This window comes from Lithobates pipiens, unplaced genomic scaffold, assembly GCF_037356315.1.
Source record: "Lithobates pipiens isolate NorthernLeopardFrog02 unplaced genomic scaffold, aLitPip1_a1.2 Scaffold_30, whole genome shotgun sequence".
Taxonomy (NCBI): Eukaryota; Metazoa; Chordata; class Amphibia; order Anura; family Ranidae; genus Lithobates; species Lithobates pipiens.
In genome coordinates, this window is record NW_027507791.1 from 41,421,985 (window position 1) to 41,710,342 (window position 288,358).

A 288,358-nucleotide genomic window follows, 5' to 3' on the forward strand; every position below is an offset into this window, starting at 1 on the left:
GACATTGTCCATCGGAATGTCCGACCATGTGTACCTAAGACCCAATGGTGAAGTGCAACACAAAAATAACACAGTATATTGTATATATGTTTACTGGGAGGGATTGGTTCAATACATTTACCCACAGCGGTAACCTCAATATAAAGAATGAAATAATAACAATGAAATTATAGGAGAAATCCAGAACTCAATAGTCACTTGAAAAACAGATGCAGACAGGCAGAGGGTGGCTTATGCTCAATACGATCAATCACTTATACTGAACACCTTCCCACCACTACCTCAGAGCACGTACACAATAGAATGGCAATGCAATATCAGGCACAATACTGTACAACAGTTTAATACAATACCAACATTTATGTCATATACTCAAGGGCCCCACCTAGGTTTTAATGCAGTTAAGAATGTACGATGAGGTAATAATACTTTATAGAAATAGTAACAGTCTCTTGTCCTCTTCTTTCTTCAGCTAGCTTTTTTTAAACTGAAGTATTTGTAATCCAGGGAACAAGTAAATGGCAAGTTATAGGTGAAAAGATATGCAGGTAACTGTGTGCTTGGTTATACAAGGCACCTGTAGAACTTCTTCCTTACTGGAGGATGCAACACAACATTGTGTCACTATCAGGGGTCAGGCTCGAAGACCAATTGCTATAGCAGTTGCAGGACTACCACTAACCAGTAGGATAGGTACGCATGCAGTCACCCTGGCAGATGACACAGGCTCACCTGAGGTGTGGAGTCTAAGTACTAACCGGTTTTCACCAGAGCTCCTGAAGGTGGAGATGGGTTTAGCTGTGTGTTAGTACCAGGTCGCGGTCCTCAGGATCGCCCCACCAGGAGGTGAGCAAGCCAGGGTTCAGTAGCGGATGAGCAGGTAAGGGTCAAACAGAAGCGTGGTCAGAAAGCAAGCCAAAAGGTCGGTAACGAGTTGTTGCAGGTTGGGATCAGGCAGAAGCGAAATCATGGAACAAGCCAAGGGTCGATAATGAGCAGTAGCACATATAAACGGCAGCAGGGAAGACAGGCGCGAGATACAGGCAGGAGATAGCGCAATATTCTGGCAAGGAGGAACTGCAGAGACATGGCTTATATCAGGAAGTTCATGGGAGGAGCAAAGAGTTCAAGGTTCAGCTGAAATCAAGGTACAACACAGGGTTGTCTAAAGGATCTGACAAGGCACTGTCCAGCATCTCAGATAGGTCAGTGAGAAGATTCATTGCCAGACACAGTTGATGTCCCAGGTTAAAGTCCAGGTCCTGACACATTGACTCTGTGGTGCAGAGAAACCAGTCTCTGAGGCTTCACTGCACTCAAGTATAAGCCTAGGGTGAAAAATGCAGCAGCTACTGTAAGTGGAAAAGATGGTCAACAATGCTTATCTGCGTGCCTCACTGTGTCCACCTGCATGCTTCACTGTATCAATTTGCATGCCTCACTGTGTCCATCTGCATTCCTCACTGGGTCCATCTGCATGCCTCACTATGCTCATCTGCATGCCTCACTCTGCCAATCTCCCTGCACTGTGCTCATCTGCATGCCTTACTGTGCTCATCTGCATGCCTGACTGTGTCCATCTGCATGCCTCACTGTGTCCATCTGCATGCCTCACTATGGTTATCTGCATGCCTCACTCTGCCAATCTCCCTGCACTGTGCTCATCTGCATGCCACACTGTGTCCATCTGCATTCCTCACTGTGTCCATCTGCATGCCTCACTATGCTCACCTGCATGTCTCACTCTGCCAATCTCCCTGCACTGTGTCCATCTGCATGCCTCACTGTGTCCATCTGCATGCCTCACTGTGTCCATCTGCATGCCTCACTCTGCCAATCTCCCTGCACTGTACTCATCTGCATGCCTCACTGTGTCCATCTGCATGCCTCACTGTGCCCATCTGCATGCCTCCCTGTGCCCATCACCCTGCACTGTGTCCATCTACCTGTACTATGTCCATCTGCAGCCTGCCTCTGCCCATCGCCCTGCACTGTGTCCATCTGCAGCCTCACTTTGCCCATCTCCCTGCACTGTGTCTATCTGCAGGCTCATGTACCTGATCTCCGGCACTGTGACATGTAGTCAGTCTAGTCGGCGGCTGTCCAGGGTAACAAAGCCACGCCTAAGTCTAAGATGAAATCTCTTTTCTTCTAATCTTAATGATTGACCACGTGTACCATACCATACCATAACATACCAGTACGGTATTTGTAAATTAAAATCATATCCCCTCCCAAGCGTTTCTTCTCCTCCAGAGAGAATAAGTTCAGTGCTTGTAACCTTTCTTCATAACTAATATCCCCCAGTTCCTTTATTAGCTTTGTTGCCCTTTAAAATAATTTCTTGGGATTTTTTTTGCTTTACTCCTCTGTGTCTTTCGTGTTCTATCTTAACCGCCCTAATTACACCCTTACATTTCTTGTTGCATTCCTTGTAAAGTCTGAATGTTGATGATGATCCCTCAGCCTTGAATTTTTTGAAGGCCTTCTCCCTTGCTTTTATATGCATTTTTACATTGGAGTTAACCCATCCAGGACTTTTGTTCACTCTTTTAGATTTATTTCCCAATGAGATGCACTGACTTTTAGATCCCTATTTTTTCCCCTGCACTCTACTGCAGCTAATCAAACACAGATAATGCTTTATTAGATGCATTCTCAGCTATAGTAGCTGGGAAATGAAATCTGTGAACCCATAAGTGACGTAATACAGGCTGCAATTTGTGAGTAGCTGAATCGGCAAATAGCATCTAGAAATTAAGACATTTTTGTATTAAGTTGAAAATAAAAAGCAAAAAATTTGCACCACACCTTTTTGTGAAGTCTTTATTGGATAGGCCACAATTTCTGAGGGAGAAAACAAGCACATTGCATCTGGAGTTAAAAAAAAAAGTTAGTGTCTTGTTTCAGAGACAAAAGATAGGAAAAGGGTATAGAGATTTGCACCACAAATATCAAGCTTGTATGGGCCCAATGCAATTTCTGAATGAATGATGGTGCATATTGCATCTGGAACAAAAACATAGGCTTTTTTTTGTCTACAATTGAAAATATTAACATTGAACAGAAAATCATCAGCATTCCCAGCAGTTCCACAACAGTCACTAAGTTATGCACATTTTCAGCCGAAGATATTAATTGGGGAGGATGTATTAGGATACCTAGCCACCAAAACCTCAGCCCTGATGAGGAGGGATTTCTTGGCTCTAGAAACGCGTTGGCTATCATTTCTCTACTAGTTGTGACTTCTTTGTCAAGAATAAAGCTTATACAGACTTTTGAACTGATTATTTGGCACTTCATTTTTTTCTGTTCACATAAACTCCAAGTCAGGTCTGTACCACTCCTGTGGGACAATTCCCCCACTTTGTGTTTTTCTGAGTGGTCCAGATTTAAGCAAAAGTCATATTTCAACCCAAAGCATTTGACTCTTTTTGTTTTTGATAAATAATTTTAAAATTCTACAGATCAGCTGCACAAAATCAAAGTATTTTCCATAGGAGGCAATTGAAAAGGGAGAAAGCAGGCAGACACCATAACTATTTAACAAAAAAAAATGGTGTAATAAGGGAAGCATCACTGCTACCAGCCCAGGTGAATAAACAATAAGGAGCAGCCTCAGCCTACATGTCTCCACCACACACCCTGATTCTTTTTGCCCTGTCCATCGGGACTTAGTCATAAGGTATAGGGGCCATATGACTAACCCCCGGTCAATGGAGTGAAATGCATCAGGTGTGTGGTGTAGTGGAGACATGTAGACTTAGGCCACTTCTTATTGTTTATTCAACTGGGCTGGTCTGGAGTAGCAGTGATCCTTTTCTTGTTACACCTAATAGCCCTCTAGGTTGGTATGAAGATAAGCCTGCGCCCCATGTTCTGGGACACAGAGATATTCCTTCACATCTACTTTAAGCAGCACCAAAAAATATATAACCGGTCACAGAAAATAAAAATGGTACTCTTCCTGTACCAAAGGGAGAACAAAAGTGTACAAATTAGCTGCCAAAATGTAAAGTGTAATATGTTTGTCAGACATTGGAACGGAGCTGCACAATGTGATGCCATGTACACACGACCGGTTTTGCCGTCGGAATAAACTCTGAAGGTTTTTTTCGATGGAATTCTGATGGCATTCCACTCAAGCTGTCTTGCATACACACGGTCACACCAATTTCCGACCATCCGGATCAAGTTCAGTAGCCAATAGCTTCCGTCTTGTACTTGCTTCAGAGCATGCGTGATTTTTTGGTGCGTCGGAACAGCATACAGACGAGCGTTTTTTCCGCTCAAAATTTTTTCCGTCTGAAAAATTTAGAACATGTTCTCTATCTAAGTCCGTCTGAATTTTCGATGGAAAAAGTCCGATGGGGCATACACATGGTCAGAATATCTGATGAAAAGCTCTCATCTGACTTTTTCTGTCGGGATGTCCGACCATGTGAATGAATGAATGATTTGTATAGCGCTGCAAATGCGAACTGAATCGCTTCAAGGCGCTTGGTCCGTCCTGTGTTGTCCTGCTTCTTATAAATGGTGGGTCTTGAGTTTTTTCTGAAGGGCCGATGGTTTTCTTCCATGCGGATGTTCGCGGGTAGAGCGTTCCATAGCCATGCTCCTTGGACTGTGAATCTTTGTTCTCCCTTTGTTTGTAGCGAGACTTGGGGATGAGGAGGCGGTTTTGGTTAGTTGATCGGAGGCTACGATTGGGTGTGTAGTGTTTTATTTTCTCACATAGGTATTGAGGAGCATTTCCTTGTGTGCATTTGTGGGTGAGGCAGAGGGTCTTGAATGTGATCCTATCCTTTACCGTTAGCCAATGTAGGGTCCTCAGGGATGGGGAGATGGATTCCCGTTTTTTTTTTCCCCGTGACTCTTGCTGCCGTGTTTTGGAGGACTTGTAGGTGTGCAATCTGGTATTTAGGTAGTCCTATGTAGATGGAATTTACATAGTCGAGTCGCGAATTGATGATTGTTCCAACTACTATTTCTTTCTCCTTTTCTGGAATGAAGGGGATGAGTCTACGTAGCAGGCGGAGAAGATGATGGGATCTGCTTACTACTGATCCTATTTGTGCATCCATAGACATCTCAAAGATGACTTTTAGCTTTGGTACTTTAGGAGATGGTCTGTCCAAGGATGGTGGGTGGACTCCATGGGGTCTTAGTTTTTGTATTTCGGTTTGTGTTGAGGAGAAGAAGCTCTGTGTTCGATCCATTGAGTTTGAGGGAGCTTGTGGTCATCCAGTCATCTATCAATGTGAGGCATTTTTCTAGTTCCTGATATTGGTCTTTTTGTCCAGTGATGTGGAAGTAGAGTTGAGTGTCGTCAGCATATGAGTAGAAGCATAGATCCAATTTGCTGATGATTTTGAGGAGTGGACGGATGTAGATGTTGAAGAGCACAGGTAACAAGGGTGATCGTTGAGGGACTCCATAAGAGATTGTGTGAGATTCAGAGGTGAAGGCTCCTAGTTTCACTGTCTGTGAATCATAGAAGTGTAGCTGGAACGTGGGAATGCCTGTGAGGGACAGCTTTCAGGTAAGTGACAGGTCTTCTCAGCCAATCACAGGAAAAAAACCAAAAGGTGTGAAGGCCTAAAGTAACAGCTGTGAGGTGAGCGACAAGCTCTCCCAGCCAATTACAGGGGAGTAGATGGGAGGTGGGACAGCTGTGAGATGAGTGACAGGTCTTCTCTCCCAATCACACTTGAAGGTGAGATAACACCTGAGGGGACAGCTGTGAGGTGAGTGACGGGGCCCAATTCCCCTCCCCCCATGGCACTGAGGACAGGAACTGTGAGACCTTGGTGAGAAGTGATGGACGGCAGTGGCAAACACCTCCCATGTCATATTTATTGCCCTGAGCCAAGAACTCCGCCATGAAACATCTGTACTGGATGGGTTTCCTTCATTAAAGAGGAGAAACAACCCCCGCCCTCCATTATGTGGCCTTCCCTCATCCCTACTGGATGTTTATATTATGTTATGGAGACTGTAAGGGAGGAGCCCACACAGGTTGGCAATCAACACAGAGCTCCGTACAGAAGGAACAAGTTCTCTGTTTCCTATCCCTGCAGAGCGTATATATATGTTATGTCGGCGGGAAGGGGTTAAAACAGATAGTAAACATTCCCCTCATATAATATATTTCCATATACAAAAATATTCAAATGTCAACTTTCTCGTTTAGATTTTTATTGCCTGAACACTATGGTAAAGATGTCCCATTAAAATTCCAACCCGCCCTTCCTCCTGTACCTCATAAATGCATATACAAGTTATATGATATTCAAAAATATATAATATGTCAACAGTTGAGTTCAGCACTGTACAGTTCAGAGCCAACCTAATAAACCTAAATCTAAAACAATTTGGATGACTAAAATACAACTAAATCTAAAACAATTCAGATGACTAAAATAGGACTAAATCAAAAACAATTTGGATGACTAAAATACGACTAAATCGAAGACAGTTCGGATCCCTAAAAAAAGAATAAATCTAAAACAATTCGGATGAATAAAATATAACTAAATCAAAAACAATTTGGATGACTAAAATACGACTAAATCGAAGACAATTTGGAGCGCTAAAATACAAATAAATCTAAAACAATTTGGCTGACGAAAATACGTCTAAATCTAAGACAATTTGAATGACTAAAATACCTCTGAATCTAAAACAATTTGGTTGACTAAAATACAACAAAATCTAAGACAATTCGCATGACTAAAATGCGACTAAATCTAAGACAATTCGGATGACTAAAATATGACTAAATCTAAGACAATTAGGATGACTAAAATACGACTAAATCTAAGACAATTCGGATGACTAAAATACAACTAAATCAAAAAACAATTCGGATGACTAAAATACGACTAAATCGAAGACAATTCGCATGACTAAAATACGACTAAATTTAAAACAATTCAGATACCTAAAATATGACTAAATCTAAAACAATTCGGATGAATAAATACGACTAAATCTAAGACAATTCGGATGACTAAAATACAACTAATACTAAAATTGCATTTTAGTCAAAAGACTATAACTAAAACTAAATTGAATATATATATATATATATATATATATATATATATATATATATATATGTGTGTGTATATATGTATATATATCACAATGGCTACATTTGTGTCTTCAAACCTTAAAGTGGTTGTTAAGCCACTCTAACCTGTATACACCATCAGCACTGCCTCCTATTATAGTATCCCCCTTCTTTGTGTGATTTATAAAAATAAATGCTGCAAATACCTAATTTCCCTGCCGAGATTGCGATCACATGACCGACCAGCTCTCTCCTTTCCTCCTCTGAGAGATGCAGTGGGCGGGGCTAAGATTCCTCTGCTGATGTCAGTCTGGAGAGGAGGAGGAGGGGAGGAGGAGAGAGCTGACTGGTCATGTGATCGCAATTTCAGCTCTTAAATGAGGTATTTGCAGCATTTATATTTATAAATCATTCACAGAGGGGACACTGGAATAAAAGGCAGTACTGATGGTGTATACAGGTTAAAGTGGAGTTCCACCCAAAAGTGGAACTTCCGCTTTAAGCACTCCTCGGCCCCTGACATGCCACATTTGACATGTCATTTTTTTTGGGGGGGGGTACCCTCTTTTGAGTGGGACTTCCTGTCCCACTTCCTCTTTCCAGTTCACGACCACCTAGGCGACTCCTCCTGTCGTCCTAGGCTGCATATCAGGCTCTACCGTCAGGTATGTGACATTTACTTAATATCTTTAGCCAATTAGCTTATCCCTTTTGTGTCCGAGTCACACTGCGTTCCTGAATCTTTTTAGATTCAGTCGAGGAGTAGACCGAGTCCGGTCTGGTGACGGAGGGAGACGACTGGAGTAAGTACGGCGCTTATTAGAAAATCAAGCATAGGAATTATTATTCTTTATTTCCTACGAAAGTACGAATCAACGAAAAAGGCAATCTCACAAAAGTAACAATTACTAAATTACGAGTAGCGTACCGAATAAAACGAAAATTATTATCTAACGGAATGGCGAACCGTTTCGTATCAAAGACAATATAACTGTGTTATGAAAATACGAACGAGTCCGAATAGGAAACCTCGCGTCTTACAAAATTGCGATTCCCTTGAAAAAGTCACTTGACCTGTGACGCAAAACGTCGGGAGGAGGAGCCAGTGACGTCACCCCAGTGTTGAGATACATGGAGGTGCTGTGAGGAGGAGTAAGCCTACGAGCCTGGCTGTTACTAACACGCCTGTTTTACCTGGGCACATGTGAGTGTATCCATCTTAGCCTAATGCCGCATACACACGACCGGACTTTTCGAGGGACTAGGTCCGGCGGTCTTTCCGACGGAGTTTCGGCAGAGTTTACGACTGACTTTCCGAATGAACGAACTTGGCCACACACAATCACACCAAAGTCCGATGGATTGGAACGTGATGACGTACGACTGGACTAGAATAAGGAAGTTCATAGCCAGTAGCCAATAGCTGCCCTAGCGTCGGTTTTTGTCCGTCGGACTAGCATACACACGAACGGATTTCTCGGTCCGGCGGAGTTCCGGTGGAAAAATTTAAAACATGTTCTATTTCTAAAGTCCGCCGGATTTTTGACAAGCAAAGGCCCGATGGAGCCCACACACAATCGAATTGTCTGATGGACTCGTTCCGTTGGACCTTTGCTGTCAAAAAGTCCGGTCGTGTGTACACGGCATTACACAGCTCAGTTGTTTTCAGAAAATATTGTGCGATATTATTTATTCTTTTTTTCTGAGAATCGGCATATGTGGTGAAAGGAATAGCTTGTATCGAGGATTACGGAATTATAAAAGGGGTTTGAAGATACTTTACTGTTCTCGCCGCAGATTGGAGTCAATTTGATCGTCACATGTATGTGAGAATTCCAGAGATTTTTTGTGCCTAGTTTGTTGGAAGGTGACTGGGGATTTCACAGGAGGTCATTATTATTATTATTATTATTATTATTATTATTGCATTTTGTTCAGAAGATTTGTATTGTATTTTTATTGAACGATTCCCTATCTTTGGTTCATTTTGTTATGTATACCGTCACATCTATTATGTGTTTAGGTGGCACTCCGCATTTATCAAAGGTTGATAGTAGCGAGCCAATTGTTAACAGATAATATACTTAATTTATTAGTGGTAGATCACTTTTTATTGGTTGCGGCTCTCGTCATTTAGTTGTCTTTTTAAATTTATTTTAATTTTTTTTTCAGTCTTAAATCATATCAGCGCTTTAGTATTCATTATCACTTTTTTTTTTACAAAATTACGAATCGTAACGGAATTCCGAATTATTTCGTATCAACGAAAATATATCTGTTTTACGAAAATACGAACTAGTCCGAATATATAAAACCTCTCGTCTTCCGAAATTGCGAATCGTTGCGAATCAACGGAAACGTAAAAAGGCGAAAATGAACGAGACTCTTTTTTTTTGCCATGCACATGTCTAGCATTTCAGCTCAACCGCTTCTGGACCGGCCCACGCAGATATACTGTGGCAGGGCGGCCCTCCGGTGTGAAATCACGTACCTGTACGTGATTTCCTGCACGGGGGGGGCTGAGGCACGCTTGCACGCCGCTGGCGACGCGCTCCCACTGCAATTGGACAAAGCGAGAACCAACCAGCGTGTTCTGCCAGAGGGGAAAATTGAGATCTTGTGTTTCTGGATCTCTGTTTTCCCCTAGTCAAAGCATCCCCCTCCCCCCACAGTTAGAAAACACCTTAACCCTTTGAACGCCCCTGATGTTGACCCCTTCCCTGCCAGTGTCATGCGTATAGTGACAGTGCATTTATTTTAGCACTGTGCACTGTATTAATGTCGCTAGTCCCTAAAAATGATCATTTAGTGTGAGATTTTTCCGCCGCAATGTCGCAGTACCACTAAAAATCGCTGATCACTGCCATTACTATTAGAAAAAAAAATAAAAAATTCCATAAAAATATCCCAACCAATCAATATACAGTTATTGAGGTTTTTTTTAACCAAAAATACTGTATGTAGCAGAATACATATTGACCTACATTGATGAAGAAATTTGATTTAAAAAAAATTTTTTATTGGTGTTTTATGTTATTTTTATTGGTGTTTTATAGCAGAAAGTAAAAAATATATATATTTTTTTTCTAATTGCTAAAATGAAATGATGTCTAAATTTGTAGTCCCACTAAAAATTGCTGATCACTGCCATTACTAGTAGGAAAAAAATAAATAAAATTTCCATAAAAATATCCCAACCAATCAATATTCGCTTATTGAGATTTTTTTTTTACCAAAAATATGTAGCAGAATACATATTGACTGATCACTGTATTGGTGTCACTAGTTCCTATAAAATTGTCATTTAGTGTGAGATTTTTCCGCCGCGATGTCGCAGTACCAATAAAAATCGCTGATCACTGCCATTACTAGTAGGAAAAAAATAAATAAAATTTCCATAAAAATATCCCAACCAATCAATATTCGCTTATTGAGATTTTTTTTTTACCAAAAATATGTAGCAGAATACATATTGACTGATCACTGTATTGGTGTCACTAGTTCCTATAAAATTGTCATTTAGTGTGAGATTTTTCCGCCGCGATGTCGCAGTACCAATAAAAATCGCTGATCACTGCCATTACTAGTAGGAAAAAAAATAAGAAATTCCATAAAAATATCCCAACCAATAAATATACACTTATTGAGATTTTTTTTACCAAAAATACTGTATGTAGCAGAATACATATTGACCTACATTGATGAAGAAATTAGATTTAAAAAAACATTTATTGGTGTTTTATTTTATTTTTATTGGTGTTTTATAGCAGAAAGTAAAAAAAATATATATATTTTTTTCTAATTGCTAAAATCAAATGATGTCTAAATATGCAGTCCCACTAAAAATCGCTGATCACTGCCATTACTAGTAGAAAAAAAAAAAGAAATTCCATAAAAATATCCCAACCAATCAATAATCACTTATTGAGATTTTTTTTACCAAAAATATATAGCAGAATACATATTGACTGATCACTGTATTGGTGTCACTAGTCCCTAAAAATTGTCATTTAGTGTCAGATTTTTCTGCCGCGATGTCGCAGTCCCACTAAAAATCGCTGACCACTGCCATTACTAGTAGAAAAAAAAAAATTCCATAAAAATATCCCAACTAATCAATATACACTTATTGAGATTTTTTTTAACCAAAAATACTGTATGTAGCAGAATACATATTGACCTACATTGATGAAGAAATTAGATTTAAAAAAAAAAATTATTGGTGTTTTCTTTTATTTTTATTGGTGTTTTATAGCAGAAAGTAAAATATATATATATATATATTTTTCTAATTGCTAAAATGAAATGATGTCTAAATATGCAGTCCCACTAAAAATTGCTGATCACTGCCATTACTAGTAGGAAAAAAAAAAAGAAATTCCAGAAAAATATCCCAACCAATCAATATAGGCTTATTGAGATTTTTTTTTTACCAAAAATATGTAGCAGAATACATATTGACTGATCACTGTATTGGTGTCACTAGTCTCTAAAAATTGTCATTTAGTGTCAGATTTTTCTGCCGCAATGTCGCAGTCCCACTAAAAATCGCTGATCACTGCCATTACTAGTAGAAAAAATTAAAAAAAAAGAAATTCCATAAAAATATCCCAACCAATCTATATACATTTATTGAGATTTTTTTTACCAAAAATACTGTATGTAGCAGAATACATATTGACCTACATTGATGACTAAATTAGATAAAAAAAAAAAAAATATTGGTGTTTTTTTTTTTTTTTTATTGGTGTTTTATAGCAGAAAGTAAAAAAATATATATATATTTTTTTCTAATTGCTAAAAAGAAATGATGTCTAAATATGAATTGTTATGATGTTAAACTCATTACACCATACACTCACGGGTACCGTGCAATAGAAGCTGGCATATATTCTTCCGGGACCTGAAGTTAGCACTACTTCTTCCCCTATATTAAAGCGGAGGTCCACCCTAAAGTGGACCTTCCGCTCATTGGAATCCTCCCCCCCCTGCGGCGCCACAATTGGTACCTTTCAGGGGGGAGGGGGGTTCAGGTACCTGTACAGTACAGGTATCTGCACCCACTTCCGGCGTAGATTCTGCAGAAGGTACACCCCTTTCCTCAGAATCTATGCCCCTTTCTGAAAGTCCCCCGCTGCCTGCTGGGAAACACACGGATCCCAGAGACAGAGGGACCATCCTTATTGCGCAGCGCGACTCGTGCATGCGCAGTAGGGAACCGGGAAATGAAGCCGAAAGGCTCCACTTCCTGATTCCCATACCCAAGATGGCGGCGGCAGCACCCGAGAGGCGATTGAGAGATCGGCTTCGGGTACCGACATCGCGGGCGCGCTGGGCGGGTAAGTGTCACTATTTTAAAAGTCAGCAGCTGCAGTATTTGTAGCTGCTGGCTTTAAAAAAAAAAAAAAAAAACGGCGGACTCCCAGCAGACTCCCGCTTTAAAGATTTTAATAAGGTCTTCCATTGTAAAGAAGAGAATAGCACCCAATAAAATCGGATCTCACAAAACCTAAACAAATAATAAATTCTTCTTTTGTGATTTAAAAGGAATGTTTCATCGTAAGAACATAAATGTTTAACTTGTACAGTAGCTTCAAGGACAGATGCATTATAAAGATAATGAAGGAAGAGAACATTATATTACACCGCATTTAAACTGTTACTCCAACCACAATTGCACATTGCCACTGCGGAGATGTGTGAACCGGCTCCACAGAGAGCCAGTCAAAATTTCCTGCGAATTGGATGCGGGGAAACCCAAATCCAATTTGCATAGGTGTGAACCCAGCCTAAACCCCAGGTGTGAACCCAGCCTAAACCCCAGGTGTGAACCAAGCCTAAACCCCCGGGTGTGAACCCAGCCTAAATCCCAGGTGTGAACCCAGCCTAAACCCAAGGTGTGAACCCAGCCTAAACCCCAGGTGTGAACGCAGCCTAAACCCCAGGTGTGAACCCAGCCTAAACCCCAGGTGTGAACGCAGCCTAAACCCCAGGTGTGAACCCAGCCTAAACCCCAGGTGTGAACCCAGCCTAAATCCCAGGTGTGAACCCAGCCTAAACCCAAGGTGTGAACCCAGCCTAAACCCCAGGTGTGAACGCAGCCTAAACCCCAGGTGTGAACCCAGCCTAAACCCCAGGTGTGAACCCAGCCTAAACCCCAGGTGTGAACCCAGCCTAAACCCCAGGTGTGAACCCAGCCTAAACCCCAGGTGTGAACCCAGCCTAAACCCCAGGTGTGTACCCAGCCTAAACCCCAGGTGTGTACCCAGCCTAAACCCCAGGTGTGAACCCAGCCTAAACCCCAGGTGTGAACCCAGCCTAAACCCCAGGTGTGAACCCAGCCTAAAACCCCAGGTGTGAACCCAGCCTAAACCCCAGGTGTGAACCCAGCCTAAACCCCAGGTGTGGACGCAGCCTAAAAGATGAAAAAGACTCCAAGAAAAAAAATACTTTTTTTCTTTCATACAAAAATGGTCACAAGATAGGGAGTGCTCCTGCTTGGTTGCCCCCAGTGCAAGCAGCTTGCACTGGGGGCAACCAAGCAGAAGCACTCCCGAGCCGCTGCTCTGTGTGTCAATTTAGACACGGAGCTGTGGTTTGGTCCCGCCTTCTCCGTCTCCAGATTGGCTCCGGCTGCTGCCAAAAACCAATCAGGACTGCGAGTCCCCGGAAAGCCAAGGCTCTCATGGACATTGCATGATCAAAAGGGGGCTCAGTAAGTATTGGGAGGGGCTGCACTCTTCGTGCCTTTACAACCACATTTAGAGTCTCATAGTCTGACTTGCTTGTCTTTAAAGTGGTTCTTCAGTCTGAAAAAAATAAATAAAAGTCAGCAGCTACAAATACTGTAGCTGCTAACTTTTAATAAAAGGGCACTTACCTGTCCAGGGATCCAGCACGTGAGGACTGCTTAAAGATACTTGACTCCAGTGGTTGCACTGACTGCATGTCTCCTTACCCATCTGATACCCTGGGTTCATACATTTCTGACTGTAAACATGCAGACACTAATGAATGAAGCAAGAGGAGTCATTTTTTTGCAGGTGTTCTGTGTCTTCAGCTAGCTCAAATAAGGGCCTAGTACAGCTCCTATATTCTAACATCCAAGGGTGCGACAGCGAGTGTACAGTGTCTCCTTAAATAGGCTCTACTAAGGGAAGCAAAGTAAATGTGTCTCCTTTATGAGGCTTTGATAACAGAAGCAAAGGTGTATGCATGCAGTGTCTCTTGGGGTGCAAATAGGGTGGGCTACTGCCCACTCACCACCACCACACCAGGCTTGTGGGAAAGGCGGGAAAGTCATGAAGCAGGGTCCTGCGGATGCTGTGATCAGGAAGATGGGGTGCTCGACCGCACACCCTGCACACAGTCATTCAGCCGGATCTGTGTTGCAGATAATGAGAGTGGACTTTCCACTGCCACCAGGCTGGCCAGAACTGCCAATGGCAGATGCGGCTCCACACTCACGCCCAAGGTTGCAGCACTGAATTACACTCCCCCAACCCTCCCGGGTCACTGCTTGCCAGAAGAAGGCTGAGGTCCCAAGAGAGTCCCAGGACAGGCTATATATTACCTCTCCCAGAATTCTGAGCCGGCTGCTCTGGGCCGTTTTTAAGGCAGGGTAAAAAGGGGCAGCTGCCCTGGGCCCTGTCATTGTTGTGGGGCCCAAAGCACCTGCCTCATACTTGCCAACTATCCCAGTTTAAATTTCCTTGTCTCTTGCTGTGTCCCGATATCTCAGTGTGGAGTGCTGCTACTAATGCTGCCCATCTCTGCCCTATTGTTGTGTACAGATCACTCACCTGCAGACCTTGTGTTTACATGTAAAAAAACAGCATTCATATGTAAATAGCAGCCTCATTCATAAGTAAATAGCAGCAGCATTCATATGTAAATAGCTGCATAGATATGTAAATAAAGGCGGCATTCATATGTATAGCATGACCCCTGGAGTGAGGAGATGATGTGCTGTAACCTCTAGCAATGAATCAGTGAGCTGTAATGTGTGCTGTAACCTCTAGCAACCAGTCAGTGAGCGGTAATGATAAACTGTAACCTCTGGCAACCAATTGCAATAGATGCCTGATCTGATTCAGTAAATTGATTTTGAGTCTAGCTGCTATTTATTGTATGTCTCAGAGCAGGTGGAGAGCAAAACTGCATGGGGGGTGGAGGGGGGCGGGCCCAAGAAAAGTTTTGCCCAGGGTCCAATCAATATTAAAGACGGCACTGCAGCTGGTACTTGCAGTCCACAGTAGTCCGACTTCAGTACAAAACCTGGCTCTTCAGACTACATCTCCCAAGATTATTTGCTGCACTCTCGGGTTTTCTTCACTCTGCTTTAAGAATGTGACAATATAGAGTCCAGGGTGAGCACTAGAGGGAACAGCTTCACTGTAGCAAGTGCTGCAGATTGTCTCCTGATAACGCAGGCAATTTTAGATTGGCTACGTCAGTCAAGCACATAAATATGTAAATGTCTTCACTGCCACACTGAATCATCAGCAGATCTAATTTTCTGACATTTATCGTGACTAGGGTATAAAAGATTCTTTGCTATCCCCAAAAACTGCTATGCCACCACTCCTCCACCAACGTTTTGAAGAACAACTACACAGGGCTTAAGATGGGGTACAGTGGCCATAGCAGCCTTTAATTAAATCAATATTGTGACGGAACCGATCCCACACTCCGATTAAGTACTTCCGTCGGTATACCGCTTCCTAAGTCTGAATATAGATATCAGCTATTCCAACCGCTTACAAGCAAAAAACAAGACGAGGCTTGCTTAGCTGCTCAACATGGACTGCTTTATTAGAACCAAAATGCCAAGTATTTATAATACAGTAGAAGACTAAAACCTAACCTAATTAGCATGAGCTAATTATCTAAATCAACTGAGGGATAAGACTTTTCGGCTCCTAGCTCACTACCAATTCAATAAACATTACCATAAACATCAACACAGGGTTAATTAGCCCAAACAACAATGTGCCAGACTAAACTAATTTACATAATACAACCCAACAGACAGGTGGCTGGAATTCATGACATTAGCATCTGACAGTGTGTGTCCCAACAGCATGAGCCAACACACATTATATATACATATATACAGCATTGAATCTGACTAGCACAGATTATAGTGGGGTTCTCATTCACCCTGTGCCCCTTAAAATCCAGGGCCCATAATCAAATAAATAACATTATAAACATATCAACATATGATCATCCAGTACATTCTGTCAAAAAACAGGAGTCACAAAGTGCTTGTGGGCATCAACTTCTCGTACCCGCGTAAACCACAGAAAAATGTTAGGCCTCCAGCCGCAACAAACACAGATTCAGAGACAAACCACTACATACAGATACCACCAACCATAATACTGGGAGCCTACAAAGGTACATATTGTTTCACTCAAAAAACACATAGCAGGACCTTGCACCCCGCCCACTGCCATGACTAAATCTCAAAAAAAACATATTCCCAACCGTAGATCACACGCCATGTAACTTAATAAGGGTGGGAGGGTGGACCATTGTCTCCAGCACGCTCTTCCTAACTTCCCAAGACCACCCTCCTACAGATCCCTTTACTGCAGCTTATACAATCCTCCCAGCCAATCACGTGAGTACTCTTTAAATAATACTTCCCACTGACCAGAAGACCTTTTCTTATGCCAACCCCTTTTAACCCTGTCATGCCAGCCCTTCATTTATGCTTTCTTCTTTCAACTCCGGGGGCCTATCTTTATGTAGCACTGTCCCCGTAGGACTTGCTGTATGATGACTTCTTAGTCCTCCCTCTAATTACTTTGCAGACAGCCACTGCGGGACTTGTCACCAATCCATACCTACTTCCATTTGCGCGTCACTCAATAAATAGTTCAGGTTATTTGGTTTTATATTTATTGTTGGAACTGGGATGGGAGAAGGGGATACTCCAACTGGAATTATTCACAGTAGATAAGGACAACTCTCACCGGATTACTTGTTTAAGCAGGCATACTGCTTTTACCATACTGCCACTTGTATTGAAGAATTAAAGGGGTTGTAAAGGTAAATGTTTTTTCACCTTAATGCATTCTATGCATTAAGGTGAAAAAAACATCTGACAGTGCCGGCGCCCCCACAGTCCCCCCGTTTTACTTACCTGACCCCCTCGAAAATCCCGCGCTCGCCCCCGCCGTCCTCTTCACCGCTCAGCCTGGTCGCTGATTGGCTGGAGTGGATGGATTGAAAGCAGCGCAGCCATTGGCTCGCGCTGCTGTGAAGCACATCCAATGACGCAGCGCGCCGGGGGGGGCGGGGCCGTGTGATACAGCGAGCGGCTGTATCATGGGAGCACGCCCGCAGGTGTTTCTCACCATACGAGGGAGCTCGCCTGAACGTGAGAAGCATCTGCAGGACGAAGCCGAGACAGCCGCCGAGGGACCCCAGAAGAGCAGGTTCTGGGCCACTCTGTGCAAAACGAGCTGCACAGTGGAGGTAAGTATAACATGTTTGTTATTTTAAAAAAATAAAAAATTTTACTTTACAATCCCTTTAAGCCCTTGTACACACGGTCGGAGATTCCGACGGAATGTGTCCGATCGGACCGTTTTGTCGGATATTGCGACTGTGTGTGGTCTACATCGGACTGTTTCCATCTGAATATCCGACGGACCAAGTTTTCCAACATGTCGGTAAAATTTTCTGACAAAATGCTCCGATCGGACATACTCCGATCATGTGTAGAGAATTCCGATCGGACAAAGTGCCACGCATGCTCAGATCAAATTCCTACACCAAAGCTATTGGCTACTAGCCTGAACGTAGTCCCGTCGTAACGAAATAACATCATCACGTCGGATTTTCCGACAACTTTGTCCGACCGTGTGTATACAACAGTTTCGGACAAAATCTTTGGTTGTCGGAATCTCTGACCGTGTGTACAAGGGCTTAGTCTTCTTGCTATCTCTAGCAACAGACTTGATGCAAATACTGTATCTCCAGGACACTCTCTAGCATCCCCTTGACTGACACCCATCTACTGACTCTTCTAGCTGAAGGGATGGCCCTCTTAGGACAGGCCCAATGACACAGATCTGTACTCACTCTAGGCAGAATCAGATCCTTCCTGGTGTCCCCCTTCCCGTTAGCTCTGCAGAACCCCTGGGTTCAGCTTCTCTCTGACTTTCAGGCCCTCAGGTCGACCACCCGAGGCCGCATGGCAGCTTCTAACCTCCTCCCTCCGGGACCCCACTCTCCAGCCGAATACCCTGAGCACACATACTCTTGGCATTTATACAGTTACCCAGCATGCGAGGAGGCACTTTCCTCTGCCAGTAGCCAGGGCTGTAATACTGCCTGTGCCCTCACTTGCCGGGTTTCCTCCCCCTGTCCAATATGCCTCTCTACAGGACCAGTGTGAAACATTCAGACAAACTGGGCTGTACCTGAGCACCATGAGCACCATGAGCACCATGAGCACCATAAGCAGACCTCACCAATAGATGCTAAGTTTGCCTAACAATCTTCCTGATAAGCAGAAAGACCCAAAACTACACTCTCTTCTAGCACCTACCTAGGAGGGCGCTACATCTACAATTGATGACATTTGTAAATACAAAAAACAGTATGATCTGATATACAGACTTGTCTAGATATGGCTGTGTTGGGAATAAGTGCGGTATATGATTTCACTTACATGCTTTTTATTTGATGCAGCGAGACAGGAAAGAAGAATCACCCTACTGACCTCGCCCTATGGGAACAAAGTTCACTTCTGTCTCCACATTATCTCCGGAGCTGATCCGTCAGGTAGGAATGATTCTCACTCTCCTGTATTATTATTCATATGATAAAAGAGGGGAAATGTTCTCTATACAGAAATGCGTCGTCACATCTTGTCATCCTCCGGTGTTTGTAGGTTTGATGTTCTAATATTTAGCACAGAAATGTGAAACCTTCCATCTTCATTTAATGCATTCAGGTTGAGATTATCATTTTTTTTATTTATTTTTTATTTTGGAATTATGAGTGCAGACAGTCCCGTGTTACATACAGCCAACTTACATAGGACTTCTACTTACAAACGGGGGGAGACAATAGGAAATGAGAGGAAAAATACCCCATGGAAGGGAAATTCTTTCTTGTAAAAATACCCCACGGTCGGAATTTCCAACAAGAAATGTTCGATGTGAGCTTGTTGTCGGAAATTCCGACCGTGTGTAGGCTCCATAGAGCTTTTACTGTCGGGATTTCCGACAATGAATGTTTGAGAGCTGCTTCTCAAATTTTCCGACAACAAAACTTGCTGTCGGAAATTCTGAGCGTGTGTACACAATTCCGACGCACAAAAATTCCACGCATGTTCGGAATCAAGCAGAAGAGCTGCACTGGCTATTGAACTTAATTTTTCTCGGCTCGTTGTAGATCTTGTACGTCACCGCGTTCTTGACATTCAGAATTTGTGCGACCGTGTGTATGCAAGAGAAGTTTGAACCAACATCCGTCGGAAAAAAATCCACGGTTTTGTTGTCGGAATATCCGATCGTCTGTACGGAATGTGTCCGATCGGAGCGTTTTGTCGGATATTCCGACTGTGTGTTATATGCATCGGACTGTTTCCGTCGGAATATCTGTCGGACCAAATTTTCCAACTTGCCGGAAATATTTTCAGACAAAGTGCTCCGATCGGACATACTCCAATCATGTGTAGAGAATTTCCGATGGGACAAAGTGCCACGCATGCTCAGATCAAATTCCTACACCAAAGCTATTGGCTACTAGCGTGAACATAGTCCCGTCGTAACGAAATAACGTCATTTTTGGATTTTCCGACAACTTCGTCCGACCGTGTGTATGCAACAGTTTTGGACAAAATCCATCGGACAAAATCCGACTGACAAAATCCAACGGATTTGGTTGTCGGAATCTCCGATCGTGTGTACAAGGGCTAAGAGTTATCATGGCAAAGATGTGTCTCCACTGACGCTTTATCACCAATCCTTGTTTCCATAATAATTCAAAATGTAAAAAATCCAATTGTCATTGGGACAGAAAGTGAGGTGTAATCTTATAAAACAGAGGTACAAACAGCAAAACAAACATTACAGGGGTGTTAACCCTTCCTTATGTTATTTACCTGTTCTGCCTAGCAACATGACAGGGATCTACTGCTCCCTGTCATTGGGAGCAGTGATCTCTGTCAAGTTGTAGTGAGACCATCCCCCCTACAGTTAGAAAACATCCCTAGGACACACCTAAGCCCTTGATCGCCCCCCTAGTGTTTAACCCCTTCCCTGCCAGTGTCATTTACACAGTAATTAGTGGCTATTTGTAGCTCTGATCGCTGTATAAATGACAATGGTCCCAAAATAGTGTCAAAAGTGTCCAATGTGTCCGCTATAATCTCACAGTCCTGATAAAAATTGCAGATCGCCGCCATTACTAGTAAAAAAAAAATCATAATAAAAATGCTATAAATCTATCCCCTATTTTGTAGACACTTAGCCCTTGTACACACAGTCGGACATTCCAATGGAAAATGTCCGATCGGATTGTGTTGTCGGATAATCCGACCGTGTGTGGGCTCCACCGGACTGTTCATAGTTAAGGCGGCACTAATAGGCACAGATAAGGTGGCACCGATAGGCACAGATAAGGCAGTACTGATGGGCACAGATAAGGCGGCACTGATGGGCAAAGATGGGCACAGATAAGATGGCATAGATGGGTGGCACGGATGGGTGGCACGGATGGGTGGCACTAAGGGGCACTGATAGGTACCACTGATAGATGGGACTGATGGGCACTGATAGGTGGCACTGATAGGTGGCTCTGGTAGGTGGCACTGCTGGGCACTGATGGGCGGCACTGCTGGGCACTAATGGGCGGCACTGATGGGCACTAATGGGCACGGATATGTGGCACTGGGGTGCAGCACCGTTGTTGAGGCAGATTGTGGGTGGCACTGTGGGCACTGATGGGTGGCACTGTGGGCACTGCTGGGTGGCACTGTGGGCACTGCTGGGTGGCACTTACGGGGGGCACTTATTTATTCCTGAGGGGGGCAGGTGGGCACTGGTAAGCTGGCCGTGATCGGGACTGATGTCCCGATCATGGCCGCCGGTGATCGGCTCTTTTTATAGCCGATTACCGGCTCCGTTGTATCACATGATCAGCTGTCATTGGCTGACAGCTGATCACGTGGTAAGGGGTCGGGATCGACCCCTTGCTTGGATCCGTGATCCGTGATCTCATAGACTCACCTATCACAGAGCGCGCCACGTGCGCCCCTCAGGAGGCACGCAGGCCGCTCGTGCACGGGACGATGTCAATAGACGTAGTCCCGGCAAAGGAGGTCCGCGCTGTAGCCGTCATTTGGCTATAGCGCGGGTCTCAAGTGGTTAAAGCAAAAAGTAAAAAATATTGCTTTTTTTTCAAAATTGTCGCTTTTTTTGTTTATAGCGCAAAAAATTAAAACCGCAGAGGCGATCAAATACCACCAAAAGAAAGCTCTATTTGTGGGAAAAAAAGGGCGTCAATTTTGTTTGGGTGCAACGTCGCACGACCACGCGATTGTCAGTTAAAACGACGCAGTGCCGAATCGCGAAAAAATACTCTGGTCAGGAAGGGGGTAAATCATTGAAGTGGTGAAGGTGAATTTGAGATGGAGTCAGCGTATCACCCAGGGAAAGTCCAGTGATTTTGTGTATAGTTGTGTAGCCACAAATTAAATGTAACACGGAGCTAAACTATTCCCACATTGCCAGTATTTGTCTGTAATTTCTGCATTCAATTTATGAAGTAAAGTTGAAACTGTACACATATGTTTGACGTTTGCTTGCTATCAAAGATTTATAGGCAAACTTTGCATCTGTTCCTCCTCTTTGCTAGAACTGTTCCTGCTTTCAGTTATAGACTGAAGTAAAGTCAATTTATGGGGCAGTAAGGTCATTAAAGATCGAAAACAGAAAATGTCACACCGTTGGTTCATCTTGGTTAGGGAGTGTCACATTTTAGTGACATTACGTGATTTTCTTCCAATTATTAAAGGGTAGGTAAGATGAGAAGAAGCAAAGGAAGAGGCGCCTCTGGGTGTAGAGATAACATACACTTTAACCCCTTCCCGCCGAGCGTACGCAGATGTGCGTACTCGGCTTCCGGGGGTTATAACGGGATGATGCCCGCACCTGCAGGCATCATCCCAGTACCTTTTTTTACAGCGGGCGATTGGCTATCCAGCCATAACAACCGAAGCGGCTAAAAGCCGCTCGGCTGTTATGCCGGAGGAGCAGGAGGGGATGTCCCCCCCTCCCGCCGCTCAATCGGGAGCACCGATTCGCGATCCGATACCTCCGGCTGCTGGGGAGGAACTGGAATGACGCCGTAAGCGGCGTCATTTCCAGTCTCCTAACAGTAAACACAGAAGCGACGTCATGACGTCACTTCCCGTTTACTCGGCTGCCAATGGCGCCGGTTTAAAAAAATATATACAGTATTCAGAATCGCCGTTTTCGGCGATCTGAATACTTTGAAGTGTAAAGGAGGGATTGGGGGTCTTTTAGACCCCCGATCCCTCCATAAATAATACCTGTCACCACCTATTACTGTCACAAGGGATGTTTACATTCCTTGTGACAGCAATAAAAGTGATCACATTTTTTTTTTTTTTTTTAAACAATTTATTCATTTTAAAATAAATAAAAAAAAAAAAAAAAATTTAAAGCGCCCGCGAGCTCGCGAAGCAAAGAAAACGCATACGGAAGTCGCGCCCGCATATGTAAACGGTGTTCAAATCACACATGTGAGGTATCGCCGCGATCGTCAGAGTGAGAGCAATAATTCTAGCACTAGACCTCCTCTGTAACTCTAACCTGGTAACTGTAAAAAAAATTTAAGTGTAACCTATTCAGATTTTTAAGTACCGTACTTTGTCGCCATTCCATGAGTGCGTGCAATTATAAAGTGTGACATGTTTGGTATCTATTTACTCAGCATAACATTATCTTTCACATTATGCAAAATTGGGCTAATTTTACTGTTTCATTTTTTTTTCATTTATGAAAGTGTCCCTTTTCCCAAAAAGTTGCATTTAAAACACCACTGCGCAAATACCATAAAATATTGCAACAATCGCCGTTTTTATTCTCTAGAGTCTCTGCTAAAAAAAAAAAATATATATATATATATATATATAATGTTTGGGGGTTCCAAGTAATATTCTAGCAAAAAAATATGGATTTTAACTTGTAAACACCAAATGCCAAAAATAGGCTTAGTCGTGAAAGGGTTAATTATAAAAAACATATTTAATACAGGCAACTCACATTTTGGATGTGATGTAGGAGCATTCAGTCACTTTAAAAGCTGAGCTTGGATGTGGTCATCTGATAGCAGGGCTGTTTTTAAGGTAGGGCAAAAGGGGCAGCTGCCCTGGGCCCTGTCATTATTGTGGGGCCCAAAGCAGCTGCCTCATACTTGCCAACTATCCTGGTTTAAATTCCCTCGTCCTTTGAGGTTTTAGTCCTGTGCTGTGTCCCGATATCTCAGTGTGAAGTGCTGCTACTAATGCTGCCCAGCTCTGCCCTGTTGTTGTGTAAAGATGACTCACCTCACCTGTGTTTGCATGTAAATTACCGGCATTCATATGTAAATAGGCAGCCAATGGCATTGATATGTATATTATGCCCCACTGAGGTCATATCCACAGTAATCTCTAGCAACCAATAAACAAGAAATAAGCAGAAATCATATGCTGTAACATCTAGCAACCAATCAGTGAGCGGTAATGATACACTGTAACCTCTGGCAACCAATAGCAATAGCTGCCTGATCTGAGCCAGTAAACTGATTTTGAGTCTAACTGCTATTTATTGTATGTGTCAGAGCAGGCGGAGAGCAAAACTGCATGGGGAAGGGGGGCCCCAAGAAAAGTTTTGCCCAGGGTCCAATCAATATTAAAGATGGCCCTGTTTGATAGTCCGTCATGCTGAGGCACTGTAGCCACTAGCGGCCAGGAAGTGGCACAGATGCCGGCCCCGGAGCGCAGTTCAAAGCAGAACGAAGTCTGGAGCTCAGGTGGAGAGAGATGACGTCATGAGGTGGGCGCGACCGGTCTCGTGCGCATACAGGCTGAGATCGTTTGACAGCTGCGCTCCTTCATCAAGCATGATGATCACGAACTTGCCTACACACGATCACACCAAAGTCTGTTGGTTTCGAACCAAAGTCTGTTGGTTTCGAAGTTCAATAGCCAGTAGCCAATAGCTGCCCCTGCGTCGTATTTGGTCCGTTGGACTAGCATACAGACAAACGGTTTTCCCGATAGGAATTGATTCCGTCGGAAAGATTTAAAACATGTTCTATTTCTAGGTCCATCAGACTTTTTGAAAAAAAAAAAAGTCCGCTGAAGCCCCACACACGATCGGAATATCCGATGAAATTATTCCGTCTGACCTTTTCTGCCGGAAAGATCGGTCATGTGTACGCGGCATAAGATGTCACTTCTGGGTCCCCGTGTGTCTCATCAAAGAGAACCTTTCAACACAAAATCATCACCTGGAGGACTCTACATGAAGATAATTTTTTTTTGTGAAGATTTTTATTTTATTTTTTTAACCACTTGCCGACCAGCTCACGACGATGTACGTCGACAGAATGGCACGGGCAGGCAAATGGGCGTACATGTACGTCCCTTTAAATTTGCCGCCCTGCCATCGGGAGCGCGCCGCTGGCGGCACGCTCCAGCGCTGGTCGGGACCCCCGTGAGTCCGGTCGCGGAACCCGCGGACTCGATCGCCGCACGCATTCCCGTCTCACAGAGCGGCCAAATGAAGAAATGCCGTTGTAAATAGCATTTCTCCATTCTGCCTAGCAACTAGTGACGCTGATCTCTGCTCCATGTGATTGGAGCAGAGATCAATGTTCACTAAATGAAAGCCCAACCCCCCCACAGTTAGTAACACACCCCTAGGAACACTTAACCCCTACACTGCCACCCACTGGTTAACCCCTTCACTGCCAGTGTCATTTAGACAGGAATCACTGCATTTATATAGCAGTGATTACTGTATAAATGACAATGGTCCCAAAAATGTGTCAAAAATGTCCGATGGGTCCCCCACAATGTTGCAGTCACAATAAAAATCGCTGATCGCCGCCATTACTAGTAAAAAAATAATAATAAAAAATTAGTAATAAAAATGCTATAAAACTATCCCTATTTTGTAAACGCTATAACTTTTGCGCAAACCAATCAATAATCGCTTATTGCGATTTTTTTTACCAAAAATATGTAGAATACGTATCGGCCTAAACTGAGGGAAAATTTTTTTTTTATATATTTTTGCACGTGTCGGGGGTGCTTATGCACAAAAACATCTATTGCGATACACATGTTACATATCGCTGCACGCACCAGAGTGGGAGCAATATTTCTAGCACCAGACCTCCTCCATAACGTTAAACTGATGACCTGTAGGGGCTTTTAAAGAATCACTTATAGGAAATATAGAAGTTGTCGCCATTTCACAGGTGAGCAAAAAATGTAAGGTTTGACGTGTTGACCATCTATTTACTTTGTTCAACCTCATCTTTTATGTTTTAATTAAAAAAAATAGGTCATTTATTGTGTTTGTATGCCCTAAAATTAACCTGTGTGTATTTTTTATTGAAATGTTGCATTTCCTAGACCTTTGTGGTAATATCATGTGGCATAAAAAAATTGAAACTACCATTATTTTATTCTCTAGCATGTCTGCTTTTCGGAAAATATATGATGTTTGGGAGTTTATGTAACCTTCAGGCCTAAAACACAAAGCTAGTCAAGTCGAGATGTTCTTTCCATCTGTTTTTAGGGACATATGGTCTTCTGGAATACTTATTATGTATCCATCACACTTGCTTTGGACTTCATTAGATATGATAATTTGCACTGACATCTAGTATCAATTTCCTGCAATTATAACTTTAATGTATTGTCTGTAATATGGTACAATCCAGTTTACCTGCATGTTTGCATTAGACAGTTTAGTCCTTCACTAGACCCCTCCCTCCTTCTTGTTCCCTTAGTTCGTTTTCGGCTTTCAGTAGGTAAAAAGTGAAGAAGATCGTTGTCTATTGACACTCTCATATGACTGGTTAACATCCCATGCACTGCAATTTCACAAGTAAAACTGTGTTGAATTAAGCTTCTGTGTCTTATTGGAGAGTTATAATATCTGTGAAGGGTGCCTATTCAGCAGGTGATCAAATTGGCTAGATGGACCAAGGTCTAAACTAGGTATGTCAATGCATAAAGTAGTGCTTGAAACAAAACATATGTTGTGAACTAGGCTTAAAAGAAGAAAGTATATACCAGCAGCGACCGGTCCATAAGGGAATTTATTATTAATTTCCATGCAGGGAGCCGGACTCATAGGTTTCTATGAGGTTTTTTTTTTTGGAAGCACGTGGTAGCACTGTGCCCTGAACCCACCCACTCATGACATTAGCGAATCCGAGGAGTAGCCGGGGAAGCCGTGACCGTGGATGGTGTGGAGTGTGGACCCGGTGGGGGGTTTGTTTGCCATGCCATTTGAGTCAGCCACACTTAAAGCAGAGTTCCATCCAAAAATGGAACTTCCACTTTTCAGAATCCCCCCTCGATGTCACATTTGGCACCTTTCAGGAGGTGAGGGGGGAGCAGATACCTGTCTAATCCAAGTATTTTCTCCCACTTCTGGGCATAGATTGCCGCAGGCTCCGTGGTAATCTATGCCATGTCCTCTGTCCCCCCCCTCCTCTGCCCCCCCTGCTGTCTTCTGGGAGACACAGGTCCCAGAAGACAGCAGGAACCAGTGATGACGTGCAGTGTGACTCACGCTTGCGCAGTAGGCAACCTGGCTGTGTCACTTCCTGATTCCCTTACTGAAGATGGCGGTGCTTCCACCCAAGAGCCAAGGGACTGATTGGCTTTGGGTGAGGACATCGTGGGCTCCCTGGACAGGTAAGTGTCCATATTTTAAAAGTCAACAGCTGCAGTATTTGTAGCTGCTGACTTAAAGAAAAAAAAATAATCTGCGGAACTCCACTTTAAGTGTTGCTGAGCCACATTGGGTATTTTCATACTTATGAGTGTAGCACTATCACCGTGAGGGCTGCTTAAAGATTCTTGACCACAATGGTTGCCCTGACTTTTGCAAGTCTCCTGACACTTCTGACACCCTGGGTTCAGACATTTCAATTAGTAGTAAATATAATGAACAGACACCAAAACCGGGACAAAGTAAACCACAAACAAGTTTTTACTTAAGGTAAAAACACCACAACCCCCTTAATCACAGACACTCAACACAGTTTGGTAAGTTGTACACAAATTATATGACCTTGATCTCTAATGCCGCGTACACCAGCTCTGATGGTTTTCCCGATGGAATTCTGACAGAATTCCGGTCCCAGTCCCGGCCCAGTGGTGTAGTGGGTAGCACTCTCACCTAGCAGTAAAAAGAGTCGCTGCTTCGAATCCCAACCACGACACTACCTGCCTGGAGTTTGCATGTTCTCCCTGTGCCTGCATGGGTTTACTCTGGTTTCCTCCCACACTCCAAAGACATGCAGGTAGGTTAATTGGATTCTGTCCAAAATTGTCCCTGGTATATGAATGGGGACTTTGGATTGTGGATGTCTTGAGGGTAGGGACCGATGTAAGTGTGCAATGTACAGGGATAGGGAAAATTGTAGACACTCACTCAGGTTGAACTGGATGGACTGGTGTGTTTATTCAACCTTTGTAACTATGTAAGCTGTCTTGCCTACACACGGTCACATCAAATTCCAATCATTTCTAACGCGGTGACGTACAATACATACGACGAGACTAGAAAAAGGAAGTTCAATAGTCAGTAGCCAATAGCTTCTGTCTCGTAGTTGAATCTGAGCATGCGTGATTTTTGGCATGTCGGAATTGCATACACACGTTCGGAATTACCGATAGAAAGTTTTTCCGTCTGGAAAATTGAGAACATGCTATCAATTTTTGGCTGGCGGAAATTCGGACAGCTAAATTCTGATGGAGCGTACACGCGGTCGCATTTTCCGATGAAAAGCTCTCATCGGTCTTTTTCTGGCCGGAATTCCGACCGTGTGTAAGAGTTTCTTGGTAATAAGGGCTTGTCAAATGCCCAACATTCCTTTTTCCTATGGGGGAAACCAAGGAATCCTCTTGATGCAGGTGTTTGTATATTTAGCAAGCTCAAGTAAAGGGACCCAATGAAATCATTGGGTAATGAAATTCAAACAGTGCAATAGTAATTGTAAATGCCTCTGGTGTAAAGGTAGGTCACATTGATAAGCTGTAATTATGATGATGTTGGTATGTCTTGGTGTGCAGACTGATGGCCGGACTTCTGTTGTAGAAGATCTCACAACTAGTAAAGAGATGAAGAAGATCTGGACAAAATTTGGCCTACAAAAAAAAGCCAGTTCCCAGAGCGGAGCATCAAAATCTGGTAAACGGAGATCAATTTTTTTTTTATACAATGTATTTATATGGCCTTTATAGGAAAAGCAACAAATAATCAATACATTAATTTATTAATTGAGAAACATTTTTTGTGAAATATGCTAGATAATCTACAGGTTTTTTTTTCTACTTTCTATTTCAAATTCCCTCCCTGCACCAGTATTTCCACAAAAATTAAGTATATATACTTTCAATCCAGTTATCTTTTGGTCAATCATGAGGCAAGACTGGTGTTTCTTATTGTCTTCCGGTGTTGGTGGTGAGTATCTCTTGGGATAGTGATGTTTGAGGGTCATTTAATGCAGCATTCATAAAGCATAAGTTCAGCCGGAACATCGCTTGTTCGTTGAACACCTGAATTTTCAGTGCACTTGGAGGGATGTTCGCCCGCCAAGCACACAATCAATAGGTTGTTGAGCAGTGGGTCCAAGAAGGCTGCCACCTTAACAATGGATGAGTCATCAGCTTCTCCGCTGACAGCTGAATGAAAGAAAAAGCATTGCCGAATTTGCCGGCAAGAGAAATAAAATTCAAAAAACTGTGTTGGGGGCTCCCCCAATTCATACCAGGCCCTTTGGGTCTGGTATTAATCCATACCAGGCCCTTTGGGTCTGGTAGGGATTTTAAGGAGAACCCCACGCCGAAATAAAAAAAACACAATGGGGACCCCCAAAATACATACCAGGCTTAATGTAAACCCCGCTGCCAATTCATTTTTTAAATGGTGTGGGATCCCCCCAAAATACATGCCAGGCCCTTATCTGTGCAAGCAACCCCCTCCTGAACCATACTAGGCCACATGCCCTCAACATGGGGGGTTGCTTTGGGGTGGGGGGGGGGACTCTGCCCCTTACCTATTTAACAGTTCTTAATGACATCACCAATCCAGCATGCACCGGTCGGTGACATCACCAGGTGGCCCCGCCCCTTACCTATTTAAGAACTGTCAGATGGAGGAGCAGGCAGGCGGCGGTTAGCCTTCAGCTTTTTTTTTTCTTTTCTCAGTACGGTGGTGCGGCAGGTGTCATGATTGATGATGGATACACATCGGGGATATTGATTTTTTTTGTTTTTGTTTTTAACAAATTGTTAAAAACTGTCTGTGCATTTTAATTTTTATTTTTATTTCTTTTTGACTCTTTTTTTTTTTTTTGTGAATGAGTAGGGGTACTCATTCACATACGGAAGGGCCGGGATCTGGGGGGGCCCCCTTGTTAAAAGGGGATTCCAGATTCTAATAAGTCCCCTGCCCACAGACCCCCACAAACAGCACCCAGGGTTGTGGAGAAGGCCCCTGTCTCCATTCACACACCATCAATATGCTAGTTCTGAAGGCAGCTTCTCTTTTTCCTCTCTCTCTGGGGAACTTCAGAACTAGCATATTCATGGTGTGTGAATGGGAGTGTGGAACATCATAAAGATCTACAATATATGAAGCGTTGCCCCTGAATTGCAAGACATCTGGTGTAGGCGAGAGGTTGCAACTGATTTTTACCATAACGCTCCTTACGCTCTACCTTCTTGTAAGCGCATTCTTGTGTCGGTGGCTGGGCACATTAGTGATAGAAGTGTGGAATCACTGTGGTGTGTCCGTTTTTGAAGCTAAGTGATTTTCCTTCAAAACAAGGATCTTCTCGCTATGGACTTTTATTAATTTAATAAGTCAGGGACTTTATGATGAATGTAGTGTTGTTTTATTATAAGCTATTTTATTTATTGGCGCAGCTCTTTTCTACTACTTCCATAGATCACTCTTGGGCTGGAGCATAAATATATAATATATATATATATATATATATATATATATATATATATATATATGCAGTGCCTTGCGAAAGTATTTGGCCCCCTTGAACTTTTCAACCTTTTACCACATTTCAGGCTTCAAACATAAAGATATAAAATTTTAATTTTTTGTGAAGAATCACCAACAAGTGGGACACAATTGTGAAGTGGAACGAAATCTATTGGATTTTTTAAACTTTTTAAACTAATAAAAAAATGAAAAGTGGGGCGTGCAAAATGATTCGGCCCCCTTGCGTTAATACTTTGTAGAGCCACCTTTTGCTGCGATTACAGCTGCAAGTCGCTTGGGGTATGTCTCTATCAGTTTTGCACATCGAGAGACTGAAATTCTTGCCCATTCTTCCTTGCAAAACAGCTGGAGCTCAGTGAGGTTGGATGGAGAGCGTTTGTGAACAGCAGTTTTCAGCTCTTTCCACAGATTCTCGATTGGATTCAGGTCTGGACTTTGACTTGGCCATTCTAACACCTGGATACGTTTATTTGTGAACCATTCCTTTGTAGATTTTGCTGTATGTTTGGGATCATTGTCTTGTTGGAAGATAAATCTCCGTCCCAGTTTCAGGTCTTTTGCAGACTCCAACAGGTTTTCATCCAGAATGGTCCTGTATTTGGCTGCATCCATCTTCCCCTCAATTTTAACCATCTTCCCTGTCCCTGCTGAAGAAAAGCAGGCCCAAACCATGATGCTGCCACCACCATGTGTGACAGTGGGGATGGTGTGTTGAGGGTGATGAGCTGTGTTGCTTTTACGCCAAACATATCGTTTTGCATTTTGGGCAAAAAGTTTGATTTTGGTTTCATCTGACCAGAGCACCTTCTTCCACATGTTTAGTGTGTCTCCCAGGTGGCTTGTGGCAAACTTTAGACGAGACTTTTTATGGATATCTTTGAGAAATTACTTTCTTCTTGCCACTCTTCCATAAAGGGCAGATTTGTGCAGTGTACGACTGATTGTTGTCCTATGGACAGACTCTCCCACCTCAGCTGTAGTTCTCTGCAGTTCATCCAGAGTGATCATGGGCCTCTTGGCTGCATCTCTGATCAGTCTTCTCCTTGTCTGAACTGAAAGTTTAGAGGGACGGCCAGGTCTTGGTAGATTTGCAGTGGTCTGATACTCCTTCCATTTCAAAATGATCGCTTGCACAGTGCTCCTTGGGATGTTTAAAGCTTGGGCAATCTTTTTGTATCCAAATCCGGCTTTAAACTTCTCCACAACAGTATTACGGACCTGCCTGGTGTGTTCCTTGGTCTTCATGATGCTCTCTGCGCTTTCAACAGAACCCTGAGCCTATCACAGAGCAGGTGCATTTATACAGAGACTTGATTACACACAGGTGGATCCTATATATCACCATCGGTCATTTAGGACAACATTGGATCATTCAGAGATCCTCGCTGAACTTCTGGAGTGAGTTTGCTGCACTGAAAGTAAAGGGGGCCGAATAATTTTGCACGCACCACTTTTCAGTTTTTTATTTGCTAAAAAAGTTTAAAATATCCAATAGATTTCGTTCCACTTCACAACTGTGTCCCACTTGTTGGTGATTCTTCACAAAAAATTAAAATTTTATATCTTTATGTTTGAAGCCTGAAATGTGGCAAAAGGTTGAAAAGTTCAAGGGGGTCGAATACTTTCGCAAGGCACTATATATATATATATATATATATATATATATATAAAGGGGTTTTTTTTTATTAAGAAATGCAAAATAAGTAAGTAATAGATACATTTTTGTTTTATTTTCTAGAGGACCTAAATAGTTTCTGCCATCAGCTATCTACATATTCCGACTCATCACTGAGGAGGATATACGAGTATTACACAGATGATCTGACCCACATCCTGGAGAACATAGACACCAGGGCCCTCCTGAGAGAGCTAAAATTTCGAAATGTCTTAAGCACAGATGTAAGATAAAAATATTTCTAAATTAACTGTGATATATGTGTCTATGTCAGTGAAAACCACTTGTGAATATATATGCTGCTGATGTTATGTGCAAATCTTGTCTTTCTCTGTAAAAGTCAAGGTTTGTCCTGCCACCTGCCTCCTGAACTTGTAAGATTAAGACCCCTTTTACACTGGGGAGGTTTTCAGGCATTTTATCGCTAGAAATAGCCTCTGAAAAGCGCCTGAATCCCACTTCCCATACATTGCAATGGGTGCTTTCACAGCGGGGCGATGCGCTTGCAGGACGTCAGAAAAAGTCCTGCAAACAGAATCTTTGGGGTGGGTTGGGAATCGCTGTAAATAGCGCTCCCAAAATGAATAGGCAGCGCTTCCAAATCGCCTTAAAAGCGATTTGAAAGCACCGCAAAATGGGTCATTTTTGGATCTTTTTAAGGTCTCGACACGAGACCTTAAAAAAAAAACGGGGGCGTTAGCCCCCCAAAAAACACAGCTAAAGCACCACTAAAACACGACAAAAACGACCGGCACTTTAGCACTGTTTTAGCGGCACTTCAGTGTGAAAGGGGTCTGAAGGGAGATCATGCTTATACAGTCATTTCAGCTGCCTAATGTTTTGGATCTAATCATCATATACAGTATCTCACAAAAGTGAGTACACCCCTCACATTTTTGTAAATATTTTAATAATATCTTTTCATGTGACAACACTGAAGAAATTACACTTGTCTACAATGTAAAGTAGTGAGTGTACAGCTTGTATAACAGTGTAAATTTGCCTTCCCCTCAAAATAACTCAACACACAGCCATTAATGTCTAAACCGCTGGCAACAAAAGTGAGTACACCCCTAAGTGAAAATGTCCAAATTGGACCCAAAAATATTTTGTGCGGCCACCATTATTTTCCAGCAATGCCTTAACCCTCTTGGGCATGGAGGTCACCAGAGCTTCACAGGTCACCACTGGAGTCCTCTTCCCCTCCTCCATGACGACATCATGGAGCTGGTGGATATTAGAGACCTTGCGCTCCTCCACCTTTGAGTCATCCGAGGCCCCACTTCCGGAGCTGTGAGATTTATCTGCACCCAATAATAACAAAAATAAAATGTATGCATTCATACCATTTCTACTACTCAGTTATCAGTTGCCTTTAAAGTCCCACACTTAGGGGGTAATTTTCTTCCTTTATATCATATAGGGATGTTGGCAACAACTCAATGAATTTCTCGAATGGAGTCTCCTACCCTGTCCTGGACTTTGTGCACCTTTTTGCCCCCTCCATCTTCCCATGCCCGTTTCCCTTCACATTTCTCCTCTCCCCACTCACCACAGTGTTTTGCCCTGTGTCCTCCCTCACAGCTCCACCCTCCCGGTATTTCCAGTGCTGTCAAGGTCAAACACCGCCTGAGCGCTGGTTGTATGGCCTGTGGGATCAGAGCGCTATTCAAATCCCCCTGCTGGGACTCTGCTTCCTCCCCAGCCAAGCCCAGCCTGCAGTGCAGCCTCACAAGCAGTAGCTGCAAGAGGAGAGAGCTGGGTCAAAGATGAGCCAGCCGGACATGTAGCATCACCACCGGCTCAGGTAGTGGGAGAACAGGTAACACGTTGCACTTAGTGCTGCGCCCAGTCACTTGCTCAATAAAAACTTGGAATCTGCTTTTAAGTTTATTGTGCCACCAGCTTATTTTAGGGGTCCAAGGTAGGAAGTACAGTCATGGAACCAGCATGCAGGGGAGTACATTAGTAGAATATAAGCATGGGGTAGCTAGAGTGGTGGAGTAGCCATGTAGAGGGGGCTACAGCAAGTAGATGTGCAGGTACAATGGGGAACAAGTGTGCAGGGGGTAGAGTGAGGAGGAGGAATTCAGGGGGGTACAGTGGGTAATAGGTGTGCAAGGTAGGTACAGTGAGGAACATGCGCTCAGGGGGGTACAGTGAGGAATAGAAGTGCTTGGGGGCAGGGCCAGATTAAGAGTATTATGGGCCTGGTGCTGACGATTTTGATGGGCCTTTTTATGGAAATAAATAAAATGAAAACTTTTTTTTTTTTGTTAAAGTAAATGAAATATTTTAAACAAACCACTCATTCACACTGTATGCACAAGAGAACCCATGTGAATGAGCCCTTCATTTTTTGAATTATTTATTAAATTTTTGAATTATTTTCTTAATTTATTATTATTTGTTGGAGTTTTTTTATTTTTTTACATTTTTTTTCACAATACTTTTTTGGGAGAATGGAGCAGTGGAAGGTGTCAGTACTGCATACACATGGGGGGGGGAGGCCCCAGAGCAGTTGGGATCTAATGGACACAGGGGCGGACTGACCATTTGGCAACTCGGCACTGCCCGAGGGCCCCGGGCCACTAGGGGGCCCCATCAGGTTTGTCAGCCTCAGTAAAACCAGGGACAGTATGTAAAAATCTGTGGGTTTTTTTTACATCTGTCTCTGAAATGTCCCTTACCGACATCCTTTTGATCTAAAAATCCTGAGATTATGGCTGCCCCACCACTCCAGTACCTTCTCAGCCAATAGAAACATGCCTGTGTATACTGTGTGTACATGTATGTGTATACTGTGTGATTGTATACTGTGTGTGTGTATACTTTGTTGCCCCATAATCTCAGATTGCCTGGGGGGCCCATAATCTCCTATTGACCAGGGGCCCCGTAATCTCCTATTGCCCGGGGGCCCCATGAGTTGTCAGTCCGCCCCTGAATGAACAGTCTAAGGTGGACCCCCCTCTAGAGGAGGTGGAGGGGTTTTCAGATGCATCATGGAGAGCCATAGAGGGAGGCTGTCATGGTGATGGTGCTTATGATTGCTCGCCGCACTGATCACCCCCGACTTTCAGATTCCCCCTGCTGCAGGAGGTACAAGGAGCATCTCATGCAGTGCAGTATTCAAATGGTCAGTCCGTCCCTGCTGGGCCTATATTAAGGTAGGGGCCTGGAGCTGCAACTCCAATAGGCTCTATGTTAATCTGGCCCTGCTGGGGGGGGTACAGTGGGGAGTAGGAGTGCTGGGGGGTACAGTGGGGAACAGGAATGCGGAGGGGGGGTTCAGTGCAGAACAGGCATGTAGGAGGTATAGAGGGGAACTGGTGTGCAGGGGGACACACTGGGGAACAGAATGCCACCCAATAGGAACTTTAACACAAAAAGTCAAAAGGAAGGGGGACGGGACCTTGCACCAACCAGACTTTTATTGGAAGTGAGGACAGAATGCAGCAGTCGGGGACATATCCAGGTGCTGCCTTAGGGTGCCAGGATGGGGGGGGGGGGGGTAAAATGCACCTTCACCTAAGTAGAAAAAAAATCTTTGCACCAGCCCTGAGGTAGATGATTGCACTTCATACCTGCAAATTCCCCCTCCGCCCTTTGATAAAATGGTTACAATTCCAACCATATCCAAAACATGGCTGGCATTGTAAAATGTAATGCATAGTCATATTATTTCTACATTAATAATAGCGGTTTTCTTTTTTTTGTTTTTAGCTTCTGGTCTATTTTTTTATTAAAATGTGTAGAAAACTCTAGCTATTTACTGCCGATACTGTACATGAATAACTACAGTATACAGGGGCGGACTGACAACTCATGGGGTCCCCCGGCAATAGTAGATTATGGGGCCCCCAGGCAATCAGAGATTATGGGGCAACACAGTATACACAAACACACACACACAGTATACAATCACACAGTATACACATACATGTTTCTATTGGCTGAGAAGGTACTGGAGAGGTGGGGCAGCTATAATCTCTGGATTTTTAGACCAAAAGGATGTCGGTAAGGGACATTTCAGAGACAGATGTAAAAAAAACCCAAAGATTTTTACATACTGTCCCTGGTTTTACTGAGGCTGGCAACCCTGATGGGGCCCCCTAGTGGCATGGGGCCCTCGGGCAGTGCCCGAGTGGCCCAATGGTCAGTCTACCCCTGACAGTATATGCGTGTTTAAAACCTACCGGGTAACAATAATATGTCTGTGTATTTTAGAAATACATCACAATAAAAGAAGGATCTGGGGTTGCTTGTTTCTCTCGCACCTTGTTACAAGATATTCGGGATCTGGGAAAAAAAGCTGTGATTGGACTCTGGGAATGTCTCTATGTGCTACAGGAAGATCATCCTCATCCTAATTTAGTGGCGGTTCTGAAGGAAATCAACCAAACAGGTAACAGGACTTTGTTTTTGCAGTATGGGTGCACCAATAACATTTTTATTTTTTTTCAGAGTATGAGTACCAATACTTTGTTTTTAGTACTGATACCAATTACCGATACCTACCGCAACTGCTTTGTTTACACTTCAGCTGTCAGCAATGGTACAAAGCACTGAAAAGTTATTTACAAATGAAATAATGTATGATAAGAGAAGTGTGAACCCGGTGTTGTGTCGAATACTGCCCCCCCCGTCGGATAGTGTCCGCCCTGTATTGCGCTTGCGCAGTACGGAGGACTAGGAGAAGCCAAACATCTCCAAAGATAAACGGCGCCTGTGCAGTGAGTCCAGGTTCAAGCCCCACCATCCAAGTGGACATAGAGTTAGAATAAAAAATAGCTGAGCGAAGCGAGGCCGTGCCCAAAGCATGGAGAACGAAACGAGCCCGCGAGGGGCCCTGTTACTATGGGCTACCGTAAGTCCAATTGGAGGGCGGGGCTTCAACCTGGACTCAGTTCGCAGGTGCCATTCTTCTTTGGAGACATTCGGAGTCTTCTTCTCCTCCGTACTGCGCAAGCGCTGCGCCTGTGCAGTACGGGGCGGACATTATCCGATGGTCGGACAGATTTTGACAGAACACCGGCAAACAGCTAAATGTATTCTCATTGTGGCTCCACCCAATATATTAAGCATGCCAAACCATAAATTGTTTTTCCCTGTGGAGGAAGAACCAGAATCCAGCTGGATAAGGGGCTCCTAATTAGGGTTGCCACTTTTTATTCAAGTCAAACCCGAACACTTTAGCGGTGCACAGTAAAAATATTTTTTTTAACATACACTATAGGATTGTAACAGACCTGGGACACCTTTGGGCGTTCCAAAGAGAATAGTAATGTGGCGTGCATAGTGTCCCCTCACCCTCCTATGGGGCCCTGTTCTGAGCCCCATTCCTGTCTGAATATTGTGTCCGGGTTTCAGGTGGACTGAAACCCGAAAACATGATTCAAAATCCGAAACTGTCCGGGTGAATCCTGGACAGGTGGTAACCCTACTCCTAATGCACAGGCAAAAAGGGACTTTAAATGTGCCAAAGCAATGAGAAAAGAAACAACAATAAATGATATGTACAAATGAATTTCTCACATCATAAAAGCATGAGTTTATTGTATCGTTTTAACCACTTAAGCCACGGACCAATTTGCAGCCAAAGGACCAAGCCCCTTTTTGCAATTCGGCACTGCGTCACTTTAACTGACAATTGCGCGGTCGTGCAACGTGGCTCCCAAACAAAATTGGCGTCCTTTTTTTCCCCACAAATAGAGATTTCTTTTGATGGTATTTGATCACCTCGGCGTTTTTTATAAATAGAGTGACCATTTTGAAAAAAATACAATATTTTTTACTTTTTGCTATGAAAAATATCCCCAAAAAATATATAAAAAAACATTTTTTTCCTCAGTTTAGGCTGATACGTATTCTTCTACATATGTTTGGTAAAAAAATTGCAATTAGCGATTATTGATTGGTTTGCGCAAAAGTTATAGCGTTTACAAAATCGGGGATAGTTTTATAGCATTTTTATTAATATTTTTTTTTGCTAGTAATGGCGGCGATCAGCGATTTTTATTGTGACTGCGACATTATGGCGGACACATCGGATATTTTTTACACATTTTTGGGACCATTGTCATTTATACAGCAATCAGTGCTATTTAAATGCACTGATTCCTGTGTAAATGACACTGGCAGTGAAGGAGTTAACCCCTAGGGGACAGTGTAGGGGTTATGTATGACATTATTTTTTTTTTATTGTTGTTATTGATCGTCTTTCCCTTTATCAGAGAACAGACGATTAGTGACAGCCACAGTAGGAAGCATGGGGAAAGGTTTGTTTACACAGACCTCTCCTCGTTCTTCAGCTCTGTGACCCTATCACACAACCCCACTGACAGCTGCGTGAGTTATTGGCTGTTAAGGACGGAACAACGGATAATTATTATTTTTTACATTTCAGCTGTCAGTGGGGGAATCCTGCTGACAGCTGAAAGAAATGAGCCTGAGCGTATCGGTTTCAGGTATCAGAGCATTTGCACGTGTACCGATACTCGTACAAATGCTAGTATTGGCACCGATACCGGTATTGGTGCAACCCTAGTTTGCAGCAATAATTGTGACAATTATGGGACACAGTAGTGACATTTTAGCTGGAGGGGGAACCACATCATGCAGTCGGGGATATCGAACACAATGGAAGTCTTGAATGCTAAAAATTTTGCAGATGGTGCAACCAGCAGTGGTACAGGTATACTGTATTTATTGGCGTATAACACGCACTTTTTTCCCCTTAAAATCAGTGGAAAATCACGGGTGCGTGTTATACGCCGATCCTCCACGATTTCTGCACAATTTTTGGGCTCTGGGCGGATTTCACCCGCCTTCGGCCCTTCTCGTGGCTTTCGGCCTCCTTCGGCCCTTCACGGCGGCTTTCGGCCCTTCTCGGTAGCTTTTGGAAAACCGCAGAGAAGGACCGAGAGCGGCCAAAAGCCGCCGAGTATGGCCAAAGGCAGCCGAAAGCCGACTACAGCCGAAGGCGGGCAAAAGCCGCCAAGTACAGCCAAAAGGCGGCCAAAAGCCGCCGAGTACGGCCAAAGGCGGCCGAAAGCCGAGCACGGCTGAAGGTCGGGCAAAAGCCGCCGAGTACGGCCGAAGGCGGGCAAAAGCCACCGAGAACTACCGGGCGCCGCCAAGATACACAGGACATCTCGGCGGTGCCATTTTTAAAAATAAAAGCTGACATTATCACTGAGGGGACAACGATGCACAAGGCTGCATGACAGACAGGCTGCAGTGATGGACAGGCTGCATGACAAGGCTGCAAATTACACTGACAAGGCTTCAGATGGACACTGATAAGGCTGCATTGATGGGCATTTAAATGTAAGTTTTTTTTCCTTAAATTTCCCTCCTAAAAGTTTTTTTCCTTAAAATTCCCTCCTAAATTTGGGGTGCGTATTATACGCCGGTGCGTGTTATACCCCGATAAATACGGTAACTTTTTTGTCCTATTTAACAAAACTGTTTGATGGTGGTTTATCAGGGTAATAATATGTCAATTTCAAGTTCATTTGTCAATAATTTTTCATCCACTGCACATATAAAAAGTAACTTATCTTATAATATGCAGCCTGTTTAGACATCTTGGCACACAATGGATGTGATCAGGATATAGCTTTTATTTCTTTATTTTCCTATAGGTGAGATTCTGGTGGATCAGATTCTGCTGGATAAACTTGGACATTCACTGACTCCGAAGCTGAAAGGTAAAGAATATACAGCAAAGTATAAATCAGTATATGTAATGGAAAATATCACCAATTTTCTACAACGTGCCGAGCCAGTGTTATGTTTTTCCTGAATTCTGACTTTCCCACAATCGGAATTTCGACCAGCAAAAGACCAATGAAAGCTTTTCATCAGAAAATGCAATCGTGTGTATGCTCTATCAGAATTTAGCTGGCTGAATTCACGCCACCAAAAATTTGAGCGCATGTTCTCAATTTTCTCGATGGAAAAACGTTCTATCGGAAATTCTGATCGTGTGTATGCAATTCCAATGCGCAAAAACTCACGCATGCTCAGATTCAACCGCGTTCTTGGCGGTCGGAATTTGGTGTGACCGTGTGTAGGCAAGACAGTTTGAGCCGAATCCCGTTGAAATTCCGACGGGAAAACCGCCACAGCTTTTTCCGATGAGAATTCCGATCGTGTGTAAGTGGCAATACACACGATCGGAATTCTCCGGCTGCTGGGGAGGAACTGGAATGATGCCATAATCTGCGTAATTCCAGTATCCTAATAGTAAACACGGAAGCGACGTCATGACGTCACTTCCCGTTTACTCGGCTGCCAATGGGGCCAGTTTTAAAAAAATATACAGTATTCAGTGCAATGCACTAGCACTTTATTGCATATTTACACGTACAATGTTTGTTTGAAAATACTGGTTAAGTGCATTTTTTGCTTATTCACATATTTTATGCACCGTTTTATAGGAGGATTATTACCCCTCTCTTTTTTTCCTTTATATATATATTGTATATATATATATATATATATATATATATATATATATATAGATATTTACGCCCAGTTTTATAAGAGGAATATCACTCTCCTTTTTTTCTTTTCTTTCATATACATTTTTTCACCTTGAATTAGGAGCGCGATGGCTTTACTCACTTTCATACAGTATTCAGAATCGCTGTTTTCAGCAATCTGAATACATTGAAGTGTAAAGGAGGGATTGGGGGTCTTTTTTTCTGTCACCACCTATTACTGTCATAAGGGATGTTTACATTCCTTGTGACAGCAATAAAAGTGATCAAATTTTTTATTTTATTTTTTAAACAATTTATTCATTTTAAAATAAATAAAAAATAAAATATTTTTTTTAAAGTGCCTGCGGTCCCCGCAAGCTCATGAAGCAAAGAAAACGTATACGGAAGTCGCGTCCACATATGTAAACGGTGTTCAAATCACACATGTGAGGTATCGCCGCGATCATCAGAGTGAGAGCAATAATTCTAGCACTAGACCTCCTCTGTAGCGCTAACGTGGTAACCGTAAAAAAAAAAAATTAAAGCGTCGCCTATTGAGATTTTTAGGTACCGTAATTTGTCATCATTCCACGAGTGCGTGCAATTATAAAGTGTGACATGTTTGGTATCTATTTACTTGGCGTAACATGATCTTTCACATTATGCAAAAAAATTGGGCTAATTTTACTGTTTTGTTTTTTTTTTATTCATGAAAGTGTCCCTTTTCCCAAAAAGTTGCGTTTAAAACACTGCTGCGCAAATACTGTGTGACATAAAATATTGCAACAATCACCGTTTTATTCTCTAGAGTCTCTGCTAAATATATATATATATATATATATATATATATATAATGTTTTGGGGTTCCAAGTAATTTTCTTGCAAAAAATATGGATTTTAACTTGTGAACACCAAATGCCAAAAATAGGCTTAGTCATGAAAAGGCTAATGATCTAAAGAACTTTGTCATAAAGAAAATGTATAAGAAAGTGTGATTATAAGTAGAAGTGTTTTAGCAACGAATTAGTATTATGAAAAACATAATCGTGATTATAACTGTATAAGAATTTAACCTATGTTTAGATAAACAAATATTGATTGGATACCCGAATTATACATGTATCCATATAGATAATAATTTTAGGTGATTTTGATTGATATATATAACCTGTGTCCTTTCTAAATAGACTAGATTTAATAGATATACATTGATATACATATATATAACCATTTTATACAATGGGGATTATTCAAAATTATGTTAAGCGTATTTTCTATTATATTGGTTACTACCATTCCTGAACACTAGAGATATATTCATTAGAACATATATAAAAACGAATGCAGATTATAGAAATAAAAATAAAAAAATTAACTTAAAGAGATAAACAAACACATGTGAGACACCTGGTGGTTGAAGGTGCTATTACCGTAAAATCATTAGATTCCTGGGAAAGGTCGCCTGCCAATGAGGAGGGAACACATACCCTTTTGGGCAGAACTTAGTATAATTTTATGATCTTTTTGTTTAAGAGGATATTTAAGAAACAAGAAAGATGCCATGGAAGAGGGAGCTCAGGGACACATCCTGGGGGGGGGGGGGGGGGACACTGGGAGACCCCCAGACAAACTGAGACTCATACACCATGCATGAATACATATTTTTACATTCACGAAGATCCCTGCTCATTGGAACTCTGGGTCACACAAAGTAATTCCTCTGTAAGCCCTTGTACACACGGTCGGACATTCCGACAACCAAATCCGTCGGATTTTGTCTGACGGATTTTGTCCGAAACTGTTGCATACACACGGTCGGACAAAGTTGTCAGAAAATCCGATCGTACTTAACGTGATGACGTTATTTTGTTAGGACGGGACTATGCTCAGGCTAGTAGCCAATAGCTTTGGTCTAGGAATTTGTTCTGAGCATGCGTGGCACTTTGTCCGATCGGGAATTCTCTACACATGATCAGACAAGGTCCGATCGGATCATGTTGTTGGAAAATTTTACAGCCCAGCTGGAAAACTTGGTCCATCGGATACTCCAACGGAAACCGTCTGATGGAGCCCACACACTGTCGGATTATCTGACAACATTGTCCATCGGAATGTCCGACCGTGTGTACAAGGGCTAAGAGAATCCATGCTGAAAGCCACGGCAGCCATCTTGACAAATCCTGGTAACCAACAATCCAGACTAGTAGCCATTTGGAATGGGTAAATATGCCATATTGATAATATTCTCTATGTTCTCTTAAATATTGATGTATTGAATACTCTACTATTGAAAATCGTTCTCCCGAATCAATAACCACCTTTTAGATTTTTTCTCTAAATTAAATTTTTCATTATAAATTTCTTTTTGCATAGTTGCCAATTTTATTGACAAACAAACGTCTAATTTATTTCACATTGTTAACCACTTACTTACCAGCAGTATAGTAACGGTTGGACGTGTGAAATACAGACATTCTGTTTAATTGTCAATTATCAAAAGGTTATTGATTCTTCCGAGAAGTGATAATGGTGATAATTAAGTCCAAAGTACGACACTCCCATTTTGTTGGTGTTTCCATTAATTGTCAAGGTGTTCATGTGACGCAATCGATATTTTAATTTCATGTAAATATTTGTCTTTTGTCAACCAATAAATGTAACTATTTTGTATGATCACTCATCTCCGTGAATAAGTTTCACATGTATAGACTGTCATATAGATTGATTTTGTATCTTAAAAATATCTTCGTTAAAAATTACTTAATAAATACTGTGAGGGAAACTGTCCTTAACCACTTACAGACCAGACCATTTTGCTGGTCAAAGACCAGACCACTTTTTGCAAATTCGGCACTGCAACACTTTAACTGACAATTGCGTGGTTGTGCGACGTGACTCCCAAACAAAATTGACGTCCTTTTTTTCCCCACAAATAGATTTTTTTGCGCTATAAACAAAAATAGAGCGACAATTTTGAAAAAAATGCATTATTTTTCACTTTTTGTTATGATAAATATCCCCCAAAAATATATAAAAAAAACATTTTTTTCCCTTAGTTTAGGCCGATACGTATTCTTCTACATATTTTTGGTTAAAAAAGTCGCAATAATCGATTATTGATTGGTTTGCGCAAAAGTTATAGCGTTTACAAAATAGGGATAGTTTTATGGCATTTTTATTAATATTTTTTTTTTACTAGTAATGGTGGCGATCAGCGATTTTTATTGTGACCGCGACATTATGGCGGACACATCGGACATTTTTGACACATTTTTGGGACCATTGTCATTTATACAGCAATCACTGCTATATAAATGCAGTGATTCCTGTGTAAATGACACTGGCAGTGAAGGGGTTAACCAGTGGGTGGCAGTGTAGGGGTTAAGTGTCCCTAGGGGTGTGTTACTAACTGCTGGGGGCTGGGCTTTCATTTAGTGAACACTGATCTCTGCTCCAAACACATGGAGCAGAGATCAGCGTCACTAGTTGCTAGGCAGAATGGAGAAATGATGTTTACAACGGCATTTCTCCATTCAGCCGCCCCGTGAGACGATCGCGGGTATGCCCGCGGCGATCGAGTCCACGGGACCCGTGACCGGACTCACGGGGGTCCCGACCGACACGCGAGCGCGCCGCCGGCAGCTCGCTCGTGATGGCAGGGCGGCAAATTTAAAGGGACGTACATGTACGCCCATTTGCCTGTCTGTGCCATTCTGCCGACGTACATCGGCGTGCGCTGGTTGGGAACCGGTTAAAAAGCACAACATTGCATTAGGCTATGATATATATTAATATTTTTTTAAGTATTCAACTCAGATAAGAAACAGAAGGCTCACATTGAACAAAGATGGCACTGCCACAAGTTCCCCTGGCATGGGCAATGACGTCATGTCACAGACCTAAACTCACTTAAAATTTCACACCACACAGTCATCTCCATCCCTGTCGATTCCTGTGTTTTAACTTTGCCTCATATACCATCTGATTGGAGCCATTGGGGATCGAACTGCCATAGGGAGTGTATAGCTGTGTTACAGCGAAGTGCAGTTGATCTTAGTTTAATGAGATCTTAACCACCTGCCCTTGGGAAGATTTACCCACGTTCATGACACTGCGTTACATTTAACTGACAATCGTGCGGTCATGCAGCATAAATTTGATTTAAGTAAATTTTTTCCCCACAAATAGAGCTTTCTTTCAGTGGTAATTAATCACCAATGAGTTTTTTTTTTTTAGCTATAAAGAAAAAAGATGATTTAAAAAAAAAAAAAAAGGAATATTTTTTAGATTCTGCTATAAAATATATCCAATAAAAAAAATGTAAAAAATGTAATTTCTTCATAGATTTAGGCCGACATGTATTCCGATACAATTTTTTGGTAAAAAAAAAAATCCCAATAATCGTATATTGATTGGTTTTGCACAAAATGTATTGCGTCTACAAACTACGGTATACTGTAAATACTGTTTTTTTTTGTTTTGTTTTTAATACTAGTAATACTAATGGGTGCGATCAGGGATTTATGGAGGGACTGTGATATTGCAGTGGACAATCTAACACTAACTGACACTTTGTGGTCACCAGTGACACTAATACAGTGATCAGTGCTAAAAATATGCACCGTCACTGTAATAATGACACTGGCAAATTGAACAGAAGGGCAGTGCAGCAGAATGTCTTAGTGGTCAGCACTAGGGGTGTTGAAATAAATAGTTGAATCCATGCATTGGGATTTTACTGTCCACAATGTGGCATTGATGCTATAGCTTTAAGAAATCAATTATTGAGGATGCCGCCGCACCATGCCCTGCCTCTGAGTGGAGCCGACAGCAGCCAAAGTTTTTTTCCCGCCTTCCGCCTCCTCATCAGGAATGATTTGAACACAACAGAGCACATTCTGAACTGGAATTACTTTGAATACACAGGAGATTTCTTTCAATCAGATCAGATTTTTATATATATCAGACGGATATGGCTCCCTTCCTATGGACATTCTTCTTCCACCTCCCTATTCAAACCAATGGCCACCGCATAGCCCTCACCCAACTCAGCTCCATTCACAGGTTCCAACCCCCACCCCATGCAGCCCTGAACAATCTGAGTTCCCAACCATTCTTATCTCTGAGCCTACCCCCTCTATCCTTCAGTTCCTATCACCCCCCCCCCCCCCCCAGACTCTTCCATCAAATAATATTCCTGGACTCTTCCAGCCTTCCATTCCTATCCTCCAATTCTTCCATCCTTTTTTCCTTATTCATGGATTCCTATTTCCCTATCCCCGGACTCTTCCATTCTCTATCCATGGATTTCACCATCTTTCAATTCTTATCCCTTGACCCCTCCATCCTTCAGTTCTATCCCCGGACTACTCCATCCTTCCTTTCTTATTCATGGATTCCTCCTTCCCTATCTCCAGACTCCTCCATCTTTTTAATCGTGATGCATCGTGATGCATTGCAGAATCGAATCAAATTGTTGACATGATAATTGTAATCGAATCATGAGACCAGTGAAGATGCGCATCCCCAGTCAGCACCTTGCAGTTCTGGGTTGCTCAAGTTCACACCCTAACCAGGACATTTCTACCTGTTTGATTAATGTGGCTTTCATCAGCTTAGCCGTATATATGGAATTGTCATTGGAGGATGCTGTGTCCTTCAGGGGTATACTCAATCAGGATGATTGGGTGTGTCCTGGGGCGGGGGGGGGTGTAGCGTCTTCTGGTGGTAGCCCTGTGTTGGACTAGGAGCCTGCCTTAACCCTTGCCTCTCTTCCAGTGAAATAGAAGCTGGGAGGAAGAATATTCTGTCCTAAAGAATAATTCTGATAAGTGGGACAATTTGGTCTGCATTGTTTGAACTGCCCCCTTCAAAGGCTTGCTTTATTTGGATGGAAAATAGCTGGAGATGATTCTACAAGTAGAACAATCTTGTCTGCTTTGCGAGAGTCTAGCAGTCCCCTTCCAGGGCTAGCTTCATTAGATAGCAAATAGCTGTGAATAATTATACAAGTGGGACAATCTTGTCTGCATTGTGAGAGTCTGAGCAGTCCCCTTCAAGGGCTAGCTTAATTTGACAGTAAGAACTGTGTTTGCCTCAGAGTACATGTCTGCTGAATGAAAGGGCTGTGATTCAAGAGTCAGTGTTTAACTTCAAAGGGTTTGCTCCTGCAGTTCCGGCATGGAGTCAAGAAAGAATTCAAGAGAGATTCCTCAACCAAGTAGTCAGCAAAAAGCTCTACTTCCGGGGGACAGGTTGCTTACTGGCCTATTTTATATTTGTGCCACCCATCTCTATCTTATGGGTACCTGGTTGATCCTCTTCTGATAGGAAGATACAGTTTTCGTCTTGGACGGTTGGACTCTCGGGTCAAGCACTTCAGGCCATGTGGGTCAATCAGTTACCTTCAAACCTCTAAATGTGCCAGGAGGAATACTTTGCTCCAGCAACAATAAGCAAGTTCTACTAACCAACTTGGTTCTTACCGTCTCTAGGGACAGCATATCCAATTCTAGCCGATGTGATTTTAAGAGGAGTACTCTTATTGCTCAGCCTTTTTGCCTTTTTCCAACTCCCAGGGCTGTCTTCTGACATACCTCTGTTTCTACCTGGACTAAAACATCATACAGCATATATGGGTTCTCGATTCACTCCTCCTTGAGACAAGGATTCCTGTCAGGTTTACGAAGGGGGTTCTCAGAACCTTACAAGAGATTAGCTGGCTAGCAGGGGCGTAACTATAGGGGGGCAGCAGTCATGACCGCAACCAGGCCCTGTGATGCAGGGGGCCCATGCAGCCCCCTCTACATATGGCCGGCAGCAGCATAGGCAGCTAGGGGTACCAGTGCACCATGCACACGGGTGGCTGGAGGTTTCTCATCCTGGTGGGAAGAGACTGACCAGGCTTGGATGTTGTTTCTCTAAGCCAATATCTATAAATCCTACAAAGGGATTTGAATAGAACTTGTTCAGTTTGGGCTGCTTTGTTTTCTTTGCTTCATTTCTCTGGTCAGGTACATTCCGGAGTTCAACTGATCCGGAAGATCTCTGCAATCCCCATCATATTCAATGACTCATGGGTAGACTATGCCTCACTCATTCAATATTTTGTTGGGGGCTGCACCTGAGACTCAAAGAAGAGCCAAGACTCTCAAGGCAGGGTATACTTCTTGCTCTGGACTTTCTTGCCAGCTCCAGATGGGATCTTTTTGCAGAACAGCTTGGGTAAAGACTGAGCTATGAAGGCATGCACTCTAAAGGCTATGTCTTCAGCCAGGAAGTTTGCCAAGATCAAAGCTTTAGGCTAGGAAGGATCCTTTGGTGACTTACAGCTCCAAATAGGATACCCTCTAGTCAAGTTGGAGTAAGGATTTAGCCATGTCGTCAATCTCTCTAGGGCTACATCCTCAGCAGGAAGCTTGGCCAGAATCAGGGCCTTTAAGGCCCCTTGACACCTTGCTGCTCCAAATGGAATCTTTCAGTCCAGTTTTGATTAGTGTCAGTCATGAAGGCAGCCTTTCTATGGGTTCTTTTTTTCTCAGTCGGGAGGTTTGCTGGGATCTGGGCCCTGTGTCAAAGGGGATCCTTGTGGCTTTCTGCCCAGTATGGTTAGTGTTTATATCCATATGCAGGACCACCAAGAATAACTGGTTCCATGCCATGGATATTGGAATACTTCGAGCATACTCTCAAGCTACAGTTTTGCTCAGAGTTTTAGGACATATTTGTAACTCTCTCTAGCAGAGTCAGCAGGGCGGAGATGTCATCCAGAATTTCGGCTGAATAGGTAATTCCAGCTAGCCATTAGGCTTTTAAAGTTTAGGGCTTGGTTCATACGGAGGCAGTCACCACACACTCATCCAGCAGTGTGTAGGCTTTGTGGGCTCCCTGTAAAAGGGCACCAGGAATAGTTGTAGGAGGATCACGTCTTCCATTAAAGCTGTTCTGGCTCATTGTGGTGTGTAGCTAACTTCCTTATGCTGTTAAAATCTTTCCATAGGGTTTCTAATGGCTATGATTGAAACCCTACTTTTCAGACATCCCGCCCTTGTTTTTTAGGCTAGTTAGTTCCATATGTTACCATGGAAGTCTGTCAGTAAAACAGAAAATGTACTATCAAATAGTTACTGTAATTTTACTTTCCTGATGGACACCATGGCAGCAGTAGTTCCCTCCCAGAGTCATGAGTAGGCTAGTTACGGCTCAGCCTGAAAATTTATGGGAGTGGAGTCCTATGGGGTAGGTGTGAGGGCAGGACTACTAAAATGTATGCTGCCATGGCATTTATCAAGAAAGGAAAATTACAGTAATTATTTTATAGTAAATTTTCAGATTTCGTTAAATATTTTATGAATTTTGCACATATGTATTTAATGGTCAGCCAGGTGTTCATTGTTGACACATTTATTTGGGATTTATTGATATTTATTGTTCTTATATTTATTGTTACATCAATATATTTGATTACCATCTATCTCACTGCCTGCTGACTAGAGGGGCTGGCGGGTGTTTGTGGTTTACCATTTGCCAATAGAAAAAAAAATGTCCCTGGATTTCATTAAAAAAATCTGGTCATCTTAGTTTAGACTAAACATTACAGTGTCATAAAATATTTCCATTTTCCTTTTCTTCATTTCCCAGATATTCAGGAAAAGCACAAACAACAGCTGATGGAAAAGACTGAGACTCTGATAGAGCATAGACCCCCAGGAACTACCCTGGAACCACAAAGATTCCTCATCAATGAGCGTTATGTGAACCTGATTGTAGTCTCCAATGATCAGTTCAGGGAACGTCCCCAGAATGAGATAATACAGACTGGGGTAAAACATGAGGAATGCTTGAAGGAAACACAAACTAGACTGGAACACATTTCCCCCAACAAGCTGTTCCGATGGAACCCCCAGTCACAATGTGTACCACATGCAGTAATGGTGAATGGAGTGCCGGGAATAGGGAAGACAACAATGATGCAGAAGTTTGTCTATGACTGGGTGACCGGAAAACACTACCAGAGATTTGCCTTTGTCTTTTTCTTCAGATTCCGGGACCTTAATAGACTGGGAGAGATCAGCTTGAAGGAGATGATTCTTCATCAATATCCATATCTGGAGGGTCAGATTGGAGATATTTTACAAGATCCAGAGAGTCTTCTGTTTATATTTGATGGTTTAGATGAAAGTATTCACCAAATGTATTTCAGATCAAGTAAATTGTCCAATTCAAAACAGAAAACCCATTTTGGTGAGATTGTGGTCAGTTTGGTGAGGCAGAGTCTTCTTAAGGGTTGCTCTGTACTGATAACCAGCCGCCCAACCAGACTGGCATCAGTTGATACCGTTGTTTTCCAGAGAATAGCTGACATTATGGGATTTCTCCATGGAGACAGACTGATCTTCTTTAATAATTTCTTTGGAAATGAGGAATTATCAGGAAAGGCGTTTCATTATGTGCAGGAGAATGACACACTGTACACTTTCTGTTATATCCCATCATACTGCTGGATCATCTGTACAGTGTTATCAATGTGCTTCAGATCCCAACCAACAATCACTGATCAGCTGATAACATCATTACCCAAAACAGTGACACAACTCTTTGTGATTTTTGTCTCCAACATTCTGGCCAATCACAGCCAGAATAAAGATGGTGGTCACACTGCCCGGGAACTGCTGACATCTATTGGGTGGATGGCGGAACATGGAGTCATGAATCACATGATTGTATTTGATGAGCGTCATCTGGAGTCATTCAATGTGATAAATGATAATCATGTCTTTTCATCTTTCATGATGGAATCTGGTCGGCCTCCTGATGTGGATTACACCTTCTTACATCTCACTCTTCAGGAGTTTTTTGCTGCTTTAGTCCATTTTATTAACTATAATGATGACAGATTACAGGAAACACTTGATGAGGCTGAATCCTACAAAGACGGCCGTGGGGAAATACTCCTCCGTTTCCTCTGCGGTCTCTCAGACTCTTCTACTAGATCCATGTTAAAGTCTCATGTGGGAGAATTGTCTACTCAGGCTGCCAGAGATGTTATCTCCTGGATCCAGAAGAAAATACCAGAACAAAGATCTGACAAATCCATAAGAGGCAACAGAGATCTTCTTAATGTATTCTACTATCTCCATGAGAGCAGGAATAAGGCTCTGGTGGCACAATGTATTGGAGCAAATAAAGTTGACTTTTCTGGTGTCCCCCTCAGCCCTCTGGACTGCTCTGTGCTGTCTTTTATCCTTCAATCCTGCAGAGAGACAGAAGAAGTAAATCTACACTTGTGCAGTATTCCAAGTGAAGGTCTGGGGAAGCTTATACAGGCTATACGCAACATCGGGAGTTTGAGGTAAAGATTAGCTATGATGAGTAATCAAATTTCTGTGTTAAATTTGAATGAACAGCATTTTCCCCAGATAAATGGCTAATTATTGGTGTGTTACCTGTTCTCTATTATATGTGAACTTTATATACATTTATGCATACCTCCCAACATTTTGAGATGGGAATGAGGGACACGTACTAGCAAATGTATGTAGGCATAGGAATTAACCAAAAAAGAGGTTAACTAAATCCACAAGGGGCTTTTTTTTACCACTACTATTCCTTTTTATATTGGCTTTTAAAATTTTCAAATGCAGCAATTTATAATTTGGATGAAAGGTTTAGCACTGGGAAACACTTTTTGAAAGATAAAAAGCGCATTTTATGTACAACTTTATGGATCAGACCAAAATGAGGGACAAATGAGGGGGAAAGAGAAACAGAGGGACAGTGCTCCAATTTAGGGACAGTCCCTCAAAATCATGGACAGTTGGGAGCACTGTTTATGTGAACACACTGGATAGCTGCACAGAATGAACAGATTTGTAGAAGCAGCAGATGGTATGGGATGTTTATATCAAACACAGCAATGAGTGTCAAGAATCTGTGGTAGTGAGCCCTTGTAGATCACCAACTTGGGGTTCCCCAGAGCGTGGAGTCTAAGCCCCAACCCACTTCTTTGCCAGAGCCTCTGATGGTGGGGATAGACTTGCAGCCAGCTGGAAGCAGCTGGAAGCATGTCCCGGACCCCAAGTTTGCCCAGCTGAGGATGCGGAGACCGCATGCATGTGCAGAGTACAAGCAGCAGGAGACAACAGGAAATCCAGGAGACAAGCTGAGGTCAGGGCGGGTAGCAAACAAGCATAGACAGTAAACAAATCCAGGGTCGATACATGGGTAATCTGATAAAGGATACACAATAGACAAGTGAACAGGAGCTCAGAGAACTGGGAAGTTGCTCAGGCAATGTGGGTTACACTGAGCATGTCTTATATAGGCAAGCAAACTAGGAGGCAGGCCAGGAAGTGATGGAAAGGAAAGAAATAAAAGCCCACAGGATAGCAGGCAATGCCCATAGGTGAGCACAGCCAAACCACACATGAGAAAGGAATGAGGATAGAGCAGCACTGTAGCAAGGAGGTAAGAATACACAAGCAGAAAACTGCAGGCTAACTTGTGACAGTGAGAGCATTGTCTCAATGTCTGTAGAGTCTATGCAAAAGGAAAAGACAACTTCTCCTGCGCTCTGGTGTCCCGGTCTTCAAAGTGTGATACCGACAGTTTAAGATGGTAGTGTCAAAAAGGTCTTGCAGCCCTCCTTGGAATATTGAGTATTCAAATACTGGAAAAACAAAACAAGAAAGGAAGGCGCACTGACCTAGTGCATTACCATAAAAAAGCTTTATTCAGAACAGAACAAATAGCAAAATGGCTACTCACAAACGAGCATTGATAAAAGGCATAATCAATACAAATGGATCCATCGCACCAAACATCAACACATCCAGATCTGATGTCAGGTAGATTGTTTGATGAATACCCCAACGTAAACGGCTGTAAACGGCTGATGCGTTTCAGAGGAGAACCCCTTTCTTCAGAGCCAAAACAAGCAATGGTTCCTCGCTGGAGGCTCGCTTTCTATATATGTGTGGAGGTTTCTGAAAACATGTGGCCTGAAGGTCATAGAGCTCCACCCACAAAAAAGAAGAAAAAAAAAACAGACACATCTCACTTATTGTAATTCTGATATTTCATTGCAGTAATAGATTCAATTTGAAAAAAATAAATAAAAATTTTATATATTTAAAAAAAAATTTTTTAAACAATTTAAAAAAAAAAAATTTAAATTCTGAAGTGGTATATAAGTATCTTTATCCTTATATCCATATATCTAATTTAATTTAATTTTTATATATTTTTACATTTTTATGTTTATTTATTTATGTAGAGGGGCAATAATCTAATATATCTTTAAATTTTTTATTGTTTTTTATATTTTATATATTAAATGGATATTCATGTATATATAAAAGAATGCAGGCATCAACTAGGGATCTATCAAACTCGACAGTAACACAGGTGCATAGAGAAGGAGAAATCATACCTAGTGTAGATCTCACTAGCCTCTTCACTTGATATGTGGCTGGAGAGCACCCAGCCTCTTATAGCAGGAAGTGCGGGTGGAAGTGCGTTCCACCTGAATGGGACGCTTCCGCTCATGCGCACATAGAGGTCGCCTGAGCGTAAGCTTGTTTTGTAGAGTCTATGCTTCAGGGGTCTCCAAACTATGGCCCTCCAGTTGTTCAGGAACTACAATTCCCATCATGCCTAGCCATGTCTGTAAATGTCAGAGTTTTGCCTCATGAGACGTGTAGTTCCGCAACAGCTGGAGGGCCGTAGTTTGGAGATCATTGTGTTAACCTTACAGGGCTACAACAGCTCAGCACTGCCTGTATCTTCCCTCTTAAACTGGGTACACAGGCAATATATTTTTTTAACCTTCAACTATGAGCTGAACAGTAAAAAAAATGAATAGGTTACTGCATCCACACAAGTGCGGTAGCTGCAGGAATCCCCTCCTGCTGGGACATTGTATTCTGACAATGAGTACTCCACTGTGAGAATAAGCAGACAAGTGCTGCAGCTGATTGGCTGCAAGCTGCTGAGCAAAGAAGGTTTCCCAGCAGTCTTTTTTGACCAAAGCCAATCTATTGGTTGGCTTCTAGCAGGCAGGACTAAACACACATTAAAAATCGATCTGTGTGTAGGTAGCCAATGGAGAACAGTTTGATTTTCTTTTGGCTGTTCCTAAATACCTTGGCTGTCGTGCACATTGCTGGATCAAGATCAGGGTTATGTATGTATTTAAGGGGGTGCTGCAGGAAAAGCTGCATGCAGAATGTTTTTTACCTTACTGCATAGAATGCAGTAAGTTTTAAAAAAACAGCTTTTACAACCACTTTAAGAAGGAAGTCCTTCTGTCTCTCAGGTGGGGCTCCATCCAGGCCAGATGCTAGTACGTAGATTGCAAGACAAAGGCATAATGATCTAATATGCATAGCATACTACCTGAGATTGAAACCCTCGTTGTGGTGCCTGTACACACAACTTTATTTTTCTCACTCACTGGCCAGGAATGAGTGTAGTTGTCTTGGTATTTTTTTCAGCATCGCTGTAAGGATTTGCTTTCACCTGGTACCCCTCCACTCTAGCTTGAGGGTTTAGGGGTTCTGCTCTTAAAGAAGAAATGCCAAAACCTTTTCTTAAATTGGCAATACACAGAATTTACATTCAGAGTGGTGAGCAGATGAAAAACAATGTTGTCCTTTGTGATGCATCTATTAACCACTTGGCGTTCGCGCTATAGCCAAATGATGGCCACAGCGCGAACCTGAAGTATCGGGAGGCCATCATATGATGTCCTCCCCTTTGCATGCTCCCCGTGCGCCCCCCTGCAGGGCGCGTGCTGTGATCACAGAGTCACCGAGACTCGGGTGATCACAGATCTGAGTAAGGGGTTGATCCCGGCCCCTTACCACGTGATCAGCTGTCAGCCAATGACAGCTGATCACGTGATGTAAACAAAAGCTCGGTAATCATTTTTTTCTCCTCACGCTGACAGAGTGAGGAGAAGAAAATGATAATCACCAGCTTATGTGCAAGGGACATCGGTCCCGAAGAGGAAGGAGGCACATATGCCTCATTTGTGCCCACAATTACCACCTGCCAGTGCCCACAGTGCCCACCAGTGCCACCTATCAATGCCCATGAGTGCCACCTATTAATGCCCACAAGTGCCACCTATCAATGCCCACTTGTGATGCCAATCAGTGCCTCATCAGTGCCACCTAGCAGTGCTGCCTATCAGTGTAACCTACCAGTGCTGATCAGTGCTCATTATTGCCACCCATCAGTGCCCATCACTGCCACCCATCAGTCCCCATCACTGCCATCCATCAGTGCCCATCACTGCCAGCTATCAGTGCCAACTATCTGTGCCACCTATTAGTGCCACTTCTCAATGCATACCAGTGCCACCTATCAATGCCCTTCAGTGCCACCCATCAGTGCCACCTCTCATTGTCACCTCTCAGTGCCCCCCAGTGCCGCCTATCAGTGCCCACCAGTGCCACCTTATCGGTGCCCATCAGTGCAGCCTCACTAGTGTACATCAACGAAGGATAAAAATTACCTGTTAGCAAAATGTTATAACAAAATATAAAAAAAAATATATTTTTTAAAGATTCTGTCTTTTTTTAAAAATTTACCAAAAAATAAAAACTGCATAGATGATCAAATACCACCAAAAGAAATCCCTATTTGCTCGGAAAATTATAAATATTTCATTTGGGTACAGTGTTGTATGACCACGCAATTGTCATTCAAAGTGCTGAAAGCTGCAAATTGGTCTGGGCAGGAGGGGGGTTTAAGTGCCCAGTAAGCAAGTGGTTAAACAAAATGTTGTTTAACTCGTTTTAGTCAGAATGGAGTGCTACTGTGAGTAATCTACTTCTAAAAGAAAAATAAATAAATTCTGCAGCTAAAAATGCATTTCTAGTGTACAAAATTTCTGAGGCTCTCTGTGAACTGTTCATAAAATACCACATACAGTTTTAACAGATTCTTATTATATCTTAGTCCTTGAAAAACAAAGAATGGTTGTGCTAGCTGGTCAAAAATAATCAAAAATGTAATATAGTAACCATAAAGTGGTAACAGCACTCACTAAATACCCACATACATATAACTGATACAAATGCAAATGTGTTGCTATCATTTAACGTACTAGTGCATCAATAATACAAAGAATAAAATTAATTAAGTGAAAATACATAAAACCAGTGCTAAAATAAATATAATAAACACCAACATGTTATGATGGATAAATAAATATCATATATATCCAGACACAACACATTGGCAAAGGGCTCAGTGCAAAAACAGTCCAATAAAGAATGCTTAGTGCAAACAGTTCAGAAAATGTGTGGCCCATATCCGATAATCTTGTGTGAACTAATCCCTTTACACCCAGGTACACACCCCACTTACAAGCCACTTACTGACAGGGAAGACCTCAAAGGAGGGAGGTCTGGCTGCACTTTGGGAGAAATCCCACTGGGATAGTTAGGATGGATCCACTCCTGTTCTCAGGTACAGGTTTTCCAGAGCAATCCACAGAAAAGCTCAAGAAGATGTAAAGGGAAAGTCAAAGTAAAAAAACTACTCACATCTGGCAGGTAAAAACATAGCATGTAGTCAGATATGCACGGTTGTGATTACGTCACAGCTTTAGCTCCACCTGTATCCATATCTTAGTCCTTGAAGCTGCTTTTTTCTTTTTTTTTTTTTTTTTACAAAGTTTGTATATTAGTTCCACAAAAGAAAGAAATTGGATAGCTTTTTTTTCCATACTTTATTGCAGAAAAATACATATAGTATATTTAAATGTCGGACTGGTAGCAAGAGCAGGCTACAGTTCCACCAAACGTCTAACTTACAACAAAAAGGATCTGAACCTAGAAAGGTCCTGTCATAGTGAATAAGAGTCTTTGATTTCCGTCTTCATCAATATATTTTTGAAAATAAGCCAATAATGATTTATAAATAGCCTGGTGAATTGCATAAACATATACCAAAAACAATAATTTGCCCTTACCTGTAGACTTTAATGGGGTACAGAGAAAAGTTTGTATTTTATGAATGAGGATGCTTTGCGAAACTGGTTTTGAGTTAAACCCAAGCATATTATCTCATTAATAATAACTAACAATGTCTGCTGATGCCTTTCATGCTTCATATACAAGGATACGATACGAGTCATGTCAGTGGTATTCTGTGCTCATACCGTGTATGGAAATATCACCGCCTACACATGGAGGACAATATTGGGGGGTCTACTCCATTATAACATTTTTCTTATAACATTCTATTTCCTGGAGTTTTATAAAGTGATAGCATTGAGTAGTAGAAAATAGTTACATTCATTCTTGGGGGAGAAAATAATTTTATTCTAATAACATTTTTCTCTCTTCTACAGATTGGATAGAAATAATCTGAAAGACAGTTCCTGCCCTCACCTGGCATCTGGAATAAGAAATAACCAGACACTGAGGACACTGAGCCTGTCTAAGAACAATCTGCAGGGTCCTCATTTCAGGGATCTGATGGAAGCTCTGATAACAAGCCAGATAGAGAAATTATTGTGAGTTTAAATATTTGTGAACACAATAGCTTCAAAGTCAGTAGCAAAACTGCAAACCTCAATTGCTGACTGAAATCATCTGTATGTTTACAGAAAATTATTGCTATATATTTGTGAGGGCTTACCTAGGTTGGAGTCCATGGTGCAGAGATGTAGGCTCCCCCTTGCAAATAGGCACAGCCCACGGTAACAAAGAGATAAGCTACCTGGGCTGTGAATCTGTGCACGGGGACTTGACAGGAATTTGCTGAAGGATTGTCCAGGTAAAGCTGTAGTCAGGGATTCCAGATCAGAATAAATGATAAACAAGCCTGGGTCAGAAGCCGGTGTCAGTCTTGGAACACTGTAACTTGAACACAGGAACACCGGAATGCTTAGGCAAAACAAGAGACACAGGAACACAGGAACCTTTGGCAATGATAGAGACAAGAGACAATGAACTGACAAAGCCCTTAGAGTGAGGCAGTGCTTTATACCCAGCTGATTGTATAAACTGTCTCAGCTGAACCAGGAGTGAAAGGTACTAATTGCAACAGGATGCAGAGTATGGTCCTAGTATTTTATGCAGAACTGTGCAAAGCTGGAAAGCAGGCTGAAAGGAACTGAAGTGTGGCTCAGAGGCAAGGTAACAGGAGCACTAGACATGCAGTCATAGGTTAAATACCTCTTTGAGCCTCTTGGGGTGTGACCACGCCTGGCGGTCTGCATGGCACGGTGGGGACCGTGACAGTATTTTTTATTGGAGAGTTATTCCACTGTCACATCACAGCCCTGCCACCTTTGTCTTCTCCTTTCACACAGTAGTGGTTATCCCTGTGCAGCCAGTGGGTGGGTATTGTGTGATATAACACAGAGCACACATGTATGTCCTTTGTTTGTGTAGCACCCTCTATTGTGCTACTAGTGCCAGAATAGGTAAAACATAGTTTGACTCATGTTTAAACCCTGTGAGTATTAATCTGGGTCAGGGTTAATAGAGTTCATACAGGCAGCTCTATGGTTCCTCCCCCCCCCCCCCAATTATGTAAAGTTGGAAAACATTCTGGAAGCTGGAGGGCAGAGGCTAGGAAGGCTGGTGCAGGGACCTACAAGGAGGGAGACTGCCACGTGTAGAAAGTCTCCCTGGAAGATAGCAGTGTGCTTAAATCTTCCATACCTTGCCTTGGGAGATCTCCAGAGGGTCAGTCAGGTAGACTGGTGAAGAAGCAGCCAGGTGATCTGGTGGAGAAGCAGACAGGTGGGCTGGCATTTTCTGCAGTGGTAGAGCTGGGACCAATGTCTACAAGGGAGTTGGTGTTACTCCAGGATGCAGTTCACAACACATTGTGTTACTTTCCAAGGCACTGAGGCTTTCTAGCCTGAAAGTGGCTGGTACCGATTTAACAGAGACCACATTGTGTCACTTTCCAAGGAAATTAGAGTTCCAAGCTTGTAATGGGCTGTTGCTGATCTAACAGAGACCCTTAGCTATTAAAGACGGATCAATCAGAGATGTACAGACCAAGAGGAAGGAATCAATTGGAGTTGTACAGGACAAAGTAGAAGAATCAATTAGAGCTGTAAATAGGGAGGACAATGTCCCTGGTTTTGTTCCTGTCCAGTTGGGCATCCCATAATTCCTATCCCCATTCAAGTTATTACCCCCCTCATAAAAAAAGCACAAAACAAAGCTCAATGACTGTTCACTGTGTCTGGATGAAAGCTGAAGTTGTGTGCCTAGCTTTCCAGCAGTGCGAAACCCTGTCATCTACAACCCCTATGTGGGTAGTGCTACAGCTGTGTGCTCCAACAGGCTAGTCCACCACTCTACTTGCTGCGCTTGCAACACATCAGTGCTGGGTAGGGTAAGTAGCAGAGCCAGGTGGAAGTTGCACTGCTTAAAAACTGACTCCAGAGATACAAGCATGCTGTGCATGTACACAATGTCCTACATCTCCTAACAGTGATCCCAGACATGCATACTAATCATGCATGGTCAGTTTGAAAAAAGACACCTAGGGAACTGGCAGGATCGCCAGGTATTTACCAAGAACAAATAAAATAAAAAATATGCAGGGTACTTTTATTGACTTTATAACTAAGCCAACGCATTATAGGCAATCATCATTGCTAGAGTTACATACACTACAGGTTTTTAGAGGATAAAAATAGGAGTATGTTTCCCCATCTAGAAGAGACTATAGACCTCAGCTCCAAAGTTTAATTCCCGGCATCCTTAGTGTCAGTAACCTCTAACCAGGCCCCTCTGGGGAAGGATATAGGAGATATTCCCTGGGCACAGCATGATCCCCCACCGCCCAGAGTGTCCTCTTATTCCCCTCAGTGGGTCCTCCAAAAACAGGAGCACCTTGAGGTTTTCTATAACTGGTCCATTCAGGGGCTATAACCCATAACCTTATATACCTCCTAAACATATTCCGCACTTGTCAAATGCTGTATCGTAGGAATAAGTGTATGCATTTTAATTTCAATTCTGTTTTCCATTGTTTTTATTTTATTGAAAATAAAATATTTTGAAAGTAAAAATAGGAGTATGTATTCTGGTGCAATTTGGACAGGATTTGGGGTATTTGAAGGATTACAAAAATTGCAAACTAGAGTTCAACTTTAAAGTCAGGTCATGTCTATGGTGTTCTGTGGTAATCATGTGTATAGGGGTATCACTGTCTCTATGCCTCCATGTGTAACAATACAATACTGGGTTGTCAACTCCATCATAAAAAAATTTCTATAAAATTCTATTAACTGGAGTTTTATAAAGTGATCTAATATAAATGATTCCAGTAAACAGAAATGAGTTCCATTCACGTAGGTCAGAGGTCTCCAAACTTTCTAAACAAAAGGTCAGTTTGGTGTTCTACAGTCTTGGGGGAGCACTTAGTGTGGCCAAAGGGAGTAGAAAATGTCCTGCATCAGTGGGGGAAAAAATGCCCCATCTTTAGTATTAGGGGGAGGAATACTGCCCCATGGTTGGTGTCAGTGGGAGGAATGGTGTTCCATTGTTAGTGTCTACGAGAGGAATAGTGTCCCAAGGGCTGGATAGGGGGAAGCAAAGTACCAAATTCGGCCTCCAAGCAGTAGTTTGGAGACCCCTGATGTTGAGAATATTTACATTCATTCCTGGAGAGAAATTTGTTTTCTTATGGTAACATTCTCCTCTTCTACAGTTTGAATGGTAATCTCCTGAGTTCCTGCCCCCACCTGGCATCTGGAATAAGAAATAACCAGACACTTAGGACACTGAATCTGTCTGAGAACAATCTGGAAGGTCCTCATTTCAGGGATCTGATGGAAGCTCTGATAACAAGCCGGATAGAGAAACTACTGTGAGTATAACAAGACCGTCTGAGACAATATAATTCTAGGACAGTTTAACATTCCAACTAGGGATGGGCCGAACCCCCCCAGTTCAGTTCATACCAGAACACCGCGAACAGGCAAAAAGTTCTAGCGAACGTGTGAACCTTATTAACCGGTTCCCGACCAGCTGAGGTACTTATACCATTGCACAATTGTACTGCTGGGCAAAACCCCATACGAGTACAGGGACCCCTTTAAGAGACACCAAAGGGCACATGTGTGGCGCAGGAGGCATGCCCGCTGCACGACGGGGGACCCAATGCTTGTGGTTGGCGTGCGCAATCGCCACCGGCCACACACGGTTGCATGAACGAGAGCCAGCCTGGGGATTTGTGTGTGTAAACATACAAATCCCTGTTCTGTCAGGGGAGAGGAGACCTATCGTTTGTTCCTAGTAAGTAGAAACAACAATATGTCTCCTCCCCCAGTCAGTCCTATCCCCATACAGTTAGAACACACTGAGGTAACACACATTTAACCCTTTGATCACCCCCTAGTGTTAACTCCTTCCCTACCAGTGTCATTTACACAGTAATCAGTGCATATTTATCGCTGTATAAATGTCAATGATCCCAAGAATGAGTCAAAAGTGTCCAATCTGTCCGTCGCAATGTCGCAGTACCGCTAAAATTTGAAGATCACTGCCATTACTAGTAAAAAATTAATAATAATAAAAATGCCATAAAAATGCCATAAATCTTTCCAATAGTTTGTAGACGCTAGAATCAATATATCAACCAATCAATATATGCTTATTGTGATTTTTTTTATAAAAAGAATATATATTGGCCTAAACTGATGAAGAAATTTGTTTTTTAAAAACATTTTTGAGGATATTTATTATAGCAAAAAGCTAAAAATATATATATATTTTTTTAAATTGTCGCTCTTTTTTTGTTAATAGAGCAAAAAATAAAGACCGCAGAGTTGATCAAATACCACCAAAAGAAAGCTATATTTATGGGAAAAAAAGGATGCAAATTTAGTTTGGGTGCAGCATTGCATGACCGCACAATTGTCAGTTAAAGCAACGCAATGCAAAATTGAAAAAATTGTAAAAAGTGCTCATTTTAAAGGCTTATATGCGAGTTATTGCCTTAAAAAGTACTTCCCCAGGGGACATGTATCAATGCAAAAAAAAAAAGGTTTTTAAACAATCAATCTTTTTTCAGAGGCAGTAATTTTAATAATGCTTAAAGTGAAACAATAAAAATTAAAAAATTCCTTTAAATATCGTGCCTGTAAAGTGGCGTGTCTGTGCAATGGGTAGAACATGCCGCAGCAATAATGACATTTCTAAAGGAAACAATTTCATTAAAACTTGCTCGCGGCTGTAATGTATTGCCGGCTCACTGCAATATAGATGAAAAATTAAGGGAAAAAACATGTAGAGTCCCCTCCCACCCAGTCCAACCAGGCCCTTCAGGTCTGGTATGGATATTAGGGGAACTCCACACCAAAATGTAAAAAAAAAATTGGCGTGGGGTCCCCCCAAAATCCATACCAAACCCTTATCAAAACATGCAGTCTGGAGGTCAGGATAGGGGGGAGAGCGATCGCCCCCCCTCCTGAACAATACCAGGCCACATGCCCTCCACAAGGGGAGGGTGCTTTGGGGTGCCTCTTCCCAACAACCCTCGGCTGTGGGGCTATGTGAATGGGTATTGTACCCCTACCAATTCACCAAAAAAAGTGTCAAAAAGTAAAAACCACAACAGACAGTTTTTGACAATTCCTTTATTTAAAAAAGTGTCCTGCGATGTACATCCATTGTCAATCACGCTGCCCGATGGAAAAAACTAAAAAACTCCCCCCCTATGGGAGGCCTCCCAGTGACTGCTGTCTATTCGCTTTGACAGCTCTTATATAGGCAAGGGTGGGGGCCACTGGCTGACGTAACTGGATGACCCCGCCCCTTTGACGTCACCGGGAGGACCCACCCTTGTCTATATAACAGCTGTTAAAGCCGAGAGACAGCAGTCGCCGGGAGGCCTCCCATTGAGGAGGAGTTTTTTAATTATTTTTTTTGGGTCTGTTAGGCGACGTGATTGAAGATGGATGGACATCGCGGGACACTTTTTTTTTCTTTTTTAATAAAGACATTGTCAAAAACTGTTTGTTGTGGTTTTTACTTTTTGAAACTTTTTGATGAATAAGTAGGGGTACAATGTACCCAATACCCATTCACATGGGGGGGCAGGATCTGGGGATCCCCTTGTTAAACGGGGCTTCCAAACTCTGATGAGTCCCCCGCCCGCAGACCCCGACATCCACTGGCCAGGGTTGTCAGGAAGAGGCCCTTGCCCTCATCAACATGGGGACACGATGCTTTGGAGGGTACGCCAAAGCAACCTCCCCATGTTAATGGCAGGAGGCCTGGTATGGTTCAGGAGGAGAGGACGCTTGCTCAACCCTCCCCCCTTTCCTGCCTGCCGGGCTGCTTGCTCGGATAAGGGTCTGGTATGGATTTTGGGGGGACTCCACGCCAATTTTTTTACATTTAGGCATGGAGTTCCCCTTAAAATCTATACCAGATCCAAAGGGCCTGGTATGGATTTTGGGAGGGACCCCCACACTGTTTTTTTCTTAATCCTGTCATATGGTTCCCTTAACCACTTCAATACACTGTATTTTAACCACTTCTGGACCACCCGCCGTCATTATACTTAAGTATTTTGACGTAAAATACCGTTGTTATGGCAGCAGATAGGTCTCACAACCCCAGTATTTTATGAAATGGTAGGTGGTCCGTTTTGAGATAAAAGTGGTCTCCATGGCAGATTTGCCATGAGATCACTTTTAATGGTTCCAGGAGAGGTTCCCACCCCACTCAGGCCGCGTTCCCCTCATCTCCACCGCTTACCGGAGCCGTCGGTAGTGGTGGAAATGATCAGATACTTTCCCCTCAAAGGCACTGTGTTGAGTGAGGGAATGATGGCCCCCACTCGACTCAATGTCGCTGGATGACAGAAACGACGCTAAACATCACTTCTGCCCAACGGCCTTAAAGGGACTTTTTTTTTTATTGCATTTAAGTGTTAATGTTAGTGAGGTTTTTTTGACCCAAGATCTCACATTAGAGGTCCTGTTATGTTTTTTTTTTCTATTAAAAGGGATGTTTACCTTCCTAGTAATAGTAAGAAAAGTGATCCAAATTGTTTTCTTTTTTAAAGGGACAGTGTAAAAATAAAAAGTAAAATAAATAAGAAAAAAAAAGTTTAAAGCACCCCATCCTTCTATGCTCACACGCAGAAGTGAATGCATATGTAAGTCACGCCTGCATATGTAAACGGTATTCAATCCACACATGTGAGGTATGGCTGTGATCGTTAGAGTGAGAGCAATAATTCTAGCAAAAGACTTCCTCTGTAACTCAAAACTGGTAACCCGTAGAAATTTTTAAACGTCGCCTATGGAGATTTTTAAGGGTCAAAGTTTGTCGCCATTCCACAAGCAGTCGCAATTTTGAAGCATGATATGTTGGGTATCAATTTACTCAGCATAACATTATCTGTCACAATATAAAAAAATCGGACTAACTTTACTGTTTTCTTATTTTTCAATTCAATAAAGTGTCTTTTTTTCCAAAAAAATTTGTTTGTACGTCCTCTGCGCAAATACGGTGTTATACAACGTATTGCAACAACCGCCATTTTATTCTCTAGGGTGTCTGAAAAATATATATAATGTTTGGGGTTCTAAGTAATTTCCTAGCAAAAAAAAATATTTTAACTTGTAAACAACAAGTTTGAAAAATGGGCCTGGTCCATGTGCTTGTTTTTATGTTTTATTGAGGAATTTGAACTTGGATGGGGTATAGGAAGTATGGGATGCCTAATGGAATTTTGCAGAACTTGCTGGGACAACTATATACAGTCAGGTATATACACTCCATTTCTCCTGCACATCGCTTCCTCTCTGTTTACTCCTCTCTCCTCCTGCACATCACTTCCTCTCTAATGTTCACTCCTCTCTCCTCCTGCACATCGCTTCCTCTCTAATGTTTATTCCTCTCTCCTCCCGCACATCGCTTCCTCTCTAATGTTCATTCCTCTCTCCTCCTGCCCATCGCTTTCTCTCTAATGTTCATTCCTCTCTCCTCCTGCACATCACTTCCTCTTTAATCTTCCGGAACAGCTAGTACAAAGTGGATAGACCTGACACTGGCTCCGCCAGGCCTTAGCAATTGCCCTTTGCAGGCAGGGACCGCGGCCCCCTATAGTGTAGCACAATAGAAAGTCTCTGGTCCTACATGCAGCTACAGAGCCCAGTAAGCCATCTTCAGGCCCTGCCAGCCTTCCTGGCTGCAGCTGCCTTTCTTCACTGCCTATGACACCACAGTCCATTCCTCTGGTTCTGCAGCCATCCCAGACCACATCCTCCCAGTCCTCTCAGGCATGCCTCTGAACCCTGAACTGTATTATATATACTACAAGGAGTGTACTATATAATATCAACTGTGTTATATATACTACACGGACTGCACTATATACTCTGAACTGTATTATATATACTACATAGACTGCACTATAGTTTTTTTTATATAGTTTTTTTTCTCTGGACCGTCGGCACCATGATTGACAATAGATTTACATTGCGGGACACTTTTTTTTTTACTTAAGGAATTGTCAAAAACTGCTGTAATTTTTTTGTCACTTTTTTAGTGAATGGGTAGGGGTACAATGTACCCCTACTCATTCACATAGGGGAGCCAGGATCTGGGGGCCTCCTTGTTAAAGTGAGCTTCTAGATTCCAATAAGCCCCCCACCCCCAGACCCCCACAACGATCGGCAAAGGGTTGTGGGGATGAGGGCCTTTATTTGCTAATAAAACCTCTTTCATTTATCCCTCTTTAGTTTAATTATTGCATCCCATCCTGATGAGTAGCTATAGGCTACAAAACGTGTAGAGTCCGCAACCAAGGGTGCCAAGACCAGTTTGTGTTAATCATTGATTTCTATATTTTAATATTCTATTGCCTGAATATCATGCATTGAGATGTATTTTGGATGTATGATGTTATATTGAATTTATTCTGTTGATTATGTTCATATTACTATCTATATCATAATTTTCTATCTTCAATGTCTACATTAATCATGTTTACTATACATTGTATGACTGTTTATTGATAAATTCACCATTTATAATTCAAACATATTAGCACTAATGTCAATGTTATTATTACAATTATTATTATTATCATCATTGTCATTATCATCATTGTTATCATTATAAGTGCTATTAAGATTGCTATTATTATTATTATCAACTCCCATGAATTGATTAGATGTGTGGGGCAGTCATGCAATCCATTGCATCACTGTATGACTGTATCATTTTTTATTAAACTATACATCATTTAATTAAATCTAATTTTATTTTTCAATATTCACTGCAAAGACATGCCTCATGTAAAATCCCACTACCTTTTTTTTCACATATTCATTAGGGATGGAGGCATGTCGATGCTAGTTGTGGCAGGTCACCTTTGTCCTTATTGTGCCATATCTATCTATCTACCAGTTTGTTCATCTGTCTTTCTGTCTATCTGCCTGTCTATTTGTCTGTCTGTTTGTCTATCTACCTGTCTGTCTATCTGTTTACTGTATCTACGTATCTGTCTGTCTATCTATCTGTCTCTGTCTGTCTATATATATCTACCTGTCTATTTATCTATCTGTCTATTTGTCTGTCTGCCTATCTATCTTCCTGTCTATTTATTTGTCTATCTGTCTATTTATCTATCTGTCTATCTATTTATCGATCTGCCTGTCTATGTGCCTTTCTTTCTGTCTGTCTACTGTATCTATCTATCTATCTGTCTGTCTGTCTATCTGCCTGTCTATTTATCTGTCTGTCTCTGTCTGTCTATCTACCTGTCTGTAGGCCTTATCGCGGGTGAGTGACGGGGGGTGTATGGAGTTGGTTGGGGCTTTGTTTGTGACCCCACCAAAAAATGAAGCACCAGCCGCCACTGACTTTATAGCACAATATAAGAATATATATTGGCCTAAACTGATGAAGAAATTTGTTTTTTAAAAACATTTTTGAGGATATTTATTATAGCAAAAAGCTAAAAAAATATATATATTTTTTTAAATTGTCGCTCTTTTTTTGTTAATAGAGCAAAAAATAAAGACCGCAGAGTTGATCAAATACCACCAAAAGAAAGCTATATTTATGGGAAAAAAAGGATGCAAATTTAGTTTGGGTGCAGCATTGCATGACCGCACAATTGTCAGTTAAAGCAACGCAATGCAAAATTGAAAAAATTGTAAAAAGTGCTCATTTTAAAGGCTTATATGCGAGTTATTGCCTTAAAAAGTACTGCCCCAGGGGACATGTATCAATGCAAAAAAAAAAAGGTTTTTAAACAATCAATCTTTTTTCAGAGGCAGTAATTTTAATAATGCTTAAAGTGAAACAATAAAAATTAAAAAATTCCTTTAAATATCGTGCCTGTAAAGTGGCGTGTCTGTGCAATGGGTAGAACATGCCGCAGCAATAATGACATTTCTAAAGGAAACAATTTCATTAAAACTTGCTCGCGGCTGTAATGTATTGCCGGCTCACTGCAATATAGATGAAAAATTAAGGGAAAAAACATGTAGAGTCCCCTCCCACCCAGCTATTATTATTATTATCAACTTCCATGAATTGATTAGATGTGTGGGGCAGTCATGCAATCCATTGCATCACTGTATGACTGTATCATTTTTTATTAAACTATACATCATTTAATTAAATCTAATTTTATTTTTCAATATTCACTGCAAAGACATGCCTCATGTAAAATCCCACTACCTTTTTTTTCACATATTCATTAGGGATGGAGGCATGTCGATGCTAGTTGTGGCAGGTCACCTTTGTCCTTATTGTGCCATATCTATCTATCTACCAGTTTGTTCATCTGTCTTTCTGTCTATCTGCCTGTCTATTTGTCTGTCTGTTTGTCTATCTACCTGTCTGTCTATCTGTTTACTGTATCTACGTATCTGTCTGTCTATCTATCTGTCTCTGTCTGTCTATATATATCTACCTGTCTATTTATCTATCTGTCTATTTGTCTGTCTGCCTATCTATCTTCCTGTCTATTTATTTGTCTATCTGTCTATTTATCTATCTGTCTATCTATTTATCGATCTGCCTGTCTATGTGCCTTTCTTTCTGTCTGTCTACTGTATCTATCTATCTATCTGTCTGTCTGTCTATCTGCCTGTCTATTTATCTGTCTGTCTCTGTCTGTCTATCTACCTGTCTGTAGGCCTTATCGCGGGTGAGTGACGGGGGGTGTATGGAGTTGGTTGGGGCTTTGTTTGTGACCCCACCAAAAAATGAAGCACCAGCCGCCACTGACTTTATAGCACAATACAAGTCATGTCAGTGGTATACTGTGCTCATCCTGTGTCTATACACATGGAGGACACTATTGGGGGGTCTACTCCATATAAAAAAATTCTTAAAACATTATATTCCCTGGAGTTTTATAAAATTATCTAATATAAATGATTCCAATGCAGAGAAATTTGTTCCATTCATGTAGAGAATAGTTACATTTATTCCTGTGGGGGAGAAATTCATTTTCTTCTGGTAACATTCTTCTCTTCTTCTACAGATTGGAGAATAATCACTTGACAAACAGTTCCTGCCCCCACCTGGTATCTTTAATACGTAATAACCAGACACTGAGGACACTGAGCCTGTCTAAGAACAATCTGGAGGGTCCACATTTCAGGGATCTGATGGAAGCTCTGACAACAAGCCGGATAGAGGAATTAGAGTGAGTATAACAGGACTGACTGAGACAATATTCTGGGACAATTTACATCCAAAACTAAAAAAGAAACTATGAAAATATGACATATAAAAATATGATAATGTCATTAAAAGGGATCTTTGGACTCAATAAATAGCCAATCAGTGAAGGTTGACTTGTTCTGAGAAGCTAATAACAACATGAAATAGTATTTTCCTAATGTCTTGTTAAAGTCTGATATTCCATTTATTTGGACAACTAATAAAATAGATGAGATTATAGGTTATCTTCTCTTTCTATACTCTTTCTTACCAATTATCATCTTCTTAGGAGCCATTGGCTCCAGTATATTGTTCATATATTTTAAAGATTGACACCTAGTGGGCTCAGAAGAGCTGACTTCTAGAAAGAATGTTTAGACCCAGGAGGATGCTGATAGCTGAAACCCAACATTAGCTTGCCTTTGTTACTTATGCTGTAGACAGCACCACAAGGGCACAGGGCCTGCCCCTTGCATTACAGCATAGCTTGTTACACTCTCATTTTGCCTAGCTAACACTGTTTGTCTGTTATTTGTTTATTACTATTGGGTATTACTCAAATAACAACCTGAAAATGGTTTGTAAAACCATTCAAACACATAATTCTTTCTGCTGTGAGCAATTAGAGCCTCATACTCACACTCTTTTACCTGCCATGGTTATCCTCTATCAGTGTCAGGGAATCTTCATATTACGTTCAACGAGTACATATGTCTTCAGCATCCCGTCTAATCACTAGCAATGCTGCTTCCTCACATGGTCTGCTGATATCATTCATGCTCCATACAGAAGGAGATTATAGCACAATACGAGTCATGTTAGTGGTATTTTGTGCTCACCCTGTGTATGGAGACATCCCCGTCTCTAAACATGGAAGACAATACAGGGGGGTCTACTGCATTATAAAGTTTTTCTTATAAAATTCTATTAACTGGAGTTTTATAGAGTGATCTAATATAAATTATTCCAATAAAGAGAAATGAGTTCCATTTATGTAGTGCAGTAGTGTCAAACTCAATTTCATCGCAAAGCCACATAAGCATTATGGTTGCCCTGAAAGGGTTGTATCTGTAAGACTATATAAACGTATCTACTCATTCTCATATTCAATTATTTACCTTTGCTTTTGATTATTACATGTTTTAATAATAACTTTCAGACTTAAAGTGGTTGTAACCCTAAAAAAAACTAAGATCCTATTCCTTTAAGGCATGTTGTATAGCACAGTGCGTGTGCTGTGCATTTCTTCTCTTCCTATCTTATAATATACCTGGTTGATCCTGCCAGTTCCTGTGTCCCCCTGTCCATGCTGACCACGGTAATCATGGCTGTTGATCCATGATTACCGTGGTCAGTTTTACGTGCCTCCTTCATCAGCTGCTGTGCTCTGACAGTCTTTCCCCTCTCCCCCTCTCTCCCTGTCAGCATGAAAGCACCTTTTCTCTCCACCCCTCCCACCGCTATTCAGCTGCATAATGCAGCAAATATCAATGTATGCCCTAATGATTATCCTGCCGTTCATAATAATGCATTTGTTTTTTTTTTTATAAAAAGGCTAAATACTTTTTTCCCACACTGCCACTGTGCAGTGACATGATCCCCCTGTGCTGGCTGTCCTCAATCTATGGAAGTAAGTTGGATTGGCCAAGATCCCCCTGTGCTGGCTGGCTGACATCACAGGGGAATCTTTTCCCCTCCCGCTTCTCTCCATATATCGAGGCCAACCAGCACAGGGGGGTCACTTGACCACACAGCTGTGATGTGAGAAAAGGTATTTAGCCTTTTTATTTAAAAAAAAAAAAAAAAAATATATATATATATATATATATATATATATATATATATACTATTGTTAATGGCTGGATACCCGGAGGAGATACATGTAAAGTCACTAAGTGTTTGTGAAGGGCAGGTACAGATGGGCATGGAGCCCATTCAAACTCCTGTAATATATGATAGTTACATAGTAAGTCTGGTTTAAAAAAGACACACATCTATCGCGTTCAAGCAATAAGATTGAGTGAATATTGTTCATCATGCTTGGAAATTACTTTGGGCGTCCCCCAGAGGTTAGTGTTAGGCCCTTGGGACAAACAATAATTGGGTCACATGTGATATTCTTAAGACAGGAGATGCATATATAGTCATGTGGTGATTACATTTAAATCAATATCAGATATGGAACCATAATAATGTATTACATTATTTAACCACATGCCGACTGGGCCATAGCCAAAAGACAGCTACAACACGGTCGACTTATTCTGGGAGGGCATCCATGGACGTCCTCACAGAATCGCACTCCTGTGTGCCTCCTGGGGCGTGCAACCGGTAATGTCCATGACCATCGGGTTACGGAACGGGGTAAAGAGCCAATGACAGTGGCCTTTTACCACGTGATCGCGCCATCAAATGAAGGAGCGATCACTTGTCAACGAACCGGAGCTTGTCCGGTGCAGCTCCTCCCCTCTCCTTGCACCATCGGTACAGTGTGAGAGGAGAGATCTGGGTGCAGCAGCGCTGTGGGCTGTCTCTGGAGTGCTCACAGTGCTGATCTGTGCCCATCCATGCTACATCCATTCATCTATCCTTGGCTCATCCATTGCTGCATATGTGCCCATCCATGCCTTATATGTGCCCATGTGTGCTCTATCCATTCCTGGCTCATCAGTTTAACCACTACAATACAGGGCACTTTCGCCCCCTTCCTTCCCAGCCCAATTTTCAGCTTTCATCGTTCTAGCGCTTTCAGTGACAATTGCGCGGTCATGCTACACTGTACCCAATTGAAATTGTTATCATTTTGTTCGCACAAATAGAGCTTTATTTTGGTGTTATTTATTTACGACTCCGTTTTTTATTTTTTGCGATATAAACGCAAAAAAGCGGAAATTTGGAAAAAAAACAATATTTTCTTTTTTCTATTTTAAAAGAAATCCAATAAAATCAAATTTTGTCATAAATTTATGCCAAAATTTATTCTGCTACATGTTTTTGGTAAAAAAAAATCCGTTAAGTGTATAATAATTGGTTTGTGTGATCACGGACATATGTACGCAAATGATCATGTACATATGTGTGCAGGTGATCACGTACATATGTGTGCAGATAATCATTGGGACATGTGATTTTAGTGGGACATATGTGGGGGACATGTTTTTATTATTAGAGACATGTGTTTTTATTATTTGGGGACATGTATGTTTTGGGGACATGTGTGTTTTGGGGACATGTGTGGGGACATTGTGTTTACACTGTGTTGTGTGTGTGTTTACACTAGACTGATGATCAGTGAGTAAAAAGCTGTAAAAAACAGCTCATACTCACTGATCATCAGCCGGCTGCAGCGTTCTGCTCTCCTATCCTCAGCGATGACTTCCGTGTGAGGAGAGGAGAGCCGATTGCCTAGCAACCGGCTGTTTGTTTACATCACATGACGGCCGTGATTGGACACGGCCGTCATGTGATCAGGAGGGCCAATCACAGAGCCCTCCTGCCGATCTGAGATGTGCCGTGTCCGGGTGACACGAGCACATTGGGATCGCGCCGCTGCGCGGGCACGCGCGCGCGCGATCCCGCTACTTCTGAAGGATGTTCCTGAACGTCCTATCAGAAGTAGACGGCTCCCACCTGGCCGTACATATGCATTGGCCATGTGGGAAGTGGTTAAAATCTGTGCTCATCCATACTCCATCCGTGCTCATCCATGCCCTTCCACACCTCATCCATGCCTCATCTGTGCTCACCCATGCCTCATCTGTGCTCACCCATGCCTCATCTGTGCTCATCCATGCCTCATCTGTGCTCACCCATGCCTCATCTGTGCTCACCCATGCCTCATCTGTGCTCACCCATGCCTCATCTGTGCTCATCCATGCCTCATCTGTGCTCACCCATGCCTCATCTGTGCTCATCCATGACTCATCTGTGCTCATCCATGCCTCATCAGTTCTCATCCGTGCCACATCAGTGCTCATCCTTGCCACATCCGTGCCACATCAGTTCTCATCCATGCTGCATCTTTGCCACTACAGTGCCCATCGGTGTCTCACAAAAATGTAATAGGTAGTCAAGTTAGATTTAAAATATATGTCCCTGATGGTACTCACTTCATGTTGGGCCTCTGTATGTGTATAGGCTGTGGAAAAGTCTCCAACATGTGGTATCGCCATACTCAGGAGGAGTAGCAGAATATATTTTGGGGAGTCCTCTTGGCTATGTACATGCTATGTTTTAGAAATATCTTATAAATGGACAACTTTCTGTAAAAAAAATGCGTTTTCAAAAGACTATGCCTTATAGAATATACGTTGGAGTGTTTACTTTCCAAAATGGGCTATTTTGTTGACGTTTCCATTGTTCTGGTGCTCCAGGGATTCCAAAAGTATATGTCCCTAGAACGCCTGATGGTGCTCCCTGCATGTTGGGCCTCTGTATGGGGCCAGGCTGTGTAAAAGTCTCACATATGTGGTATCGCCATACTAAGGAGGAGTAGTAGAATGTGTTTCGGGGTGTAATTTGCAAATTTATATAACCAAAACAAAGAAAATGCTTTTGTTTTACAAAATTTGGGGTTTTTTTCATTTATAGTGCAAAAAATTAAAAACCCAGTGGTGATCAAATACCACCAAAAGAAAGTTTTATTTGTGTGAAAATAAGGACAAAAAATTCATATGGGTGGCATGTTGCCTGACTGAGTAATTGTCATTCAAAATGTGAGAGCACTGAAAGCTGAAATTTGGTCTGGTTAGGAAGGGGGTTTAACCACTTGCTTACTGGGCACTTAAACCCCCCTCCTGCCCAGACCAATTTTCAGCTTTCAGTGCTGATGCACTTTGAATGACAATTGCGCGGCCATACAACACTGTACCCAAATGAAATTTTTATCATTTTTTTCCCACAAATAGAGCTTTCTTTTGGTGGTATTTAATTACAGCTGGAGATGCAAAATAAAAAATAAATAAAAAATCATGTTTAATAGTTTGTTATAAAATTTTACAAACAGGTCATTTTTCTCCTTCATTGAAGTGCGCTGATGAGGCGGCACTGATAGGCTGCACTGGTGGGCACTGATAGGCTGCACTGGTGGGCACTGATAGGCATAGTTAAGGCGGCACTAATAGGCATAGATAAGGTGGCACCGATAGGCACAGATAAGGCTGTACTGATGGGCACAGATAAGGCGGCACTGATGGGCAAAGATGGGCACATATAAGATGGCACGGATGGGTGGCACGGATGGGTGGCACTAAGGGGCACTGATAGGTACCACTGATAGATGGGACTGATGGGCACTGATAGGTGGCACTGATAGGTGGCTCTGATAGGTGGCACTGCTGGGCACTAATGGGCGGCACTGATGGGCACTGGTAGATGACACTGAAGGGCACGGATATGTGGCACTGGGGTACAGCACCGTTGTTGAGGCAAATTGTGGGCACTGATGGGTGGCACTGTGGGCACTGATGGGTGGCACTGTGGGCACTGCTGGGTGGCACTGTGGGCACTGCTGGGTGGCACTGTGGGCACTGCTGGGTGGCACTATGGGCACTGCTGGGTGGCACTGACGGGGGGCACTTATTTATTTGTGAGGTGGCACTGGCAGGGGGCAGGTGGGCACTGGTAAGCTGGCTGTGATTGGGACTGATGTCCCGATCATGGCCGCGGGTGATCGGTGATCGGAAAAATAGCCGAAAAATAGCCGATTACCGGCTCAGTTGTATCACATGATCAGCTGTCATTGGCTGGCAGCTGATCACGTGGTAAGGGATCGACCCCTTGCTCGGATCCGTGATCGGGCGAGTCTCATAGACTCGCCGATCACAGAGCATGCCGCGCGCGCCCCTCAGGGGGCGCGCAGGCCGCTCGTGCATGGGACGACGTCAATAGATGTCGTCCCGGCAAAGGAGGTCTGCACTGTAGCCGTCATTTGGCTATAGCGCGGATCTCTAGTGGTTAAGTGGCCAAGTGGTTAATATTATTCTATACAGTCAAGGTAGAAGAGCTCTAAATATCCCAAATTTCGTTGTATTTTTTTGGACAACCTCTGTGCTCAAACAATAATTTTTCATATGGAAGAATCTTATTTACAGACTGTATCCATTGCCTCACGGAGGGGGGGGGGTTAAAGGTATTTGCATATATAGCATTGTGCACAAAATATCTGTAACCTTCCGCCAGTAATGGGAAATCACAGGGCATATCCAGATAATATGGATAAAGTCCGCATTAGGACAATTAAATCTCATACAGATTGAGAAAGGCATACAATGCATTGCATGTAATCTGACTGGGGTCAAGTAGGATTGATGGATTACGTGTGGTTGAATCAGTCTGTTATTAAAGTGTTTCTGCACCTAAAAAAAAATATTAAAAGCCAGCAGCTACTAATATTGCAGCTGCTGACTTTTAATAAATGGACACTTACCTGTCCCAGGGTCCAGCGATGTCGACGGCAGATGACGAGCGATCGCTTGTCTCTCTGCTGCCCCCGCCGCCATCCTCTGTCAGGCACGGTTCCCTACTGCGCATGCGCGAATCGCGCTGCGCGTCTCTTCTGGTCCCCGCTGTGTCCTGGGAACTGTGTGTTTCCCAGAACACAACGGGGGGCGGGGCATCTGCAGGGGTCTGCGGCGGTCTGTCCCGGAAGTGGGTGCAGATACCTGGATTATCCAGGTAACTGCACCCCCTCCCCCCTGAAAGGTGCCGATTGTGGCACCGGAGGGATCAGATTAGCGGAACTTCCCCTTTAGGGTGGAGAACCGCTTTAACAGCAGGGGAAGATTACAAATGGGAGGAGCATGCTTTATCCCTGTCCTCATCAGAAAGACAAAGGATGAAGAAAGGTTGCGAGCACTGAACTTATTCTCTCTGGAGAAGAGACGCTTGGGAGGGGATATGATTTAAATTTACAAATACCGTACTGGTGACCCCACAATAGGGATAAAACTTTTTCATGGAAGGAAGTTTAACAAGACTCATGGCTACTCATTAAAATTAGAATAAAAGACGTTTAATCTTAACCACTTCAATACCGGGCCATATTCAAATGACGCCCACAGATGGGATCTCCCATCCTGGGTGGACGTCATATGACGGCCTCGGTATTCCGCCACTCCCCCGGGGGCCCGCAGCGTGGCGGTCGTGTATGAGGTGCGTCCCTCAGACACAGCCCATCCCCGATCTGTGGGATTTTCATCCCCATCCACCCCCCGATACACGTGACCGGCCGTGTCCAATCACAGCTGGTCACATGTACTGTGCCATTGCAGCGCTCGTGCACGCGCCTTGGGCGCGTGCAGGGCGCCAAACGGGGATGCGGCTTGTCAACCTGACACAGCCCAACCCCGATCGCAGTAAAGAGCCAATGAAATTGGCTCTTTACCACGTGACCGGCTGTGTCCAATCACAGCCGGTCACAGAATGTAAACAAACCGCGGTAACGAGATGTTACCGGGTTCTCCTCCTCACACACCGATCATGTGTGAGGAGGAGATTGCGGTAACATCTCGCTACCGCCTAGTGTATACACCAACACACACTGATTACCCCCCCAATAAAGAGGACCTGTCACCACCCATCAAAGTACCTATCATCACCCATCAAAATACCTGTCATCACCCATCAAAGTACCTGTCATCACCCATCACAGCCCATCTGAGTACCCGAGTACCCGTCAGCCCATCTGAGTACCCGAGTACCTGTCATCCCATCTGAGTAACCGAGTACCTGAGTACCTGTCAGCCCATCTGAGTACCCGAGTACCTGAGTACATGTCAGCCCATCTGAGTAACCAAGTACCTGAGTACCTGTCCCAGCCCATCTGAGTACCCGAGTACCTGTCCCAGCCCATCTGAGTACCCGAGTACCTCAGTACCTGTCAGCCAATCTGAGTACCTGAGTACCTGTCAGCCCATCTAAGTACCCGAGTATCTGAGTACCTGTCACAGCCCATCTGAGTACCTGAGTACCTGTCACAGTCCATCTGAGTATCCGAGTACCTGAGTACCTGTCAGCCCATCTGAGTACCCGAGTGCCTGAGCACCTGTCAGCCCATCTGAGTACCCGAGTACCTGAGCACCTGTCAGCCCATCTGAGTACCCGAGTACCTGTCCCAGCCCATCTGAGTACTCAAGTACCTGAGTACCTGTCCCAGCCCATCTTAGTACCTGAGTACCTGTCCCAGCTCATCTGAGTACCTGAGTACCTGTCACAGCCCATCTGAGTACCTGAGTACCTGTAACAGCCCATCTGAGTACCTGAGTACCTGTCACAACCCATCTGAGTACCCAAGTACCTGAGTACCTGTCACAGCCCATCTGAGTACCTGAGTACCTGTCACAGTCCATCTGAGTACCTGAGTACCTGGCACAGCCCATCTGAGTACCTGAGTACCTGTCACAGTTCATCTGAGTACCCGAGTACCTGTCACAGTTCATCTAAGTACCCGAATGCCTGTCACCAGCCCATCGGAGTACCCAAGTACCTGTCACCAACCCGTCGGAGTACCTGAATACCTGTCACGAGCCCGTCGGAGTACCCGAGTACCTGTCACCAGCCTGTCGGAGTAACGGAGTACCTGTCACCAGCCCGTCGGAGTAACAAAGTACCTGTCACCAGCCCGTCAGAGTACCCGAGCACCTATTTGCAGCCCATGCCTCATAGAATACACATTGGGGTGTTTGCTTTCCAAAATGGGGTCATTTTGTGGGTAATTCCATTGTCCTGGTGTTCTAGGACCTTCAAAAGTGTGATAGGTCCTTAGAAAATTAGAGGTGTCATTTATGCTCCTAGAACCCCTTACGATGCTCCCTGCATGTTGGACCTCTCTGTGTGGCCAGCCTGTGTAAAAGTCCCACACATATTGCCATATCGCCATACTCGGGAAGAGTTGCAGAATGTATTTTGGGGTGTAATTGGAAGTATGCATATGTCATGTATTAGAAATAACTTGTTATTATGACAATTTTGTAAAAAACAAAAACAAAAAAAACATTCTTCTTTTTCCCAAGAATTGTGGGAAAAATTAAAACTTCAAAAAACTCACCATGCCTCTTACTAAATACATTGAACTGTCTTCTTTTCAAAAAGGGGTCATTTGGGGGGTATTTGTACTTTCCTGACATTTCAGAGCCTCAAGAAATAAGATAGGCTGTCAGTTCATCAGGTGTGATCAGGTGTGATCAGTTGTGATCAATTTTCAATGATTTGCACCATAGCTTGTAGACTCTATAACTTTCAAAGAGGCTAAATAATATCCACTAATTTGGTTTATTTTTCCAAATAGATGTAGCAGTATACATTTTGGCCCAAATTTATGAACAAAAATTACTTATTTGCAAAATTTTATCATAGAAACTAAAAAAAAGTTTTTTTTTTTTACATTTTCGCTCTTTTTTCACTTATGTCGCAAAAAATAAAAAACCCAGTGGTGATTAAATACCACTAAAAGAAAGCTCTATTTGTATGAAAAAAATGATAACAATTTTGTTTGGGTACAGTGTTGCATGACTGAGTAACTGGCATTCAAAGTGTGAGAGCGCTGGAAGTTAAAAATTGGTCTGGTAAGGAAGGTGTATAAATGCCCTGTATTGAAGTGGTTAAATGACGTAGATGGGTAGAAATTATGTAGAGGGTTCTTTACTGTAAGAGTGGTAAGGATCAGGGGCATTGGGAGGGGTGGCTGGGGGGGCAGAAGCCCTGAATGTGACCCCCTAAGTGTCAGCTCTGCAGGCTCTCCAGTGTTAGCCCCGAGCACCACGGTGAGCACCGGGAGCAATCTGATCCCGAGCGCCGCCGAGTGTGGCCGAGTGCCATAGCAGGTCCCGCCTTCTGGAGCCTGCAATGCCTATGATGTACATGCCACTGGTCCAATGCCGGGACTGCGGGATGTGTGACGTCCATCATAGGTGCTGCAGGCTCCAGAAAGCGGGAGTTACAAAGCGGCCACCATGCCACATCCCTGCTCGGCGATCGGGTGGGCCGCTCTCCTCTTCTTCTCCTCCTCCTCTGAGGATTGACTGCCTGGCTGCTGTGACACCGCACACCGTGGCTAAGGTAGGTCAGACAGTGTATGTGGGTCAGGCAGGTCAGTGTAGGTAGGTCAGTGTATGTAAATAGATAAAGGAAAAATAAACTGCGCTTGAGTGAAACAACTAAAGAGTGCAATAATCTATAAAAAAGGCAGCAGCAGTAAGTGAGATACACACACCTAACAACAATAAGGAAATACAAAAAGCTGCGCCAACAGGGAAATAATTTATACCTAACTACCCAGAGTAAAAAAATATTAAAGATTATAAATGGTTGATACATTCAAAATTAAAAATAAAAAATGACAATTAATATGATTTCTTAATTAGAGAGTTCATAAAAAAAGTCCATAAACAATCCAAAGTCACAATCCTTTATGAAGACACCACAGTGATTACACATACACGAGATGTGCACAAGTGCCCGTCACCATAAAGTGAGTGCGCTTACCAGATGGAAGCTTGATTAAAGCGTTGTAAGTAAATCCTCAGTCTCCTCAATCTACTCCTCCTTATAGTGGATCAGCTGACCGTAGTGAAAGGCAGCGTTCACATATAAACATCTCATTCCACGATCCCAAAAAATACTATCAATGGCTCCAGGGAAGAAAGGGAAACCAGCATAGTGTAACACCGTTTGGAAATTTTATTAGAGCAAAAAAATAGTGCACTTACATAAGCATCGATTCAGATACAACGTGCAGAGTAGAACATACAAAGCCGGCCGGCATTCATTCGGGAGCCCGTCCTCCCCTTCTACAACGTGATGGCGTCACTGCGTGCCTTCCCAGACGCGTTCCGTCATAAATGACGTTGTCAATGCGGAACGCAGGCGTCCCAATACTTTTTGGAAATATAGTATATTTTTCATACAGCTGCAGGAAAGGTCCAAGGACCACATGAAATGACCTGCAGGGACGGATTCAGCTGCAGGCCTTGTGTTTGTCTCATGTGATCTAGAGAATAGTTACATTCATTCCTGGGGGAGAAATTAATTTTCTTCTGGTACCATTCTTCTCTTCTACAGATTGGAGAGAAATCATCTGAGAGAAAGTTCCTGCCCCCACCTGGCATCTGGAATAAGAAATAACCAGACACTGAGGAAACTGAACCTGTCTGAGAACAATCTGGAGGGTCCTCATTTCAGGGATCTGATGGCAGCTCTGACAACAAGCCAGATAGAGAAATTAGAGTGAGTATATGTAAGGGATACCAAGTGCAGGTATCCAGCAACAACAGGGTGACTATAATTTTTTTTAAATAATAAAACAAAACCCATGCAACACCAACAAACAGAACACACAGCAACATGGAAAGTACAGTATCTCATAAGAGTAAATACACCCCTCACATTTTTGTAAATATTTTATTCTATGTTTTCATGTGACAAAACTGAAGAAATGACACTTTGCTACAATGTAAAGTAGTGGGAGTACAGCTTGTATAACAGTGTAAATTTTCTGTCCCCTCAAAATAACTCAACACACAGCCATTAATGTCTAAACTGCTGGCAACAAAAGTGAGTACACCCCTAAGTGAAAATGTCTAAATTGGGCCCAAAGTGTCAATATTTTGTGTGGCCACCATTATTTTTCAGCACTGGCATAACCCTCATGGGCATGGAGTTCACCAGAGTTTCACAGGTTGCCACTGGATTCCGCTTCCACTCCTCTATGATGACATCAGAGTGCTGGTGGATGTTGAAGAACTTGCACTCCTCTACCTTCCGTTTGAGGATGCCCCACAGATGCTCAATAGGGTTTAAGTCTGGAGACATGCTTGGCCAGTCCACCGGCGTTACCCTCAGGTCGCCTGGGAGGTGTGTTTGGGGTCATTATCATGTTGAAATACTGCCCTGCGGCCCCTGGGATGGCAGCCATGCAGACCAATTCGATGCAGTATGTGGCATATGGTCTGAGCACTGAAAGGCTGACCCCCCACCCCTTCAACCTCTGTAGCAATGCTGGCAGCACTCATAAATCTATATCCCAAAGACAACCTCTGGATATGACGCTGAGCATGTGCACTGAACTTCTTTGGACGATCATGGCGAGGCCTGTTGTGAGTGGAACCTGTCCTGTTAAACCGCTGTATGGTCTTGGCCACCATGCTGTAGCTCAGTTTTAGGGTCTTGGCACTCTTTTTATAGCCTAGGCCATCTTTATGTAGAGCAACAATTCTTTTTTTTTCAGATCCTCAGAGAGTTCTTTGCATGAGGTGAAAAAAACTTACATTTAAATGCTCATTAATGCAGCCTTGTCAGTGTCATTTGCAGACTTGCATTGCAGACTTGTCAGTCATTTGCAGCCTTGCATTGCAGCCTTGTCAGTCATTTGTAGCCTTCCATTGTAGCCTTGTCAGTCATTTGCAGCCTTGCATTGCAGCCTTGTCAGTCATTTGCAGCCTTGCCATTTAAAAATGGCACTGCCGGGGGCGTGGCCTGACTGCGGAGCTGTATGGACATGTGAGCCCGGAGCTCCGAGTGAACAGGGACTACAGCGGCTAATAGCGACTCAGCTCAGTGGCCCTCTGCCTTGCTACGGCAGCGGGACATGTCACAGCACTGTTCGCCATGTCGGGGAGACGCCACCCGCATCGCAAGCCACAACGCTTAACTGATTTTTATCCGCTCAGCGGGAGAGAGGTGGACCAAGATGGCGCCGAGGCCTACACGCCGCGGAGGACGGCATCTAAGCACAAGCCGATGAAAAAAGGTAAATTTCTCATAAATAAAGACTTAGATGAGGAGAAATCCGCCTCCCCCTCAACCCCATCCTCCCGCAGCCCTGTTAAAGCTAAATCCAGGCTGGATGAGGGTGGATTAAGTCCGACGGCGAGCCAGGCCTCAGACTCAGGTGAGGACACCAGAGACTTGCCTGAGCCAATCGAGACATTCCCTACACAAAACCAGCCTTAGAGGTATTCCTGAATCTGTACAACAATCGGATCTCACCCTCTACGCCGCCAATATGTTCAAGGCATTACTCCCTGACCTCAGTGACTTGGATGTCACCATTGACAGAATCCACCACCTGCCAAAACCGACTCACCTGTCGGAACAAGTGCCTAGGGATGTTCTCCTGAGATTACACTTTTTTCATGTAAAGGAGCAGCTGATGCTAATTATGAGGAAACAGGAATCTCTCCCACCACAATATCATCGACTACAATTCTTCAGCGACTTGTCGCAATACACTCTGCATAAGAGGAAAAGCCTTAACACTGTGACTAAGATCCTAAGCAACCACAAGATCATGTATTGATGGGGCTACCTCACTAAGCTCTCTATTACCAAAGATAATCAATCCTTTACCATAACGTCTTTGGAAAAGGGGATCGACCTACTTAGAGAGTGGGGCATACTGCCGGAAGAAGAAGAGAATGCCTCAACTACTAGCACTCCGCATGGCTTACCACAGGAATGGAGGCGAGTCACCGCCAAAAATGCTACTTCACACAACTGAAGAGGGCCAAATAGCTTCTCTACTTTTAGTCCCTGAACAGGACTGATTTCATACCAGGACCGAACTTATCCCCCCGATACAGGTTCGGCTTAGTGCTGCTTTAGAGGTTAATCACCTCCCCCAAGGATGGACGGAAGTAGATTGGAGACGTCCCGCACCATCCTGGGGCACTTGCTGACTTTATGCTCTCCCTTTTGTTTTTTCCCTTTTCACCTTTTCTCCTATTTTTCTCTTTTCTACCTGTGGTGCTTGGCTGATGAGGTTCAGACCCGACTCTCGAATCTTTTCGCCCCGTGGAGAAACCTTCCTCTTGAGTGCATGAAGGACTTGTTTGTCGCATCGACACTGCCTTTACTTATCGGGGTGCCTTATTCTGTGAGTATTAATGTCATGATTGTGAGGCTCCGCGGGCTGAGCTTGAAATATTTCACACTTAAATATGCCACTTAACATCCTATCAATTAATACAAAGGGTCTGAACCACCCTGTGAAGCGTAAATCCCTATGGAGGGAGGCATCCTTGTACAACAGTGACATTGTGTGTGCACAAGAAACTCATTTTTGTAAGCAGGCACCACCCAAATGCACGCACAGACGGTTTCCTTTTGTATTTTTTCCGCGAATGCGGAAACAAAGACTAAGGGAGTTTTGGTGGCTATTAGAGACACTGTGGCCTTTAAACTAATTGAACAAATATCAGACTCTCTGGGTAAAAATGGCACTGCTGAGATACAGAGCGCATGTCCTGTGTATCTCGGTGGCGCTCGGTAGCTCTCGGCTGTTCTCGGTGGCTTTCAGCTATTTTTGGCTATTTTTGGCCGCCCTCGGTGGCTTTCGGCCACACTCGGCTGTTCTCGCCAGCTTTCAGCTTTCCAAAAGCCGCAGAGAGTGGCCGAAAGCCAAGTGCGGGCGAAAATTGCCGAAAGCCGCCGAGAAAGGCAGAAAAGCCGCGGAGAAGCTGACAATCAGCCAGGGATTGGCGTAGAACACGCACCCACAATTTTCCCCTGATTTTAAGGGGAAAAAATTGTGTGTTATACACCGATAAATACAGTATATTATATATCTTGTAATCTTATGCTATTTTTTTTTATTAAACTCATTTTTTTTATAAAAGAAAGGAAGGATTTTTCAATTTTACCACATCCAATAAAATGGGTTTCCGTAAGTTTATGAAAAAACACATTCTTACACTCTGATATTCCATTTAAAAGTAAGTTAAATTAATATTAATGTATGAGATCTTTTTTTTCCTGCTAACATTCTTTTTTTATTCTACAGTTTAAAGAATAATGGCCTAACAGACAGTTCCTGCCCTCACCTGGCATCTGGAATAAGAAATAACCAAACACTGAGGACACTGTACCTGTCTGGGAACTATCTGGAGGGTCCTCATTTCAGGGATCTGATGGAAGCTCTGAAAACAAGCCAGATAGAGGAATTACAGTGAGTATAACAAGGATCCCTCTCTAAATGCTTTGCTGCTATTGATTCTCCTGTGATGCCTTTTAGCAGTTTAAAGTTTACTGCTGAAAGTTTATACAAGCCTAACTCTGCTGCCTGACTATGTTGATAATAAGAACCAGGTAAGGGGTACTGTTAGAAATCAAGGGGCCCTGTACAGTATTCCTGATGGGGTCCCCTCAACACCTCCTGGGTGCAGTGGAGCAGCACTACTGACTTTATCCACCCACACCCCGAAAAAGACAAAAAAGTCCCTTCTCTGCTTGGGGACCAGGGAAATGTAATTCATAGTTTCCATCATTGTCCAAAAATGTATAGGGACACTTTTTTGCCTGTAGGTGGAGTCTTATTATAATTAGGGGACAGGGCATTCGTTTGTAGGCATGGTGTATCGGAGGGCGAAAAAAGTGCAATGCGGCGAAAAATGGGCGTAGTTTAAACTAAATAGCAGGCCTGGCTTAGAGGGGTGTGGCTCAAAGGGGTGTGGTTAGAGTCTGAGATGAATGAGGGATGGAGGGTGAGAGAGAGAGAAAGAAAGAAATAGGGAGGGAAGGAGAGAGAAGGAAGGAAACAAGGAGGATTGGAGGGACAGCAGGCCCAAATCCTACACTACAATAGCAATATGTGTATTCTAGAAAATTTAACAATCACAATGTGTCAGGGGTTAGTGTAGGATTACCAACATTCCTACTATAAAATAAGGAGTTAGGATGGGACATGAAAACCCACATAATACCAGTCTGTCTGTGCTGGGTTAGTGTGCAGACCTCACAGCTAATGTATTTCTTTACTTTTGAGATTTCATGGATGAATGAGCCAGCAGAATTTTTTGAGAATTAGGACTGACAATTGAGTTATACTGTACATTGTGTACAGAGTGGGTAGAGTCTATAACGAGTGGGGCTTCTGAGAAGTGGAAGGGGACAAAAAGCAAGGGTGTGGTCTGGCACCCCATCATCTTAAAACGTCACCAGCCGCCACTGCTTCTCATTTAATCTCAGTATAAATACAGCTATTCTGTGAAGTCCTTAGAGGTTTGTTAGAGAACCTTAGTGAACAAACAGCATCATGAAGGCCAAGGAACACACCAGACAGGTCAGGAATAAAGTTATGGAGAAGTTTAAAGCAGGGTTAGGTTATAAAAAAAATATCCCAAGCTTTGACCATTTCACAGAGCCCTGTTCAATCCATCATCTGAAATGGGAAAGTGTACAACTGCAAACCTACCAAGACATGGCTTTCCACCTAAACTGACAGGCCGGGCAAGGAGAGCATTCATCAGAGAAGCAGCCAAGGGGCCCATTGTAACTCAGGAGGAGCTGCAGAGATCCACAGCTCAGGTGGGAGAATCTGTCCCGAGGATGGCTATTCTTGGGGTCGTGCGCTCCACAAATCTGGCCTTTATGGAAGAGTGGCAAGAAGAAAGCCATTGTTGAAAAAAGCCAGAAGAAGCCAAAAGAAGTCCGGTTTGCAGTTTGCGAGAAGCCATGTGGGGGACACAGCAAATGTGTGGAAGAAGGTGCTCTGGTCAGATGAGACCAAAATTTTACTTTTTGGCCTAAAAGCAAAACACTATGTGTGGCGGAAATCTAACACTGCACATCACCCCGGGTGTGTTTAGGGTGATGTGCAGTGTTAGTTTTCCGAAACATGGTGGTGGCAGCATCATGTTGTGGGGATGCTTTTCTGCAGCAGGGACAGGGAAGCCGGTCAGAGTTGATGGGAAGATGGATGGATGGAGCCAAATACAGGGCAATCTTAGAAGGAAACCTGCAAAAGACTTGCGACTGGGGCGGAGGTTTACCTTTCAGCAAATTGTAGAGATCTAACTCACCATGATAAACATCCACACAGTTTTAGCATGTAAGGCAAAATCTTTAGATCAAAGCGATGTTATCTGGATGATTGGCTGTTACACCTTACACCTTAAGAGGCTCCTTTCCCAGTTGACGCCTATTATGGAGAAACACGTCGGATAGAGCCACATCTGTGACGTCATCACTCATGAGCCGGCGGGTGAGGTCCACAATCGTGTTTGTATCTGTACCCAAACTTCTGGTGTTTTATCTGGTGTTTTATCTGCTAAATGTGCAAATGTCTGTAAAAGTGCAATCTGTATTTCTAATAAATGCACAATTTTATGTACTATACCATGAAGCCTCCTCCTTTGTCTATCTACATATGAGAGTAGCTACAAGTTTTAAATGAGCCTCCTAAGGTGTAACAGCCAATTATCTGGATAACATCGCTGTGGGATCTGATCATTTGTTTATGGATGTTTATCATGGCGAGTTAGATCTCTATAATTGGATATGCTATCTATCTGGTAAGAGGCATGAATCTATATAGGGATGGCAGCCTTCTGAGCACATTTCTTCACATTGTGTTTGCTGGAAGTTCAGCACTGTTTTATCACTGGGGACTCACTGATTCATTGGATCCTCTGCTTATGATTCATTTACTCTAGGACTGTCACTATCAATTCAGCCTATTTGCACATTGAGATGTATATATTTAAGGTGTATGAGAGTTTTGTATATTAATTGATTTTTTGTGGACTGAAATATTATTAGCAACTGTTTTAGCATACACTTTTTATAAGTAGCGCACTGGTGTTTAGTATTATGCATTTTGAAAGTCTGGTATTTAGACTTGGTATGTTTGCTGAACTACTTTTGGCTTTCAATTATTAGATTTTTTAGATTGCTTAAATCAATTTTTTGTTGATGTAAGGATAAAAGCGCTGGATTTTTATAGTAGTTTTTTTTTAATAATATATAGAAGCCTTATTTCTACTGCTGCTTTATATGACAAGTTCCCACTATTGTTGGTTCCTATGGAAGCCACGGCTGTGTCCCTAGGAACAGGAACAATTGACATCATGAGGAATCTCCACCCCTTTTAAGCAAAGATGCAGGGATAGCAGTGACATCACTGCCCAAATATAACCATTGTCCATATTTAGGCAATGATATTGACCAAATATGTCCATGGCTAATTCGGGCAATAATGTCACCACTACCCCTGCCCCTTGCCTTATATAACTGATAACAGGGTCATGGGGATGAGGCCATTGTCCTCATCAAAATGAGCAAGGCAACCTTCCATGTTGAGGACATGTGGCTGTGACAGACCTAGCCAGGAAACAGGCTTTTGGAGAGGACTGAATGCTAGCCTCTTGCCGATCGATTATGGACCCTGGATTTTAAGGGGCACAGGGTGAATGAGAACCCCATTATAATCTGTGCTAGTCAGATGCAATGCTGTATATATGTATATATAATGTTTGTATAATTTTTGTTTGGGGTGTGGCTGTATTCCAATGTTCTATTGTATCTGTCTGCCTTAGATATTATGGGATGTTTATCTCTATGGAGGGAGGGGGGATTCCTCCAGCAGCCCCTCTGCTAAGACTGTTTACTGATGAGAAGTTAAACACACCTGACCTGTGTGTCCATTGTCATTGGACAGTTTAACCCGCCCTGTTTTTCATAGGGTGGGGGGGAGTGTTTTGAAGTGGAATCTGTATAACATGTGCTTGAATAAAGGAGTCTGTTGGTTTTTACCCTACACTGGTGTTGTCTGGTGACTGGGTGAGCTAAGGGGACTTGGATTATGTGGTACCGGAAAGAGGAAGCATTTATGGCAGACATCTGGAGTACAGGGATCCGTCACATTGGTGGCAGCAATGGGATCGTGCTTCCTTGCCGTGAACACATCCAATCCATCACCTGGATCCAAGGCCTAGATAGCAGGAGAGGAGAGGTACAGATACGTCATCATGGAAGAGGAATGCCAAAGGAGGTTGTGAGAGATGTGGATACAGCACAGAGGACCGGTATCAGTGCAGGTCCTGCTGTGATGCTATGATTCTGTCCGCCTACAACTCTGGAAGGAAGCGCTAGCCCATGAGCAGCAACACCAGGGAAAAGTTCTCCCCTCCATCCATGTAAGGTACTGGTTGGCAGTATGAAGTGCGAATACTGTTATTGGGGGAACAACCAAACCAGGAGTGGACAGCTGAGTTAAGCAGGCTGATCCGGACAGAGGTGCAGTTGGACGAGAGCTACAGAGTCCTCCGGTGGTATGTAGCCCAAGTGTGCCCATGGACAGTGGATGACAGCCCCACGGAAGGCTTTGACTATGATGGCCTGGGATTGTTGAATTGGAGGCTGTCCAGGGACCCTGACTTTGGGAGTGATCTGTAGAGGCATTTGGAAAAAATAATGGAGCACAGAGAGCAAAGACTGAACGTCTCGGAAGTGCACTGGGTACAGGAAGATTTGGAGTTTCTGGCCATTCAGGAATGGGAGCTGGAGATCGCCTACAGACAGCTGCTAGACTCTGCTAAGCAGCAGGGTGGGGCTCCCTTTTCCTGGGACTATCAGAAAATACCAGCAGAAAGCTCTGAAATCCTGGCTGAAGAATTGGCAAGGTGGCATAGTAACAGTGTGCTTTGTCCACCTGCCCCCGCAGCTATGGAAGCGGAGGTCTTATGGCAGATGCAGAAAGTGCTGACTGACCTTGACTAACCTGTTTCTGCACAAGACGAGGTTGGATGGAGGAATGTGCCTGACCAGCAGCATGCCAGAGAATCGGCAGTGAAAAATGTGGAGATTGTTACCTCCAAAGCTGAAGTGCTGACAACAGGGCAGAGCTCTGCTAACCTCTGCCCAGCACTGATAGCATCTTCCGGGTTCCACGGACAGGAGATGGTGAACCTCTATCCCCAGACACCAGTTGCAGAGACAGGGGATTTGATAGCCTTTCCTACTGAGGAAGAAGAGCCTGATGAGCCCCCAGCAGAAGAGCTGGTATTAGGGCCAAACTTCACTGTGCTCTGACCAGCACCAACAGCAGTATCTGTGGAGTTACAAGGAACTTCCCCAGCTGAAGCGCTGGTCACCGGACAGAGGGTCCAAGTCCTCTGCCCCACGTCTGTGGCAGTTTTGGAGGGTCAGGGTGAGAAGGTGGTGGTCACTTCCCAGCAGCAGATCAGGATACAGGGGGAGAAGGGAGAGGAGGTGTTCGTCGTCCCTTCCCAACAGTTGGCCAGGGTGGGGGAAGCAGTCTTTCCTCCCCAGCAAAGATCTGTGCACCTGGAAGACAGTGATAGAGAAATGTCATCCCAGCAGCCAGATGAGGGAGCGGAAAAGGAAGCAGCCGGCTCACTTCCCCAATGGTAGCTACACTATTTGGTAATGGAGGAAGCCAGCCTCCTGCCACAATGGTTAACCAGAGCGGAGGATGTGGAGTCCCCAGCAGAAGTGCTGGCAACAGGGCAGAGTGCTACCAACCTCGGCCCAGCACCAGCAACTGTAGAGTTACAAGAGACTCCTCCAGCTGAAGTGCTGGCCACCTGACAGAGGGCCCAAGACCTCTGCCCCACACCTGCAGTAGTTCTAGGGGCCCATGGTGAGAAGGTAACGGTCACTCCCCAACAGTTAGCCGGAGTGGATGATGTGGGGTCCTCAGCTGAAGTGCTAACAGGGCAGAATGCTGCTGGCCCCTACACACAACTGCAGCTTGAGCTCATATCGGGGGACGGAACTTTGGTCTCCACTGACACAACCCCAGAACATGGTGGGGCACTGAGACAGGGGGATGAGACAGGAGGATGATTTGCAAGAACTGGGGGATTTTCACCTACCAAAAGTGGATGGGACTTCAGTCCGCACTTGTATACCCCAGGGATGCTGGGCGGTCAGCCAAGATCCCCAACAGCATTACGGAGTGAGCCCAGTCACCCTGTTTTCTCTCCAGCGGGTGAAAGGACTCCAGGGAGAAGGGCCAGTCCAGGCCTCTCCCCAGCAGCGGGCGTGTTCTCTGTCTGAGAGAGGAAGAGGTTGACTGGGTACTGGGGTACTGTGTGGATACCGGCATTGGGGGACTGGAACTAGTACTGACTAACTTCAGAGTCAACCTGTGTTAGTCTCCTGCCGAAAGGGGAGATGTGTGACAGACCTAGTCAGGACACAGGTTTTTGGAGAGGACTGAATGCGAGCCTCTTGCCGATCGATTATGTGCCCTAGATTTTAAGGGGCACAGGGTGAATGTGAACTCCACTATAATCTGTGCTAGTCAGATGCAATGCTGTATATATGTATATATAATGTGTGTATAATGTTCGTTTGGGGTGTGGCTGTATTCCAATGTTCTATTGTGTCTGTCTGCCTTTAATATTATGGGATGTTTCTCTCTATGGAGGGAGGATTACTCCAGCAGCCCCCCTGCTAAAACTGTTTACTGATGAGAAGTTAAACACACCTGACCTGTGTGTCTTTTGTCATTGGACAGTTTAACCCGCCCTGTTTTCCATAGGGAGGGGAGAAGTGTTTAACCCTTTCATGACTAAGCCTATTTTTGTCCTTTCGTTTTTTTTCAAGTTAAAATCCATATTTTTTGCTAGAAAATTACTTGGAACCCCCAAACATTATATATATATATATATTTAGCAGAGACTCTAGAGAATAAAACGGCGATTGTTGCAATATTTTATGTCACACGGTATTTGCGCAGTGGTGTTTTAAACGCAACTTTTTGGGAAAAGGGACACTTTCATGAATTAAAAAAAAATGAAACAGTAAAATTAGCCCAATTTTTTTGCATAATGTGAAAGATAATGTTACACCAAGTAAATAGATACCAAACATGTCACACTTTATAATTGCACGCACTCGTGGAGTGACGACAAACTACGGTACCTAAAAATCTCAATAGGTGACGCTTAAAAAATTTTTTTTCGGTTACCAGTTTAGAGTTACAGAGGAGGTCTAGTGTTAGAATTATTGCTCTCGCTCTGATGATTGCGGTGATACATGTGTGATTTGAACACCTTTTACATATGCGGGCGCGACTTCCATATGCGTTTTCTGTGCTTTGATAGCTCGAGGGGATGGAGGGCACTTTTAAAAAAAAATGTTTTATTTTATTTATTTTTAAATTAATAAATTGTTTTTTAAAAAAAATAAAAAAAATTGATCACTTTTATTGCTGTCACAAGGAATGTAAACATCCCTTGTGACAGTAATAGGTGGTGACAGGTATTATTTATGGAGGGATCGGGGGTCATCCCGGTATAACCCCTGGAAGCTGAGTACGCACATCTGCGTATGCTCAGTGGCAAGGGGTTAGCATGTGCTTGAATAAAAGAGTCTGTTGGTTTTTACCCTACACTGGTGTTGTCTGGTGACTGGGTGAGCTAAGGGGTCTGGGATTGTGTGGTACTGGACAGAGGATGCATTTACGGTGGACATCTGGAGTACGGGGGTCTGTCACAGTGGCCATGTATGGTTCAGGAGGGTGGGGGAGCATACTTGCAAGGGAAATTAGTTGCATTCATGTAGAGAATAGTTACATTCATTCCTGAGGGAGAAATTAATTTCCTGCTAATAACATTCTTTTCTTCTTCTACAGGTTGGATGATAATCACCTGACAGACAGTTCCTGCCCCCACCTGGCATCTGCAATACAAAATACCCAGACACTGAGGAGACTGAACCTGTCTGGGAACAATCTGGAGGGTCCTATTTTCAGGGATCTGATGGAAACTCTGAGAACAAGCCGGATAGAGGAATTACAGTGAGTATAACAGGACTGACTGAGACAACAATATTCTGGGACAAGCTGCATCCAACTTGTAAATATTCTGACTTGAGTTGTAATAGTGACTTACCCATTCCTGGGACCCCTATGCCTAGCCTGAGTGGAGCAGAGACAATCACTGCAGGCAGTTTTCATCAGGAAAGCTGGACTTGCCAATCACTTGGCATCCGTGATTATTTATTCATTACGGGTATTTACTTAGCGTCATCAATTTATGCAGTACTTTACATATTTTAAAGTAAGAAAAATGAGTGCAATAAAAAGAGCGACTATAGAGTAGAAGCATAATATTTAACAATATGCCTAACCTCCTCCATATAGTAAAATGAAAGCAGGTGGGATCCCCTCTCGTTCTGGGATGACGTTGTATGCTGTCGCCCACAATGTCACCACTTTCATGTGACCGCTGTGGCATACAGCTAGACAATCGAGGGCGTGCTGTGTCATAGGGATCTCAGTAAAGAGCTGATGATGTGGCTGTGTCCAATCACAGCTGATCACATGTAAACACAGGAGTGTCATTTATCGGCTCTCCTTGCCTCAAACTGACAATGAGAGGAGAGCCGATCAGCGACCTCTCCTCACAGGGAAGATCTATACAGGTAATCAGGGCACTGATCATCAGTACAGCCCAAACAGTGCCCGCAGTGATATCAATCAATGACCATTAGTGACACCAATCTGTGCCCATCAGTGCTGCCTTTCCGTGCCCATCAGTGCTGCCTATCAGTGCCCATCAGTTCTGTCTTTCAGTGCCCATCAGTGCCACCTATCAGTGCCACCTGTCAGTGCTCATCGGTGCTACCTATCAGTGCCCATCAGTAAGGCACATTAGTGCCGCCTCATCAGTGCCCATGAGTGAAGGAGAAAAATTACTTACTTACAAAATTTTCTGACAGAAACTAAGAAAAATGTTTTCTTTTAACAAGAAATTAAAAACCCAGTGGTGATTAAATACTACTAAAAGAAAGCCTTTTTGTGTGAAAAAAAATTATAAAAATGTCATTTGGGTACAGTGTTGTATGACCGCACAATTGTCATTCAAAATGTGACAGCACTGAAATCTGAAAATTGGCCTGGGCAGGAAAGGGGTGAAAGTGCCCAGTATTTAAAGTGGGGTACCCCCTAAAATAAAAAAAATTTAAAGTCAGCAGCTACAAATACTAAAAACCACAGAGTTGATCAAATGGCACCAAAAGAAAGCTCTATTTGTGGGGAAAACAGAACATAAACTTTATTTGGGTACAGCGTTGCACGACCGCACAATTGTCAGTTAAATTAGCGCTGTGCCATATCATAAACAAAAATGGCCTGGTCATGCCAAATTCATGCGATTTGATGGGAATCCCCACGCTAAAATAAAATAAAAAAATAAAAACAAAATCATACCAGACCATTATCCGACCATGCATCCTGGTAGCCCAGGAACAGGGGGGGATAAGCAAGCCCCCCCCCCCCTGAACCATACCAGGCCACATGCCCTCACCATGGGGGGTGCTTTGGGCCATGTAGATTTGCCTATATGGTCAGACCACGATTTCAGAGCAGGCATAATGCACCTGGAATTTAAAAAAAAAAGTGTGTATTTTTGTGCTGAATTGAAACTAATTTGCAACACACCTCTGAAGTCTTTTTTGAATAGGCCACAATTTCTGAGGGAGAGAGCAAGAACACATGTAAGTAAAAAAGGAGACTCCATGCGTCCTGCCCCCTGATCTACACGGGCGCTGCCCCCAAAAGAAAAAACAGCCACCACTGCCCTTGGGCTATGAATTGTGATTGTGGCTTGTTCTACTGGGATCTGACGGCTGATGTATAAACTGTAGTAGATCTGATTTATATCCTCTCTTCTAGGACAGACTTCCAATTAAAGCTAGATAAGGCCAAAAAATAACTAAAGAAGATGGAAGAGCTCCGTGAAGGACTGAATGTTTTCCTATAACAACCCCAAAGAAAGAAGATCTGCTACAACTATGAATGGAGCCTGAACATTGCTCTGGACGATGAGGAGAATGAGATATAAAAGGGACCAAAGTCCACCCAAGAGGAGAATGGATCATTGTAAATAAACTTATACAAACGGCACAGGAGGACATACCCCAAGCATGAAGGAGTTAAAGTGTCACTAAACCCACATCATAGAAAAATATCAATCAATTTTGTATTATATACTTTTCATACTCACTGTGAGATTCGTTTTCTGTATTCTGCAAAAAACCTGGTTGATCCTGCTATCTCTCCCTTCTGTCCATGTCCCCAATTCAGCTAGGGGATTTTGCAGGGCAGTGTTGACAGCTCTGCACATGCTCAGTTTTCAGTGAGTTTCTATACTGAGCATTTCCTCCCTATCACACATGAGCAACCCATGTGACTATATAGTCACACATGTGGGGGTATACACATTGGTAAATGACAGCCTACTCCTTCCCTCCTCCTCCATGCCCACTAACCAGCTAAACACAATGCTGGCTGGATATTACATGTAGATAGATGGAGGCTTCACCTCCACGTTATTATAAGACATTATGGAGGGGCGTGACACAGCCTGTGACTGGCAGAAATCCGCCCACACCTTGTTATTGACAAAAAATTATAAATATTTGATTTCAAATATATTTGTGTGCCAATTTAAAACAGTTTATTAATAGTAATTATTTCTTTTTACTCTGTATTCCAAAGGCTATTTTTTTCTTATTTTGAACATGTGACTAGAAGCTCCTCCTGCCACTGTTTCCCTGCAGACAGGCTGGGAGAGAGCTGGGTCATGTGACAGCTGTATATTGATTTGGAAAAGGGTAATTAAAATAATTATAGTGCCATCATCCACAACTTATGTAGGAGAATTTGTTTCATCTCTGTGTATCTCCTGAGGTCAATCACTTCACTGGGTATATGTGAGGATTTTCAACCACTTTAAGCAAAAACCATACCCCTTCTTATGAAAGAGCATTTAAGAAAAGTGCCGGACTGATGAAAATTTAGATTTTTTTTCCAGTTGCTGCTGCATTTCAATGATGGTAAAGTGGCTGTGCTTAAACAATTTAATCTATTTTTTTTTAAAGTGAATGTGTTTACAAAATTGGTATTTAAAGTGGGAGTCCACCTAAAACAAAATTATTAAAAGCCAGCAGCTACAAATACTGCAGCTGCTGACTTTTAATAAATGGACACTTACCTTTCCTGGAGTCCAGTGATGTTGGCAGCCAAAGCCGAGCAATCACTCGGCTCTCGGGCTGCTGCCGGCACTGTTCTCGTTGAGGGAATCAGGAAGTGAAGCGTTGCGACCCCTTAATCAACAGTAGCAACAATTGTCCCCCCCCCATCAACAAACAATCCCCCACCATGAACAATAAACCGCTACACAAAAATAGATCCCCTCCAGCAACAATAAATCCCCCAGCAGTCAGCATCAATAGACCCTCCATCACACCCCAACACCTCTTGTCATTGCACAAATTCAAAGCTGGAGGTGGCGGAACTGCGTTCCCCCAAGTTCCCACTGAAAAAAAAGCCCTGCACTCGGGTAATTTATGTTGCTTTTTAGCGTAGTTGATACTTCAACACATTTCTTCGTTTTTTCCTTCAACCCTCACTTTACTCACTTTACTTCACCTACAGTGCACTTCACACACTACTTGACAATATTTTTTCACACTGAATCCATTTTTATTTTCCTTCCAGTCCCCTAGCCCATACCAGCACTTAATTCATGCTGGTCCTTATATATTTACATGCATATTAAATACTGCAGGAAGTTCACCTGTATTTGCAGGGTCCTTCTGATATACATATATACTCTTTTACTATTTTTTGCAGTTAATTATGTTAGAGCCCTAGGGACACTTGCACTCGCACTTACTAAAACCATGTCGGTGCTCTGGTTGTTCCCCTGTTGGGGTTACCCTTTGCTCCGCCTCCTCAGCTCCCATGCTGGATGTTTGTCGCTGCCGCTGCCTGTGGATTCAGTGACCGATGACCTTGCTCAGCCCACAGTATGGGGTCCTATACTCTGACCCTGAAGATTACTCACCTCCCTGCCGATCTTATACAACATACATTCATTTGATTTACTACTTGTATTACATATATAGTTAAGCATTTACCCCTGAAAGCGAGCGTGGTCGCGCGAAACATTGTCGGGTGTTTCTGAAGCTTGCACATTTTTCTGATGTTTGTATATTGGTTATATACTGTTTACCATGTAGGTGGATTTCTTTTCACATTTTATGCATATTTTATCGGCCTGCATTCATTGCTGTTGTGTTTTTTATATGCGCACATTTTTTTTAATAAATCTACTTTTTATACAATCGTGATATGTTTTTGGCTAACCATACTCACCTCACTCAAAGTCCCAGGGCGAATCCTATGTATACATGTTACTGATCCCGGACACTTTTGACTAAAGCCGCATACACACGTGGCGGACTGTCTGGCCAACTTAGTCCATCAGACAATCCGACGGACAGTCCGTCATACTTTCGAATGAACGGACTTGCCCACACACGGCTCTTTTTGAGCGGACTAATACGGCGAACTAAGTCCGCCATACTATCCGCCCTACTTTTGAAATGAACGGACTCGCTCACACACGCGGAGGAAAGTCCGCTCATTTCGAGCGCGTCTCCAGGTAGGCGGGGCCCGCGAAGGAGACGTCGCTGGCCCCGCCACCTGGAATGAACTTAAAGGGGAACCCCAACGCCGAAAAAAATCGGCGTGGGGGTCCCCCAAGTCCACAACAGACCCTTGTCCGAGCACGCTACCCGGCCGGCCAGGAAAGGGGGGCAAGCGAGCGCCCCCCCTTCTGAGCCGTACCAGGCCGCGTGCCCTCAACATGGGGGGGTGCCTTGGGGAAGGGGTGGCCGCGCGCCCCCCCCCACCCCAAAGCACCTTGTCCCCATGTCGATGAGGACAAGGGCCTCTTCCCGACAACCCTGGCCGTTGGTTGTCGGGGTCTGCGGGCGGGGGGCTTATCGGAATCCGGGAGCCCCCTTTAATAAGGGGGCCCCCGGATACCGGCCCCCCACCCTATGTGAATGAGTATGGGGTACAATGTACCCCTACCCATTCACCTGTGAAAAAAAGTACAAAAAAAACAACACAGGGTTAAAATATTTTATTGCACAGCTCCGGGGGTCTTCCGTCTTCGGGGGTCTTCTCGCCGGACTCCTCCGCTATCTTCTTGTAGCTCTTTTGCTAGCGGAGGAGTCCGGCTTTCTTCCGCGCCGCCGGCCTCTTCTTCCGACTTCGGGGGTCTTGTCCCCCTCTTCGGTTCTTCTGCCGGGCCACCGCGCCTTCTTATAGCTCTTTTACAGGCGGTGGCCCGGTCTTCTGTTGCCGCCGTCGCCGCCGCCTTCCGTTCTTCTTCTTCTTCTTCTTCTTCTCCAGGAGATGTTGCCTCGACGATCTCTCCGGCCGGAATGCCAGAGCCGCGCTGCGCGGCCACTTATATAGTGACAATGGGGCGGTGTCACATGGCTTTATGTCACATGGGTTGGTGTCACATGGTGACCCCGCCCCCTTACGATGTCATAGTCCCCATGTGACATCAACCCATGTGACCAACCCATGTGACATAAAGCCATGTGACACCGCCCCATTGTCACTATATAAGTGGCCGCGCAGCGCGGCTCTGGCATTCCGGCCGGAGAGATCGTCGAGGCAACATCTCCTGGAGAAGAAGAAGAAGAAGAAGAAGAACGGAAGGCGACGGCGGCGACAGAAGACCGGGCCACCGCCTGTAAAAGAGCTATAAGAAGGCGCGGTGGCCCGGCAGAAGAACCGAAGAGGGGGACAAGACCCCCGAAGTCGGGAGAAGAGGCCGGCGGCGAGGAAGAAAGCCGGACTCCTCCGCTAGCAAAAGAGTTACAAGAAGATAGCGGAGGAGTCTGGCGAGAAGACCCCCGAAGACGGAAGACCCCCAGAGCTGTGCAATAAAATATTTTAACCCTGTGTTGTGTTTTTTTTGTACTTTTTTTCACAGGTGAATGGGTAGGGGTACATTGTACCCCATACTCATTCACATAGGGTGGGGGGCTGGTATCCGGGGGCCCCCTTATTAAAGGGGGCTCCCGGATTCCGATAAGCCCCCCGCCCGCAGACCCCGACAACCAACGGCCAGGGTTGTCGGGAAGAGGCCCTTGTCCTCATCAACATGGGGACAAGGTGCTTTGGGGTGGGGGGGCCGCGCGGCCACCCCTTCCCCAAGGCACCCCCCCCATGTTGAGGGCACGCGGCCTGGTACGGCTCAGAAGGGGGGGCGCTCGCTCGCCCCCCTTTCCTGGCCGGCCGGGTAGCGTGCTCGGACAAGGGTCTGTTGTGGACTTGGGGGGATCCCCACGCCGATTTTTTTCGGCGTTGGGGTTCCCCTTTAAGTCCATACCAGGCGGCGGGGCCAGCGAGGTCTCCTTCGCGGGCCCCGCCTACCTGGAGACCCGCTCGAAATGAGCGGACTTTTCTCCGGGCGGGAAAAGTCCGCTCATTTCAAAAGTAGGGCGGACTGGCACACACACGGGCGGACTGTCCGCTGAAATGCAAATCCAGCGGACAGTATTTCCAACATTCCAAAATACTTAGTTCGCCAGACTGTCCGCTGAAAAAGTCCGCTGAAGCCCACACACGAGCGGACTGTCCGCTGAAATGTGTTTCGGCGGACTAAGTTGGGCAGACAGTCCGCCCGTGTGTACGCGGCTTAAGATTTTGCCTGCTGATTTTGTACCTCCCTTCCAGCACCTTGTAGAGCCCTGCCTGTCTCCGACCTGGACTCTGCTCATGATTCTGTACCTATCTGCCTCGGCCTGTGACCTGATTCCTTGCTTCTGTCCATCTCACCTCAGGATCTCCAAGTCCAAGTTCACTCTACCAGCTTCCTGGGGCACCTACACCCTTCCATTTCAGCAGTTCCCATCTTCACCATCAGGGGTTCATGGTCAGGAACTGTGCAAGAGGCCGCCCTTGTCACCTGGAGCTCTACTAACATGTGACAACACCCTATGACCAAAGTCAAAGTCACATTATTTGCTGCTATTTGGGGCAGCTGCAAAGAGTTTAGGGCTCTCCAGGCAGTGGCATGTTAAATGGAATGTACAGTATAGTGACTTTGTTGTCTACAAAGCTTAAATAGGGTCTTTGCTCACCACCCCCTCTCCTTTCACCCCCCACTTACTGGGTGGTCCATTGTTTTCATTACCAATACTCATCCACCCAGAGAATCCAGCATTGTCCCGCTGAGATCCTCTGGTTCTCTGCCACCTCTTGGTCCCATGCTGCCTTATTGAATATGACATCTTCATGAGGCCTGCCGCCTCTTCTTGGTCCTTCTGATGATGCAGCAAAAGGCCCCCCCCCCCACTTTTGAATGAAACGTTTTACCTGCTGGAATATGTGATGTACATATCACAATAGGCAAAGGAAGTACAGTGCACCCCATTCGGCTAGGCAATTGATGTGCAAATGGGGGGGGGAACATTTTGTTTAACCACTTCCCGACCGATGCACACAGATGTACGTCGGCAGAATGGCATGGACAGGCAAATGGGCGTACCTGTACGTCCCTTTAAATTTGCCGCCATGCCATTGTGTAGAGAGCGCGCTGGCTGGGACCTCCGTGAGTCAGATTGCGGGTGCCGTGGATCGTCACGGGGACACCTGTGAGCCTCTCATAGGTAGGAAGAACTGGGAGATGCTAATGTAAACAAGCATCTCCCCATTCTGACTAGAGACAATGTCACTGATCTCTGCTCCCTGTGATCGGGAACAGAGATCAGTGACGTGTCACACACAGCCACGCCCTCCCACAGTTAGTAACACGCCCCTAGGACACAGTTAACCCCTACACTGCCACCTAGTGGTTAATCCCTTCACTGCCGGTGTCATTTACACAGGAATCACTGCATTTGTATAGCACTGATTGCTGTATAAATGACAATGGTCCCAAAAATGTGTCAAAAATGTCCAATGTGTCCGCCATAATGTCGCAGTCATGATAAAAATCGCTGATCACCGCCATTACTAGTAAAAAACAATCATTAATAAAAATGCCATAAAACTATCTCCTATTTTGTAAACGCTATAATTTTTGCGCAAACCAATCAATAATCGCTTTTTGCGATTTTTTTTTTGCCAAAAATATGTAGAAGAATACTTATTTGCCTAAACTGAGGGAAAAAAAGTTTTTTGATATATTTTTGGGGGGTATTTATTAAAGCAAAATGTAAAAAATAATGTGTTTTTTTTTTTTTTTTCGCTCTTTTTTTTTGTTTATAGCGCAAAAAATAAGAACCTCAGGGATGATCAAATACCACCAAAAGAAAGCTCTATCGGTGGGGAAAAAAGGACGTCAATTTTGTTTGGGAGTCACGTCGCACGACCGCGCAATTGTCAGTTAAAGCGACACAGTGCCGAATCGCAAAAAGTGCTCTGGTCTTTGGCCAGCCAAATGGTCCAGGGCTTAAGTGGTTAAAGAGGATCTTTGATTACCATTCCCCCTTTACCCTCCTCCCCCCCACACTTACTGGGTGGTCCATTGCTTTCATTACGAATACTCATCCACCCAGAGAATCCCGCTAAGATCCTCTACCACCTCTTGGTCCCACGCTGCCATATTGAATATGACATCATCAAGAGGCCCGCCTGCTCTTCTTGGTCCTCCCAATAATATGATGCAAGGGTCCCCCCATTTGAATGAAGCACTTTACCTGCTGGGATATGTGATGTACATGTCCCAATAGGAAAGGGAAGGACAGTGCACCCCATTTGGCTAGGCAATGGATGTGCAAATGGGGGGGGTTTGCACATTTTGTTTAAAAGCTCAGATATCGGAGGGGAGGAGGGGTGGACAGGACGGAAGTCCTTCAAGAGGGTGAAGATCCGCCCAAGCTGAAAATTACACACACAGCTTAAAAAAAAAGTCAGAGGACTCCACCCCCACCCTCCTCCCTTCTGCCTAATATGTAAAGACATTTCTCTACTTTTAATTTAAGTTTTAATTAGCGAGAGTCTGAAAGTGAACAGCTTCTGCTGCAATCTCTCTAGTAATTTAATGTTTATTTGAAAAACAAATATTTTATTTAAATAGTAAGAAAATAAATAAAACATCAGTTTAAAATTTAGAAACAGCCCAAAAAAACAAACAAAAACAAACTCAAAAGACACAGTTTAACAATACTCATTATTTACAGAATGTATAAAGCCCAGTTGATACGTTTTTATCCAGCTTTGACCCTTCGCCATCTGCTGGTCATTACTCAGTACTGCAGCTGATGTCTTGTGTTGCGCACGCTTGACTTCATTGGTGGACTTTTAAGTGAAATCAGAACCTGAATGCTGCATTTAATCAAAAGGTGTGTTGGCCCATGTCCTGGATAGAAGTCTGTCTGTCCATCTCTGACTTCTGTTTGTCTGTTCACGCCTTGGATTACTCCTGTATATTGTTTAGACGGTGTTGGCATGTGGCAAATCCCAGTCATCAGGCTGTTGCTTCTGTTATTGTCCATCAATGCTCCGTCTACTTTTGTGGAGCCCAAACTTTGTCTGCCCTGCCCAGGTCATCAGCATGCAGAGTCCGCTATTGCCCATATGCCCATAGTATGATCCTATGACTAGGCTTCATTGGGCAGTAGGGTTACCACCTCATCCCTTTAAAGCCGTGCACATATTGATTGTACAGGTTCTGTGGGTGATTAACCACTTGCCTACCGGACACTTTCACCCCCTTCCTGCCCAGACCAATTTCCAGCTTTCAGTGCTGTCACACTTTGAATGACAATTGCGCGGTCATGCAACACTGTGCCCAAATGAATGTTTTATCATTTTCTGCACACAAATAGAGCTTTCTTTTGGTGGTATTTAATCACTTCTGGGTTTTTTATTTTTTACACAAAAAAAAAATAAGAAAAAAAGACCAAAAATGTAAAAAAAATACCCTTTTCTTTGTTTTTGGCAGTAAATTTTGTAAATACCGGTAAGTAATTTTTCTCCTGCACTGATGAGGCTGTACTGATGGGCACTGATGAGGTGGCACTTATGGGCACTGATGAGGGGACACTAATATTCCACACTGATGAGCACTGATAGGTGGCACTGATGGGCAGCAGCGGTGGACACTGATAGGTGGCACTGATGGGCTCTAATAGGTGGCACTGGTGGGCACTGATAGGTGGCATGGATAGGCGGCACAGATGGACACAGATAGGCAGCACTGGTAGACATTACTGATGAACAGACAGTGATGAACATTGAAAGGCAGCAGTGGCTGGCATCACTAATAGGCACTGATGGGTACTGATTGGTGGCACTGATGCGTACTGATTGGTGGCACTGATGGGCATTGATTGGTGGCACTGATGGGCATTACTATAATCAGGGCACTGATGATCAGTACCCTGATTACATGTCCGGGTGTTCCCTGCAAAGTGGCACTGATCGTCTCTCCTCGCCACACACTCTGTCAGTGTGAGGAGATGAGAGCCGCTCACCGCCACTTCCATGTTTACATGTGACTGGTTGTGATGGGACACAGCTGATCACACGGTTAAAGTGGTGCTTGATTGGCTCTTTTTCAGAGATCGGGGTTGCGCCATGTTCTAGCAACACAGCATGGCAGCGATTGGGCGCGCAGCATGGCCGTTCTGGATCAACGTCATGTGATGTTTTCGAAGAACAAGAGCCGCACTGTGGCGGACGGCAAGCAGCTAAGGTGGTAATTAAAGTCACTTGATGCCTTATCTGCATTACATTAGCCTCAGAACCTGTGTAATTCATATGTTTTTGTGGTTTAAAGGGATGAGGTGGCAACCCTAGTGGGCAGGGCAAAATGCATCGGGTGTGGATTTGTCAGAGACACGCAGGCTGAGGCCACCTTTCACTCTTGCTCCCAAGGCTGATCGGGAGAGTGGGGTTCCTTTTTGACCACTACAACTAGCCTTCTGGAGCAGCATTTGAACATGTCGGCACCCCATTTATCAGAGGGTCCGGAGAAGCAATCATCCATTGGCTTAAACGGTGCCACAGTTTGTGTTTAGCAGGTTTGTCCTGACCATCTCTTTGGGGCTTGCACCACTCTGGCTTTTGTCCCACCCGGGGTTGGCAACAGAGAGTGTCTCCCAAACTATGTGATATTAGCAATGGTTATTTACTGGTACCAGTATAGTAAAGAGTAACATATGCTGGCACCATGGTGAGAAAACTCTTCTTGAAAATATTTGTCAGACTACCAATACAGGACTCATCATTAATACGCTTTTCTTCCAAACCGCTGTCCTTTGAAGTCCATCTACGCTTTAAGTGTGTCCTTTTTACACACTTACTTTAACATTCAGATCTGATTTGTTCTTTAGGTCTTTAAAGTTTTTCTTTACTTCTTGGGAAAAGCCATTTACAGAAAGTCTGCAAAATAAAGACAGAAAAATCTTCACGGAAATACAATTTGTTTGAGACACCCGGACGGCACTTATAAGAAATGAAAACCCTTTCTAAATCTGGCCATAGGAAATAAATGACATGATCTGATTTGTTTAGGTAAGCTGGGTGGCGATGTCTTGTCTATGACTTTTGCAGAGACCAGCTGTTGCTCATCCATAAGATCAAAGTACATGTATCCTAACCGAAGTATGGAAGCCACCACTGAAAATGTCCCACTAAAAATACTGGCTGGCAATGGCTTTGGTTATTTTGGAGTCAATACCCAGAAGTATACATTAATGCCCCATACACACGGTCGGAATTTCCGACGGAAAAGGTCCGATCGGTTTATATTGTCAGAAAATCCAATCGTGTGTGGGCTCTATCTGACTTTTTCCGTCGGTAATTCACCCCACCCACCAAGGCTTAGTCACAGAGGTCTATGACTAAGCCCCAGTGGGCGGGGTGAAATGCGTCAGGGAACATGGTCAGGCAGAGGCTGTCATTTACATCTAAGCCCTTGTACACACGGTCGGACATTCCGACGGAAAATGCCCGATCGGACCGTGTTGCCGGATAATCCGACCGTGTGTGGGCTCCATCGGACTGTTTCCGTCTGAATATCCGACGGACCAAGTTTTCCAGCTTGGCTATAAAACTTTCCGACAACATGATCCGATCGCACCTTGTCCGATCATGTGTAGAGAATTCCCATCGGACAAAGTGCCACGCATGCTCAGATCAAATTCCTAGACCAAAGCTATTGGCTACTAGCCTGAACGTAGTCCCGTCGTAACGTCATCACGTTCTGAACGATTGGATTTTCCGACAACTTTGTCCAATTGTGTGTATGCAACAGTTTCGGACAAAATCCGTCAGACAAAATCCGACGGATTTGGTTGTCGGAATGTCCGACCGTGTGTACAAGGGCTAACATGGATCAGGTTGATTGAGTAGCATCTCATACCCTTCGCCACCAAAATGAGAGCCTCGTCTTTTGGATGCTCTACCAAAAAGCTGCCTGAGACTAGGTGAATCTCATTCTCTTCTCTCAAAGAAGCTTGACCGTGCTTACCACAAGCATGGGAAAATCTCTCATTGCATACTCCTTAAGGTTTTTTGGTAGCCTTAGCCCCTGTACACACGGTCGGAGATTTCCACAACCAAATCCGTCAGATTTTGCCTGTTGGATTTTGTCCGTCGGATCTTGTCCGAAACTGTTGCATACCCACGGTCGGGCCAAGTTGGCAAAAAATCCGATCTTTCAGAACGTGATGACGTAATTTCGTTACGATGGGACTACATTCAGGCTAGTAGCCAATAGCTTTGATGTAGGAAATTGATCTGAGCATGCGTGGCACTTGGTCCGATGAAAATGCTATACACATGATCGGATTAGGTCCGTCCGGCCCAGTTGGTCGGGAAATATTTCCAACATGTTGGAAAATTGGGTCGGACGGAGATTCGGACGGAATCAGTCCGATGCATACCACACACAGTCAGATTATCTGACGACACGGTCCGATAAGACACATTCCGACAGATTATCCGACCGTGTGTACAAGGGCTAAGTAGATTAACTTGATGTTGGCTCATATTTCTCCATGAGCTGGCCTCACTAATACCCGTATATATTTCATTCAATGTCTCTTGTCTACATACCTGACATTTGTTAGACTGGAGGAATTCTCTATAAGGGCGATGATGTGTTTTGAACCAGCATCAGATATGTTGTTGTAGCTTATACTTAGGGAGGTGAGGCTTGGGTTGCCGCTCAGTAGCTCCAAGAACTGGGAATCTTCGTGTGTTAGATGAGTGTGATAGAGCCTGCAAAAAAGTTCTACATTTTACATCCTACAATTACTGACAACAAAAGTCTGAAAGGTAGTGTATTTGTTTCTAAAAGATCAGAACATCTAGCCTTGGTTGGGCCCTTACTCCATGACACACTACCCAACACTTCCCAATGGCTCCCAACTATTGGCCTTAAAGTTCAGCACATATTTCCATGTTTGTGGACGTTGGTGTTGCATATTGCTACCTGTTCGGGCTCTGCTTTATAATTGTTTTTAATTGCTGCTGGAGACTTACCGCGAAGGAGCTCAAATGCACAAGCAAAAAAACCAAACAGACTAAATATCAAGGGTACTGAAACCTCCTTGGCGTATGGAACAAAGCCTTAATGACAGAAATGGAGAAGAAATATTTGAAAACCTGTTTCATCCCTGCTTTCCCCTCCCCAACATTGACTGAGCAGCTCAGCTCACCCTTCTACTTCCAGCAGTGACTCAGCTGCTCAGCTCCCCTAGCTCTTCATCACAACAGTGACTTAGTGGCTCAGGTTTCTCTGTTTCCCCCCTCCACGCGGTGACTTAACAGCCTTCCAGTCTTCTAACCCAGTGGTTCTCAACCCTTTCCTCAAGTACCCCCAACAGGCCATGTTTTTGGGATTTCTCTTAGATAAAATAGCTGTCCAAAATACCAAGCCATTGACTTTAGAGCACAAGGTAAAGGAAACCTTGCAAACATGGCCTGTTGGGGGTACTTGAGAACATGGTTGAGAACCACTGCTCTGACCTGTATTGTAAAACACAGAGCACGATCTCTGAGATGGGGGAGGCTGAGCTGCAGAAATAATTACTTTATTGCTTTTGCTGTGACCTTTGAGGATGAATTGCGTCACTGTACCTGCAGCTACAGAGATTAGTGAGGGCATACCTTGGTAACAGGTTCACTTCAAGCTATGGATCTCCAGGCTAAAACATTTCTGAACTGTAGCTTTCTAAACCAGGATGCCCCAAATACTCACAGAAGTGTTTCTATTTTGCATGTAGGCCTGGACAGAGCCACTATCAAGTCCTGGAAGTGAGGGCCGTTCAGATTGTTGTAGGATAAGTTGAGTGTCTTCAAGGACTGGTTATTTGTCATTTTACATGCCAAGTGTTTACAGGCAGCGTGTGTCAGCAAATTCATACTCAAACTGTAGAGAAGAGGGAATAGAAAAAAAACATGTCGTTAAGTCGATATTTCTGATATCATGAGACAATCACATTTGTCTCATTATTGGCCAAGAACCACACTATCTAGACTTAGTCATGGATTTTTAGTTTATCCACTTCCCGACTACCCCATAGCACATTTACTGCTACTACAGGGCAGCCGCTTGGCCAATCCCCAGACGACGTCCTATCATGACAAAACGCATAGGGTGGAGCCTGTGACAGTGATGTCATAAGATTTTCTCTTAGGAGATTGATGGGGGAAAAAACAGCAAGTGGCAGAAAGACTATGCAAACGCTGTGATTTCCATCTTTGATCTACAATTCACTACGTTTTTAAAGGATGAAATATCTTGTAAGTGAAATTCATTTGGCTTATTAAATTACCATTTATGAATTACTACGCTATGGGAGCATTTTTTGCTTTTGTCTTTTGAGTACCCTACCACGATCTTAGTTTCATACTGCAGACATTGGAGTAGGTTCTTGGGAGACCTGAATTTCCATGTGCCTGGTGAGACTACCTTATGGTGGTCATCAGTAGTAGTCGGTAAGGAGCATTATTTTATTTATTTTTTATACTCACTTGGGTAGCAAAAGCTTACCTCAGATCCTGAATCTTGCAGTCAGGATGATTTAATGCAGAAGCTATGGAAGGGATATCTTCATCCTTCATTTCATTGGACATTAGTCTGTAGAGTGAATTTAAAAAAATATAACATTTGCTAGTGTGATTCAAAGGCCGTTCAATAATGCGGTACATGCGACACTGTTTTTCAAGACATTTTTTTTTTGCGGTGAGCAGTTTTATTACATAAAATTGGTGATTCATTATCAAAATTCTGATGTCAGGTAAGTTGTCTCTAAATATGCAAGTTATCCCTTAGCAATCCTCTCCATCTCTATTTTTATAGCTCTGAGAATGTCTATAGTCAGGACAGAAAACGCGTATTTGCTAAATTTTTATACAAAAGTTGGATATGATTATGGTTAATAATTCACATTAAGTTAACTTTTTAACTTTTTCCCCAAAAAAACTTTTTTTCTTTCTTTTTAGGGAAGACCCCCCCCCCCAATCCATTTTATACATTATGGTTATGAACTCTTTCCAGATCTCTATTGTCCTTTTTGCATTGAGGTGCCCAAAACTGTGCCCCATATTCAGTATTTGCAGCATATTTTTATCTATCCTTTCGGTATCCAAATAATACTGTATATTGGCCTTTACAGTTGCTACTTGATGCCGAGTGCAACTGTTTAATAAATAAGTCTGGTTCAGCTATATTTTTTTCCAACTCTATTCTTATCTAGCATTTGTCACTTCAGAGGTTTTGGAACCTCCTGAAGCTGCCACAGCACACTGGGGTGCTCTTTGGGTTCCCCCTGGGGTGCAGGGAGCATGGGACCCAGTTTGCCCTGGATCAGGGCTGTGGAAGGGCCTGTGATGGGAGACTGTAAGATTGGGGGCTCTGTGACGGGAGGGGCTCTAATTTGATGTAAGGACTCAGATAGAGAGACTCTTACATGAAGGAGAAACTCTAATGTGATAGGGGCCTCTGACACGAAGGAGGAACTCTGATGTGATAGGGGCCTCTGACATGAAGAAGGAATGCTGATGTGATAGGGGCCTCTGACATGACGGAGGAACTCTGATGTGATAGGGGCCTCTGACACGAAGGAGGAACTCTGATGTGATAGGGGCCTCTGACATGAAGGAGGAACTCTGATGTGATAGGGGCCTCTGACATGACGGAGGAACTCTGATGTGATAGGGGCCTCTGACACGAAGGAGGAACTCTGATGTTATAGGGGCCTCTGACATGAAGGAGGAACTCTGATGTGATAGGGGCCTCTGACATGAAGGAGGAACTCTGATGAGATAGGGGCTTCTGACATGAAGGAGGAACTCTGATGAGATAGGGGCCTCTGACATGAAGAAGGAACTCTGATGAGATAGGGGCATACTTTTAAAGTGTGTGGTGAGTGCAAAAAAAGGTCAAGAAAGGCCGTTCTAATTCATGTATAGGACACTATTCTTAAATCTTAGCACAACCTCACACCTATCAAAATAAATGTGCTTTGTCAGTTAAAGAGACCCCGTTGCCAAACCATTCATTTTAACAACAATCTTCCCATAAGATTATTTGTGAATTTAACATACTTTAGGCATTTAATTTACGTGTGAAGGCCTAACTTGGCTTTAACTAACAGTCCTGAGCCTGTTGATAGGGGACGCCATCTTGGATGTGACATCAGCAGTCCCAGCAGACTCAGAGCTTTCACCCATGTGACACTATATAATATTTCTCTTCACTCCTCCCCTGTTCAGGAAGGCGGAGGAGCTAGGCCAGTGTCGAAAATAATAAGATACTCCCAGAAGAGTACTCCCAAAAGAGGAGAGGGCAAGGATATGTAATTAGGGTCTCTTTATCTGCCCCTTATCATAATCCTGTTGTAATATGTTGCTACCTTATTAAATTCCTACATCATTTTTGGTCAAAAATGGTGATTAATAGACTACAGTTATAAAGTGAATATTATGTGTTTCCCTTAGCCCTTGTACACACGGTAGGACAAATGTCTGATCGGACCGTGTTGTCGGATAATCCGATCGTGTGTGGGCTTCATCTGATTTTTTCCGTCGGAATGTCCGACCAACAAAGTTTGAGAGCTGGATATAAAAAATTTTCGACAACATGATCCGATTGGACTTTGTCCGTTCGTTTGTAGAGAATTCCGATCGGACAAAGTGCCACGCATGCTCAGATCAAATTCTTAGACCAAAGCTATTGGCTACTAGCCTGAAAGTAGTCCCGTCGTAACAAAATAACATCATCACGTTGCGAACGATCTGATTTTCCGACAACTTTGTCCGACCGTGTGTATTGAACACCAGTTTTGGACAAAATCCGACAAGGGCTTACAAAGATGAAGTAGACTAAAATTTACCCACCGAAGTGTCTGGACAGCATAAAGACCCGGTGAAAGTTTCTCCCAGCATTCCGTTTCAAGATAACATTTCTCTAGATCAAGGCGTTCGGTCTCTTTGCATGATATCAAAATGAAAGCCAACACTGTGCAGTCAAGGGGGGTCAGGTTGAACTTTGAAAAATCAAATGTCATGTTTTGACCAAGAATCTCTAACACTAGTGCTTTGTTTCGAGATTCAAAGAGGTAGTTGAAAATATTTAAAGTCGTCCTCCTCTCACAAGCATCTTTCGCCAGCTTCTTGACTAGTGGAGATTGCTGATAGAGCCAAGTGATGGCATTTTTGGAAGCTTCAGTGGAGCATTTCAAGAAGGTCTTGAGAAGAGCTCTGGTGGAACTATCAGATAGACCAAAGAGAAAACGAATAAATATTTCTGCACGCCCATCTTGAAACAATTTGGCGTTATCAAGGGATTTCTGTAATTTTTCAGGGTCGTAGTCAATGTAATGGACTAAAGCAGCCATGAACTCCTGAACAGTAAGATGTAAAAATGAAAAATTAACATAGGATGACTGAGTGGATTCCACCATAAAACTTGTGAAGAGGTGTGAAGAAGTCTTCACGTTGAATGATTCCAAAAGTCGTTGATCAAACACAATGATCTGGTTCATTACCCCATGTTCTGCCAACCATCCGAGTGGCATCAGTGGGTTCCTGGCATAGTCACTCTCCTGGGTGTGATTGGACAGAATATTGCAGATAAATGCTACAAAGAGCTGTGTCACAGTGTTGGGCAAGAATACCGCTGGGTGCTGTTCTGGCTGGACTTTGAAGCACATCGATAACACTGTACAGATGATCCAACAATATGAAGGGATGTAACAGAAAGTGTACAGTGCTTCATTGTCCCTCACGTGGTTAAAAGCCTTTTCAGACAGATCCAAGTTTCCAAAAAACTGGACAAAGTACATCTTTCTTTCTTCGTGAAAAAATCCCATGACCTCACAAACAAATTGAAAAATGTCAGCACCAATGGAGGCCAGTTTGGCTGGTCTACTGGTCAATAGCACAGAACAACCCTTGAGGAGAGATTGCCTCAACAAGTTAACCAAGATCACACCAAGGTCCTGTTTCTGTTTTGTGTTGGCGTAAGGAGGACTTGATGCAAAATCCATCTGGTGGCGACATTCATCTAAACCATCAAAGATAAATAAAAGCTGTTCTGGATTCGTTAAGATGTTTTCAAGATGAGGACTTAGATATGGATACTGGTGAAGGATCATCTCCTCCAAGCTGACTTCTTCCAGTGGGTTGAGCTCCCGGAATTTGAAGAAGAAAACAAAAGAAAATCTCTGATAGAGCTTTCCGTTCACCCAATCACAGACAAACTTCTGCATTAGGGTGGTCTTCCCTACTCCTGGTACACCGCTTATCATTATGACATTCGGCACACGCTTTATGTGATGGCACCAGCGGAAGAGCCTTTTGGGAGAAACTCGCTCTGATCCTCTTTGAGTCTTACATAAGTAGCTTTCATGTTTTTCCCCAATCTCTATCAGCTCATGCTGAGTACGACATCTAAATTTCTCTGTGGACACAACAACCAGATTCACATAACGTTCTGAAATAAGAAAACTTTGACTCTCCAGGGTGGTTCCAGGTGGCTTGCATTCCATTAAAGTCAGAGTTGTATCCAGCAGATATTGCTTGTGCTTTCCTTGGATTTCTTGCAATGAAATATAGGAATGTATATCACTTTTCAATAGATCATAACAGATGAGTAACAACATGTTCTGATTTTAAAAGTGTTCACACCAATTTATCATAAAAACATATTTTTATTTAGATCTAGTCTTAAACCCAAACTCCAAGAATGTAGCTGCTTTGTAAACCTGCGGGCATATCATGAGTCAAGTCCACCTAGACTTATTTCTATTACTTACATCTGACACATTTATTGTGCTCCAGGAAGATAACTTCTGGAGCTCTGAAGCTCCTCGCTGTGACCTCAGCTCCTTCAAGAGTAGAGTCATTGGAACTGCTATGCCCACCCCTCCTTCTTCCCAATCTCATACACGTTGTATTTTGTGAACTCATTTAAAAAGTACAAAGGCTTCTGTGAATGGGCAGCAGCAGAGAGGAGTGGGCAAAGCTGCTGTGTGTGCTTCTCTTCTCTTACAGCTGGAGTGTATCCTCCAGGAGTGCAATAAACCTGTCACATATAGGTAATAGAGATAAGTCCTGGAGGTGGCATGCACCTAATTGAACTCAACTCGTAGTGTTCCTGCACTTTTTGAAAAGTTGCTGAATTCCTGGAAATCGGCTTTAAAGCAAACCTTTCAGTAAAAATGAAGGTGCACTTAAGGTGGATATAAACTCACACATACCCAGTTTAGTGAACAGCCTCAGATGATACACAGAGATTATACAAACCCTCCTACATAAGTTTTATTTGCAGTGTTCTCTTGTCTACAACCAGGGGCATTGCTAGGTCTACAAAAGATCTGGGGCTAGAGCCCATAGCAGCATAGTAAAGAAAGTAATACACTTGGGAGGACATACACATGTATGTACAGTAATATAAGTGTGTGTGTATATATATCCCCAGAGAGCCCCCCCCCCCACTTACATCAGGGTCCACAGAGAGCCTCCCTTACATCAGGGTTCCCAGAGAGCCTCCTCCTTACATCAGAGTCCCCAGAGAGCCTCCCCCTTGCATCAGGGCCCCCAGAGAGCCCCCCCCCACTTACATCAGGGTTCCCATAGAGCCCCCCTTACATTAGGGTCCCCAGAGAGCCTCCTCCTTAAAATCCGGGTCCCCAGAGAGCCTCCTCTTTAAAATCAGGGTCCCCAGAGAACCTCCTCCTTGCATCAGGGTCCCCAGAGACCACCCTACTTACATCAGGATTCCCAGAGAACCTCCCCTCCCCTTGGGGACCCCTGCAGAGACTCAGGGCTAAAGCCCCAAAAGCCACCCCCCCAGCGACGGCACTGTCTACAACCCTTCAAAAGTGCAGATTTGTGATAAAAATCTTTATTAATCTATGAGGAGTACAGAGGAGGGGGTGGATAACTGCAGTTAGAGCTCTTATACACTGTGTGAGAGCTGATTGGAGGAAAGGGACACACTTGGCAGAGGAAAAAAGGATCATGCAGAGCTGTATTCTGAATAGACAGGCTCTGTGCTTATCTCCCTCCCCCGCACAATTTTTGTCTCTTGCGTCAGTAAAACCTCTCAGAAGTGGCTCATGCTGATAACAGAGGAACAAAACACCAGAGAGAAACGACACTTAGGCCGCGTACACACGCGCGGACTGTTCGCCCAACTTTGTCCGCTGAACAGTGTTTGGGCGGACAGTCCGCTCGTGTGTGGGCTTTCAGCAGACAGTTTCAGCGGACAGTTTGACGAACAAGGTTTTACGGAATTTCCGAAAAACTGTCCGCTGAAACCTTGTTTCAGCGAACAGTCCGCTCGTGTGTAGGCTTGTTCGTCAAACAAAGTTCCGCGCATGCTCAGAAAGGATTTTCACGCCGAAAGTTATAATGCAGTGTATAGGACGTCGTATTTTTCATCCCGTCGTACGTGCCGTTCACGTCATCGCGCACGGTTTCAGCAAACTGTTCGTTCGTCGTGTGTGGCCATGTCCGTCCATGCTAATTTTGAGCGGACTGTTTGCCGAAACTGTTGGACGGACAAAGTTGGGCGAACAGTCCGCCCGTGTGTACGCGGACTTAGAGCTTTGGAGAGAGATAAGTAAAACTCAGATATATTTCCTGACAGAGGTTTACAACCACTTTAATATCTCAGTATTAATATCACAATATCTATATATTGTCTATTATCTATATATTGTGATATTTGGTGGGTTGTTAGTTTAGTGGTAAAAGCATTTTTAGTGAGTCTATGCTGGTCCAAACTGTGTTTTAGTATGTGTCGACCCACTTTTATTAAATAAAATTAAAGGCTAACATAAATTAGTTGCCCATGCCAGAGGTTTTCACCATCAGAACAGGCACAGTAAAAATAATACCAACCCACCTGGCTTCCTCTCTTCAGCAGTGTTGTTGCTTAGGGCTTTTACCCTTGGCCATTTGACTGGTCTCTCAGACCATCTCACACAGTAGCTCTTCCAGCTCTCCTGGCTCTCTTAGTGCTCCTGGCTCTCTTAATAGGGAACCTCCAGACACTTGGGCTTTCGGTCCATTGAGAACTCTAGATTCCCTCAGTCCTTTGGACTTGCCTAGTCTTGCCTAGTCACCTCAGCTCTCTCACTACTCGCTTACCCATCTTGCCTCTCTCAGCCCTCTGGAAAAAGAATCGCCTGTCTTCAGCATAGATTATGGTCTCTTGAGTGGAGCACACCTGTCTTCTAAAGGGAGCCCTAAACTATGCCTACGCCTGTCATTATAAAGGCTGCACACACAGCCTGTTGGTCTCCAGTAAGACCTGAACACTGGTTTGGAGACTTCCTCCCTCTCAAAGCTCTTCAAAGTCTCCAAACTCCGGGAACCCAATTCAGGAATACCAAAACCTGGAGAAAACCCAAAAGATCAGTTCTGCTCTAAATCGATATTCTAGAGCCTCAAACTCTGTATATACACGTCACAGTGGACTCACACTGTCACAATATATATATATCTGTAGGTAAAAAAATAATATACTATTCTTATCCCTGGCATCCATGCTGCAGGAAATAAAGTCACGATTCTTCAGTTGATATCCCAATGAAGGGCAGGTAAATATAAATATCCCAAGTTACAATAAAGCATCTTCTAGCAAGATCACAGATACTCATCGTTACCCGGGATCTCACCGGAAGGACGATGACATCACCCATGCCTAAGTAGCCAATTATATGTTTAATAACGTTCCCTACTGTTTTTTTTTTTTTATCTACTATTTGATATTGGTAGAGGGATTTTTTCAAGTGTACAATTCAGAGAGGGAGAGCCAAGTGTACATGGCTTGTAAATCTTTTACTGAATGTACTGCACCAGTGTGGCTTTTTCTTCTCTGAAAAATTACCCAATTGTTTTCTGAAAGTTCAGCGAAATTAATGATCTCAAGTTCACTCAACCCTAGCTGTTGACACAAGAGCATTGTCCCAGTTACCAAAATAACCGTAGTTATAGAGGCACAGATATTTAACCAGCTGCTCAAGTACACAGGGTATCCTTATAAAGGTTGATGTACAGATATATAACAAGTCTAATTTTGCTGTTGAATAGTTTACCTGTAATTTCTGGAGACAATGAGTATCCATATTCATCCAGTAATATTTCATATTTCATAGTCTGAGCTGCAAAAAAACAAGATAATTGATAAAAGAAGACATTGTCAGAAGAATTAAATATTTTGGCATACATTTAGAAACATTTTAGGGTAGACTCGAATTCCCGCAAAAAATAAAATTTTAAATTGAATTGATATGTAATCGCCCAAAGAATCATTATTACAGTGCCTTGCGAAAGTATTCGGCCCCCTTGAACTTTTCAACCTTTTGCCACATTTCAGGCTTCAAACATAAAGACATAACATTTTTATTTTTTGTGAAGAATCACCAACAAGTGGGACACAATTGTGAAGTGGAACGAAATCTATTGCATTTTTGAAACTTTTTTAACTAATAAAAAAATGAAAAGTGGGGCGTGCAAAATTATTCGGCCCCCTTGCGTTAATACTTTGTAGAGCCACCTTTTGCTGCGATTACAGCTGCAAGTCGCTTGGGGTGTCTCTATCAGTTTTGTACATCGAGAGACTCTTGCCCATTCTTCCTTGCAAAACAGCTGGAGCTCAGTGAGGTTGGATGGAGAGCGTTTGTGAACAGAAGTTTTCAGCTCTTTCCACAGATTCTCGATTGGATTCAGGTCTGGACTTTGACTTGGCCATTCTAACATCTGGATATGTTTATTTGTGAACCATTCCTTTGTAGATTTTGCTGTATGTTTGGGATCATTGTCTTGTTGGAAGATAAATCTCCGTCCCAGTTTCAGGTCTTTTGCAGACTCCAACAGGTTTTCATCCAGAATGGTCCTGTATTTGGCTGCATCCATCTTCCCCTCAATTTTAACCATCTTCCCTGTCCCTGCTGAAGAAAAGCAGGCCCAAACCATGATGCTGCCACCACCATGTTTGACAGTGGGGATGGTGTGTTGAGGGTGATGAGCTGTGTTGCTTTTACGCCAAACATATCGTTTTGCATTGTGGGCAAAAAGTTGGATTTTGGTTTCATCTGACCAGAGCACCTTCTTCCACATGTTTGGTGTGTCTCCCAGGTGGCTTGTGGCAAACTTTAGACGAGACTTTTTATGGATATCTTTGAGAAATGTCTTTCTTCTTGCCACTCTTCCATAAAGGCCAGATTTGTGCAGTGTACGACTGATTGTTGTCCTATGGACAGACTCTCCCTACCTCAGCTGTAGTTCTCTGCAGTTCATCCAGAGTGATCATGGGCCTCTTGGCTGCATCTCTGATCAGTCTTCTCCTTGTCTGAGCTAAAAGTTTAGAGGGACGGCCAGGTCTTGGTAGATTTGCAGTGGTCTGATACTCCTACCATTTCAAAATGATCGCTTGCACAGTGCTCCTTGGGATGTTTAAAGCTTGGGAAATCTTTTTGTATCCAAATCCGGCTTTAAACTTCTCCACAACAGTATTACGGACCTGCCTGGTGTGTTCCTTGGTCTTCATGATGCTCTCTGCGCTTTCAACAGAACCCTGAGACTATCACAGAGCAGGTGCATTTATATAGAGACTTGATTACACACAGGTGGATTCTATTTATCACCATCAGTCATTTAGGACAACATTGGATCATTCAGAGATCCTCGCTGAACTTCTGGAGGGAGTTTGCTGCACTGAAAGTAAAGGGGCCGAATAATTTTGCACGCACCACTTTTCAGTTTTTTATTTGCTAAAAAAGTTTAAATTATCCAATAGATTTCGTTCCACTTCACAATTGTGTCCCACTTTTTGGTGATTCTTCACAAAAAATAAACATTTTATATCTTTATGTTTGAAGCCTGAAATGTGGCAAAAGGTTGAAAAGTTCAAGGGGGCCGAATACTTTCGCAAGGCACTGTAAATGACTCTATGGGGTTGATTTACTAAAACTGGAGACCTAAATCCCGATCTTACCATGTCCCGGGAAAATTCACGGGAAATTGGTTTCGTCCCGGTGTTCCGTGATGAATTGCCAGAGTCGCCGCTAGAGATCCGGGGTCACTGCCATTTTTGTGAAGAGCAGCTCTCCTTAAGGCCGAGGCGGGGAAGAAACAAGAGACTGAGCCCAGGTTGTGGGCCAGGCTGCGGGGCAGGGGGCTTGGTGGCAGCTCCATTTTTTTTGGGCAGCAGCTTTCATTGCCACCTGGGCTCCGCCTCTTATTTTTTCCCCTCAGCCTCCGCAAGAGCTGCCCTTTGCAAAAATGGCGGCAGGGACAATATCACCAGTCCCAACCCTGGAACTCTAGTGGTGGCTCTGGAAAAACAGCAGCATGGAGGTCTCAGAATCTGGTGGCAAGCTGCATCTCTGGTGACAAGTAAGCTGCATCTTGTGTGCAAGATCCAGAAATCAACATAGAGAAGGAAATATCACCGCTCCAGGTAGGTCAAACAAAGGTAGAAAACCTCTCCTCCAGTTTAGAAGCCCAGTTGCTGGCAATGCATAAAGCAATTAAAACCGTAAGAAGTTCTGGACAGCCGCACAAAAAGTATTTTTTTTGCCTCTTATTCAAAAAATGTAGTCAAAAATACATGCCACGGCAGAACGGGCAAAAGCACTTACGCGTTTCACTCTACAAACAGTGCTTAATCATAGCTGATGATGATATGCTATATGCTATGATTAAGCACTGTTTGTAGTGTGAAACGCGTAAACTCTTTTGTCCGTTCTGCCGTGGCATGTATTTTTGCATCTCTGGTGACAAGTATCTCTGGTGACAAGTAACAAGCTGTATCTGGTGACAAGTGAGTGCTGCATCTCCGGTGAGAAGTAACAAGCTGCATCTTTCTTTCTCCATCCCTCTCTTCCATCTCCCTCCATCCTGCTTTCATCTCAAACTCTAACCACACCCCCTTTAAGCCACATCCAAAATTTAGTTTAAACTCCGCCCATTTTTTGCTTCACGCACCGCATTTTTACTCCCCCTGCTATGCCACGCCTGCAACAGAATGTCCCGCCTCCTAATTATAATAAGACTCTGCCTAGAGACAAAAAAGTGTCCTTATACATTTTTTACAATGTTGTTAACTATGGCTGCTGCACACAGAATTTTTTTAAGATTAAAAAAAACATTCTGCCTTTACAACAATTTAAGAATATGTAATTCATTTAATGCCCAAAGTCTTAAAGTTGATAAAAGTACAAAATATTCCACATGACAACCACTGGCCAGGTGTGTCGGGAAGAGGCCCTAGTCCCCATCAACATGGGGGCAAGGTGCTTTGGGGTGGGGGGCATGCACCCTAGTCTGGTTCAGGAGGGGAGCCACACAGGAGAGGAGCCGCTCGCTTGTCCCTTCCGTTTCCTGACCTGCCAGGCTGCATGCTCGGATAAGGGTCTGGTATGGATTTTGGGGGGGACCCCACGCCCTTTAAAAGAAAAATTGACGTGGGGGTGTCCCCTTCCAATCCATACAAGACCGAAGGGCCTGGAATGGACTGGGGGTGACCCCACACTGTTGTTTTCATGAAGGTTTTTAGTTGCCAATTCTTTTGTTTTACATTCAGCTGTCAGCGTGGAAGCCTGTTGGACAGCTGATGACTCATCAGTTGCTAAGGAAGCAGCGGCCATCTTCCCGACCCACTCCTTAGCAACCAGATATATACAGTGAATGTAAAAAAAAAGACAAAATGCAAATCGCGACAAAATCGCAATAAAATTGCGGTAAAATCGTCCATTGAAGTTTACTACATGAAAAGCGCTGCATTTTGTGGGGAAAAAAAAGTCCCCGACCCTTTCCAAAAACGCAGAGGCACAAAAATGCATTGATGTGAACGTGTTCCATAGGCACCCATGTTAAAAAAAAAATCCCTGCATTTCTGCAAAATGCAAAAAAGCATCAAAGAACGCATTCATGTGAATGGAGCCTAAGCCCTTGTACACACGATCGGAGATTCCAACAGAATGTGTCCGATCGCAGCGTCTTGTCGGATATTCCGACTGTGTGTGGTCTGCATCGGACTGTTTCCCTCGGAATATCCGACGGACCAAGTTTTCCAACTTGCCGGAAATATTTTCCGACAAAATGCTCCGATCGGACAAAGTGCCACGCATTCTCAGATCAAACTCCTACATCAAACTATTGGCTACTAGCCTGAACATAGTCCCGTCGTAACGAAATAACGTCATCACGTTCTGAACGATCAGATTTTCCGACAACTATGTCCGACCGTGTGTATGCAACAGTTTCGGACAAAATCAGATCCAGATCCTAGACCAAAGCTAGTGGCTACTAGCCTGAACGTAGTCCCATCATAACTAAATTATGTCATCACATTATGAACGATCGGATTTTCCGACAACTTTGTACAACCATGTGTATGCAACACCAGTTTCGCGCAAGATCCGTCTGACAAAATCCGACGGATTTGGTTGTCGGAATCTCCGACCGTGTGTACAAGGGCTAAGGCTTGATTTACACCTATGCATTTTTAGTGCTTTTTGCATTTTGCAGATTTGCATTACAGGCCATTTAACATGGTTTCCTATGAAATACGTTGTGCAGTGCAAATCTGCAAAATGCAAAAAGCACTAAAGGTGTGAATCAAGCCTTATGCCGCGTACACGCGATAGGAATTTTAGTCGGAAAAAGCTCTGATGGTTTTTTCGCTCATGCTGTCTTGCATACACGCGGTCACCCCAAATTCCGACCGTCAAGAACGCAGTGATGTACAACATATACGACGGGACTACAAAAAGGAAGTTCAATAGCCAGTAGCCAATAGCTTCCGTCTCGTAGTTGAATGTGAGCATGCGCGAGTTTTTGCGTATCGGAAATTGCATACACACGAACGCATTTTCAGATAGGAACTTTTTCCAACTGAAAAATTGAGAACATGCTCTCAATCTTTTCAAAATCAAAAATCCGGTGGAGCACACACACGATCGCATTTTCCGACCAAAAAGCTCTCATCGGTCTTTTGCTGGCCGAATTTCCGATCGTGTGTACGCGGCATAAAAGATCATTGGGCTCATGCTGCTGGGTATCATCATCAGATGGGAGGTAATTTTTCCGCAGCTCAAGGAACCCCTGGCAACCTCTGGAGAAACCCTCGGGTTCTACTGAACCCTGGTTGAGAACGGCTGATCTAGTGAATTGAATTGAAAAATTATTTGTGACCTTTGAAGCAATATGTGAGGAAATTAAGGGGCCCTTCTATATATTTTCTTGGTTTTCTTCATATATCCAAACATCATATAGCCAAAAATATAATATATTGGCACGTTATTGACAATTATGGAGACTTTCCTAAACTTTGTATGAGTCAACTTTGCATGAGTTTAAAATAAAAAAATGTAATAAAAAATAATCTGGAGTAATATGTTACCTTCGACATGCTGGATTTCACCAATAACTGCTAGTAAATTGTGATTGGGGTGATTGGTCTGTAGGGAATAGAGACATTCCAAAAATCCTATAATGGCGTCTCTTCCTTTATCAAGAACATCCTGTACCAATCTCTGGGAAAATTCTGAGGCTCCGAGGTCTCTTTTCATCGACTCGTAGTGCTAGAAAGGCATTTGAGATTTAATAAAGGCAGGACTTTTTTTAATTTCTAGACAAAATCTAGATAACTGTACTATAAAAACTTGCATGGACAACGAGGACACAAATATAAACAGTCATTCTTTTATTACGCAACAGGAAGAGCGATCACAGAGTAGTGATTCAGTTATATAAAATTGACCTCTGGGCTTCTGCCGTTCACATTACAAACGGGGACTTGTTTTTTCTATTTGATTAAAATATTCTGAGTTATTATCTCAGTGTTGGTTCTGCTCTGATTTTCACAAGCTTGCCCTTGATCCTGTGATTACACAGGGTCAAGGGCATTTGTTAAGTGTGAATGGGGCCATAGCTGAGGTCCCAGTTAATATGACCCAATGCCAGGGGCAGACTGACAACTCATGGGGATAATAGGAGATTATGGGGCCCCCAGGCAATCAGACATTATGGGGCAACACAGTATACACAAACACACACACACACACACAGTATACAATCACACAGTATACACATACATTTTTCTATTGGCTGAGAAGGTACTGGAGAGGTGGGGTAGTTATAATCTAAGCCCTTGTACACACGGTCTGAGATTCCGACAACCAAATCCGTTGGGGTAATTCCGACGGATTCATTCTGGAAGAGGTCCAGAAGTGATGTTGCATACACACGGTCGGACTAAGTTGTCGGAAAATCCGATTGTACATAACGTGGTGATGTTATTTTGTTACGACAGGACTACGTTCAGGCTAGTAGCCAATAGCTTTGGTCTAGGAATTTGATCTGAGCATGCGTGGCACTTTGTCCGTCGGAGTAGGCTACACATGATCAGAGTATGTCCGATAGGAGCATTTTGTCTGAAAATTTTACCGGCAAGTTGGAAAACTTGGTCCGTCGGATATTCCGACGGAAACAGTCCGATGGAGACCACACACAGTCGGAATATCCGTAAAAATGGTCCGATAGGAAACATTCCGTCGGAATCCTTGACCGTGTCTACAAGGGCTAAGGATTTTTAGACCAAAAGGATGTTGGTAAGGGACATTTCAGAAACAAATGTAAAAAAAAACACAGATTTTTACATACTTTCCCTGGTTTTACTGAGGCTGGCAACCCTGATGGGGCCCCCTAGTGGCACGGGCCCTCGGGCAGTGCCCGAGTGGCCCAATGGTCAGTCCGCCCCTGCCCAATGCTGTGCCAACACATAGACAAGCCATTGTGCCTTGCATTCTATTCGTTCAACATTGAGCTGCTGGGGTGTGTGCTGAAAAAAAATTAAGACATTGACTATTTGTAACATTTGTAACATTTCAGTAAAGTTTTAAAAAAAAAAAAAGAAGAAGAAAAAGTTAATAGTTTGATTGTGTCATTTATGACGCTTAGGTAATGCTCCTTTTCGTAGCGAGCGGTAGTAAGAGACGTATAATAACAAATGTTAAGATTAGGTAAATATATACAGTGCCATAAAACAGTATTCATACCCCTTGAAATGCTCCACATTTTGTTACAACCAAAAACTTAAATGTATTTTGTTGGGATTTTATGTGATAGACCAACGCAAAGTGACGCATAATTGTGAAGTGGAAGGAAAATGACAAATGGTTTTTCAAATTTTTTTTACAAATAAATATGTGAAAAATGTGGCGTGCCTTTCTATTCAGCCTCCTTTACTTTGATACCCCTAAGTAAAATCTAGTGGAACCAAGTCAGAAATTACCTAATTAGTAAATAGAGTCCTTCAGTATAAATAAAGCTGTTTTGTGAAGCCCTCAAATGTTTGTTGGAGAATCTTAGTGAACAAAAAGCAACATGAAGGCCAAGGAACACACCAGACAGGTCAGGGATAAAGTTGTGGAGAAGTTTAAAGCAGGGTTAGGTTATAAAAAAAATATCAAAAGCTTTGAACATCTCACGGATCTCTGTTCAATCCATCACCCGAAAATGGAAAGAGTATGGCCTAACTGCAAACCTATCGAGACACGGCCGTCCACCTAAACTGGCAGGCCGGGCAAGGAGAACATTCAGAGAAGCGGCCAAGAGGTCCATGGTAACTCTGGAGGAGCTGCAGAGATCCACAGCTCAGGTGAAAGAATCTGCCCACAGGACAACTATTATGCCCCGTACACACGATCGGACTTTCCGACAACAAAACCGTGGATTTTTGTTCGAAGGGTGTTGGCTCCAACTTGTCTTGCATACACACGGTCACACAAATGTTGGCCAACAATTATGAAAGTAGTGACGTTCGAGACGTACGTGATATTTCCATTACGAACGCTAGTTTTACAAGACCAAGCACTTCCGGCTCGTCCTTGATTTCGAGCACGCGTGAACTTTTGTGCGACAGACTTGTGGACATATGTCAAAAAAGTTTTGTTGGCGGAAAATTTGAGAACCTGCTAGCCAACATTTGTTGGCGGAAAGTCAATGGAGCGTACACAAGGTCAGACTTTCAGTCAACAATCTCACATCCAACATTTCCCATCGGAAAATCCGACTGTGTATACGTGGCATTAGTCGTGCTCTCCACAAAACTGGCCTTTATGGAAGAGTGGTAAGAAGAAAGCCATTGGTGAAAGAAAGCCAAAAGAAGTCCCGTTTGCAGTTTGAGAGAAGCCATGTGGGGGACACAGCAAACATGTGGAAGAAGGTCATCTGGTCAAATGAAACCAAAATTGAACTTTTTGGCCTAAAAGCAAAATGCTATGTGTGGCGGAAAACTAACACTGGACAACACCCTGAACACACCACCCCCACCGTGAAACATGGTGGTGGTAGCATCATGTTGTGGGGAGGCTTTTCTTCTGCAGGAACAGGGAAGCTGGTCAGAGTTGATGGGAAGATGGATGGAGCCAAATACAGGACAATATTGGAAGAAAACCTGTTAGAGTCTGCAAAAGACTTGAGACCGGGGCGGAGGTTCACCTTCCAGCAGGACAATGACCCAAAACATACAGCCAGAGCTACAATGGAATGGTTTAGATCAAAGCATATTCATGGGTTAGAATGGCCCAGTCAAAGTCTAGACCTAAATCCCATTGAGAATCTGTGGCAAGACTTGACAATTGCTGTTCACTGATGCTCTCCATCCAATCTGACAGAGCTGGAGATACAAATGCCCCCCCACACTTTTCACATATTTATTTGTAAAAACAATTGAAAACCATTTATCTTTTAACCACTTCACAATTATGGGCCACTTTGTCTATCACATAAAATCCCAATAAAATACATTTACATTTTTGGTTGTAACATGGAAATGTGGAAAATGTCAAGGATTATTAATACTTTTTCAAGGCACTCAAATAAGTGTTAGCAAAACAATCAATACAGTGTAACATATACTGGATATGCAGTTAAAAAACATGATATATGTTCTGCATTTGATGATTTATCCGGTACTAGACAGGTCATGGACAATGTCACATTACCTCTGCATTTAGATCAGTTTGAGATTTCAGCTCGGCCAAAAAGCTCTGAGTGCTTAAGACCTGAGCAATGTAGACCAGATCATCTCTGAAATATTCATACATCATCCGCAGCTCATGCATTTCATATTTGGACAGCTTCTGACGGAACTTCTGAAGGTCATCTGGGTAACAATAATGAAACGTTCAAGCAATTTCTAAGGGTGTGTCCTACTATAAAACAGAACTTCAAGCAAATAGGTACTGTAATGCCGCGTACACGCGACCGGACTTTGACGGACTAGGTCCGACTGTTTTCCCAACGGACTTTCGGCGGAGTTCCGACGGACTTTCCAAATGAACGGACTTGGCCACACACAATCACACCAAAGTCCGACGGATTCGAACGTGATGACGTACGACTGGACTAGAATAAGGAAGTTCATAGCTAGTAGCCAATAGCTGCCCTAGCGTCGGTTTTAGTTTCTCGGACTAGCATACAGATGAACGGATTTCTCGAAAGGAACTGGGTCCGGCAGAGTTCCGGTGGAAAAATTTGAAACATGTTATATTTCTAAAGTCCATCAGATTTTTGGACAGCAAAGGTCCGATGGAGCCCACACACGATCGAATTGTCTGAGGGATTATTTCCGTCAGACCTTTGCTGTCGAAAAGTCCGGTCGTGTGTACGCTGCATAAGTACACAGATGAAATACATTGATGTTGGCTGTTTTCCTGTCCACCCAGTCCTGAGATTTACATAGCTTTGCTGCACAGTCTTACTTGGCAGGGCGGGAAACTGGATCTTTCTCTGCTCCAGGTTCATTTCCACTTACAAGTCTCCCTCCCACCTGAAGTCTGTGACTGGGCAATAAACGGAGAGGGAGTGGACTGATGAGTTCATCTTTGTGACACTCTGATGTCTTCTCCTTTTAGCATGCTCCTTGCATTGCACCAAACCTGACTGGTTCCTAGGGCTGTTTCTCCCTCCCTCAATCTGTTCTTGCTGTAAAGGGGCTGGGAGAGGTTGATAGCAATTCCCATAGGTGTGCGAAGCCTAGTGCATTAGGGTGTGCATTAGGGTGTTTTGACATATACACTATATTGTCAAAAGTATTGGGATGTCTGCCTTTACATCCACGTGATCTTTAATGGCATCCCAGTCTTAGTCCGTAGGGTTCAATATTGAGTTGGCCCTCCCTTTGCAGCTATAACAGCTTCAACTCTTCTGGGAAGGCCGTCCACAAGGTTTAGGAGTGTGTCTATGGGAATGTTTGACCATTCTTCCAGAAGCGCATTTTTGAGATCAGGGACTAAGGTGGATGAGAAGCCCTGGCTCGCTGCCTCCGCTCTAATTTATCCAAAAAGCGCTCTATCGGGTTAAGGTCAGGGCAGGCCAGTCAAGTTCCTCCACCCGTAACTCGCTCACCCATGTCTTTATGGACCTTGCTTTGTGCACTGGTCTAAATCATTTGGTGGAGGGGGGATTATGGTGTGGGGTTGTTTTGTAGGGGTTTGGCTTGGCCCCTTAGTTCCAGTGAAGTGGAAGTAAACCTATCGATTTTAAGTTTAAAAAAATGTTACATTTCCGGCACGTGTCAGGAATGTACTGTAGCTGTCAGATTGGTTATGCTCTTAACCAAACTATAAAACCATCCAATGGCTGGTGTCGTAACTGATCACATGTGTAGCATCATGGCAGTTGATTAAACAGAGGCTAAGATGGCAGCTTCCTTGGTTGAAAATGATAGGAGGGTTTACTTCCACTTTAAGGCATCAGCATATCAAGACATTTTGGACAATTTTATGCTCCCAACATTGTGGGAACAGTTTGGGGATGGCCCCTTCCTGTTCCAACTTGACTGCGCACCAGTGCATAAAGCAAGATCAGCAAGAGTTTGGGTTGGAAAACCTTGACTGGCCTACACAGAGTCTTGATCTCAACCTGATAGAACACCTTTGGGATGAATTAGAGTGGAGACTGTGAGCCAGACCTTCTTGTCCAACATCAGCGCCTGACCTCACAAATGTGCTTCTGGAAGAATGGTCAAACATTCCCATAGACACACTCCTAAACCTTGTGGACGGCCTTCCCAGAAGAGTTGAAGTTGTTATAGCTGAAAAAGGTGGGCCAACTCAATATTGAACCCCACGGACTAAGACTGGGATGTCATTAAAGTTCATGTGCGTGTAAAGGCGGGTGTCCCAATACTTTTGGTAATATAGTGTATATGGCCCTGGCACACTGATCTCCCTGCCACCACAGAGAAACCGAAGTGTACAAGCACTTCTCTTAGGCCAGAGCCAATAAGAGGGAGATCTTCCCACTGGCACACAAAGCGATAATGCTAACGTGCATGGGTTGATTTGGGTGTGCTTAGGCACATCCCACTCACCCTGTGCGCACACCTAGGGCAATTCCATTTCAGGTACTTACACGGCTTGCATTTAAAAAATAGGAATGTAGTACTGAATACAGAGCTGCACTAAATTGTGTATTTTATATCTGCCTGGAGTTTAACTTTAAAACTTTGCAATCATTTGTGAAATATCACAATGTAGGACTAGATGGAGACTAACCTTCAACTTGTTCTCCAGATGTTTGGTCCATCTTCCATAATCAATATGATGTTTATCACTGAAAGATAAAGCTTATCATTAATAAGGAGAACACCTCTGCATTCGTTGAAAAAAAAAAAAAAAAGTCCAAGAACAGTATGCACCTAAACACCTCAAAGCATATCATTCACATTGATCACACCCATTCCTCCAAACTTTTTGAGAAGGGAACGAGGGACACCTATTAGCATAGGTGTGTATTCACAAGATAGTCCCCTGCCATGCTCCTTTAAAGGAGAATAATCCAAAAAAAATCGATTAGCTAAACCCACAAATGCTTTTTTTTTTTACCACTACTAGTGCTTTATACTGGCTTTTGGAACTTAAAAATGCAACGATTTAGAAATTGGATGAAAGATATAAAGTACATGTTATATACAACAATATAGATCAGACCAAAATTAAGGACAAATGAGGAACAAAGAGGGATAAGGGGACTTTGTTCCAAAACAGAGACAGTCTATCGAAATCAGAACAGTTGGGAGCTTTGACCACACCAACCATGCCAATAGAAAAAAATAAAAGTTAGGCATATACCAGTTAGGCCTACTATCTCTAATAAAACTCTCATGCTGCTGGCCAATTATACACTACTGTATTAACTGCGACCTCTTAATTAGTGCATCTTGGCTTATTATTCCTAATGAAAACTGTCTTGTTTCTGGCCAACTATGCATTTCTGTGTCCTCTGCGGTATCTTAATACTTGTAGTAAAGCCTCATCTTGTGCTTTTTGTCGCTAGTAAATTTGGGCCCAGCCTTGCTATCCCCAGTTTTTGGTCCACAGAACTATCTTGAGGCCTGGGCATGTCCCTTTTTAAAAAAAAATATTTATTTATTACAGGTACTTACACTCACCAGCCACTTTATTAGGTACACTTTGCTAGTACCGGGTTGGACCCCCTTTTTGCCTTCATTCATCATGGCATATATTCAGGATAGACAAGTTGTTGGAAACATTCCTCAGAGATTTTGGTCCATAGTGACATGATGACATCAAGAGGTTGCTGCAGATTTGTCGGCTGCACATCCATGATGCGAATCTCCCTTTCGACCACATCCCAAAGGTGTTCTATTGGTTTGAGATCTGGTGACTGTGGAGGCCATTGGAGGACAGTGACCTCATTGTCTAGTGGTGAGATGATTTGAGCTTTGTGATATGGTGCATTATCCTGCTGGAAGGAGCCATCAGTAGATGGGTACACTGTAGTCATAAAGGGATGGACATGGTCAGCAACAATGCTCAATTGGTACTAAGGAACCCTAAGGCCGCGTACACACGGGCGGACTGTTCGCCCAACCTTGTCCGCTGAACAGTGTTTGGGCGGACAGTCCGCTCGTGTGTGGGCTTTCAGCGGACAGTTTCAGCGGACAGTTGGACGGACAAAGTCTTTCGGAAATTCCGAAAAACTGTCCGCTGAAACTGTGTTTGAGCGAACAGTCCGCCCGTGTGTGGGCCTGTCCGCTGTACTTTCGAAATGAGCGGACTGTTCCCGCTCGGAAAGTCCGCCCATTTCGAGCGCGTGTACAGGTAGGCGGGGCCCGCGAAGGAGACGTCGCGGGCTCCGCCGCCTGGAATGGGCTTAAAGGGGAACCCCAACGCCGAAAAAAATCGGCGTGGGGGTTGCCCCCAAGTCCACACCAGACCCTTGTCCGAGCACGCTACCCGGCCGGCCAGGAAAGGGGGGGCGAGCGAGCGCGCCCCCCCTCCTGAGCCGTACCAGGCCGCGTGCCCTCAACATGGGGGGTGCCTTGGGGAAGGGGGGCCGCGCGGCCCCCCCACCCCAAAGCACCTTGTCCCCATGTTGATGAGGACAAGGGCCTCTTCCCGACAACCCTGGCCGTTGGTTGTCGGGGTCTGCGGGCGGGGGGCTTATCGGAATCCGGGAGCCCCCTTTAAGAAGGGGGCCCCCGGATACCGGCCCCCCACCCTATGTGAATGAGTATGGGGTACAATGTACCCCTACCCATTCACCTGTGAAATAAAGTACAAATAAAAACACAACACAGGGGGAAAAAATATTTTATTGCACAGCCGGGGGTCTTCCGTCTTCGGGGGTCTTCTCGCCGGACTCCTCCGCTATGTGTGTGTAGCTCTTTTGCCAGCGGAGGAGTCCGGCTTTCTTCCTCCCCGCCGCCGGCCTCTTCTCCCGACTTCGGGGGTCTTGTCCCCCTCTTCGGTTCTTCTGCCGGGCCACCGCGCCTGGTCCGGTGGCCCGGTCTTCTGTCGCCGTCTTCCGTTCTTCTGTCGCCGCCTTCGGTTCTTCTGCCGGGCCACCGCGCCTTCTTGTAGCTCTTTTACAGGCGGTGGCCCGGTCTTCTGTCGCCGATGTCGTCGCCGCCGCCGCCGCCGCCTTCCGTTCTTGTTCTTCTTCTTGTTCTTCTTCTTCTTCTTCTCCTGGAGATGTTGACTCGACGAGCTCTCCGGCCGGAATGCCGGGGACGCGCTGTGCGGTCACTTATATAGTGACAATGGGGCGGGGTCACATGGTATATGTCACATGGGTTGGTCACATGGGTTGATGTCACATGGGGACTATGACATCGTAAGGGGGCGGGGTCACCATGTGACCAACCCATGTGACATATACCATGTGACCCCGCCCCATTGTCACTATATAAGTGACCGCACAGCGCGTCCCCGGCATTCCGGCCGGAGAGCTCGTCGAGTCAACATCTCCAGGAGAAGAAGAAGAAGAAGAACAAGAAGAAGAACAAGAACGGAAGGCGGCGGCGGCGGCGGCGACGACATCGGCGACAGAAGACCGGGCCACCACCTGTAAAAGAGCTACAAGAAGGCGCGGTGGCCCGGCAGAAGAACCGAAGGCGGCGACAGAAGAACGGAAGACGGCGACAGAAGACCGGGCCACCGGACCAGGCGCGGTGGCCCGGCAGAAGAACCGAAGAGGGGGACAAGACCCCCGAAGTCGGGAGAAGAGGCCGGCGGCGGGGAGGAAGAAAGCCGGACTCCTCCGCTGGCAAAAGAGCTACACACACATAGCGGAGGAGTCCGGCGAGAAGACCCCCGAAGACGGAAGACCCCCGGCTGTGCAATAAAATATTTTTTCCCCCTGTGTTGTGTTTTTATTTGTACTTTACTTCACAGGTGAATGGGTAGGGGTACATTGTACCCCATACTCATTCACATAGGGTGGGGGGCCGGTATCCGGGGGCCCCCTTCTTAAAGGGGGCTCCCGGATTCCGATAAGCCCCCCGCCCGCAGACCCCGACAACCAACGGCCAGGGTTGTCGGGAAGAGGCCCTTGTCCTCATCAACATGGGGACAAGGTGCTTTGGGGTGGGGGGGCCGCGCGGCCCCCCCTTCCCCAAGGCACCCCCCATGTTGAGGGCACGCGGCCTGGTACGGCTCAGGAGGGGGGGCGCGCTCGCTCGCCCCCCCTTTCCTGGCCGGCCGGGTAGCGTGCTCGGACAAGGGTCTGGTGTGGACTTGGGGGCAACCCCCACGCCGATTTTTTTCGGCGTTGGGGTTCCCCTTTAAGCCCATTCCAGGCGGCGGAGCCCGCGACGTCTCCTTCGCGGGCCCCGCCTACCTGTACACGCGCTCGAAATGGGCGGACTTGCCTCCGCCTTACGTGAGCGAGTCCGTTCATTTCAAAAGTTGAGCGAACTGTTTGCCCAACCTTGTTCGTCAAACAGTCCGCTCGTGTGTGGGCAAGTCCGTTCATGCAAATTTTGAGCGGACTGTTTGCCCAAACTGTTTGACGAACAAGGTTGGGCAAACAGTCCGCGCGTGTGTACACGGCCTAAGTGTACCAAGAAAATATCCCCCACACCATTACACCACCAGACTGAACCGTGGATACAAGGCAGGATGGATCCATGCTTTCATGTTGCTTATGCCAAATTCTGACCCCACCATCTGAATGTCGCAGCTGAAATCGAGACTCATGAGACCAGGCAACGTTTTTCCAATCTTCTATTGTCCGATTTTGGTGAGCCTGTGTGATTTGTAGCCTCAGTTTCCTCTTCTTAGCTGACATGAGTGGCGCCCGGTGTGGTCTTCTGCTGCTGTAGCCCACCTGCTTCAAGATTTTATGTTTTGTGCATTCAGAGATGGTACTCTGCATACCTTGGTTGTAACGAGTTACTGTTGCCTTTCTATCATCAGGAACCAGTCTGCCCATTCTCCTCTGACCTCTGACATCAACAAGGCATTTTCCTCCACACAACTGCCGATCACTGGATATTTTCTCTTTTTCGTACCGTTCTCTGTAAACCCGAGAGATGGTTGTGCATGAAAATCCCAGTAGATCAGCAGTTTTTGAAGTACTCAGACCAACCCGCCTGGCACCAACAACCATGCCACGTTCAAAGTCACTTAAATCCTCTTTCTTACCCATTCTGATGTTGGGTTTGAACTTCAGCAAGTCATTTTCACCACGTTTAGATGCCTAAATGCATTGCGTTGCTGTCATTTGATTGGCTGATTAGCAAAATTTTCTACCAAAAAATTGAACAGGTGTACCTAATAAAGTGGTATATATATATATATATATATATATATATATATATATATATACATACAGTATATTCACACTAGTCACTGTCCTCAAGGAGCTTACAGTCTAAGGTCCCTAACTCATATTAATACTTACATTAGGGCCAATTAACCTACCAGCATGTCTTTGCGGTATGTGAGGACACCTATACAAGCACAGGGAGAACATGCAAACTCCAGGCAGGTAGTGTGGTGGTTGGGATTTGAACTGATGACCCCGGTGCTGCCAGGTAGAACTGCTAGCCACTTATCACCATTACTCTCTATACCAGCCTTTCTCAACCTTTTCAACACAGAGGAACCCCTGAAATAGTTCTCCAGTCTCGGGGAACCCCTGCTAAGTTTTAGAAATCTACAACTCATGATACATTAGTGTGATGGTCAGTGGAAAGAATGGTCCTTACACTTGTGGTCATTGGGAAGAATTACCTCCTTACAGATAGATAAAAAGATCAATGGTGTCGGTGGGAACTTATCTGAGAGGCAGAAACTGCCCAACGCTGAAGGAACCCCTAGCAACCTTTGGAGGAACCCTGGCTGAGAATCACTGGTCTATACTTTGCCTATCACAGCTAAAGCCCATTATCATTGTCTACTGCGAACTCAACCTTTTATTTGTAAGGGGCCTGGCTTATCCAAAACCATTTTTTATTGGCCCGTCTAATGCCACGTACACACAGTCGGATTTTCCCGACGGAAAATGTTTCGAGGGGAGCTTTCTGTCGGAAATTCCGACCGTGTGTAGGCTCCATCGGACATCTTCCATCTGAATTTCCGACACATAAAATTTGAGATCTGGATCTCAAATTTTCCCACAACAAAATCCGTTGTCGGAAATTCCGATCATGTGTACATAATTCCCAAAGCAACAAAGTTCCACGCATGCTCGGAATCAAGCAGAAGGAGCCACACTGGCTATTGAACTTTAATTTTCTCGGGGCTCGTCGCACGTGTTGTACGTCACCGCGTTCTCGACGTTCAGAATTTCTGACAACATTGGTGCGACCGGGTGTGTGCAAGACAAGTTTGAGCCAACATCCGTCGCAAAAAAAATCCCACGGATTTTGTTGTCGGAATGTGCGATCAATGTTCGATTGCCTGTATGCGGCATAAGCCAGTTGACCTAAGCTCGAAGGCCAGGCGGTGCATTTTGATTATTATGGTAAAGTTCGGCATTATTTTGCTGGGTCCACGAACCTCGAACACCTAATGCCACGTACACATGGCCGGAATTTCCAATGGAAACAGTCCGATGGGAGCTTTTCATCGGATTTTACGACCGAGTGTATGCCCATCGTTTTTTTTTCTGTTGCCATTTCCGACGGTCTTTAGAGCCTGTTCTTAATTTTTCCGACGGAAAACCTTTCTATCGGATTTTTCAATCGTGTCCATGCAATTCCGACATTCAAAATTCCAACGCATGCTCGTAAACAATTCAACGAAGCATTAAACTTCCCTTTTATAGTGCCGTCGAACGTGTTGTATGTCGCTGTGTTATTGACCGTCGGAATTTGGTGTTACCGCGTGTAGGCAAGACAGTTTGAGCGAAATTCCATCAGAATTCTGACGGCAAAACCATCAGAGCTTTTTTCCGACGAGAATTTCCGATCGTGTGTAGGCTCCATCGGACATCTTCCATCGGAATTTCCGACGCGAAAAATTTGAGATCTGGATCTCAAACTTTCCCAACAACAAAATCCGTTGTCGGAAATTCCGAGCGTGTGTACACAATTCCCGACGCACAAAGTTCCACGCATGCTCGGAATCAAGCAGAAGGAACCTCACTGGCTATTGAACTTCAATTTTCTCAGGGCTCGACGTACGTCACCGCGTTCTCGACGTTCGGAATTTCCGACAACATTTGTGCGACTGGGTGTGTACGCAAGACAAGTTTGAGCCAACATCCTTCAGAAAAAATCCCACGGATTTTGTTGTCGGAATGTGCGATCGTGTTTGTACGTGGCATAAGCCAGTTGACCAAAGCTCAAAGGCCAGGTGGTGCATTTTGATTATTATGGTAAAGTTCGGCATTATTTGGCTGGGTCTACGAACCTCGAACACGTAAGAATTTGCTGTGAACCCCTTGATGGCAACCAACCCAAACCTCATCCTTACTCATTGACAAGGTTGCTTATTTTAAATTGGTCCTGATAACTTCCATATACAGTAAGTGCAGGCATGTACTGGCCATTGGGACTACCGGGAGTTTCCAGGTGGGCCGATGGCTCAGTGGGCAACTCTGATGTAAGGGGGCTGGTGATGGGCCACTCTGATGTAAGGGGGTGCTGATGGGACACTCTGATGTAAGGGGGTGCTGATGGGACACTCTGATGTAAGGGGGTGCTGATGGGACACTCTGATGTAAGGGGGCTGGTAATGGGACCCTCTGATGTAAAGGGGTGCTGATGGGACACTCTGTTGTAAGGGGATGCTGATGGGACACTCTGATGTAAGGGGGCTGGTAATGGGACCCTCTGATGTAAAGGGGTGCTGATGGGACACTCTGTTGTAAGGGGGTGCTGATGGGACACTCTGATGTAAGGGGGCTGGTAATGGGACCCTCTGATGTAAGGGGGTGCTGATGGGACACTCTGTTGTAAGGGGGCTGGTGATGGGCCACTCTGATGTAAGGGGGTGCTGAAGGGACACTCTGATGTAAGGGGGTGCTGATGGGACACTCTGATGTAAGGGGGCTGGTAATGGGACCCTCTGATGTAAGGGGGCTGGTAATGGGACCCTCTGATGTAAGGGGGCTGGTAATGGGACCCTCTGATGTAAGGGGGTGCTGATGGGACACTTTGACGTAAGGGGGTGCTGATGGGACACTCTGATGTAAGGGGGTGCTGATGGGACAGTCTGATGTAAGGGGGCTGGTAATGGGACCCTCTGATGTAAAGGGGTGCTGATGGGACACTCTGTTGTAAGGGGGTGTTGATGGGACACTCTGATGTAAGGGGGCTGGTAATGGGACCCTCTGATGTAAGGGGGTGCTGATGGGACACTCTGATGTAAGGGGGCTGGTAATGGGACCCTCTGATGTAAGGGGGCTGGTGATGGGACACTCTGATGTAAGGGGGTGCTGATGGGACACTCTGATGTAAGGGGTGCTCATGGGACACTCTGATGTAAGGGGGTGCTGATGGGACACTCTGATGTAAGGGGGTTGGTGATGGGACACTCTGATGTAAGGGGTGCTGATGGGACACTCTGATGTAAGTGGGTGCTGATAGGACACTCTGATGTAAGGGGGTGCTGATGGGACACTCTGATGTAAGGGGGCTGGTGATGGGACACTCTGATGTAAGGGGGTGCTGATGGGACACTCTGATGTAAGGGGCTGGTGATGGGACACTCTGATGTAAGGGGGTGCTGATGGGACACTCTGATGTAAGGGGGCTGCTCATGGGACACTCTGATGTAAGGGGGTGCTGATAGGACACTCTGATGTAAGGGGGTGCTGATGGGACACTCTGATGTAAGGGGGTGCTGATGGGACACTCTGATGTAAGGGGGCTGGTAATGGGACCCTCTGATGTAAAGGGGTGCTAATGGGACACTCTGTTGTAAGGGGGTGCTGATGGGACACTCTGATGTAAGGGGGCTGGTAATGGGACCCTCTGATGTAAGGGGGTGCTGATGGGACACTCTGTTGTAAGGGGGCTGGTGATGGGCCACTCTGATGTAAGGGGGTGCTGAAGGGACACTCTGATGTAAGGGGGTGCTGATGGGACACTCTGATGTAAGGGGGCTGGTAATGGGACCCTCTGATGTAAGGGGGCTGGTAATGGGACCCTCTGATGTAAGGGGGCTGGTAATGGGACACTCTGATGTAAGGGGGCTGGTGATGGGACACTCTGATGTAAGGGGGTGCTGATGGGACACTCTGATGTAAGGGGGCTGGTAATGGGACCCTCTGATGTAAGGGGCTGGTGATGGGACACTCTGATGTAAGGGGGCTGGTAATGGGACCCTCTGATGTAAGGGGCTGGTAATGGGACCCTCTGATGTAAGGGGCTGGTGATGGGACACTCTGATGTAAGGGGCTGGTGATGGGACCCTCTGATGTAAGGGGGTGCTGATGGGACACTCAAAATGTAAGCGGGCCGGTCTGGATGAAGTCCAGGGCCAAATTTCTGTTCCAGTCCAGCCCTGAGTAAGTGTATATTTAAAGAATTATATTAGTACATACCGGTACTTCTCGAAAGGAAAAACAAATCATGTTAATTGATGAACGTACCTCACCCTTGCCCGTGTCCTCCACCTATGGTTCAGAAGATTCTAAACCTGAGATAACGTTGCGTAGTAACATGTTAGTACAAGCAACTTCCATTCGTTCCGCACAACCCTCCAATCACAATCATACGTTCAACATTCCAGCTGTCATTTTTTTGAAAAGTAGGGTTTGATTCTGATTGGTGCCTTGGAGGCCATGTCAATGGTTGCTAGAGAAGTGGATATAGGAGACCCATGGAGGACAAAGCACCTAGTTGCACCATTGCACGCACAGGAGTTAAAGGGAAACTCCACCCACAACCGGTTTCTACCCTTTGAGAAGCAGTAAAGCGAAAAACCTGTTCAGCTTCACCGAGATTGAATTCATTCGTTGCCTGGTCTCAGTCAATATAGTGTGCAGTTTGTACATTTTTTTTTTTCCTTCTAAAATATTAAAAACAATATTCTTAATGGACAGCAAACACGATCCAGGTAGTCGATTGTTTCCCGAACGTTCTTCTTACATAAACGTGTCCTGTGTTGGGCTACACAGGGGATAAGTGCAGGAGGATTAGTGTGAGGATTGCAGATCAGCTTAGTGTTAGGGTTACAAGAAGGTTTAAGCCCCATACACACTATCAGATTTTCTGCTGATTTTTTCCTTCAGATTTACCAAAACCGTATAATATGAGGTCAAACCTTAGGAGTTTCAATTTGGTTGCAATCAGGCAGGCCCTTCTACTACGTGGTTTTGGTAAATCTGAAAACAAAAATCAGCAGAAAATCTGATAGTGTGTATGGGGCTTTAGTGTTACAGGGAGAGTTAGTGTTGGGGATACAGGGAATATTAGTGTTAGGTTTTCAGGGTTTCCTCCCTGTAACCCTAACACTAACCCTCCCTGTAACCCTAACACTAAACCTCCCTGTAACCTTAACACTAACACTAACCCTCCCTGCAACACTAACCCCCTGTAACTTCAACACTAAAACCCTGTAACCCTAACACTAACCCTCCCTGTAACCCTAACACTAACCCTCCCTGTAACCCTAACACTAACCCCTGTAACCCTAACACTAGCCCCTGTAACCCTAACACTAGCCCCCTGTAACCCTAACACTAGCCCCCTGTAACCCTAACACTAGCCCCTGTAACCCTAACACTAACCCTCCCTGTAACCCTAACACTAGCCCCCTGTAACCCTAACACTAGCCCCCTGTAACCCTAACACTAACCCTCCCTGTAACCCTAACAGTAACCCCTGTAACCCTAACACTAGCCCCCGTAACCCTAACACTAACCCCTGTAACCCTAACACTAGCCCCTGTAACCCTAACACTACCCCATGTAACCCTAACACTAGCCCCCTGTAACCCTAACATTAGCCCCTGTAACCCTAACACTAGCCCCCTGTAACCCTAACACTAGCCCCCTGTAACCCTAACACTAACCCTCCCTGTAACCCTAACACTACCCCCTGTAACCCTAACACTACCCCCTGTAACCCTAACACTATCCCCCTGTAACCCTAACACTAGTCCCTGTAACCCTGACACTAGCCCCTGTAACCCTAACACTACCCCGTGTAACCCTAACACCAGCCCCCTGTAACTCTAACACTGCCCCGTGTAACCCTAACACTAGCCCCCTGTAACCCTAACACTAGTCCCTGTAACCCTGACACTAGCCCCCTGTAACCCTGACACTAGCCCCTGTAACCCTAACACTACCCCCTGTAACCCTAACACTAACCCTACCTGTAACACTAACCCTCCCTGTAACCCTAACACTACCCCCTGTAACCCTAACACTACCCCCTATAACCCTAACACTAACCCTCCCTGTAACACTAACCCTCCCTGTAACCCAAACACTACCCCCTGTAACTCTAACACTAACCCTACCTGTAACACTAACCCTCCCTGTAACCCTAACACTAGCCCCTGTAACCCTAACACTAACCCTCCCTGTAACCCTAACACTACCCCCTGTAACCCTAACACTAACCCTCCCTGTAACACTAACCCTCCCTGTAACCCAAACACTACCCCCTGTAACTCTAACACTAACCCTACCTGTAACACTAACCCTCCCTGTAACCCTAACACTACCCCCTGTAACCCTAACACTAGCCCCCTGTAACCCTAACACTACCCCCTGTAACCCTAACACTAGCCCACTGTAACCCTAACACTACCCCCTGTAACCCTTACACTAACCCTACCTGTAACACTAACCCTCCCTGTAACCCTAACACTACCCCCTGTAACCCTAACACTAACCCTCCCTGTAGCACTAACCCTCCCTGTAACCCAAACACTACCCCCTGTAACCCAAACACTAGCCCCTGTAACCCTAACACTAGCCCCTGTAACCCTAACACTAGCCCACTGTAACCCTAACACTAACCCTACCTGTAACACTAACACTACCCCCTGTAACCCAAACACTACTCCCTGTAACCCAAACACTACCCCCTGTAACCCTAACACTAGCCCACTGTAACCCTAACACTACCCCCTGTAACCCTAACACTAACCCTCCCTGTAACACTAACCCTCCCTGTAACCCAAACACTACCCCCTGTAACTCTAACACTAGCCCCTGTAACCCTAACACTAGCCCCTGTAACCCTAACACTAGCCCACTGTAACCCTAACACTAACCCTCCCTGTAACACTAACCCTCCCTGTAACCCAAACACTACCCCCTGTAACTCTAACACTAGCCCCTGTAACCCTAACACTAGCCCACTGTAACCCTAACACTAACCCTACCTGTAACACTAACACTACCCCCTGTAACCCAAACACTAGCCCCTGTAACCCTAACACTACCCCCTGTAACCCTAACACTACCCCCTGTAACTCTAACACTAACCCTACCTGTAACACTAACCCCCCGTAACCCTAAAACTACCCCCCCATAACCCTAACACTACCCCTCCCTGTAACACTAGTTAGTCTGTGAATGTGAGTTGGGGACCTTGGATGGTGGTCTCCTTGAGGGTGGGGGCCGGTGTGAGTGTGCGGTGTATGTGTGGAGTGCTGCGTAAATTGACGGCGCTATATAAGTACCTTACATAAATAATAATAATAGATGAGCATCTTAATGAGACACAATGTACAGGGATAGAGAGGGACAATTGTAGACACAATGTACAGGGATAGAGAGGGACAATTGTAGACACAATGTACAGGGATAGAGAGGGACAATTGTAGACACAATGTACAGGGATAGAGAGGGACAATTGTAGACACAATGTACAGGGATAGAGAGGGACAATTGTAGACACAACGTACAGGGATAGAGAGGGACAATTGTAGATACAATGTACAGGGATAGAGAGGGACAATTGTAGACACAATGTACAGGGATAGAGAGGGACAATTGTAGATACAATGTACAGGGACAGAGAGGGACAATTGTAGATACAATGTACAGGGACAGAGAGGGACAATTGTAGATACAATGTACAGGGACAGAGAGGGACAATTGTAGATACAATGTACAGGGACAGAGAGGGACAATTGTAGATACAATGTACAGGGACAGAGAGGGACAATTGTAGATACAATGTACAGGGACAGAGAGGGACAATTGTAGATACAATGTACAGGGACAGAGAGGGACAATTGTAGACACAATGTACAGGGACAGAGAGGGACAATTGTAGACACAATGTACAGGGACAGAGAGGGACAATTGTAGACACAATGTACAGGGATAGAGAGGGACAATTGTAGACAATCTCCCGCACTCACTCAGGTTGAACTGGATGGACCGGTTTCTTTACTCAACCTCACTATGTAGCTATGTATGGTATTCAGGGGGCTGCTGATCATGAAAGAACAGAATCAAATATCTGATACAGTGTTTCTCAAACGTTTTTGTCTTGCGGCGCGCCAAAAAGTTCTAAAAATGTTCACAGCACACCTGAAAAGATTTAACGGTTTCATTTTTGTGGTGAAGAACTGATTTATTTTTACATATACATTTCATTTTAAATTTAATGTGCCTGCTTTCCAGAAAGCAAATCGGATTGAAGCGAGGCTCCAAAGTGTCGCAGTCACGATAAAAATCGATAGTAAAAAAAAAATAATAATATTAATAATAAAAATGCCATAATTCTAACCCCTATTTTGTAGACTTTATAACTTTTGCGCAAACCAACCAATATACGCTTATTGCGATCTTTTATTATCAAAAATATGTAGAAGAATACATATCGGCGATTGAAGTGAGGCTCCAAAGTGTCGCAGTCACGATAAAAATCGCAGATCATCGCCTTTACTAGTAAAAAAAATAATAATAATAATAATAAAAATGCTATAAAACTTCCCCCTAAACCAATCAATATACGCTTATTGCGATTTTTATTACCAAAAATATCTAGAAGAAAACATATCGGCCTAAACTAAGGAAAAAAAATAGCTTTTTTTTAAAAAAAAAAAGTGGGGGAATTTATTATAGAATTCATTAACTGACTATCTGATTATCTGACTGTCTCATCTGAGAATCTCTTCTCTCACCCTACAGGTATGTGCTAACTGAACCATCTCCACCCAAAAACTGAAACACTGCTATCTGCTTTCATGTTTGTCTTTAAAAATGCTGGTATGTTTTCTTTGCTCAACAGTCTGTATCCCTGTCCAAATCACAATGCTTTATTATCTGCCTTGTCTTACCCAAAATTATGGCCCCTCTAACTTTAGTGCCCTCTTTCTAGCCTGTTTCTGAAGTTGGAATTTAGCCCTGTTAACCATCCAAGCTTTATTGCCTCCTGATTGATAATTGAAATCCACCCACACCCCACCCCTATCAGTATAAAGCTAACCTTCACTTTGGGGGAAGCTATTGCTGGGGGTCTTTCACCAAGTGGGGGATTTCAATAAGTGGAAGCACTTCTGACTCTGCACTTCAGAGAATGCACAAAGCAAAGGTACACAAGAAAATACTTTGAACAACGCTGCATAGACACCAGGTGACCTTGTTTAACACTTTAGCACTTTCTCCTCATAACATGCATTCTCTACCACTCCTTCTGACAGCTCTGTCCTCTCTACTAAAATTATCTCAACTCCACCCCACTTCTCCCCCCCACAGCATATATATATCACCCTCACTCCTGTCCTCTCCTTATTACTGCACCCACCAACTCCTGCTAATTCTAAATCCACACACACTAAAAGTCTCCAAGACCCTGGGGCATGTCCCTTCATATAAATCGCACTCTCATATTGCCTCCCTCACCCTCCTGCTTCTCCTGACCTCTGGAGATATATCCCCAAACCCTGGACCTCCATCATTAAACTGTACCCATCACCCTGCACCCTCTGGCAGCAGCCGCAATCAACACAATTTAATTCCGATTTCTATTCTTCCCAAGTCCAGACTCCCTTTCTCTTGTGCCCTTTGGAACTCCCGCTCTGTCTGCAACAAACTCACCTCTCTACATGACATCTTTATCACCAACTCATTTAACCTACTCGCCATCACTGAAACCTGGCTCCACGAATCAGACACTGCATCTTCTGCGGCCCTATCCCATGGTGGGCTTCTTTGGACTCACTCCCCCAGATCCAATGGACATAAGGGAGGAGGTGTTGGAATCCTTCTAGCCCCACATAGCACCTTCCAGGTACTTCAGCCACCTCCCTCTCTGTCGCTCTCCTCTTTCGAAGCACACTGCATTCGTCTCTTCACGCCAATTTCTTTAAGAATAGCCGTGATCTACAGGCCCCCTGGACCAGTATCAACTTTTCTTGATGACTTCTCTGCCTGGCTACCCTACTTTCTTTCTTCTGAAATCCCCACAATCATTCTCGGGGACTTCAACATCCCTATTAATACTAACACCTCTGCTCCTTCCAAACTTCTCAGCCTAACCTCCTCCTTTGACCTGAAACAGTGGATACATGATCCTACTCACTCCGAAGGCAATATCCTTGACCTCGTTTTCTCTCACCTTTGCACTCCATGCAACCTCTCTAACTATCCATTCCCTCTCTCTGATCACCACCTTATTAGTTTCACTCTCTCCCTCTCCTTCACCTCCTCTCCCTCCAACCGCATTAAAGTTACCCACAGAAACCTACGTCATCTCAAGCCTTCTCTTCTCTACTTTGCTATTGACAACCTCTACGACAAAATCTCACCCCTATCCTGCACCAACCTAGCCACTTCTGTCTACAACACTTCACTTCTGGCCTCTCTGGACTCTCTGGCCCCCCTCACCACACACAGAATCAAGCCCCCACCCCTTCAACCTTGGCAAACAGATGTCACTAGAAGTTTGAAAAAACATAGTCGTGCTCATGAGCGCCTGTGGCGCAAGACCAAGTCTCAGAGAGATTTCAACCAATATAAATCTGCCCTCCAAAACTACAATTCTAGCCTCCTCTCTGCCAAGCAGAACTATTTTATCACTCTCATCAGCAACCTATCATCCCGCCCCCGTCAACTCTTCTCTACTTTCAACTCTCTACTTCGTCCTCCACCACCTCCACCCACCAACTCACTCGCTGCCCAGGAGATTGCTAATCACTTCAAACAGAAGATTGATACAATTCGCGCAGAGATTTCTACTGTTCTGACACCCTCCACGCTTTACACATCATGCCCACAGTCACAATCATTACTTCCCTCTTTCAACCCCACCACTATAGACGAAGTTGCTAAACTACTTGGTAATGTCCACCTTACCACCTGCCCTCTGGATCCTGTTCCCTCGCAAATGCTACGTTCACCCTCTGACTCTATGCTACACTCTCTAACTCACATCTTCAATCTCTCACTCTCTTCTGGCATCTTCCCCAACTCTCTAAAACATGCACTTGTCAAACCCATACTTAAAAAACCCTCACTGGACCCATCCAATCCTAACAACCTACGCCCCATCTCCTTGCTCCCCTTTTTATCCAAACTACTCGAACGTCTGGTCTACAACCGACTGAGTGACCACCTCGCTGATAATAGCCTTCTTGATCCCCTTCAGTCTGGATTTCGTCCCCAACACTCCACAGAAACTGCTCTCCTAAAACTAACAAACGATCTACTAACGGCCAAAACCAATCGACATTATTCTGTACTCCTCCTCCTGGATCTCTCTGCTGCCTTTGATACAGTTGACCACCCCCTCCTTCTCAAAAAACTCCACACCTTTGGTCTCTGTGACCGTACTCTACGATGGTTCTCTTCCTACTTATCCAACCGCACCTTTAGCGTTTCTTACAACTCTACTTCCTCCTCTCCTTTTCCTTTCTCTGTTGGGGTCCCCCAAGGTTCTGTCCTTGGACCACTCCTATTTTCAATCTATACCTCCTCCCTGGGTCAACTGATAGCCTCCCATGGCTTCCAATACCACCTCTATGCTGACGACACCCAAATCTATCTCTCTACCCCTCAGCTCACTCCCTCTGTCTCCTCACGTATCACTAATTTACTATCAGAAATATCAGTCTGGATGTCACACCACTTCCTCAAAATCAATCTATCCAAAACCGAACTTATAATTTTTCCTCCCCCATATGCCCCTTCCCCTGATCTCACTGTCAAAATTGATGGCACAACCATAAGCCCATCCCCTCATGCCAAGATTCTAGGTGTAGTCTTGGACTCTGAACTCTCCTTCAAGCAACACATCCAATCACTGTCCAAATCTTGCCGCCTCAACCTCCGCAACATCTCCAAAATACGCCCCTTTCTAACCAATGAGACAACAAAGCTCTTAATTCACTCGCTGGTCATCTCTCGCCTTGACTACTGCAACTCCCTCCTCATTGGCTTACCTCTACATAGTCTATCACCTCTTCAATCCATTATGAATGCTGCTGCCAGACTCATCCACCTTACCAATCGCTCGGTGTCTGCTACCCCTCTCTGTCAATCCCTCCACTGGCTTCCGCTCAGCCAAAGAATTAAATTCAAAATACTAACAATTACATACAAAGCCATCCACAACTCTGCCCCCAGCTACATCACTGGCTTAGTCTCTAAATACCAACCAACTCGTCCTCTTCGTTCCTCTCAAGACCTCCTGCTCTCTAGCTCCCTCATCACCTCCTCCCATACTCGCCTCCAGGACTTTTCCAAAGCCTCCCCAATCCTATGGAATGCCTTACCCCAATCTTTCCGCTTATCTCCTACTTTATTAGCTTTTAGACGATCCCTGAAAACACTTCTCTTCAGAGAAGCCTACCTCACCCACACCTAACTGTATTTTCATTTTCTCCATCAGCTCATCCCCCCACAGTTAAAACCTTTTGTTTCAACTTGACCCTCCCTTCTAGATTGTAAGCTCTAACGAGCAGGGCCCTCTGATTCCCTCCTGTATCGATTTGTATTGTAAGTGTACTGTCTGCCCTCATATTGTAAAGCGCTGCGCAAACTGTTGGCGCTATATAAATCCTGAATAATAATAATAATAATAATTATAGCAAAAAGTACAATATATTTAGTTTTTTGTTTTTTCGAAATTGACGCTCTTTTTTTGTTTATAGCGCAAAAAAATAAAAACCGCAGAGGCGATCAAATACCACCAAAAGAAAGCTCTATCCGTGGGGAAAAAAAAGGACGTGAGTTTTGTTTGGGTGCAGCGTCGCACGACCGTGCAGTTGTCGGTTAAAACGACGCAGCGCCGCAGCGCAAAAAGCACTCTGGTCATTGAGCAGCCAAGTCTTTAGTGAAGTGGTTAAAGAAACATAATAATAAACATTAAAAAAAAGATAACATTGTAATTTCTTCCCGTAATAGATATATAAAGATCAGTCCGGGGATCGGAGGTACGGGGCAACAGCAGCAAGAAAGGTTTTCGTATCATGTTCTCAGCAGTCCAATCACATGCTACAGATCACAATAACAGAAGATGATGCAATTGGCACAATGAGTCAGCTCAGCCGAGGTACCAAGTTTTCCTTCCACCTTCCTCATCCTCCAGGTCTCCTAGTTCCCTGTACAAGGTTATCACTCCCTCTAGTCCCCGGCCATTCTCAGTGCATGTAGGTGGCCCAATTATGTAAATTACAGGACGGCTTACCTGTTCATTTAGGAGAAGGCACAGCAGGATTCAGCAGGTTACCAGAATCTCATATATAGAAGAGGAAGAGGAGGAGGAGGAGGAGACGTAATACGTCATTGTACCCAGTTTCACTTTCATTGTCAATGTGTAACCCGTTCATTTCATCAATCAGATGCACAGGCTGATCCTCACCGTCACCGAGATCCAGTCATCAGTCAGACATGGGTGCACTTAAAGAGGAATTAAACTCACTCTAACCACCTTGCTTTATTTTCCTCCCATTGATATACAGTATCTCACAAAAGTAAGTACACCCCTCACAATTTTTTTTTTTTTTTTTTTTTTTTATATTTTCTTTGCTCTTTTCATGTGACAACACTGAAGAAATGACACTTGTCTACAATGTAAAGTAGTGAGTGTACAGCTTGTATAACAGTGTAAATTTGCCGTCCCCCTCAAAATAACTCAACACACAGCCATTAATGTCAACCACTGGCAACAAAAGTGAGTACACCCCTAAGTGAAAATGTCCAAACTGGGTGCAAAGTGTCAATATTTTGTGTGGCCGCCATTATTTTCCAGCACTGCCTTAACCCTCTTGGGCATGGAGGTCACCAGAGCTTCACAGGTCACCACTGGAGTCCTCTTCCCCTCCCCCATGATGACATCACAGAGCTGGTGGATGTTGGAGACCTTGCACTCCTCCACCTTCCGTTTGAGGATGTCCAACAGATGATCAATAGGGTTTAGGTCTGGAGACATGCTTGGCCAGTCCATCACCTTTACCATCAGCTTCTTTAGCAAGGCAGTGGTGGTCTTGGAGGTGTGTTTGGGGTGGTTATCATGTTGGAATACTGCCCTGCGGCCCAGTCTCTGAAGGGAGGGGATCATGCTCTGCTTCAGTATGTCACAGTACATGTTGGCATTCATGGTTCCCTCTGTAGCTCCCCAATGCCGGCAGCACTCAAACAGCCCCAGACCGTGACACTCCCACCACCATCATGCTTGACTGTAGGCAAGACACACTTGTCTTTGTCCTCCTCACCTGGTTGCCCCCACACACACTTGTCACCATCTGACACCAAATAAGTGTATCTTGGTCTCATCAGACCACAGGACATGAGTAATCCATGTCCTTAGTCTGCTTGTCTTCAGCAAACTGTTTGTGGTCTTTCTTGTGCATCATCTTTAAAAGCGGCTTCCTTCTGGGATGACAGCCATACAGACCAATTTGATGCAGTGTGCTGCATATGGTCTGAGCACTGACAGGCTGACCCCCTCCCCCCCACCCCTACAACCTCTGCAGCAATGCTGGCAGCACTCATACATCTATTTCCCAAAGACAACCTCTGTATATGACGCTGAGCACGTGCACTCATCCTCTTTGGTGGACCATGGCGAAGCCTGTTCTGAGCGGATCCTGTCCTGTTATACCGCTCAGGGCCGTCTTTAATATTGATTGGGCCCTGGGCAAAAATTTTCTTAGGGCCCCCTCCCCCCATGCAATTTCGCTCTCCACCTTCTCTGAGACATACAATAAATAGCAGCTAGACTTAAAATCGGTTTACTGTATCAGATCAGGCAGCGATTGCGATTACTGCTTACTGACTGGTTGCTAGAGGTTACAGCACTCCTTAAAGAGGAAGTAAACCCTGATGGGTTTACTTCCTCTTTCATTCCCTGCAAAGGCAAAGCATAATGGACTACTATGCATCGCATAGTAGCCAATTATGTGTCACTTACCTGACACAGGAGCCAGCGATGTCACCGCTGTCCCCTGTAGTCCGGCGCATCCATCTTTTCGGTAAGGCCTCGCAGCTCCGCCGCTGTCATTTGGCAGAGCCGCGGTGACGTCACTCCCGCACATGCGCACGGGAGCCGACACGCGCGGCAGCGCCGTTGTTGGAAATGCCGCGCTCAGTGCGCCTGCGGTGCCTGTCTTCGGGCAAATATCTCCTAAACCGTATAGGTTTAGGAGATATTTCTTGGACCTACAGGTAAGCCTTAATCTAGGCTTACCTGTAGGTCAAAGTGGTTTTAAAGGATTTACAACCACTTTAAGGCTCACTGATTAGTTGCTAGAGGTTACAGCACATGATTTCAGCTTGTTGATTGGCTGCTAGAGATTACTGTACAGTAATACTGCTCACTGGTTGTTGTAGGTTACAGCACATCATCTCCTCACTGCAGGGGGCATGATATACGTATGAATGCTGCCTTATTTACATATCAATGCCGTTGGCCTCAGCTATTTACATATGCATGTCACTGCTATTTACATATGAATGCTGGTTATTTACATGTAAAGACAGGGTCTGCAGGTGAGTCGTCTGTACACAACAATAGGACTAAAACCTCAAGGGACAAGGGAATGTAAACTGGGATAGTTGGCAAGTATGAGGCAGCTGCTTTGGGCCCCACAACAATGACAGGGCCCAGGGCAGCTGCCCCTTTTGCCCTGCCTTAAAGACGGCCCTGATACCGCTGTATGGTCTTGGCCACCGTGCTGCAGCTCAGTTTCAGGGTCTTGGCAATCTTCTTATAGCCTAGGCCAGTGATGGCGAACCTTGGCACCCCAGATGTTTTGGAACTTCATTTCCTATGATGCTCGACTACACTGCAGAGTGCATAAGCATCAGGGGAAATGTAGTTCCAAAACATCTGGGGTGCCAAGGTTCGCCATCACTGGCCTAGGCCATCTTTATGTAGAGCACCAATTCTTTTTTTCAGATCCTCAGAGAGTTCTTTGCCATGAAGTGCCATGTTGAACTTCCAGTGACCATTATGATAGAGTGAGAGCGATAACACCAAATTTAACACACCTGCTCCCCATTCACACCTGAGACCTTGTAACACTAATGAGTCACATGACACCAGGGAGGAAAAATGGCTAATTGGGCCCTATTTGGACATTTTCCCTTAGGGGTCTACTGACTTTTGTTGCCAGCGGTTTAGACATTAATGGCTGTGTGTTGAGTTATTTTGAGGGGACAGGAAATTTACACTGTTATACAAGCTGTACACTCACTACTTTACATTGTAGACAAGTGTAATTTCTTCAGTGCTGTCACATGAGAAGAAAATATTGCCAAAAAATGTGAGGAGTGTACTTACTTTTGTGAGATCCTGTATATATATATATATATATATATATATTTATAGAGAGAGAGAGAGAAAGAAAGATCTACGGTATTGCACAAAAGTGAGTACACCCCTCCCAGCAGGGGAGCCAATCAGTGGGTCCTGCAGACTCGATGTCCGCCGGCCAACCCACGATCGTTCCCCGCAGTGACAGAATGGGGATTTGCCTGTGTAAACAAGGCAGATCTCCGTTCTGACAAGGGAGATAACACAGATCTTGTGCTTCTGCTAATTAGTATGAAGGCGATGCTTAGGGTATTGCATTAGTCTGTGTGCTGATGGCACTGTGGCCAGATCTACCAATCACAATCTCTTGGTATTTAAAATTAAAGTACAGAATTTCTCATAGAATGGTCTTCTTCATTGTCTGAGATCTAATTCTGGGTTGCATAAAAAAAAAAAAGAGACCTCAACAATAATATTCTGCCTCAGTTATTTGGGTGAGTTGGGTATATCTCCTATACAAAATGTTAAGAAAAAAAATATTAGTCTGTATGATATTCAGGGAGCTGCCAATCATGGAAGAGCAAAATCATTATCTAATAGGAAGGATGTAGCAATATGGAAGTATATGGAAAATAACATAGCAACGCCTCCTCTTCCCACAATAAATATTTAAAGAGCAGTACTGAGGTCAGAGGCGGTAAGCATTAAGTGTATGGGTGTTTCGTCACATATGGCGACCCATCACATTTGGCTACCCTGCTGGACTGCGCACGCGTGACGCCACCATATGCATTCCAACACTGTGGCGATCTGCGCTTACGCAGAATTTTGTGGCCGCACCCCTGAGTCCAGGTTCAAGCCATACCATCCAAGTGGAGTTATGCCACATACACACGATCGGAATTTCAGCCAGCAAAAGGCCGATGAGAGCTTTTCATCATAAAATGCGAGCGTGTGTAGGCCCGCCAGCAAAAATTGTTCTCAAAACTTTCTATCGGAAATTCCGATCGTGTGCATGCAAATCCGATGCGCAAAAACTCACGCATGCTCAGATTCAACTACGAGATGGAAGCTATTGGCTACTTTTTCTAGTCCCGTCGTACGTGTTGTACGTCACCGCGTTCTTGGCGGTCGGAATTTGGTGTGACCGTGTGTATGCAAGACAGCTTGAGCGAAATCCCGTCGGAATTCCGTCGGGAAAACCATCAGAGATTTTTCCGACCAAAGTTCCGATCGTGTGTACACGCCATTAGATTAGAATTATGCAGAGCAAAGCGGGGGCGTGGCCGAAGCCTGGCGAGCGAAGCGTGGCCGTGGCCCGAAGTGTGGCCAGCGAAGCGAGCCCGCGAGGGGCCCTGTGGCAAAGTGGTTTCACAACAGTGTTGGAAAGCATATGGCGTCGTCGCACATGCGCACTCCACCGGGTAGCAAAATGTGATGGGTAGCCGAATGTGGCGTGACATGGGCAAAGCATCAAGAAATGATTTGCACCAATTAGCAGCAGTCCAATATCTTGCTGCAGATCACAATAGCAGATGATGATGCAACTGACGCTATTGGGTTGATTTACTAAAGGCAAATAGACTGTGTGCACTGTGCAAAGTACAGTTGCCCTCTGCAAGCGCAGTTGCTCCAGAGCTTAGTAAATGAGCTAAGGCTTCACTTTGCAAAGAGTACCCAATCACATGCAAGGGAACAAAAAAATTTAAATATTTGCTTGCATATGATTGGATGATGGAAGTCAACAGAGCTTATGCTCCTTTACTAAGCTCCGGAGCAACTGCACTTGGAAGCAAAGTGCATAGTCCTTTTGACTTTAGTAAATCAACCCCAATGAGTCATCTCAGCCAAGGGTACCATGTGCTCCTTCCACCTCCTCCAGGTCCTCCACCTACCTGTACAAGGTTATCACTCCCTCTAGTCCCCGGCCATTCTGGTTGTATCCAGGTGGCCATATTGTTCATCCCAGAAATAAATCACCAGTCTGGTTTTTCTGTTAGATCTTGCAATCTCAGGCCGGCTTACCTGTTCATTCAGCAGAAGGTTTCCGCAGGTCTGTATGCCCGAAAACTGATCCACGGTAGGGGGAGGAGAAGCAATGTCTCCTTACCAAGTTTCACTTTTAGATGTCTTTGTTTAAGGTTTCATTTGATAGCGTTGTCATCTGAGCTTTTACAATGGATATGCACCATAAACCTTTCTCCAGCAATATTTTCTTACAGGGCCAGTTCAACAAGAAGGATGTTTTAGGTATAGTTGGAGCCGGGTGAGCTGAGTCAGCCCCCTGACCTTTTCTGTGCATCAGATACTCCAAGACTGAGATTTCCTCACCATAATCCCCTTGGGAAAAACCGGGTGTCCCCACCCACCTTTGTGTGTTCTAGCTCACAATGTCTACAGAAGTGCCGATGGAAACTTGACAGCGAACCCCTTCAAGGTCTATCATAACTAGAAAAAAAGTATTTTATAAAACAATTGGCTCTAGATGAATACAACATAAAATTTGATTTGCCAAATAGACAGCGGTATAAATTCTTAAGCTGCCATTATGGTAGGCGTATCTTTTATTCCCTTCCCATCTTAGTTTTTTTTTTGTCTTTATTATGCCATTTTTTTTTGTATTTCTTTATAAAGCAGAACTCCATCAAGAAATACCAAGATAAAATGAATGGCCAATAAAATAATAAAAAGAAAAAATTTCTGCGCCAATATTCAACTTTAACACCTTTGCGCCGACTGCCTCCCGGCCCTTTAGGAATTCCAAAACCTCGGGAGGAGGAGGTGGCATTCAGGTCATGTTAGCGCTGTGACCGATGTGTGCTGTCACATGACCAGAAAGCTCCCAATTGCAATTATGCATTGGGAGCTTACCAATCCCTGCTATCTGCAGGGAACACACTCTTGGCATGGTAAGATGTTTTAACAGGGCTGCATATATATGTGGCCGCTCGGCGTCAAGGTCCACCCACCGAGCAGCCACCGTCAAGAGGTTAATTCAGACATTTCCACTGCAGTACTTTTTTCTGCCACAAGATGTCCTCAGTCTGATGGCCAGCATCATAAAACCCACCTCCTCTAAGCCAAGGTCATCCCGGACGCACACCCCCAACCTGTGACCGGACAGAGAAAGGAGAAGCAGCATAGCGATGAGCTCTCTCTCACACTCTGCTTTCTCCACCTATCAATCAGACTATGAACTTATTGCCCGGTGTTAGGCTGTCTCCCAGGGGCCATTTGTTATCTGTTTATTTTCCAAGGACCGTATTACCGGTCTAGACACAGGACTCTGTGTGTGGTAGCCAGGAAGGCAGCTTGGCTTTGTTGCTTGAGTACTCTCCATTATGACTCTCCGGTTTTGGATTATCCCTCATGGCAGTGCTTCGCCCTGTTTTGGAATTATTTGGTTATTATCTGCAGATTTTATTGTTTCCATCTAGATGCATACAGACCATAGGAAGCGACCCCTCCTTTCAGGAATATATCTTTCACGTACCTAGTAGGAGTCTGATATGATGAGGTTGGCCTCCATTATATCTCCAGCCCAAGCCCCACTGAAGGTGGAACAGATGGTGGGCTAGGGCCAGGAGGAACACGAGTGCCTGTAAGTGTTGCTTGCAGAACTTGCAGATGGAGTAGTAGGCTCGGGGGCAGAGGCAGGGCAACAGGCAGTGGCAACAGGCATATAATTATAAAGCGTGACATGTTTGGTATCTATTTACTTGGCGTAACATCATCTTTCACATTATATAAAAAAATTGGGCTAACTTTACTGTTTCATTTTTTTGAATTCATGAAAGTGTCTTTTTTCCAAAAAGTCATGTTTAAAACACCGCTGCACAAATACCGTGTGACATAAAATATTGCAACAATCGCTATTTTATTCTCTAGATTCTCTGCTAAAAATATATATATACATATATATGTATATATATATATATATATATTTTTAGCAGAGAATCTAGAGAATAAAATAGCGATTGTTGCAATATGTGTATATATGTGTGTATATGTGTATATATATATATATATATATATATATATGTTTATATGTATATATATATATATATATATATATATATATATATATATATATATAATATATATATATATATATATATATATATGTGTGTGTGTGTGTGTGTGTGTGTGTGTTTGTATGCATATATATATATATATATATTTGGGGGTTCTAAGTAATTTTCTAGCAAAAAATACATGTTCTGATGCGAACTGAACTGGGGGGTGTTCGGCTCATCCCTACTCACCATCATGGGCAAGACCAAAGAGCTGTCAAAGGACATGAAGGACAAGATTGTAGACCTGCACAAGCCTGGAATTGGCTACAAGACCAGGGGCATTGCTAGGTGGCAAAAGGAGCAGGGGCTTCAGCCCAGAGTCCAAGGCCTGAAACGGGGGGGGGGGGGGGGTGTTGTACGCAACATTTTTTTTGGCTGGGCCTTGACACTGGCAGTAGTGACTTACATACACTAACCTACCTACACTCACCTGCCTGACCTACATACACTGGACATATACATACACTGACCTACATACACTAACGGTAGAGACCTACCTACACTGACTTGCCTGACCTACCTACACTGACTGGCCTACCTACACTGACATTACCATACACTGACCTACCTACACTGACATTAACACACACTGACCTACCTACACTGACATTAACACACACTGACCTACCTACACTGACATTAACACACACTGACCTACCTACACTGACCTACCTACACTGACATTTACATACACTGACCTACCTACACTGACATTAACACACACTGACCTGTCTCAGCCGTGGTGTCACAGCAGCCAGTCCTCAGAGGAGGAGCCAAAGAGGAGAGGAGGAGAGGAGAGAGGCTCGCCCGAGCGGCAAGCGGGGATGTGGCGCGGCAGCCGCTTTGTAATTCCCGCCTTCTGGAGCCAACAGCGCCTATGATGGACATCACATGTCCCGGAATTGGACCAGTGGGACGTCCATCATAGACGTGCAGGCTCCAGAAGGCGGGACCTGCTCTGGCACTCGGCCGCACTCGGCCACACTCGGCAGCGCTTGGGATCAGATTGGTCCCGGCAACTCGCTGTAGAGCTCGGGGCTAACAACAAAGACCCTGCAGAGCTGACACTCTGGGATTTAGGGGGTCACATTTGGGGATTCAGCCCCCCTAGCCACCCCCTCCTGATGCCCCTGGCAAGAAGCTTGGTGAGAAGAACTGAAGACAACTGTTGGAGCAATTATTAGTAAATGCAAGAAATACAAAATAACCATCAATCACCTTCGGTCTGGAGGTTCATGCAAGATTTCACCTCATGGGGTAAGGATGATCATGAGAAAAGTGAGGGATCAGCTCAGAACTACACGGGAGGGGCTTGTGAATGATCTCAAGGCAGTTGGGACCCCAGTCACCAAACAAACCATTGGTAACACAATATGCTGCCATTAATTGAAATCCTGCAGTGCCTGCGAGGTCCCCCTCCTCAACAAGGCACATGTACGGGCCTGTCTGAAATTTTCCAATGAACATCTTTTTCATTCAGAGAAGGATTGGGAGAAACTGCTGTGGTCAGATGAGACGAAAATTTTGCTTTTTGGCATTAACTTGACTCACCGTGTTTGGAGGAAGAAAAATGCTAACTATGACCCTAAAAACACCATTCCTACTGCCAAGCAGGTGGAAACATTATGCCTTGGTGCTGTTTCTCTGATAAAGGTACAGGTCGACTTTGCCACATTGTGAGGCTAATGTATGGGGCCATGTATTGTAAAATCTTGGATGAGAATCTTTTTCCCTCATCCAGAACACTGAAGATTGTTTGTGGATGGGTTTTCCAGCATGACAATGACCCAAAACATACCGCCAAGGCAACAAAGTTGTGGCTCAAGAAGAAGCAACTTAAGGTCATGGAGTGGCCTAGCCAGTCTCCAGACCTTAATCCTATAGAAAATGTATGGAGGGAGCTGCCAAGAGACAGTTAAGAAACCTTAATAATTTTGAGAAGATATGTAAAGAAGAGTGGACCAAAATCCCTCCTGACATGTATGCAAACCTGGTAACCAACTACAAGAAACGTTTTAACTCTGTGCTTGCCAACTTCTCCACCAAGTACTAAGTCATGTTTTGCTTGGGGATCAAATACTTATTTTACTCACTGAACTGCAACTCCATTCATAATATTTGTATTATTTGTTTTATATGGATTTTTGGTTGAAATTTTGTCTCTATCATTTAACATATACCTATGATTAAAAAATTATAGACCCTTCATTTCTTCGTAAGTGGGCAAACTTATCAAATCTGCAGGGGATCAAATAATGTTTTTCCCCACAGTAACTATTTTTAATTATTTTTTTGTGAAAAAGGTTTTCATGCTTGATGTCTTGCAGGGAACCTATCTAGACACTAACCTAGTCTTGTATGCAAGTTACCCTGGTATATTGAGGATCGTAGGTATGGTGGGATAAGTTAGAGACAAAAGGAAAACTAGGTGGGAATAAATGATACAGAAACTCATCAATGTTGGTTATACCATATTGCTTCACATGTGACCATCCAATCATAATGTGTTCAATCAGGAGTGACAAAAGCTTGTTATTGTAAACCAACTTTATTATCCCCTTCCCTCCAAAAAAAAAGAAAAAGACTGTACAATATCTGTGTTTTTTAATAAATATTGCAATATAAAACACTTATATACTCGTCACATTTTCAGGAAGTGCTGTATTCTCAGCATGGCTTTGCCATACCTCAATTATGAGACCTTGACGGGCGTTTATAAGGTCCTGCAGCTCCTTAACTACGCCTTCAGAAAATCCATTGGCACCAACCCTAGGAGATGGAGACAAGAACATTAAGTTAAATAGAAACCACATATAAAGACCAGGTAGATACATCCAACCACTCGTTCCAAATAAGTAGCCAAATTTTTTGTTTATTTTTATTATTTTCAAAAAAAACAAAACAATAGCTAATAACTGAATTTGTAATTTAACACAATAAGTTTAATAATTAAATATTATAATCTCATAATATAATCTAATAATAATCTCATAATAATTATTTTTATAATAGCTGTGCATTCTCTCATACTTGCTAAAAAAACAATGTTTAACCGTTCAGCTGTTTTTTTTCTAATCTTGGCAGTCCCACCACCAAGTTCCAACCCCTCTTTCCTCTACTACAGTTTAAGCAATACAGCTTGGTCAAGGGCCACCCGGCCCATAACTGTCTGATGTGTGATGGTACAGGATCAATACAAGCAAGGCATAGTTATCACGGCTGTACAATGGGGGAGTCTTCCTTCCAAGTAGCCGATACTCAAAGTGTAGATTAGGTTGACCTTGTTCTGGTCCTAGGCTTCTACTTTTGTGACAAATAGGACATTCAGCAGTTGACAAACTCTGGGGTGGGTATTGAGGAGCACTTAGTACAAAGGTTCATATCGCTTAGAGGTCAATTTGAAAATTAATCAAGTAAAGTTAAAGGCCTTCCCCCAAAACGCATTGGCTTTACCTGATGGACCCTAACCATTTGCATTGTCCAGTTGTGGAGATTTCCTTTCACTTTCTGTCCCAGATATACGGCAGGACGTAAGAAGGTATCCATTCAAAGTACTGTATTAGGACAGTTGTCTACAGAACAGGTTCTTCATTAGAAGATTTGCCTCCTGTTCCAGTGACAAGTCAAAAAGTGTGAGTTTTTCATTACTTTCTATGTCTGTGACAATGGTCCCTAAGACCAACAGCAAGAGTAAATCTCCCCAGGGAGGCATGGAAGGCAATGAAAGCCCCATAGAGGATGTAACCCTTCTACACACTACCAAATACTAATCCTTTTACTGTCAGGGCCACAGAAACAACGGCAGTGGCTTTGTGGGGAAGACAATCGAAACATGTTGACTTTTCTGGAACCTTTAATAAATGTTCTTATTGTATAAAGATTAAGGTGGCATATTATGTTCTTTTGGGCACAGCCACTGCCTCTCCTGATGGGATGGATGCTCACAATTCTCTGGTTCTCTTGCTGCCCCTGTGACCCAAGAACCACAGAGAAACCATGTCCCTCTTGGCTTCCTATCCGATGCCGCTGCAGTTGAGCACTACCTGCAGTGAACAAAAATGAAACTGCAGCTGCCTACAGTTCTTGATGTTCCCATGGAAATGCATTTTGAGTGTTTATGATGGCCAGAAATATTTAAATAGCAGAGGACTAGGCTGGGGAGAATTGGGGAACTTGTTCTTTTAAGACAACTATCAGAATATACCCGGCGCACACTCGTGCACATGCGGGCTCTCACGGGCGACTGCAGATACCTATTGGCACCAATGAGCATGCACAGGCGCGATGGACTGCATGCACATGTGAGAGCGGGTCCTTAATCCCAATTGGCGCCAGACAGTCTATTTAAAGGGTGCCTTGACTCCAGAATAATGCTGACTGGTCTTCAGCTGTTTCCAGAAACCCTGAACCCTGCCGATATCCTGTTGGATACCTGTTGCTGAACTTGGCTTTCCTTGACCCTGCTTTTTGACTCTGTTATATTCCTGACTATTGGTTCTTGATCTCGGCTTCTGTCTGACCCTGCTTCTGCCTAATGCCTTGGTTCCTTGCTGTCCACCTGCTACCGAACCCGGCTATCCTAGGGACCTTGCTCCTGTTCCCTGCTTGGCTCAACACTGCCATTCAAGTGTCTGCAACTACGATCATACGACCTGCTATGACTTTCTGCTGCAAGTCTGCCAGAAACACTACATCGCCAGATGTTCCAGTTCCGCAGTACAAGCAGAGTGCCTCCTTAACCCCAGATGATCTACGGTGCATGGCTTCCCTTCCTAATCTGATGGGTCTCCTGCCTTCCCAAGGTCGCATCCTCTGCTGCAAGTGTTTCTGGGTCTACACCTGCAGACACTCGTGTTCCTCCTGTCCCTCAGCTCCCTCTGTTCCACTCTCAGCTGGACCTGGGTTGGAGATACAAGAGAGGCCGACCTCCCCAGCTAAGTCTCCCTTCAAGTACATGACAGTTCTTCTTATTAGCCAGTACTAATAAGATAAATGGGGCTGGTGGCCCTGATTGGAGATACTTTACAATGAGACATTGATTAGAGTAGGGCATGCAGTCAGTGACATGCTTAAGATTATAGAGCTACTTGCTTCCCAGAGTCTTTCCGCGCCAACTCTGTGATGTCATTTGACCAAACGCAGAGAAGCTACAAAGGAGGCTGGTGCTAGATAACATGAAAAGATGTGTAGCGATGAACCTTGCCCCTTGAAAACACCCAGCCTTCACCATTGCCACCAGTTACTGAAGCACCTTAGTAAACTTGACGAAGTTTAGCCTTCGTACTATGAAAGAACCACTTGGATACATTTCTATAGGGCCAAATGTTCCCAGCCCTCCCCTCCCCTGAACATCCCCCAATAGGGTGGTGGCTGCTTTTGGATCGTACACAGAAATAATTCAACAACACAGTGCTACACAAATGCTACTTTAAAAAAAATTTCATTGTCCTAGTTTGAAATTTCCAAAAAAGTGCAAATGGTGGAGCGTCTCTTTCTTTACAAGCCAAAATATTTTGATGTTGCACAGGAAGGGAAAGAAATCCTTAATGTTATTGCAGTTGGTCTCATTGCTGGATTCTTTGTTCACACTACTCACATGAACTTTTTCAGGCTGGAGGATTTCTCTATAAGGTCCTTTAAGTGTCCTGAACCAGCATCAGTGATGCTATTATGGCTCAGATTTAGGTACTCAAGGTTTTTGTTGTTACTCAGGGAGACCAAACACTTAGAATCGTCATGAGTCAGTTTGAGGGCACAAAGCCTGAAAGAAAAACAAAAAAAAGGAGGTTACAGGTTTTATTATATGAACAAGAGAAACCACGTTGCTTTTGTGTCTTTTATTTATTTATTTATTTTTTAAATTTGGGTTTGAATTTCCGCATTGAGAAGGCGGAATAAAAGATACAAATTATTTCAGCTCTATATTCATTATATCCCAAATGTATTTTTATTTTATTTTTAAAGCAGGAGCAGTATAAGTATCTAAATTTTACTTAACCTACCTTTTCTTGTTTTCACTTCTTGCTTTCCCTGAAGGCAATGGCAACGTAGTCGCAGTCACACAAATGCTTCCAGGGAAGGCCACATCACCATTTCCTTCAAGGAGATCTCCTACCTCAAATGTAAGATCCTACAAGATATCACAGTACTGTCACACTACACTTGCTCTGGATTTTAGTGCTGGATGCGCTATATAGATGACATCTTCCTCATTCAGGCATGGCATCATGCACCTTATCTTGATTTCCCTGAAGGCAATGGCAACGTAGTCGCAGTCACACAATAGGCTCCCAAGGAAGGCCACATCACCATTTCTTTCGAGGAAATCTCCTACCTAAAATGTAAATCCTGCAAGATATCACAATACTGTCACACTACACTTGCTCTGGATTTTAGTGCTGGATGCGCTATATAGATGACATCTTTCTCATTCAGGTATGGCATCATGCACCTTATCTTGATTTCCCTGAAGGCAATAGCAACGTAGTCGCAGTCACACAATAGGCTCCCAGGGAAGGCCAGATCACCATTTCCTTCGAGGAAATCTCCTACCTAAAATGTAAGATCCTGCAAGATATCACAGTACTGTCACACTACACTTGCTCTGGATTTTAGTGCTGGATGCGCTATATAGATGACATCTTTCTCATTCAGGCACGGCATCATGCACCTTATCTTGGACATGCGCTTAAAAAATTACACTCATTTGTTGGTGTTAAAAAACCTTTCTCCACAATATCTCAGGCTTCTTTTTTTAAACAGATGCATATGATACCATATGACATGCACACATGTGGCGCATGATGTCATGCACTTCATCTCATGCATGCACAGTATGGCAAAAATGGAGGTGCAAAAGCTTTGATATCACAGAGGAAGAATGGAAACCTGTGAAAATGAATACAAAAGGGAACATGAGCATTGATAGTTCTACAGGGGGGTCCTCTTTAAGTTTGTACACTTACTCAAGATGCTTTACGCTACATGTTGGGCTGGACAGAGCGGCAATGAGGTCACTGAAGTGGGGACCCGTCAGATTGTTAAAAGTCAAGTCCAGAGACATCAGGGAAACGTTTTTATAGATTGCAGATGCCAAGGTAGAGCAGCACTTGCTGGTCAAATCATTATTAGTCAAACTGTAGAGGATAAAAAAGGAAATCACTGAAAATGAAATTAATGATTGATTGTTTACATGACAAGCATTTGATAAAAAATAAAATAAAAACATTTACATTGTCTTAAAGGGTAAACTCAAAACCCAAAAGAAAATATAATATAATGCAACTTAGCAGTCCTTAGATGTGAGGGCCACATTAGCATTCATTTTTTATTTTATTTTTTTTATTTCACCTTGTGATCCTGTCACTAACCAATTTCCTGTCCTAGTTTAACAATGCTCACTAACTGCTGTATCTACGGATGTGCATCTCTTAATTTGGACTTCTAACACCTTCCCCTCTTTCTTATATCTATTACATAGGTAGTATACAGTAGACAGTTGGGAATGCTGATAACATTTCTTGAAATTTCAGCTCAGTGCACAGGAAGTTACAAGGACACTGGGTTTCTGACAGGATCAACAGGTAGTTTTCTGAAGTTAAGCCTGAAAAAAATAAAATTAATACAGCCATTGCATCTTAGTACTGGTAAAATCCAATATATGCATCAGTAATATCAGTGTTATAAAATGCCCCCCCCCCACCACTTTGCACTGACTGGACGTTCATTGTATGCGCGCAGTGGCTGCCTCTAGAAAAGCATGATATGTAATACAAAAACTACTCACAACATGAAAAGGTAAAAAGCTCATCTAATCCACATGTATGAACGTTTTTTAACTCTACATCAGTTTTCCAGACGTATCCCTAAACTACCTCCTAACTCTCTTTGCATCAGAGTGTCACCATCACTGGCTGGCGCATTTCTGGAGTTATGCCCAATTCTCAGAGCCTGCTTATTATTTTGAGCCTTCAGAGTAATGGGGGTCATCCTCAGAATAATGGATGCAGGCAAGAACTGAGGTGCACCAAAACACCCAAAACTCCCATATGGATAGCAACAGTCAGAAATTGGAAGAGAGATGTTGTTGTTGGGTTATCTAAGGTATGTAAGAAACCAGGGGCTAAGTATACCTCAATTTTGTAGGTTGGGCTGATCCTTTAAACCAGGGTTTTCCAAACTGCGGCTCAAGGGCCAAATGCGGCACTTTGCTAGCCTTTATGTGGCCCCTGGGGTACTATTCCACCCAATGATGGGGCACTATTGTTCCCATCGACACCAATAGTAGGGCACTACTCCTTTCACTGACACCAATAATGGGGCACTGTTCTTCCCACTGACACCATTGATGTCGCATTATTCCTCTCACCAACACCGAAGATGGGGCACTACTCCTTCCATTAATAGTAATGATGGTGTACTATTCCTCCAACTAATACCAATCATAGAGCACTTCTGCTGACCACCAACCCTATGGCCTTGTTTATTCTCACTGATGCTGGGCATGGGACATTTTCTACCCTCACTGGCCATTATCCGGCTCCCCTAAAGTCTGAAGGACAGTAAACTGGCCCTTTGTTTGAAAAGTTTGGAGACCTCTGCTTTAAAATATTACTATGTACTGTATGTCCTAGTGTCCTTATCATCTTAATTACTGCAATTTGTTTAATTCAGGTTAAACTGTCCATTTAGTCTACTGTTAGGTCAGGTTAAACATCTAAAGGTCATAACTACTGACAGCTATTTCAGTTCAGGTGGTACTTCCCATCAGAACCATTGCCATCTGATCTAATACATTGGTTTTTATTGAACGTTGGACTTTTTTTGGCACATGTTTAATAGATTCAGAGCAGAGAGAGGTTATGCCTAACTCTTGAAAAAGAAAATACTAATGTGCAAACCAAGTGAAAATCGAATAAGTAGCTGCCAACATAAGACGTGCTCCCACAAAATACCAATAAAAAACAGAATAATGTAGCGCTTACTCAATAAAACTAAAATGAATCATAAATAGTAAATGCAGTATATCCTAAACAAGAGATAATGTGCAATAATCAAAATCCAGTGTAAATATAATAAAGTAAACAAATTTTTCAATGCAGTGCAGATGATGAAAAAATGTATAAAATATTAAAAATTGTTATAGCGACTCTTCAACATTAAAGTGCAGATGCTCCAAAGTGACAATACAGTGAAATACATGTGAACTTGTCCACTCATAAAGTTCAATCATAAAGTTCATAAAGTAAAGTACTTTGTGCAAGGAAAGAGGGAAAATTCAATTCATCCAAATGCTTCCCCCACTAGTGGTTTGCCCCAGCCTCTCATCTCAGACAGAGACCCCTACAGTTCAAGTCAAGCCTCTGTGAGGATGAAATCCTGGTTCCACAATGATCAAATCCTTTTCAGAGATATCCAGTCAAATTTGGACAACAATGACTTATAAATCACTTTCCGGGTTCTTCTTTACCATCATATGCAGCTTACATGCAATAAAAAAGGGTTCCTTGGTGTAGTATTCAAACAAAATTTATCTAAAAAAATGTAATAACTCACAGTTAAAATAGCGCTGTACAGCTTCACTAACAAAGGAACTTCCGGTCTCGGCCGCGACCAGAAGTGATGTCACCTGGCTCTTTTCCTGACGCGTTGCGTCACCGAACACATGACTTCATCAAATGGTATACCTAACTCCTGCTGGCCACCACAGGGTTTACTCCATACTATGAACTTCATGGGAACCAGTGGTGTTTTATTGCGTTCTTTCTCCTTAAAGTGGTTGTAAAAGCCTTCTATGTGCAGCAGCCCCCCAGACCTCCCTCTAATAATTACCTGAGCCCCATCTCAATTCAGAGATGTGCACGAGAGCACTGGCATTCCTGGGTCTCTTACTCCTTATTGGCTGAACATGCTCCATGTATTAATGGATGCACAGAGAAGCGGCTTGGGAGCGAGCCTGCTCGGGTGACCCTATAGTAAGCTGCTTGCTCTGGGGGCAATTAGCAGGAGGAAGGGCCTGGAACATCAGTGGGGGACCTGAGAAGAGGAGGATTTTTTCTTAAATAATCTGACTTTAATGTCACTCTAAGCCCTTGTACACACGGTTGGACATTACGACGGAAAATGTCCGATCGGACCGTGTTGTCGGATAATCTGACCATGTGTGGGCTCCATCGGACTGTTTCCGTCAGAATATCCGACCGACAAAGTTTTAGAGCTGGGCTATAAAATTTTCTGACAACACGATCCGATTGGACTTTGTCCGACCGTTTGTAGAGAATGTCCGATCGGACAAAGTGCCACGCATGCTCAGATCAAATTCCTAGACCAAAGCTATTGGCTACTAGCCTGAACGTAGTCCCGTCGTAACTAAATAACGTCATCACGTTCTGAACGATCGGATTTTCCGACAACTTTGTCCGACCGTGTGTATGCAACACCAGTTTCGGACAAAATCCGTGGGACAAAATCTGGCGGATTTTGTTGTCGAGTGTACAAGGGCTAACGCTGCATGGAGAACTCCAGGATCAGAAGTGAGGCTAGACACATGACTTACAGCTCACATACCAGGGCTATCCTCCTCCTGGTAAGGTCATACCACTGCACTGGAGCCCTTAAGCTGACTATACACTGAGTGAATTTTGGCAGGTTCCTAAAGAACCAGTTGAAATTCAAGTCATGGATGGTGCTATCAGCACCACTCTGCCCAATATCCTTTGGTCTGAAAATTGGGTGGTAAATTGATGGCTGAGCAGTAACTGCAGCCAATCAGTTGCAACCACTGTTTGGGTATTCTGAAAACCGTGGGTGCCAGCTGTCAAAATACAATAACCAGCAAGAGAGATTTGTCCATCCATGTTGTTTAGTGTAGATGGGGACTCAATAGATTTCGTTAGGGACCTTAGTCTGCCTGGTTATGGCCAACGTCTCAATATATTTTTTAACTGTACCAAATCTAAGGAGTCAGTGCTAAGATGTAGAAAGACGGGAGATATCACACAATTCAAATTTTCCAAAAGTATTTTAGATTCTCCAAGTTGTAGGTTACCTGAGATTCTGAATTCTGCAATCAGGATGAGCTAACGCCTTAGCTATAGAATGGATGTCTTCATCCTTCAGTTGATTCAAATTCAGTCTATTAAGGTAGATTAAAGTAAGAAAATTGTGTTAGGACTCTACTTCTAAAAATTCAGATCTACATTCATACATTCAAAGCCTAACCATCACTGGTCCATCACTGAATAGAATCTGTGTCTTTTTTTTTTAACCTTATAAACTATATAAACCCAAGCCAATATTTTTTTTGTTTTAGAAAGGGTTAACATTTTTCTTGGGTTTTTATGTGACCCCATTTAAGATATTTGCCCCCAGCTCCCTTAATTTCTCTTCCTGTGATGCTGTATCAGGACAGGAAGGCATGGACAACAATAAAAACATTGTCATGAGTTCTAAACCTTGGTCGTTGTCTGTGTCCCGTTGGAAAGACCTCCCATTACTTTCTACACACTATCCAAAAAAACAAAAAAAAAAATTGTCCGGAGTTGGGTTTTAGCAAATACAATACATTTAAAATTAGACTACACCCAAACCCTTTTTTTTCCAATTGGTTTTGGCTCTAGTGGAAGGATCTGCTTTGTTCAGGGAGATTACCACTCACTTGCTGTTGAGTCACCGAGATAGCAAAATATATATATATTTACAGAGATACCGACAAGCAATGGCGGCCCATGCCCCCCCCCCCCCCATCCAGTGGGGTTTATTTTTTAGAAGCACATGATTAGAACCTGAGTCTCTAATTGGCTTAAAAAAATGGTGGGCTTGGGGCGCTGAGCACTGCGCCCTGATCCCACCCAATTGTGTGACAATAGGGAGTTAATATTCGCTATTGTCTTCCTGATTCACCTCCCGGCCAATCAGGAAGTGGCTCCTAAGACTCGATTGGCCAGGGAGTCTTAGGACGCACTTCCTGTTGAGCCGGGAGGAGAAGCAACGGCCACCGTGCGAGGTATCCAGGGATGGCTCACCTGCAGGGGCTCAGCCACATCCAGCACCCCCCAGCTCGGCCATGCCAGGCATCTGCCTCCTAAAGTAAGGAGGCCTTCCCGTCTGTCTGTCTCCCGGTGTATGGAACAGCCCCCCTACTCCCCAGCGTCTCCCGTCGGGGGGTGTGGTGTTGGTTTGCCGCCTCACCAAAATATTGAGCCGCTACTGCCGACAACAATTATGCTTGATTGACACTTCTGCCCGTGTTTGCAAAGGGCACAACAGCCTATTTATTTGAATGGGCTCCTGTGCCTGCATTTTCCACAAAAAAAGGTGCATGCACTTTTTAAAAAATGCGACCGCAGGGAAACCACACAGTCTTTTTGACCATGCGGTTTCCCTGCGGTTCCCACCCCCGCAAGCACGCTGTGGGCTGAGATGCATGGGGGTGTCATTCAGAATGAGTGGCAGCCCCGCGTGTCTCGTAAAAGCAGCGGAATTTGGCTGTGGGTGGTTGCGGGTTTGCGTGAAAAGATGCGATTCCTGCAACCAGCCCATGTAGTGTGAACCTTCGGTAAAGCATTTTTGCTGGAAGAGCGAGGAGATGTTTTCATATTGACCAGGGTATGGCTGCTGTATCATCAGGACAGCAAACAAGTCAGAGATCTCAAAGGACACAAAATTAGGTAAAATGAGAGAAATTCTAAATTTTCCCCCAGTCTAAAAGAAAAAAAATTTGGACTGATTATTTTTTAAAGTAAAACTAAAGGGACTTTTTGTTTTTTTTGTTTTAGATAGAGTGGAGAAGGATTAGAACCCCTGTCAGTTTTTATTTCTGTCTGTGTCCCCACATTAACGAGATTCACCTTCTCTATTAGTCCTGTTTACCATTATCATTGAAAGTAGAAGTAAAGAAAACCCCCACATTTTGGGTTGTCCCTAGAAAGGTAATAGAGAAGAAATGTTCCAACGGGGACAGTGGTTCTGGTGACCTGGGGTCCCCAATAAATGCCCTTAAGTTGCAGGGACTTCCTGTTTGGCTATGGGACAGGAAGTGAAAAAAAAAATTCAAAATGGGACACAGATGGTGAAAAAAAAGAAAAGATTAAAGGGTTACAAAACTCCCTTACTCTATCCAAATTGGAAAAAAAAAAGTTTTGCCCATAGTTCTTCTTTCAATTTTCAGCGAATCAAACCCTTTTTAAACATGAAAACTGCTGCCCTTCCACAATCTCAATGAATGCAGCTCCCTTGCTTAACCTTCCAAGACTCCCTTTCTTGACCTTCTAATAACTGTGATTGGGGCCTAAGCTGAGATTTCCAAATGGAAAGGGCCAACAATAGAAGAAGTCAATGGATAATGCAAACCAATGGCTTCCACCAAAATCAAATCTCCAACTTAGAGTCTAGTATTTTTTTAAAGCAGAGCTAAACTGAAAAAGTAAAAAAAAATGCATGTAGGCAGGCACATTATTGTAGAAGAGACATGCATCTTCCTTCTCGGCATACCTCAGAGCCAGAAAAAATAAACCATTGTGCAGAAGTTACGCCATTTTGGCACAGCCAATCAAGATGGCCATAGTTCCCAAACTCAGGGAACCTACCCCCTCACTTGCACAGCCACTGCAACACCCCCGCCCCCCCCTGGCCACGGCTCAGGGCGCAGTGATCTGTGCCCCGAGTCCACCCTTTTTTTGCTTTCAAAATTTTTATTGAGTTTACAAAACAGATAAAACAATACAACACAGTACAGTTATCGCGCATTACGCGTTGAAGGCATAAGACGCAGTCATCAAACTCAGAAATGGTTACTTAGAAGATAACACGTATCTAGGATTATATTCTTGATTGTAGTCTCCCCTCCCAATTACTTATTTAATCTTCTGGTTTTACCTGAGGAACACCTGCTGGGCCTCACCTGCACCCCATCTGGGATCATACTGTGCAGGGTGAGAGCCCCGAGGTGTCTTGTGTCCTGCACAAAGGGTGGAGGACATCAACTGCAATGTAGGAGGGGGGACTCTGTCAGGGGTGTGTCCTAAGCTCCAACTCCTCTTCGCTCCAGCTCTGATCGGCTAATAAAAATGGGGTATGTAAAAGGTCCTGGAGGTTGAGGGAGCGAGTGGAAACTTTGTACAGACAGACATGGGATGGGGGGCGTGGGAAGGTGGGTGAGGGGTAAGCGTGTCTGCGGGCGAGCGACACCCACATCCAAGATAGGTCCGGGAATCTAGGGCTGGATTCCTGGAATCAGAGATATGCCCATGTATTGAGCCCAAGGCTCCCATGTAGCCTCGAACTGGGCTGTGGAGTCTAGTAGTATGCCAGTAAATTTCTCTTGCAACATTATCCAAGAAATTTTTTTAATGGTAGCTGCTAAGGAGACTCTAGGGAGTTTCCATGCTTTGGCTATTGTAATTTTGGCACCCAGAAATATAAATTGAATTAGTTTATGAGGCCCACTCTTTTTTAAGTAAATTAGAGCCCCAGGCTCTAATCATGTGCTGCAAAAAAAAAAGCCATTGAAATTCATGCGTCCGGCACCCTGCATGAAGTTTAGGGGCTGGGCGCATGGATTAGGGGGGCGGAGCTCCTGCGCCCCTTATGGACAGGCCACCACTGATGCCAAGTGCCAGCATAGGAGCAAGGTGAGGTGAGTTTAGATCCACTGTAATAACACATATTAAAATGGATAGTTATCTACTTTACCTACAAATATTTTTAAAAAAACTATTTACTCACCGAAGCGTCTGCACTGCGTGAAGACCCGGGGACAGTCTCTCCCAGCATTCTGTTTCAAGGAAACATTTCTCAAGATCAAGGCTTTCGGGTTCTTTGCATGATTTTAAAATGTAAGCCAACACCGTGCAGTCAAGGGGGGTCAGGCGGAACCTTGAAAAATCAATTTTTAGGTTTTGCCCAAGAATTTCTGACACTAGTTCTATATTTCGTGATTCAAAGAGGTAGTTGAAAATATTTAAAGTCTCCCTCCTTTCCCAAGCATCCTTTGATGTCTTCTTAACTAGTGGCGAGAAATGATGCCGAAGCCAGGCGAAGATGTTTCTGGAAGCTTCGCCGGAGAAAGTGAATATTTTAGAAGAGCCTTGGTGAAGGGAAGAATGTTTTAGAAGGGCTATGGTGGAGCCATCTGTCAGACCAAAAAGGAAACGAAGAAATATTTCAGCATGTCCATCTCGAGATGACTTGGCTTTTTCAAGCGCTTCCTGTAATTTTTCAGGTTTATAGTCAACGTGATGGACCAAAGCAGCCATGAACTCCTGAAGAGTAAGATGTAAGAAGGAATAGTTTACATAACGAGGTTGCTTGGATTCCACCATAAAACTTGTTAAGAGATGTAGCGATGTGTCCACGGTAAGTGATCTCAGATTTTGTTCTTCAAACACAATGAGCCGGTTCATCACCCCAAACTCTGCCAACCATCCAACAGCCATCAGAAGTTTCTTGGCTTTTTCCCTCTCTATCTCCTGAGAATGGTTGGTCAGAATGTTGCTGATGAAAATTACGAAGAGTTGCGTCACTGTCACTGGAAAAAATAACTGATTGCAATTTGTTTCTTGAGATTTGAAACACATCGATAACACTGTGCAGATGATCCAGCAATATGACGGGATGTAACAGAAAGTATACAGAGCTTCATTATCCCTCACATGATCAAAAGCCTGTACGGCCAACTTTTTATCGTCAACAAAAAATTGCTCAATGTACATCTTCCTTTCTTCATGAAAAAATCCCATGATCTCACAAAATAGCTGAAATATGTGAGGATCAATTGAGACCAATTTGGCTGGTCTACTGGTTACCAACACAGAGCAGCCCTTAAGAAGGGATTGCCTCAACAAGTTGACCAAGATCTCACCAAGGCCCTGCTTCTGCTTTGTGTTGGTGTTCGGAGGTCTGGATGCAAAGTCCAATTGGTGGCGACTTTCATCTAAGCCATCAAAGATAAATAAGAGCTGTTCTGGGGCTTTTAAGATATTTTCAAGCTGAGAATTTAGATATGGATACTGGTGAAGGATCATCTCCTCCAAGCTGACTTCTTCCAGTCGGTTGAGCTCCCGGAATTTGAAGAAGAAGACAAAAGAAAATCTCTGATAGAGCTCTCCCCTCACCCAATCACAGACAAACTTCTGCATTAGGGTGGTCTTCCCTATTCCCGGTACACCGCTGACCATGATCACATTCGGGACTTGTTTTATTTGACGGCACCAGCGGAAGAGCTTTTTAGGAGAAACGCGTTCCAATGCTCCTTGAGTCTTACACAAGTAGCTTTCATGTTTTTCCCCAATCTCTATTAGCTCATGCTGAGTACGATGTCTAAGTTGCGCTGTGGACACGACAACCAGATTGACAAAACGCTCTGAAATGGGAAAATCTTGTCTCTTGAGGGTAGTTCCTGGTGGCTTACATTCCACTAAAAACTCAGTCGTATCCAGCAGATATTGCTTGTGCTTATCTTGGATTTCTGTATACACAAAAGACAGGGATGTAAATTAATTTTCATACAAAAATGCCAGCCAAGCTTTTTGTTTATATCCTTATGTATGAATCTTATGTATTTCATTCCTACACAGATTACTGTGTAAACATGGTCGGTCAGGAATAAAGAAGCTTTAACCCCTTTCCTTCCAGCCCCAGCATGCTTTTAACAGGGTCTGTATGTCCATGGGGCAGGAAGGATTGGGTCATCATGTTACCACTGTCACCCAATCTTTGGAGCTATGTTGGATGAGAAGGCCTGGCTCACAGTCTCAACTCTAATTCATCCCAAAGGTTTTCTATCAGGTTGAGGTCAAGTTCCTTCACCCCAAACTCGCTCATCCATGTCTTTATGGACCTTGGTGGTGGCAAAGTGGGTGTACTTTAACCCATTACATGGGTGGCTGGAAGTTAAGGATGGCAAAACAAAACAACAGTGTGGGCAGGGTGCGGCTGTTACAAGTGAAAGAATGTGTTTTCTAAAGAGAGAGAGAATATCAGGAACTACTTGCCTTCAGACTCTCTCTCTCTCTCTGTGTTTGAGCTAGGGGTAGGGAGCAACTCTTCTAATTCAAATGTGTGTTTAAATTGAAGCTTGACCTACCATGCTCTGTAAAGAAGCTTTTTTTTTTCCCCAACAGAGCAGCTTACAATATGCAGGTAAATATGAAAAGGAGCCTATACCCCCCTCTGCTGGCTGGAAATATTAAAACTTTTTTATCTAATATTTCAGATTTACCTGACTATTTATATCAAAAATAGTATATTATATGTGCCCCTCCAATTTTATTTTCTTATCCCCGCAACTGTCACAGGTTAAGGTAAGTATTGCCTACCCCCAAGACAAAATTAACACTAGATCCTCCATGAGTAAAGAAAAGTGTGATTTCTTGACTGACTAAAAAATTGTCTTTAAGGACTTTTTTATGGCATTTCTATGATGAATGCAATATTACAGTTCCATTCGTTACAAATGCATTATTGCTGTCATCACTGTTGGAATCATTGTCATCTTTATTTTTTTACTTTCCTTTCTTTATTATTATTGTGTATTATTATTGTAATTATTATTATTGTAATTATTATTATATTATTATTATTGTAATTATTATTATATTATTATTGTAATTATTATTATATTATTATTGTAATTATTATTATATTATTATTATTGTATTATTATTATTATTATTATTATTATTATTATTGTTGTTGTAATTGTAACTATTATTACTATTATTATGTTATTTCTTTGTTTGTTTTAGCATGTATATGAACTCTGAAATCCTTGTGGTGAACACTATTTATTGATTATATATTTATTTAACATTTTTTTAGTTTTTTTTAAATTTTTTTGTTTTTTCATAAAGCTGTAATACATTAATAAGACAAGAGGGAAAAGATGCTAAAGGATAGGGTGGATCCAAAAAAAAAAATTGTTTCAAAAGCCTACGCCCTTGTACACACGGTCCAACATTCCGACGGAAAATGTCAGATCGGACAGTGTTGTTGGATAATCCGACCATGTGTGGGCTCCATCGGACTGTTTCCGTCGGAATATCCGACCGACAAAGTTTTAGAGCTGGGCTATAAACGTTTCTGACAACACGACCAGAAGTGATGTCACCTGGCTCCTCCCTGACCGAACACGTGACTTCATCAAATGATTACTCCACACTATGAGCTTCATGGGATCCAGTGGTGTTTTACTGCGTTCTTTCTCCTTAAAGTGGTTGTAAAGGCCTTCTATGTGCAGGAGCCCCCCAGACCCCCTTCTAATAATTACCTGAGCTACATCTCAATTCAGAGATGTGCACGAGAGCAGCAGCTTTCCTGGGTCTCTCTCTCCTTATTGGCTGAACATACTTCATGTATGAATGGATGCACAGAGCAGCAGCTTGGGAGTGATCTGCTCGGGTGACCCTATAGTAAGCTGCTTGCTCTGTGGTCTCAGGGCACTTAGCAGGAGGGAGGGCCTGGAATGTCAGTGGGGGACCTGGGAAGAGGAGGATTTTTTTTAAATAATCTGACTTTAACCACTTTCAGACCGGACCATTTTGCTGGTAAATGACCAGAGGTCTTTTTACACTTTGGCACTGCGCTGCTTTAACTGGTAATTGCGCGGTCATGCAATGTTGTACCCAAACAAAATTTGCGTCCTTTTCTTACCACAAATAGAGCTTTCTTTTGATGGTATTTGATTGCCTCTGCGATTTTTATTTTTTGCGATATAAATGTAAAAAGACCGCAAATTTTGAAAAAAAATGATATTTTCTACTTTTTGTTATTAGAAAAATCCAATAAACTCAATTTTAGTCATACATTTAGGCCAAAATGTATTCAGCCACATGTCTTTGGTAAAAAAAAAGTCAATAATTGTATATTTATTGGTTTGCGCAAAAGTTGTCACATCTACAAACTAAGGTACGTTTTCTGGAATTTACGCAGCTTTTAGTTTACGACTGCCTATCTCATTTCTTGAGGTGCTAAAATGGCAGGGCAGTACAAAACCCCCCCAAATGACCCCATTTTGGAAAGTAGACCCCCTAAGGAAATTGATAAGTGGCATGTTGAGCCCATTGAATATTTTATTTTTTTGCCTCAAGCGATTGAATAATGACAAAAAAAAATATTTCTTTTTTTTTTTACACAAAGTTGTCACTAAATGATATATTGCTCACACATGCTATGGGCATATGTGAAATGACACCCCCAAATAAATTCTGCTGCTTCTCCTGAGTACGGGGATACCACATATGTGGGACTTTTTGGGAGCCTAGCCGCGTACGGGGCCCCGAAAACCAAGCACCGCCTTCAGGCTTTCTAAGGGCGTAAATTTTTGAGTTCACTTCTCACTACCTATTACAGTTTTGAAGGCCATAAAATGCCAAGATGGCACAAAACCCCCACAAATGACCCCATTTTAGAAAGTAGACACCCCAAGCTATTTGCTGAGAGGCATGTTGAGTCCATGGAATATTTTATATTTTGCCACAAGTTGCGGGAAAATTACAAACTTTTTTTTTTTTTTTTTTTTTTCACAAAGTTGTCACTAAATGATATATTGCTCACGCATGCCATGGGCATATGTGAAATGACACCCCAAAATAAATTCTGCTGCTTCTCCTGAGTACGGGGATACCACATATGTGGGACTTTTTGGGAGCCTAGCCGCGTACGGGGCCCCGAAAACCAAGCACCGCCTTCAGGCTTTCTAAGGGCGTTACAGTTTTGAAGGCCATAAAATGCCAAGATGGCACAAACCCCCCCCCAAATGACCCCATTTTGGAAAGTAGACACCCCTAAATTTAGGGGTACACTAGTGAGACTAGGTAATAAATGGCGGGTGCCCTGAAACTATAAAAAAATAACTAACCAACCAGCGTCACCTGTAACAGTTATATGGTGATCACTGGTGAAAGGGTTAACTAGGGGGCAATCAGGGGGCTTTATGCGGTAGTATATGGGGGTCCCTGGCGCTATAAAAAGCTGCGGCGAACCTAAATACCTACCTGCCTAACTAGCGTCACCTGTGACACTAATACAGCGATCAGAAAAACGATCGCTTATTAGGCTGGGTTCACACTGGAGCGATGCGGGAACGCCACGAATCCGCGGCGGGTACCCGCATCGCATGCCTCCCGGCGGCAGTTCACACTGCCCTATGCGAACTGCTGGGAGTGTCAGTGAAATGTTAATGACACCCCCAGATCAGTTCGCATATCGCAGTGCGATCTGCAAACTCGGATCGCATGGTGTGAACACCCATGCGATCCGATTCTGCTGCGGACCAAAAAAAGGGTCCCGTGCGAGTTTGCGGCGGGTGCGGCGGGTGCGACACGAATTCAGCCATACTATCTGTATAGCTGAACTCGAATCGCACAGAGATCGGATGTGATTTGCACTGCAGTGCGGTGCGAATCACATTCGTTCTCATAAACCGCTGCAATGTGAACCCAGCCTTAGTGACACTGGCGACGGGGGGTGATCACGGGGTTAAACCTTTATTGGGGGGGTTAGGGGGGTACCTTAGAACTAAAGGGGGCTAACCCTAACTGCCCTAACAGTTATTACAGTCACAAATGACACCCGCCGGGTGATCAGGGGGTTAAACCTTTATTAGGTAATAAATGGCGGGTGCCCTGAAACTATAAAAAAATAACTAACCAACCAGCGTCACCTGTAACAGTTATATGGTGATCACTGGTGAAAAGGTTAACTAGGGGGCAATCAGGGGGCTTTATGCGGTAGTATATGGGGGTCCCTGGCGCTATAAAAAGCTGCGGCGAACCTAAATACCTACCTGCCTAACTAGCGTCACCTGTGACACTAATACAGCGATCAGAAAAACGATCGCTTATTAGGCTGGGTTCACACTGGAGCGATGCGGGAACGCCACGAATCCGCGGCGGGTTCCCGCATCGCATGCCTCCCGGCGGCAGTTCACACTGCCCTATGCGAACTGCTGGGAGTGTCAGTGAAATGTTAATGACACCCCCAGATCAGTTCGCATATCGCAGTGCGATCTGCAAACTCGGATCGCATGGTGTGAACACCCATGCGATCCGATTCTGCTGCGGACCAAAAAAAGGGTCCCGTGCGAGTTTGCGGCGGGTGCGGCGGGTGCGACACGAATTCAGCCATACTATCTGTATAGCTGAACTCGAATCGCACAGAGATCGGATGTGATTTGCACTGCAGTGCGGTGCGAATCACATTCGTTCTCATAAACCGCTGCAATGTGAACCCAGCCTTAGTGACACTGGCGACGGGGGGTGATCACGGGGTTAAACCTTTATTGGGGGGGTTAGGGGGGTACCTTAGAACTAAAGGGGGCTAACCCTAACTGCCCTAACAGTTATTACAGTCACAAATGACACCCGCCGGGTGATCAGGGGGTTAAACCTTTATTAGGTAATAAATGGCGGGTGCCCTGAAACTATAAAAAAATAACTAACCAACCAGCGTCACCTGTAACAGTTATATGGTGATCACTGGTGAAAAGGTTAACTAGGGGGCAATCAGGGGGCTTTATGCGGTAGTATATGGGGGTCCCTGGCGCTATAAAAAGCTGCGGCGAACCTAAATTCCTACCTGCCTAACTAGCGTCACCTGTGACACTAATACGGCGATCAGAAAAATGATCGCTTATTAGGCTGGGTTCACACTGGAGCGATGCGGGAACGCCACGAATCCGCGGCGGGTTCCCGCATCGCATGCCTCCCGGCGGCAGTTCACACTGCCCTATGCGAACTGCTGGGAGTGTCAGTGAAATGTTAATGACACCCCCAGATCAGTTCGCATATCGCAGTGCGATCTGCAAACTCGGATCGCATGGTGTGAACACCCATGCGATCCGATTCTGCTGCGGGCCAAAAAAAGGGTCCCGTGCGAATTTGCGGCGGGTGCGGCGGGTGCGGCGGGTGCGGCGAATGGCTGAACTCGAATCGCACAGAGATCGGATGTGATTTGCACTGCAGTGCGGTGCGAATCACATTCGTTCTCATAAACCGCTGCAATGTGAACCCAGCCTTAGTGACACTGGCGACGGGGGGTGATCACGGGGTTAAACCTTTATTGGGGGGGTTAGGGGGGTACATTAGAACTAAAGGGGGCTAACCCTAACTGCCCTAACAGTTATTACAGTCACAAATGACACCAATGCAAAAAAAAATAAATGACATTGGTGTCATTGTGACTGGGGGGCAGGGGTAATTGGGGGGGTGATCGGGGGGGTGTGAGTGTGCCTGGCATGTTCTACTGTGTAGTGACGTGTTGGTGCAACTCACCGATCCGCTCTCCTCGGTGTCGGAACGAAAAATACCGACACGGAGGAGAGAATACATCACTTCCTCTCCTGTGTTTACATTAAAGGAGAGGAAGTGATGTCACGAACAATTCCTATTCGTCGGGAGCGATCGCGAGGGGGTGGCCATGAACGAATGGCCGCCCCCTCGTCCGGGATCGCTCCCGCACGAATACCGACCGCCGCATGTACGCCCATATGTCTGCCCGTGCCATGCTGTCGACGTACATCGTCGTGCGGCAGTCGGGAAGTGGTTAATGTCACTCTTCGCCCTTGTACACACGGTCCGACATTCCGACGGAAAATGTCAGATTGGACCGTGTTGTCGGATAATCTGACCATGTGTGGGCTCCATCGGACTGTTTCCGCTGGAATATCCGACCGACAAAGTTTTACAGCTGGGCTATAAAAAAATTTGTCTTTGTCTGATCGTTTGTAGAGAATTTCCGATCGGACAAAGTGCCATGCATGCTCAGATCAAATTCCTAGACCAAAGCTATTGGCTACTAGCCTGAACGTAGTCCCGTCGTAACAAAATAACGTCATCACGTTCTGAACGATCGGATTTTCCGACAACTTTGTCCGACCGTGTGTATGCAACACAAGTTTAGGGCAAAATCCGTCTGACAAAATCTGACGAATTTGGTTGTCGGAATGTCCGACCATGTGTACAAGGGCTACCATAACAGGCTGTTTCAACAGGCAAAACTTAGACCAGGGATCTGCAATTAGCGGACCTCCAGCTGCTCCAGAACTACAAGTCCCATGAGGTATAGCAAGACTCTGACAGCACAAGCATGACACCCAGAGGGAGAGGCATGATGGGACTTGTAGTTTTGCAACAGCTGGAGGTCCGCTAATTGCATATCCCTGACTTAGACATTCATTGTTAGTAATGGAGTTTACCATTACCCTTTCCCTTCCCGCCTCCATCCCCTTTTCTTTTGGCCTTTCTATCCATCGAACCATTCATCCGTCCATTTATTCGCTCATTCGTTTATCATTTGGCAATCCATCCCTCCATTGTAGCCACTGAATTACTCACCTTTTATTTCCGGATCCAGCGGGTGTCCCTTTTCATCCACTATTATTTGTTCTTTCAATGTGTTTACTAAATAGGACAAAATCATACGCAAAAAAGAAAATGTCGACAGGTTAATCACAGGACTGTCCAAAGATTTACAGACATGAGGGAGTAGACTGGGAGCTTAGTGTTGACCGTACTTAAGTTAAGCTACTCAAGGATTGTCTTGTTATCTACCATCTTGACTACTAACTGTGAGGAATGCAACTCCATTCTCATTGACCTTCCTCTCCATAGGCTATCCCCTCTTCAGTCATAAATGCTCCTGCAAGAATCATCTACCCTACCAACCGCTCAGTGTCTTCTACCCCTCTCTGCCAATCCCTACACTGGCTTCCCATCGCCCAAAGTTCAAAATACTAACAGCAACATACGCCATTCACAACCCTGGCCCTAGCTACATCATCAACCTTGTCTTAATATATCACCCAAACTGTCCTCTCTGTTCCTCCCAAGATCTTCTGCTCTCTTGTCTCCTCCTCCCATGGTCATCTCCAGAGCCTCTCTCATCCTTTGGAACCCCCCACCTCAATCCTCTGAAACTCTCAACCTCGATCTACTATCTCCTACTCTGTATATCTTAATGTAATCCCTGAAAACTCATCTCTTCACCTCCACCTGACAACTGAACTTTTAATTGTTCCATCAGCTCATTCCTCACAGTTATTACCTTTTGTATTACTTGACCCATCCATATTAGATTGCAAGCTCTTATGAGCAGAGCCCATCTAACCCTATTATATTGTATTGTATTTGTACTGTTTCCCTTTATAATGTAAAGCACTACGCAAACTGTTGGAACTATATAAATCCTTTATAATAATAGTTGCTTAGAGAATCAGTAAATCTGAACTTCAGGCTGATATAAAAGACACAAATTATTGCAACATATCTCATTAGAAAGATTGTGCTCTACTTCCTGTTCTGTAGATGCAACAGGAAATCTATCCAACAAGAGACTCCTAAACAGACGTCACCAAAACAAGCGTCTCTGTTGGATGATTTCTCTTCTATTCCTGTTCTGGTAAGAATTTAATATTTTTGGAACGTCCCTCTTTTTCAGTCCTGGTGGCAATGGTCACCAAAGCAAACAAAGAGCATACTATTTATAGTAGGGATGCAGGCAGCAATAAAAACCAAAAAGGGGTTCTAATTCCTCGCCACTCCATCCAAAATTAAAAAAAGAAAAAATTGTGGCTCAAGATACATTTCATCATACATATAATATAAACTAGCTCATAATAATACGTTACTTTCAACATTCTGAATTTCCCAAAGCACTGCAAGTAAATTGTGATGAGGGTGACTGGTCTGTAGACTGTAGAGACATTCCAAGAATCCTATCACAGCTTCTTTTCCTGCTTCAAAGACACCCTGTACCAATTTCGCTGAAAACACAGAGGCTCCAAGGTTTTCTTTCATTGATTCGTAAGTCTGTAACAACACGAAGACATCAGAGACGAAGGGAGGAGAAGTCAAGGTCTCAGAACAGAAAACATGGCTGGGTTAGCCTACAACCTTGGATAGTTTTAGTTCAATAGACCAGTGGAACATTCTGTGAAATAATGGAATGGAAACTACAAGCAAGTACATTGAACTCCAGCCAAAACTCTACCCCAAGGTGGTAGAGAGGCAATATAGGTGGTTTGGTCAGAAACGCAAAACAGCCTGATCACTACCCTATCCCCAGCCTGTGATTGGACAATAAAGCAGCAGTAGAAGATTAGTGAGGTCATCTCAAACCTATATCTACTCCTATCATGTTCTTAGTCAGCAAATGTTCACCGTAACACACCTGATTGGCTCACGGGGCAGCCTCTCCCACTTTGAGTGTTGTTGAGCAGGGAGTGAGAAAAGGTGTCACGGTCCCTACCGTGTCTTTTAGATGGCCAGGCGTGGTCACGCCCCAAGTGGCTCGAGGTGGTATTGAACTAATGACTGTTTGTTCTTGTTCCTGTTTCTTTACCTCTGAGCCACACCTCAGTTCTATTCTGCCTACTTTCCAGCCATGCCTAGTTTTGCATAAAGTACTGTGGGAAATTCTGTTTGTACCTGTCACTCTTGGATCAGCTGTGGCAGGTTACCTAATTAGCTGGGTATAAAACCCTGTCTCACTCTGAGGGCTGGGTCAGTTCATTGTCTCTTGTTGCCAAAGGTTCCTGTGTTCCTGTGTTCCTGTGTTCCTGTGTTCCTGTGTTCCTGTGTTCCTGTGTTCCTGTGTTCCTGTGTTCCTGTGTTCCTGTGTTCCTGTGTTCCTGTGTTCCTGTGTTCCTGTGTTCCTGTGTTCCTGGACTGACCCCGGCTTCCGAACCTGGCTTGTATATCATTTATTCTGACTTCTGGAATCCCTGACTACGGCTTTACCTGCACAATCCTTTAGCAAATTCCTGTCAAGCCCCCGTGCACAGATTCACAGCCCAGGTAGCTTACCTCTTTGTTACCGTGGGCTGTGCCTATTTGCAAGGGTGAGCCTACATCTCTGCGCCATGGACTCCAACCTAGGTAAGACCTCACAAAAGGTTAATACCAGGTCCAATTCAGGTACTTATGTGGGTCCATTTAAACATAATTGTAATGAATTGGTGTTTTATATCTGCCTGGAGTTCGGATTTAAAGAGAACCTGCCCTTTTGCCTATTTAGAGTTCTCTTGAAAGAAAAACTCTACACCGACTGATACAGTGGCTAGGCCTGAACTCTGTCACCTGACGAGGTGGAGGAAATAGTTAACTCTATGTAAGCTCTATTACACACAGCTTATACAGGGTTAGGACTTCCAATTGCATTAGTTGGGGGCACGAAGGAAGTGGGTATCAGTGAGAGCAGAAATTATTCTTACAAGAGAACCTGTCACTTTGGTCCTACTGGGAAAAGTGCTAGAGTCATTTTATTGAATAGTAGAGGTGACCAAAAACGACTGTATTTTAGCAGTACACCTCCATAGATTGCCCATTTGTATTTAACATTTAGCAAATGATACAAGTCACCATCTAGCTACAATTTAGTTATTGTTGCAAGTCTCTACTGCCGCTTTTGCATAGGAAACGCAAGTGGTCTACCGATTTGTTTACATAACATTACCATCCACTTGGCAGACATGGCAATTAAGGTGATAGGCCCAAAACCTGGACTATGCAGCAGGAGATCAAACACAAATACTCGAGGTTGTACAACACTATTGAATCCACCTCAGCACTGCATAGACTGCCAAACCACGGCCAAATTAAGATCACGCCAGGCCTATCTTCTCTAGGTCGGGCTACATCCTGGAATCACACAAGAGGCAACTCTTTGAAGATTCTGACTTTGAGGTTGTGCATGGGGTGTCATCACCAGTTTTTAATTTTCTGAAGAAGAACATTAAAGTATAAGAAACCCCACTAAACCACAATCTTAAAATTAGCAGGAGCATTGTCCAACAATGAAGCTCCTTCAGTTGGCCAACCTGATAGACCTGACAGGCAATTCCTTCAGTTGGCCTATTCGATAAACCTGGTAGGCAGCTCCTTTGGTTTGCCTGTCGGGTAGACCTGATAGGCAAACTCAAGGAGTTACCTATCTGATAGACCTGGTAGGCAGCTCCTTCAGTAGGCCTGTCTGATAAACCTGGTAGGCAACTCCTTCAGTAGGCCTGTCTGATAAACCTGGTAGGCAACTCCTTCAGTTGGCCAGTCTGATAAATCTGGTAGGCAGCTCCTTTGGTTTGCTTATCGGATAAGCCTGATAGGTAGCTCCTTCAGTTGCCTAGTATTCAGCTCCTTTGATTTTCTTATCAGATAAGCCTGATGGGTAACTCCTTCAGTTTGCCTATCTGATAGACCTGGTAGACAGCTCCCTTGGTTTGCCTATTGGATAGGCCAACTCAAGGAGCTACCTATCAGGTCTATCCAATAGGCAAACCAAAGGAGCTGTCTACCAGGTCTATCAGATAGGCCAACTCAAGGAGCTACCTATCAGGTCTATCTGATAGACCTGGTAGTCAGCTCCTTTGGTTTGCCTATTGGATAGACCTGATAGGTAGCTCCTTGAGTTGGCCTATCCAATAGGCAAACCAAAGGAGCTGTCTACCAGGTCTATCAGATAGGCCAACTCAAGGAGCTACCTATCAGGTCTATCTGATAGACCTGGTAGACAGCTCCTTCAGTTGGCCTGTCTGATAAACCTGGTAGACAGCTCCTTTGGCTTGCCTATTGGATAGACCTGATAGGTAGCTCCTTGAGTTGGCCTATCTGATAGACCTGGTAGACAGCTCCTTTGGCTTGCCTATTGGATAGACCTGATAGGCCAACTCAAGGAGCTACCTATCTGATAAACCTGGTAGGCAGCTCCTTTGGTTTGCTTATCGGATAAGCCTGATAGGTAGCTCCTTCAGTTGCCTAGTATCAGCCAACTGAAGGAATGCAAATGGCAGGCTGGCAACGCTTATGCTAATTGAGAGGAAACGGCTTATGCCGCGTACACACGAGCGGATTGTATGGCGTACTTAGTCCGTCATACAATCCGATGGACAGTCCGTCGTACTTTCCACTGAACGGACTTGACCACACACGGATACACAAACAGTCCGTCGAAAGCTTGCGCGATGACGTGTACAGCACGTACGACGGGACTAGAAATAGGAAGTCCAAGACACAGCAAAGCACCCTTCCGCCATGTAAATCCTTTCTGGGCATGCGCCATTCTTAGTCCGTCGAACTAGCATACTGATGACCGTATTGTCCGCTGAAACCAAAGTACGACAGACAGAATTTCGAAAAAAACAAAATACTTAGTACTCCGGACTGCACGCTGAAAAAGTCCGCTGAAGCCCACACACGAGCGGATTGTCCGCTGAAATGTGTTTCGACGGACTAAGTACGCCATACAATCCGCCCGTGTGTACGCGGCATAAGTGTTACCTTGCAGAACGTGCTGTTACTGCCCAAATCAACAGGTAGGAAAATGCAATAGATTCACAGTGAAGGATTTGCTTAAGAAAAATATACACGACAAGACATGATGCTAAACATACCGAAAACTAGAATTTGGGATTACACACAATTTAGTAGATTGCAATCTAGAATTTGGGATTACACACACTTTAGTAGATTGGAACCTTCAATTACGTTTTCATACCTCTACATTAGGAACATTTCGAGATTTCAACTCTGCCAGGAAGCTGTGAGTGTTCAAGATCTGGACAATATAGATCAGATCATCTCTGAAATATTCATACATCATCCGCAGTTCATGCATTTCATAGCCATTAAGTTTTTGGCTGAACTTCTGGAGGTTATCTGTGAAGCACAATATTAAGTTACAATGAGGAATAGCATAGATCTAAAACAAAAGTATCACCAGTCCTTGGTGAGGACACATAGGGCTGGTGGTTGGAGGTAGGGATGAGCAAATCTACCCAGGTTTGGCTTGCTAAGGGTTCCATGAACCCTGCTTACAATTCAAGGGCCCAAATTTAGCAGCGAACCCCATTGGGTGGTAAATCCCGTTAATAAATTCTGGCAACATTTAGGAATAATAGGCAAACTATTTTCAAAAAAGCCATTGAAAGCTGGGCACTGCTGTGAAGGACATGCGCCAATGCAAAATAAATTTACAAAATACTATGCAACCCAGTGAGGGCCTGTTAATGCGACTATGAAACACATGAAACTTACAAATCCATAAAATAACATGCTTAGGGAATGCCTTAAAGCAGTACACGGTGTTATAGGAGAAAATTATGTGAGGTTCCCCTTATTATTCCCACCAGACCTTTATCCAACCAAGCAGCCTGGATGGCCAAGAAAAGGAGAGAAGCAAGTGTACACTCCTCATTGCAAGGAGGAAGGCTTGTGAAGGGATAATGGCCTCTTCCCCACCCCTGTGCCCCAACTGGGAGGTGGAACAAGTAAGGGGGGACCCATAGTGGATTCTGGAAGCTCCCTCACAGGGGAATGAGTACTGGGGTAAATTACATTCTGAATATGAGGAGCTTCCAGATTCTACTATAGGTTCCGCCATATTACCCCCACCTTCTTCTTGGGGAACCGGAGGTGGGGAAGAGGCCCTTGTCCCTCATTATTGCTTTTTCACCCCCCGCCCCGGTGTAAGGTACCCACCCAATGTTATAGAAGGAGGGGTCCCAATGTTGTAGAAGGAGGGCTTCTTTCCTGGCCACCCAGGTTGCATGCATGCTTGGATAAGAAATATTAAGTAGCAAACCTCAACATTTTTGATGAACTAGAATAGGCCACAAATGTACTAGAGACAAGTGGGTTGGTATACTAAAGACAAATAGGTTCACTTTGCAAGGGAAGTTGCACTTTGAAATGGAATTTGCCCCAGAGCTTAGTAAAGGTGGTGAAGTTTCATTTTGCAAAGAATACCTAATAACTCGTATAGAAAATATAAGAGCATCATTTTTACTCGCACATGATTGGATGATGAATATCAACAAAGCTTCACCTTATTCACTAATCTCTAGTGACACTTTCCTTGCAAAGTGAACAGCCCTTTTGTCTTTTGTACATCAACTCCAAAGGCTACAGGCAACTGTTTTACTACAAGAATTAAGAGACCGATGCCATTTAAAGGATATGTAAAGGTTGGTTTTAAAAAAAAAAAAAGTCATACTTACCTCTTCTGTGCAGTTGGTTTTGCACAGAGTGGCCTCAATCCTCCTCTTCTCGGGGTCCCTCAGCGCCGCTCCTGGCTCCTCCTCTTCTCGAGTGCCCCATTGGGCACTTGTTCGGGCACGCTCCCATGTCCTGCTGCTGTGTTCATTGACTTAGACAGCATGACTCGGTCCCGCCCCGCGGCTCCCGCGTCATTGGATTAGATTGACAGCAGCGAGAGCCAATGGCTGCGCTGCTATCAATCTATCCAATCAGGACCTGAGACCCCGGCTGTGCTCGTCCCCATCGCTGGAAAGACTGGGTTCAGGTAAATAAAACGGGGGTGTCTGGGGGGGCTCCTGCATCACAGGAGGTTTTGCACCTTAATGCATAGAATGCATTAAGGTGAAAAAACTCAAGGGTTTACAACCTCTATAAAATTGGCCAACGGCAGGACTTTTTTTAATGAAAGAATAGGCTGATGTGTTCTGGAGACAAATGCCGCATACACACGGTCGGACTTTCCTACGGGAAGTGTTCGATGTGAGCTTGTTGTCGGAAAGTCCAACCGTGTGTATGCTCCATTGAACATTTGCTGTAGGAATTTCCCCAATGTTTCAGAGCAGGTTCTCAAATTTTCAGCCAACTTCATTTTGTTGTCGGAAAGTCCGATTGTGTGTACACAAAAGCTCACGCATGCTCGGAATCAAGCAGAAGGAGCCGCACTGGCTATTGGACTTCCTTTTTATAGTCGCGTTCTCACGTTTGGAACTTTTGAACCAACATTTGAGTGACTGTGTGTATGCAAGACAAAATCGAGCCAACATCCTTCGGGGAAAAAAATCCACGGTTTTGTTGTCGGAAATTCCGATCGTGTGTACGCAGCAAAAAAGTGCAGGCAGGTCTTTTACTACAAGAGTTAAGAGACCATAGATCAGTGATGGTGAACCTCGGTACCCCAGATGTTTTGGAACTACATTTCCCATGATGCTCTTGCACTCTGCAGTGTAGTTGAGCATCATGGGAAATGTAGTTCCAAAACATCTGGAGTGCCAAGGTTCGCCATCACTGCCATAGATGATACAGCAGTTTACAATTAGCTAACATCAGGAACATTTTAGATTAGCCATTTAGGCCCAAATTAATTTACTAGAGACAAAGAGCACAAGCTTGGGCTTTACTGCAAGGATTAAGATACTGCAGAGGATACAGCAGTGTAAAATTGGCCAGCAGCAGGACATAGTTTAAAGGCCATGTAGTGCATTATGGTTATTAAAAACAAAATCGCTTGTTAGAATCTGCACAGAAATTTGCTGGGACCACCAATCTTAAATCCATTAGCCCTTGTACACACGGTCGGACATTCTGCCAACCAAATCCGTTGGATTTTGTCCGACGGATTGTGTCCGAAACTGTTGCATACACACGGTCGGACCAAGTTGTCGGAAAATCCGATCGTTCAGAACGTGATGACGTTATTTCGTTACGACGGGACTACGTTCAGGCTAGTAGCCAATAGCTTTGATGTAGGAATTTGATCTGAGCATGCGTGGCCCTTTGTCCGATCAAAATTCTCTACACATGATCGGAGTATGTCCGATAGGAGCATTTTGTGGGAAAATATTTCCAACAAGTTGGAAAATTGGGTCCGACGGATATTCCGACGAAACAGTCCAATGCATACCACACACAGTCGGATTATCCGACAAAATGGTCCGATAGGACACATTCCGTCGGAATCTCTGACCGTGTGTACAAGGGCTAAGATTCACCTCCAATGCCACAGTAGTGACAAACCGGAACCCCACCCCTAGTTAAGAAGTACTTATAAACAATTAGATATCAGGGACGGTTGTGCTGCAAGAGAGCCAGCTGTACATATCCCACACTTCAAGGGCTGTGGCTTTCAGACCTTGGCTGGTCCTGGAAAGTCCTGGAAAGTTCAGCTAAAATTCCAGTAAAATGAAACTGCTGCATTCTCTTGTTTGTCTTACGTGACCGGGAGATGGTTAAGCATGAAGAATGCAGCCGTTTTCATTTCACTGGGACCTTGTTGCTCATAAACATTTGGCGGGATTACAAGCAGGTTTGAGAAAAATACACAACGTTTAGGAAATAATTAAAATATGAAGTATGGAAATAACAATGAAACGATGTATTAACCACCTGCCGACCAGCTCACGCCGATATACGTCGGCAAAGTGGCACGGCTGCTAGAGTTGCCACCTCGTCCCCTTTAAACCCAAACACATATTAATTACACGGGTTCTGTGGCTGATTAAAGTGGTAATTAAGCTCACTTGTTGCCTTATCTGCATTTAATTAGCCTCAGAACCTGTGCAATTCAAAGGTGTTTGGCTTTAAAGGGATGAGGTGGCAACCCTAGGCATAGCCCATAACAACATACCGTAAACGTAATAGGTACATATATGAAGATCGCATGGCATGGACAAGTTTACATTGCTATTGTGTGACTTTATGGGGATTTGAGTTTCGTGCCAATAGATGATGTCTATTGGTGGGGTACCCCAGGTGGGGCTATTCTGGGATAGTGCTGGAGATGAAAGTGTAGAAGACCCGGGAGTAGGGTGAAGGGTCCCATTAATGAGACAAACATAATGTGATTGGTGCCATATCGGTACTAGGCAATCAGGTGTGTCAATGTTATTAGGGAGGACCCACACGAGCAAAAGGTAAGCTCTAAGCCCTTGTACACACGTTCGGAGTGTTTCCTATCAGACCGTTTTGTCGGATATTCCGACTGTGTGTGGTCTGCATCGGACTGTTTCCTGTCGGAATATCCGACGGACCAAGTTTTCCAACTTGCCGGTAAAATTTTCAGACAAAATGCTCCGATCGGACATACTCCGATCATGTGTAGCTTACTCCGACGGACAAAGTGCCACACATGCTCAGATCAAATTCCTAGACCAAAGCTATTGGCTACTAGCCTGAACGTAGTCCCGTCATGACGAAATAACGTCATCACGTTATGTACAATCGGATTTTCCGACAACTTGGTACGACCGTGTGTATGCAACATCACTTCCGGATCTCTTCCGGAATTGATCCATCAGAGATTCCGACAACCAAATCCGTCAGAGTAATTCCGACGGATTAATTCCGGAAGAGGTCCAGAAGAGATGTTGCATACACACGGTCGGACTAAGTTGTCGGAAAATCCGATTGTACATAACGTGATGACGTTATTTCGTTACGATGGGACTACGTTCAGGCTAGTAGCCAATAGCTTTGGTCTAGGAATTTGATCTGTGCATGCATGGCACTTTGTCCGTCGGAGTAGGCTACACATGATCGGAGTATGTCCGACAGGCGCATTTTGTCGGAAAATTTTACCGGCAAGTTGGAAAACTTGGTCCGTCGGATATTCCAATGGAAACCACACACAGTCGGAATATCCGACAAAGCGGTCCGATAGGACACATTCCGACGGAATCTCCGACCGTGTGTACAAGGGCTCACTAAATGTTTCATGAAGAAGCATCTGTGGTTGGCAAACGATCACTACAGGAAAGAGGAAGGAAGTTCAGGAAGGTGATGGCAAGGTAATGAGTACGGCAGTGTTTTATCAAACTACATGATATCAATATTGGTGTTTAGATCTACTTTTAAACAGATGGTCTTCTGATTACCAGTGAAGACCCAAGGATTTGGTGTCACCAGCCTGATGTCCTGACTCACTTGCCCAATACAATAAAAAAAGGTAGTATTTTGCACGCCTTTAGTAAATACAGAGGTGTACGGTGTTGGATGGTGGTTAAACTGACCTTCATCATTTTTTTCTGATGGTTGCTCCATCTTTGATGTCACTGGTTACAAGGATCTTTGCTGAAATACACAAAAATAATGTACGAATGTTATATTAAACTAATATTACCCATGTACAGTAGAAGATTGATGGGGGGGGGGGGGTTTCCATGAACATGCGCCTACGGTTACCAAAATCCGGTGCAATGCCCTTTGTCTTACCAGATAAGTTACCGTAGATGACAGATGGAAGCCATCTGTGATGTAGCACTGGAGCGATGTAGCTGACGTGAGATAGTGGAGGGTGATCTGTCCTTCTTACTTTCTTCTCCACCACAAAAGGAAGGAAGGAAGGGCTGGGTTGTTCTCATAAAGCAATGTTATGTTAATTTTGTGTTTTAAAATATTTTTTTGTAGATTTTTTTTTTTTTGTTTTATGTAAAGTATTTCCATGGGTAAGTTTATAAGGTTTAAATTGTTGTTAGATGGCTAATCAAGTGTCTACCTACTCAATTATTGGAAAAGTTTCTTTGTGCCCAATATTTGTAATAAAATACAGAGCAAAGGGACTAAATGAAGACATTTTTAGCATGGAGTAACCCTTGAAATAATTTTTCATGCTTAGGAAACCTGATATTTTTATCTACAGGCAATGGCATATTCGTGTGGTGGTCAGTGGGAAGAATATTCCTTACATTGGTGGTCAGTGAGAAGAATGTTCCTTACATTGGTGGTCAGTGGGAAGAATGTTCCTTACATTGGTGGTCAGTGAGAAGAATGTTCCTTACATTGGTGATCAGTGAGAAGAATGCTCCTTACATTGGTGATCAGTGGGAAGAATGTTCCTTACATTGGTGATCAGTGGGAAGAATGTTCCTTACATTGGTGATCAGTGGGAAGAATGTTCCTTACATTGGTGATCAGTGAGAAGAATGTTCCTTACATTGGTGATCAGTGAGAAGAATGTCCCTTACATTGGTGGTCTGTGGGAAGAATGTTCCTTACATTGGTGATCAGTGGGAAGAATGTTCCTTACATTGGTGATCAGTGAGAAGAATGTTCCTTACATTGGTGATCAGTGAGAAGAATGTTCCTTACATTGGTGATCACTGAGAAGAATGTTCCTTACATTGGTGATCAGTGGGAAGAATGTTCCTTACATTGGTGATCGGTGAGAAGAATGTTCCTTACATTGGTGATCACTGAGAAGAATGTTCCTTACATTGGTGATCAGTGGGAAGAATGTTCCTTACATTGGTGATCGGTGAGAAGAATGTTCCTTACATTGGTGATCAGTGAGAAGAATGTTCCTTACATTGGTGATCACTGAGAAGAATGTTCCTTACATTGGTGATCAGTGGGAAGAATATTCCTTACATTGGTGATCAGTGGGAAGAATGTTCCTTACATTGGTGATCAGTGAGAAGAATGTTCCTTACATTGGTGATCAGTGAGAAGAATGTTCCTTACATTGGTGGTCTGTGGGAAGAATGTTCCTTACATTGGTGATCAGTGGGAAGAATATTCCTTACATTGGTGATCAGTGGGAAGAATGTTCCTTACATTGGTGATCAGTGAGAAGAATGTTCCTTACATTGGTGATCAGTGAGAAGAATGTTCCTTACATTGGTGATCAGTGGGAAGAATGTTCCTTACATTGGTGATCAGTGAGGAGAATGTTCCTTACATTGGTGATCAGTGAGAAGAATGTTCCTTACATTGGTGATCACTGAGAAGAATGTTCCTTACATTGGTGATCAGTGGGAAGAATATTCCTTACATTGGTGATCAGTGAGAAGAATGTCCCTTACATTGGTGGTCTGTGGGAAGAATGTTCCTTACATTGGTGATCAGTGGGAAGAATGTTCCTTACATTGGTGATCAGTGAGAAGAATGTTCCTTACATTGGTGATCAGTGAGAAGAATGTTCCTTACATTGGTGATCACTGAGAAGAATGTTCCTTACATTGGTGATCAGTGGGAAGAATATTCCTTACATTGGTGATCAGTGGGAAGAATGTTCCTTACATTGGTGATCAGTGGGAAGAATGTTCCTTACATTGGTGATCAGTGGGAAGAATGTTCCTTACATTGGTGATCAGTGGGAAGAATGTTCCTTACATTGGTGATCAGTGAGAAGAATGTTCCTTACATTGGTGATCAGTGGGAAGAATGTTCCTTACATTGGTGGTCTGTGGGAAGAATGTTCCTTACATTGGTGATCAGTAGGGATGAGCCGAACACCCCCCGGTTCGGTTCGCACCAGAACTTTCGAACGGACCCCCACGTTCGTTACGAACGTTAGAACCCCATTGAAGTCTATGGGACTTGAACGTTCGAAATGGAAAGTGCTAATTTTACCGGCTAATATGCAAGATACTGTCCTAAAAAGGGTTTGGGGACCTGCCTCCTGCCTCAGGGGACATGGGTCAATGCAAAAAAAAGTTTTAAAAACGGCCGTTTTGGCGGGAGCACTGATTTTAATGACGATTAAAGTGAAAAAAAAAAGTGAAATATTCCTTTAAATATGGTGCCTGGGGGGTGTCTGTAGTATGCCTGTGAAGTGCCACGTGTTTCCCGTGTTTAGAACAGTCCCTGCACAAAATGACATTAAACGGAAATAGCACCATTTAAAACTGCTTGCGGTTTTAATGTTATATCTGGTTCCTGCAGTATGGTTGAAAATCATTGAGAAAAATGGCATGGGTAGCCCTCCCTGCCCATTACCAGCCTATTTGGGTCTTGTACGCATATTAACCACTTGCCGACCGCCGCACGATGATGTACGTCCTATTTTTGAAGAGGGATATCTCGGTAACGGCAGCAGCTGCTGCCACAACCGAGATATCCATCTCTTCAGGCGGCGGTCGGCTGTACGATAACGGTGGTCTCCGTGGCGGATTCGCCACGAGATCACCGCTATCGGCGGCGGGAGAGGTGCCACCCCCCCTCCCGCTGCCCTCCCGCACCTTCCGCCGCTTACCGGAGCCGTCGGTAGCGGCGGAGGCGATCAGGTCCTCTGCTGGGCATAGAGACAAGTGAGGCTAAGATGGCCCCCACTCGTCTCTATACCATACGTCACTTCCGCCCATACCTCTTAAAGGTATATATTTTTTTTAAATGTCAGATTTTCTTCTTTTTTTTTTTTTGCATTTTAGCCCAAATATGAGATCTGAGGACTTTTTGACCCCAGATCTCATATTTAAGAGGACCTGTCATGCTTTTTTCTATTACAAGGGATGTTTACATTCCTTGTAATAGGAATAAAAGTGATCCATTTTATTTATTTTTTTAAAACAGTGTAAAAATAAATAAAATCAATTAAAATAAATAAGAAAAAAAAATAAAAATTTTTAAAAACACCCCGTTATGACGAGCTTGCGCACAGAAGCGAGCGCATACGTGAGTAGCGCCCGCATATGAAAACGGTGGTCAAACCACAGATGTGAGGTATCGCCGCGATCGGTAAAGCGAGAGCAATAATTCTAGCCCTAGACCTCCTCTGTAACGCAAAAAAATGCAACCTGTAGAATTTTTTAAATGTCGCTTATGGAGATTTTTGAGGCTAAAAGTTTGACGCCATTCCACGAGCGGGCGCAATTTTGAAGCGTGACATGTTGGGTATCAATTTACTCGGCATACCATTATCTTTCACAGTATAAAAAAAATTGGGCTAATTTTACTGTTGTCTTATTTTTTTATTCAAAAAAGTGAATTTTTTCCAAAAAAAGTGCGCTTGTAAGACCGCTGCGCAAATACGGTGTGAAAAAAAGTATTTCAATGACCGCCATTTTATTCTCTAGGGTGTTAGAAAAAAAACAATATAAAATGTTTGGGGGTTCTAAGTAATTTTCTAGCAAAAAAAACTGTTTTAAACATGGAAACACCAAGTCTGAAAAAGAGGCCTGGTCCTTAAGTGGTTAAGGGGAACCCTGTACCCATATTAAAAAAAGGAAATGCGTGTGGCCCCCAGGCCCTATATACTCAGAACAGCAGTATACAGGCGGTGCAAACAAGACAGGGACTGTGTAGGTTTGTTGTGTTAAGTTGAATCTGTTTGTAATTTTCAACTGGTACATTTTTAAAGTGTAGCTCCAGTCAAAAAAACTATTTTTAAGCTTTTTGGAAAACATAGGGAAGGGTTATCACCCCTGTATAATTTGTTTTGTCGTCCATCTTTTTTCATCTCACTTGCTGTTGTCTCCTTCCGTTTGCAAGTAGGAGATGTTTGTAAGTTGGATGTTTGAAAGTAGGGGCCTGCCCTATATGCTCTGCAGAAATGGCGGAACAAGGTGTTGGTGTTGCCACAACATTGTAAGCCCTCAAAGTGCGCCCTGCTGTGAACGATTATATCAAGAATTGTAATTACATGCCATTGTTGAACAGTGGTAGAAAAATTGACCTTTGGTGGTTGTGGTGCTGGTGCCACAACACTATAAGTCCTCACCGTTACTCTGGGTGGGCACAGGAAGGGGCCCTCCTGTGAAATATTATATCAAGAATTGTAATTACATGTCCCTGTTAAACAGGGGCAGAAAAATTTGGCCTTAGGCACTGCTGCTGGTGCCACCACACTGCAACCTCTTCCATATACTCTAGTTTTTTTGCTGGAATTAGCCCTGCTGCAAAGCATTGCATCAAAAATTGTACTTAAACGCCCCTGTTAAACAGGGGCAGAAAAATTGGGCCTTAGGCTGAGGTGAATATTGCGGTGTATACTGCGGTCAGGGCACGCAGACAATAACCAGAAAACAGCAGAGATAAAGGGGTATATACAGATGTATACTGTGCTGTGCTGGAGGCACACACAACTTCCAATAACTCCTGTGGATGGCAATTGGGCTCAAATAGAGAATAGCTATGTAGGTGGATATAGCGGTATGTACTGGGTACAGAGCACGCAGACAGCACGCACTATCTCCTAACACTACTGACTGCAAGCTCTATTATTAAAGATAGATCACTAGCTATATAGGTGAGGTGAATATAGTGGTGTATACTGCGGTCAGGGCACAGACAATAACCACTACACAAGAGCAAGATAGGAAATCAGCCAAAAACGATCGGTGTGTAACTGTGTTGAAGGTACACAGAACACCCACTGCTTCAGATGCCAACACACTACACGAGGCCGCCTCAAAGGCGGCCTTATATAGTGTGGGGCGTGCACTACACAGCCTGAGCTATGATTGGCCACGGGCATCCTGCCTGTGGCCAATCATGGCTCTCCTCGCTGCTGGCGCTGCGATTGGCCAAGCATGCGGGGTCACAGTGCATGCTTGGCCAATCATGAGCCAGCAATGCACTGCGCCATCGCAGTGCATTGTGGGCCGTGCGCGCCACACGAATTTTGACGCGAACGGACCAAGAGTTCGGATTTCGCCGAACGGACGAACAGCCAATGTTCGAGTCGAACGTACGTTCGACTCGAACACGAAGCTCATCCCTAGTGATCAGTGAGAAGAATGTTCCTTACATTGGTGATCAGTGAGAAGAATGCTCCTTACATTGGTGATCAGTGAGAAGAATGCTCCTTACATTGGTGATCAGTGAGAAGAATGTTCCTTACATTGGTGATCAGTGAGAAGAATGTTCCTTACATTGGTGATCAGTGGGAAGAATGTTCCTTACATTGGTGATCGGTGAGGAGAATGTTCCTTACATTGGTGATCAGTGGGAAGAATGTTCCTTACATTGGTGATCAGTGAGGAGAATGTTCCTTACATTGGTGATCAGTGGGAAGAATGTTCCTTACATTGGTGATCAGTGAGAAGAATGTTCCTTACATTGGTGATCAGTGAGAAGAATGTTCCTTACATTGGTGATCAGTGAGAAGAATGTTCCTTACATTGGTGATCAGTGAGAAGAATGTTCCTTACATTGGTGATCAGTGGGAAGAATGTTCCTTACATTGGTGATCAGTGGGAAGAATGTCCCTTACATTGGTGATCAGTGAGAAGAATGTCCCTTACATTGGTGATCAGTGAGAAGAATGCTCCTTACATTGGTGATCAGTGAGAAGAATGTTCCTTACATTGGTGATCAGTGAGAAGAATGTTCCTTACATTGGTGATCAGTGAGAAGAATGTTCCTTACATTGGTGATCAGTGAGAAGAATGTCCCTTACATTGGTGATCAGTGGGAAGAATGTTCCTTACATTGGTGATCAGTGGGAAGAATGTTCCTTACATTGGTGATCAGTGAGAAGAATGTTCCTTACATTGGTGATCAGTGAGAAGAATGTTCCTTACATTGGTGATCAGTGAGAAGAATGTTCCTTACATTGGTGATCAGTGAGAAGAATGTTCCTTACATTGGTGATCAGTGAGAAGAATGCCCCTTACATTGGTGATCAGTGAGAAGAATGTTCCTTACATTGGTGATCAGTGAGAAGAATGCCCCTTACATTGGTGATCAGTGAGAAGAATGTTCCTTACATTGGTGATCAGTGAGAAGAATGTTCCTTACATTGGTGATCAGTGAGAAGAATGCCCCTTACATTGGTGATCAGTGAGAAGAATGTTCCTTACATTGGTGATCAGTGAGAAGAATGTTCCTTACATTGGTGATCAGTGAGAAGAATGCCCCTTACATTGGTGATCAGTGAGAAGAATGTTCCTTACATTGGTGATCAGTGAGAAGAATGCCCCTTACATTGGTGATCAGTGAGAAGAATGTCCCTTACATTGGTGATCAGTGGGAAGAATGTTCCTTACATTGGTGATCAGTGAGAAGAATGTTCCTTACATTGGTGATCAGTGAGAAGAATGTTCCTTACATTGGTGGTCAGTGAGAAGAATGTTCCTTACATTGGTGATCAGTGAGAAGAATGTTCCTTACATTGGTGATCAGTGGGAAGAATGTTCCTTACATTGGTGATCAGTGAGAAGAATGTTCCTTACATTGGTGATCAGTGAGAAGAATGTTCCTTACATTGGTGATCAGTGAGAAGAATGTTCCTTACATTGGTGATCAGTGAGAAGAATGTTCCTTACATTGGTGATCAGTGAGAAGAATGTTCCTTACATTGGTGATCAGTGAGAAGAATGCCCCTTACATTGGTGATCAGTGAGAAGAATGTTCCTTACATTGGTGATCAGTGAGAAGAATGTCCCTTACATTGGTGATCAGTGAGAAGAATGTTCCTTACATTGGTGGTCAGTGAGAAGAATGCCCCTTACATTGGTGATCAGTGAGAAGAATGTTCCTTACATTGGTGATCAGTGAGAAGAATGTTCCTTACATTGGTGGTCAGTGAGAAGAATGTTCCTTACATTGGTGATCAGTGGGAAGAATGTTCCTTACATTGGTGATCAGTGAGAAGAATGTTCCTTACATTGGTGATCAGTGGGAAGAATGTTCCTTACATTGGTGATCAGTGGGAAGAATGTTCCTTACATTGGTGATCAGTGAGAAGAATGTTCCTTACATTGGTGATCAGTGAGAAGAATGTCCCTTACATTGGTGATCAGTGAGAAGAATGTCCCTTACATTGGTGATCAGTGAGAAGAATGTTCCTTACATTGGTGATCAGTGAGAAGAATGTTCCTTACATTGGTGATCAGTGAGAAGAATGTCCCTTACATTGGTGATCAGTGAGAAGAATGTTCCTTACATTGGTGATCAGTGAGAAGAATGTCCCTTACATTGGTGATCAGTGAGAAGAATGTCCTCCTTTCATATTTATTTAAAAAAAGATCATTATTGTCAGTGATTACTTATCTGAGTTGCAGACATTGCTCTTTACGGAAGGAATCGCTAGAATCCTCTGGAGGAACCCTGGTTGGGAAAGCCTGCACTAGAGTCTGGTCTATGAGTAATCACCAATGTGATATAATACGCGGTGTGGAGAAGTTATGTTGGCCTTTGTGGTTTCTAAATCCTATTGATGTGGGAATCGCCCGCTCGATGTCTGGAGGTCCTTAGCTATTGGAGAGCAAGAGGCAAGTAAAACATTGTGGAATAAAAAAATAAATTCCGTATTTAGACCCTCAGCTAAGTTCTTATCGGTGTCTCCATTGAGGAGATCCACTTGCTCTTTTGCCCTGGTGGCCATTGTCACCGAGATCGAGAGTGAAGGGAAAATCGCAAATTTTACAGTCGGGACCACTTGCAAAATTGTAATCTTTCAATGGGGACACCTGTTCCAGCTGCAGCTATCTGCGAGGGAATTTCCCTTTACTGTGTAGAAATATCTTTTCAGTTCCTGTTCTGTCTCAGAGACAGAAAGTGAAATTAAATCTTCCATTGGGGACACAGACAGGAAAATGTAAACTGAGGATTTCAATTCTTGCTACATTATCCAAAACTAGCTAGCTGCCATAACCCCTGGTATGCTCTTCTTCGGCCAGCGGTCTGCTTTTTGATAATAGTGGTCTCTGCGGCGGTTTCATCGCAAGATCACTTTTATCGGTGGCGGGAGAGGGCCCCCCCCCCCCCTGGCAGCAGTGGAGGCGATCGGGTCCTTTATTTTTAAAGAACAGTGTAAAAATAAAAATAAAAGATAAAATAAAATATTTAAGTGCGCCCCATCCCGCCGAGCTCGCGCGCAGAAGTGAATGCATACGTGAGCAGCGCCCGCATATGAAAACTGTGTTCAAACCCCACATGTGAGGTATCACCGCAATCAGTAGAGCCAGAACAATAATTATAGCCCTAGATCTCCTCTTTAACCACTTTCAGACCGGACCATTTTGCGATTCGGCACTGCGTCGCTTTAACTGACAATTGCACGGTTGTGCGGCGTGGCTCCCAAACAAAATTGACGTCCTTTTTTCCCACAAATAGAGCTTTCTTTTGGTTGTATTTGATCACCCCTGCGGGTTTTTATTTTTTGCGCTATAAACAAAAATAGAGCGACAATTTTGAAAAAACGCATTATTTTTTACTTGTTATAATTAATATCCCCCAAAAATATATATAAAAAAACATTTTTTTCCCTCAGTTTAGGCCGATACGTATTCTTCTACATATTTTTGGTAAAAAAAAATCGCAATAAGCGATTATTGATTGGTTTGCGCAAAAGTTATAGCGTTTACAAAATAGGGATAGTTTTATAGCATTTTTATTAATAATTTTTTATTTATTTTTTACTAGTAATGGCGGCGATCAGCGATTTTTTTTTTTATTGTGACTGCGACATTGTGGGGGACCCATCGGACATTTTTGACACATTTTTGGGACCATTGTCATTTATACAGCAATCACTGCTATATAAATGAACTGATTCCTGTGTAAATGACACTGGCAGTGAAGGGGTTAACCAGTGGGTGGCAGTGTAGGGGTTAACCAGTGGGTGGCAGTGTAGGGGTTAAGTGTTCCTTGGGGTGTGTTACTAACTGTGGGGGGGGGGTTGGGCTTTCATTTAGTGAACACTGACCTCTGCTCCAATCACATGGAGCAGAGATCAGCGTCACTAGTTGCTAGGCAGAATGGAGAAATGCTGTTTATAACGGCATTTCTTCATTTGGCCGCTCCGTGAGACGATCGCGGGGATGCCCGCGGCGATCGAGTCCGCGGGTCCCGCGACCTGACTCACGGGGGTCCCGACCAGCGCGGGAGCGCGCCGCCGGCGGCGCACTCCCGATGGCAGGGCGGCAAATTTAAAGGGACGTACATGTACGCCCATTTGCCTGCCCGTGCCATTCTGTCGACGTACATCGGCGTGCGCTGGTCGGCAAGTGGTTAAAGTGGAGTTCCACCCCAAAAAAAAAAAAGATTAATGTGCTTAAAAAATAAATAAAAACAAAACATTTTGACAAAAAAAGGAAGGAGGCAGACTCTCTTTTTTTTTTTTTTCTTACTCGCTGATTATCCTCTACATTTGGGGTTGGCACCCCAATGCGATCAATCGGATCCTGTCGCCCTGAGAGACGCATACCACAGCTTTTCAATATTGGAAGTCCTCCCAATCTGGAGACAGCTGAGCCATCTGCTTGGACTACTATCAACTTACCATTGGTTCCATTTCTGGACCTCAAGCGCTGTTGACAGATGAGTCCATCCTCTCTGGTAAAGAGTGTTTAACTTTTCTTTGAAGCCACTCCAGACAAGCCGTTATTTCCGGGTTTTATCTGATTTATAGATTGCCTGATCTCCTCGTTGGGAAGATTAACCGCAATATTTGTTTACTATTCAATATATGTGGACTATTTCACTGGGACTCACATTTTAGTTATTGATACTTTCTAGTATCGACACACTCTTATATTTATGTTGTATTGTTAGCGAATTAATATTTGTATTTTTTCACGTATTTGCAATCAAAAACACACTGAAACGCCTCGAAAATGCACAGTATTTCGCAAATATAACACCCAGAGGGGGTCGAGATTCCACTAAAACTGGGGGGAACGCGGAATCTGGCGCAGCTGTGCGTAGCAACCAATCAGCTTCCAACATTGGCTTGTTCAGTTAAGCTTTGACAATAAAACCTGCAAGCTGATTGGTTACGGCAGATTCTGCGTGCACCAGGTTTAGGAACCCACCACCTTGAGTTTAACACCACCTTACTCTGTGCAAATAAATAATAATTCCTATAATAAACATCAACTACAATTTGTAATAATAATGGCCAGGAAACGAACACAGACATTTACCATTGTAGGGACCCTTTAGATTGATAGTCCTTGTAGTGCCCCCTTTACATTGGCGCTCAGGCAGGAGATCGAGCTATAAGTTGCTCAAGGGTCCCAACTCCCAAGCAACCTCTGAAAGGACATTAGGGCCCCCCTCCCCACCCCACAGAACCCCTGGTTGAGAAATACTGTTGTAGTTTAGAGAAGAAAAAAGTTAGACTTACCCTTTCAGAACAATGCCAGAGCAGGACTCAGCAGATTATAGCAGACACCATGATGTGGCTGCTATGGGGCCTCACTAGGGAGGTTCTCTGATGATATCTCTATTCCCGGAATGCTGACGTCTGACCCACAGCAACATGCTTTGGGGTCATGCTGCTCTCTAGTCCCAGATCTCCACCGCATACCCCTATCTGTTGGAGTCAGAGCTTCTTATCTTGCTGGCCAGAGGTTTCATAAGAAGGGGAGTGTCAAAGCTTTTTAGATATGCAATTCTAAAACAAAAAGCCACCATTTAAGGCCTAGTCGTGCACACCGGGCGTTTGTTTACACTTTCTGAACATCACAAGGAGAAAAAGCCGTTTACAAAACGCGCCTAAAGCCGCACGGTGCGCACTCATATAAGCCGGCCAATGCCATCGATCAGGGGTGTCAAACTCAATTTCATCCGTGGGCCGCATAAGCATTATGATTGCCCTCAAAAAAGGGCCCCGGTTGTATCTGTAAGATTAGATGTCCCCTTACATTTAGAGGTCAAGAGCCACCCCACCATCAGAAGTTGAGTCCATCACTCTCCCTTACATCGCAGTGCACCCCCCCCCCCCTTTCCTTATGCTGCCGCTGGGAAGAAGCTGGATGCATTGCTTGAAAGCAAAAAGTAGGGGCCAGGAGGAGGACCAGAGGAGGGCTGGAGCTCTCCTGCAGCTGCAGGAAAGGTGCGAGCAGTGGTGGGACAAGGCCATCCAAAGCCCAGGGCAAATCTGCCAAATTGCGCCCCCACCCCTCCCCACACAAAAAAAATAAAAATAAAAAATATTGCAACTCTACGATATTACTTTTATAGCACAAACTCCCAAAATCCCCCCTTCTAGCACAAATCCCCCCCCCCTCCTAGAACACCTCACAAATTTGCCCTCCTAAAACAATTCTTACCCCCTGATGCTCCCCCCAGACTCCCTTTCGTAAACACAAATCTCCCTCCCCCCAGACTCATTGTGGTGCCCCCCCCCCCATCTCACATGATACCACAGTGCCCAGGGCAGCCGTCCCTCCTGCCCACCCCTTGTCCCGGCCCTGGGTGCGAGGGCCACATGAAATGGCCTGGAGGGCTGGATTCGGCCCGCGGGCCTTGTGTTTGACACCTGTGCCATAGATGGTTCAAATCTAATGCCGGTTCAGCAGGGGCCGGCCGAAATTTGAAAGCATCTATGGGCAGGCCGATTATACCCAAGTAGGGTTGCCATCTTTTCTTCAAGCCAAACCCCAACACTTTAGTAACGCGCAGCAATTTTTTATTTTTTTGTAGTATATACTAGAGCAGTGATGGCGAACCTTGGCACCCCAGATGCTTTATAACTACATTTCCCATGCAGTGTAGTGGACCATCATGGGAAATGTAGTTCCAAAACATCCGGGGTGCCAAGGTTCACAATCACTGCACTATAGCATTGTAAAAGGTGGCACAGTGGTGTAGTGGTTAGCACTCTCACCTAGTAGTAAGAAGGGTCGCTGGTTCGAATCCCCACCACGACACTACCTGCCTGGAGTTTGCTTGTTCTCCCTGTGCCTGCGCAGGATTCCTCCAGGTACTCTGGTTTCCTCCCACAATCCAAAGACATGCAGGTAGGTTAATTGGCTTCTGTCCAAAATTGGCCTTAGTATATGAATGGGGACCTTGGATTCTGGGCTCCTTGATGGTAAGGACCGATGTGAGTGTGCAATGTACAGGGATAGGGACAATTGTAGACACTCACTCAGGTTGAACTGGATGGACTGGTGTCTTTATTCAACCTTACTAACTATTTAAAAGATCTGGGTGCCCCAAATAGAGTAGTAATGCCCCCACCACCCCTCCTATCCAGGTATGACAGGGAGGTCGTATGGGAAGCAGTGGCTGCCACTCATTCAGGGCGCATGGGCACCACATTGCCCCCACCCCCCCCCCAATAATCCATGCATCCTGCCCCCAATCTACATGCAGGGCACCAGACGCATGGATTTCAACGTTACATTTCAAGTATATTTTTTTGGGAAGCAAAAGTCGAAGGCTCTAATTAGCTTCAAAGAGGATGGGCTCAGGGAGCCCAGAGCCCACCCAGTTAATTAATATTCGCTAATGTCTTCATGTTTCTCCTCCTGGTGGTCAATCAGGAAGCGGGTCCTGAGACTCGATTGGCCAGGAGTCCTAAGACCCCATTGGGCGGATTCCAGGACTCCTGATTGGCTGGGAGGAGACCGCTGGGACTCTGAGCCAGGATTAAGGGAGAGAGAGACGCAAAGATAAACGCAAGTGCGGGACTGGCGGGCCACCAGCAAAGCAGCGATCGACAGGTGGGGTGGGAGTGTTCGCAGCAATCGATCAAGCGATGGAGGGTGGGAGGGGGGTTTGGTAGTTTGGTAGTGGTTGGATGGCTGGGTGGGGGCCGCAGGCTGCCCCTCCCCCCCCCCCCCCAAGAAATTTAAGCACTAGCTGCCACTGATGGGGAGACACAGTCCAGTCTGGATAATGTGTCTGGGTTTGAGACAAACTGAAAACCAGACACATGACTAAAGACCCTGACTGTCCAGGTGAATCCTGAACAAGTGGCAACCCTATGTCCAACCATTACTCGATTTTTACATGCCATTATTGCCAGCAATAATCAAGTTTTCCCAACAGGGAAGGCTCCCCATGGTTGCAACATGAAGGCAAGGATCCACTCTGCCTTGTATTAATGGTTCAGGCTGGTGGTGGTGGTGTAATGGTGTGGGGGGGGGGGATATTTTCTTGGCACACACTGGACCCCTTAGTACCAACTGAGCATCGTTTAAACCCCACGGCCTACCAGAGTATTGTTGCTGACCATGTCCATCCCTTTATGACTACAGTGTCCCCATCTTCTAATTACTACTTCCAACAGGATAATGCCCCATGTCACAAAGCTCCAATCATCTCACCACTGGACAATGAGGTCCCTGTAATCCCATGTCCTCCACACCCACCACATCTCATCCCATAGAGCACCTTTGGGATGTGGTGGAGATTGGCATCATGGTGTTCCCATCTTCTGATGGCTCCTTCCAGCAGGATAATGCACCATGTCACAAAGCTCCGATCATCTCACCACTGGATAATGAGGTCCCTGTACTCCAATGGCCTCCACACTCACCACATCTCATCCAATAGAGCACCTTTGGGATGTGGTGGAACGGGGGGGGGATTCGCATCATGGATGTGCAGCAACTGCGTGCTGATTTCATGTCACTATGGAGGAACGTTTCCAACACCTTGTTGTATCTATGCCACGAAGAATTAAGGCAGTTCTGAAGCAAGGTATACCTAATAAAGAGGCGGGTGAGTGTATATTGTACAGTCACACCAGTCCATACCCTCAAGGAACTTACAATCTGAGGCCCCGAACTGAGTCTAATGCCGGGTATAAGCGATCGTAATTTTCGTCGGAAAAACCTCAGATGGTTTTTCCAACGGGATTCTGCTCAAGCTTGGCTTGCATACACACGGTCACACAAAAGTTCTCTGAACCTTCGACCGTCAAGAACGCGGTGACGTACAACACGTACAACGGCACTAGAAAATAGTGATGGACGAACTTCCGACGGGACGTTTCGCGAAAGCGAAATGCGAACGGACCCAAACGTTCGCGAAACCGAACGTTCGCCGCGGGCCCCATTGACTTCAATGGGAGGCGAACTTTGCAAACCTTCATGTCGAATTTGCGGCCACGTGGTAATTATTAGGGGGTAAAACGTAGTCCCACCATCTGGACAATGACATAATACATGTATGAGGTGAATTTGGGATCGATAACTACAAGCATTTTTATTTTATTTGGGAAATTGTTCTAACAATTCAGGACTATGGAGCTAATGAAGGCAATGGAGGAGAGGGAAGGTCAGGGACCAGGGTAGGCAAAGAAGAGGGTGCAGGAGATGATCACCAGCAGCGTGACATACCGGAATGACACATGCACCGTGATAGAGGCATCTGACAGCAGCACCGTAATACAGAGCACTGACAGCAGCACCGTGACATACAGCGCTGACAGCAGCACCGTGACATACAGCGCTGACAGCAGCACCGTGACATACAGCGCTGACAGCAGCACCGTGACATACAGCGCTGACAGCAGCACCGTGACATACAGCGCTGACAGCAGCACCGTGACATACAGCGCTGACAGCAGCACCGTGACATACAGCGCTGACAGCAGCACCGTGACATACAGCGCTGACAGCAGCACCGTGACATACAGCGCTGACAGCAGCACCGTGACATACAGCGCTGACAGCAGCACCGTGACATACAGCGCTGACAGCAGCACCGTGACATACAGCACTGACAGCAGCACCGTAAGCAGCCCCAGGAGGAAGTCAGCACAGCACAGGGATGGTGTGATCCCCTCATAATAAGAACCCCCAGGAGGAAGTCAGCACAGCACAGGGATAGTGTGATCCCTTCATAATAAGAACCCCCAGGAGGAAGTCAGCACAGCACAGGGATATCATAAGCAGCCCCAGTAGAAATATGACACCGCTCAACCTCTTCAAAGAGGAGGGTAGGGGCATATAGTACGGTGTGCTTTTTTGGGTCAAGGAAGTGAGCCAAATGAATTAAGAAGGTCTGTGTGCTTGATTAAAAAAATAGTTTATAGACATATACATGGTCTACTGGTCACATGTGTTGAATTCCTCCGAGATCCATGCCTCATTCATTTTTAGAAATGTGAGGTAGTTAACACTGTGGTGAGCTAGGCGAGTACGCTTATCGGTCACAATCCCCCCTGCTGCGCTGAACGTCCTTTCGGACAGGACACTGGATGAGGGGCAAGCCAACAGTTCGATTGCAAATTGGGCAAGCTCTGGCCAGAGGTCAAGCCTGCCCACCCAGTAGTCTAGGGGTTCATCACTCCTCAGAGCGTCCACATCGGCCGTTAACCCAATGTAGTCGGACACCTGACGGTCTAGGCGTTCCCTGATGCTGGATCCGGATGACACCTGTCGATGGGTCGGCTGAAAGAATGACCTCATATCCGAAGTCACCAACACATCTTCAAACCGGCCTCTTCTTGCAGGCGCTGTTGGATTGGTACCCGCAAATCCTTCTCTGGGAGTGGGAATTGCTCCTCTGCCAGCGCACGCAAAAGCAGAATGCAGCATTTCTCGAAGCAAGGCCTGGAAGTGCTGCATTCTGACAGCCCTCTGCGACGGCGGTAACATTTCCGCCATTTTGTGTTTGTACCGGGGGTCTAAGTACGTTGCCACCCAGTACTGGTCCTTGACCCTCATGCTTTTTATACGGGGGTCCCTATTAAAACACTGGAGCATGAAGGCCCCCATTTGCACTAAAGTGGAAGCGGTGTGGTGGCCTGGCTCCTGCTCATCATCCAGGATAATGTCGTCCTCTTCATTCTCCTCTCCCCATCCTCGCACAACAGGGATCCCAGAAAGGTTTAAAGCATGCTCTTCTTGCTCCTGCTCATCCGCCCCGGCACCATCCTCCTCTGACTCCTCATCAGACTCCTGTTGTTGACTTGTCTCAGATAGAGTAGCCCCCCCTGGGAATTCATCCAGCATTGCGACTTCCTCATCTTCCCGCTCCTGCTCCTCCACAGCCTGATCAATGACACGACGCAATGCACGCTCCAGAAAGAAGGCATAAGGTACCATGTCACTGATGGCGCCATGGCTGCGACTGACCAGTTTGGTGATCTCCTCAAATGGCCGCAGAAGTCTGCATGTGTCGCGCATGAGCAGCCACTGGCGCGGTGAAAAAAAACCCAGCTCCCCAGAACCGTTTCTTTCGCAGAGTTCATACAGGTAGACGTTAACTGCACGTTTCTGCTGGAGCAGCCTATCAAGCATATAGAAGGTTGAGTTCCATCGCGTCGGGCAATCGCAAATAAGACGTCTGACCGGCAGATGGTGTCGCCGCTGAATGTCAGCAAGGCGAGCCATGGCCGTGTAAGATCTTCTGAAATGGGCCGAGATTTTCCTTGCCTGCCGCAAGATGTCCTGGACCCCAGGGTATTTGACAAGGAATCGCTGCACGACCAAGTTTAAGACGTGTGCCATGCACGGCACGTGCGTGATTTTGCCCTGTTTCAATGCGCTAAGCAGATTGGCACCGTTGTCACACACCACTTTACCAACTGTCAAATTGAGCGGTGTTAGCCACTCATCTGCCTGTGAACGCAAAGCTGAAAGGAGTGCCGGGCCAGTGTGGCTCTTTGCTTCCAGGCACAACAGACGCAGCACGGCATGGCAACGTCTCACCTGGCATGTGGAATAGGTTCTGGGGAGCTTGGGCGGTGCAGTGGAAGAGACGCTAGCAGCGGAAAAGGAGGAGGCAGCTGAGGAGGAGAGGGAGGAGGATGGAGTAGGAGGAGGAGAAGAAGAGTCAGGCCTGCATGCAATCCGTGGCGGTAAAACCAAATCTACACGGGTGCCACGGGTTACATGCTTGACGGCCGTCAGAAGGTTCACCCAGTGGGCAGTAAAACTGATATACCTTCCCTGCCCGTGTTTGCTAGACCACGTGTCTGTGGTCAGATGTATCTTGGCACCGACACTGTGTGCCAGAGATACATTCACTTGCCGCTGAACATGGCCATATAGCTCTGGGATGCCCTTCTCTGAGAAATACTTCCTTCCTGGGACCTTCCATTGTGGTGTTCCAATGGCCACAAATTTGCGAAAGGCCTCCGAGTCCACCAGTTTATATGGCAGTAGTTGGCGGGCTATGAGTTCTGACAAGCCAGCCGCCAACCGTTGGGCAAGAGGGTTATCCGGCATCATCATTTTTTTACGCTCAAACATTAGGCCCACGGAAGCCTGCCTTTTTGCAGAAAAATGTGAGCTTGGCGTGATGGAAGGTGGAGTGGAGGACAATTGTGAGGAGAGAGGAGAAGGAGAAGTAGAAGACGAGGCTGGACGGTGAGAGCCTGCAGTGTGGCTTTGTGTGTTCCGTTGCTCCCACTGGGCTCGGTGATGGCTGCTCATGTGCCTTCTTAAGGCGGTCGTCCCTAGGTGAGTATTGGGCTTACCGCGACTAACGCGTTGACTGCAAAGATTGCAGATGGCAACGCTATTGTCAGCAGCGGACACGTTAAAAAAAGCCCACACTGCGGAGCCATGTGCCGGTGTCCTGGGAGCGCCAGATGTGACCGTACATGGTCGATGACTCGCTCCTGATACATTTGCAGTCTGCTTTGTCCCTGCTGTGCAATGTAAGTCATTGCTGCTTCTCCTCCCTATCTGCTGGTCCATATCTCCCTCTGAACTCCCCTCCTCTTCCTCTCTTGTGGGCACCCACGTGACATCACTAGACACGTCATCATCAACGTCACCTTCCCCACCGCTATAAGTAGAGATCTCGGAGTAGGCAGCAACACCGGGGACCAACCTCCTCCTTGGGCTGATCTGGGTACTGGCGTCAGACTGCTGAGTAGCGCTTGTTGCTACCTCCTCTTCCTGATCCAATACCAAGAGTGGCTGCGCATCAGAAATGTCCTCTTGATATGGATCGGAAAATAATTCCAGTGACTCAAGCGGAAGGTATGTGGTGGTGGTGGTGGTGGTCGTGTTGTTGGTGGTAGTGTCTTTGGGGGTGCACATAGCAGAGAGTGAAGAAGAGGGTGCAGATCGAGAGGATGAGGAGGGTGCAGAAGAGTAAGGCTGAGCGAGCCACTCAACCAAGTCTGGTGCATCCTTTAAAGTAATTGAACGCACCTTCTGCAACTTCCCACTTTGGCTCAAGCCTGTTGCTCCTGCCCTACCCCTACCACCCCTGCGGAAGGGCCTGCCTCTTCCTCTGCCTGTCATTTTTTAAATGACCCTGTGACAAAACTCTTAGTCCCTATACCGCTGAAGGACTGCTGCAGTATAGGTGAGCGGTCAGCAGTGGTGCACGTCAACCCTATCTATTGTGGACCTATAGCGGTCCTTACAGAACAGCAGACTGTACCGCACTCAAGCCTATGTACCGTAGCACCCTATACCAAGTTACCAGTCCTTATAAGAACTTTTGTGGAACAAGCAGGTTGTGTGTTAGTGATTAGCAGACTGTACGTCAGTCCCTATACCGCTGAAGGACTGCTGCAGTATAGGGCAGCGGTCAGCAGTGGTGCACGTCAACCCTATCTATTGTGGACCGATAGCGGTCCTTACAGAACAGCAGACTGTACCGCACTCAAGCCTATGTACCGTAGCACCCTATACCAAGTTACCAGTCCTTATAAGAACTTTTGTGGAACAAGCAGGTTGTGTGTTAGTGATTAGCAGACTGTACGTCAGTCCCTATACCGCTGAAGGACTGCTGCAGTATAGGTGAGCGGTCAGCAGTGGTGCACGTCAACCCTATCTATTGTGGACCGATAGCGGTCCTTACAGAACAGCAGACTGTACCGCACTCAAGCCTATGTACCGTAGCACCCTATACCAAGTTACCAGTCCTTATAAGAACTTTTGTGGACCAAGCAGGTTGTGTGTTAGTGTTTAGCAGACTGTACGTCAGTCCCTATACCGCTGAAGGACTGCTGCAGTATAGGGCAGCGGTCAGCAGTGGTGCACGTCAACCCTATCTATTGTGGACCGATAGCGGTCCTTACAGAACAGCAGACTGTACCGCACTCAAGCCTATGTACCGTAGCACCCTATACCAAGTTACCAGTCCTTATAAGAACTTTTGTGGAACAAGCAGGTTGTGTGTTAGTGATTAGCAGACTGTACGTCAGTCCCTATACCGCTGAAGGACTGCTGCAGTATAGGTGAGCGGTCAGCAGTGGTGCACGTCAACCCTATCTATTGTGGACCTATAGCGGTCCTTACAGAACAGCAGACTGTACCGCACTCAAGCCTATGTACCGTAGCACCCTATACCAAGTTACCAGTCCTTATAAGAACTTTTGTGGACCAAGCAGGTTGTGTATTAGTGTTTAGCAGACTGTATGTCAGTCCCTATACCGCTGAAGGACTGCTGCAGTATAGGGCAGCGGTCAGCAGTGGTGCACGTCAACCCTATCTATTGTGGACCTATAGCGGTCCTTACAGAACAGCAGACTGTACCGCACTCAAGCCTATGTACCGTAGCACCCTATACCAAGTTACCAGTCCTTATAAGAACTTTTGTGGACCAAGCAGGTTGTGTATTAGTGTTTAGCAGACTGTACGTCAGTCCCTATACCGCTGAAGGACTGCTGCAGTATAGGGCAGCGGTCAGCAGTGGTGCACGTCAACCCTATCTATTGTGGACCGATAGCGGTCCTTACAGAACAGCAGACTGTACCGCACTCAAGCCTATGTACCGTAGCACCCTATACCAAGTTACCAGTCCTTATAAGAACTTTTGTGGAACAAGCAGGTTGTGTGTTAGTGATTAGCAGACTGTACGTCAGTCCCTATACCGCTGAAGGACTGCTGCAGTATAGGTGAGCGGTCAGCAGTGGTGCACGTCAACCCTATCTATTGTGGACCTATAGCGGTCCTTACAGAACAGCAGACTGTACCGCACTCAAGCCTATGTACCGTAGCACCCTATACCAAGTTACCAGTCCTTATAAGAACTTTTGTGGACCAAGCAGGTTGTGTATTAGTGTTTAGCAGACTGTACGTCAGTCCCTATACCGCTGAAGGACTGCTGCAGTATAGGGCAGCGGTCAGCAGTGGTGCACGTCAACCCTATCTATTGTGGACCGATAGCGGTCCTTACAGAACAGCAGACTGTACCGCACTCAAGCCTATGTACCGTAGCACCCTATACCAAGTTACCAGTCCTTATAAGAACTTTTGTGGAACAAGCAGGTTGTGTGTTAGTGATTAGCAGACTGTACGTCAGTCCCTATACCGCTGAAGGACTGCTGCAGTATAGGTGAGCGGTCAGCAGTGGTGCACGTCAACCCTATCTATTGTGGACCTATAGCGGTCCTTACAGAACAGCAGACTGTACCGCACTCAAGCCTATGTACCGTAGCACCCTATACCAAGTTACCAGTCCTTATAAGAACTTTTGTGGACCAAGCAGGTTGTGTATTAGTGTTTAGCAGACTGTACGTCAGTCCCTATACCGCTGAAGGACTGCTGCAGTATAGGGCAGCGGTCAGCAGTGGTGCACGTCAACCCTATCTATTGTGGACCGATAGCGGTCCTTACAGAACAGCAGACTGTACCGCACTCAAGCCTATGTACCGTAGCACCCTATACCAAGTTACCAGTCCTTATAAGAACTTTTGTGGAACAAGCAGGTTGTGTGTTAGTGATTAGCAGACTGTACGTCAGTCCCTATACCGCTGAAGGACTGCTGCAGTATAGGGCAGCGGTCAGCAGTGGTGCACGTCAACCCTATCTATTGTGGACCGATAGCGGTCCTTACAGAACAGCAGACTGTACCGCACTCAAGCCTATGTACCGTAGCACCCTATACCAAGTTACCAGTCCTTATAAGAACTTTTGTGGAACAAGTGAGTTGTGAATGTTTAGCAGACTGCAGCAGAAGGGCAGCAGTCAAGTATAATATCCTTTCTATATTTGGAAGAAAGAATATTATACATGTACAAGCCTATTACTGTACCACTGATACCAGTCCTGAAAAGAACCTTTGTGGAACTAATAATAACAGCAAGTCTTTAAAATTACCCTCACTGCCTGACAACACTGCTTCCTTCCTGTCCCTATACAAATTGGCAAAAAAAGAGAACGATTAGTGGTTACTGGAACAGCTCTTTTGTGGACCTTGATAGTAACAGCTAGTGATGGACGAACTTCCGACGGGACGTTTCGCGAACGCGAAACGCGAACGGACACAAACGTTCGCGAAAACGACCGTTCGCCGCGGGCTCCATTGACTTCAATGGGAGGCGAATTTCGCAAACCTTTAGGTCGAATTTGCGGCCACGGGGTAATTATTAGGGGGTAGCACGTAGTCCCACCACCTGGACAATAGCATAATACATGTATGAGGTGAATTTGGGATCGATAACTACAAGCATTTTTTTTTTATTTGGGAAATTGTTCTGACAATTCAGGACTATGGAGCTAATGAAGGCAATGGAGGAGAGGGAAGGTCAGGGACCAGGGTAGGCAAACAAGAGGGTGCAGGAGATACAGAGCACTGACAGCAGCACCGTAATACAGAGCACTGACATCAGCACCGTGACATACAGCGCTGACAGCAGCTCCGTGACATACAGCGCTGACAGCAGCTCCGTGACATACAGCGCTGACAGCAGCTCCGTGACATACAGCGCTGACAGCAGCTCCGTGACATACAGCGCTGACAGCAGCTCCGTGACATACAGCGCTGACAGCAGCACCGTGACATACAGCGCTGACAGCAGCTCCGTGACATACAGCGCTGACAGCAGCTCCGTGACATACAGCGCTGACAGCAGCTCCGTGACATACAGCACTGACAGCAGCTCCGTGACATACAGCGCTGACAGCAGCTCCGTGACATACAGCGCTGACAGCAGCACCGTGACATACAGCGCTGACAGCAGCTCCGTGACATACAGCGCTGACAGCAGCTCCGTGACATACAGCGCTGACAGCAGCTCCGTGACATACAGCGCTGACAGCAGCTCCGTGACATACAGCGCTGACAGCAGCTCCGTGACATACAGCGCTGACAGCAGCTCCGTGACATACAGCGCTGACAGCAGCTCCGTGACATACAGCGCTGACAGCAGCTCCGTGACATACAGCGCTGACAGCAGCTCCGTGACATACAGCGCTGACAGCAGCTCCGTGACATACAGCGCTGACAGCAGCACCGTAAGCAGCCCCAGGAGGAAGTCAGCACAGCACAGGGATGGTGTGATCCCCTCATAATAAGAACCCCCAGGAGGAAGTCAGCACAGCACAGGGATGGTGGGAGCCCCTCATAATAAGAACACCCAGGAGGAAGTCAGCACAGCACAGGGATGGTGGGAACCCCTCATAATAAGCAGCCCCAGTAGAAATATGACACCGCTCAACCTCTTCAAAGAGGAGGGTAGGGGCATATAGTACGGTGTGCTTTTTTGGGTCAGGGAAGTGAGCCAAATGAATTAAGAAGGTCTGTGTGCTTGATTCCAAAAATTGTTTATAGACATATACATGGTCTACTGATCACATGTGTTGAATTCCTCCGAGATCCATGCCTCATTCATTTTTAGAAATGTGAGGTAGTTAACACTGTGGTGAGCTAGGCGAGTACGCTTATCGGTCACAATCCCCCCTGCTGCGCTGAACGTCCTTTCGGACAGGACACTGGATGAGGGGCAAGCCAACAGTTCGATTGCAAATTGGGCAAGCTCTGGCCAGAGGTCAAGCCTGCCCACCCAGTAGTCTAGGGGTTCATCACTCCTCAGAGCGTCCACATCGGCCGTTAACCCAATGTAGTCGGACACCTGACGGTCTAGGCGTTCCCTGATGCTGGATCCGGATGACACCTGTCGATGGGTCGGCTGAAAGAATGACCTCATATCCGAAGTCACCAACACATCTTCAAACCGGCCTCTTCTTGCAGGCGCTGTTGGATTGGTACCCGCAAATCCTTCTCTGGGAGTGGGAATTGCTCCTCTGCCAGCGCACGCAAAAGCAGAATGCAGCATTTCTCGAAGCAAGGCCTGGAAGTGCTGCATTCTGACAGCCCTCTGCGACGGCGGTAACATTTCCGCCATTTTGTGTTTGTACCGGGGGTCTAAGTACGTTGCCACCCAGTACTGGTCCTTGACCCTCATGCTTTTTATACGGGGGTCCCTATTAAAACACTGGAGCATGAAGGCCCCCATTTGCACTAAAGTGGAAGCGGTGTGGTGGCCTGGCTCCTGCTCATCATCCAGGATAATGTCGTCCTCTTCATTCTCCTCTCCCCATCCTCGCACAACAGGGATCCCAGAAAGGTTTAAAGCATGCTCTTCTTGCTCCTGCTCATCCGCCCCGGCACCATCCTCCTCTGACTCCTCATCAGACTCCTGTTGTTGACTTGTCTCAGATAGAGTAGCCCCCCCTGGGAATTCATCCAGCATTGCGACTTCCTCATCTTCCCGCTCCTGCTCCTCCACAGCCTGATCAATGACACGACGCAATGCACGCTCCAGAAAGAAGGCATAAGGTACCATGTCACTGATGGCGCCATGGCTGCGACTGACCAGTTTGGTGATCTCCTCAAATGGCCGCAGAAGTCTGCATGTGTCGCGCATGAGCAGCCACTGGCGCGGTGAAAAAAAACCCAGCTCCCCAGAACCGTTTCTTTCGCAGAGTTCATACAGGTAGACGTTAACTGCACGTTTCTGCTGGAGCAGCCTATCAAGCATATAGAAGGTTGAGTTCCATCGCGTCGGGCAATCGCAAATAAGACGTCTGACCGGCAGATGGTGTCGCCGCTGAATGTCAGCAAGGCGAGCCATGGCCGTGTAAGATCTTCTGAAATGGGCCGAGATTTTCCTTGCCTGCCGCAAGATGTCCTGGACCCCAGGGTATTTGACAAGGAATCGCTGCACGACCAAGTTTAAGACGTGTGCCATGCACGGCACGTGCGTGATTTTGCCCTGTTTCAATGCGCTAAGCAGATTGGCACCGTTGTCACACACCACTTTACCAACTGTCAAATTGAGCGGTGTTAGCCACTCATCTGCCTGTGAACGCAAAGCTGAAAGGAGTGCCGGGCCAGTGTGGCTCTTTGCTTCCAGGCACAACAGACGCAGCACGGCATGGCAACGTCTCACCTGGCATGTGGAATAGGTTCTGGGGAGCTTGGGCGGTGCAGTGGAAGAGACGCTAGCAGCGGAAAAGGAGGAGGCAGCTGAGGAGGAGAGGGAGGAGGATGGAGTAGGAGGAGGAGAAGAAGAGTCAGGCCTGCATGCAATCCGTGGCGGTAAAACCAAATCTACACGGGTGCCACGGGTTACATGCTTGACGGCCGTCAGAAGGTTCACCCAGTGGGCAGTAAAACTGATATACCTTCCCTGCCCGTGTTTGCTAGACCACGTGTCTGTGGTCAGATGTATCTTGGCACCGACACTGTGTGCCAGAGATACATTCACTTGCCGCTGAACATGGCCATATAGCTCTGGGATGCCCTTCTCTGAGAAATACTTCCTTCCTGGGACCTTCCATTGTGGTGTTCCAATGGCCACAAATTTGCGAAAGGCCTCCGAGTCCACCAGTTTATATGGCAGTAGTTGGCGGGCTATGAGTTCTGACAAGCCAGCCGCCAACCGTTGGGCAAGAGGGTTATCCGGCGTCATCATTTTTTTACGCTCAAACATTAGGCCCACGGAAGCCTGCCTTTTTGCAGAAAAATGTGAGCTTGGCGTGATGGAAGGTGGAGTGGAGGACAATTGTGAGGAGAGAGGAGAAGGAGAAGTAGAAGACGAGGCTGGACGGTGAGAGCCTGCAGTGTGGCTTTGTGTGTTCCGTTGCTCCCACTGGGCTCGGTGATGGCTGCTCATGTGCCTTCTTAAGGCGGTCGTCCCTAGGTGAGTATTGGGCTTACCGCGACTAACGCGTTGACTGCAAAGATTGCAGATGGCAACGCTATTGTCAGCAGCGGACACGTTAAAAAAAGCCCACACTGCGGAGCCATGTGCCGGTGTCCTGGGAGCGCCAGATGTGACCGTACATGGTCGATGACTCGCTCCTGATACATTTGCAGTCTGCTTTGTCCCTGCTGTGCAATGTAAGTCATTGCTGCTTCTCCTCCCTATCTGCTGGTCCATATCTCCCTCTGAACTCCCCTCCTCTTCCTCTCTTGTGGGCACCCACGTGACATCACTAGACACGTCATCATCAACGTCACCTTCCCCACCGCTATAAGTAGAGTAGGCAGCAACACCGGGGACCAACCTCCTCCTTGGGCTGATCTGGGTACTGGCGTCAGACTGCTGAGTAGCGCTTGTTGCTACCTCCTCTTCCTGATCCAATACCAAGAGTGGCTGCGCATCAGAAATGTCCTCTTGATATGGATCGGAAAATAATTCCAGTGACTCAAGCGGAAGGTATGTGGTGGTGGTGGTGGTGGTCGTGTTGTTGGTGGTAGTGTCTTTGGGGGTGCACATAGCAGAGAGTGAAGAAGAGGGTGCAGATCGAGAGGATGAGGAGGGTGCAGAAGAGTAAGGCTGAGCGAGCCACTCAACCAAGTCTGGTGCATCCTTTAAAGTAATTGAACGCACCTTCTGCAACTTCCCACTTTGGCTCAAGCCTGTTGCTCCTGCCCTACCCCTACCACCCCTGCGGAAGGGCCTGCCTCTTCCTCTGCATGTCATTTTTTAAATGACCCTGTGACAAAACTCTTAGTCCCTATACCGCTGAAGGACTGCTGCAGTATAGGTGAGCGGTCAGCAGTGGTGCACGTCAACCCTATCTATTGTGGACCTATAGCGGTCCTTACAGAACAGCAGACTGTACCGCACTCAAGCCTATGTACCGTAGCACCCTATACCAAGTTACCAGTCCTTATAAGAACTTTTGTGGACCAAGCAGGTTGTGTATTAGTGTTTAGCAGACTGTACGTCAGTCCCTATACCGCTGAAGGACTGCTGCAGTATAGGGCAGCGGTCAGCAGTGGTGCACGTCAACCCTATCTATTGTGGACCGATAGCGGTCCTTACAGAACAGCAGACTGTACCGCACTCAAGCCTATGTACCGTAGCACCCTATACCAAGTTACCAGTCCTTATAAGAACTTTTGTGGACCAAGCAGGTTGTGTATTAGTGTTTAGCAGACTGTACGTCAGTCCCTATACCGCTGAAGGACTGCTGCAGTATAGGGCAGCGGTCAGCAGTGGTGCACGTCAACCCTATCTATTGTGGACCGATAGCGGTCCTTACAGAACAGCAGACTGTACCGCACTCAAGCCTATGTACCGTAGCACCCTATACCAAGTTACCAGTCCTTATAAGAACTTTTGTGGAACAAGCAGGTTGTGTGTTAGTGATTAGCAGACTGTACGTCAGTCCCTATACCGCTGAAGGACTGCTGCAGTATAGGTGAGCGGTCAGCAGTGGTGCACGTCAACCCTATCTATTGTGGACCGATAGCGGTCCTTACAGAACAGCAGACTGTACCGCACTCAAGCCTATGTACCGTAGCACCCTATACCAAGTTACCAGTCCTTATAAGAACTTTTGTGGAACAAGCAGGTTGTGTGTTAGTGATTAGCAGACTGTACGTCAGTCCCTATACCGCTGAAGGACTGCTGCAGTATAGGTGAGCGGTCAGCAGTGGTGCACGTCAACCCTATCTATTGTGGACCGATAGCGGTCCTTACAGAACAGCAGACTGTACCGCACTCAAGCCTATGTACCGTAGCACCCTATACCAAGTTACCAGTCCTTATAAGAACTTTTGTGGACCAAGCAGGTTGTGTATTAGTGTTTAGCAGACTGTACGTCAGTCCCTATACCGCTGAAGGACTGCTGCAGTATAGGGCAGCGGTCAGCAGTGGTGCACGTCAACCCTATCTATTGTGGACCGATAGCGGTCCTTACAGAACAGCAGACTGTACCGCACTCAAGCCTATGTACCGTAGCACCCTATACCAAGTTACCAGTCCTTATAAGAACTTTTGTGGAACAAGCAGGTTGTGTGTTAGTGATTAGCAGACTGTACGTCAGTCCCTATACCGCTGAAGGACTGCTGCAGTATAGGGCAGCGGTCAGCAGTGGTGCACGTCAACCCTATCTATTGTGGACCGATAGCGGTCCTTACAGAACAGCAGACTGTACCGCACTCAAGCCTATGTACCGTAGCACCCTATACCAAGTTACCAGTCCTTATAAGAACTTTTGTGGAACAAGCAGGTTGTGTGTTAGTGATTAGCAGACTGTACGTCAGTCCCTATACCGCTGAAGGACTGCTGCAGTATAGGTGAGCGGTCAGCAGTGGTGCACGTCAACCCTATCTATTGTGGACCGATAGCGGTCCTTACAGAACAGCAGACTGTACCGCACTCAAGCCTATGTACCGTAGCACCCTATACCAAGTTACCAGTCCTTATAAGAACTTTTGTGGACCAAGCAGGTTGTGTATTAGTGTTTAGCAGACTGTACGTCAGTCCCTATACCGCTGAAGGACTGCTGCAGTATAGGGCAGCGGTCAGCAGTGGTGCACGTCAACCCTATCTATTGTGGACCGATAGCGGTCCTTACAGAACAGCAGACTGTACCGCACTCAAGCCTATGTACCGTAGCACCCTATACCAAGTTACCAGTCCTTATAAGAACTTTTGTGGAACAAGCAGGTTGTGTGTTAGTGATTAGCAGACTGTACGTCAGTCCCTATACCGCTGAAGGACTGCTGCAGTATAGGGCAGCGGTCAGCAGTGGTGCACGTCAACCCTATCTATTGTGGACCGATAGCGGTCCTTACAGAACAGCAGACTGTACCGCACTCAAGCCTATGTACCGTAGCACCCTATACCAAGTTACCAGTCCTTATAAGAACTTTTGTGGAACAAGCAGGTTGTGTGTTAGTGATTAGCAGACTGTACGTCAGTCCCTATACCGCTGAAGGACTGCTGCAGTATAGGTGAGCGGTCAGCAGTGGTGCACGTCAACCCTATCTATTGTGGACCGATAGCGGTCCTTACAGAACAGCAGACTGTACCGCACTCAAGCCTATGTACCGTAGCACCCTATACCAAGTTACCAGTCCTTATAAGAACTTTTGTGGACCAAGCAGGTTGTGTATTAGTGTTTAGCAGACTGTACGTCAGTCCCTATACCGCTGAAGGACTGCTGCAGTATAGGGCAGCGGTCAGCAGTGGTGCACGTCAACCCTATCTATTGTGGACCGATAGCGGTCCTTACAGAACAGCAGACTGTACCGCACTCAAGCCTATGTACCGTAGCACCCTATACCAAGTTACCAGTCCTTATAAGAACTTTTGTGGACCAAGCAGGTTGTGTATTAGTGTTTAGCAGACTGTACGTCAGTCCCTATACCGCTGAAGGACTGCTGCAGTATAGGGCAGCGGTCAGCAGTGGTGCACGTCAACCCTATCTATTGTGGACCGATAGCGGTCCTTACAGAACAGCAGACTGTACCGCACTCAAGCCTATGTACCGTAGCACCCTATACCAAGTTACCAGTCCTTATAAGAACTTTTGTGGAACAAGCAGGTTGTGTGTTAGTGATTAGCAGACTGTACGTCAGTCCCTATACCGCTGAAGGACTGCTGCAGTATAGGGCAGCGGTCAGCAGTGGTGCACGTCAACCCTATCTATTGTGGACCGATAGCGGTCCTTACAGAACAGCAGACTGTACCGCACTCAAGCCTATGTACCGTAGCACCCTATACCAAGTTACCAGTCCTTATAAGAACTTTTGTGGAACAAGTGAGTTGTGAATGTTTAGCAGACTGCAGCAGAAGGGCAGCAGTCAAGTATAATATCCTTTCTATATTTGGAAGAAAGAATATTATACATGTACAAGCCTATTACTGTACCACTGATACCAGTCCTGAAAAGAACCTTTGTGGAACTAATAATAACAGCAAGTCTTTAAAATTACCCTCACTGCCTGACAACACTGCTTCCTTCCTGTCCCTATACAAATTGGCAAAAAAAGAGAACGATTAGTGGTTACTGGAACAGCTCTTTTGTGGACCTTGATAGTAACAGCTAATGATGATGATGATGATGATGATGATGAAAGACTAATCTGGCTGTCCCTGTAGCATACACCGTCCTTTCCCTTTCTCTAAACTAACAAAAGACACTCAGGCTGCTGCAAGAATCAGCAGCACAGCAAACCTATCAACACCTAACACCTATACCAGTCCTGAAAAGAACTTTTGTGTACCAAATAGCTAGTGGTTTATCTCTCCCTACTCCACACAGGAACCTGTCCCTATCTTAACAGAAGAAAGAATGTAAAATGGCCACCGGATCGGGTGTATTTATAGGTTAGGGGGAATGTACAAGTGTCCATGTGCTGTCATGTCTCAATTGGCTGTCCTGTATCACATGATAAACGTGTCACCAAAGGTTAAAGTTCTTGTATACATTAAACACGTAAGTCCGCCGCGGCGAACGACGGAAAAAGGCGTTCGAACGTGCGGACCGCGAATGTCGGAAATTCGCCGCGAAACGACCGCCGGGCGAACCGTTCGGCCATCACTAGTAACAGCTAATGATGATGATGATGATGATGATGATGATGATGAAAGACTAATCTGGCTGTCCCTGTAGCATACACCGTCCTTTCCCTTTCTCTAAACTAACAAAAGACACTCAGGCTGCTGCAAGAATCAGCAGCACAGCAAACCTATCAACACCTAACACCTATACCAGTCCTGAAAAGAACTTTTGTGTACCAAATAGCTAGTGGTTTATCTCTCCCTACTCCACACAGGAACCTGTCCCTATCGTAACAGAAGAAAGAATGTAAAATGGCCACCGGATCGGGTGTATTTATAGGTTAGGGGGAATGTCCAAGTGTCCATGTGCTGTCATGTCTCAATTGGCTGGCCTGTATCACATGATAAACGTGTCACCAAAGGTTAAAGTTCTTGTATACATTAAACACGTAAGTCCGCCGCGGCGAACGACGGAAAAAGGCGTTCGAACGTGCGGACCGCGAATGTCGGAAATTCGCCGCGAAACGACCGCCGGGCGAAACGTTCGTCCATCACTACTAGAAAAGGGAAGTTCCAATACGAAACGCGGCACCCTTTGAGCTCCTTCTTCTAATCTCCGTCTCGTACTTGATTCTGAGCATGCGTGGTTTTTTTTGCGTGCCGGAATTGCATACAGACGAACAGAATTTCCGATAGGAACTTTTTCTGAAGGAAAAATAGAGAACCTGCTCTCAATCTTTTACTGGTGAAAATCCCGCCAGCAAAAGTCTGATGGAGCATACACGCGGTCTGAATTTCCAACCAAAAGCTCTCATCGGACTTTTGCTGGCAGAATTTCCGATCGTGTGTACACGGGACAAGGCCGACTTACCTACCAGCATGTTTTTGGAGTGTGGGAGGAAGCCCACAGGGAGAGCAGGAAAACTCCGGGCAAGTAGTGAGATGGTTGGGATTGGAACTGCTGAAACTAGTACTTCCAAGTGGAAATTCAAACCACTTAGCCACTGTGCTGCCCTACACCTTTGTAGAACTTGGGCGCTGGGTGGCTATTGGACCCCCAAGAATTGTAGTAACACTCCCTCTGATAACAAGGGGTATGACAAGGCAGACAAAATACAACTATAAAAAAGTGAAGACCCTTACCGAAAACTGGAAGTGCCGGAGATGTGAAGCCCATCAGAAGAATGTTGCGAAGCTTCCTCTGTCAGACTACACACCCTCTTCCTGTACTGTGCAGTACCATTCAGAACTCTGCTAACGTAGGAGGCCACGCATATCCTACCAACAACCCCCCCCCCCCATGTGTAAATGATCTTATTTACAGTAGCTTATCGCTCTGCGGTGAGGGGCTTCTGCTCCACCCAACTGATCTTTTAGCAAGGGCTTTAAAATGGAACTCCAGTTTTTAGACCAGCATGTTAACCACTTGAGCTCTGGGAGATTTTACCCCCTTAACGACCATGCAAATTTTTTGCTATTCAGCACTGCTCTATTTTAACTGGTCGATTGCTTGGTCATGCAGCACTGTCCCCAAATGAAATTTTACAGCGGGTAAAATAAGTACTGAGCGCGTCACCATTTTTCTAGGTAAATCTATTCCTAAAGGCGCCATTGACATGAAATGTTCCCCACATGTCGGTAACGACCCCGTGCAATCCACACATGCAAAGACACCAAAACAAATACATTCAGAAATGAAGTTCTGTGTGTTAAAATGGAATGACAAAAAAAAAGTATTAACCACTTCAATACCGGGCACTTATACACCTTCCTGCCCGGGGCAATTTTCAGCTTTCAGCGCTGTCGCACTTTGAATGAAACAATTGCGCGGTCATGCTACACTGTACCCAAACTCGTTTTTTTGATCATTTTATTCCCATAAATTGAGCTTTATTTTGGTGATATCACCTCTGCGGTTTTTATTTAAGTTGTTTTTTTGTTTCAGTTACAAAACTTTGTAGATAATTACGTTTTCTCCTTCACTGATGGGCGCTAATGAGCACCACGATGAGGTGGCACCAATGAGGTGGCACTGATGAGGGGGCATTGATAGGCACTGATAGGCGGCACTGATAGGCGGCACGGATGGGCACTGATAGGTGGTACGGATGGGCACTGATAGGCGGCACAGATGGGCACTGATAGGCAGCACGGATGGGCAATGATAGGTGGAACAGATGTGCATGGATGGGCACTAATAGGTGGCACTGATGTACTGTTATGTATGGTACTGATGGATGCCAATCAGTGACAATAATGCCTGCCAATCAGTGATGCGGGCACTGACTGGCATCCATTGTGAGCACTGATTGGTATCCCTGGTGGTCTAGGGTGGCATACCTGGTGGTGACATACCTGGTGGTCCTAGTGGTGTCCCTGATGGTCCAGTGTGGGCATCCTCAGGGGGGACTGCACTGATAATCAATCAGCACAGACCCCCCCCCCCCCGTCAGAGGAGCAGCCAATCGGCTCTTCTCTACTTGCGTCTGCCAGTTTACATTAGTGATTGGACACGGCTGATCACGTGGTAAAGAGTCTCCATCAGACTCTAGATCGGAGTTGTGGTGTGTCACCGCAACAACGATCGTGGCAATGCTCGCCCCCGGGGGGGGCGCAGCGGCTTGGTATCCTGAAGACATCATATGACGTCTGGTCAGGATATTGAAACCACTTTGCCGCCATAATTTTGCTATATGGTGGGTGGAAAGTGGTTGAACACGCAAACTGAAATGTATTTAATCCTTTGTTGGTAATGACGCTTCCAGACGAAGGGTCCTGTATGGAAAAAACGAGTCGCATGCGTTGCTCAGGTGGGAGTTTGGCCCATTCTTCCACACAAACAGTCTTCAAATCTTGAAGGTTCCATGAGCCTCTTCTATGAACTCCGATCTTTTAGTTATTTCCATAGATTTTCTCTTGGATTCAAGTCAGGTGATTGGCTGCGCCATTCTAGCAGCTTTATTTTCTTTCTTTGAAACCAATGGAGAGTTTCCTTGGCTTGGTGTTTGGGATCATTGTCTTGCTGAAATGTCCCCCCTCGCTTCATCTTCATCATCCTGGTAGATGGCAGCAGATTTTTACCAAGAATGTCTTTGTACATTTTTTCCATTCATCCTTCCTTCAATGATATGAAGTTTGCCAGTACAGTGGCACCTTGGAGTACGAACATAATCCGTTCCAGGAGAATGCTTGTAATCCAAAGCACTCGCATATGAAAGTGAATTTCCCCATAGAAGTCAATGGAAACTAAGATAATTTGTTCCGCATTGACTTCTATTACATGCAATACCACTTATGGCCAGAGGTGAGGGGGGCGCCGGAGAGCCTTGGAACTACTCGGGGACAGCTCAGCTGACCTCGGAAAGGCTCAGAAATACTCAGTTCCTGAGTATTTCCGAGTGATGCCGAGTATTTCTGAATGGCTCTGAAACGTTATGAGTGGCACCTCTGGCCAAATGCAGTAATGCAGACTCCATTAGCTTGAATTTTTTTCATTTTGCAAGACAACACTCGTAAACCGAGTCAGAATTAAAAAAAAAAAAAAAAAAGTTGCTCGGTCTTTCAAAACGCTCATTTAACGCATTACTCGTAAACCAAGGTTCCACTGTACTGTATGCCAAAAAAACAGTCCCACACCACGATGTTCCCACCTCCAAGCCTCACTGTTGGTATAGGGGATGTTTTTGGGGTGATGTGCCATTTGACCTCCAAACATGGTGTGTATTATGAAGATGGGGAGAAAATTCTTGACGGCCGCACTCCGAAAAAATATTTTGCCTTTTAGTCAAAAAACAGGTTCCAAAAATACAAGCCACAGCTTGTAAAGCTGATGCATTTCACACTACAAATAGTGCTTACTCATCCAGTCACTGCTGGGAGGGGGGGAGCAGGGAGGACAGAGCTGCTGAGTCACTGCTGGGAAGAGCAGAGCAGGGAGGACAGAGCTGCTGAGTCATTTGGGGGGAGAGCAGGGAGGACAGAGCTGCTGGGTCATTGTTTGGGGAGAGGAGAGCAGGGAGGACAGCGCTGCTGAGTCATTGTTTGGGGAGAGGAGAGCAGGGAGGAAAGAGCTGCTGAGTCATTGTTTGGGGGGAGAGCAGGGAGGACAGAGCTGCTGAGTCATTGTTTGGTGGGAAGAGCAGGGAGGACAGAGCTTCTGAGTCACTGCCGGGAAGAGCAGAGCTGGGAGGTCAGAGCTGCTGAGTTAATGCTGGGAGGGGAGAGCAGGGAGGATAGAGCTGCTGAGTCATTGTTTGGGGGGAGAGCAGGGAGGACAGAGCTGCTGAGTCATTGTTTGGGGGGGAGAGCAGGGAGGACAGAGCTGCTGAGTCGTTGTTTGGGGGGGGAGAGCAGGGAGGACAGAGCTGCTGAGTCATTGTTTGGGGGAGAGCAGGGAGGACAGAGCTGCTGAGTCATTGTTTGGTGGGAAGAGCAGGGAGGACAGAGCCTCTGAGTCACTGCCGGGAAGAGCAGAGCTGGGAGGTCAGAGCTGCTGAGTTAATTCTGGGAGGGGAGAGCAGGGAGGACAGCGCTGCTGAGTCATTGTTTGGGGAGAGGAGAGCAGGGAGGAAAGAGCTGCTGAGTCATTGTTTGGGGGGAGAGCAGGGAGGACAGAGCTGCTGAGTCATTGTTTGGTGGGAAGAGCAGGGAGGACAGAGCTTCTGAGTCACTGCCGGGAAGAGCAGAGCTGGGAGGTCAGAGCTGCTGAGTTAATGCTGGGAGGGGAGAGCAGGGAGGATAGAGCTGCTGAGTCATTGTTTGGGGGAGAGCAGGGAGGACAGAGCTGCTGAGTCATTGTTTGGGGGGGAGAGCAGGGAGGACAGAGCTGCTGAGTCATTGTTTGGGGAGAGGAGAGCAGGGAGGACAAAGCTGCTGAGTCATTGTTTGGGGGGAGAGCAGAGAGGACAGAGCTGCTGAGTCGTTGTTTGGAGGGGGGAGCAGGGAGGACAGAGCTGCTGAGTCATTGTTTGGGGAGAGGAGAGCAGGGAGGACAGAGCTGCTGAGTCATTGTTTGGGGGGGGAGAGCAGGGAGGACAGAGCTGCTGAGTTATTGTTGGGGGGGAGAGCAGGGAGGACAGAGCTTCTGAGTCATTGTTTGGGGGGAGAGCAGGGAGAACAGAGCTGCTGAGTCACTGCCGGGAAGAGCAGAGCTGGGAGGACAGAGCTGCTGAGTTAATGCTGGGAGGGGAGAGCAGGGAGGACAGAGCTGCTGAGTCACTGCTGGGGAGAGGAGAGCAGGGGGGACAGAGCTGCTGAGTTACAGCTGGGAGGGGGTGATTTAAACTGCTGATTGTCTACTGGAAGGGGGAGCTGAGCCTGTTGTGAAGGGGAGAACAGGAGAGAGCGAGCTGCTGGGTCACTGCTGGGAGATAGAAGCATTGTAAACTGAGCTCTTAAATCATTGTTTTGGGGGGAGCAGGGGGGACTGAGCTGCTGTGTTGCTGCTGGGAGGGGTGGGTGATGAGCTGCTGAGCCATTGCTGGGAGGTGGGGCCAGGGGAAGCTGAACTCTTTGTCACTGCTGAGAGGGGAAGCAGGGGGAGCCTAACTACTGTATTAGTGCTAGGAGGGGGAGAAGGGGGAACTGAGCTTCTGAATGACTTCCACGGGGAGATGGCAAGTCACTACTGGGTAAGGGAGAGCAGGAGGATCTGAGCTATTTAGTCGCTGCAGGAAGGATGGGGACTGAGCTGCCAAGTCACTGCTGGGAGGGGGAAGTAGGGTAAGCTAAGGGGGAGGGGGGGCTGAAATGAACTGTTGAGTCACTGATACGAGTGGGAGAGCAGGGTGAGCTGTAAGCCGCTAGGTCACTGCCAAGAGGGAGAGCAGGGGCAGCTGAGCTGCTGAGTCACTGCTGGGAGTAGGATGAGCTTAGCTGCTTGGTAGGAAGAGCGGGGGGGGGGGGGGGGTTGAGCTTTTAGGTCACCGCTGGGAGGAGAAGCAGAGGGAACTGAGCTTTTGAGAGAACAACTTAAATCACTTCAGTGCCTCTACTGTGAAGTTTGAAGATGACTTGCTCCACAATGCCTGCAGCTACAGAGATTGGGGAGAACATCTTTTACATGCCCATTTAATATGTAAATACTTGAGTGTTCATACTCCGGTCACAGATTTCCTTTAAAACGTACCTGTGTCATACTTGGTTGATTTAAAGGTTACTTCTAAATGTTTTCTGAACTCTTATGCTGCGTACACACGATCGGATTTCTCATCAGAAAAGCCTTGGATGGTTTTTCCAACGGAATTCCGCTCAAGCTTGTGTTGCCTACACACGGTCACACCAAATTCCAACCACCAAGAATGCGGTGACGTACAACACTACGACGAGCTGCGAAAATTAAATTCAATGCTTCCGAGCATAGTGGCCATAACCCTTGCAGGGCGGCCTTGACTTATTGGGCTTACCAGTTACCTCCTCTTGGCCTTCTCGTCCACGTCTAGGGGTTCCCAGGGTTGATATCCAACAACTTGAACGCTGACACAAATAAAGTCCTTTTTGAAAGGTTTTATTTTGCAGTAATAACATCCAATAACACCGTCTCTCGTGGGAACAGAGGGCACGGGTGAAGAACTCAGGCACCTTGAACTGCAGGTCTAGCAAAATCTCTAATTCCACCCATAGAGTAGCCGGATACCTCAAGGCTGAACAGATCTCTAGCCAGAGATCATGGCAGTCAGCACGTAGACTCAAATACTTGAAACAATCCTATGAACGTGGACAAGTTGTAACTAAGGGGTGAACAGGAACCTTTTTTCTCCGTACCTGGAACGTTCTCCTCAATGGTACTGGAAAAACGTGAATTCGTCAATGTCCTTCCCAACTCAGTAACCAGGCACTTCCCAGGATGCCACTTGTCGGCCCTCCTCCGAGTCCTCCCCCGGTCACTTCCACGAGCTGTGGCGCCTCTCCAAGCCGAGAGCACACCCGGACACCTTGAATCCTCCCTCAGTTACTGCGCCTCGAACCAGCAGGTTCCGAGACTAGGGAACAGACGGATCCCTACCCCAGACCAGGCCGGTCTATTAGGGGCCTCTAACAGGAACATGTTGCGGGATGTCTAACACCCCGTGACTTGGACCCCGGTCCTGGAACCAGAACAGACCACACAGGCCTCACAAACTCCTCTCCTCCAAACACGTGACCCACACATCTTCAGTACCCCTTCCCAGACTCCCCAGCACTCCCACTGATTGGTTCCGAGAAGGTTGATACTCAAAACGTCCAACCAGACCTGGTTCTGGCCTGTCACGTGCACACCTCACTGCTCACATGACCAGGCAGAACTTCCAACACAGCCCGGCCAGACTTATGTCAAGGCCAACCTATGTAATTAACCCTCAGAACCCCACTACTGTTCTGAAGCAAAAACTAAATTTACATGCGTATGACATTTTGTCCAAAATGTCATCCGCTACACGAGCATGCGTCAAAATTGTTTCCGAGCATGCGTAGGAATTTTGCATCATCGGAATGGCCACAGACGATCGGAATTTCCAATAGAAATCTTTTCCGGCGGAAAAATTGAGAAAAATTTGCTGGCCGAGATTGAGATTGCTCTCAATCTCGGCCAGCAAAAGTCCGATGGAGCATACGCACTCATCGGTCTTTTGCTGGCCGAATTTCTGATCGTGTGTACGCGGCATAAGAGGAGTCCAGCTGTCTGCGTGTGATTGGACACAAATGAAGACCATTCTGTTCAGTTTATGTTTAAACGTGTTTTATTGCGAACTCGTGATGTTTTGAATAGAATAAAACTGAACTTGAAACTACAGACAGTAGCAGTATCAGTGCATGTGATGATCCATAGCTGGAATAACTGGCCTATACAGTATGTATAGAATAGACTATTCAGACCAACTAACCCCTAATCATCTCTCCCGATACTAATTCATCTTCCAGAGGATATCGGTGGGCTGGAGCAAGGTTTGTGTGCTGGATTATGTTATGATTAAATCTTAAACTTAATTTAACCTTGGATTTAACTATTGCTTGTCTTGGATCTTCTGTATGGAAATGATAATAGATAAACCCAATCTTTCAACAATCCATCTGATCCAGACCTGCAATCTGTAACTCCATGCCTCATTTTTCTTTCTTTTCCACCCAACACACACACAGGTTGGTTCCCATAGTACATAGATGGTCACCCCACCTTCTCACGCAAGTATGTGAGAAAACGAATAAACTAGAAGAATGTTGGTCGAAAATGTGATTTGAGAACATTAGTTCAACTTTCTAATCATTAGTAGAGTCAAATCAACCTTTGTTTTTGACCGCAGTGACCAAAAAATTTAAAAGGATGGCCTAACAAATTTCTATCAGTGAATGTGGTTTTCGTTTGGGAAAGTCCATTCACTAAAAAAAATATATGGTTAAAAAAACATTTGTCAAGTCCATAAAATGTACTGATGAGAATTTCCACAGGAATGTTCAAATGAAGGTTCATTCAAAAATCGTCAGTCACAGTGGTGGGTGTGTATGATGGAGTGCACGTCGAACAGAAATCGATAATGCATATAAGTAAGGGTCTCCATAATTATGGTTTGTAAAGGTCTCCACACACATGATATGTAAGGGTCTCCATAATCATTGTGTGTAAGGATCTTCATAATCATGGTATGTACGGTTCTCTATAATCATGGTATATAATGGTCTCCATAATCATGGTATGTAAGGGTCAACCTAATTATGGTATGTAACGATCTCCAAATTTCATGGTATGTAAAGATTTCCATAATCATGATATGTAAGGGTTTCTATAATCATGGTATGTAATGGCGTATGTAATGGGGTCTATAATCATGGTATGTAACAATCTCCAAATCAAGGGTCTCCATAATCATGGTTTGTAAGGGTGTCCATAATCATGGTATGGAAGGGCCTCCATAATCATGGTATGGAAGGGTCTCCATATTCATGGTAAGTAAGGTTCTCCCTAATTATGGCATGTAGTGGTCTCCAGAATCATGACATGTAAGGGTCTCCAGAATCATGGCATGTAAGGGTCTCCAGAATCATGGCATGTAAGGGTCTCCAGAATCATGGCATGTAAGGGTCTCCAGAATCATGGCATGTAAGGGTCTCCATAATCATGGCATGTAAGGGTCTCCATAATCATGGCATGTAAGGGTCTAGAATAATCATGGCATGTAAGGGTCTAGAATAATCATGGCATGTAAGGGTCTCCATAATCATGGCATGTAAGGGTCTCCATAATCATGGCATGTAAGGGTCTTCATAATCATGGTATGTAATGGTCTCCATAATCGTAATACATAATAGTCTCCGTAATCATGGTATGGAAGGGTCTCCAAAATCATGCTATATAAGAGTCTTTATAATCATGTTTTGTAAGGGTCTCCATAATCATGGTATGTAAAGGTCTCCATACTCATGGTATGTAATGGTCTCTATAATTCTGGTATATAAGGGTCTCCATAATCATGGTATGCAATGGTCTCCATAATCATGGTATGCAATGGTCTCCATAATCATGGTAAGCAATGGTCTCCTTAATCATGGCATGTAATGGTCTCCATAATCATGGCATGCAATGGTCTCCATATTCATGGTAAGTAAGGTTCTCCCTAATTATGGCATGTAGTGGTCTCCATAATCATGGTATGTAAGGGTCTCCATAATCAGGGCATGTAAGGGTCTCCATAATCATGGCATGTAAGGTTCTCCCTAATTATGGCATGTAGTGGTCTCCATAATCATGGTATGTAAGGGTCTCCATAATCAGGGCATGTAAGGGTCTCCATAATCAGGGCATGTAAGGGTCTCCATAATCGGGGCATGTAAGGGTCTCCATAATCGGGGCATGTAAGGGTCTCCATAATCATGGCATGTAAGGGTCTCCATAATCGTGATACATAATAGTCTCCGTAATCATGGTATGGAAGGGTCTCCAAAATCATGCTATATAAGTCTTTATAATCATGTTTTGTAAGGGTCTCCATAATCATGGTATGTAAAGGTCTCCATACTCATGGTATGCAATGGTCTCCATAATCATGGTATGCAATGGTCTCCACAATCATGGTGTTTAATGGTCTATTACATTTTTGCTCTGCTAAATTGGATCATTTTTATCCTATGTTAAGATTGAAAGGTATGTTCTATAGCCATGTATGATGCTTACCTACTGTATTGACCCTTCATCTGGCCTGACCTAAGTGCAGATTATAGACTTCACCTTTTTTCCACTCTCGACATAACGTCTGTGTTCCTCTCTGGCACTTCCACTTGGGACCAGGTCCAATGGTCTGTATCAAAAACCAACACAGAAGATGTGAGGTCACCTGAGTACCAGTAGCCACTAAAAGTAAAGAGCCGCAAAGCCAACAACATACCTAACCCTTAGTCCAGCCCTCACGGTTTATAATCAGCAGTTGTCCTGCTTTCCAAAACAAGTTCCTTTTTTCGATCTATGTAACAGTATAGGATTCCTTCTCAGCTCACCACAAACTCTCCCAATGATCTGGAAGAAGATGCTTCATCTGTTTTTGGGCTTCCTTTTCCTTGGTCTCCAAAAATGTGAGTTGCTTTTTGTATTTTGGTTTTCTTTTATAAAATGTAGCATTGTACCTGAATAAAATGATTGATACATTAGCACAATAATATTCCTAGAAAATACATTGTTGCCCTATTCCTACACAGTGATTAAGTCGTTGGAGAAAAAATTATTCTTAGAAAAAAAATACACAAATTGTCAATTTTAATTGTGGCTGATAACTGTGGAAGAAATTGCTTCTTCTAACTTTTATTTATTCAGACGTAGGCACTTTTGAATTTTGAATTTTGGACAATAGATATGAAGAATGGGTTGAATTTGAAGGCGATAAATTCCATAAACATTTAGTACTTTTCATTGTGTTATTTCTTTTTTTTTTTTTTTTTTTGTAACATTTTTCTGTACAAATTCTAATGAAAATATATATTTTTTTTGTGATGCAAAGTGTATTGCACTGACATCTAATTCTAGTTCAGTCAGGTAGTCAGTATACAAAAAATTATTAATTAATTACCGTATATACTTGCGTATAGGTCGACCCGAACATAAGCTGATGGTACCTTTTACCACAAAAAAAAACTGGGAAAATGTATTGACTCGAGTATAAACCTAGGGTGGGAAAATGCTACTGAGTAAACAATGTCCATTTGCAGCCTCACTGCGCCCGTTTGCAGCCTCACTGCGCCCGTTTGCAGCCTCCTTGCGCCCGTTTGCAGCCTCCTTGCGCCCGTTTGCAGCCTCACTGCACCCCTTTGCAGCCTCACTGCGCCCCTTTGCAGCCTCACTGCGCCCCTTTGCAGCCTCACTGCGCCCCTTTGCAGCCTCCTTGCGCCCGTTTTGCAGCCTCCTTGTGCTCATTTCAGACCCAAACTCCACATAAGGATCAATCCCAAGAAATAGTCTTAAAAACATTGCATGGCACCGTATAGGCAACTCAAAGGCATAGGGCAGCATGGTGGCTTGGTGGTCTACTGCTCTGTAACAGTAGGATAAGGGGGCTCAAATACCGATCATGGCACTACCTGTATGAATTTTTCTTGGTCTAGGACACACTTAACCACTTGATCACCCTCTAGTGGTTAACCCCTTCCCTGCCAGTGTCATTTACACAGTAAATCAGTGCATTTTTATAGCAACGATCGCTCTACAATGGTCCCAAAATAGTGTCAAAAGTGTCCGATGTGTCCGCCATAATGTCGCAGTCATGATAAAAATCGCAGATTAATGCCATTACTAATATAAAAAAAATTATAATAAATTAGAACTATATCCTATTTTGTAGACGCTATATAACTTTTGCGCAAACCAATCAATATACCTTATTGCAATTTTTTTTTTTTTTTTTTTTACCAAAAATATGTAGAAGAATACATATCGGCCTAAAATAGTTTTTTAAATATATTTTTGGGGGATATTTGTTATATTGCTTTTTCAAAATTGTCGCTCTTTTTTTTGTTTATAGCGCAAAAAAAAACTAAAAACCGCAGAGGTGATCAAATACCACCAAAAGAGAGCTTTATTTGTGGGGGGGGGGAAGGACGTCAATTTGGTTTGGGTGCCACGTTGCACGACCGTGCAATTGTCAGTTAAATTGACAGTGCCGAATCGCAAAAAGTGCTCTGGTCAGGAAGGGGGTAAAATCTTCCAGGGCTGAAGCAGTTAACAGTTTGCTTTGCGTCAGCAGTTTGAGTCAGCAAGGGGCGGGTCTGACCTCTGTAGAGAGATGGCTGCTTCCACACAGAGCGGGAGGGTATCTCTCTGCAGCATGCTGACAGGACACAGGCCTTTCTACAAATGTTGTGATTACTTTAACACCTTCCCGCCCAGCATGAAAGGAGAATGACGGCATGAGGCAGCGGTTTTATCGCTCTGACTGGATGCCATATGATGTAATTCGCATCGTGGCATGCATCGCATCGATCGGTGATGAGCTGGTGTCCCTTGGACACAGAGCATCACCGATCAGGGTGAAGAGCCGATGACGTGGGCTCTTTACCATGTGATCAACTGTGTCCAATAACAGCCATTCACATGTAAACAAATACCAGTCATTGGCATTTCCTTCTGCAGTGCTGTCAGTGTCAGAGGAATGGAAAGCCAATAACCAGCTTTCCAGATACAGGGGACATTTACACTGATAATTAGGACACTGATCATCAGTGTTCTGATGATCAGTGCAGCCTCCTCAGTGCAGTATATAAGTGTCCATTAGTGCAGCATAGCTTTGCCCATCAGTGCAGCATATCAGTGCCCATCAGTTCCGACTCATCAGTGCAGCATATCAGTGCCCATCAGTTCTGCCTCATCAGTGCAGCATATCAGCGCCCATCAGTGCAGCATATCAGTGCCCATCAGTTCCGCCTCATCAGTGCAGAATATCAGTGCCCATCAGTTCTGCCTCATCAGTGCAGAATATCAGTGCCCATCGGTGCAGCCTCATCAGTGCAGCATATCAGTGCCCATCAGTGCAGCATATCAGTGCCCATGAGTGCAGCCTCATCAGTGCAGCATATTAGTGCCCATCAGTGCAGCCTCATCAGAGCAGCATATCAGTGCAGCCTCATCAGTGCCACATATCAGTGCCGCATATCAATCAGTACCCATCAGTGCAGCCTCATCAGTGCAGTATGTCAGTGCAGCCTCATCAGTGCATGCCCATCAGTGTGACAAATCAGTGCCCATCAGAGCAGCCTCATCAGCGCATGCTCATCAGTGAAGCCTATCAGTGCCCATCAGGGCAGCACCATCAGTGCAGCATATCAGTGACCATCAGTGCAGCATATCAGTGCAGTCTCATCAGTGTAGTATATCAGTACCTGTCAGTGTAGCCTCATCAGTGCAGCCTCATCAGTGCAGCTTATCAATCAGTACGACAAATCAGTGCCCATCAGTGTAGCCTAATCAGTGCGACAAATCAGTGCATGCCCATCAGTGCAGCCTCATCAGTGCCGCATATCAGTGCAGCTTATCAATCAGTGCAGCCTCATCAGTGCATGCCCATCAGTGTAGCCTAATCAGTGCGACAAATCAGTGCCCATCAGTGCAGCCTCATCGGTGCTTATCAGTGCAGCCTCATCAGTGCATGCCCATCAGTGCAGCCCCATCAGAGCAGCATATCAGTGCCTGTCAGTGCAGCCTCGTGAGTGCCCATCAGTGCACCCCATCAGTGCCCATCAGTGCCCATCAGTGCCCATCAGTGCAGCCTCATCAGCGCACATCAGTGAAGAAGAACTTATTTTCAAAAATATATAACAAAAACAAAGAGGATTTTTGTTTGTTTTTCATTTGTTTAGCAAAAATTTAAAACACACTAGTGATTAAATATCACCAAAAGAAAGCTCTATGTGTCTAAAAAAAAACACAAAAAAATTCATATGGGTAATAAAAGTGCTGCATGACCACACAATTGTCATTTAAATTACGACAGAGCTAAAAGCTGAACATTTCCCTGGGTAGGAAGGGGGTGAAAGTGTCCAGTTATTGAAGTGGTAAAAAAAAAAAAAAACTGTTTTGTTTTGATGCGTCATAAATTTATTTTGCTGATTTAAACTAAAAGTTAATTTGAGTGTTAATGTTGGTAAACAAAATGCTACATTTATTTCCCAAGTCATGAGAGAGAATGGCATTGGGTCTTCAGCAAGCCGTGGAAGAGGCCAGTGACTTGTTCATAAACAGTCAGTTGCTGAGTCGGCTGATGTCCAGGAGACGCTCAGGCGCTGTGGATGTGGAAAGCTGCCAATGCAACAAAACGCATTTCCCCCATCAACACTTTTCTTATCCTTGTGAAACGGAATTGGTTCTCCCATAATAACTAATATTGACTCTGTAGATTGCTTCAAAAAAAAGATTTCTCAATTTTTTTTTCTGAATACATAAAATAGAACCAGATAATTTATATTTATAAGAAATAACGCTGTGGACCGGCCTTTCCCAACATTTTCAACAAAGAGGAACCCTTGAAATAAGTTTCCGATCTCGGGGAAACCATTGCTAAAAATGACGATATCTGCATCTCATAATACATTGGTGTGATGGTCAACGGGAAGAACGCTCCTTAAACTTGTTGTTATTGGGAAGAATTACCCCCTTAGCCCTTGTACACACGGTCGGACATTCTGACAACAAAATCCGTCAGATTTTGTCTGACGGATTTTGTCCTAAACTTGTGTTGCGCACACACACGGTCGGACAAAGTTGTCAGAAAATCCGATCGTACGTAACGTGATGACATTATTTCGTTACGACTGGGACTATGTTCAGGATTAGTAGCCAATAGCTTTGGTCTAGTAATTTGATCTGAGCATGCGTGGCACTTTGTCCGATCGGAATTCTCTAGAAATGATCGGCCAAAGTCCGATCGGATCATGTTGTCGGAAAATTTTATAGCCCAGCTCTAAAACTTTGTCGGTTGGATATTGTGACCGAAACTGTCCGATGTAGCCCACACATGGTTGGATTATCCGACAACGCAGTCCGGTCGGAATGTCCGACCGCGTACAAGGGCTTAGAGAGCCTAAAAAAGATCAATGTTGTGAGTGAGAACTTGTCCGAGAGGCAGAAATTGCTCATTGCTCAAGGAACCCCCAGCAACCTCTGGAGGAACCCTGGTTGAGCAACCCTGGTGTAGATGGTTGATCTGGAGCGTATTATGCTCCCCGTACACATGATCGGATTTTCCAATTGGACAAAGTGGTTGAGCAACCCTGGTGTAGATGGTTGATCTAGAGAGTATTATGCCCCCCATAGACATGATCAGATTTTCCGATTGGACAAAGTGCCATTTTCCATGGCACTTTGTCCAATCGGAATTCTCTAGAAACGATCGGATCATGTTGTCGGAAAATTTTGTAGCCCAGCTCTAAAACTTTGTCGGTCAGATATTCCGACCGAAACTGTCCGTTGTAGCCCACACACTGTCGTATTATCCGACAACACGGTCCGGTCGGACATTTTCCGTCGGAATGTTCAACCTTGTGTACAAGGGCTTAGAGATAGCTTAAAAAAGATCAATGGTGTGAGTGAGAACTTGTCCGAGAGGCAGAAATTGCTCATTGCTCAAGGAACCCCTAGCAACCTCTGGAGGAACCCTGGTTGAGCAACCCTAGTGTAGATGGTTGATCTGGAGAGTATTATGCCCCCCGTACACATGATCGGATCTTCCGATTGGACGAAGTGGTTGAGCAACGCTGGTGTAGATGGTTGATCTGGAGAGTATTATGCCCCCCGTACACATGATCGGATTTTCCGATTGGACAAAGTGCCATTTTCCGTGGCATTTTGTCCAATCGGAATTCTCTACAAATGATCAGACAAAGTCAGATCGGACCATGTTGTCGGAAAATTTTATAGCGCAGCTCTAAAACTTTGTCGGTCGGATATTCCGACCGAAACTGTCCGATGTAGCCCACACATGGTCGGATTATCCGACAACGCGGTCCGGTCGGACATTTTATGTCGGAATGTCCAACCTTGTGTACAAGGGCTTAGAGATAGCTTAAAAAAGATCAATGGTGTGAGTGAGAACTTGTCCGAGAGGCAGAAATTGCTCATTGCTCAAGGAACCCCTAGCAACCTCTGGAGGAACCCTGGTTGATCTGGAGAGTATTATGCCTCCCGTACACATGATCGGATTTTCCGATTGGACAAAGTGCCATTTTCCATGGCACTTTGTCCAATCGGAATTCTCTAGAAACTATCGGATCATGTTGTCGGAAAATTTTATAGCCCAGCTCTAAAACGTTGTCGGTCGGATATTCCGACCGAAACTGTCCGTTGTAGCCCACACACTGTCGTATTATCTGGCAATGTCATGTTATGTTAATATCACTCTAAGTGATACCATGCTGTGGGTTGTTGTCTGTAGTACTCAGGTATGTGCCCAGAGATCTTGCCATAGTAATTGAACAACTATCTAAGACTTTATCTGTTTTAACCCTTATCAGGTATATTATGTGACGGTCTTTGTGGGGAAAGGAGGACTGTGAATGGTACTGAGGGCCAAGATGTCATACTGAGAGTGGAACACAATGGAATAATGGGCGAGATTACGTGGCTATCAGCTGGGCGCCATTTTGCCACCACTGGAATGGGCGGCTTTATTAAGGTCCGGGATAAACGCTACAGAGGGAAAGTGTACGCCATGGCAGATGGGTCACTGAACATATCAGGGCTGGCCAGAGAAGACCAGGGGACTTACACAGCAAGTACACTAAGAAATGCAACAACCAAGACCCAACTATGTGCTCAGTACTACGACCTTCAAGTGTACAGTAAGTTACATTACAGCTTAAGTTACTAAAGTCTTGGGGCTTTACATAGTGTCCAGGTTATAGTTTTCCCATGCCATGGACAATTGTCCCATCCTACCTTGGGTCCATTACCGCTCCTTCAGTGTTACCATTGGTCTGTTGGTTCCTTACCAAGTCATTGGAGTTTGGTGGATGGTCTTCTCTAAGCAGAGCCATGGTTGTGCTATTTACAAAAAAAATCCAGATAAAAAATGTAAAAAGGCAAAGAAATATGGAAAAGGGGGTTGAAATTTGCTCCACTCTTCCATAAAGGGCAGATTTGTGCAGTGTACGACTGATTGTTGTCCTATGGACAGACTCTCCCACCTCAGCTGTAGTTCTCTGCAGTTCATCCAGAGTGATCATGGGCCTCTTGGCTGCATCTCTGATCAGTCTTCTCCTTGTCTGAGCTGAAAGTTTAGAGGGACGGCCAGGTCTTGGTAGATTTGCAGTGGTCTGATACTCCTTCCATTTCAAAATGATGGCTTGCACAGTGCTCCTTGGGATTTTTAAAGCTTGGGAAATCTTTTTGTATCCAAATCCGGCTTTAAACTTCTCCACAACAGTATTACGGACCTGCCTGGTGTGTTTCTTGGTCTTCATGATGCTCTCTGCGCTTTCAACAGAACCCTGAGACTATCACAGAGCAGGTGCATTTATACAGAGACTTGATTACACACAGGTGGATTCTATTTATCACCATCAGTCATTTAGGACAACATTGGATCATTCAGAGATCCTCGCTGAACTTCTGGAGTGAGTTTGCTGCACTGAAAGTAAAGGGGCCGAATAATTTTGCACGCACCACTTTTCAGTTTTTTATTTGCTAAAAAAGTTTAAAATATCCACACTGGCGGACTGACAACTCATGGGGCCCCCGGGCAATAGGAGATTATGGGGCCCCTAGGCAATCAGAGATTATGGGGCCACATAGTATACAATCACACACACAGACATGTTTTTATTGGCTGAAAAGGTGGGGCAGCTATAATCTCGGGATTTACATACTGTTCCTGGTTTTACTGAGGCTGGCAACCCTGATGGGGCCCCCTAGTGGCATGGGACCCTCGGGCAGTGCCCGAGTAGCCCAATGGTCTGTCCGGCCCTGAATATCCAATGGATTTCGTTCCACTTCACAATTGTGTCCCACTTGTTGGTGATTCTTCACAAAAAATAAAAATTTTATATCTTTATGTTTGAAGCCTGAAATGTGGCAAAAGGTTGACAAGTTCAAGGGGGCCGAATACTTGTAAGGCACCGTGTGTGTGTGTGTGTGTGTGTGTGTGTGTGTGTATATGTATGTATGTATATATATATATATATATATATATATATATATAAATATATATAAATATATATATATATATATAAATATATATATATAAATATATAAATATATATATATATATATATATATATATATAAATATATATATATAAATATATATATATATATATATATATATATATATATATATATATATATATATATATATATTAATATAAATATATATTTATATTAATATAAATATATATTAATAAATATATATATATATTAATAAATATATATATATATTAATAAATATATATATATATATATATATATATATGGATTTTTTTTTTCCCCAGAGAATAGGTACAAGAACTCCCTGCCTTTGCAGTCACCCCTTGACTCCACCCCCTGCCCACCTTCGAGCACCATTCCTTGATTCCATCCTTTGCCCACCTCCCAGTACCATCCATTTAGAGAATACAGAATCAAGTTTCATTTTGCGGTGCTAAATATTTTGTATGGAATATGTTAATTATAACAAGAAAGTCTGTAAAATTTGATCTAGCAACAATGGACACCCCAGGAACAATAGATCTACCATAGCAACAATGGACTCCCAACAGCCAGCATCAATAGACCCTCCAGCAGACAACAACATTAGACCCCCTCCCTCAACAGTAGATGCCTCCCAGCAACAAATGAGCCCCCCCCCCCCCCCCCCCCCCACAACATGAGATCCCCCACCAGCAACAATTTATCCCCCAGTAGCCAGCATCAAAAGAACCCCTCCCTCAGCATTACATCCCTCCCAGCAATGACTGACCCCCAGCAACAATAGATCTCCGATGAGCAACAGATGAACTCCCCAGCAACAATAGACCCTCTTCCTCTGCAAAAAATAAATCCCCTCCAGCAACAATAGATTTGACAGCAGCCAGCATTAATAGACCCCCAGCACACACCCCAACACCTTGCCATGAAATACATTCAGCTCTGGAGGTGCCGGAACTGTGTTCCTCCAAAATATAAAAAATTATAATATATAAATATATATATATATATATATATATATATATATATATATATATATATATGTATTATACATATTTCACACATTTGTTTAATTAAATGCAATTTGGAAATAGTGTGAATGATGTATGCATTTCTAAATACTGTAGATCCCATGACGTGCCTACTAATGCTTTGCAATTATAAAAGGCAAAAAAAAAAAAGACCACTAGTTGGCAGCTCAAGCTCCATTATTCTGATGCATTCCACTCTACAACTGGTTAGAAGTCAGTGTCCTTATTTGAAACAAATGTAGCTGGGGCCCTCTAGTGACCATTTTAAAGAATTGCTTCCTTTCTTTCTTATTTTTTTTTTTAAAGAAGTTAACCAGCAAGCCCCCCTCAATGAAAATTAAGGATAGGGACTGCATGGAGAAAACTTGTGACCTGTAAAAATACAAACATAGCCTACCTTAAAAAGTTAGATTCAGCCAGAAACTCGACATTCACTTTTCATGCACAATGATTGGGGAGTAATTGGTCACCCTCTCAACATCTGATACTGCAGGTTGACTTGCTTAAATTAGTTACAGGCCTGGAGTTCTGACCAGTGTGTGTAGTAGGTAGTGCAGTGTACAGAGGTCAGTAGTAGGTAGGGCAGTGTACAGAGGTCAGTAGTAGGTAGGGCAGTGTACAGAGGTCAGTAGTAGGTAGTGCAGTGTACAGAGGTCAGTAGTATGTAGGGCAGTGTACAGAGGTCAGTAGTAGGTAGTGCAGTGTACAGAGGTCAGTCGTAGGTAGAGCAGTGTACAGAGGTCAGTCGTAGGTAGAGCAGTGTACAGAGGTCAGTCGTAGGTAGAGCAGTGTACAGAGGTCAGTCGTAGGTAGGGCAGTGTACAGAGGTCAGTCGTAGGTAGGGCAGTGTACAGAGGTCAGTCATAGGTAGGGCAGTGTACAGAGGTCAGTAGTATGTAGGGCTGTGTACAGAGGTCAGTAGTATGTAGGGCAGTGTACAGAGGTCAGTAGTATGTAGGGCAGTGTACGGAGGTCAGTAGGATGTAGGGCAGTGTACGGAGGTCAGTAGTATGTAGGGCAGTGTACAGAGGTCAGTAGTATGTAGGGCAGTGTACGGAGGTCAGTAGGATGTAGGGCTGTGTACGGAGGTCAGTAGTATGTAGGGCTGTGTACAGAGGTCAGTAGGATGTAGGGCAGTGTACAGAGGTCAGTAGGATGTAGGGCAGTGTACAGAGGTCAGTAGGATGTAGGGCAGTGTACGGAGGTCAGTAGGATGTAGGGCAGTGTACAGAGGTCAGTAGGATGTAGGGCAGTGTACAGAGGTCAGTAGGATGTAGGGCAGTGTACGGAGGTCAGTAGTATGAAGGGCAGTGTACGGAGGTCAGTAGGATGTAGGGCAGTGTACAGAGGTCAGTAGAACCCTTCAGATTCCACCCATAATAAGGTCTTTAATTATAGAGTAAATATATTGCAGAGAATGATACAATGTGCTGAAAAATGTTTTTTTTTTTTTTTCTCCACCGTAACAGGTTGCAATGGCTCAGACACAGAAAGGATTGTGTCCCCACAATTATCTTCTACAGGTGAGAGGATACAAGCTGAAGAGATCAATTAAAAATCAATTATGGAATTGCTATTCTATCCAGCAAACACTGCATCTGCACTAAAGGCAGAATATTCACTCAATCTACCCTAAAGTCAGCCAATCGTGTTTAACCACCTCGATACTGGGCACTTACACCCCCTTCCTGCCCAAGCCAAATTTTCAGCTTTCAGCGCTGTCGCTGTTTAAAACCCTCCCCCCCCTCCGGCGCCACAATTGGCACCTTTCAGGGGGGAGGGGGGTGCAGATACCTGTATAGTACAGGTATTTGCACCCACTTCCGGCATAGATATCCGCAGAATCTGTGGATATTTACGCCACTTCCTGCGGGTCCCCCGCTGTGAAACACACGGATCCCAGAGACAGCGGGTCCATCCTTATTGTGCAGCGCGACTCGCGTATGCGCAGTAGGAAACTGGGAAGTGAAGCTGCAAGGCTCCACTTCCTGTTTCCCATACCCAAGATGGCGGCGGCAGCACTCGAGAGACGATCGAGAGATCGGCTTTGGGTGCCGACATCGCGGGTGCGCTGGGCGGGTAAGTGTCCTTATTTTAAAAGTCAGCAGCTGCAGTATTTGGAGCTGCTGACTTTAAAAAAAAAAAAAAAACGGCGGAACTCCCGCTTTAAATGACAATTGCGCGGTCATGCTACACTATACCCAAACAATTTTTATCATTTTATTCTCACAAATAGAGCTTTCTTTTGGTGGTATTTGATCACCTCTGCAGTTTTTATTTTTTGCTAAACAAATTTTTCATTTGTTTAGCATTCCTAAAATTTTGAAAACAATTACATTTATTTTGTTTCTGTTATACAATTTTGTAAATAACTACGTTTTCTCCTTCACTGACAGGCACTGATAAGGTGGCACTGACCATGGGCACTGACCGGCGGCACTGACCATGGGCACTAGTAGGCGGCACTGACCATGGGCACTAGTAGGCGGCACTGACCATGGGCACTAGTAGGCGGCACTGACCATGGGCACTAGTAGGCGGCACTGACGGGCACTAGTAGGCGGCACTGATGAGCATTGATTGGCGGCACTGATGGGCGGCACTGGTGGGTACTGATAGGTATTGATAGGTTACACTAATGGGCACAGAAAGGCTGCACTGATGGGTACTTATGGGTGGCACTGATAAGCAGAACCGCTGGGCACTGATGGGAACTGATACATGGCACTGATGGGCACTGATATGCAGCACTGATAGATGGAATTGATAGGCATCACTGATGGCACTGCCAGGTATTGGAGATGGGCACTGATTGGCATTTCCCTGGTGGTCTAGGGTGGCATACCTGGTGGTCCAGGGTTGTGCCAATCCCTGGTGGTCCTGGCGGCATACTGGTGGTCCTGGGTGGGCATCTGAGGGAGGGACTGCGCTGATAAGCAATCAACACAGACCCATCCTGTCAGGAGAACAGGCGATCAGCTCTCCTATACCATCTGTCAGATGTGAGTGAGGAAAAGCCGATCAATGGCTCCTCCTGTTGACATCGTGATCGGCCGTGATTGGACACGGCTGATCACGTGGTAAAGAGCCTCCGTCAGAGCACCTCTGCCAGTGTTAAATGGAGAGAGGGCAGGGAGAGTGAGAGAGAGGGTGCGGAGGGGGAGAGAGGGTGCGGGGGGAGAGAGAGGGTGCGGGGACTGAGAGAGAGCAGGAGAGAGGGGGACAGGGAAAGAGAGAGAGAAGGGAGTAAGAGATAACAGGGACAGAGAGGGGGGCTGAGAGAGAGGGGGGCTGAGAAAAAGAGCAGGGAGAAAGGGGGGGGGTGGAGAGAGAGAGTGCAGGGAGAGAGAGTGCAGGGAAAGGGGGGCTGAGAGAGAGGGGGCGGAGAAAAAGGGCAGAGAGCGAGCACAAGGAGAGATGGGGGCTGAGAGAGAGCATGGAAAGTGAGAGAGCAAGGAGAGAGGGGGGGGCTGAAAGAGGGAGAGTACATGGAGAGAGAGGGGGGCTGAGAGAGAGAGCCGGGAGAGAGAAGGGGCTGAGAGAGAAAGCCGAGAGAGAGGGTGGCTGAGAGAGAAAGCCGAGAGAGAGGGGGGCTGAGAGAGAAAGCCGAGAGAGAGAGGGGGGCTGAGAGAGAAAGCTGAGAGAGAGAGAGAGAGGGGGGCTGAGAGAGAGAGCCGGGAGAGAGAGGGGGTCAGGGAGAAAGTGAAAAGGAGATGAGGGAGAGAGAGGGGAGGGGGTCAAGGGGGGAGAGAGGGGGTCAAGGGGAGAGAGGGGGCAGGGTCTAGTCAGTGCTCTCGCATGAATGGTCCCTGGGGGCTCTCAGTCAGCAGCTTCTCTCAATGTGGCTGTCGGGGATAACTGTCATGCTGCTCAGGCATGCTGGAGGTAACAGAGCAGTGTGAGGATCCCCTCCTTGCAGGCCAGCCGCACCTCCCAAATATCCTGTCACTGCACACTGAGCCCAGGGACGGAGTGGATCAGCGGCCATCAAAGAAGGGGGAGGAGAGGAGCAGGTGGATTGAATCACAGGTTTTACAGGGGGGGCAAACATTAGTTTCTGTGCCCATCAAGCTCACCAACTGACACTCCTCCTTCCAGCATGCTATGCCACTGGCAGGGAGTCAGGAGCCAGTGCGGCGGGTGGCACCAAAGGGAGTTGGGACTACTGTAGGGGAAGGAAAAGAGGAAAGTGGAGGTGCCAACTTGGGACCAGCCCCTGGGACGCCGGGCCCCTCAGGACACGCAGGCCCCTTACACTTGTATGAGCTGTACCCCCCTGATGCGTAGGAGCCCACCCACCTTACAGTACTAGTAACTTACTGTACTCACTTAAAAGTAACATAAAAGGCTGCAGCTTAAGTAAGACAAACCATCTCAGCTGGACTTGCTAAGATGGCCGCCGAACTGGAAACAGCAGCGTGATGTCAGTACCTAGGCTCCCCCAAACGAGTTTCGTGCACACGCACGTCTTCAGGGGTACGCCTCCAGAACATATGGTTTATCAACATAGGGGGATGCCAGATAGATTTATAAAACTCTGGGGCAAATGGTTTGGAACTCCAGGCTTTATTTCATCACAATTAGTTACTGTAAGTTGTTAGGGTGTAGAACATAAATGGAGAGATAGAGATAATTTTTTATCTTTTCTTACCTCTTCGAGGTAGATGATAGATGATTGTTTATAAATAAATATTTATTTATATATATATATATATTTTTTTTTTTTTTTAATTAATAAATATTTATTTATAAAAATTTATTAATTTATATATATATATATATATATATTATAATTAATTACACATATATATATATATATATATATATATATATATATATACATATATATATATTATAATTAATTATATATATATATATATATATATATATATATATATATATATATATATATATATTATAATTAATTATATATATATATATATATATATATATATATTATAATTAATTATATATATATATATATATATATATATATATATATATATATATATATATATATATATATATATATATATTTTATAATATATATAATTATAATATATATATATATATATATATATATATTTTATAATATATATATATATATAATTATAATATATATATATATATATATATATATATATATATATGTGTGTAATTAATTATAATATATATATATATATATATATATATTTATATATTAATTAATAAATGTTTATAAATAAATATTTATTAATTTAAAAAAAAAAAATATATATATATATATATATATATATATATATATATATATAGTTCACTATATGTTAATCAAATGTCTAACTCTGACTGGATACAAGAGTTTTGTTTAATAAATTGTATGTATGTGTTGTTCTAAAAAGGAAAAATTAAACATTTAATAAAGATTATTTAGAGAAAAAAAAGCAATTCCAGAGACCACCAGAAAGAAATGTAACCATGAGTTATATTTATTTACTAATTCCCTCTCGTGTTTCTGTAGAATTGTTACATTGTATCTTTTGTTAAAAAAAAGCATATGTATTTATCATGATCTTCAGCGCCATCTAGTGGCCATGTAGCCATATTTTTCTCTTTCCCATAATAAAAGGACTTTTATTTAGAAGAGAAACTGCCGAAAGCATGTGTCTCAACCTGGCGGCCCTCCAGCTGTTGCAAAACTACAAATCCCATGACGTATTGCAAGACTGACAGTTACAAGCGTGACTCCCGCAGGTAGAGGCATGATGGGAGTTGTGGAGGGGGGGGGGGGGGTGGGTTAAGATCTACTTGTCTTGTAAATCTGATCGAATGGGGGTCAAATGAATGATATTGGGCTATTTTCCCTCCAGTCAACAGTTCTTTATTGAGGATGTAGCACCCTGGAGTTTAGGCAGACAAATTTACTTGTCAGGAGTAGTTATCCTGGTTGATTGATTGAGATCTATTGATTTCTCCCTAAGTTTGGCCTTGTTGCACTTTTAACTTCTAACACTAGGTGGCTGGATACTTACTACAGGTACTTGGTGGTACTAGATATGAGAAGGGCAGGCCAAGGTCAGGTTATGTGTATATGGGGTTTCTCAGCCAATGGGCAGAGGTTTTCTTGGATCCCTTGGCTTGCTGGGAGAACCTATATATTTGGGTTGAGTCAGGTGATCAGTGTTCTGTGCCACCTGGACGGCTGTCTGGGTGGACGTGTGTCATATTGCCCGGGCTGCTAGGATGGAGATTGGGCCTATCCCGGGCACATCTGGCTGCTAGGCTGTGTGAGGGAAGTGAGAGAGCAGCGTAGGGTTGAAATTGCGGCTTGCAGTCCAACCAGAAGTGCCGGTTCTGCCGGCCGGAGAACCTGTCGTGGTCGGAGATAGAGGGGAAGCTGTCACCAGTAAGGGACCAACCACCTTATTACCAGGGACCCCAGTGAGTAACTGAAGCAAGTACCGGAGCAGAATTCTCACCAACCGGGGACGGTGAAGAAACGGGAAACTTCAGTGGGTATCAAGCCAGGGATCCAACCAGGGGAGGTGATGCTTGCAGAGCAGCCTTGTGTGTAAAGCCAGGGACTGAGCAGGCCAACGTGGATGAAACTTGAGAAGTATCTCGAGTGCCAAGCAAGGGACCCAGAAGAGATGTGGGGGTGATGCTTTTGGAAGATACTATCGTGAAGATTGAAGGAGCTCAAGGGATTCAGTGACAGTAAATCAGTGCTTCTAGGTAGAGACCAGGAGTCCAGTGGGCTGAAGAACTACAAGGAGAGATTGTAGTGGAAGTGAAGGAACTGTTAAAACTTCAAGTTAGGAACTGTTAAAGACTGTTGCCATAGGAGATAACATTCCTGCACGTGCAGACGTGGCGTGTTTCTTGATGCCTTCCACTGCATGGTTGTCCTCCTGTTGAAGTCTCGGAGTCTGCCAACTGAACTTGCAATTACCTAAGGGTGTCCTGGCCCTAACCGTCTTTCCCCCAGAAAAGAGAAATAAATTGTCTTTTGCATTTGCATTCAAAAAGTGTCTGGCGCCCAATGACTTTCACCATCTTTGCACGCACTATGCCTTACAAACTACTACATACAGAAGGCTGTCAGCTATCTCTGGCCCTGGAGGGTCTCATTAGACTGAAGGAGGCCTGGAACCTTGCTACGAGTGATTTAGGAAAATTGTGATTTTGTACAGTAATTCAAGAAGCACCGTTGAGTTATTTTTCGCACTTTTTAGGCATTGTATTGTTCACCAATAAATCTAAAAACATAAAATAACCAAACATACCAGGTAATGCAACGCAATATATTTTATTTTCATTTTAGCATTTGATTTGGTCAGTGGGAATCGCTTCCTATAAAAGTCAAACTTAAAAGGCATCATAGAAAAAGACGACACTTTGCACGCGATGCGGTTTTCTGAGATAAAAATAAAGTTGCAGCCACCAACAGGAAACATTTTTAACAAAAAAATCACACTCTGCTTTCTGACAATGAAAGAAAAAAAAAATTGAAACTGCAACTTTGTAAAATAAAGGTCCTTAAATGCAGGGTAGATCTAAACACATGGAGGGCAAAAGGGGCTAGCTACAGTGGGTGATAGCATGAAAACATGTCATTTGAATCTTTATCTTCCTCCAGGACTTTTCTCGTGCTGCATCAGTTCTGCACATCTCCCTTCTACATACCATCATTCACTCACTACCAGAGCTGGCCTGGGACAAAAATGTGGGGCTGGACTTCACCATGACCGGCCGACTTTAATTTTGAGTGTTCCTAACAGCTTCCCCCTTACATCAGAGGGTCCCCATCAGCAGCCCCCTTCACATCAGTGTGTCGCCATCAGCAGTCCCCTTCACATCATCAGTGTGCCCCCATTAGAGTTTCTCCATCAGCAGCCCCCTTATATCAGAGTGTCCCCATCAGCAGCCCCCTTATATCAGAGTGTCCCCATCAGCAGCCCCCTTCACATCAGAGTGTCCCCATCAGCAGCCCCCTTCACATCAGTGTGTCCCCAACAGCAGTCCCCTTCAAGTCCGAGTGTCCCCATCAGCAGCCCCCTTCACATCAGTGTATCCCCATTAGCAGCCCCCTTCACATCAATGTGTCCCCATCAGCAGCCCCCCTTACATCTGTGTGTCCCCATCAGCAGCCCCCCTTACATCTGTGTGTCCCCATCAGCAGCCCCCCTTACATCAGTGTGTCCCTATCAGCAGCCCCCCTTACATCAGTGTGTCGCCATCAGAGTGTCCCTATCAGTAGCCTCCTTCACATCAGTGTTTCCCCATCAGCAGCCCCCTTCACATCATCAGTGTGTCCCCATCAGAGTGTCCCAATCAGAGTGTCCCCATCAGAGTGTCCCAATCAGAGTGTCCCCATCAGCAGCCCCCTTCACATCAGTGTGTCCCCATTAGAGTTTCTACATCAGCAGCCCCCTTCACATCAGTGTGTCTCCATCAGCAGCCCTCTTCACATCAGAGTGTCCCCATCAGCACCCCCCTTATATCAGTGTGTCCCCAACAGCGTCCCCCTTACATCAGAGTGTCCCCATCAGCAGCCCCCTTCACATCAGAGTGTCCCCATCAGAGTGTCCCCATCAGCAGCCCCCTTCACATCGGTGTGTCCCCATCCGAGTGTCCCCGTCAGCAGCCCTCTTCACATCCGAGTGTCCCCATCAGCAGCCCCCTTCACATCCGAGTGTCCCCATCAGCAGCCCCCTTCACATCCGAGTGTCCCCATCAGCAGCCCCCTTCACATCAGTGTATCCCCATCAGCAGCCCCCTTCACATCAGTGTGTCCCCATCAGCAGCCCCCCTTACATCAGTGTGTCCCCATCAGCAGCCCCCCTTACATCAGTGTGTCCCCATCAGCAGCCCCCCTTACATCAGTGTGTCCCTATCAGCAGCCCCCCTTACATCAGTGTGTCCCCATCAGAGTGTCCCTATCAGTAGCCCCCTTCACATCAGTGTGTCCCCATCAACAGCCCTCTTCACATCAGTGTGTCCCTATCAGTGTGTCCCCATCAGAGTGTCCCTATCAGCAGCCTCCTTCACATCAGCGTGTCCCCATCAGCAGCCCTCTTCACATCAGTGTGTCCCCATCAGCAGCCCTCTTCACATCAGGGTGTCCCCATCAGCAGCCCTCTTCACATCAGTGTGTCCCCATCAGAGTGCCCCTATCAGCAGCCCCCTTCACATCAGTGTGTCCCCATCAGCAGCCCCCTTCACATCAGTGTGTCCCCATCAGCAGCCCCCTTCACATCAGTGTGTCCCCATCAGCAGCCCCCTTCACATCAGTGTGTCCCCATCAGCAGCCCCCTTCACATCAGTGTGTCCCCATCAGCAGCCCCCTCCACATCAGAATGTCCCCATCAGCAGCCCCTTTCACATCAACTCACTGTCAGAGTGGCTTCAGGACTGCACCTGACCGGCCCACTGAGCCATCGACCCACCAGGAAACTCCCGGTAGTCCCGATAATCAGTACTTGTCTGCTCACTACCCTTCCAAACCTAACAATACACCCTTCAGACCTTCTCCAGAAAGATATAAACCTTATCTACAGCACAACATCTCATTCCCACCAAGCAGGATCGGTAGCTTTTTGGCATCCAATGGTGTAGGGGTTAATTCAGCATTAGCGGTTTGGTTTAGTAGTTAGGGTATGGTTCAAAATTAGATTGTGGGGGTTATTGTATTTTAACATTAATAATATAATAATATTATGGTATATAAAGTTAACATTTAGAATAAGAGTTAGTTTAAGGAACTAGGGTCAGGTTAAGAGTTATGGTTAAGTACTATGGTTAAGTGTTGGGTGAGGGTTGTGTGTTAGGGTTATACTGGGAGTTGTAGTCAATGAAGGGGAAAGATTAAAGTGTAGTTAGGGTTCAATTTTAAACTTTTAAAATCAAGGTTATGTATTACAGTGAGGGCCAGGCTTGGATTAAGGTTTAAGGTCAAATGCTAGTATTAAGAATACGTGTTCAGGGTTAAGAAAAAGGGTTTGGGTTAAGTGTTGGGTGAGGGTTAATTCTTAAAATGATTACTAAAAGTTATGGTCAGAGCAGTTTGCAAAATGTATGGTTAAGTGTTGGGTTACTGTAATGGTTTAGTGTAAGGGTTTAGTATTAGATTAACATGATATAGTCAAGGTTAAGTGTTTTGATGAGGGTAGGGGCAGGTTAAGCTTTAAGGTCAGATGCTAGTGTTAGGAATAAATGTTAGGGTTAAGTATTAGGGTTAAGTGTTATACTGAGAGTCGTGGTAAAGGAAGGGGAAAAGTTAAAGTGTATGTAAATTTCAACAAGGTTAGGGTTAAGTTTGGGGCTAGGATAATGATTAAGTGTTAGGGTTCAATTTTAAACCTTCAAAATCAAGGTTAAGTGTTACAGTGAGGGCTAGGGTCAGGTTAAGGTTTAAGGTCAAGTGCTTAGTATTATGTGTTAGGGTTAAGGTTTGGGTTAAGTGTCTGGTGAGGGTTAAGTCTTAAAGTTATTACTAAAAGTTATGGTCAGAGCAGTTTGCAAGCTCTAGGGTTAGGGATAAGTGTTGGGTTAGGGTAATGGTTAAGTGTAAGGATTAAGTGTTATATTTACATTTTATAGTCAAAGTTAAATGTTAGGATGATGGTAGGGGCAGGTTAAGGTCAAGTACTGGTGTTTAGATGTTTGGGTTAAGTATTAAGGTTAGGGTTAAGCGCTGAGTGATGGTTAAGTGTTAGCCCTTGTACACACGGTCATTCCGACAACCAAATCCGTCAGATTTTGTCTGACGGATTTTGTCCGAAACTGTTGCATACACACGGTCGGACAAAGTTGTCGAAAAATTCATTCAGAGCGTGATGACGTTATTTCGTTACGACGAGACTACGTTCACGCTAGTAGCCAATAGCTTTGGTATAGGAATTTGATCTGAGCATGCGTAGCACTTTGTCCGATCGGAATTCTCTACACACGATCGGACAAGGTCCGATCGAATTATGTTGTCGGAAAGTTTTATAGCCAAGCTGGAAAACTTGGTCCGTCGGATATTCCGAAGTAAACAGTCCGATGTAGACCACACACGGTCAGATTATCCGACAACACGGTCCGATCGGACATTTTCCGTCGGAATGTCCGACCGTGTGTACAAGGGCTTTGAGGTATACTGAGAGTTGTGGTCAGAGAAGGGGAAAGGATACAATGTATATGAATTCTAACAAGGTTAGCTTTTGGGCTAAATCAAGTGCTAGTGTTAGGAATAAGTGTAAGGGTTAAGTGTAGGGTTAGGTGCTGGATTACAAAGCTGGTTCTGTTTAAGGGTTGAGTGTTATGTTTACAAGTCAAGATTACGTGTTTGGATCAGGGTAGGAGTAGGTTAAGGATACGTACTGGTGTTAAGAATAGATGTTAGGGTTAAGCATTAAGGTTAGGGTTAAGTAATAAGGTTAGGGTTAAGTTTTGAGTTAGGGTTAAGTGTTATACTAAGAGTTGTGGTCAGAGAAGGGGAAAGGATAAAGTGTATGTGAATGCTATAAGTGTAAGGAATACGTGTTAGGGTTAAGTATCAAGGTTAGGGTTGAGTGTTAGGTTTTCAACTAAGAACCATGGTCAGATTAGGGGGTAGGGTTACCATTTGTGTAAACTCTAATATACAATTCCCTAATTTGTTCAGTTTTGATCCAGCAATCAATACCATTGTCACCATGTATGTGTATATACTGTAAATGTTACATATGTTTGTATTGATATACCTCCATGTATCTGCTATGAACAATATCGCATAGGATTTTATTTCCCTATCATTCAATGACATTTTGAGGGACGATATATTCCTGCACACACTTGACTTCCTGCCGGTTGACCCATTGGTGGACATAGCGGTCAGCCTTTTCTCAGCCTGATATGGCTGAACATAGAAACCCAACTGAACAGTCACATTTAGAAGGTCATTTGAAAGACGGATTAACCTCTGCAGTCTTATCTGTCATTGCAGGAAGAAATACAGAAGGAGATTACAGCGTCTTGAACTTCATAAGGGTCGTGGTGGCCGCCTGCGTTTTCATGGCCCTCTCTTGGTTCGTGGCTCACTACGGGAAATGCGGGAAAGGTTTGTGTGATGGCGCGGCCACCCGACTTCCAACAAGGAATCTGGATTTTAATGTAACTGATGGGGCTCATCCCACCACCGTTTATGTCTTGGCCCAATAAGATAGAAACCCATACGCTGAAACTTCTATCGCAACATCTGGAAGCAAAAAAAAAAACAAAAAAAGATTTGCTCAACACAAAGATTTTTCCACGACAAAGTGCACAACAGGGAGGAACACACAGAAAAAAACAGCAGCCTACGCCCACAAAAGAGGATCTATTTTTTTGTTTTTTTAGGGCGTTTCCGGTGAAGTCATTTTCTTATTTTTTTTTGCTTTTTTTGTGCAAAGTTTACTATTTTGTGTAATTTGCTGTAACACGGTTTTATTGTAGAATCTCTGTATTCAGCTGCAATCACACAGCCTTCCTGATCACAACTCCAAAGAGTGTAGATACGGCACTCCTAGGAGAAGTGCAGAGTCCCTTGGTCCTTTCATCTATATTTGAAGGCCATCAACAGGGTAGAGGTACGGATGAGGCAACTGTATGGATGGGAGCTGGTGGTGGCAGCCGGTGGTTTATTTTTTGGGGGGGGGCGGCAAACAACAACAGGTCACCTGCAATCCCAACCCCCCCCCCCCCCCTCGGTCGGTTGGTTGGGTCACTAGTTGTAGAGACGCAGTTTTTCTGCTCACCTTTTTTCAATGTGTCCTCACTGCCTCCTCCAATTCCTGCACCGCCTGTGGGGAGTCCAGGGGCAGATTTCCCATGGCTTCTTTTTTGAGACCCCATTCATATGTCTCCTCCTGGTAGCCCTTGTCAAGACCATTCTCGCAGTGGCTCAGCTTGCCCGTGACCTCTCAGATCTCCCATAGCTCCTTTTTTGAGGCCCCATACCTCGGTCCCCTCCTGGTAACCCTTGTCCAGGCCATTCTCATAGCGCCTCAGCTTGCCGGTGACCTCTCAGATCTCCCATAGCCCCTTCTTTGAGACCCCATTCATCGGTCCCCTCCTGGTAGCCCTTGTCAAGACTGTTCTCGCAGCAGTTCAGCTTGCCCGTGACCTCTCAGATCTCCCATAGCTCCTTCTTTGAGACCCCATTCCTCGGTCCCCTCCTGGTAACCCTTGTCCAGGCCGTTCTCGCAGCGGCTTAGCTTGCCGGTGACCTCCCGGATGGCCTCTTGGTCGGTAAGGATCTGCTTCTTCTCTGTTGCAGAACGGTGTGCCGGAGCTGCTTGGCGTGCGTTCTGCAGGGCGAGGAGCTCTTCTCCGGCAGCTTGGTGGGAATCTCTCTGCACATCATCAGAGGGACACGCCATGGCTATGGTGGTGCAGGTGAGTCTGCTGAATCCGGTGGAAGACTGGCTCTTGGATCCGGGTAGCTTCGGGAAGGCGTATGTTCGATTTCGCCGTGCATCTCCTCCATCCTCCTCCTAGGCATCCAAAAGGATTGCCTGTCATTTCAGCCAATTGTGTGACGCGCCTCAGGACCCGCTTTCTGATTGGCCTGGAAAAGAATCAGTGTGACAATAGCGAATATTCATTCGCTATTGTCACACAAGTGGCACACAAGAGCCAACACTTTTTTGAAGCCTGTTAGAGCCTCTGGCTCTAATCATGTGCTTTAAAAAAAAAACATTGGAGTCCATGCATCCGATGCCCCTCATGTAGGTTAGGGGGCCGGACACATGGATAGGGGGGGTGGCACCTGTGCACCCCTAATGAAGGGGCCACCACTGGATAGATGGATGGCTGAACAGGATAAGGGACCGAAGCTGGAACCTCTGCAGCTTCGTCAGAAGATCTGGTTAGGATGACCTCAATGTGGAGGAAAAAGAAACATCGGGGCGCCAAAGTCAGCATCAAATAAAAACACTTTATTAAAGTAAGCAGCACACTTACATTGAAGTTAGCATGAAACAGCATGGATAGGGAACACCTGAGACCAAGCAGCTGTGATCAGTGTGAGGCTGTAGGCATCACTGAGCAAATAGACACTGAGGATTACAGGGAGCCACCCAGCTCAAAGTATGGATATTAGCGGCAGCGTTCTAGGCTGCACACAAGGATGACAGCTGTCAAAATACCTGGTGGATGTCGGGATAGGGGTGGGCATGACGCGTTTCCAGGGACTTTACCCTCTTTTTCAAATGCATGGCTATACATTTAAAAAGGGGACAAAGTCCCTGGAAATGTGCCATGCACACCCCCTCTCCCGACATCCTACAGGCATTTTGACAGCTGTCATCCTTGAGCGTGGCTGAGAATACTAATATACAAGCTCAGTGATGCCTACAGCCTCACATTGATCACAGCTGCTTGGTCCCAGGTGTTCCCTATCCATGCTGTTTCATGCTAACTTCAATGTAAGTGTGCTGCTTATTTTAATAAAGTGTTTTTCATTTGACACTGACCTCGGCACCCTGCTGTTCGCTTTCTTCCCTGATCAACAACTGCTGAGATAAAACCTCCTCCACACACAGGTGTAGTCACTATGTTCAAGTAGGAAGCAGACCCTGCATAGATAGTGAGGTATATCCGTCACCAATATGTACATATTAAACAAGGAACACACATTAATAAGGGTTGTATTTGTATAAAAACAATCCACAAAGCTATTCACCCTGTGAAACTGCATGTACATTTGTCTTGTGCGAATGGGGGCAAAAAATTATATTAGACTAGTTTCCCTCCAGGTGGAATGTTCTCTATAGAGTGAATCATGAAAATACCCCATTATGACCACTAGAAGGAGCTGGTGATCATAGAAAATCAATGCTCATTTACTATTATCGATAGCTCCACCTAGTGGCCATAATGTGGCATTTCCCTAATTCACTCAATGAAGAACAATCAATCTGGAGGGAAAATAGCCTATTAACATTCATTTTGACCAACATTCGTACAGATTTACAAGACAAATAGCTCTGCAAATGTTTTTTTTTAAATGAACCTCTATGTGTGTGCTTCCAGATCAGAAAGTTTTAAAGACAGTGATATTCAGGAAATTCACATTTTCGCATTGAATTCAATTTTCCTTTAATATCTGTATATTTTTTGTATATTGTTTCATAATTTTTGCATTTAAGGTCCCAGGTTTTGATGACGCGGGGATCCCACGAAACGCGTTGACCTTTACATTTTGATCTCAAGGCCAACTTATATATACTAAGTAGTTTTAATTTTATACTAAAATAGTTTTAATTTGTATGTCGCTAACATGCTGTAATAAAGTTGATGCTTAACTCTATGTTATTTTTTGTGTGTGTTATACCATTGGAGGTATATGTAAAGTCCCACATCAATTGTATTCTCCTCTACTCATATGTTGCTAGGGATGACACCTCCAGTGGCATGAGATGAATAACGCACTGTCCCCACATAGTCCCCATTTTCAGAAGGGAGGCCAGCCTCTGTCTACCCAAAAGCCGTATTTTTATTTATAGGTGGAGTCTGTTGGGCTGATTCAGTCCCTGGCTTCTTATATGTCCAGTATCATCCAACAAAGAGATCTCCCGGCCGTAATTCCAAGATCTGTTCCTGACCACCTGGGAGTTTTGGATGTTCCTGACCACCTTTGTGTGTTCCAGCTTCTCCAGTTACATTCTACTTGATATAAAAAAAATATATAAAAATCCATCAGTAATGGTGGGAACCCCTCATAATGAGCACAACAAATGTACAGACCAAGGAACTCAGCACAGGGATGGTGGGAACCCCTCATAATAAGCACAACAAATGTACAGACCAAGGAACTCAGCACAGGGATGGTGGGAACCCCTCATAATGGGCACTGCAGGTGTACAGACCAAGGAACTCAGCACAGGGATGGTGGGAACCCCTCACAATAAGCACAACAAATGTACAGACCAAGGAACTCAGCACAGGGATGGTGGGAACCCCTCATAATGGGCACTGCAGGTGTACAGACCAAGGAACTCAGCACAGAGATGGTGGGGACCCCTCATAATGGGCACTGCAGGTGTACAGACCCGGAAACACAGCACAGAGATGGTGGGAACCCCTCATAATGGGCACAGCAGGTGTACAGACCCGGGGACTCAGCACAGGGATGGTAGGAACCTCTCATAATGGGCACAGTAGGTGTACAGACCTGGGGACCCAGTACAGGGATGGTGGGAACCCCTCATAATGGGCACAGCGGGTGTACAGACCCGGGAACTCAGCACAGGCATGGTGGGAACCCCTCACAATGGGCAACACAGATGTGAACAGATATCTCCCTATTATGCCCCGTACACACGAGCGGACTTTTCGACATCCAAACTCCGACGGACTGAGTCCGGCGGACTATCCGCTCGTGTGTGGGCTGCAACGGACTTTAGCTTCGCAAAAGTCTGACGGACTTTAGAAATGAAGCATGCTTCAAATTTTCCCGACGGAACTCCGCCGGACCCGGTCCCCTTCGAAAAATTCGCTCGTGTGTGTGCTACTCCGACGGACTAAAACCGACGCTAGGGCAGCTATTGGCTACTGTCTATGAACTTCCTACGTCGAATCCAGTCGTACGTCATCACGTTCGACTCCGTCGGAGTTTGGTGTGATGGTGTGTGGTCAAGTCCGTTCGGTCGAAAAGTCCGCCAGAACTCCGGCGGAACTCCGCTAGAACTCCGTCGGAAGTCTGTCAGACTTAATCCCTCTCGTGTGTACGGGGCATAACAGTTCCCAAGAGACAGGAAGACTGTCAGGATTATAATCCTCGACCATCTGCCATATACCGAAATCATTGGTTTTGAATATTCACTAAAAAAGCAGTAATTCACAACAGCCAATCAGAAACCATCTTGATTCAGGCTTCAGTCTTAGAAAGCTGGTTGTCTGTCATTGCTCTTTGTCTGGGGTTATTAAACAAAGGTTGAATCCGGGGTACAGACCTTTTGTTTTATTATAAGAAGGATGTACTGTGGGGTTATGGTAAATGGAAACCGAAAGGTGCTGCACTCATCGCTCTTAGAATTTTAAACCACAGGCGCTTCATTTCTTTACTTTGGTAATATGAAACTCACCATGACTGAGGTTTTTTGTAGAGATGAGGAAGCACGAAGGGGTTAGCTACTATTTTATTGCTGCTCATCGTGCAGCAGAATCGGCTCAATCAAAGCTCAGCCAGGACAAACATGAACTGCCAGGTGAAAAGGATCCTGGACAGTGCCCGCATGCTTGTTGGCAGCCTGTGTACAAAGTATTCAGCTAGGCAGCACTGTGTCTGCTAGAAGAGAGGAATGGTACGGGTCTTTCCTCTGTGATTTCCTTTGTAGTCTGTTTAATTTGGTCTGTTTGTCAAGAGAAGACCTCTTGAAGGCCACTGTTCTTGAAGGCTTCTCATCCCCTGCTGGCTGCTCATGGTAATTATGAAAAAAAGCGCAAATTAAAAAGCTTCCTGTTTAATACATCAGGTTATAAAACCAGTTTTATGAAATGCAATATTTCAGTCCTAGCATGAACCCCTGAGATCTAAGCGTGTGACCCCCATAGATTTCACCTGCTGGGACCTGTAGGGTTTGGGGGGGGGGGGGGTGTCACATCTTCCAAAAGTGAAGGATTACAAGTCCCAGTGTCACTATTCTCCCTGAAATGGAAGTTTTGAAATTTGAAAGAAATCTCTATTCCAAACTAAATTCTGTAGCCATCTGGAGTGACGTCTGGCTATCTAGCCACGCCTTTCTATTTCCCAGTAGCGAATCGGGGGGGGCGCTCCCAGGGCCGGGACAAGAAGTGGGCAGGAGGGGAGGCTGCCCCTGGCGCAATGGTTTATTGCAGGGGTAAGGGGCACCCGGACCCTAACCCTAAGGGAAAGGGGGGCGCAGTTTGGCATCTTTGCCCTGGGCGCTGGATGACCTTGTCCCGGCACTGGGCGCTCCCCAGGATTCTGCATCCATTTCAGGAAGCTCTGTGGAAACAGGGGGCTCGGCCTGTGCCGACACACACCGGACGGCAGCGGAGTCGGGCTGTGAGGTGTCCAGGGCCGGTGCTACCACTACGCAAACTAGGCAGCCGCCTAGGGCGCACTGCTGCCTAGGGGCGCCTGGCCACTGTTTTCCCTCCACGTCTGCATGCTCTGCAGCCTGCAGCATGTAAACTAACCCAGTCTGACCGGTAGCATAATTAGAGCTGCAGCGCACAGCACTGGAGCCAGCACTAGAGGAAGAAGAGCCAATGCTTCCTGTATAGTGGTGCCTTCTGTCACATGGTAAAATGGGGTGGAGTCAATGGGGGCGGCAAAATTCGTTTTCGCCTAGGGTGTCAAAAATCCTTGCACCAGAGCTGGAGGTGTCCTACAGCGGGACTGCAACTCTGCTATGGCTGGAGAGGGAGGGTGAGCGGAGGGCATGTCTTAAGCTGGGGGGTGTGAGGTGTTAGTTGCATATATTGTAAAGGGAAATAATAGTTCCACTGTGGACGGCCCCTCAGCTTCATCTCCAGGGACAGCTCGGATCCCTACTGTATTCCGGTATACTGTATTGTTCCAGAATGAAGGTGCCCGATACTGTGGACAGACCTGCAAAATGCGGGACTGTCACGGACAATCCGGGACAAGGCGGTCACCCTACTTGGGGAGCCACAGTCCATTGTGAATATTGGGTGACCGGGTTTCCATTCCAAATATTGTGTCCTGGTTTCAAGAGGCCTGAAACCCAGGCACACCATCAGCGGGACCGCAACTCTGCTATGGCCAGAGAGGGAGGGTGAGCGGAGGGCGTGTCTTAAGCTGGGGGCGTGAGGTGTAAGTTACATATATTGTAAAGGGAAATAATAGTTCCACTGTGGACGGCCCCTCAGCTACATCTCCAGTGACAGCTCGGATCCCTACTGTATTCTGGTGTACTGTATTGTTCCAGAATGAAGGTGCCCGGTACTGTGGACAGACCTGCAAAATGCGGGACTGTCCCGGACAATCCGGGACAAGGTGGTCACCATACTTGTGGAGCCACAGTCCATTGTGAATATTGGGTCCGGGTTCCAAGAGGCCTGAAACCCAGGCATACGGTTCAAATCCCAAACTGTTCGAGTGACAGGTGGCAACCCTACACCCCCCACCCAATGTGAGTCACCAGAGCGCATAGGATGGATGAAGGCCTGGAGCAGCCCCCAGTTTATGGTCACAGTGGGCTAAAGGAAGCTGTTAAATCACAATGCTAATAATGTGGTCGACAGTTCTATAAATAGGAAGAAGAAGAAGTACTGGGCAACCAGCGGATGAGACAGATAACGCAGAAGATGGTGATAAGAAAGACTGTACAGAAAATCCTTGCCGCCTTCTTCCTGCAGACATGTATATGTGCTTCTATACAATGTACTCTGATGAAAAATAATACGTTGCATTGGCACAGTAAATATATTTTCAGACTTCCTTTGCTTCGTTTCTTAGAGGCAAATCAAGCAAGTTTCAGGATATAACTTTTTACACTCTCTTGCTGTCCACGGAGAGCTGTCCGAGGATCGTCAGTTCACATTTCCTCTGAAAATGATACTAAACACACACACTGTATCATTTATATTCTCCCTTGGTAGGGAGGACCCTCGCCATGCCAACATCCAAAATATATATACACAAGGATTGACCAAGTCAAAAAATTCAGGGAAATTCAGTAAAAAAAAAAAAAAAAAGGATAACATTTTATTACAGCATAATTAAAATTACAAAAAAAAAAAAAAACATATAACCAACATACAAACAACACCCTGTATGGACACGGTTACCGGTTACCCAATGATACAGCTACAGAGGGCTGGATCTAAGGTACAGAAATTGATTGTCATAATGTATCAAAGTAGGAGAAAAATTCCCGATCCGGTAATACCTCCAAAAACTTGCTGGTCGACGGGTTTCGCCTAAAATATTAGCTTCCTCGGGACAGAAACTGGGTAGGTGCTGGTAAACTCATGGGGGAAACCTCACAGAACTAACAGACAACCGGAAAAGACGGAATTTCACATTTTCATATGCGTGTGTATGATAGTAAGATACACACATAGCATCTCATGTCATGCAACGGTCATATAAAAGTATATTAGAACATAAATCGTGCACAGCGGTAAATAGTCACAGATTCCCGCTATAGATGTATTCAATACAGTATCAGCAGTACCGAGAAATGGCCCATGGGTACAGAGCCACTATTTTAAATGGATGAGTGCTCAATCCCTGAGACCGATAGAATGTCTGAATATGTAAATACTGCACTTATCCCATAGGGGGAGACCTTTTGTTAGGGCTCAGATCAGTGTTGCCACATAAGCAGGGGAAAATGTAACCCCCTTCGGCACTACACCCCTATGTATGGCTTTCCTCGCTGTGTATGGTACGAGGAAAGCCTCGACCATTGGGTAACCGTGTCCATACAGGGGGTTGTTTGTATGTTGGTTATATGTGTTTTGTCATTTTAATTACTTTTTTACTAATTTTCCCACTCATTGTGTGCCCACAAAGTCTGCCAATTTTTTGACTTTTACACTCTCCCTTCTATTTCTGTATGGAGATAATGGAGCTGTAATTATAAAAAAAACAAACAAAAAAAAGCATCTAAGTACCTTTTTTCTAATGGATATCCAGCTGTTACATGACCCAGCTCTCTCCCAGCCTGTCTGCAGGGAAACATAAGCAGGAGGAGCTTCTAGTCCTCTGCTGCTGGTCACATGTTCAAAAAAAAAACAAAAAAAAAAACAAGCCTTTAATAAGTAAATAGTTAATATAAATAAATTGTCATACAAATATATATTTGAAATCAAATCTTTATTATTTTTTTGGCATTAACATGGCGTGGGCGGATTTCTGACAGTCACAGACCCTCCAGCCTGTGTCTTAGAAAAAAGGGGAGGTGAAGCCTCCGTTAACCAGTTAAAGGGGAGGGCCAGCCGGGAATTTTTTATTTAAAAGTCAGCAGCTACAAACCCTGTAGCTGTTGACTTTTAATAAGGACACTTACCTGTACTGGGTGCCGACCATCCCTTGGCTCTCGGGTCCCAGTGCCGCCATTCCAACTAAGGGAAACAGGCAGTGGAGCCTTAGCGGCTTCACTGCCCATTTCCTACTGCGCATGCGCGAGTCGCGCGGCACTTTGTGAATGTGGAGCGCTGTGTTCTGGGACACACACACAGTTCCCACAACACACCACGCGCCCATTCACTGGAAGACGACGTGAGGAGGAGAAGACTGAAGATCACTGCGGAATAGGAAAAGGCAGATTAGGACGATCTGCCTAGCAACAGGCATTTCTGGTAAGTTAAAAAATGTTTTGTTTTTTTCCTCCAATATTTTAGAAACATTTTTAGGCAATTTTTTTTTTTTTTGAGTGGCCCTCCACTTTAAGGACTGAGCCTCTTTCTGAGATTTGGTGTTTACGAGTTAAAAACAGGGTTTTTTTGCTAGAAAACTACTTAGAACCCCCAAACATTATATATATATATTTTTTTTTTCTAACACCCTAAAGAATAAAATGGCGGTCGTTGCAATACTTTTTTGTCACACCGTATTTGCACAGCGGTCTTACAAGCGCACTTTTTTTGAAAAAAATACACATTTTGAATGAGAAAATAAGACAAGAGTAAAGTTAGCCCAATTTTTTTTTATAGTGTGAAAGATAATGTTACGCTGAGTAAATTGATACCCAACATGTCACGCTTCAAAATTGTACCCGCTCGTGGAATGGCGACAAACTTTTACCCGTAAAAATCTCCAGAATCAGTCTGGGGATACGAACAGCTATTTCTTCAGAACAACGAAAGGTAGGAATCTGCTACGAAGGTTGTTAAAATCCCTGCAATGTAGATGTCAGAAACCATGAAACCAGGCCGAGACAGAAGTACAGTTAAATCACACTTGTTTAATAATAAAAGTTAAAAAGAACAAACGTAGTCAAAACATAGCCAGAGTTCAGTAACCGGAACGGATAGTCAGCCAAGCCAGAAGTCAGGGATAAATGTAGTGAAACAGCAAGCAGGATCTGGAGCCAGAAGGGATGTTAGCAAAGCAAGTCTTGTACAGGATCGCAGGAGATAGTCTGTGTGATGTTGACCAAGGCGAAGGCAGAGCTCCTCTGGGCTGGACGGCTTAAGTAGGCAGGACTGATGAGCAGGATCATCAGCAGGTGAGTCACTGTGGAGAGAGATAGGAGCTGGCAATTAGCCGACAGCTGAGCTGCCAGCTCTGAGAAGGAAGGGCTGATCCCAGCCCTGACAGTAGATTGATCACCCAGAGGGGGGGAAACGTTTTTTTTCTCAACAAAATAGTGGAGTTACTCTTTAATAGTGATGGACGAACTTCCGATGGGACGTTTCGCGAACGCGGACCGCGAACGCGGCCGATAGTTCGCGAACCGGAATGTTTGCGGCGGGCCCCATTGACTTCAATAGGAGGCGAACTTCGCAAACCTACAGGTCAAATTTGCAGCCACAAAATAATTAATAGCTGTGCAAACATAGTCCCACCACATGGCCAATGACATAACACATGTATGAGGTGAATCTGGGATCGACAACTACAAGCATTCTTTTTTTATATGGGAAATTGTTGTGACAATTCAGGACTGTGGAGCGCATGAAGGCAATGGAGGAGAGGGAAGGTCATGGACCAGGGTAGGCAAAGAAGAGGATGCAGGAGATGATCACCAGCAGACACCTGCACCGTGATAGAGTGATCTGACAACGGCACCGTGATAGAGAGCACTGACATCAGCAGCGTGACATAAAGCACTCACACCAGCACCGTGATATACAGCACTGACAGCAGCACCGTGACAGAGAGCACTGACATCAGCACCGTGACATAAAGCACTCACACCAGCACCGTGATATACAGCACTGACAGCAGCACCGTGACAGAGAGCACTGACATCAGCACCGTGACATAAAGCACTCACACCAGCACCGTGATATACAGCACTGACAGCAGCACCGTGATAGAGAGCACTGATATCAGCAGCGGGACATAAAGCACTCACACCAGCACCGTGATATACATCACTGACAGCAGCACCGTGATAGAGAGCACTGACATCAGCAGCGTGACATAAAGCACTCACACCAGCACCGTGATATACAGCACTGACAGAAGCACCGTGACAGAGAGCACTGACATCAGCAACGTGATATACAGCACTGACACCTGCACTGTAAGCAGCCCCAGGAGGAAGTCAGCATAGCACAGGGATGGTGGGAGCCCCTCATAATGAGAATAGCACAGGGATGGTGGGAGCCCCTCATAATAAGCAGCCCCAGGAGTAAGTCAGCACAGCACAGGGATGGTGGGAGCCCCTCATAATGAGCATAGAACAGGGATGGTGGGAGAACCTCAAAATATGCACAGCAGAGGTACAGCCCCAGGAGGAAGTCAGCACAGCACAGGGATGGTGGGATCCCCTCATAATAAGCAGCCCCAGTAGAAATATGACACCGCTCAACCTCTTCAAAGAGGAGGGTACGGGCATATAGTACGGTGTGCTTTTTTTGGACAAGGAAGTGAGCCAAATGAAGAAAGAAGGTCTCTGTGCTTGATTAAAAAAATTGTTTATAGACATATACATGGTCTACTGGTCACATGTGTTGAATTCCTCCGAGATCCATGCCTCATTCATTTTTAGAAATGTGAGGTAGTTAACACTGTCGTGAGCTAGGCGAGTACGCTTATCGGTCACGATCCCCCCTGCTGAGCTGAACGTCCTTTCGGACAGGACACTGGATGAGGGGCAAGTCAACAGTTCCATTGCAAATTGGGCAAGCTCTGGCCAGAGGTCAAGCCTGCCCACCCAGTAGTCCAGGGGTTCATCACTCCTCAGAGCGTCCACATCGGCCGTTAACCTGATGTAGTCGGACACCTGACGGTCTAGGCGTTCCCTGATGCTGGATCCGGATGACACCTGTCGATGGGTCGGCTGAAAGAATGACCTCATATCCGAAGCAGGGGCGGATCCAGAGTCTAATCTCGGGAGGGGCACTGCTATAAAATATGTTTTTTTGGGGGCAATTTATATGGGAAATGGCTGGTATTGGCGCTTCAATCATTACGGCACCATGGTTGTTATGGTGTCAGGATGATTGAAGCGCATTATTTCTATTAATACATTGTAATATAAAATTAAATGGTTCAACTCACCATAATGCAGAATCAGTGGGAGCCCTGAGGATGTCACTTGCCATGTCGCCTGCCACCAAATGTGGATTGTCACTTGCCACGTCACTTGTCACCAAATGCGGATTGTTACTTGCCACGTCACCTGCCACACATTGCGGATTGTCACTTGCCACGTAGCCTGCCACACATTGCGGATTGCCACTTGCAACGTAGCCTGCCACACATTGCGGATTGTCACTTGCCACGTCACCTGCCACACATTGCGGATTGTCACTTGCCACGTCGCCTGCCACCAGATGCGGATTGCCACGTCACCTGCCACACATTGCGGATTGCCACTTGCCACGTCACCTGCCACACATTGCGGATTGTCACTTGCCACGTTGCCTGACACACATTGCCGATTGCCACTTGCCACGTCACCTGCCACACATTGGGGATTGTCACTTGCCACGTCACCTGCCACACATTGCGGATTGTCACTTGCCACGTTGTCTGCCACACATTGCGGATTGCCACGTAGCCTGCCACACATTGCGGATTGCCACTTGCCACGTCACCTGCCACACATTGCAGATTGTCACTTGCCACGTCACCTGCCACACATTGCGTATTGCCACTTGCCACGTAGTCTGCCACACATTGTGGATTGCCACGTAGTCTGCCACACATTGCGGATTGTCACTTGCCACGTCACCTGCCACACATTGCGGATTGCCACTTGCCACATCACCTGCCACACATTGCGGATTGCCACTTGCCACGTCACCTGCCACACATTGCGGATTGTCATTTGCCACGTTGCCTGCCACACATTGCGGATTGCCACTTGCCACGTAGTCTGCCACACATTGTGGATTGCCACTTGCCACGTAGTCTGCCACACATTGCGGATTGTCACTTGCCATGTAGTCTGCCACACATTGCGGATTGTCACTTGCCACGTCACCTGCCACACATTGCGGATTGTCACTTACCACGTCACCTGCCACACATTGCGGATTGCCACTTGCCACGTAGTCTGCCACACATTGCGGATTGCCACTTGCCACGTCACCTGCCACACATTGCGGATTGCCACGTAGTCTGTCACACATTGCGGATTGCCACTTGCCACGTAGCCTGCCACACATTGCGGATTGTCACCTACTGTGTCACTTTTCTGCTAAGGTGGTCTTTTGTTGGGTCCCAGAGGGAAGATAGGCAGCAGAGAGATGATGCAATCTCTCTGCTGCACACAGCTTCCTACACAGTGAGGGGGGAACTGGAGGGATGCAGGGCAGTGAGAGATGATGTCATCTCCCTGCTTCCCTGCCTGCTGGCTTCCTGATTGGCCAGCAGCCCTCCTAAGCCACCCAGCTGCACCCCCCCTCACCCGTCCACTCAGCGAGGGTACCCGCGGAACCGGCCGCGCGGGTACCCACGGAACCGGCCGCGATTGGACCCACGGAACCGGGCCGCTGGTACCCGCGGAACCGGCCGCGATTGGACCCGCGGAACCGGCCTTGCTGTCATCAGCTGCCGGTATTCTCGGAGGGGGCAATTGACCCGTTGCCCCCCCCCTGGATCCGCCCCTGATCCGAAGTCACCAACACATCTTCAAACCGGCCTCTTCTTGCAGGCGCTGTTGGATTGGTACCCGCAACTCCTTCTCTGGGAGTGGGAATTGCTTCTCTGCCAGCGCACGCAAAAGCAGAATGCAGCATTTCTCGAAGCAAGGCCTGGAAGTGCTGCATTCTGACAGCCCTCTGCGACGGCGGTAACATTTCCGCCATTTTGTGTTTGTACCGGGGGTCTAAGTACGTTGCCACCCAGTACTGGTCCTTGACCCTTATGCTTTTTATACGGGGGTCCCTATTAAAACACTGGAGCATGAAGGCCCCCATTTGCACTAAACTGGAAGGGGTGTGGTGGCCTGGTTCCTGCTCATCATCCAGGATAATGTCGTCCTCTTCATTCTCCTCTCCCCATCCACGCACAACAGGGATCCCAGAAAGGTTTAAAGCATGCTCTTCTTGCTCCTCCTCATCCGCCCCGGCACCATCCTCCTCTGACTCCTCTTCAGACTCCTGTTGTTCACTTGTCTCAGATAGAGTAGCCCCCCTGGGAATTCATCCAGCATTGCGACTTCCTCATCTTCCCGCTCCTGCTCCTCCACAGCTTGATCAATGACACGACGCAATGCACGCTCCATAAAGAAGGCATAAGGTACCATGTCACTGATGGCGCCATGGCTGCGACTGACCAGTTTGGTGATCTCCTCAAATGGACGCAGAAGTCTGCATGCGTCGCGCATGAACAGCCACTGGCACGGTGAAAAAAACCCCAGCTCCCCAGAACCGGTTCTGCCACAGAGTTCATACAGGTAGACGTTAACTGCACGTTTCTGCTGGAGCAGCCAATCAAGCATATAGAAGGTTGAGTTCCATCGCGTCGGGCAATCGCAAATAAGACGTCTGACCGGCAGATTGTGTCGCCGCTGAATGTCAGCAAGGCGAGCCATGGCCGTGTAAGATCTTCTGAAATGGGCCGAGATTTTCCTTGCCTGCCGCAAGATGTCCTGGACCCCAGGGTATTTGACAAGGAATCGCTGCACGACCAAGTTTAAGACGTGTGCCATGCATGGCACGTGCATGAGTTTGCCCTGTTTCAATGTGCTAAGCAGATTGGCACCGTTGTCACACACCACTTTACCAACTGTCAAATTGAGCGGTGTTAGCCACTGATCTGCCTGTGAACGCAAAGCTGAAAGGAGTGCCAGGCCAGTGTGGCTCTTGGCTTCCAGGCACAACAGACGCAGCACGGCATGGCAACGTCTCACCTGGCATGTGGAATAGGTTCTGGGGAGCTTGGGCGGCGCAGCGGAAGAGACGCTAGCAGCGGAAAAGGAGGAGTCAGCTGAGGAGGAGAGGGAGGAGGATGGAGTAGGAGGAGGAGGAGAAGAAGAGTCAGGCCTGCATGCAATCCGTGGCGGTAAAACCAAATCTACACGGGTGCCACGGGTTACATGCTTGACGGCCGTCAGAAGGTTCACCCAGTGGGCAGTAAAAGTGATATACCTTCCCTGCCCGTGTTTGCTAGACCACGTGTCTGTGGTCAGATGTATCTTGGCACCGACACTGTGTGCCAGAGATACATTCACTTGCCGCTGAACATGGCCATATAGCTCTGGAATGCCCTTCTCTGAGAAGGAGAAGTAGAAGACGAGGCTGGACGGTGAGAGCCTGGAGTGTGGCTTTGTGTGTTCCGTTGCTCCCACTCGGCTCGGTGATGGCTGCCCATGTGCCTTCTTAAGGCGGTCGTCTCTAGGTGAGTGTTGGGCTTACCGCGACTAATGCGTTGACTGCAAAGATTGCAGATGGCAACGCTCTTGTCAGCAGCAGACACGTTAAAAAAAGCCCACACTGCGGAGCCATGTGCCAGTGTTCTGGGAGAGCGAGATGTGACCGTACATGGTCGATGACTCGCTCCTGATACATTTGCAGTCTGCTTTGTCCCTCCTGTGCAATGTAAGTTATTCCTGCTTCTCCTCCCTATCTGCTGGTCCATATCTCCCTCTGAACTCCCCTCCTCTTCCTCTCTTGTGGGCACCCACGTGACATCACTAGACACGTCATCATCAACGTCACCTTCCCCACCGCTATAAGTAGAGATCTCGGAGTAGGCAGCAACAACGGGGACCAACCTCCTCCTTGGGCTGATCTGGGTACTGTCGTCAGACTGCTGAGTAGCGGTTGTTGCTACCTCCTCTTCCTGATCCAATACCAAGAGTGGCTGCGCATCAGAAATGTTGTCACGATCGTCCTGGCGTTCCGGTCGCACACGGGAGACTTACCCGCAGAAGCCTGTCGTTGAGAACCCGTCGTTCCCCTTTGACGCGCGCTAAAGCAAACGGACGCTCTCGCGGCGGCATGAACGAGCGCACGCGTGCACGTGGGGTCACGAACGGGCGCACGGCCACTCGCGGGGGCACGCTGACTCGTCGTGCGACCGTTTTGGCGCCCTAAAGGCTTCTTAAGGTCCTTGCTCCATTCCCTTCTTGCTGTCCAGTCTACAGCGTGTTCGGAGATTCTGCTATTCAGTTCCTGTACCTGTTACCTTGGTTCCTGTTACCCGGCTAGTTCTTGACCTTGATCCGTTGCTGCCTGCCTACGACTTCTTGCTCGTCTGACCACGTCTCTGCCTCATCCTCTTGTACTGCGTTGACCGTTTCCTGCTGACCCGGCCTGCACCCGACTCCGCTGTTCCTGCCTACCCGTTTGGATTTCCTGTGACTGCTGTCTTCGCTGACGACCGTCTGCCTGCCAGTCTACCCACTTGTGCCTGCCTCACCAGCCGATTACCATCAGCCCTACCTACTCGCTGTCGGTGTTCTGCTGCTTATCCGGACCTGCCTCTATCTGCCAGGCACTTGTGCCTTCTGAACTTTTGAATTCCTGTTTCCACTTCCAGGGGTTCATTAGCCAGGGGATACGAGGGGCCGCTCCCTGCATTCCGGGCTCGTCTACTAGGTACGTGACAGTACTGGACAGCCATGTCCGAGCCTGCGCAGGGAGCCTCCCCCATGGACGAGCTTTGCCGCCACCTGGCTGGCCTTACCCAGGCAGTAAAGAATCTACAAGAAGGCTACGGCAGATTGGAAGAACAAGTCCAGGCGCTATCTGCTTCTTCGCCAGCTGCTCCGGGGGCCCATGCCCCACCATCAGTGGTGATGATGCCACCCGAGCCCAGGGTCCCAACTCCGGAACGATTCGCGGGAGACCGGAACAAGTTCAGAGCCTTCCGCAACTCCTGCGAGCTCTATTTCGCCCTGCAACCGAGGACCTTCTCCCTTGAGGCGACTAAGGTGGGGTTCGTTATTTCCCTTCTGACGAACGAACCTCAGGCCTGGGCACATCGTCTGCTGGAATGAAAGGATCCGTCCTTAGACACCATGAACACCTTCTTCCTGGCGATGTCTAGACTCTATGAGGACCCCCAACTCGCTGTGACCGCTGAAGCAGCCTTACACACCCTGCAACAAGGTCGCAGGCCTGTGGAGGACTATGTGTCGGAGTTCCGACGTTGGAGCGCAGACACGGACTGGAACAACGCGGCCCTGCGATATCAGTTCCGCATGGGTCTGTCCGAGCCTCTGAAGGACGAGTTGGCACGTGTGTGCATTCCCGAAACTCTGGAAGCTCTGATAGACATCAGTCCAAATTGATAGGCGCCTGAGAGAGCGCCGCCAAGAGCGTTCTACCGCAGCTACTCGCCCGGTCTGGATGTTACCTCGGGTGCCTAGCTCCGCCCACCCAGCTCCTTCTGTTCCAGCCGCAGCCACCTTGGATCCCCCGGAACCTATGCAGCTGGGGCTACTCCGTCCATCCCTGACTCCAGAGGAACGCCAACGTCGCCGGGTCAACAACCTCTGCCTGTACTGTGGAGAGCCAGGACACTTTGTTCGCACTTGCCCAGCTAAGATGCGTAAGTGCCTCCTTGTTCCACCTGTCCCCTCACCTGTGTTGTCTGATAACTCCTCTCACCTGGCTGTCCCTGTTCTTTTGCAGCTTCCAGGAAGGACTATTCCAACCCATGCAGTTATTGACTCCGGGGCGTGCAGTGGCTTTGTAGACTCGTCCTTCGCCCTGAAGAACAGGATTCCCCTTAGACCGAGAGAGAAGGGGCTCTCGGTATACCTGGCCAATGGGTCTACTTTGGAATCAGGACCAGTGACTCAGGAGACTAGTCCCCTATCTGCTGTCATCGCCGGGACCCACCAAGAATTCCTATGCCTAGATGTCATCAAGTCTCCTCTGTTCTCCATCATTCTAGGTATGCCTTGGTTGAAAGCACACAACCCACGCATCGATTGGGCCACTGGAATGATTGAGTTTCCTTCGGTCTACTGTCTCCAGCATTGTTGCCCTACAGTTAACGGGAACTCTTCGGCCCTCCTCTGCTTGGAAGCAGACGAAGAAACCCGACAAGCTGTGCCCAAGGAATATCATGACTTCCTAGATGTTTTCAGTAAGAAGGGGCCGAGACTCTACCACCTCATAGGCCATATGACTGCCCTATTGAACTACTCCCGGGGGCAAAAATCCCCTTCGGAAGAATCTTCCCTCTATCCGAGTCTGAACTGAGTACCCTGAAGTCCTACTTGGATGATAACCTTGAGAAGGGATTTATCCGACCCTCTACCTCTCCGGCTGGCGCTGGGATTTTCTTCGTGGAAAAGAAAGACCACTCCTTACGCCCATGTGTGGACTATCGGGCGTTGAACAAAATCACCATTAAAAATCGCTACCCCCTGCCATTAGTACCCGAACTTTTTCAGAGACTAGGTTCTGCTAAGTTGTTCTCCAAGCTGGATCTTCGGGGTGCCTACAACCTCGTCCGTATTAGGAGGGGTGACGAGTGGAAGACTGCCTTCCGTACCCGCTTCGGGCACTTCGAATACTTGGTGATGCCGTTCAGGTTGTGTAACGCCCCAGCCACGTTTCAGCATTTTGTCAATGACATTTTTAGAGATTTCCTTGATCTGTTTGTAATTATTTACCTTGACGACATCCTAATTTTTTCCCCTACTTTAGCCGACCACCGGGAACACGTGAAGAAGGTTCTGACTCGTCTCCGCCTTCACTGCTTGTACGCCAAACCCGAGAAATGTGTCTTCGAACGGCAGAGCATCCAGTTTCTCGGCCTGGTCATCTCTGTGAGAGGGATTGAGATGGATCCCCAGAAGATCTCCGCAATTCAGGACTGGCCTGTCCCTTCTGATAAAAAGGGAGTTCAGAGATTTGTGGGATTCGCAAATTTTTACCGCAAGTTTATTAAGGGATTCTCTTCTATTATCTCTCCCATTACCGGACTGACCAAGCAGGGCCAGAAGTTTCGTTGGACCCCCGAAGCACAAGAGGCCTTCAAGACCCTGAAGGATTTGTTCGTATCGGCCTCTGTCCTGAAACACCCCAATTCCGCTCTACCATATATCCTCGAAGTTGACGCCTCAGAAATAGCAGTCGGAGCGATTCTTTCCCAGAGGCAGGGGCCCAAGTCCTTACTCCACCCGGTTGCCTTCTTTTCCCGCAAATTGTTGGAAGCAGAGAGGAACTACGACGTCGGAGATCGTGAGTTACTGGCAATTAAATCTGCACTCGAGGAGTGGCGCTACCTGCTGGAGGGAGCCACCCATCCGATCCTGGTCTATACCGACCACAAAAACTTGGAGTACCTTAAGACAGCAAAGAGATTGAAGCCCCGTCAGGCCAGGTGGGCACTCTTCTTCTCCAGGTTTTCATTTCACATCACATACTGTCCCGGATCCAAGAATACCAAGCCAGACGCTCTATCCCGCATGTAAAGTCAACCGGAGAGCCTGCCACCTACTGATACCATCCTTTCTACAGGGAACTTTCTTCTGCTCCAGGGGGATGTGGTGTCTCAAGTTAAGCAGGCTTCCATAGGCACAACACCTCCATCCGGTATCCCGTTATCTTCCAGTAATGACCTTCTGTGGCATGAGGGCAAGATCTTTGTTCCCCAGGAAGTTCGGACTCTGGTTCTGGCCTCCTGTCATGACCACCCATTGGCCGGCCACTTTAGGGTATTCAAGACTTTGTAATTACTCCGACGTACATTCTGGTGGCCACGAATGAAGGACGACTGCAAGAGTTATGTGGAGGCTTGTGTCACCTGTATTCGGAGTAAGGGCAACAAGTCTAGAGCCTGGGGTCTGCTAAAACCGCTACCTGTTCCTGATAGACCATGGAGGATGATCTCCATGGATTTCATCGTCGAACTCCCTCCTTCGGAGAACTGTTCAACGATCTTCGTCATAGTCGATAGACTCACCAAAATGGCCCACTTCCTGCCCATGAAGGGCACCCCCTCAGCCACAGAGACAGCCAACACCTTCGTTAAGGAGATTGTAAGACTCCATGGCATCCCCGCCAACATCACATCTGATAGGGGGGTGCAGTTCACCTCAAGATTCTGGAGAGCACTCTGCGGAGCTCTGAAAATCGACCTTTGCCTGTCCTCAGCCTACCACCCGCAGACCAACGGCCAGACCGAGAAGACGAACCAGACACTGGAGCAGTACCTTCGTTGTTTCTCGTCCTTCTCCCAAGATGACTGGGTCTCTCTTCTACCTATGGCCGAGTTCGCCTACAACAACACAGTCCACTCTGCCACCAAGCAGTCCCCTTTCTATGCGAACTTTGGCTTCCATCCATTGTTCTTGTCTGGCAATCTCCCCGAGTGTTCGGTACCCGCGGTACAGGAAGTAAATAACAAACTTCTACAAGAAACCCTGACCAAGTCACAGGAGCATAACAAAGACGTTTTCGACAGGAAGAGAAGGGGGGAGCTGGATCTCAAGGTTGGGGATCAGGTCTGGTTGTCCACCTTGAACCTTAGACTGTCTTGCCCCTCCAAGAAGCTGGGCCCAAAATTCGTGGGTCCCTTCCCGATCAAGAGGAAATTAAACAACGTGGCCTTTGAGCTCAAGCTTCCTGAATCCTTCCGGATCCATCCAGTCTTCCATGTGTCACTTCTCAAGCCCGCTGTCCCGGATCCTTTCGCTGACAGAATTACCAGTCCTCCAGAACCCGTGATGGTCAATGGGGAAATTGAGTTCGAGATTGAATCCATACTGGACTGCAGGAAGAGACAGAACCAGATTCAATTTTTGGTCAAGTGGAAGGGGTACGGACCTGAGGAGAACTCCTGGGAGCCAGAATCTAACATCCACGCTAAGAGACTCATCCGTGCCTTTAAGAATTCTCACCCGAGTAAGATGTCTCAGTTGGGCATCCGGAGGCTGCCCCTTGGGAGGGGGCAATGTCACGATCGTCCTGGCGTTCCGGTCGCATACGGGAGACTTACCCGCAGAAGCCTGTCGTTGAGAACCCGTCGTTCCCCTTTGACGCGCGCTAAAGCAAACGGACGCTCTCGCGGCGGCATGAACGAGCGCACGCGTGCACGTGGGGTCACGAACGGGCGCACGGCCACTCGCGGGGGCACGCTGACTCGTCGTGCGACCGTTTTGGCGCCCTAAAGGCTTCTTAAGGTCCTTGCTCCATTCCCTTCTTGCTGTCCAGTCTACAGCGTGTTCGGAGATCCTGCTATTCAGTTCCTGTACCTGTTACCTTGGTTCCTGTTACCCGGCTAGTTCTTGACCTTGATCCGTTGCTGCCTGCCTACGACTTCTTGCTCGTCTGACCACGTCTCTGCCTCATCCTCTTGTACTGCGTTGACCGTTTCCTGCTGACCCGGCCTGCACCCGACTCCGCTGTTCCTGCCTACCCGTTTGGATTTCCTGTGACTGCTGTCTTCGCTGACGACCGTCTGCCTGCCAGTCTACCCACTTGTGCCTGCCTCACCAGCCGATTACCATCAGCCCTACCTACTCACTGTCGGTGTTCTGCTGCTTATCCGGACCTGCCTCTATCTGCCAGGCACTTGTGCCCTCTGAACTTTTGAATTTCTGTTACCACTTCCAGGGGTTCATTAGCCAGGGGATACGAGGGGCCGCTCCCTGCATTCCGGGCTCGTCTACTAGGTACGTGACAAATGTCCTCTTGATATGGATCGGAAAATAATTCCTGTGACTCAAGCGGAAGGTATGTGGTGGTGGTGGTGGTGTTGTTGGTGGAAGTGTCTTTGGGGGTGCACATAGCAGAGAGTGAAGAAGAGGGTGCAGATCGAGAGGATGAGGAGGGTGCAGAAGATTAAGGCTGAGTGAGCCATTCAACCAAGTCTGGTGCGTCCTTTAAAGTAATTGAACGCACCTTCTGCAACTTCCCACTTTGGCTCAAGCCTGTTGCTCCTGCCCTACCCCTACCACCCCTGCGGAAGGGCCTGCCTCTTCCTCTGCCTGTCATTTTTTAAATGACCCTGTGACAAAACTCTCAGTCCCTATACCGATGAAGGACTGCTGCAGTATAGGGCAGCGGTCAGCAGTAGTGCACCTCAGCCCTATGTATTGTGAACCGATACCAGTCCTTATAGAATAGCAGACTGTACCTCACTCAACCCTATGTACTGTAGCACCCTATATACCTTACCAGTCCTTATAAGGACTTTTGTGGACCAAGTAGGTTGTGTGTGAGTGTTTAGCAGACTGTACGTCAGTCCCTATACCGATGAAGGACTGCTGCAGTATAGGGCAGCGGTCAGCAGTAGTGCACCTCAACCCTATGTATTGTGGACCGATACCAGTCCTTATAGAATAGCAGACTGTACCTCACTCAACCCTATGTACTGTAGTATCCTAGACAGACCAAGTTACCAGTCCTTATAAGGAGCTTTGTGGACCAAGTAGGTTGTGTGTGAGTGATTAGCAGACTGTACGTCAGTCCCTATACCGATGAAGGAATGCTGCAGTATAGGGCAGCGGTCAGCAGTAGTGCACCTCAACCCTATGTATTGTGGACCAATACCAGTCCTTATAGAATAGCAGACTGTACCTCACTCAACCCTATGTACTGTAGCACCCTAGACAGACCAAGTTACCAGTCCTTATAAGGAGCTTTGTGGACCAAGTAGGTTGTGTGTGAGTGATTAGCAGAATGTACGTCAGTCCCTATACCGATGAAGGACTGCTGCAGTATAGGGCAGCGGTCAGCAGTAGTGCACCTCAACCCTATGTATTGTGGACCGATACCAGTCCTTATAGAATAGCAGACCGTACCTCACTCAACCCTATGTACTGTAGCACCCTATACCTTACCAGTCCTTATAAGGACTTTTGTGGACCAAGTAGGTTGTGTGTGAGTGATTAGCAGACTGTACATCAGTCCCTATACCGATGAAGGACTGCTGCAGTATAGGGCAGCGGTCAGCAGTAGTGCACCTCAACCCTATGTATTGTGGACCGATACCAGTCCTTATAGAATAGCAGACTGTACCTCACTCAAACCTATGTACTGTAGCACCCTAGACAGACCAAGTTACCAGTCCTGATAAAGACTGTAGTGATGGACGAACGTTTCGCCCGGCGGTCGTTTCGCGGCGAATTTCCGACTTTCGCCGTCCGCGGGTTCGAACGCCTTTTTCCGTCGTTCGCCCCGGCGGACTTACGTGTTTAATGTATACAAGAACTTTAACCTTTCGTGACACGTTTATCATGTGTTACAGGACAACCAATTGAGACATGACAGCTCATGGACACTTGGACATTCCCCCTAACCTATAAATACACCCGATCCGGTGGCCATTTTACATTCTTTCTTCTGTCACTGTAGGGAAAGGATCCTGTGTGGAGTAGGGACAGAGAAAACGCTAGCTATTTGGTACACAAAAGTTCTTTTCAGGACTGGTATAGGTGTTAGGTCAGCAGCCTGAGTTTCTTTTGTCAGTTTAGATAAAGGGACAGAGCGCTGTATGCTGCTATTTTAGGGACAGCTCAGCCAGATTAGTCTTTCTTCATCATCATCATCATCATCATCATTAGCTGTTACTATCAGGTCCACAAAAGAGCTGTTCCAGCTAATCGTTCCAGCCTACTCTTTTTTGCCAATTTGTATAGGGACAGGCAGGAAGCAGTGTGTCAGGCAGTGAGGATAATTTTAAAGACTTGCTGTTACTATTAGTTCCACAAAGGTTCTTTTCAGGACTGGTATCAGTGGTACGGTAATAGGCTTGTACACGTATAATATTCTTTCTTCCAAATATAGAAAGAATATTATACTTGACTGCTGCCCTTCTGCTGCAGTCTGCTAATCATTCACAACTCACTTGTTCCACAAAGCTCTTTATCAGGACTGGTAACTTGGTCTGTCTAGGGTGCTACGGTACATAGGCTTGGGTGCGGTACAGTCTGCTGTTCTGTAAGGACCGCTATCGGTCCACAATACATAGGGTTGCCGTGCACTACTGCTGACCGCTGCCCTATACTGCAGCAGTCCTTCAGCGGTATAGGGACTGACGCACAGTCTGCTAAACACTAATACACAACCTGCTTGGTCCACAAAAGTTCTTATAAGGACTGGTAACTTGGTATAGGGTGCTACGGTACATAGGCCTGAGTGCGTTACAGTCTGCTGTTCTGTAAGGACCGCTATCGGTCCACAATACATAGGGTTGACGTGCACTACTGCTGACCGCTGCCCTATACTGCAGCAGTCCTTCAGCGGTATAGGGACTGACGCACAGTCTGCTAAACACTAACACACAACCTGCTTGGTCCACAAAAGTTCTTATAAGGACTGGTAACTTGGTATAGGGTGCTACGGTACATAGGCCTGAGTGCAGTACAGTCTGCTGTTCTGTAAGGACTGCTATCGGTCCACAATACATAGGGTTGCCGTGCACTACTGCTGACCGCTGCCCTATACTGCAGCAGTCCTTCAGCGGTATAGGGACTGACGCACAGTCTGCTAAACACTAATACACAACCTGCTTGGTCCACAAAAGTTCTTATAAGGACTGGTAACTTGGTATAGGGTGCTACGGTACATAGGCCTGAGTGCAGTACAGTCTGCTGTTCTGTAAGGACCGCTATCGGTCCACAATACATAGGGTTGCCGTGCACTACTGCTGACCGCTGCCCTATACTGCAGCAGTCCTTCATTGGTATAGGGACTGACGTACAGTCTGCTAATCACTAACACACAACCTGCTTGGTCCACAAAAGTTCTTATAAGGACTGGTAACTTGGTATAGGGTGCTACGGTACATAGGCCTGAGTGCGTTACAGTCTGCTGTTCTGTAAGGACCGCTATCGGTCCACAATACATAGGGTTGCCGTGCACTACTGCTGACCGCTGCCCTATACTGCAGCAGTCCTTCAGCGGTATAGGGACTGACGCACAGTCTGCTAAACACTAACACACAACCTGCTTGGTCCACAAAAGTTTTTATAAGGACTGGTAACTTGGTATAGGGTGCTACGGTACATAGGCCTGAGTGCAGTACAGTCTGCTGTTCTGTAAGGACCGCTATCGGTCCACAATACATAGGGTTGCCGTGCACTACTGCTGACCGCTGCCCTATACTGCAGCAGTCCTTCATTGGTATAGGGACTGACGTACAGTCTGCTAATCACTAACACACAACCTGCTTGGTCCACAAAAGTTCTTATAAGGACTGGTAACTTGGTATAGGGTGCTACGGTACATAGGCCTGAGTGCGTTACAGTCTGCTGTTCTGTAAGGACCGCTATCGGTCCACAATACATAGGGTTGCCGTGCACTACTGCTGACCGCTGCCCTATACTGCAGCAGTCCTTCAGCGGTATAGGGACTGACGCACAGTCTGCTAAACACTAACACACAACCTGCTTGGTCCACAAAAGTTTTTATAAGGACTGGTAACTTGGTATAGGGTGCTACGGTACATAGGCCTGAGTGCAGTACAGTCTGCTGTTCTGTAAGGACCGCTATCGGTCCACAATACATAGGGTTGACGTGCACTACTGCTGACCGCTGCCCTATACTGCAGCAGTCCTTCAGCGGTATAGGGACTAAGAGTTTTGTCACAGGGTGATTTAAAAAATGACAGGCAGAGGAAGAGGCAGGCCCTTCCGCAGGGGTGGTAGGGGTAGGGCAGGAGCAACAGCCTTGAGCCAAAGTGGGAAGTTGCAGAAGGTGCGTTCAATTACTTTAAAGGACGCACCAGACTTGGTTGAGTGGCTCACTCAGCCTTATTCTTCTGCACCCTCCTCATCCTCTCGATCTGCACCCTCTTCTTCACTCTCTGCTATGTGCACCCCCAAAGACACTACCACCAACAACACCACCACCACCACATACCTTCCGCTTGAGTGCAAATGGGGGCCTTCATGCTCCAGTGTTTTAATAGGGACCCCCGTATAAAAAGCATGAGGGTCAAGGACCAGTACTGGGTGGCAACGTACTTAGATCCCCGGTACAAACACAAAATGGCGGAAATGTTACCGCCGTCGCAGAGGGCTGTCAGAATGCAGCACTTCCAGGCCTTGCTTCGAGAAATGCTGCATTCTGCTTTTGCGTGCGCTGGCAGAGGAGCAATTCCCACTCCCAGAGAAGGATTTGCGGGTACCAATCCAACAGCGCCTGCAAGAAGAGGCCGGTTTGAAGATGTGTTGGTGACTTCGGATATGAGGTCATTCTTTCAGCCGACCCATCGACAGGTGTCATCCGGATCCAGCATCAGGGAACGCCTAGACCGTCAGGTGTCCGACTACATTGGGTTAACGGCCGATGTGGACGCTCTGAGGAGTGATGAACCCCTAGACTACTGGGTGGGCAGGCTTGACCTCTGGCCAGAGCTTGCCCAATTTGCAATCGAACTGTTGGCTTGCCCCTCATCCAGTGTCCTGTCCGAAAGGACGTTCAGCGCAGCAGGGGGGATTGTGACCGATAAGCGTACTCGCCTAGCTCACGACAGTGTTAACTACCTCACATTTCTAAAAATGAATGAGGCATGGATCTCGGAGGAATTCAACACATGTGATCAGTAGACCATGTATATGTCTATAAACAATTTTTGGAATCAAGCACACAGACCTTCTTAATTCATTTGGCTCACTTCCCTGACCCAAAAAAGCACACCGTACTATATGCCCCTACCCTCCTCTTTGAAGAGGTTGAGCGGTGTCATATTTCTACTGGGGCTGCTTATTATGAGGGGTTCCCACCATCCCTGTGCTGTGCTGACTTCCTCCTGGGTGTTCTTATTATGAGGGGCTCCCACCATCCCTGTGCTGTGCTGACTTCCTCCTGGGGGTTCTTATTATGAGGGGATCACACCATCCCTGTGCTGTGCTGACTTCCTCCTGGGGCTGCTTACGGTGCTGCTGTCAGCGCTGTATGTCACGGAGCTGCTGTCAGCGCTGTATGTCACGGAGCTGCTGTCAGCGCTGTATGTCACGGAGCTGCTGTCAGCGCTGTATGTCACGGAGCTGCTGTCAGCGCTGTATGTCACGGAGCTGCTGTCAGCGCTGTATGTCACGGAGCTGCTGTCAGCGCTGTATGTCACGGAGCTGCTGTCAGCGCTGTATGTCACGGAGCTGCTGTCAGCGCTGTATGTCACGGTGCTGCTGTCAGCGCTGTATGTCACGGAGCTGCTGTCAGCGCTGTATGTCACGGAGCTGCTGTCAGCGCTGTATGTCACGGAGCTGCTGTCAGCGCTGTATGTCACGGAGCTGCTGTCAGCGCTGTATGTCACGGTGCTGCTGTCAGCGCTGTATGTCACGGAGCTGCTGTCAGCGCTGTATGTCACGGAGCTGCTGTCAGCGCTGTATGTCACGGAGCTGCTGTCAGCGCTGTATGTCACGGAGCTGCTGTCAGCGCTGTATGTCACGGAGCTGCTGTCAGCGCTGTATGTCACGGAGCTGCTGTCAGCGCTGTATGTCACGGTGCTGATGTCAGTGCTCTGTATTACGGTGCTGCTGTCAGTGCTCTGTATCTCCTGCACCCTCTTGTTTGCCTACCCTGGTCCCTGACCTTCCCTCTCCTCCATTGCCTTCATTAGCTCCATAGTCCTGAATTGTCAGAACAATTTCCCAAATAAAAAAAAAATGCTTGTAGTTATCGATCCCAAATTCACCTCATACATGTATTATGCTATTGTCCAGGTGGTGGGACTACGTGCTACCCCCTAATAATTACCCCGTGGCCGCAAATTCGACCTAAAGGTTTGCGAAATTCGCCTCCCATTGAAGTCAATGGAGCCCGCGGCGAACGGTCGTTTTCGCGAACGTTTGTGTCCGTTCGCGTTTCGCGTTCGCGAAACGTCCCGTCGGAAGTTCGTCCATCACTAATAAAGAGCTTTGTGGAACAAGTGAGTTGTCAATGATTAGCAGACTGCAGCAGAAGGGCAGCAGTCAAGTAGAATATTCTTTCTATATTTGGAAGAATGAATATTATACGTGTACAAGCCTATTACCATACCACTGATACCAGTCATGAAAAGAACCTTTGTGGAACTAATAGTAACAGCTACTGATTAAACTGACCCTCACTGCCTCACACACTGCTTCATGCCTGTCCCTATATAAACTGACAAAACAGAGGCTACTGGAACAATAACTTGAATAGCACTTTTGTGGACCTGATAGTAACAGCTAATGACTAAACTGACTGTCCCTACAGCACACAGCGTCCTGTCCCTTTCTCTAAACTGACATAAGACACTCAGGCTGCTGCAACAATCAGTAGCACAGCAAACCTATATACACATAACACCTATACCAGTCCTTGCTCCACACAGCAACCTCTCCCTATAGTGACAGAAGAAAGAATGTAAAATGGCCGCCGGATCGGGTGTATTTATAAGTTAGGGGGAATGTCCAAGTGTCCATGTGCTGTAATGTCTCAATTGGCTGTCCTGTACCCCATGATGGATGTGTCATCATAGGTCAAAGTTCTTTTACACAGTAAACGCGGAAGTCCGCCGGGCGAACGGCGCCAATAGTCCGCCGAACGGGTGGACCGCGAACAGCAGAAATTCGCCACGAAACGACCGCCGGGCGAACCGTTCGGCCATCACTACTCTTTAAGTTCCAGGATTTATCAGCATTGCCATCATTAAGCTGTAAGTATGTTTACTGTCACTTCTGCAGCAATAAAACTGGAACATCTGCTTCTATTAACAGCTCATCATTTATTGTACACAAGCGCTGCTGTCATGTGCTTGTCACATGTCGAGTGGCTTTATTTTCATGAAATAAACATTTCACAACATAATACGTGTTAAGGATTTGGGAAGTTGCGTAGGGGGTTGGAGGGAAACCTTACAGTTTCTGACAAGAGCAGAACGAGTCCCCGTTCCTTCCTCCATGTCCCTGGGCATCATTCTGCAGGAGGAATGGAATTTTGGCCGGTGTTCTATGGAACTATTTGTTAAAGCGTATCTGAAATCATGTAAAACTTTTAGATTAAAGTGTTGGGGGTTAGACCCTCTGTCAGATTTTTATTGCTGAACGTGTCCCCGTTGGGAAAATTCGTCCCCTCTATTTGTCCTGCCTGATAGGGATGAGTGCTTGGTGCATTGTTCTGCATGCTGGACCTCCTGCCAAACTTCATATATGGTAGCAGTTTTTTACCATTACTATATATGACGGCTTCCTCTGTCAGTCAATATTAAGGAAGCAGGGGTGCTGCTACTTTCTTGGTTGCTTTGTTTAACGACATAAGTAAATTGGCTGGGAACTGTCATTTACCAGAAATGTAGGCAGCATTTGGGTTAGGGTTTGGCCATGCCTGTGAAGTGGCATATTTGTATGGTGTATGCATAGCTCCCAACTTCCAACTCCCAAATACCGCCAGAAGAAAACTCTATTTGTGGGAACGAAATGATAAAAAAAGTAGTTTGGGTAGAGCGCTGCATGACCGCGCAATTGTCATTCAAAGTGCGACAGCGCTGAAAGCTAAAAATTTGCCTGGGTGAAAGTGCCTGGTATTGAAGTGGTTAGAGATAGTAGGTCTAACTGGCATATGCCTAACTTTTATTTTCTCCTTGGGCACATAGCTTCCAACTGTCCTTGATTTCGAGGGACTGTCCCTGATTTTGAGGGACTGTCCCTGATTTGGAGCAAAGTCCCTCTGTCCTTCTTTCCACCTCATTTGTCCCTCATTTTGGTCCAAAATCTACTAATTAAGAGGTTGCAGATAATACAGTAGTATATATTTAGCCAACAGCATGAGAGTTTTATTAGCCACATCCCACCCAGCCTATAGCAAAATGATGTCCGGGCGGTGGTTCAGTTATCCTGACTGGACGCCATATGACGTTATTCAGGATAACTGCCGTGGCGCTCCCATGGGGGCACGCAGCGCGGCGATCAGTGGTGCGGCGTGTCAGTCTGACACACCAGAGCACTGATTTCAGTAAAGAGCCTCTGATGGAGGCTCTTTACCATGGGATCAGCCGTGTACAATCACGGCTGATCATAGTGTAAACAGGAAGAGCTATTTATCGGCTTTTCCTCACTCGCATCTGACAGACGCAATTAGAGGAGAGCCGATTGGCGGCTCTCCTGATGGGGGGTCTGTACTGATTGTTTATCAGTGCAGCCCCCCCCCCGCGGATGCCCACGCTGGACCACCAGGGATGTCACCAGGAACAACTGGGATAGCTAGCACACATGGATGACTGGGTATGCCGCTAATGGCCACCAGGGGTGCCACACAGTGCCCCAAAAAATGACAATCAGTGCCCAGAAATGGTGCAAGTCAGTGCCCACTACAAATGCTTACCAGATGTCTCCTCATCAGTGATGTCCAGCAGTGCCAACCATCAGTGTCCATCAGTGCCACCCATCAGTGCTCATCAGTGCCCACCTATCAGTGCCCATCTGTGCCACCTATCAGTGTCACCCATAAGTACCCATCAGTGCAGCCTTATCAGTGCCCATCAATGCCCTTATCAGTGCCCATCAGTGCAGCCTCAATAGTGCCCATCAGTGAAGGAGAAAACTTACTTATTTACAACATTTTATAACAGAAACAAAGAAAAACTATTTTTTTTCAAAATTTTTGGTTTGGTTTGGCTTTTTTTATTTGTTGTGCAAAAAATAAAAACCCCAGCATTGATCAAATACCACCAAAAGAAAGTTCTATTTGTGGGAACAAAATGTTAAAAAATTTGTTTGGGTACAGAGTTGCATGACTGCGCAATTGTCATTCAAATTGCTACAGTGCTGAAAAATTGGCCTGGGCGAAAGTGCCTGGTATTGAAATGGTTAGAGATAATAGGCCTAACTGGTATATGCCTAACTTTTATTTTCTCTACGGGCATAGGGGGTGTGGTCATAGCTTCCAACTGTCCTTGATTTTGAGGGACTGTCCCTGATTTTGAGGGACTGCCCCTGATTTTGAGAGACTATCACTGATTTGGAGCAAAGTCCCTCTGTCCCTCATTCCTCCTCATTTGCCCCTCGTTTTGGTCTGATCTATATAGTTGTAATTAAAATGCACCTTTTTATCATTCAAAAAATGTTCCCCAGTGCTAAACCTACAATTTCTAAACTGCTGCATTTGTAGAAGTAAAAAGCCAGTGTATTGGATTAGTAGTGGTTAAAAAAGCACTTGTGGGTTTAACTAATCTTTTTATTTGTATAATTCTCCTTTAAAGGGGGCGAGAGGTGTGTCCTATGCCTGCATACTTTTGCTAATAGATGTCCCTCGTTCCCATCTCAAAAAGTTAGGAGGTATACAACCGACTACAGAAAGACCAACATTTATAAAAATAATTTGGCTTAAATTGCTGGTAAATGACTGTTCCCAGCCACTTTATTTCTGTTTCTAAACAAAGTGACCAGGAATTGTTATTCTAGTGGATCAGTAATATAGTTAACAAGGTAATGTGTTTCAGGGGGGAAGGGGACCATAGTGGTTCACTAAGTCAGTTAACAAGGCAGCGTGTTTCAGCGGTGAAGGGGACTCTAGTGATTCACTAAGTCAGTTAACAAGGCAACGCGTTTCAGCGGTGAAGGGGATTCTAGTGATTTACTAAGCAGAGAAGCCAGGGGATGACAGGCAAGAAGATGACATTTTCTAAAAGTAGTCAACAATGGAAGTTCTATGACAGGTCCACTTTAATCTCACACTAGAAAGATAACTTGCGGGGTTGTACAATGGGGATGATGGGGCGTGACCGGAGGTGGATGTGAGAGGACGGCTCTTCCTCCCTCTGCCCCACACACCTGAGACACCTGAGAGGCTGATGGGGATTTGGAAGCCAGCAGAGGATGTGTGAGAGGCATCAGGCTGTGCTAAAAATATCTCCTAAATGCTCCTCTCTCCAACACAATCCCACTAGCCTGGACAAGCTGTGCTGATGATTAGAGTTCCCTTCCTCCCTTGCAGGTCAGAGTACTACTAGTTCCAGCAATCACAGCGTGTATGTCAGATAAACAGCCAAGAGCAGCGATCTGTGTCTCTGAGGGTCATCCCGTGTGCGCTGGATGCAGGTGAAAAATCTATTTTTTTTTTCCTACCCCACTCTGCTGCTTTCTCTGACTTTTTTCCCTTTTTTTTTTTTTTCTTCCACACTGTCAGCCTGGACTGTGTTTATCATTGATATGCTAACAGCGCTGAGCTGCTGACACACCAAGGGAACAAACCTTTATTATTGAGTGTGATATCCCCAAGAAAGAGTGTTTGATAAGGAGCTGGATGCAGGGCCGTTTTTAAGGCAGGGCAAAAGGGGCAGCTGCCCTGGGCCCTGTCATTGTTGTGGGGCCCAAAGCAGCTGCTTCATACTTGCCAACTATCCTGGTTTAAAGTGGAAGTAAACCCATGGATTTAAACAGTTAAAAAAAAAGGCATGCCGGGAATGCTAACTGCACATTGGCTGTGCTCTCAACCAAACTATCAAACCATCCAATGGCTGTTGTCATAACGAATCACATGTGCAGCACCATAGCAGTTGAAGATTAAACAGAGGCAAAGATGTCAGCTTCCTTGGCTGAAAACGATAGGGGAGTTTACTTCCACTTTAAATTTGCTTGCCCCTTGAGGTTTTAGTCCTGTGCTGAGTCCCAGATGACTCACCTGGAGACCCTGTGTTTACATGTAAATTACCAGAATTCATATATAAATAGAGGCGGCCGGTGGCATTGATATGTATATCATGCCCCCCCCTGAGGTCATATCCACCGTAATCTCTAGCAACCAATCAACAAGCAGAAATCATGTGCTGTAACCTCTAGCAACTAGCCAGTGAGCTGTAATGTGTTCTGTAACCTCTAGCAACCAGTTAGTGAGCGGTAATTATACACTGAAACCTCTGGCAACCAATCGCAATAGCTGTCTGATCTGATTCAGTAAACTGATTTTGAGTCTAACTGCTATTTATTGTATGTCTCAGAGCAGGTAGAGAGCGAAACTGCTTGGGGAGGGGGCCCCCAAGAAAAGTTTTGCCCAGAGTCCAATCAATATTAAAGACAGCCTGGCTGGATGATGGGACAGATCTAACTGCAGTTTAAATGTATGCAGAGAGCAAAGGCTTGGAGGATTAACCCTTGCAGCACTGGATGAGAGGCAAAAGCCTGTTTTTTTTGGGGGTTTTTTTTTCCCATTACCACTATCTCCTGCTTATCAGCCATGCAAATTGGATCTGAGCCAAAGTGGAAGACAAGCGGATGCAGTTGGTAGCTTTAAGGATGATAAGCTAACAATATATAGCACCAAAACCTGATCCAGTCTGTTCTTTTGGTGTACAGGTAGCACATTGCATTACTGGTGTTTCATATCCAACGCTTAAACTTGAGAGACTTTTTGAGGTAACCCCTGAGCTGTATTTCCTATTGCTAATCTTGCCATATATATGCCACAGGTTAAATATACCAAACCTAGTAAATCCAACATGTGAGCATTGTCTCCCTCTATTACCCTGGACTTATTGGATATCATTTCCATCCTATTCTCAGTATATCTAACAAAACGCATGTTGAGAAAAGAGCCATTTTACTTCTCTCCCCACTATCTCCCGCCATAGATTTTGGAAACTGGACTGTGAAGAGTAATCCTCTTGAACTGTGGTGGATCACTTTTCTCCCCTCTCCACCTTGGAAATTTTTAATTTTTTTTGTCTACTGGTCCAGCGTATTACGTTATTTAGGTGGCAGGCTTCAGGGGACAGCGGAGGAGGGGAAAAAAGGGGATTGAGATAAATATTTTTCGGGAATTAAACCACCCGACTTTATGCTATTATGCCATCGCAGCGCACTACAAAAGTAAGCCAGGCAGCAGCAGCTAAACTGGGGAAATTTGCGCACGCACAAGGTCAACTTTCTGAGCAGAGCTCCCCTAAAAACAACAGTCAAGAATTTAGCATGTTGTCCAAACCACAGACCGGGGGCCCCTGCTCCCATCACAAGAAAGAGTCAGGGACATGGACAGGCAACTCCTGTGAAGGCAGTGCATTCCCCTGCAGGAAACCCTTTGGGGGAGAGGATGGAGGATGCTCAAAAGCGGTCATTATCACCAACTAAAATGGTAGCTTTGGGGGAAGCAGAACCATCATTGAGGGAAGTACTGAACGCAATTAACTCTTGTAAAACTTCCATAAATGAAATGTCTACCCAGCTTCAAACTATTCAAGAAGACATGTCCCTCGTTAGGCACGACATGCAAAAAGTATGCAAAAGGACTACCGCCCTCGAGGGGAGGGTCAGCCTATTAGAGGACGACATGAACCCTCTTAAATGGGAGATGAGGACTATAAGGGAACAAATGGCTAACTACCAGATAAAGATCGATGAAATGGAGAACAGGATGCGAAGGAAGAACTTGAGGATAGTGGGGCTCCCAGAACGTAGTGAGGGTACAGATCCCACCACATTTTTGGAAAAATGGTTTAAAGACTTATTTGGAGAACAGTTCTTCTCACCCTTTTTCGCGCTGGAAAGAGCTCATAGGACCCCCTCTAGACCTCCCCAATCAGGAGCCCCTCCTAGACCCTTATTGGTAAAACTGCTTTACTATAAAGATAAAGTAACTATATTAAATAAAGCCAGAGAAATGGGTAATATGCTTTACAATGGCAATAGGATGTACCCAGATTTCTCACCTGATCTGCAAAAAAGAAGGGCTAAGTTTGGAGAAGTCAAACGCAAATTGCAACGATTAAAATTGAACTATGCACTGCTATGCCCGCCAAGACTTCGTATAAACACCCCGGGGGGACTGTGTTTTTCGATACCCCGGAGGGAGTGGAGAACTGGATAGTAACCTATAGTGGGAGACTGTAGACCAATCTGACTATATTGCACTGGACCTTTATTAGCAATATGATTTTGTTTAAGACACAAACCACTACACTGTTGAATAATTTAGGGAGAGAGGAGGGTGTTGGTGGGGGAAAGGGGGAGGGAATAACGAGCATACCACCCCATGTTTCTAAGGGGTGGAGCGAAGAGTTCTCTCTATTTGTGTTGTCTGTTTTTATGTTTGTCTTGTCTTGTCTTTTATTTTATTAAATGTGGGTTGTATGGTTTTCTGAGGGGGGGGGGGGGGGGGGGTGGGATAGGGAGGGAAGAGTTTGAGAATACAAGTTTAAAGTTGATAACACTTAAATATATAGATGAATGTAGGAAGCCCCAAAATAGGCCCAGTGGGCAGGTGAATGGTGTGCATGGGTGTATGAGATGGAACAAATGGGTTGCTTGGTACAAAAGACTGTGTGAACACAATTATAGGCATGAGAGGAGGTACGGATGTATGGGATGGAATGAGTGGTGGGTCTGGCACAAAAGTTTGTTTGAATTAAATCACAGGTATGAGAAGAGACACTATGGAGTCACAAAAAATGATACGAGAAAACTATATACATTTGAAAAGGCACTGGTTAAATTCACTAAAAAATTAAACTATGATGGTTATGCGCACCCAGGTTAAAAAATTCATTTTGTGCTCATGGAATGTCCGGGGAATGGGAGATACAGATAAAAAAGCAGCAGTCCTCCTGATTGCAAAGACATACGAGGTAGCTATCCTTTGTTTGCAGGAGACACATCTTACTAAAATCTCTATTCCCCAATTGAGATGGAGGAACTACAGCACACAGTTCCATTCAGTACACACCTCCTATTCTAGGGGAGTGAGTATATTTGTTAGATCGAGGGTGACTTTCTCTTGTATGCAGGCTAAGGTGGATGAATATGGGAGATTCATTTTTTTATTTTGTAAGATTGAGAATGGAGTCTGTGTATTGGCAAATGTGTACCTCCCTCCACCCTTTAACGTTTCAATCCTTTGTGAGCTTGCGGAGTTTGTTGTGGATAAGCCGAGAGTGCCGGTGATAGTAACAGGGGACTTCAATATGGTAATGGACCGGAGACTAGATAGATTCCCCCCGGGGACACTAACGGGTGGTGTCACAATTGCCGGCTCCCCGATTTTTTAGGGGAGACAGGATTGTGGGACATCTGGAGAATACGGAACCCGGAGGCCCGACAATACTCATGCTTCTCCAGGACACATTCGACACTCTCCAGGATCGACCTAGTGCTGGGAAATGACGAAATGATGTCTATCATAAAGAATGTGAACTACAGACCAAGGGGTCTGTCGGATCATTCCCCAGTGACAATATCACTAGAGCTGGGTGAGTGTAACCATCCTGAGGAGTGGAGGATAAACCCATTTTGGATCGAACTGATGGAGGATCCGAACGAGATATTGGCATCAATGGGGGAGTTTCTCGATTTGAATAGAGGTACCGCCTCAGAAGGAATAGTGTGGGACACTCTGAAGGCTTTCCTAAGAGGCATAATGATCCAACAAATCTCAAAAATTACAAAACAGACTAAGGACTGGGAGAGACTAATAGGGGAGAGGGTAACTACAGCAGAGGAACAGTATATCAATGACCCAACACCGGATAAACTTAGGAAATGGATAGAGGAACAACAAAATTATCGATTAATGACTCTTAGAAAAATAGAGAATAAACATCTCTTCTAGAAACAATTTGCCTTTGGAGAGGGGAAAAGTGCAGAACGTATGCTGGCACAATTAGTTAGGGTGAACTCCCCCCCATCCGTTATACCCACGATAACTATAGGAGATGGAAGGGTATCCTCATATACTCCAGAAATAGTGGGCAAGTTTAAAGAATATTATGAGGACTTGTATAGATCACAACAGGAGGAAATGGGGGATGAAATGGACAGCTTTTTCAGGGATCGGAATTTCCCCTGTCTTGATGAAACAGATAGTTAGATAGACCTATAACGATAGAGGAAATACAAAGGGTCACTATGGAGATGGCGCAACAGAAATCCCCGGGCCCAGACGGACTCCCGACCGAGATAAATCGGCAGTATGGGAAGGTATTGCTTCCTGAACTGTTGAGGGTATTGAATTGGTCATTAATGAGGGGAGAGCTCCCCTCATCGATGATGGAATCCACCATAATCACCATACACAAGGAAGGTAAAGACCCACTTGATCCTGCCTCATATAGGCATATTGCTTTATTAAACACTGACATAAAAATACTGGCAAAGGTCTTGGCGGCTAGGGTGAACAAGGTTATACTGAAACTCATCCACCCTGATCAATCAGGTTTTATACCCGGAAGAACTACTAGCACAAATATAAGGAGGGTATACTTGAATCTTCAGGTCCCTACGGATGAGAGTGGAGAGAGGGCTATTTTGTCTTTAGATGCCGCCAAGGCCTTTGATAGTCTTGAGTGGCAGTATCTCTGAAGAGTTATGGAGACGGCCCAATTTGGACCGGGATTCATGAAATGGGTAAAAATGCTTTATAGGGCACCAGAAGCCAGAGTAAAGGTGAATAATGAAAAGTCCGATAAATTTAGACTGGGGAGGGGGACAAGACAAGGGTGTCCCTTGTCACCCCTCCTCTTTGCCATTGCAATTGAACTTCTGGCCATTGCCCTGCGGTCTTCTGCTCAGATGAAGGGTCTTAGAAGGGGAGACTTGGAAGAAAAAGTGGCATTATACGCGGATGACCTACTGTTATTCCTTGGCGATACACAGGATTCCCTTCAGAAAGCTATGGATATTATTAACAAATTTGGCCAAATTTCCGGACTTAAGATAAATTGGGAAAAATCTAGCCTTCTGCCAGTAGATCCTCTGGGAAGCCCCTTGCCTGAGGAGGTGACCCAGATCCAAGTAGTAAGTAAATTTAAATACCTAGGAATAAACGTATCCAAAGACCCTCAACCAGTGGCGTAACTAGAACCTTCAGGGCCCCGATGCAAGAAACCATGAAGGGCCCCCCTGAACCCTAGCCAGGGCCTTTCCTTCCGAGTCCGGCGGTGGAACTCCAGTGTGTGGTCACAGGTATGACCTTTGTGAGCCCTGTAGTTCCACCACTGGTATCAGTAGTTTTTTTTTTTTACATTTTTAGGTGCCCAATTGGGGGACTGTCCCTAGGCAGGATGGGGTCCCCGTCCCCAGAAGAGATGAGGTCCCTTTCTCCAGGGCAGATGAAGTTACTGCCACCAGGTGAGAAGGGGTCCCTGTCCCCAGGGGAGGTCGGGGTCCCTGTCCCCACATGAGAAGGGGTCCCTGTCCCCAGGGGGAGATGGAGGGGATATGTAATAGTGTGTGGGGGATGGGGTCCTCTCACTCACCATGACCAAGCTGTAGGCCACGCACTCATCCATGTTGGCCTGGGCTCCATCCAGTGTGCTGGACAGGCGATCAGCATATGGCTGGGGAGAACAGACATCGGACTGAGCGGCAATGCATGGAGCAGGAGAGGGGTACTCTGAGGAGCCAGCCGAGGACACAGGTCATGCGGGGAATGCACAACTAAAGAGCAGCCAGTGCAATAGTCGAGCATGGAGCTCTGCTAGTCACCCTCCACCTCCAGCCACCCGTGTGCATGGTGCACTGGTACCCCTAGCTGCCTATGCTGCTGCCGCCATATGTAGAGGGGGCTGCATGGGCCCCCTGCATCACAGGGCCCAGTTGCGGTCGCAACTGCTGCACCCCCTATAGTTACGCCCCTGCCCTCAACAGTACACTGCAGATAATATAATTTGGTTACTGAATAAGTTTAGGAGGAAGACAAAAGTGTGGAAATGCATGCCATTATCTGTGGCAGGTCGCTGTAATTTAATCAAAATGATATGGATGCCACAGCTTCTCTATGTACTGCATAACTCCCCAATTTGGTTATATAAAATGTGGTTTCAAAAGATAGATACAGTGTTCAGGGAACTGATTTGGAAGGGTGGGTCGGCAAGAATTCGATTGAGTACTCTGCAGTTACAAAAACAGGAAGGAGGAGTAGCACTCCCACACCCCTTTAGCTACTTCCTCGCGTCACAACTTCAGTATATGGGGGGGGGGGGTGTAATTTAGAAGGGGGAGAGGCAGGGAGAAAAATGCTCCTACAAAATACACCACATAACTCAATAGTGGAAGCTCTGGAGGCAGGATCCTTTCTATTAGGATGCCCTACTTTGAGTTTAATGATGAGAGTGTGGGACACAGCGAAGGCCATATTAAAATACAGAGGATTTAATGAGTATACCCCCTTATGGAAGAATAGTAAATTGGGAGAACTGCAGAAGATGGGGACAGTAAGAGAATGGGAGAGATGTGGAATAAAATTTATCGCTCAGCTATACCAAGATGGTGCCCTAAAAACCTTTCAGGAACTGAGAGATTATTTTGCTCTACCAAATAAATCCTTCTATAAGTATTTGCAGGTCAGGCACGCACTGGAGGAGCAGTTTAGAGGGAGGACCTTAGAATGGAGCGCAATCCCAGTTCCTCAAAAAATAATTAATGCAGAAACAGGAAAAGGTTTAATTTCGAAAATATACCCACATATAAACAAGGGGAGAATGGGAGGGATAGAGACCCCTATGTACAAGAGGAAGTGGGAAAAAGATATGGGAGATATCTCCGAAATACAATGGAATCGAATTCTTGAACTGGCTCCGTTGGTATCACTCTCTCCCTCTCAGCCCACGTACACACGGTCGGAGATTTTGCCAACCAAATCCGTCGGATTTTGCCCGTTGGATTTAGTCCGAAGGATTGTGTCCGAAACTGTTGCATACACACAGTCGGGCCAAGTTGGCGAAAAATCCGATCTTTCAGAACGTGATGACGTAATTTTCGTTACGATGGGACTACGTTCAGGTTAGTAGCCAATAGCTTTGATGTAGGAATTTGATCTGAGCATGCGTGGCACTTGGTCCGATCAAAATGCTCTACACATGATCGGATTAGGTCCGTCCGGCCCAGTTGGTCGGGAAATATTTCCAACATGTTGGAAATTTGGATCGGATGGAGATTCGGACGGAATCAGTCCGATGCAGACCACACACAGTCGGATTATCTGACGACGCGGTCCGATAGGACACATTCCGACAGATTCTCCGACCGTGTGTACAAGGGCTTAGAGGATGTCACATCTGTTCTTATTATATAGAACCTATTATACTCCTCGCAAACTTTTTCAATTTGGCCGATGGCCAGACGCAAGCTGCCCCCGGTGCGGGGACATGGAGGGAGACATGATTCATATGTTTTGGAGATGCCCGAAGTTGATCCGCTACTGGATGGAGGTGACAGGAACCATTGATCAGGTTTTTGGAACCTCCACCAGGATGGAGGCAAAGTATTGTCTCCTGGGATTAGTTGAGGGAGTTGGAAACCCGGGAAGCAGCCAGACGGCGGTCTTGAGATGCCTATTTCAGGCAAGGAAATTGATTGCCCTAAGATGGTTGTCGGTGTCGCCTCCGTCCGGTAGAGAATGGATAAATAGCATGAATGTGGTAATTCTTAAAGAGAAAGCATTATATATATAAAACAAGGGACTTTAAAGAAAAATGACAAGATGTGGAAACCTTGGTGGGATGCCAGAGGGATTGATATGTGAATAATAATAGAGTGAAAAATAAACATTTTAACGATGAAAAGTGACCCAATAAGAATTAAAGTAAGAGGACAAATGCAGAGGGTGGAAGTGTGCGAGAATGGGAGGGAAGATTGATAGAGTGGGAATCTAGAGTATATGGAACATCAGCCAGGATGGCCCTCATGATACCAATCCTCTCTTAGGCCACCCAAGATATGAATCATCCTTTTTTATATATTTTTTTATCTGATAAGGTGATGGGGGGGGGGGGGGGGGGCGACTGAGGGGATGTTCAATTTTGATGTATTTTGTAAACAAAATAAATATATTAATAAAGAAATAAAGTTTAAAAAAAAGAAAGATAACTTGCACCATCCTCAGACAGAGCGGCTTTGCTGCCCGTGCATTGCATCCTTTGCAGCATTATTTATCGGTGTGCTCATCATCTTATCACATCCTGATAAGAAACGACAATGTTCTTCATCTGCTTCTACATCTCCCATCTCTGCTGAACTTCCTGAAGTGCTCAACTGAACATAATCCATCCACCGATCAGCCACGACATTATGACCACCCACCTAATATTGCGCAGGTCCCCCTTTTGCTGCCAAAACAGCCCTGACCCATCGCGGCAAGGACACCACTAGACCTCTGAAGGTATGCTTCGGTATTCGGCAAAAAGCCATCACTAGCAGATCCTTGAAGTCCTGTAAGCTTGCAAAGTGGGGCACGTTGGTGCTGCAGCCCCCGCGGTGCCGATCCCCTACAAGCAATACTAAAACAAGATAGGAAGGCGTGCGCCCACCATATGTCCTTGCTATTGGCACAACCAGTAGAATTAAAGCAAAAGATACTTATATATTTCAGCAAACAGTTCCAAACTGCACCGGTGTAAACGAGGGCTAAAGTGCCTACAGCTTCAACGGGCTTTTTTTGTGTGTTTTTGTTGTTTCTGTGATTCTTCTTAGATGCTTTTTTGAAGCTTTATTGAAGCTTGGCACATGCACTGTGTATTGAGTTTCCATTTGTTTTAAAGGGGCCCAGTAGAACCCCAGCTCTGTAGTGCCCCCACTCAGCAGATCCCCAACTCATTAGTACCCCCATTCAGCAGATCCTGAACTTATTAGTAACTTCACTCAGCAGATCCCTTGCTTAGTAGTTACTCCAAGTTCTGCTGATCTTCTGTTCAGTAGTAACCCCCAGCTGTGCTAATCCCCCGCTCAGTAGTAACCCCCAGCTCTGCTGATCCCCCGCTCAGTAGTAACCCCCAGCTCTGCTGATCCCCCGCTCAGTAGTAACCCCCAGCTCTGCTGATCCCCCGCTCAGTAGTAACCCCCAGCTCTGCTAATCCCCCGCTCAGTAGTAACCCCCAGCTCTGCTGATCCCCCGCTCAGTAGTAACCCCCAGCTCTGCTGATCCTCCGCTCAGTAGTAGTCCCCAGCTATGCTGTCTGCCCGCCACTTACCCTGTCTTGGTGGGGGCAACGGGTAACGGCCATGAGCGGGGTCCTCCATGCATCTCCTGCCATCCTCATCTCCCGCCCTCTCCTCCTGATGTGCGTCCAATAGCTGTATCTATCGTTTCAGCCAATCGGGTGATGGGTAACAGGCCCGCACACCTGATTGGTGGAGAGGCGGTTCAGTGTTAGGAAAGTGAATATTAATTCACTTTTCTAACACACCTGGGCAGACTGTGAGCGTCAAGCATGGTGCTCGCAGTTCACCTATTTTGAAGCCTATGTAATTCAGGCACCCGGCACCCCAAAAGGGACCAGACACCTAAATATGAGGGTGGCAGCGGTGGTCATGGATAGATTCATGCTATGCTATGCATGAATCTATCCTTTGGTCATAGAGGGGGTGGAACTTGTGCACCCTTTTGGATGCACCGCCACTGATAAACACATGCACAATCACATACAGTACATACATATGCATATATGCACACTGACATAAATGCGCACACACATGCATACATACACATACATATATGAACACACACATGCATGCTCTCACACACACACAAGCATGCTCACACACGCACATACAAACATGCTCACACACACACACACACACACACACAAGCATGTTCACACGCACATACAAGCATGCTCGCACACACACGCACATAGAAGCATGCTCACACACACACACACATACAAACATGTTCACACACACACACGCGCACATACAAGCATGCTCACACACACACACACACACATACAAGCATGCTCACACACACACACACATACAAGCATGCTCACACACACACACATACAAGCATGCTCACACACACACACACATACAAGCATGCTCACACACACACACATACAAGCATGCTCACACACACACAAGCATGCTCACACACACACACACACACACACACACACACACATACAAGCATGCTTACACACACACATACAAGCATGCTCACACACACACACACACACATACATACAAACATGCTCACACACACACATACAAGCATGCTCACACACACACACATACAAACATGCTCACACACACACACACACGCACATACAAGCATGCTCACACACACACACACACACACACACACACACACACAAGCATGCTCACACACACACATACAAGCATGCTCACACGCACATACAAGCATACTCACACACACGCACATACAAGCATGCTCACACACACACACACATACAAGCATGCTCACACACACACACACACACACATACAAGCATGCTCACACACACACATCCATGCATGCTCACACACACACATCCATGCATGCATGCTCACACACATACAAGCATGCTCACACACACATACAAGCATGCTTCCTGCCTCTGCTCAGTAGTAACCCCCAGCTCTGCTGATCCCCCACTCAGTAGTAACCCCCAGCTCTGCTGATCCCCCACTCAGTAGTAACCCCCAGCTCTGCTGATCCCCCACTCAGTAGTAATCCCCAGCTCTGCTGATCCCCCGATCAATAGTAATGCTGATCACCCTCTCAGTAATAACATTCAGCTCTGCTGATCCCCCTCTCAGTAGTAACTCACAGCTCTGCTAATCCCCAGCTCTGCTGATCCCCTGGTTTGCTGATCCTCCTCTCTCTCTGGTCATCATAGAGGACAAGGGGGCACTATTTAATAGAGGAAAGAGATTTCATCTCCAAATACAGAAAGGTTTCTTCACAGTAAGAGCTGTGAAAATGTGCAATAGACTTCCTCCAGAGGTGGGTCTGGCCAGCTCAACAGACTGCTTTAAACAAAGGGCTGCATTTGTTCCTAAATGTACATAATATAACTGGGTACTAACATTTATAGGTAAAGTTGTTCCAGGGAAAATCTGATCACGCTTTGTTGTTTTTTTTTTTTGCCTTCCTCTGGATCATCTGTGGGTATATAATTGTGTATATGGGTCTGTATATTGATATATTGCCCCTAT

At 45.2% G+C, this 288,358-nt stretch overlaps 5 protein-coding genes across 9 annotated transcripts in view; 3 read left to right on the plus strand and 2 right to left on the minus strand.

The window, feature by feature from the left end:
• Positions 1 to 18,873, plus strand: part of LOC143942699 (NACHT, LRR and PYD domains-containing protein 3-like) — a 73,530-nt gene extending 54,657 nt beyond the window's left edge. Inside the window, exon 11 of one of the 2 annotated variants that reach the window (XR_013264822.1) lies at positions 18,785 to 18,873. The gene's annotated coding sequence lies outside the window, so the exon portion shown is untranslated. Of the gene's footprint in view, positions 2,811 to 18,784 lie in introns of those variants that run through there. The other variant, XM_077464077.1, reaches the window with a different exon arrangement.
• A 9,556-nt stretch (positions 18,874 to 28,429) lies between these two features.
• Positions 28,430 to 93,462, plus strand: LOC143942698 (NACHT, LRR and PYD domains-containing protein 3-like). The gene is made up of 12 exons (XM_077464076.1): positions 28,430 to 28,551; positions 32,120 to 32,280; positions 36,284 to 36,461; positions 39,703 to 39,768; positions 49,186 to 50,896; positions 56,909 to 57,073; positions 60,241 to 60,399; positions 68,053 to 68,217; positions 79,293 to 79,457; positions 83,011 to 83,175; positions 90,610 to 90,774; positions 92,653 to 93,462. The coding sequence occupies exons 1-12, from the start codon at positions 28,482 to 28,484 to the stop codon at positions 92,690 to 92,692; spliced, it is 3,210 nt and encodes a 1,069-aa protein (XP_077320202.1). The 5' UTR covers positions 28,430 to 28,481; the 3' UTR covers positions 92,693 to 93,462.
• A 6,360-nt stretch (positions 93,463 to 99,822) lies between these two features.
• LOC143942702 (NACHT, LRR and PYD domains-containing protein 3-like) lies at positions 99,823 to 142,698 on the minus strand. Its single transcript, XM_077464082.1, has 10 exons — positions 142,640 to 142,698; positions 124,836 to 124,893; positions 122,280 to 122,440; positions 118,673 to 118,853; positions 113,361 to 113,426; positions 108,151 to 109,852; positions 105,803 to 105,889; positions 105,008 to 105,178; positions 103,861 to 104,025; positions 99,823 to 102,183 (listed from the first exon to the last, which is right to left on the minus strand). The coding sequence occupies exons 2-10, from the start codon at positions 124,864 to 124,866 to the stop codon at positions 102,093 to 102,095; spliced, it is 2,655 nt and encodes an 884-aa protein (XP_077320208.1). The 5' UTR covers positions 124,867 to 124,893; positions 142,640 to 142,698; the 3' UTR covers positions 99,823 to 102,092.
• A 9,673-nt stretch (positions 142,699 to 152,371) lies between these two features.
• On the minus strand, positions 152,372 to 214,626 carry LOC143942701 (NACHT, LRR and PYD domains-containing protein 3-like). Of its 4 annotated transcripts, none has more exons than XM_077464079.1 (10): positions 214,510 to 214,626; positions 183,533 to 183,593; positions 178,267 to 178,427; positions 174,407 to 174,587; positions 173,115 to 173,180; positions 164,509 to 166,249; positions 160,832 to 160,918; positions 156,750 to 156,920; positions 155,381 to 155,545; positions 152,372 to 152,553 (listed from the first exon to the last, which is right to left on the minus strand). In XM_077464079.1, the coding sequence occupies exons 2-10, from the start codon at positions 183,561 to 183,563 to the stop codon at positions 152,415 to 152,417; spliced, it is 2,742 nt and encodes a 913-aa protein (XP_077320205.1). In that variant the 5' UTR covers positions 183,564 to 183,593; positions 214,510 to 214,626; the 3' UTR covers positions 152,372 to 152,414. The 4 variants fall into 4 exon arrangements, with proteins under 4 accessions (XP_077320205.1, XP_077320204.1, XP_077320206.1 ...); XM_077464078.1 differs by lacking the exon at positions 214,510 to 214,626 and adding an exon at positions 194,314 to 194,554; XM_077464080.1 differs by lacking the exon at positions 214,510 to 214,626 and adding an exon at positions 194,111 to 194,179.
• A 9,155-nt stretch (positions 214,627 to 223,781) lies between these two features.
• LOC143942703 (uncharacterized) lies at positions 223,782 to 246,423 on the plus strand. Its single transcript, XM_077464083.1, has 4 exons — positions 223,782 to 223,905; positions 229,825 to 230,151; positions 233,993 to 234,046; positions 244,471 to 246,423. Exons 1-4 carry the CDS (start codon positions 223,845 to 223,847, stop codon positions 244,683 to 244,685), a joined length of 657 nt encoding a protein of 218 aa, XP_077320209.1. The 5' UTR covers positions 223,782 to 223,844; the 3' UTR covers positions 244,686 to 246,423.
• The last annotated feature ends 41,935 nt before the right edge of the window (positions 246,424 to 288,358 follow it).

What these genes read in the sequence shown, in the direction of transcription:
- LOC143942703 (XM_077464083.1), top strand. Translation starts at nt 223,845, where the DNA reads ATGATCTGGAAGAAGATGCTTCATCTGTTTTTGGGCTTCCTTTTCCTT. An exon ending in TTTCCTTGGTCTCCAAAAAT is followed by an intron (nt 223,906 to 229,824) that starts GTGAGTTGCTTT and finishes AACCCTTATCAG; the next exon opens with GTATATTATGTGACGGTCTT. An exon ending in CCCACAATTATCTTCTACAG is followed by an intron (nt 234,047 to 244,470) that starts GTGAGAGGATAC and finishes CTGTCATTGCAG; the next exon opens with GAAGAAATACAGAAGGAGAT.
- LOC143942701 (XM_077464079.1), bottom strand. Translation starts at nt 183,563, where the DNA reads ATGGAGCAACCATCAGAAAAAAATGATGAAG. An exon ending in GAAATGTTCCTAATGTAGAG is followed by an intron (nt 174,588 to 178,266) that starts GTATGAAAACGT and finishes GTGTTGTTACAG; the next exon opens with ACTTACGAATCAATGAAAGA. An exon ending in GGAAATTCAGAATGTTGAAA is followed by an intron (nt 173,181 to 174,406) that starts GTAACGTATTAT and finishes TGTCCTATTTAG; the next exon opens with TAAACACATTGAAAGAACAA.
- LOC143942702 (XM_077464082.1), bottom strand. Translation starts at nt 124,866, where the DNA reads ATGGACCAAACATCTGGAGAACAAGTTGAAG. An exon ending in ATCTGGAGAACAAGTTGAAG is followed by an intron (nt 122,441 to 124,835) that starts GTTAGTCTCCAT and finishes ATTGTTACCCAG; the next exon opens with ATGACCTTCAGAAGTTCCGT. An exon ending in TCCAGTCTAACAAATGTCAG is followed by an intron (nt 102,184 to 103,860) that starts GTATGTAGACAA and finishes TTTATTTTGCAG; the next exon opens with ACTTTCTGTAAATGGCTTTT.
- LOC143942698 (XM_077464076.1), top strand. Translation starts at nt 28,482, where the DNA reads ATGAAGAAGATCTGGACAAAATTTGGCCTACAAAAAAAAGCCAGTTCC. An exon ending in GAAATGTCTTAAGCACAGAT is followed by an intron (nt 32,281 to 36,283) that starts GTAAGATAAAAA and finishes TGTGTATTTTAG; the next exon opens with AAATACATCACAATAAAAGA. An exon ending in AGCCGGATAGAGGAATTAGA is followed by an intron (nt 68,218 to 79,292) that starts GTGAGTATAACA and finishes TCTCTTCTACAG; the next exon opens with ATTGGAGAGAAATCATCTGA.